Source organism: Myotis nattereri (genome assembly GCF_964212035.1).
Source record: "Myotis nattereri genome assembly, chromosome: 16".
Taxonomy (NCBI): Eukaryota; Metazoa; Chordata; class Mammalia; order Chiroptera; family Vespertilionidae; genus Myotis; species Myotis nattereri.
This window is the reverse complement of record NC_138091.1, coordinates 43,710,319-43,997,175: the sequence shown is the minus strand read 5'-3', so window position 1 is coordinate 43,997,175 and position 286,857 is coordinate 43,710,319. Positions and strand designations below refer to the sequence as shown.

General features: G+C 46.2%; 10 protein-coding genes across 15 annotated transcripts in view; 5 read left to right on the top strand and 5 right to left on the bottom strand.

The window, feature by feature from the left end:
- Positions 1-47,415: 47,415 nt before the first annotated feature.
- Positions 47,416-72,238, bottom strand: CCT6B (chaperonin containing TCP1 subunit 6B; the record flags this gene model as incomplete). Its single annotated transcript, XM_081110869.1, has 14 exons — positions 47,416-47,611; positions 48,129-48,201; positions 49,683-49,785; positions 51,098-51,231; positions 53,420-53,567; positions 53,837-53,933; positions 54,511-54,593; positions 57,044-57,203; positions 57,357-57,467; positions 62,124-62,227; positions 64,157-64,330; positions 68,975-69,109; positions 70,013-70,076; positions 72,102-72,238. 14 exons carry the CDS (start codon positions 72,236-72,238, stop codon positions 47,539-47,541), a joined length of 1,596 nt encoding a protein of 531 aa, XP_080966995.1. The 3' UTR covers positions 47,416-47,538.
- A 158-nt stretch (positions 72,239-72,396) lies between these two features.
- ZNF830 (zinc finger protein 830) lies at positions 72,397-85,904 on the top strand. 3 transcript variants are annotated; one of them, XM_081110867.1, is made up of 3 exons: positions 72,397-73,701; positions 81,047-81,231; positions 84,919-85,904. In XM_081110867.1, exon 1 carries the CDS (start codon positions 72,418-72,420, stop codon positions 73,537-73,539), a length of 1,122 nt encoding a protein of 373 aa, XP_080966993.1. In that variant the 5' UTR covers positions 72,397-72,417; the 3' UTR covers positions 73,540-73,701; positions 81,047-81,231; positions 84,919-85,904. The 3 variants fall into 3 exon arrangements, with proteins under 3 accessions (XP_080966993.1, XP_080966994.1, XP_080966992.1); XM_081110868.1 differs by lacking the exon at positions 81,047-81,231; XM_081110866.1 differs by lacking the exon at positions 84,919-85,904 and having other exon boundaries at positions 81,047-81,551.
- A 3,200-nt stretch (positions 85,905-89,104) lies between these two features.
- On the top strand, positions 89,105-110,181 carry LIG3 (DNA ligase 3). 2 transcript variants are annotated; one of them, XM_081110865.1, is made up of 20 exons: positions 89,105-89,209; positions 92,008-92,558; positions 94,262-94,405; positions 96,239-96,436; positions 97,711-97,862; positions 98,546-98,712; positions 98,825-98,902; positions 99,345-99,513; positions 100,998-101,153; positions 102,875-103,006; positions 103,393-103,472; positions 104,408-104,495; positions 104,811-104,888; positions 105,201-105,324; positions 105,891-106,033; positions 106,329-106,403; positions 106,805-106,951; positions 107,369-107,573; positions 107,921-108,039; positions 109,160-110,181. In XM_081110865.1, exons 2-20 carry the CDS (start codon positions 92,012-92,014, stop codon positions 109,391-109,393), a joined length of 3,036 nt encoding a protein of 1,011 aa, XP_080966991.1. In that variant the 5' UTR covers positions 89,105-89,209; positions 92,008-92,011; the 3' UTR covers positions 109,394-110,181. The 2 variants fall into 2 exon arrangements, 1 of the variants encoding a protein (XP_080966991.1); XR_013997033.1 differs by lacking the exon at positions 107,369-107,573.
- Positions 110,182-112,803: 2,622 nt separating this feature from the next.
- On the bottom strand, positions 112,804-183,548 carry RFFL (ring finger and FYVE like domain containing E3 ubiquitin protein ligase). The gene is made up of 7 exons (XM_081110864.1): positions 183,325-183,548; positions 131,839-132,026; positions 123,173-123,583; positions 120,086-120,169; positions 118,906-119,116; positions 117,484-117,507; positions 112,804-115,046 (listed from the first exon to the last, which is right to left on the bottom strand). Exons 2-7 carry the CDS (start codon positions 132,016-132,018, stop codon positions 114,865-114,867), a joined length of 1,092 nt encoding a protein of 363 aa, XP_080966990.1. The 5' UTR covers positions 132,019-132,026; positions 183,325-183,548; the 3' UTR covers positions 112,804-114,864.
- An 8,623-nt stretch (positions 183,549-192,171) lies between these two features.
- On the bottom strand, positions 192,172-204,927 carry RAD51D (RAD51 paralog D). 3 transcript variants are annotated; one of them, XM_081109753.1, is made up of 10 exons: positions 204,736-204,927; positions 204,367-204,428; positions 204,046-204,164; positions 200,002-200,083; positions 199,628-199,762; positions 199,031-199,126; positions 195,591-195,681; positions 195,396-195,466; positions 192,975-193,139; positions 192,172-192,760 (listed from the first exon to the last, which is right to left on the bottom strand). In XM_081109753.1, the coding sequence occupies exons 1-10, from the start codon at positions 204,815-204,817 to the stop codon at positions 192,677-192,679; spliced, it is 987 nt and encodes a 328-aa protein (XP_080965879.1). In that variant the 5' UTR covers positions 204,818-204,927; the 3' UTR covers positions 192,172-192,676. The 3 variants fall into 3 exon arrangements, with proteins under 3 accessions (XP_080965879.1, XP_080965880.1, XP_080965881.1); XM_081109754.1 differs by lacking the exon at positions 199,628-199,762 and having other exon boundaries at positions 204,736-204,902; XM_081109755.1 differs by lacking the exons at positions 199,628-199,762; positions 200,002-200,083; positions 204,046-204,164 and having other exon boundaries at positions 204,736-204,901.
- Positions 204,928-206,995: 2,068 nt separating this feature from the next.
- On the top strand, positions 206,996-213,560 carry FNDC8 (fibronectin type III domain containing 8; the record flags this gene model as incomplete). The annotated part of the gene is made up of 4 exons (XM_081108858.1): positions 206,996-207,201; positions 210,638-211,007; positions 212,609-212,845; positions 213,408-213,560. 4 exons carry the CDS (start codon positions 206,996-206,998, stop codon positions 213,558-213,560), a joined length of 966 nt encoding a protein of 321 aa, XP_080964984.1.
- Positions 213,561-214,420: 860 nt separating this feature from the next.
- On the bottom strand, positions 214,421-225,752 carry NLE1 (notchless homolog 1). Its single transcript, XM_081108856.1, has 13 exons — positions 225,711-225,752; positions 225,435-225,578; positions 224,253-224,470; positions 223,573-223,652; positions 222,339-222,415; positions 222,094-222,191; positions 221,658-221,850; positions 221,027-221,162; positions 220,817-220,863; positions 218,509-218,711; positions 216,382-216,541; positions 216,219-216,289; positions 214,421-215,586 (listed from the first exon to the last, which is right to left on the bottom strand). Exons 1-13 carry the CDS (start codon positions 225,732-225,734, stop codon positions 215,574-215,576), a joined length of 1,464 nt encoding a protein of 487 aa, XP_080964982.1. The 5' UTR covers positions 225,735-225,752; the 3' UTR covers positions 214,421-215,573.
- Positions 225,753-230,120: 4,368 nt separating this feature from the next.
- Positions 230,121-254,814, top strand: UNC45B (unc-45 myosin chaperone B). Its single transcript, XM_081110051.1, has 20 exons — positions 230,121-230,208; positions 230,558-230,725; positions 231,269-231,305; positions 232,579-232,754; positions 234,014-234,103; positions 235,043-235,210; positions 236,151-236,319; positions 239,517-239,687; positions 240,628-240,799; positions 241,361-241,661; positions 243,124-243,218; positions 243,389-243,530; positions 243,688-243,828; positions 246,396-246,523; positions 247,367-247,433; positions 247,937-248,050; positions 248,411-248,526; positions 249,640-249,757; positions 251,849-252,004; positions 254,099-254,814. Exons 2-20 carry the CDS (start codon positions 230,558-230,560, stop codon positions 254,357-254,359), a joined length of 2,790 nt encoding a protein of 929 aa, XP_080966177.1. The 5' UTR covers positions 230,121-230,208; the 3' UTR covers positions 254,360-254,814.
- An 851-nt stretch (positions 254,815-255,665) lies between these two features.
- LOC308531742 (schlafen family member 5-like) lies at positions 255,666-274,138 on the top strand. Its single transcript, XM_081108833.1, has 5 exons — positions 255,666-255,960; positions 265,018-266,075; positions 267,272-267,397; positions 272,180-272,900; positions 273,073-274,138. The coding sequence occupies exons 2-5, from the start codon at positions 265,058-265,060 to the stop codon at positions 273,902-273,904; spliced, it is 2,697 nt and encodes an 898-aa protein (XP_080964959.1). The 5' UTR covers positions 255,666-255,960; positions 265,018-265,057; the 3' UTR covers positions 273,905-274,138.
- Positions 274,139-285,209: 11,071 nt separating this feature from the next.
- SLFN11 (schlafen family member 11) overlaps positions 285,210-286,857 on the bottom strand; it is a gene marked incomplete at both ends in the record, with an annotated part of 11,206 nt that continues 9,558 nt past the window's right edge. The window contains 2 exons of the mRNA XM_081109459.1: positions 285,210-286,065; positions 286,510-286,857. The exon at positions 286,510-286,857 is cut by the window's right edge and continues 376 nt beyond it. Coding sequence (XP_080965585.1) covers positions 285,210-286,065; positions 286,510-286,857 — 1,204 coding nt within the window. The remainder of the gene's footprint in view (positions 286,066-286,509) is intronic.

Here is a 286,857-nt window from a genome sequence, read left to right as displayed (position 1 = left end):
TATAATGTTTAAGGTTATTTTTTAATAAGATAAATACATCAAGGATTTTGGCAGAATGGTGTGGACAGAAGAAATGTGCCAGCCACCTGGGTACGTGCGGAGGGGATGGAGGGTGAGAGAGCTCAGCCAGGATGGGGGGGAGAGGAGGTGGAAGCTCAGCCAGGATGGGGGGGAGAGGAGGGGGAGCTCAGCCAGGATGGGGGGAGAGGAGGTGGAAGCTCAGCCAGGATGGGGGGGAGAGGAGGGGGAGCTCAGCCAGGATGGGGGGAGAGGAGGTGGAAGCTCAGCCAGGATGGGGGGAAAGGAGGTGGAAGCTCAGCCAGGATGGGGGGAGAGGAGGGGAAGCTCAGCCAGGATGGGGGGAGAGGAGGGGGAGCTCAGCCAGGATGCGGGGGAGAGGAGGGGGAGCTCAGCCAGGATGGGGGGGAGAGGAGGGGAAGCTCAGCCAGGGTGGGGGGAGAGGAGGGGGAGCTCAGCCAGGATGGGGGGGAGAGGAGGGGGAGCTCAGCCAGGATGGGGGGAGAGGAGGTGGAAGCTCAGCCAGGATGGAATGGAGAGGAGGGGGAGCTCAGCCAGGACGGGGGGGGAAAGGAGGTGGAAGCTCAGCCAGGATGGGGGGAGAGGAGGGGGAGCTCAGCCAGGATGGGGGGAGAGGAGGGGGAGCTCAGCCAGGATGGGGGGAGAGGAAGGGGAAGCTCAGCCAGGATGGGGGGGGAGGGGAGGTGGGAGCTCAGCTAGGATTCGGGGGGGAGAGTAGGGGGGAGCTCAGCCAGGATTGGGGGGGAGAGGAGGAGGAGCTCAGCCAGGATGCAGGGAGAGGATGGGGGAGCTCAGCCAGGATTCGGGGGAGAGACCAAGCAGAGGCACGGTGATGACAGCCTGGGTTACTCTCTGTCCTGTTTCCCCTCCAGCTCTGCAGTAAACAGCCATCCTGGCCTGATCTGAAGGGAAATGTCCCAGAAAGAGAATCAGACCTCTGAGGTCCCTCCATCCCTGAGATCCCTCGAGTCAATGAAAGTAGGGTTTTCAGGGCAATGGCTGGGAAGAAGACACCCAGCTAAAAGAAGACCTTGGTGAAGGCCTCACCAATGTCGCACAGACCAGTGTCTGAGGCCACTTGGTCTGCAGGTGTGCAGGTGTGCCCAGCAGGAATTCCAGCCTCTGCCGGTGGAAGCTGCATCTGCTGTGGTCTGCGTGCGGGACAGTCTGCTCAGGTTGAGGGCTCAGGCTGAGGGCCCAGGAGAAAATGGGCACAGGGAAGCAGAAGTGCATAGGCTCACAGGGAGCTCTGCAAACTGAATTGTCGAGCCCATTCTATTAGCCTTTCAGCGAGTGCATCAAGGTGACAGCACAGATGTTCGGTGAGTACTTAGCGGCGCACGGAATTAGTGGAAACATCATTGCTCACAGACACAGGAGCATCCACAAAGGTAAAGACGAAAAGCTATAAAAACATGAGTAGGTCATGCAAAGCAAACAACTGATACTAATGTAGTCACACTGACTGCTAACCATTTACCTTTGACATACAGCCTAATGACTATTGTATGTGCTGTTAAGTGGGGAGGATTTATAGAGAAGCAAACTTCGGCTTGCTCAGAGGAAGGATGTCCCAGTAATTGAGGCTGCCCAACAGTGGGAATATTCCAGCAGAGGCAGCCACGAGAGAGGGCTGGCTCTTAGATCCACGCTCCACCCCAGGAGGCTGGCCAGCATGGAGCCAGGCCCAGGCCCCAATTCCCTCTGCCTCCTGTTGGGTCTGGCCAAGGAGAGCCTTAGCAGGGCATAGGAGAGAGAAAGTGTTCCTTCCCAGGCTCCCTCCCTGCAGGGCCATCTTGGGCCTCAGGACCTCTGAACAGAAGGTCACGGTCCCCCAGGACACAGCCCGGCCACCTCCACCTCCAGCTTCTGGTTTCTGCTCCTTCTCTCACCCTCACAGCCCAAGAAGGGGCATAGCCGGGCAATAGCTATACTAACCCTGAGTTCCCGCACTACCCCTGTGGTTTCCCTACACTCTGCCCGAACCTTTGTAAATTGTTCCTTTAGTAAAAGCCTCCTAATGTGAGTGTGCCATCTGTTTCCTGCTGGGATCCTGGCTGATACATGGGGGTTCCTAATCAGACAAAAAAATTAAACTGTATGGCCTCTCTCCATCGTATAGTTAATTCAGCAGTTCCATGAAATGTGAGTCAGACTCATGTTGTCTGCTGCTCTATTTCACTGCAGAACTAACCTTTCTGTTCTCCGCCATATTAGAGGCGGCTGTGGCTCACAGCTTCAAAGCCATTGCTGCCCATGGCCACATGCCTACAGACAGGGAAACTGAGGCCTCCCAGAGCCTTGCCCAAGGTCCCAGCCAAACACAGAAAGCCAGGGACCCCAGGACCCCACCCCAAGGTGCCTTCCCTGAGCAGAGCCATCCAACTGGCCCCTCCCACAATGGAGGCAGCTGCCCCTTCCCTCCCCAATCCCCTTCCCTCCCCTGTCCCTGGTGGGACAGGCCTTTGGGGAAAATGATGAGGTTTATATAGCATTTTGTGGTAAGCACTTAATAACTCTCCAGGCTACAGATCTAGCTGTGCATGGGCTGGGGATAATTCACAGTAAAATATGACTTTTCATTTATCACAGTGACATGTAATAAATACTTCCCAGTGAAGCTTGGGCACAAAAGGAGGGTGAGCAACCATCAGATGAGGCTCCATGTCTGAGTGCTGGGGTTCAGATTCCTGGCAGTTGGACTCAGGACCTAAGCAAACCTGAGTCTTAGGGGTCCAGAACCCTGGACCAGGGATGCTCACAATGAAATGGGAAACTCCTGGGTGATTACCAGCCAGTGTGGCACCTCCACTTCCCACCAGCCTTACCAGCATTTCTGGGAAATTGAGACCCTCCCTCCTAGAGCCAAATGCCCCAAAAGCCAGTGGCGCCTGAATCCAAATGTCAGGCAGATGTCCTCTGCCTCCACCCTCACATCTGGCTCTCTCAGACTGTCTTAAAGAGCCTACCCCCGCACCCTTTGCACCATCTCCTTCCCATCCCCACTGACACTGAGCTCATAACTGGGCATTTGAGTTGTTTTCCAATTTTTCACAATTAGATCATAGTCATAGCTCCCATTTATTCTGCATCTACCATGGGTCAGAAGCACTGGCTCACTTAATTCTCAAAACCCCCATGGCAGCCCCAGCTGGTTTGGCTTAGTGGATAGAGCATCGGTCTGTGGACTGAAGAGTCACTGGTTCAATTCCGGTCAAGGGCCCATGCCCAGGTTGTGGGCTTGATCCCCAGTGGAGGGTGTGCAGAAGGCAGCCAATCAATGATTCTCTCTCATCATTAATATTAATGTTTCTATCTCTCTCCCTCTCCCTTCCTCTCTGAAATCAATTTAAAATTTTTTTAAATAAAAGTAAATGAAAATTTTTTTTTTAAAAAAAATGGCATTGTCACTACCCCCAGCTCACAGGAGAGGGCTGACATGCAGAGGGCTGAGTGATTTGCCCAAGGTAACATTGTGATCACGTGGTGGCATCAGACCTTAACCCAGATCTGGCTGTCATAACCCCAGTGCCTTCATGGCTATGTGTCCATAGGCTGACGCTCTATCCACTAAGCCAAGCTGGCCAGGGTCAGAGTGCATTATATTTATGTAGGAGGTGATCCCAGGAGGTATCAGTAGAACAGGGAAGGAATGAAGCCAATACAGAATGTGTTATGACCAGGCCACCAAAGAGGACAACCACGGACTGCGGGACAGTATGGAACATACATACACATCCCAGGTAACCCTGCCCAATGAGTGAGGGAGCTGGGCTTTATAGCCACCAGTTCCCGTCTATCCCCAGTGGAGGTGGTTCCTCCTCTCTACTGAGAGGGCTGAGCAGATGCCAGTAGCCAGAGAAAGCTTTGGGGCAAAGAGCCTCAGGTTGCCAGCGGCAGCTGGCAGGCATCAGAAATGATGAGTGCCAAGGGGGCCTGGGCAGAGCACCGATCGTGTCTGCCTTTCTGCCCAGGCCCCTGTCATCACTTGCTGACACATACAGGAGTCACCTACCTGTCTTGGTCTTGCCTCATCTGACATATCCACCAGCTCCAGTGGCCACGTGTGACCAGAAGTCCACTGGCCTGGGGAGGAAAAGCTTCAGGAAAGGTTTCCGTGGTGGTGAGAGGCTGCGTGGTGCACGTGCACCCACACTTAGAGCTCTAGGGGTGCTTTCCCTCCTCTCAGAGCTCTGACTCCACACCCATGACCCCACCCAGGGCCAACCATAGCTCAGGGACCAGAACAAGAATGGCCAGGACCACCACCACCTCCGACAGAGCCGCATCCATGCAGAGCCAGGGCTCCGGGATGCCCTTCGAGCCGTTTTCCACCTGGAAAGTGGACTTTCCTGCTGGTGCCCCGAGATGTGATGGGAAAGGGCCCTGGGGAGCACACGGACCTCAGTTCAAATCCTTGCTCTGCAGCTTGACACTATGTGACCCAGTGCAAGTGGCATGTTAGCTAAACCTTGGCGTATTTTTTATTCATAAAATGGACAACATATTCCACACCACACACAGTTGCAGAAAGAGAATAGATCAACTCAGACAAAGGCCACAGCCCGGAGATCTGCATGTAGTAAGCACCTATTTTTTTTAATATATTTTGTTTGATCTCAGAGAGGAAGGAAGAGGGGGAGAGAGATAGAAACATCAATGATGAGAGAGAACCATTGATCAACTGCCTCCTACATGCCCCACACTGAGGATCAAGCCTGCAACCCCAGCATGTGCCCTAAGGAGGAATCAAACCGTGACCTCCTGGTTCATAGGTCAACACTCAACCACTGAGCCACGCCAGCCAGACGTAAGCACCTATTTTCCTCCTCACTTTCTGTCTGGCCTGGAGAGTCGATGGCGAATTCCTTCCATCTTGACCCAAAGACCCCGAAGAGCCCCAGCAAGAAGAAGCCTTGGAAATCCTGAGAGAGGTGGCTGAGCATCCTGCTTCCCTGGAAACTCTGAGTGGGCAATCTGCCCACTCTCCTGCTGGTCTCCACACTCCCCTCCCTGCCTGGCCCCCAGGTCAGAAGAAGGCCCAGATGAACCCCATCATCAACATTGTTTAACTCCATGGACTCAGGAATTCTCTCAGGTTCTCAGTGATCCCCGCGGACACACTGTTCTCAAGGAACAGGGTGTCTGCGAACCCATTTTTCAGATGAGGAAGCTGAAGCTCCATGGGGATGATAGTTCTCCCCAAGCCACTCAGCGGGTTTATGAGAGAATGGGGGCTGGGGCCTGGGACTGCTTCCCCTGCCCTTGACCCCAGGGCTACCCTGCCCATAACACAGCATTTGGGTGCCAAAGATGCCGCCCAACCCTGCTTCCCACTCCAGATGTGAAGCATAGAGCAGTAAACAATTTGTGGCATTTCTCGCCTGTTGAAGTGGATTTCTTGCTTACACAGGATATGTGGGTTTCTGAATAATTAAGTACAACACTCAACTTCCAGGGCCCAAGACTCCAAAAGGCACACAAAGCGGAGGCAGAAATTTTCCATCAGCAACTGAGCCAGAGAGAGGTCGAGAAGTTGTTCCTCGTGTCTGAGGACCAGGCAGACCTGGGCTCCCCCTGGGACAAGAAGCCCAGGACAGTAGGGCCGTCGGGGATGATCTGGGCCCAGCACCTCATTTCCAGGCAAGAGAACTGGGGGCCAGAGAGAGGGACTCACCAAGGGTCACCTGGAGCCTGAGCCTGAAGCCCTGGGAAATGGCAAAGGTCTTAGATGGGAGTCCAAATCTCAGGATTTGAATTCAGCTCTACTTTTTAGCTGTGCGACCCTGGGCAAGTCACTTTCTCTCTCTGAATCTTAGTTTTACTCTTTACACATGTTGATAACCCCTTTCTACAGATGGGAAAAAGGAGGTGAAGAAAGTGAAAACTGTTGGTGGATTATATACAAAGATGGATGGGCTTCAGAAGCCTGGCCCACGCCTTCTGGGTCCCAGCATGTTCTTTCTTCTCTCTCTCCCTTCCTCCGCCTCCCACCTCTGCGGCCTCTAAGAAAAGACTGAGGACACGGGAAGCAACAGGAAAATGAGGTCGAATTAGACCCAGAGTGCCACTGTCAGAGGAACAACAGAACTCGACAGAGGCAGCTGGTAACATGAAGAAGCAGAGTTCAAGGTCAGCAGACTGAAGGCTGGTCACATCCCGGGACTGTGAACCGTCATCATCACTAGCATTCAGTGACTGCCTACTGTGCCAGCACTATGCTAATCCCCTTACATACTCTGCCACTTTTAGTACTTACAACATCTCTGAGATAAGGTTCTCATTTCACAGAATGAGAAACTGAGGCTCAGAGAGGTTGAGTAGCTTGCCTGAGGTCACACAGCTAGCAAGTGGCAGAGCCAGGATTTAAACACAGTGGTTAGCCCCCAAGCTTGCACTCTTAAGCCCTCTAAGTTTCTGCCCGCTTAGAGGAGGTAGGTGTCCGCTGAACCCCCAGGGACTCTATGCAGCTCAGACAGCGGACAGTCTCCACAGCTATAATTGATGGGAGGTGGTAAAAAAAAAACTCCTCTCACCCCTGCCCCTGACTAGACACGGAAAAGGGGACATTTTGTGGAAGGAAAGAGAGAAATCTGCCCACCACCCCAAACAGATTAGGATCACAGATCCAGTCCAACTCTCCCATTTTGCAGATGGAGAGACTGAGACCTTGGTGGTAGAGGGACTCCGCCAGACAGTACAGCTGCCCAGGCCAGCCCGTTTCCACCTCTCTTGGGCAGACTTGATGCCACCCCTTCCCACACGGAAGCTCAGGCTGCAACCTAATAAAGCAGTGACGTCTCTGAATGATGTTTAATTATTTTGCAGTAGAATCACTTTAATGGGCTGCATGAAACAAAGAATTTTAATAAAATTCCATGTGCTCTTGGGACTCCAAGCCCCTCCCCATGCTCCCCTTTTTTACTCCTCCTGATCTCATGAAGATATAACATTTGTCACTGTTTCATGAGGAGCCACAGTGCCCCGTGCTATTTATCAAAAATTGTATTTTTGAGGGAAAAGAAGGGGAGGGATGAAGTTCATCACAGAGAAGCCTTGGCAAGAATTTGTAACATTTCAAAGTCCTCAAATCCCTTTTCCTATACAGACTGAATGGGTCAGTCCCCAGATGGCCTGATCCAGGCTGGGGCTGGCCCAGGACTCCTTAAAGCATTGACTATCCTCCTTGATCTGACCTGTGTCTGTCTTCTCCAAAAACCTAGTTTTGTTTTAAGTAATATAAGCACAAGGTATTATGCTAAACTGCTTCCAACTCCCAACTCCCAGCTCTGTTCCCCCTAGGCAGCCATGTCTAACTTTTTAAAACGCCTCTTCTTATATTTACCTCCATTTTTCTAAATAATATGTTTCTGCTGATACATCTTGCTTCATCAATTTTAGACACAATCTATTGGCTTACTACAGTGATAGATGAAGATTTATCTCCCTCACACCACCTGTACCTCATCTTGCCATATCTCTATTTTTAGTTCTTCCATTGGTTACCTCTGTGATATTCCACCCTCTAAAGTTGCACTTTGTAAAGGGAGAATCTGAAGGCCCTGGCCAGATAACTCAGTTGGTTGGAGTGTTGTCCTAATACACCAAGGTTGCAGGAGGTTGCAGATTCAATCCCCGGGAGGTCACAGTTTGATTCCTCATCAGGGCACATGCCAGGGTTGTGAGCTCGATCCCGGTGGGAGTTGTACAGGAGGCAGCTATCAATGATCCTTTCTCATCTCTCTCCCCCTCTCTCTTTCTCTCTCTCTCTAAAAATCAACAAAAACATATTTGTTAATGCTGTTATAAAAAAGAGAGAGAGAAGCTGCACTTTGGAAAAAGAGATTAATACTCCTATCTTTCCCTTCACCTCACTGCTCCCACTTTCACCTCCTAACTTCTGTCATCCATACTTTTCACATTTAGATCTACAGTTTATCCTGAGTTAATTTTTTTGTATGGTATGTGATCGGGATTGAGGCTCATGAATACCATTGCCTAGCGTTAACAGGCCCTTTCATTGGGGAGATTTATACCTTCCAGCTCGAGAGAAGTATTTTGCTCTGTTTCTGGATCATCTTCACCCGCTATGTCCCTCCTGTGGAATTCCCGCCACTCAGATGCTAGACCTCATGGGATGTTTCTCTGGGTCTCTTCTTTTTCTCTCTCGTTTTTTTGTCCTTTTCCCCTTTTGTTTTGCTTTCTGAGAACTTTCCTTAACTTTACCTTTCCAACCTTGTATTGAATTTTTTTTCAACGACAGTATCTTTTCTTTGCAAGTCTTCTATCTTGTTTCCCCATAGTCTCACTCCACAGCTCTACCCTTCTAGTTGTTACGGGATAGCTGCCCTTTTATGTGGATCATTCTCACTCCCTGCAGAGCCTTCTGCACTGAAATGGGGGGAGAGGGGGGCCTGAATCATCCAGCCTTGGTTGCAGTTCCAGACACAGAACCATATCTTTGAAGAGTCCATCTTTTTTCCTCCATTATTCCTGCTTTTCACATCTTCTCTCTTCTCATTCTCTTTCTCATTGTCTACAATCAGACTCTCTGGGGAGAGGAACTCTGAAACAGCTACTTACACTCAGGAAATTGATGGGAGGTTCCCAAATTCAACTCTGAGGAGAAGGTACAGGAAGGAGAAATGGATAGAGGCAGGAGATGAATTGTAATACAACCGCAACAAAGACTTCACTGATCCCAGAGACCGCTGTGCGGATGGAATGGCCCTCCAGTCATTCACTGTGAGCAGATGGTCCTGCTGTGAGAAGGGCCTGAGCCCTTGTACACCTCTGGCCCCACAGTGAGCCAGCATTGGCTGCAGGGAGGGGGTGAGGCAGCTCTTTTGTAGCTAAGGCAATCCCAGAACAACTCTTTAAGAGCCATCAGCTGTGGTACCAAGGACTTAGCACAGAAGGGGCATCTGGGCAACACAGTATACGACGGCATCCACTATACTCAATCTCTCTCTCTCTCTCTCTCTCTCTCTCTCTCTCTCTCTCTCTCTCTCTCATGCACACATGTCCCATGTGAAACAAGGGCCCTGAAACTACCTCTTGTACTAGATGTCTCTACGGGGATCCACAGAATGCTATTCCCCCTGAGCTCCTGCCGCACCCACACCTACCATTTGGAACTGAAGGATGGGATAGAGGGAAAAGAAGCTGGCGAAGGCGGGTGAATGACAGCACCATGTCTGTCCTGGACCAGAGGTGGGGAGTAGCACCAAAACTGCTAAAACTAGCACCTTTGCACCAAAGCCTCCCGCCATAACCCCCAGCTCAGCTCTGTCTCCCCCACCCCTCCTGGGAGCAAAATAATGTAAAAATACCCTTCCAAGTAGCTCATCTGCACTACAAAGAAAAGTTGGGGACAAAGATTTTGACTACAGGAAAGAATTCAAAGTGAAAATGCTCAGAGGGGCCCATTAATAAAAACAATAATTCCTCTCCCTTCCTGAGCACTCCCAGAACACAGAGGGAGGAGACAAGGGGAGTGAAACAGGGGAGGCTTGACAGACTGGCTGAAACAGCAAATGCCACTTTGTTGTTCCAGAGAAACGTAAAAGTCTTTCGGGGGTTTTTTGTGGGATTTTTTTTTAAATATTTTTATTGATTTCAGAGAGGAAGGGAGAAGAAGAGAGAGAGAGAAACATCAATGATGAGAGAGAATCATTGATTGGCTGCCTCCTGCACACCCCACACTGGGGTTCAACCCCCAACCCAGGTATGTGCCCTGACCGGGTATCGAACCATGACCTCCTGGTTCATAGGTCGATGCTCAACCACTTAGCCACGCCAGCCAGGGCTAGATATACCATATTTTGTGTATCCATTCATCAGTTGATGGCATTTAGTTTGTTTCTACCTTTTATGAATATGCTGCCATGAACATTCATATACAAGTTTCTGTATGGATATATGTTTTCATTTCTCTTGGGTAGATATGTAGGAGTGGAATTACAGAGTCACATGGTAACTCATGTGTAACTTTTTTGAGGAAGTGCCAAACTGTTTTCCAAAGTGGCTGCACCATATTACATTCTCACCATCAGTGTATGAGGATTTCAATGTCTCCACATCCTCACCAACACTTGTCATTACTTATCTTCTTTTGAATTCTGGCCATCCTGCTGATGCGAAGTGGTATCTTACTGTGGTTTTAATTTGCATTTCCCCAATAGCTAATGACAGTGAGCACCTCTCTCATGTGCTTAGTAGCCATTGGTACCTCTTCTTTGGAGAAATGTTTATTTAGATCCTATGCCCATTTTAATTGGGTTATTTGTCTTTTTATTATTGAGTTGTAAGAGTTCTTTATATATTCTAAATGCAAGTCCTTTCTCAGTTACATAACTTGAAAATATTTGCTCCCATTCCATAGGATGGCTTTTTATTTTCTTGATAATGTCCTCTGAAGCACAAAGGTTTTTTATTTTGGTGGAAATAATTTATTTTGTTGTTGTTGTTGCTTGTAATAACCCCACCATAAATATTTTTAAAATGAGGCAGGTTTTTAACAACTTGCCTGAGAACACATTATAGTAACTGACAGAGCCCAAGCTGCCTCTGAGGGCCGGGCCTGCTGAATGGGTGCAGGTTCCGGAGCCCTGGGAGAATGCGTACTCCTACCCCTGCCTGTGCGAGTCGGGAACGGCCAGCATCGGCTCTGGCAATAAAATGCTGCTCCCGTCACAGATGCAGGTACCTGAGCCACCACTCAGCAGGTCTGCCCCGAAGGGCCATGGGCCCCAAAGAGAATTCTCCCTCCAGGAAAGTTCTATAAGGTGCGGCCTGTATAGAAAGAGCCTCTCGATGTAGGTCCCACCAACTCCAGGGACTGGGAGCTGACTCGACAGTACTAAGAGGCTCTTACACAGTCCTTCATGCTCCACTTTAACGTTTCCCATTCATCACCTCATTTTTCTCTAATAAACAGTCATTCCTTCAACAAATATGTACCAGGCACCTACGCTATGAAAAGCACTGAGCTGAGAAACTGGAAGACAAACTGTCTTTTCTCTTCAGATCGCCCTGCGGCAGGGGACACACTACCGTCTCTGCTCTGAAGATGAGGAAATGGAGGCGCTACTTTATGACCTGACCAAGGTGACAAAATCAGACACGGGTGACCTGACAGGGCCCAGATCCTTGGACCCTGTGTCCAGGATCTGTCTATATCACAATGAATGTCAGTGGGGTAAAATTCAAGGTTATCCTTGAATTTTCCATGTAAGAATGGCACTCAGCTAGGCCAGTGTGGCTCAGTGGTTGAGCATCCACCCATGAACCGGACACATACCCAGGTTGCTGGCTCCATCCCCAGTAGGGGGCATGCAAGAGCCAACCAATCGATGATTCTCTCTTATCATTGATGTTTCTCTCTCCCTCTCCTTTCCTCTCTCTGAAATCAATAAAAGCATATTTTAAAAGATTGGGACTCACCCATTAGAGAACTATTACCCAAGCCCAAGAACACAAGGGCATCCACAGATGGGTCTCACAGCAACCACTCCTCCTGCCCACAGCCTCAGAAAGAACCTACTGCCCGGTGCTGACTTGGCAATCCAGCTTCCGGCTGAGGAAGAATGGGTCCAAACCCATCTTTTGATTATTAGTATTTTATGACTAACTTTCCAGTCAAGTCCTTTATTACAACAAAAGCCCATCCAGCCCTGAGCACATTGTTCTTGTCTTTGAATTTTATCTTTTCAATTTAAAAAAACAACAACACTCACATAAGGCAGCACAAATTAAATCACCATCAAAGACTTCCCTTCCCAAAGAGCAGTCCACAGACATGAATCCCAGCACTGCCGCTGGTATAGGGGGTGACGTTGCCCCATTCACTTCACCTCCATGGGCTCAAGTTTTTCCTCTCAAACAAGTAGTCTGGGCTCCCTCTCCTGAAAGCCCTACCAGTGGGAACAGGGTGTCCAGGCAAGAGCGAACAGGGTGCAGTCGGAAACCACAGGCAGCCCCACTGGGACAGGCTGCCCTGGCATCCAGAACACAAAATTGCCTCCTGCCAAATGCCAACGGGACAGGTTCCTTCCCCCAGGCTCAGGGCATGGGCCGTGCAACCTCCATAGAGGATCCAGGCAGCGGGCCTGAGTGGCCACTGCTATCTGGTTCCTTGGAGTGAACCTGGACGAAAGGACTCTGGAGTATCTTGCTTTGATGGAAAAGGACACAGGATTCCCCATCCTGGCTGGGTTCTCTCTGAGCTCAGCCTGGGTTTCAGCTCAGGGAAGACCCAGTATTCCCCTGAACTCCCCTCCTCTGGCCTCTCCTGGGGCTTGGCCCTGATGTGATAGCCACCTTATCTTTCCCAAGTTTCTTTCCATTCTTTCCAATGCCCCCCTAGCTCCTGGGAGACTCAAGAAATTCTCCAAACATACTCACCCTTTCCTAGGTAATCCCATTGTCCAGCCCCACCCTCTCCCTCCCAGTCCTGGCCTCTGCCACTATACCAGGCTTCTCAGATGTTCAACAAATGTCATGAAAGGGAGGGAGGGAGGGAGGGGAGAAGGTAAAGGAGAGTGGAGAGAAAAAGATCAAGTGGCCAATTCATGAGGGGGCCTGCTGACTGGGATCCTCTATGGAGGTTGCAAGGCGTATATTTATCTGATTTAACGTCTTGGGCATCATTTAGGGGCTTCTCCACTGCTCCTACCTTCCAAGGCAGATCCCTCACCTCCATCTCACACCTGGAAACACTGAGGCTCAGGAAGAAAGGAGAGAGCTTTCCCAGTGCATTTAGAGGCAAGAGATTCAGATCTTGGGCATCCTAATTGCCTGGCTGAGCTGAGACCTGGGGTGTGAAGTACTAATGGGCAGCTTCCGCCCACGCAGTGATGAGAGAGCTGGCAGATGCTCACAGACAGACCAGAGGCATCCGCAGGAGTGGGAGCCACGCCAGCCTTCTTTACCACCCCCCTCCCCTCGCCCACCCCCGGCTTTAGGTAAGGGGCGCTGGGCCCCAGGAGCTGCGTAGTTTCTGGGGGTTTGGGGAGGCTACAGCCTTGGTGCCCTCATGCTGTGCCACTTTACATCCCTTTTCCCCAACCCAACTCTGACTCCAGAAGAACTGAGGCCAAGCAAGAGCTCTGCCTCCTACCTGCTCGGAGCCTTGGCCAAGACCCTTGCCTTCTCTGGCCTCAGTTTCCCTGTCTGTGAAATGTGAGAGCTAGGCATAATGACTTCTGAGGGACTGCCAGCAGGTAGACCTCGGGGCTCTAGGGCCCACCAGGTAAGAGACACCGGTGGACAACCCCACATTGAGCCTCCCACTCTCTCTCCCAGGTCCCCTTACCAGGTTAAACACTAGCCTCTTCTGACCAGTCAGCTTAAGGGAGACCACTCCAGCCGCCCTTGCCTTCCTGGGGCTCTCTGCATCTCAGCTCCTGGCTCTGGGGCCAGGCTCGGGCCCCCTCACAACTGGAGGAGAAGAGAGACCACCTCTTCCGTGCTGGACACAGAGCCGGGGCTTTTACACGCACGTCTAGTGTGGGATCCTTACACTAGGGTCTTATCTTCACCTGAGACGTCTCAGGCTCAGAAAAAATAAGCAACTTGCTCAACACCCACAGATCTTGGTGGGAAAGGCCAGAATCCAGCCTGGAACGGCGTCTGTTGCCTTTGCATCATCAGGGGAGTCACTTGCGGAGAGCTCCCTTCCGCCCTCCCCTGCCAGTCAGAGAACAGCCCCATCCGTGTCACAAGAGGGAGACAGCATGTGGCTCTGAGAAGCCAGGTCCAGGGCTCCTGGGAGAAGTGGCCAGAGATCGTGGAATAAACCCAGACTCGAGAGGCCTGGCCCTGAAACTGACTCCTGACTCCGCCACTTGCCACTGGGGTAAACATCAGCAAGTCATAACCTCCATTTTCTTATCTGGAATGAAAGGACATCAACACCTAGCTCCCGGAGCGTTTGCAAGAACTGAACCTGACCATGGCACAGAATATGTATTGCATTAATACAACCCTCCTTCCCTCCCCCCAGCTCTGCATCTCACAGGCTCAAGTTCTGGATTCTTTTATGTTTTAAAGCCTGAGTAATGGGCATGGATACATTCGCCTTAGCAAAATGTCTCCAGCATAAAGACATGCTCCAGAAAGTGGTTTTCTTCCCGCACCCCTGCCCTGCGGAGGAAGAACAGCACAGAAAGCGGCCAGGGCAACCTCGACAGCCAGGACGACGCAGAGGCTGTGCCTTCTTCTCCCTCCCCCTCCCCCACCTCCACCCCCAGCCTGGGTACCAGCCATCTTCATGCATTCCCTTCAACCTGCAAGTTGGCACACAGGTGCCACAAGCCAGATGTTTGAGTTTTGTTAAGAGCAGCTTAAATAAAGCCTTTAAAACAATAATTCTCAGCCATGAAAGAGACATTTCTCTTCTGGCTTCATCTTTCTGACACACAAGAGATTTTTTTAAGGAGAAAGCAAGGAAGAAAAACAGCCCCTCTACAAAGCAGAAACATGTGTAAAAGCACACGGATTTGCCATCGTGCTCAGGCCTTGCTGATATCGCCGACAAAAGAGAAAAGAAACTTTGGGGAAGAGCCAGTTTTCTCCAGCCCTGGCACACAGCTGCAGCTGCAGAAGGTGTCTAGGGGAACCTGAGCAGGTGGTGGCCATCTGACAAACTCCCCGAGGCAGATTTTAAAGAGATATACGCTTGGAAGACATTGGCAAGTTGGGGAATCAGCCTCCTTCTCTTGACCCCTCTTCTCCTCCCAAGTGGAAACTTTGTTAACATTGTGCTCGAGAGAAGGACGAAGCTGGCCCTCCCACCTCCCCACATGATGCATTGAAAGGGTGACCTGGATCCGCCCTCTGCAATTCAGAGGCGGGCCTTCCCAAGGAAGATGGCATTGAGGGGGGCACGCACGGAGGCAAAGCCACCCAGAAGACTGTCAGGCACAGTTTCACATCCCCAAGAGCCAGTTACAACACATCATTGTCTTAGCACAAATGCCTACTATTACAAGTTGAAGACCAGGTTCCTAGAGACTCTGCTAGGCCTGGTATAGCTTAAGAATAGTGGATAGAGCGTCAGTCTGTGAACTGAAGGGTCCTGGGTTCGATTCTGGTCAAGGGCACGTGCTCGATCCCCAGTAGAAGGTGTGCAAGAGGCAGCCAATCAGTGATTCTCTCTCATCATTGATGTTTCTATCTCTCCCTCTCTCTCTCCCTTCCTGTCTGAAATCAATAGAAATATATTTTTTTAAAAAAAGGTTTTCAGGCTATTGTTACCACAGAATAACCTAGCCTGCTGGCTCTCACCTTGTCCCAGCCCATCTCTTCTTGGGAGGGTTTCTTCGCCCCCCCCCCTCCCCCCAATTGCTCACCACTACCTCCTATCCCAGAGTGGGCACACCGCGCTTCACAACGGACAAGGAGTTACCCACAACCGCCCTGTGAGATGGATCAGGACATTACCTTAGAGATGAGGAAGGTGTGGCTTAGAGACATTGAGGGACACAGTCTGGGACAAGCCAGACCTCCTCCCTCTAGACAGCGGTTCTCAACCTGTGGGTCGCGACCCCTTTGGCGGTCGAACGACCCTTTCACAGGGGTCGCCTAAGACCATCCTGCATATCAGATATTTACATGACGATTCATAACAGTAGCAACATTACAGTTATGAATCAGCAACGAAAATAATTTTATGGTTGGGTCACCACATGAGGAACTGTATTTAAAGGGCCAGAAGGTTGAGAACCACTGCTCTAGAACCTGTAACTTTCACCACCACCCAGAGGCCCAGAGACAGGTCCCATGTCCTGCCAGAGGACCCTCATTCCCACTGTCCAGCGGCTCTTGGGGGGACGTCGGGGTCGCTGAGAGGCACTCTCCGAAGCACAGCTGAGCAGGGACAGTACAGTCTCCAGAATCAGACTGCCTGGCTGCACACCCAGCTCCTTCCTTTCTGGCGACGCCACAGCTACCGGGGCAGCTCCCTGCACCTCTCCCAGCCTCACTGTCCTCTTCAGTAAAATTAGGTAAACAACTTTCCCTCCACGATAAGGTTGCTCTCTACACACTGGGCACATTGCCCAGCACCTAGTAAAGCATTAACAAAAACATAAATAAGATTAGTATTATTCAGGTTCAGGCATGAGATTGGGTTTTTTAATTTGTCTTAAAAAATGAATGCATGCCCTCCGATCCCTATATTCACAGTTTTTATATAAACCAAACACTGTCTGCCTCCTACTCCCTTTCCTTCCCACCCTCTGTGCATTGGCCATCACCCCCGTGGGAAGAAATCCCTGGCTTCACCCTCTGGAAGGGGCCGCACAAGGGTCTCTGTTGATTAACATGCTCTTAAAGCACCAAACTCATTATCTGATGCTCCTGGGCCCTGCTGCTGCGCTGCTTCTACTTTTCCATTGTAAGCGAGCAGCCCTATAGCTGCGTCCTAAGTCATGAACAGCCTTTCGTGTTGTAATCAAATAAACTTACAGCAAAGCTAATCAGCCCCACGTGGGTGCTACGGGTTATGATTATTCTGCTACTTAGAGATAAACTCTAAATGGTAAGCAACAACTCAGATAGGAAGCATTTATGTGTTTCTCCATTGTCAGTTCTGAGTCTTTAAATAGTGGCAGCATTAAAATGAATCCGCACCACAGACACATACACTGAAGTTCCTTCTCGGGAAATTCCAAGGGCCCTGGATCCATCGGCCAGGGCTCTCCGCTGCCCACCCACCCACCCAAGTGCCCAGGGTGAGGCTCCAAGGGCCTGCAAGTCCTCCCCCATCCCTCCCTTCATAAGGGTGTGTAGAATGTGATCAGCTCATCCATCGGTCTCAGGGCAGTGGTAGAAAGAACACACACTCTCAATTAGAATGCATTGGATTCAAATTTGGGCTCTGCTATTCACTAGCTCCATAACCTGGAATGAGTTACTTATATTCTCAAGGCCTTAATTTCCCCATCTGTGCATGGGGTCATTGTAAGGATAAATGTACTCACGATGTTTTAACAGAGTGGAACCTTGCGCAGATTCAGGCATCAGGCTGCTTGTACTCAAATCCCAGCTTGGCTACTTGTAGGCTGTGTGGCTGTGGGTAAGTTGTTTGACCTCTCTGAGCTTCAGTCTCCTCATCTGTGAAATAAGTATAGAAACAGATGGGTTGCTGTGGGGTTCGATGGGGACATTCCATATGAAGCACTAAGAGTGCACGTGACAGATGTTTGCTGCAGTGGTTCTTGGCACCATTACCTGTCCAGTGCTTACCACATCGTAGGCACTCCTGCTCCCTGCCCCCGCCAGAAGAGACAGCCCAGTGGTCCTGGGCAACAATAGCCCTGAAGCCCACAGCCTCGCTCCATGGCCAGGAGGTGGTAACTTTGGTGCTGGGCTCCCTCTGGGGTAAGGTGAGGCAGGACATCTGAACAGGGAGAAGTCAGGGAGGAAATCAGACAGGTGGGAAGACCAGAGCTTAGGCAGGGCTAGCTCCAGATCTCAGGGCTCTGACTTGATGGACCCAAAATTGTGGGCCTTCGTCCTTGGCAACTCTGAGACAAGATGCCCCACAGCCCTGACTTTGAAATGTGCTCCACTCAACCATGAATGAATAATTTACGGCTTTGATCTTATTATATTGCTGAGGAGAAGGAAAGGGAGAAGGCCATGAAGGCGCTGGGTACCAGGACCCGAGAAAGGAGGCGGGAAATAACCTTGCTCTGGCCTTTCTGGACTGTTGAGTCTCCCTCAGAGACAATCCCCACAGTCTGGATGCTGGAAGGCCTGCTGGTCCTTCCTCTCTGAGGGGCCCTGCCCCCAGAGCCCCCAGTTTGAACCAGGGCATCAATAAGCCTTGCAGGAGAGAGAAAGGAAAAGGTAATGAACACGTGAGTCACACAGGTGTCATGCTTTTACCAGCATTGCCAAATAACTCCAATGTCACCCACTTAGATCCCATCTCTCTTGTTGACAAACCACTCTTCTCCTTCATTCAGAAAACATGGAAATAGCCCTTTCTTCACCAGCCTGTGGGTGTGAATGGCACTTACAACACCCAAAATATCCTTAGCTCCAGCATCTATCTGCCAACTCAGGCATTTCCCGACATGGGAGGGAGTTTGCAAAGGATTGGAGCCAGCCCCAAGGGTAGCTTACTCATGAATAGGTCTGGGTTTCCACTCTCAATTGCTCTGCAAATTTGCTATGCCAAACCCTTCACTAAGTGAGGTAGGCTTTTAAAAAAAATCTTACTATTACTTTTACCAAGTATTTTTGAGCACCAACTTTATAGCAGGCACTCTGCTAGGAATTCAGCATTCTCTTGCAGGGTGGGGTGTCAGTTCCCTAAATCCAATTTATGTCCAGGTGCCAGCAAAGGGTCCCACCACACACGGTGTTGCTTGGGCCCCAAAGGGTTAGAGAGTAAATGAAATGACTCTGTCAACACACTCAGCTTTTTCTTTCTGAGGACACTCAGTCTAGTCACTGGGTTCGGATGGGTTTGATGACCAGCCACATGCCTGTTCCCAAAACAACTTCTTCTCCCGCGCTCAGGCACACTGCATCAGCCAGACCTCTCGCCATGAATTCTTTCTCAGGGATCCTACTGATCCCCAGCTTCCACTGGTCCACAGACCCAGCTCTGAATATATCACCCCAATAGTGGACTGAGCTAAGGGTGTGGGTTCCCCACCAAGTCTTAGAGTCCCATGAATCAGTGACTGAAAACAGATGCTTGGGATCAGAAGGGTCATCACCACACAGGCCAGCTGGATCAGAGCCTCAGCTGACCCGGGGGCTGCTGTCTCTCTCCCCAGCCGTGACCCACAGCCCCAGGGGCCTCACCCAGCACAGCCCCTTCTGTGAGAAAGGGAGCATGCTCCAGGGTGACATCACCGCTCCCCCCGGGGCTGGGCCTGCTCCTCTCTGAGCCTGGCCACCTGGGAGCCCAGTGTGGAGGTGCCTAGATTGCAGGTGTCGCTGGCATGGGCACCTTCATCTGGCCCTTCCAGCTAGAGCCCAAGGTGAGCGGGAAATGTGTTGGGAGAACTCTGAAGGGGTGGGAGGGTGTTACGACGAGCCATAGACCAGCCCAGTACACACAACCCAGACTTGATAATCCATCAGGCCTCTGCACCACTTAGGGGTTTCACCTGGACCTGGGTTCCAATTTATGGTTTCTGTGGCCTCCGGCCTCCTCCTTGAGGCCAAGTCCCATTCTAGGCCCCCGTTCTGATATCTATGACCAAATCCTTGGGCTTGAGAGCTTGCCTCAATAGCTAACCAACAGTAATAAAATCAGTAAGAATGGCTAATATTTGTTAAGCAATATAAGCCAGACAGTTACATATAATTCATTTAATCTTTATACAACTTGTGAGATAAGTACTATCATGAACCTCATTTTGCATATTTTAAAACTGAGGCATGTACCCCAAAGGCTGATGACCTTACGTTATCTAGTAACCCACCCACCTGCTAACACGTATCCAAGGCCAACCCCTCATCTGACATTTCTCATCGACATCATCCTTAGAATGGCTCCGAATGGTAAGCATTCCTGCCCCATTTTGCAGATTCCAGTACTGAGGCTCAGAGGCTTGAAGGACATACTCAGGTCTACCCAGCTGGTAAGTGGCCAAACCAGAAAGTGTTTGACAGCCTGTCCTTGTGCTTCCTGACACCCAGCATCCTCTGTACACAAACAGCCAGCATCCTCTGTGGCAGGCAGGCACCCCCCCACACACACCTCTTCCCCTCCCCATAGCTCTGGTCCTAGGGACACGAGTGGAACAAGCAGAGCCCAGGCAAATAAGGATTTGGGGAATTCTCTGAATGGTTGAACCCACCTCCCCTCCACCCTCTCCCTTCCCCCGGAATCTTGGTGAGGAGAGACATGTGGAGATGGAGGCCTCTTGTAAAACTAATTGAAAGGCCCTCCAAGCTCGACGAGTGGGTCCTTCATTCCCTGAACACTAGGCTCTCAGGCTCGGATTGGCAGGTGCCCCTCTGCCACACGGGGTGAGTGTCCCTTCAGCACCTTGTCCACCCTCAGCCCCAGGGCTGGGTGTGCCCCTTAACCCTCTGACCCAGCACAGCAGAGAGAGAGAGCCAGACCAATCTTGCTTTCCTCCTCTACCCTCACCTTCTATCTGTTTTCTTTAAATAAACCTCCTTCCGGCAGACAGAAGAGTCGCCTTCCAAGCTTCCTAGTCCCGTCACCAGTCTTGTCCGACTTGGCCTCCCACTGCATCTTGAAAGAAAAGGGACCTCTCCTGGACAGACCACCCAGCTCTGCATCCGGCCTCGATGTGTCCCTTTGCCGCAGTCGGAGCCTTTCTGAGTGTCCTTGGAAGGGTGGGGGAGCTGCTGACACGCCCCCTCCACCTTTGTAAATGCTGTTTCTCCAGGAAACCTCTCCACCCACCTGCCCCCAATCTCTCTGATGCTTCCCTGCATGGTGCAGATGTGGATGGCTCACTCACATCGCCCCAGGGCTCATCGTTCCTGCCCAGTGCCCACTTCAACACACCTTTGTGTTATAACCATGGATCCAGGAGACCGAGCTCCTCGACGGCTGGCCAGGCAGGATCTTAGTGTGACTCTCACACCGGCAGCAAATAGAAGGCGCTCCCTAGAGGTTGCGTGGAGAAGCGGTGTGCCCTTCCCTGGGGTGGGAGCTCCCAGGGAGGGTGGTGGTTCTCAAGCCTTGGTAGGCCCAGCACTGCAATGGGGCCAAGGGCCAACTCCACCTGGAGCCAGGCACCACGTGGGTGCTCAGAGTGGGTCCTTCATTCCCCTGAACCCTGAATAAAGCCAGCACTTAATGGGGCACTTACAAGAGTGCTGGGTGTGCACTGAGCACTTCACACCCACTCTCCTACCTACTCCTCACAATAACCATGTCACATGGGTACCTTTAGCCTCATCTTCAGATGGGGAAATAGAAGATTCGAGGGGTTAACTGAGCTGACCAGGTGACACAGCTACTAAGTGGCAGAGCTGGGACTCAAATCAGGCCTGACTCTGGAGCGCCCCTTGGGCATTCACACCCCTCTCCCCACCCCCACAGCACCCCCTTATTGTCTGGATTTGAGTCTCCATGTGAGTCCAAGACTGAAAGGACCACAGGCTTGGCTGAGACTGATCGTACCCTCCTGCCCGCCCTGCTAGGATTTAAAACTGCCAGGGGACACCATCAAAGGTAAGACATCCTGGTCAATTACAGAGTCAATTCTCCGGCTCCAGGAGATAAGCCTCACCTGTCAGATGAAAACCTGGGCGCCCAGCCACCTGCAATGATAATTAAAGGGAAGGCCTGAGTCTCCAAGCAGCTGAAACTCCCACCTCGGCCTGCTGGCAGGTACACCTCACCCTGACCTCCCCTTGCTCCAGCCACCAGGGCCCCAGTCCTTTACGTGAACAGAGAGCCTTGAACCTGCCGCCCTTCTTTCACCAAACCCACAGGCACTGCTGGGGTCATCCCTGGGGAACCTGGAGGAGCGGGAGCCATCCTCTCTGGTCCAGATCAGGGCCTGGCTCGCTGGAGGTCCCCGGCTACAGGTGAGCGCCGAAGTACTCAGGCCACACACACACTTGAAGAAATCTTAAGAGTCACTTTTAAAAGGAGATGGTGTGTTGCCTGGCCAGCATGGCTCAGTGGTTGAGCGTCGACCTATGAACCGGGAGTTCAAAGTTCAAAGCACGTGCCGGGTTGCAGGCTCGATCCCCAGTGTGGGGTATGCAGGAGGCAGTCGATGAATGATTCTCTCTCATCATTGATGTTTCTCTCTTTCTCCCCCGTCCTTTCTGAAATCAATAAAAATGTGTTTTTTTTTAAATAAAAGGAGATGGAGCTTCCCTGTGCTCACCTGTAAAGTAGGTGGGACTTCCGGTGGGCCTACCTCAGAGGCTGCTTTGAGAATTCAAGCAGCTCACTTGAGGGGAAGCGTTGTAAGGAGCCCAGGGTAGTGTAATGTGTGGGGTTGTGACAGTTAAACAGTGACATGGCACACACCCTTCAGAGTGTTCACATGCGGCAGCTACTGATCTAAGTGCTTGATGTATACGAACTCATTTTATGCTCTGAACAACCCTCTGAAGGGGGAACTATTATTACCCCATTTTACAGATAAGAAAAGTGAGGCACAGGGAGGGTAAAGTTGCCCAAGGACTAGTGTGTGGCTGTGGCAGGCTTGTGAGGCAGGACAGTCTAGCATAGCTGTGGGCAAACTACGGCCCGCGGGCCAGATCCGGCCCGTTTTGAAATGAATAAAACTAAAAAAAATAGACCGTACCCTTTTATGTAATGATGTTTACTTTGAATTTATATTAGTTCACACAAACACTCCATCCATGCTTTTGTTCCGGCCCTCCGGTCCAGTTTAAGAACCCATTGTGGCCCTCGAGTCAAAAAGTTTGCCCACCCCTGGTCTAGCACTAGGCTCTGCTCTCATCACTGGGCTAGTGGCCTCTCTCCAGCTGCAGTGTGAGAGGAAGGAGATCGGGAGATGGCCAGAGGGAGCTGCCCCTGGGTGAGCACCTCCCATGTGCCAAGCACTTTCTGCACCTCTCCCTTCATTCAGCAGCCTCGGGGGCAGGCATCCCCATCCCTGACGGCACATCAGGAGACTGAGGACCAGAAGCCCGAGGTCTCCTGGCTGGTAGGGATTTGAGCCATGTCTCCTCATTCCCCTCCCCCTGTTATTCCCATCCCATCCCAGCCTTGTCTTTTTAGCCCAAAGCCCCTGCCACCCTCTGTATTTCTGGACACCCTGGAGGATGGGCAGTGAGGTGACCAGAAGCTGGACATGGTCACGCCCTGCCTTACACTTCCTGCCTCAGGGTTCCCATCTCTCCCCACCCAGGTAGCCAGCTGCCTAGCTCCCCGCCTCCTCTCCCCATTGCTATATCTAAACTGCCTATCCCGGGCACCCGTCGGGGGCCTGCAGAGGGGAGCCTAGTGCGGACATAGCCCAGCACTGAGAGCTCTGGAACATGGGCAAGGGCTTTCCCCTGGACCAGCTTGAGGTAGCCCTCAGAACCCCCAGATGCCCCACCCACTCACCCAGCTGTACCCCTGCCTACCCTCAACCCACCACCTTCCCTCCTGTCCCTTCCCACAGGCCCAGGGGACAGGAGGAGGGGACCCAGCTCTTGTGCCTCTTCCTACAAGAACCCCCCACCCCCACCCCAACCATTAGAGCAACAGGGCTCTGCAGAGGGAGCGTGGGGTAAGGCTGCCCCCAACAGGCAGTCAGGGGAGGAGGTCCCTTTGCTCAGAAAGCCTGAAATCTTTGTAAGCACAGAGGGGGTGGGGCTATTTGGGGGAGTCAGAGTCTCTTTGCCGGATTGTCTCTGGGATCCTGAACCTCACCCCAAACTCTGAGGCTGGGAGAAATCTGTTTAAAGGACACTTGGAGCAGGTGCAGAATCGGGGTGTGGGTGGAGGAGTTCCAAGTCCAGCACATGGATGAGGAGCCAGGGGGTAGAGATGAGTCAGAACCCTGCCCAAGCTTAGGATCAAAGGGCAGGTACCACCCCCCACTCCCACCCCCAACACCTGGGCCCTTTTCATTCTCCCTACTACTGGCTGTGGGCAGCCTTAGTCACCCTCCCACAACCCCCAATTGTCTGGAAGTCCTTCCTGGAATCCAACCAGAACTCCTCCTGCTGCCACTGAAGCCCAGCTCCAAATGCCCTGGTCCTGGTGGGCCCAGGGTGGGGAGGTGAGTGAGTGGGCATAGCATCATGTTCTCAGGGCTGACTGGAGTGGAGAAGTGGGCAGAGCAAGTACAGGAAGGGACCCGTGGGGCGGGGGTAGCCCCCAGAGAAATCTTCAGGCCACGGGCAGCAGAGCGGAGGACAGCATCTCCCGAAGACAAATGCTTGCGCTGCCTTCAGCCAAGCCCATTTCCATAAAGACATTATCCTCACTGCTCTTTCACCTAATGGAACATGTCTGTAGTGAGGGAGCACGTGCCCACGCCAACAGGAGCATGGCTAACCAGCACTTCTGAGCAGCAGGAGCAGGGGCGGGCATGGCCCACCCCGCTGACCAGGCCAGGGCCTGGATGAGGCAGTTTCTTCTTAGCATAGCCTGGGTTTGAATCCCAGCTCGACTACTTCCTCCCTGAGCCATAGTGTCTTCATCTGTTAAGGAGAAAGAATAATTCTTGCCTCGTTTAGTATTTGAAAGGATTTAAATGGGATATCGCCTCAGAAGGTTTTAACACAAAGCTAGGCACATAGTCAGTGCTCCATACCCATTCAAAAGGAAGTCCTTCCAGAGATGGCCTTTTATGGGTTCCAAACCATCTCGGCCTAATTATCAATGATTCTTGGGGAAATTACCATTTCTGTGCCTCAGTCCTTGTCTTTAGAGCAGGAATTAACAATACCCACCACAGGACTGCAATTACATTTAATAAGGCAAGATGTGTAAAAGTTCCTGACACATAGTAGGTCTGTGCTGAGTTGGAATTATTGGTCACCAGATGCCATCAGCCAATCATTGGCCAGAGCAGGAACCTCCACATTTCAGAGGGAATTCTGAAGCCAGCTGAGGGGTTTCCAGATGGCCCCTCCAATTTTAAGCTTCCCTATCCAGTCATACCCATCATGTCTCAGGGCACTGGATTCCAGGCTCAGAGCCCCTGACCCCTCATCAGAATAAGCAAGAAGGTGTGCCCATGGATTGGTGATGTCACCAATGGTTCCCCAGTGTCTTATGGACAAGTCAGCTCCCTGGCTGCATCTCAGCCCCCGCTATTCCCCTGCTCCAGCTCCAAGTCCCATGCATCAACCACACTCTGCATCTGTCTGCTTGAGCCCAGGAACCACCATGACAGGAGGGGCGTGCTTCTGCCTGACTCCATCCAGGGCTCTGTGCTGGGATCCTCCAGTCAAGACCTTGGCTAAGATACTCCATCTGAGCGCCCTGTCTAATCAGGCCATGGCTGGGGACCTGGATTCCTTCCTTAGAGAAAGCCATGGGTATCACTTCAACAGGACCACCCACAGGTTAGGACAGCAAGGCCCAGGGGAGGTGATAGTTGAAGAGTGAATCATCAGTGACAAATGTGAGAACAGACCTCGGGTCTGCCGAGTCCTGTGCCAGGCACCTCCCCTGCACCTGCCCTTCTCCTGAGGCTGGGAATGGCTTCCCTGAGCTAGGGAATACTGTCTCTACAGAATGTTACTCGGTGTTCAAGTGCACAGGCAGATCTGAGTTCAAATCCTGACTCTCCCACTTCTTGGTTGGGGCCCCTCAGACAAACCCATGTAAGCTCTCTGAACCTGTGATTTATCTGTAAAACAGGGGCATGTGTGCTTATTTCACAGGGTGGCTGGGAGGATTCAGGGAGATGATGGAAGCTGGGTAAAGGAACATAGCAAGTGCCTGGCACATGATAAGCATGCACATGGGAAAGCAGTTGCCATGCAGCTGCTCTGCGAACTGTCTTCTTATATATTTTTCTAAATACATTTTTATTGATTTCAGAGAGGAAGGGAGAGGGAGAGAGAGATAGAAACATCAATGATGAGAGAGAATCATTGATTAGCTGCCTCCTGCACACCCCCTATTAGGGATCAAGCCTGCAATCTGAGCATGTGCCCCGACAGGAATCTAACTGTGACCTCCTAGTTCATAGATTGATGCTCAACCATTGACCCACACCAGCCAGGCAAGTATCTTCTTATATTCACACACACGTATGTGAATACCCCGCATGCACATACACACCCACTCAAACATACACACACAACACATACTGCAAACATTAATAAAGGGGAAGAAAATAAAAACCTCAAGCCAACAGCCTGAACTTTGTCCTACCCCTGCACACACTCGCTTTTGATGGCACTGGTCAGGGGAGCAGAGAAGAAGGAGAAGAGGAAGCAGAAGGACAGGACCCCAGAGGAGGCAGGAATTCACTGAAAGGTTAACTATGAAAATGACCCTGGTTTCCACAGTCCTGCTCACCTCTCCTAACTGGCCCCTGCTGGTCACCTAGCAACAAGTATCTATCTCTCCAGAATCCTCCTAAATTGCCAATGGCCTTCTCCTCGGCATTGCCCTCCATAACTCCCAACACCTTCCTCCAGGCAAGAGCTCTTACCCATAAACCCACAGATCACTCCTCTGCACCCATGTCCAGGCCAGGAGAACATGGAAAGCATTGCTGGGACCTTGATTACAAGGTGTTCCATGTGGAGGGGAGGGACAACAGCCTACACTGGGCAGGATCAGGGCCAAGGCGGGGCCATAGCCCTGACGAGAAGGGGGAAGGGACAGAGGCGACTCAGAACCATCTGGGCTGCTTTTCAGAGGCACAGCTGTAAAACCCCACAAATCCCAGGAACTAGGATTACGATCCTCATTTGCTTGCATAAAGCAGCCTCGCCCAGAGGCCCAGGGTCAGAGAGCAGATGTGTGGTTGGAAACTGAGATTTGTCTGACCCCAGGACACTGGGATCTCAGGGTTGATGCCAGTGATGTGTGAGACACAGCCTGCCAGAGAGGCCTTTGCAGAGTGCCCAGCACCCACAGTGCTGCTGCCACATGAAAACGCCCACCTGACCCTGAGGCATAAACCAGCCAGTGAGCCCTGTCCCTCCTTTCCCCCCAGGGGCTCTGGCCCCTACTTCCCAGTTACCCTGGACTCTGGGCTGCCGTAGTGGGTAATCAGACCCCTCCCAAGTTTCCTCCAAGTTCCAGGTCTCTGACAGGCAATGTCCATCCACCCCCGAGGCCTCCATGCCCTCCTTACAGCCATGAGCTGCCTCTGGGAGCCAAGGGCCCTTCATTACTGACCCACCACCACTCCTAGCAGTAGGCTCTGCACACAGATGGCTGCGTGGCTGACAGCTCCGCGGAGAAGCAGTAATGGGAACAGAAGTATTCGCTGAATTCCTGTCCAGCTAGAACTCCCAGGTGCAGGCCCCGGGAGGGGCTGGCAGCATGGAGAGTCCCTGTCCAGGATGGCCAGGGCCTGGGCCATCAGATGTGTGCCCGCTGACCCGCTGACAGCTCTTCCTACATCATTCATCCAGAAGCCACTGCTTCCCAGCCCCTGCCATCTGGCTTAGCCCCCTGAACACACCACCCTCCCACCTTCAGGCCTTCCTTGTCTCACCCTGTTACCCCCTTCTTCATCAGCTTCTTCCTGTAATTCAGCGGTTCTCATTGCTGGCTGCACATTAGAATAATCAAGGGAGATTCTGATTCAATGAGTCTGGGCTGGACCCGGGCATCAGCTCCCCAGGGGACTCTGCAGTGTCAACTTGAGGACCTCTGGCTGCTTCTCGTCATACCTCTGCTCAGAAGTCAGCTCTTCTAGGCTGCCTTCCCTAACTGTCCCTCTACTGCCAATCTGCACTGGTGCCCCTGCTATGAACGCAAGGTCCCCTGGTACCTCTATCAAAACCCTTATCACAAAATACTATAATTGACTTTATTACAAGTCTGTTGTGCAAAGCCTACAATCATTTCCAAGGCCAGGTCTGGGTCTTGTTCATTTCTATATCCCCACCACCCAGCACAGGATCTGCCATGAAGAAGAGGCTTCAGAAATGTGTGGTGAATGAATGAATGAAGAAACCCAGGTGCTAATGCTCTGCCACTGATGTCTCTTCCCCGTCTTCCTCAGACAAGCCTCCCAGATTGCTAAACTGTTCAAAGCCCCCTTTGCCTAATCGTCCCACACCAGCCCAACCTCTGCCTATGCAGGGTCATATGCCTGGAGTACCCACCACACCAACCTGGGAAAACCTCTCAGATCTTCCTAACTGCTCCAGAAATATCTACTGCTCCAGGAAGCCCCCACAATTAACCAGGTGCACCCCAACAATTCGCCTTGATTTAGAACACCCTGGTTACTTTCCCACCATTTTCCCCAACACCTAGTCTTGGAGGGTTAGCACTGGACTAACTTCACAAATGGCCCTTGAGAACAAATTCAAGACTAATAGTCAAGAGACTTGAGTTCCTGCTACCAACTTCCTGTGTGACGCTGGAACAGTTAACCTGTCTCTCAGGTTCCCCTTCTATAAGATGAGGAAAAGAACAGTACCCTCCTAATAGATTTGCTGTGAGGATTAAATGGGTTAATAGACCTAAGGCCTTAAAGTAGCATGAGGCACAAAGTAAGTGGTATTATGGAAGTGTTTTTACCTACTCTGACCTACCAAATGAGGGAAGGTTAGCCACTGGGCTTGAGGACTTTAAAGCCTGATGCATCACTTTACTACCTCATTTGGCCTAAGCTGCCACCAGCCAGGGACCAGGACAGGCCCACATTTCCACCAGCTGGTCCTAGTCTGGTGATGGTTCTGTAAATACAGCATTTGTGTGCCCAGGCCACCACCCAGCCACAACCAGGGTCTCAGCCCCAGACTGCAGACCCACCCCGCCAGTATTAGGAGAGAAGCCTTTTTCAAAACATTTCGGCCACCACAGCACCCTACTTGTTTTTCTGCTCTCTTTTCAGCCTTCATTCCCACTCACAGAGGCCCAGTTCGATTCCCACCAAGCCCTTTCCTCTCCCCTTAAACAGACGGGAGCATCAAAGCGCGAAAAACACTGAAATTGCCAACCGCAATTTCTCTCCAGAGATGACAAATTTGCTGCAATTTGTATTTCCAAACAGAAGCTGCAGCTCCTGAGCCCAGACAGGTTTCCCACCCCTACCATCTCCTCATCTGCACAGCACCCCCTCCCTCCCTCCACCACTGCAGAGGAGGGGGCACTCCCCATCTTCACTCTGGGGACAGGGGTCAGACCAAGGGCAGGATACAGAGAAGAGACCCGGGCAGCCAGTCCCTGGAGGTTCACCCCGCCACACCTCTTCCAACAAGGGCAGACAAGCACCCAACTATGAGTTCTGAGACAAGCTGAAGGACAGGCTCTGCTTCCAATGAACAATAGCAACAGTAACTGAGCCCACAGTGCATGGAAAGCTGGGCCATTTTATTTACAAAATCTCATCTACTCCTCCCTCCCCCCAACTCTGAGAATGGGTGATCTTTTCCCCATTTTACAGAAGACACACCTGAAACAGGCCATAGTTAGTAAGACATGACATGGAGCCTCTCACCTCCCTGACTCCAAAGCTGGTATGCTCCCCAAACACCTGGAGACCTTGGGCACCTTGTTAAGCCTTGGTTTTTCATCTTCAATTTGGTTTAGACCAATGTTTCTTAATATATACTTTTAAATATATGCCCATTTAAGCAGCATTAAATTCTTATACCCTTTCTGTGCTCTGCATTATGAAAAGCATAGAGAATTTTTTTTTCTGAGAGGAAGGGAGAGAGAGAGAAACATCAAAAAGAGAGAGTCATTGATCAGCTGCCTCCTGCACACCCCACCCTGGGGATCGAGCCCGCAACCCTGGCATATGCCCTGACCAGGAATCGATGCTCAACCAAACTGAGCCATGCCAGCTGGGCAGCATAGAGGATTTTTTGTTTGTTTTCCAAAACAGACTTCTGCTTTCCAAAGAGAAGACTCATTTCCAAAGATTCTAGCACTGAGTCTGCTTTTTCATGTGCTAACTCCTCCCTGCTCCCAGCATATCTATGGTTTTTCATCTATCACTGAAAAAAAATTATCAATTACATCTTTCATAAAGCTGGTTTTAAAAATGTTTAATTTTAAAGCTTGATAATGCTCTTTTGGAAAAACAGGAAATCTCACACTTTGCTGGTGGGAATGTGAACTGACAAAATGTATATGGAGGGCAACTGGTGAAATTTGACCCAGCATTTCCACTTCTAGGTACTTATCCTACAGATATCTTCCCATGTGTGCCAAATGACTTATTGCTAAGGATATCATTGTTACGCAATAAATCTCACACCTGCGGGGATAATTAGCCAAATGTGGGGCCTTGGGCAAAGTTACTTAACCTCTCTGGGCCTCAGTTTCCTCATATGTAAAATGGGGATAGTAACGAAACCTGCCTCAGAGGTTGTTGTGTCATATCTATATAACAAAAGCCTAAGCGACCATTATGGTGGAACGACCAGAACAACCAGTCTCTATGATGCGCACTGACCACCAGGGGGCAGATGCTCAACGCAGGAGCTGCCCCCTGGTGGTCAGTGCGCTCCCACAGGGTTAGCACTGCTCAGCCAGAAGCCAGGCTCATGGCTGGTGAGCACGGCAGCAGTGGCGGGAGCCTCTCCTGGCTCTGCAGCAGCACTAAGGAGCAGCAAGCCGAACGGTAAGCAGCAGCGAGCAGGTGGGCAGTAAGGAGCGAGGGGTCCCAGACTGCGAGAGGGCACAGGCCGGGCTGAGGGACCCCCCCTCCAGTGCATGAATTTTGTGTACTGGGCCTCTAATATTTAAGTAAAGCCCTCACCTGGTGTGTAGTAAGTGCTCAGCAAGTATTATTATTCTTTTTAATAGCTTTTTAAATATATATAAAATTTTTATTGATTTTTTTAGAGAGAGGAAGGGAGAGGGATAAAGGGAAACACAGATGAGAGAGAAACATTGATCAGCCGACTCCTGCACGCCCCCTACTGGGGATTGAGCCTGCAACCAAGGTACATGCCCCTGATCAGAATCAAACCCCGGACCCTCAATCCAAGGGCCAATACTCTAACCACTGAGAAGACTGGTTAGAGCAAGTGTTACTGTTCATAGCATTATTATAATTAATGTCATCACCAGTGGGACCCAACCTAGAGACCTGTTCTGATCATGTGAGTGAGAAGTTTGGGAATAGCCAAGTCACCCATCATCTTCCTTTAAAGAGGAATCTCAGGGAGGCAAGACAGGCTCACAACTGTAATTGAGTAGAAACGCCATCGCTGTATCATGTCTAATGCCTACAGATGTTTGAGCAGCAATAGAAAAGTCTCTCCCAGAAGCAAGTCTTGACAGTGCCCATCCCAGCTCTCACCCTGGGAAAGAACTTTGCGGCTAACCTTTCTTAGAAAATCTACGTAAGTGATACATGAAAGCCCTGCTTAATTAAAACCAACCAACAATAGCAGTTAACAGCTAATGCTTTGTGATGTGTCTTCTAAATGCCAAACTGAGCTAAGCATTTAACATACAATAGTTCATTATTCCTCACACAACTCTAGCAGGGAGGAATTATTCTTCCCATTTTACAGAAGAGGAAACCGAGCTCCAACTTGGAGAAATTCACACAGCAAGTAAGGAGCAGAGCCCCCACCTGGGCCTGGGTCTCCGTTGCATCAGCCTTGCTAGGGTGGGCATTCATCTACCTGGCAGTTGTGTTTCTCTGTATGAGCCACAGTGTAGCATCCTAGCCGGTAGGCATCTGGTCTTACATGTATCTGTCAGCATGAATCAGGCCCAAAGGCAGAACCTCTCGGAGCACCAGGACAACATTGGGATTTTGAGCCTGGGAGGTTATGGGCTGGGTCATGGAACCCATCCAGCCCATATGAATCACATAGTTATGTCCTTAACCTTATTTTCAGAGAGGGAAACAGGCTTAAGGTGGCACACCCAGAAATGGCAGAACCAGGTCGCCCTGTCTCCTTCCTACTGCATCTCTCCATGGCCCCTCAATGACTAAGAAACCCAGGCAAAGGCTGTGATGGCTAGGAAGGTGAAGGGAAGTCCCCTTGCATGCGTCTGTAATGAAAAGAGGTCCCTGAGCAGAACCAGGGATTCCATTCAAGGCCATGGAGCCGCATCCCCTCATTCATGCACAAGGGTAGGCACACGTGGGTGTGGGCTGCCAGCTGTCCCGGCTAATTATCCCCCACCACCACCGCCAATTAAGGAGGGGTCAGCACTGGGGAGGGGTGCTAAGTAAGAGCATGGCTTCCCGGAATCCGTGTAGTCCCTTTAGCACAAGATAAATTGTTGCCTCTGATTCAATTTCTTCCTCCTCCGCCCCCGCCCTGCTCAGCTTCCTAAAACAATAAGAAAACACATTTCTCATCACTGCATTTAATCCTTCAGGCATGGAACAGGAGCTCCCCATCGAGTTCCATGCATGAAATGAGGAGGGAGGGAGAAGGCCAGGGAGGGGCGGTGGGAGGGTGAGTGGAGTCCAGGAAGAGATTCAGAGGGGAAGACGGCTGGAAAGGAAATTCTTGGGGGGATAGGGTGCAGCTTGCTCTACTATGTCGTTAGGAGTTAATCATTCTGTCACTTACCTAGTATCTGTTGAGGCAGGCCCTACGGAATGTCAGACAGAAAAGAGAAAGACACAGTCAGGATTCTGCATGTAGTGGGGGCACTAACAGCTTTCCATGAACTCTGATGCGGAAAGTTCTGGGCTCTGAGGAAGCAAGGACAAGGGAGACCACTCTGGCTGTGGGAGGTTTTGCAGTGGATGGGCATTTGACCTGCCCCTCGTAAGTTCACCAGGCAGGTGACAGGAGGAGGAAAAAGATTGTTTTAATAATGGCATTCTACTACAATGGCCCTGACAGTAAACGTGTATAGGGCTTTGCAGCTGGCAAAGTGCTACTGCCCCATCATTTCATTAAATCCCATGCCCTCCCCAAGAAGCAGAGATCAGCTTAGCACCCCCATTCTGAGGATGAGGAAATAGAGGCCCAGTGGGGGTGAAATGGCTTGCCTAAGTCTCCTAGCCAGTCAATGGCAGAGCTGGAATTCAAGCTCAGGTTTGTCTGACTCTGAAATCTATGCTCTTTTTACGACCCCAGAGATGCCAGTTTCTTCCCAGAGAGGGTGGACTGAGTCCAAGGTGGAGTTAAGGAAGGCTGTGGACAAATGGCCACAGCTCCGTAAAACGTGACGACTGCAACCCCAGGAGACCCAGGCTTTGCTACTCACTGTGGGTTCTAATAACTAGCTGCATGGGTAGCACCTGGGAGCTTGTTACACAGGCAGAGCTCAGGCCCCACCCGGCCTTTCTAAATCAGACCCTGCTTTCAGAGTGCCCAGGTGCTGTGGCTGTCCACCAGAGTTGGAGAAGCCATGCTCTGCAGCAGGGGTGGAAAACTTCCGGCCGAGGGCCATATAAGGCCCAAGAAATCATTTGGTCTGGCCCTACCAGGCATTAGGGGTGAATAATTAAATGTTTGGCCAAATATAGCAGGCTACTTTTAAGTTGATAATTTTGTATGACCCGCAAATGCTCTTATAAATATCCAAAGGGCCCCTGGCAGAAAAAAGGTTCCCACCCCTGCTCTACAGTGTTACTTTGGATCAGACTCACTCCACCTGGCAAACAAGTTGCGTTGCTGCTCCACTGTCCCTCTCCAGCCTCCTGGGGGCAAGGAGGGTGTTGCTAAGAGAGATGCAAAGCCACCTGGCCCAGCCCTGGGTGAGTGTGAGGCTCTGCCACGGTTTGAAGTTCTTCTACCACCAGCTGCTGAGAAAAGTAAATTTTGTTGAACTGCCCAAGGCCACGCTAATCTTTAATTATGCCGTTAATGTCTGTCTTCCCCCAGGTAGCCATTATGCAGGCAGTTGCTGTGGTGCCCTGGCTTTAAACAGCTTGCAAATTTCCTGGCAGTATTAATGGAAGTTTTGCAAATTGATTTGGGGAGATTAGGTGGAGAGAGGCTGGTGTGACTTGACGTGAAGTCCATTCTAAGTGGCTCAGATCCTCATGTCCTTGATCCCTTGCCCAGGGCCAAGAGGGAAGAGTAGGAGTCAGGAGACCTGGGCTCTGGGCTGGTTCTCCTACAGTGGGCTTGTGACCATAGGCCTGTCACTTCCTGTTTGGACCGCCCCTTTATTTTATTTTTTTTTTAATATATTTTATTGATTTTTTACAGAGAGGAAGAGAGAGAGATAGAGAGTTAGAAACATCGATGAGAGAGAAACATCGATCAGCTGCCTCCTGCACATCTCCTACCAGGGATGTGCCCGCAACCCAGGTACATGCCCTTGACCGGAATCGAACCTGGGACCTTTCAGTCCGCAAGCCGACGCTCTATCCACTGAGCCAAACCGGTTTCGGCATGGACCTCCCCTTTAAAAGGAGCAGGCTGGGCCCTAGCCGGTTTGGCTCAATGGATAGAGGGTTGGTCTGCAGACCAAAGGGTCCCGGGTTTGATTCCAGTCAAGGGCATGTACCTTGGTTGTGGGCTCCTCCCCAGCCAGGCCCTGGTCAGGGTGCATGCAGGAGGCAACCAATTGATGTGTTTCTCTCACATCAATGTTTCTCCCTGTCTTTCCCTTTCTCACTCTCCCTAAAAATCAATGGGAAAATATTCTTTGGTGAGGATTAACCATAAAAAAAAAAAAAGAGCAGGTTGGGCTAGTGTAGTCACTGGATGGTTTCCCCTGGCTTAAATCGCTCTAATTTCTGAGTCTCAGAAGCTGGCAGAATGGCTTCCCTTAAAGGGGACAAGCTTCCCTCCTTCCTTCTTTCCCTCATTCATTTATTCACCTCACCTCTTCACTTAATACACATAATTGAGGGCCTATATGAGGTTCTGCACTAGGCAGTGGGGACAGATCTGAATTAGCTGCTTCTCTCTAGCCTACAGTCACCCTCGGGAAATCAAAGGCAAGCAGTGCTCACCATGGGCTGGGTCAGCTTGGTCTCAGGTGCACAGTACACTGGCCCTGCCTCTGTCATCCCTCTGCTCCAAGACCTAGAGGAGGGGAGACTGGAAGAGGCAATGAGGTGGAGCAGAAAGAGAACTGGCCTTGATGCCAGAGGCCTTGGTTCTGGGCTCTGGCTCTAATTGTTTTATGACCACGGGCACATCACTTCTATTCTAGCCTTTCCTTTCCTCCTCTGGAAACTGGAGAAATGGGGATGATTCTTGTACTTCTGAGGGAGCAGTTGGAAAGAGTGTCATTAGTGAACATCAGTTGCACTGCCCATCGCCATAAAATCCAGCCACGGGGCAAGGTACCCAGGGTGTCAGGCCTTGACTGAAATCTCCACCACTTCCTGTTCCCATCTCATAGGTGAGAGCAACCATAAAACTTCGAAATTATTCCCAGGGATATGGGCAGAGCAGGGACACTGGGGGGGGGGGGGGGGGGACCAGGGTCGAGCCAGGATGAAGGTCAAGGGTCTGCCCCACTCCCTGTATGGGGTCCCTCAGCAGAGGGCATGGACCCTCAAGTATATTCCCATTTCTAAACCATCCATCCCACCATTGCAGAAAGCAAGGACCCATCCTGACTCCAGTATTCTAGGGAGAAGTAACTGACTTGGGGGAGTAGCCCTGGCCCATACCCAGTCGGCGCAGAGTTAGGAGACAACTTGGGCCTCCTGGCTCCCCCCAGGCCTAAGGCATATCCCTCTGTGCCAGGCCACCCCTGCATCTCTGCCCTTGTCCCTCTAGCCGCCAGCTTCTCTACTTGGTCCTCTCTCCACATATGCACTGCAGCCTCTGACAAGCTGGCTAAAGCAATCCTAAATTCTGCCCAATAGCACTATCCCTGACTCCAGAGCCTCGGTCACCTATGGGCTCACTAGGCTCACTCTCCACACCCTCACTACCACCAGCAGCAAGAAAGGTTTATGGGCCTGGGTTTTATTCTAAAAATATGTTTTCAATTAAAGTTGAGAGGTATGAAAGAATGCTACCTCAGGCCAGGCAAGCAGCCCCTCTGAAGCTTCCCCTCCAACAGATGGTTTATAGCATTTTTAATTAATGAGAGATGTGCAGATGGGGGCCCTTAATAGCCTGCAGCAAAATGAAGAGGCTGGGGATGGGGGCGGGGGGGTGGAGGGTAGAGCGGGCCTGGCCCTGGGCTAGAAGATGCCTGAGCTGGAGAACGGAACTCTTCTGCCTTGTCCCCTCCATGGCGAGCCTGACAGGCCGCACCTGGACCAGCCCTGAGAATGATAGCTTGTATCCTGGATCCTGAGCCCTGTACCACCACGTGGGAAAGGAAGGAATGTGGAAGGGCAAGCCACTCTGTACAAATCAGATGGGCCTTTAGAGCCTTTGCAGACCTTGCTTTAGGACAGGGGTGGGCAAACTTTTTGACTCGAGGGCCACAATGGGTTCTTAAACTGGACCGGAGGGCCGGAACAAAAGCATGGATGGAGTGTTTGTGTGAACTAATATAAATTCAAAGTAAACATCATTACATAAAAGGGTACGGTCTTTTTTTTTTTTTTTTTTTAGTTTCATTCATTTCAAACGGGCTGGATCCGGCCCGCGGGCCGTAGTTTGCCCACGGCTGCTTTAGGATATTTTATGCCTCTCTCATACAAACGCCTCCTTTCCCCACATCTCCACCTTGAGCAAGTCTTTCAATGTCCCAGGGCCTTAGTACTCTCATGGGGAAGATAAGGATTGAAGAACCATAAACCTGTAGGCTTGAAAGGATCATGATATCCAACTAATTCAATCACCAGGGCTTGAACACTGACCAAAACTCTGCTGCCAAGAAGTGGCCTGGTCTCCAAGGCCAGAGGCCTGCCTACCTCCCTGAGTCACAAAGCGGCCAGTTTCACCTGCAGTCAGCTCTGCTAGAGTTAGAATAAAGGGGACTGCCCACCCCCCTGAATTAAATATGATCACTGAAGATTTAAGGAGACAATGTATAAAGCTGCTTTGTAAAGTAATTGTAACTATCTTTAATCACCTGAGCAGACGACCTGGGGCCTGGAGAGGAGAAAGTAGGGATCCGCCAAGAGAGGTGGCAGAACAGCAGCCGAAGCCTTGCTGCTGAAGCCCAACAGGTGACAACTAGCCCCCAACCCTATCCCACCCCAGAGTTCACCCCCACCTGTTGGGCTCAACAAGGGAAAAATGGTCAGAGATACTAGTGTCCCAAGGTCAGCATTCACTCAATCAATGAAAGCTCCTGGAGACCCCACCGTGTGCAAGGACTATTTTAGACACTGAGGATTCAGCTGGGGACAGAAAGCATCCTCCATTTTAGTTCAGGGGAGATGAGCAACTAACAAATCAGAATTTTATTTTTTAAATCTCAAGTAGTGATGAGTGGTCTGAAGAAAAACTAAGCAGCGGACACAGACATGGCAGGGTAATTTTTGTTGTTAATCCTCACCTGAAGATATTTTTCCCATTGATTTTCAGAGAGAGTGGGAGGAGGGAGAGAGGGAGAGAAACATCGATGTGAGAGACACATTGACTGGTTACCACTGGTTGCCTCCGCACATGCACTGAGGGCAATGCAGGTATGTGCCCTCCACCAGGAATTGAACCCAAGACCCTGTAGTGCACAGGCCAGTGCCCTAACCACTGAGAAACCACCAATATTTCTTTTTAAGAAAATGTAAAAATTAAATGAGCAAGTAAGCCATGCAGAGATCTGAGGAATGAGTGTTCGAGGCTGAGAGAAAAGCAAAGTCCCCAAGACAGAAACTAGCTTAACAGGAAGAACAGCAGGGAGGCCAGTGTGGCTGCAGAGAAGGGCGTGAGGGGCGTACTGCAGGCCTCTAGGCCGCTGAGGTGGGTGAGGGCTGGAAATATAGGAGACCCTCTGCCAGGAGCTTTCCTCCCATTCCCACCACAGCAACACCCCCCCCCCCCAGGCCCATGGGCATCACCACAGAGAGGGGGGATGGGAGGGAAGGCGGACTGGGTGGCTGCAGGGACTGAGGAAGAGGTGCTGCATTCTTCATGAGGGACGAGAGGATGTGAATTTCAATGGGGAAGGAGGAAAGAACATAATATGTAAACACAGTAGGCAGAGAGGAGAATGCCAAATCACAATAGCAGCTAACACCATGTGCCAGACTCTGTTCTTAAAACTTTACATTAGGTCTCTTCATCTTCCCAGCAACTCTATGGGTACTATTATGATCCCCATTTTATAAATGAGGAAACTGAGGCACAGAGCTTCAGAGCTTAGACAATCCAGACAGGCTGCTTCAGAGTCCCCGCCCATAGCTACATGGGACGCTTGGGACAGGAACATGGACAAAGCATGGCTTGAAGAGAAGCAGACTGAGCCAGGGGGAAGGAAGCTCGGGGAACAAATGTTGCCTCCCATAATATTTTTCTCTCCATACAATTCAATGGTGATGTTATCCATTCAGTACTTGGGAAGTTTACAAAGTGTTTTCCTATTTAATCCTTTCAATGACTATAGAGAGGGTACTATTGTTGCCCCCAATTTACTAACCAGTGAGATTCAAGGGGTTAAGTAGCCTTACTAGGACGTGGCAAATACAAGATTCAAATTTAAGGTTTCCCTGACTCCAAAACCCATGCTTTTTCATTCATCCAAAAAGCACTTATGGGCACCTATGAAGTGGCAGGCACTGAACCAAGTATCCAAACATGAAAAAGACACTAGCCTTGGAAGGATCCCTTGGTTAGTGCCCCCATCACTTATACCAAGCACGTCAAACTCGCGACCCAGCCAATATAATGGTATGTAAGAAACGTTTTAATAAAAATTTTGTAACTTAATTTTTACAATATCCTGTTATATATAACTAGGGGCCCGGTGCACAAAATTCGTGCACTGGGTGGGGGGGGGGGAGTGTCCCTCAGCCCAGCCTGCCCCCTCTCACATACTGGGAGCCCTCAGGCGTTGACCCCCATCACCCTCCGATCACCTGATCGGCCCCTTGCCCAGGCCTGACGCCTCCGCCAGAGGTGTCAGGCTTGGACAGGGGACCCCCATCTCCCCCCGATCACTGGCTCTGGCCCCCGCCCAGGCCTGAGGCCTCATCCAGAGGAGTTGACCCTCATCACCCTCCAGTCACCAATCACCGGATCGGCCCCTTGACCAGGCCTGAGGCCTCCGGCAGAGGTGTCAGGCCTGGGCAGGGGACCCCAAGCTCCCCGCAGTTGCAGGCTCCGCCCCTGCCCAGGCCTAACGCCTCTGGCCTAGGCGTCCGGCCCAGGCAGCGGGGACCTGCAGTGGCAGCGGGGGGCGCCGCGATCGTGGGCTCCGCTTTAGGCCCAGGCAAGGGACCCCTAGCTCCTGGGACTGCCAGCTTCGACCGTGCCCAGCTCCCATCGCTCGCTCCACCCCTACTTCCTGCTATCACTGGCCAGGGCGGCAAAGGCGCCTGATTCTCCGACCATGCCCCCCAGCTCTTAGCTCCCCCCTGGGTTTCAGATCACTGTCAGTGGCAGGGGACTTCTTCCTGCTTTCCCTTTCGCCTCCCTGCATTGTGCCTACATATGCAAATTAGCCGCCATCTTGTTGGCAGTTAACTGCAAATCTTAGTTGGCAGTTAATTTGCATATAGCCCTGATTAGCCAATGAAAACGGTATCGCCATATGCCAATTACCATTTTTCTCTTTTATTAGTGTAGATTATTAATAACGAACTACAACATTCACTAATGACTGATTACTATAATTGTGTTGCATTCGTTTCCCTTACGCACCTTACGCGCAGGTGCACATCTCTCTCCACTAATACTAGCAGCGAATATTTTAGCAGCTGATTGTCACATCATTAGTCCTGGACCAACTTGTTTGGTATATGCAACAGAAAACATTTCGCTTTCAGAGAACAAGAAAAATAGGTTTATTTGCATTATGCTTATTAATTTTGCAGTTATTCAGTGTCTGGTAAGTTAATGTTCAAGAAAAAATATTAATTTTTATTTAAATGTTCTATTATTTTATGTTAACGATGACTCATTTATTTCAGCCTTTTGTATTCAGCATGTCTCTATCCAAATAAACCTACGTTTCTATGAAAATTGAAGCTTTTGGGTTTTTTTGCGGCCCACATAAACTTAAACCTTGTTTATTTGGCCCGTGTTAGCCTTTGAATTTGACATGCTTGACTTACACCCTATACTCAGCCCCTTAAGAAGCATTCCTCTTACTCTTGATTAAAGAATGTGACAGAGCCCTGGCAGGGTGGCTCAGTTGGTTGGAGCCTCTCCCCTACACCAAAAAGATTGCAGGCTTGATTTCTGGTCAGGGCACATTCCTAGATAACCAGTTCAATCCTCAGCCTGAGCACATACAGAAGGCAACTAATCGATGTTCCTCTCTCACATCGATGTTTCTCCCTCCCTCTCACACTCTTCCTGCCCCCCTCCCCTCACCCCATCCCTCCTCCCTCCCACTCTAAAAAGCAATGGAAAAAATATCCTCGGGTGAGGATTAACAACAACAAAATGAGATAGCAGGTGGGAGGGTGCAGGAGGAGACCATTGAGCTTTGGCTCTGCTTGGCATTTCATGCATTGGATCACTGAGCCCTTCCATCAGCTCAGCAGGGTAATGCTTTGCCTGTCCGGATTCCCTACCCTCGCAGCATTAAGAATCCTGATTTTTTTTTTTAAGAAGAATCCTGATGTTTATCTCGAGTGCCAATGTGTCTAACTAAAGACTACATTTTTTAAGTTCTTTTTTTTATTATTGATTTCAGAGGGGAAGGGAGAGAGAGATAGAAACATCAATGATGAGAATCATTGAATGTCTGCCTCCTGCATGCCCCACACTGGGGATGGAGCCCATAACCCAGGCATGTGCCCTTGACCAGAATCAAACCCAGGACCTTTCAGTCTGCAGGCTGACGCTCTAGCCATTGAGCCAAATCGGCTAGGGCAAGACTACATTTTAAAGCCTCTATTGCAATTAGGCATTGTCAGAAGACTAAGCTATGGCTAACAAAATGTAGAGGAAATAATTGTATGGGACTTCTAGAAAAGCTGCATAAAAGGGAGACTCCTGAGGTGGGTCCTTTGAGCCTGTTCTCCTGCTTGGAACTCAGATATAATAGCTGAAGTTCCAACAGACATCATGGATCGTAAAGGTGAGTCTGAGAATGAAAATCATGTGTTCAGAATAGAACAAAAAAAATTAGGGTCCAGGGCCCCAGATGATGCTGAAAAATTCCTGATCTCCCTGCCCCTGAACATGAGCAAGAAATAAACTTCTATACTGTTTAACTTATTATTATTCCTTATCCCAGTCGCTAGCAGTCAAATCCATATCTTAACAGATAACAGTAGTTATAACCATCATCTCCATTTGGACACTGAAGCTAACAAGTTGCCCCAAACCCCACAGCTAAGTGAGGGAAAGCAGCAGGATTCAAACTTGAATCTAATTCCAAAGTCCCTGCTCCTCCCATCCCTTTGGTAAGAGCCATGTTTACTCTCAGTAATTCATGAGACGGCACAGGCCTTTCAGGAGAGTTTAAAACAGCCGACAACATCCACATCCCGTTCTTATCTTAGGGACACACATCAGAACAGACTGTCTCTAGTAGATAAATTAACCACATACCAGGCAGCAGACAGGTTTTTAATTTCCCATTTAACATCTCTTCTGTCCAAGTCCCAAGGTGCCAGGCTCTTGCAGGGCTCCCAGAAGAAAGTCCAAAACTCATTCTCATGCAGACTTCACAATGTACTCTTCTCTAGGGGAAACTTGTGTTTATTAATTCCTTAGAATTTTCTCGATGTCAGATAATGGTGTTTGTAAATAAAGACAGTTTTACTTCTTCCTTTCCAATATGAAGCCCTTTTATTTCCTTTTCTCATCTCACAGTGCTAGCTAAAACCTCTAGTGCTACGATGAATCAGAGGTGAAAGTAAACATCCTTGCTTTGTTTCTGATCTAACATGGAAGGCATCCAGGCTTTCACCATTAAGTCTGATGTTTCCTGTGGGGTTTTTGTAGATGCCTTTTATCAGGTTAAGGAAGCTTCCTTCTACTCTAAGTTTATTGAACTATATCGTGAATTTGTAAATGATTTTTGTGTATATACTGAGATGATTGTGTGGATTTCATACTTTATTATACTAATATGGTGTATTACATTAATTGATTTTTGGATGTTAAAACCACCTTTCATCTTTTTTTCTATGATGTTGTATTCAGCTTGCTAATATTTTATTGAGGACTTTTGCTTATTGTTCTGTAGTTTTCTTGTGATGTCAGGAAAGTTCTTGTTGCCTGGCTGGCATGGCTCAGTAGTTGAGCACTGACCTATAAACCAGGAGGTCATGGTTTGATTCCTGGTCAGGGCACATGCCCAGGTTGCGAACTTGATCCCCATTGTGGGATGTGCAGGAGGCAGTCAGTCAATGATTCTCTCTCATCATTGATGTTTCTATCTTTCTCTCCCTCTCCCTTCCTTTCTGAAATCAATAAAAAAATATTTTTTAAAAAGAATATTATTGCATTGGAGGTCCCCAAGAAAGTTACTAGGGAATAAGTCCAGAGGAAACCGAGTGCAAGTTTTCAAGGGCCCTCTCTCAGTAGAGTCAGATAGGATGTCCTTCATTTCCCTAGCAATAAACTGTGACAACATGTGTGAAATGTTGCCATTAATGAAGCTCATTAGAGACTCAGTGCCGAGAATTTTTTGAGAGAAAGGTCATGTAGGCACCTATGCCTGACATGTACCCAAATTCCAGATTTCCAAAAGGAAAGCAAATATTTAGCATAAACAATATTGATGACAGCTTAGCTTAGGCACAGGGAACCATTCTTACTAGTTAGGGCCATGGGAACATTCCCGAACTCCAAGTTACCAGATGCCACCAAGGACTGACCTTGTAAGCAGGCCTTTCAAAGGATAGGCCTTCTGTTAACTCTTTTCTGCACACCTGCATTTAAAACAAAATCCCAGAAAGTAAATAATGATTAATACAAAAAAAGTAAATGCTAATGTTGGCATTTTAGCCATAGGAGGAGGGAGGAAGGGAGGTTTGAGTGGCCGGACATTCTTAGTGTCCTGGAACCACACTCCTTTAGCCTACCCATGTGCATATGTACAGTCAAGCCTGCATCTCTAGAGAGTTTACTTTGGAGTGACAGAAAAAGCCCTCAGTTCATGTCATGCGGTGCTTAAGCATAAATATTGTCCCTGCACTGTAAGGGAAATGGCTTTTCCAAGCCTTGTGGCTTTTCAGCAACACTACCTCTCCACCACCCATCAAAACTGCACAAGTTTCATCAGTCACAGTCTGGAGTAAAGATTGAGAGTATGTCAAAGGGGGGCAGGAAAGCACACACTCCTCTGGCACCCTCTCCAGCATCCAGCCTGCCTCCACGCAGCACAAGCCTGATCCCACTGTCAAAGCAACGTTGAGACTTCTTTAGTTTCCTGGCTATTGTCACTAGTTGATTTTACTCAACTTATGTCACAGACTACCCCTGACCTCTCATGCATACCACTGATGGTAATAAAAATAATAACAGCTACATGCTTGTTAAGCACAAAGTATGGACCAACCACTGTGTGAAGCAATTTCACATACTACCTCTCAACAATCCTGAAGACAGGTTGGCCCCAGGTCACTAATAGGTGGCAGAGATGGAATATGACCCCAAGCCCTGTGGCTCCAGAGCCAGCGTTCTTAACTGCCAGCACGACTCCACTCGACAAAGACAACTCCAGGACGGAAGAGGTTTCCCTTCCCACAGGAGAGCCCTTCACATTCTCTGACCTGGATTGGGGGTGAGGTAGAATAGAATACCTCTTGAGGCTGAAGTTTAGGACAACAAAGAACCAAGTAATACAAACAAGTGGGGAGATTCCTGAACAAAGTTTCCTTTCAGTGGTCCCATCTTCCAGGGGACATTTCGAAATGCAGCTGCATTCCTGGCTGTCACAAGGAACAGGGGTGCCAGGAATGCAAAATATCCTACAATGGATAGAACAGGCTGTGCTATGTCAACAGCACCCCCACTGACAAACACTACATAACAGCTCCTTGTATACAGCTCCAGGGCTACAGAAGCAAGAGGCAATAGAAAAGATCATTTTAAGCTCACTGCTTTCGAAGCCTTACCTTATGAATCTTGAGCTTTTGTGAAGCACCTGCCAGGCAACCATATGGCCCAAGCCTGTTCCTCAACATCTAGATTAATAATCTCCAAGGCATGGACAGGAGCCAGGCTCAGGCCTACAGGCTATTTGTCCAACAAGACACTTGGCTGCATCCTGGCCCAGGCAATGGGCAGACATAGGGCTATGCCAGCTGATTCTTGGACTAAGTACTTGAGAAATGTTAAGCAAGTCTCAGAAGGAAGGAGACTGTGGTCATTGCTCATTGTAGTTGTCATCAGCTCAGTTCTGTAGTGTCAAGCCCTCTGCTGAACATGGAGAAGATGGCAAGTCAGGTCGTGGGAAAACCATTCTTAGCGTTTGTGGGCTCTGAGGAAATATCTGCATTCTGGCACTTCCCCTCTCTCTCTCTGTCCTCAAACATATGCCTCTCAGTAAAGGCTCCAATTCAGGTCCCCAGGCCTCCTTTCTAAAAAAGGCTAATATTTATGAAATAAGTAAAGAGCGGTGTAGTCAAAAACCAACAATTAAGTCTAAGTTGCAAGGCAACCTTTGTATTATAGCTTAGTAGCATATGTCTGTTTTTCACTAATACAATAAACCATTGATCTTCTAAACACTAAAACACTGCTCTTCCAATTTCCCATCTCTGTCCCTTTCCTATAGAGCCTAAACATCTGGCCAGGAAAAGTATGATTGAAGAGAAAATCTAATTCATGAGGCACTTGATTTACTCGGTGATAAGCTTAAAGACTTCAATCTAGAACAGGGTAAGGAAAGCAAGGCTATTTATAGAGTCAGCGGTGATCTCCTTAATGATTGTATCCTTGTTCCCCTAGATCTCTTTGACAATTCTATAGGAAGCTGTAAAGGAAGAGTGAATGGGTTGTTACAAGGCCTTAATACTTAGAGATATTAAACTGAATTATGTTCAAGAGCCAAAACCCTGAGATGGTGTGGTGTGTGTGGGAGCCTGGGAGGGTAGTAATGTATGACTATCAGACAGGATCAAAACATAAAACAATAGTGATGGCACCAATAAAGTAATCTCAAAGAAATAGTTATTGTTACGGAAAGGAGTATAAAAAAAGGCAGATAAGAAACAAACTGTTAGGAGAATGGCAGACAGGGGAATAACGATTCTTGGCTCCTGATATTTTAACTGAAACTGAGAGATTTATGAAACAAACAGGATGAAGTCTTTTTTATTTTTAAAGGAGCTGTCATCAAGTTTTTACATACTTAAAAGTCGGCTACTCTCCAAAAGAGAAAAAATTAAACAATTTACATTAAAAATAGATAGGTCTGGCCCTAGCCGGTTTGGCTGTGGATAGAACATCGGCCTGGAATTGACAGGTTCAATTCCAGTCAAGGGCACCAACCTTGGTTGCAGGCTCCTCCCTGGCCCAGGCCTTGGTTGTGTGTTTTGTGTGAGGCACGATCGATGTGTTTTGAGGAGGCAACCAATCGACTGTTTCTCTCACATCGACATTTCTGTCTTTCCCTCTCTCTCTTCCACTCTCTCTAAAAATCAATGGAAAAATATCCTCGGGTGAGGATTTAAAAAAAATAGATAGATAATTCTGGCCCTGCCCGGGTGGCTCAGTTGATTGGAACATCATCCCATACACCAAAAGGTTGCAGGTTCAATCCCTGGACAAGGCACACATGGCAGGCAACCAATCAATGTTTCTTTCTCTTCTCTTCCTCTCTTCTCTCTCCCCACTTCCTCCCTCTCTCTAAAAAAAATCAATAAACATATCCTCGGTAAGAATTAAAAAATAAGTAAACAGACTGGTAGGTCTGGCAGTTATAGCACTAGGCAGATTTAGCTAATGTAGACAACCCTCTACCTCATCTTCAATTTACAAACACTGAAAAATGCCAGATAAAATGCAGCATATTTGAAACTGCATAGCTCATTATGAGCTATTACTTCACATTCATTTGGACAGCTATTATCAAAACAACAGAAAATAAGTGTTGGTAAGGATGCAGAGAAATTAGAACCCTTTTGCATTGCTAATAGATATATAAAATGTATGGTGATTTCTTTAAAAATTAAACACAGACTAGCATATGATCCAACAATTCCAACTCTGGGTATATACCAAAAAAAAGTGAAATCAGGGACACAAATGGATATTTATATACACATGTTCATAGCAGCATTAATCACAATCACCCAAAAGTAGAAGCAACCTAAGCGCCCATCATCAAATGAACAGACAAAGTGTGGTATATACATACAATGGGATGTTATCCAGTCTTAAAAAGGAAGGAGCCCAGCCAGTGTGGCTTAGTAGTTGAGCGTCGACCTATAAACTAGGAGGTCACAGTTGGATTCCCGGTCAGAGCACATGCCTGGGTTATGGGCTCGATCACCCATGTGGGGTGTGCAGGAAGCAGCCGATCATGATTCCCTCTCATCATTGATGTTTCTCTCTCTCTCTCCCCATCTCTTCCTCTCTGAAATCAATAAAAATATATTTTTTTTAAAAAGAAAGGAAATTCAAACACTTTCCACAACATGGATGAACCTTGAAGTCATTATGCTAAATAAAATAAGCTAGTCACAAAAGGACAAATACTATATGATACTACTCAGTATTCAAACTCAGGAGGGTTATCTGGGTTGCAGAGGTCCCCTCTGAGGAACAAGGGGTCCCAGGCCCACATCAGACACCCCAGCTTAGGGTTCCAGTGCCAGGAAGTCCAGTTCCAGTCCCCATAACTTCTGGCTGTAAAAGCCAGTGGGGTTTGTGGCTGAGAGAGACAGAGGGCTGCTGGAGACTCAGATGTTCCTCTTCAACGACCCACATACAAACTTATTTGAACTCCCTCTGAACTGCAGTGCTGGGACAGCAGCTCAAAAGGCACCCGGGACATCCAGGGAGGCACTGAACTATCTGTCATCAGAGTCAGCATGGGGTGCTATATATGAGTTTCTATGAACCTGGCTATGGCTGTTAGCCCACCATGGTGATTCCCTAAAACCCCACCCCACCCAACTTGCTGGACCAACCCAAGCTGTTTCTAGTGGCTTTTCCATGCAAATGGTTTATTTTCAGACTGTTCTAAAATCTCTCAAACAAGCAGCATCTGGCCTCGGCATGCCCTGTACCTCCTGTTAAGTGGCCCTAGGCCTGGCACTCATAGCAGCCAGCCTTGGTTCACAACTTGGCTTCTTCTGGGCATCTCCAAGCCCAGCACAAGTAGCAGCCAACTGCAGATTGCTTTGTAGCTCATGCAGGGTGGCCTTGGGTAGGGCACAGATGGTGGCTGACCTTGACCTGCACCTCCTGAAATGTCCCAGAGCCATGGCAGACAGCTGCAGATCATGTTGAAGCACCACCCAACCACCTCCACAAGCGACACACTCAAGGGGAAGACTCAGCAGGCACCAGAGCCCTGCTGAAGTAAGTTCTGCTCTGTGGAGTGGGCCCCAGAATAGCTGATTCTCCACAGTGGTCACAGCCAGTCCTCACAGCCAATCAACCTGAGGGTAAATCCCTCCCATTGAGGTGCCAACAGCAATCATAGCTCAACTACAACAGGAGGGTGCACACAGCCCACACAGGAGTGCACAACTGGAGTGCCCAGCTCAGGGGAATGGAGAGGCTGTGACACTGGATGCTACAGGACACCTATTACATAAGATTAGAACTCTTAGGGAAAAATATTTTCATTATTACCCCTTATTGTAAAAATCTTTCTTGTGTTCTTCATACCTGGATGAAATAATTTTTGAGACTGTTAAAACCAACAAATATAAGCTGCATTTATTGTGTAAAAATTAAGAATGGTTCAGGCTATATAAAGGTAGTTGGATGTAAAATGTGCTAAATCTCAGCTTCTAGAAGAGTTGATTTTGAACTCAATCACCCTTTGAGAGAAGACATACCAGCTCGCATAATTTCATCAACCAGGAGAATGTTCGCAGCAATCACTGTGCTGAAGAAAAAGATGACAGGGTGAGTAAAACCTACCAACTCACTCTTATCTTTTCTCCATAGCAATCTGCAATTACTAAAGGTACTTTGTTTTTCAATGATGTTGGTGTGAGATTTTCTGAGACACAGCTATTATAAATACAAACATTACCCTTGTATTATAAATTCAATTCTTTTGCTAATAAAGTGGAAGCCTGATTATATTTTCCAGCAAAACTGACCTCATTTTTAGCACATTATTTGATTTTCCCACTGTGCATGGGTACTATTTCAGTAAAGTCATTTCTTTCCTTTTCCCCTCAAATAAACAGAAAGATTAACATTTCCTATAACTTACATTGCTAGAACTAGAATGTTAGAGAGACTATAAAATGGCAGAAGCCAGTCTTAATAACTGAATACCATGCCTTTTCATACACTTAGCCATTTTTCCAATGCAGGATGGCAAAAATAATAGAAAAAATTTAATATTATCAATTATGTCCCCAAAAGTCTTTATTTTATTAATACAAACTTACCAAGAGTGAAGGAGTTGTTTTTTCACACAATAATTATCCCAAACTCCTGCATCTGCAGCTACCATTGGCTCACCTGGAAAGTAAAAACAAACTATTTTAATACTATAATCTATAATAATAAAAGCATAATATGCTAATTAGACCAGATGTCCTTCCCGATGACCTTCCGGGGGCTGAGGCAGAGGCGGCCACCACGGCGGCAGGGGCGGCCACCACGGCGGCAGGGGCCAATCCTCTTGCACGAATTCCATGCATCGGGCCTCTAGTGTTAATATATTAACATTTGTTGTATATTCTAACAATATTTAATATACAACCAAAACTGCTATTGTCACAGTAACCAATGACCTCCATGTTGTCAAATCCACTGCTCAATTCTCAGGCCTCATCTATCAGCAGTACTTAACACACCTGATCATACCCTCCTGACTATTCTTCCTCCACTCATCTTCTAGGACGGCAAACTTGCCTGTTTTTTCTTTTGCACTAGTGGCTCCTTTTCTGTCTGCTTTGCTGCTTCTTCCTCTCCTTCCCTGAGCTCTTACTGTTGGAGTACCTAAAAGCTCAGACCTGGATTATTCTCTTCTCTCTACACTAACTTAGATGATCTCATCCAGTCTCTACTTAAACCATATACACTCCGATGACTCTCAAGCTTTCATCTCCAACCCAGACCTTTTTCTTGAGCTCCAGACTCATACATCCAACTGTCTATTTTACTTGGAAGTCTACAGATACTTCACACTTAACTCTGAAAAACTTAATACTGGTCACCACCACCCCACTACAACCTGCTCTGCCCACAGTCTTCTCCAATGGCAATCCCGACCTTCTAGTTGTTCAGTTAACTCCTCTGCACAGAGTAGCCAATGATCCTTTTAAACATAATTAGGCCATGTCACACCTCTGCTCTAAATTGCTCCCTATTCCACTACAGTAAAAATCCGGGTCCTTAGACTGGCCTATATGCCCCTATACGACTTTCTACTACCTCCCCAATCTCCTTCCTCCTCCTCTAAAATATCAGACAATGATTTTTTCCACTGGCCAGTCCCTCTGCCTATGATACTCCTTCCTCAGAGCCCCACACGGCTATATTCATCACTTTTTTTTTCTCAACAGACATATTCTTGTTGATGACCATCCTCTTTAAATTGAAACCCCCTCCCAACCCTCCTGTGCTAATATTCACAATCATCCTATACTGTTATTTTATTTTTTTCATAGAATTTATTACTCTTAAAAAATGCTAAAAATAACTTATGTATGAAGTTTATTTTTTACTGTCTATCCTTGCCCACTACAACATAAGCTCACAAAAACAAGGACTTTTGTCTGTTTTGCTCTGTATGAATCCCAAGAGTCAAATAACAAGCACTCAATGACTATTTCTTAAATGAATGAATAATTTAAAAAGTTCAAAAGTAAACTAAAAGGCACCCAAAATTTAAATATTAAAATCATCCAAACCTCCACCCCCTTACTATAAGTTCTGGGTCACTATAGTATAACCTCTTTCTTTATTAAGCAGATAATTTTTCTTCATTTTCTTACCTGTATTCAAATCAATACCAACAGGTTGTTCTGACTCTAAATGCTCAGCCTGAACTTTTACTAGTGTTTCCTGAGGGTCATAACCAGAATTCTGAGCAAGAACCTTGAGAAATAAAGATAACAATAAATGTATGTGTGAAATACCTTCACATATATATGTGGTATCATATATTTTTTAAAAAGGCACTGCTCTCTAGTCTTGGGAAAATATATTCACAATATAATAATCATCTCCTTTTAAGGAATTTCATTCTTAATCTAAATCAAATGATTATTTCATATATCTAGCATTTTTTATATTTACTTAAACATTTTCCCTATGTACAGCACACTAAATTCTGAGTAGGGTATTAGAGTTCCCCCATCCCCACCCCAATAAATTAATTTCCCTCTTTGCAAAAGATTTTAAAAACAAAAGACATGAAAGGAAGTAGAATGGTATTCTTGTTTCCTCTAGTTCCTCTAGCCACATGTCTTCCAGTTTTTCCTGGGAACTTACAAAAGGAAGCCTACATATTTGCAGCATCTTTGTGCTCCTCATCAACAAGAGGAGAGTCATGACCTGTGGCAACAGGGATGGAGATACCTGCAGTCCAACCCAGGTTTACTGCAAGTGGTCCCAAACCAACAGTTGATGAGTAAAAAGGTATGACCAATGTACACTAGGTTTACCAATTTGCATCAACTAAAGGATCATTATTTATTGACTTTGCTGCTTTGGGGAAAGAAAAATCTTAGATTTCTGATTCACAAAGATTCCACAAATTATGAATAATTTTAAAGCAATTATCAAAGAGACTTTGCTAGCATTGTTAGTAATGTCGTAATTCATGGTAACAGCATATTTGAAAGTTTTTCTGCGCTTCTAAGCAGTTTATAACCAGGTTAAGACAAAAGAAAAGGAATTTTAGTTCTCTGTCCTACTGATACATGAAAAAATATTTGGTGTCTCTCCTTTTCTAAGGAATTATAATGAAAATGGAATGCAAGGTCATATTTGGGAGTGCTAAACACCCTGAAGTTCTCACTTTGCACAATTTAAAGTGATAATACTTTGGATACCATCAACAAAATAAAGGTCTACTCTAAAATCTAATTAAATCTTAAACTGTAAACTTTTTCATTATGATTAGTTAATCAAGCAGCATATTTGAAGGAAATTTTTGGAATTACTTCAACTTTTGGAACTCAGAGAACATCAGTAAAGCCAGGGGGTAAATTGGCTATTTCATTAAACTCCTAGAAGGATTCTGAGCTGTTATTCCAAAAGTTTCCCTGCTTTAGCTATAAAAATATCTTAGACAAAACTGTGTGAGTAAATGCAAAGAACTATGTCTGCTGTTAGACAATATATGCAAATTATAATGAAACACCTTATGTCTCCGGTTGTTCTTTGGCCACTAGGGTAGTTGTACCTTAGGAATAATGAGTAAGGCGTCAGCGAAAGCTTGGACTCCAAGGCGAGCCCTTCCTTTCACACTGTGCTTGTACTGCAGGAGCGCTTCAGCTACCGCCACTTCAACTGCACCAGCTCCTGGAACCACACAACCTATCGGAGGCGGAAAAAATGCCTGACAAGACATGCCATACAGAAGAAGAAAACACAGAAAAAGGCAACTCGCTATTCAAGTGTGCTTTATTACCTTGTCTACATCTAAAACATATATAAACATACACAGAAGTAAAGTAAGCTGCACAGCTCAGTGATTACTCAGATGTCTTTTTACCATTATTTCATATCTATCTTTTTGTTTATCAGATAAATCTGGCCCATTTTTATAAAATTTCTTACTCTATTTTTGAGATATAATTCACATACCATAAAATTCAGCTTTTTAAAGTTATACTTTTCAGTAGTTTTTAGTATATTCACATGAATGTGCAACCATCACCCCTATCTTATTCCAGAACATTTTTTTAAAAATATATTTTATTGATTTTTTACAGAGAGGAAGGGAGAGAGATAGAGAGTTAGAAACATCGATGAGAGAGAAACATCGATCAGCTGCCTCCAGCACATCTACTGGGGATGTGCCCGCAATCCAGGTACATGCCCTTGACCGGAATCGAACCTGGGACCCTTCAGTCCACAGGCCGACGCTCTATCCACTGAGCCAAACCGGTTTTGGCCAGAACATTTTTTAAAAAAAACAAAAAACAACAACCCTGTATCCATTCACAATCAGTCTCTAGTTCCCCTTTGCCCAGCCCCTGGCCACCACTAATTTACTCTTTGTCTGTATGTCTTTGCTTTTCCTGGATATTTCATATAAGTGGAATCACATAATACATAGCCTTTTATGTCTAGACTCTTTTACTTAGCATAATGTTTTCAAGGTCGTCATGTTGTACCATATATCACTATTTATTCTTTTTTGTGGTTAAATAACACGCCATTGTATGGGTATACCATTTTTGTTTATACATTCATTAACTAATGGATATTTGAATTGATTCCACTATATGGTTATTATGAAAATGCTGCTGTGAACATTCAGTTACAAGTTTTTTGGGTGGACATATGTTTTCAACTCTCTTTTTGCTGGTTCACACAGTAACTCTGTTTAACTTTTTGAGGAGCTGCCTAACTGTTCCCCATGAGCAACTGTATATGAGGGTTCCAACATTTATTATTGTCCAGCTCTTTGACCATAGCCATCCTAACATGAAATGGTATCTCTTTGTAGTTTTTATTTTTATTTCCTTAATGACTAATGATGTTGAGCATCTTTTCATGTGCTTATTATTCTATTTTAAACATGTGTTTTTATTGAATTATTTATCCTAACTCCTTTCAAAAGGTAGCTGGTTATAAATTATTATATATATATATATATATATATATATATATATATATATAAAAGCCTAAGCGACTGAACAACCAAATGACCAACCGATCACTATGATGTGCACTGACCACCAGGGGGCAGACGCTCAACACAGGAGCTACCCCCTGGTGATCAGTGTGCTCCCACAGCAGGAGCACCACTCAGCTGACCTACAGGCACCAGACGCCGGGTTCACAGCTGGCAAGCATGGCTGTGGCAGCACAAGCCTCTCCTGCCTCCACAGCAGCACTCCTGAATGGTGGCAGCAGTGGTGGCAAGCACAGCGGGGCTGGGATGAGCAGGAACAGCGCAGTGCCCGGCCCAGGATCAGGCTCCTCCCTGGCCGCCTGTCGCTTTGCGCACTACTACATCCCCCGAGAGGTCCCAGATTGTAAGAGGGTGCAGGCCAGGCTGAGGGACACCACCAATGCATGAATCCGTGCACCAGGCCTCTAGTTAAATAATAATAGCTAATATTCTTCCCTAATCTTTCTTTTTTATTTTATTTTTTATTTTTTTCACTTACAGTTTAGATTCAATGTTATTTTGTATTAGTGTCAGGTGTCTAGCATAGTGGTTAGACAATGATAAACTTTACACTGCACCTGAGGTAATGAAATGCGTTCTAAGCAGTAAAAGCTTCTTATGGTTTTAAAAATTAAAAAATGATAATACAGCATTAAATTAAGTGCTTTTTCATTTCATAAATAGAAGATAATTAAAATGGCAACATACTATTAACAATATTCCAAAGGGAAAAACCGTCACAACAAAAACTATAAATTGCCCAAAGTAAAATGAAATAATAGTTATCATTAATATATTTTAAGATAGTATACATACCAGATAGATTTATTACCACTTTAAAAATATGAGAGTTTCATATCCATCACACAAAAAACAACTTACCATCTTCAATGGCATTTCTGATGGCACGAAGTCCATCCCTTACAGCATCCTTGATTTGTGTGAGAGTATGCTTATTTGGTCCCTTAACCAACAAGGTGACAGAGCGAGGGTTAACACAGTCCTCAACAAAAGTGAACTTTTCTTCACCCTAAAGAATAATACAAGAAGATATAACTTTAATATGTAATGTCATTATGTCAATCTTCTTGTGACTTTTTCTTGTCAAACATAACTAAATATATGTTAAAAGCAGATAAGTTATATTTAAACTCTTAATATTTAGGTAAATAAATTATAAAATCTATCCTGTGTATTATTCAGACTTCAAAATGTAAAACCTGAATTAAAAGTTTCAATATTTAAAAAAGGAGGTAGTTTACTGTTTACTTTCTAACCACTGCCCCCAAAGATACTCACTAATGCATATTCGTGTACAAGACCAGCATGTCCCAAGCAATCTACACTGAGGTCTTCAAGAGAATTCAAAGCTATTCCACCACAAGCAAGAGTGAGTCTGAAATTACATGTATGTCAACATAGCTTTGGTTATGGAAAACATAAAGACTAATTTCTTAAAGGTGAAAATATACCTAACATGGAAGACTTCACTGTCACTGTATTATATTGCTTCTAAATCTGTTTTAACGAAATAAATAAATAAATAAATAAATAAATAAAATAAAATAAAATAAATCTGTTTTAAGAAGATGAAAACTGCCCAGCCAGTCTGGGTTGAGTGTTGACCTATGAGCCAGGAAGTCACGTTCTGATTCCTGCTCAGGGCAGCTGATCAATGATTCTCTCATCTTCATCGATGTTTCTATTTCTCTCCCTCTCCCTTCCTCTCTGAAATCATTAAAAAAATTTTTTTATAAAGATGAAAACCTTTCTTATATTTCAACAAAGTTTTGAGGTAGGTTAATCTTGATTTTTGACAATTAAATTATTTATTGAAATCAAAAACAAAATTTGAAATTTGTACACTACTATTTTGCTCAACAATGTTTGCATATAAGCTAAAAGGAAGATATGGGATAATTTCAAATTAATCTGTTAATAAACTTAGGGCACATAATTATCTGCAAGCTTACCTTTCCATATTTCTTCTTTTTGCTCTACGAAGAGCTACTATATCATGTTTTGCAAGCGCATCTAAGGACAATGGATCAATTCCCTATAATCAAATTAGCACAAAAGTTACAAGCATGTTTTAAGTTAGTGGTCCTAAAACTTTCTAATCTCATCACTGCTTCACACTCTTAAAAATTCTTAAGCCCCTAACAAAATAATCTGATGAACAGTAATAGATCCAGAGACATAGAAGGAAGCATGGAACAGACTGTTGAACCTCAGAGGGAAGGCAGGGGAGGGTGGGTGGGTGAGAAGAGATCAACCAATGAACTTGTTTGCATATATGCATAATACATGGACACAGACAATAGGGTGGTGAAGTCCTGGGGTGGGTGTAGGGGCAGGCTAGAAGAGGTCAATGGGGGGGAAAAGGGACATATGAAATATTTTCAACAATAAAGATTTACAAAATAAATAAAGTTTATGAAAGAGTAAAAGAAAAAATGTTATTAAGCCCCAATGGTATGGCTCAGTGGTTGACTGTCAACCTATAAACCAGGAGATAACGGTTCAATTCCCAGTCAGGGCACATGCCTGGGTTTCGGGTTTCGATCATTGATTCTCTCTCATCACTGATATTTCTATATCTCTCTCCCTTCCTCTCTGAAATCAATAAAAATACATATTTTTTAATTATTAAGAGCCCAAAGCACTTTTATGTAATCTGTACCTGTAATATTTATATCATTAAAATTGAGGAATTTTTTAAATGTTTATTAATCCATTTAATATAATAAGAAACCATTTATGTTAACATAAATAACATTTTTTAATAAAAATTTACTCTAGTTTCCTAAACAAACAAAAAATACAGTGAGGGTGAGACACTGTTTTAGATTTTTATAAATCTTTTTAATGTCTGTTATATGTTTTTTGTTTTTTCTATTGATTTTTTCTTGGAGAAGGGGAGGGGGAGGGGGAGGAGAGGGGGAGGAGAGGAGGAGGAGAGGGGGAGGGGAGGGGGAGGGGAGGGGGGAGGGGAGAGAAGCATGGATATGAGAGAGACATCAATCAGTTGCCTCCTGTACACACCCCTACTGGGGATTGAGCCTGTAGCCTAGGCATGTGTCCTGACCAAGAATCTAACCAGCAAACTTCCTTGCAGGGGACGATGCTCAACCAACTGAGCCACACTGGCCAGGGCTTTAATGTCTGTCTTAATAGAAGACAGCTGGATTCTCCTATCTGCTTCTGCATTCAATTTGGTGCAATATGTTGTTTTGTCTAAAGTATAAGAAGAAAACCTGGCCTCACAGAGACATATATTAGAAAAGAGAGGAATATTTTAATAGCCTTTTCAGATAAACATGGACATTCTTCTTTGATATTATACCAAAACTCAGTAAGTGGTCAGTTTCAATGTGGAATATGGAACCGTATCAATGAACTCTGCATACTCTCCAACATTAAAATCCATTTGTCTATCTTGCACTTTGAATTGATTATTAGGCATTTAGAAAATATTGGCTCACAAGTTAGGCAGAGCTTCCAAATGCTGACATATTCATGGTAATACAATATCAAATATATCACCTTTGCTAATATCATCACAAATGTTATCAGAAAAGCCTTTTAAATATAGGAAAGCTGTCAAGTTCACAGTGGCATATACAGGTTTTCCAAAATTCTAATTTTTGTTTGAAGACTCAAATGTTATCACTGGAAACAAATACCGTCAGTTGTTTTCCTTCAAGTGGCAGGATTGCTGCATTCATTTTTTAGAAGAAACTACCAAGCACTCATCTCTAAATATAGTCTGTCAGTCATCCTTTCAAGTAAAAATGGCACTGCATGATTCTCAATTACACAAGAGCTTTCCTTCGACACAACCATATTTTGATATGCCACAAAAGTGTTTTGTGCATACTTCATATTTTGTCACACAGAATTATTTAAGGATCAACATTTAATAAAATTAATAAGCTTTACTACTTCATAAAGGCATTCTTAAATGAACTCCCTTTTTTTTAAACTGCCAGTGTGTGGTAGTATGGCAATAAAGGGTATGATGACTACCAGTATAGTTTGGTGCTACTGCTTTGATTAGTGCTAAGGCATCAGCAGTTTTGCATCATCATTGCAAATGTCAACACAATATAAAAAGCATTATTACTAATATTATGAAAATAGTTTTGTCCTCACCAACTCCCTGAAATGGTCTTAGGGATTCCTTCAGGTCCACAGACCACACTTTGAGAAACACTAAAGAACATTTACAGCCGAAACCGGTTTGGCTCAGTGGATAGAGCGTCGGCCTGCGGACTGAAAGGTCCCAGGTTCGATTCCGGTCAGGGGCATGTGCCTGGGTTGCGGGCACATCCCCAGTAGGGGGTGTGCAGGATGCAGCTGATCGATGTTTCTCTCTCATCGATGTTTCTAACTCTCTATCTCTCTCCCTTCCTCTCTGTAAAAAATCAATAAAATATATTTTAAAAAAAAAAAAAAAAAAAAAGAACATTTACAAATAGTTAAAATCTAAACATTTTTTCTCACCTTTTGATTAATAACAACAAATCCTTTGTTGGAATGAGCACAGACTTTTTCTTTCAGGTCTATTATTTTTTGTACTCTATCATCAATAAATTTTCTTTCAGCTTTTACCAATTTCTCTTTTTCTTGAGCAGTCTTATAAAAGAAACCAGAGCTCACCTCTCTAAAAAATTAATAAAAACAAGCTAGTAAAGGCAATTGGGAGAAGAGGAAAAGGTAGGAGTTGACACTGAACAGTGGGAGGAAAGAAAGAGATTAAAAAACACTTTTAGAAAAAACAGTTTCAAATGTTATAAAGAGTAAATGACATACATACGTTTTTTCATATTCTAGTGATACATTGCAAATAAGGATATATGCATCTTCTACTCGCTTCTTCATTTCTGGGTGACGGGCACCATGATCCAAAACTAATCCTCTGATTAACCTATTAAAAATATGTAATGTTTCTTACCTTCTTTGAATATACACTCTAAAATTTGATATAAAATTAGAATTATACTTTTTTAAAGATATTTTTATTTATTTCTGAGAGGAAGGGAGAGGGAGAGCGAGATAGAAACATCAATGATGAGATAGAATCATTGATTGGCTGCCTCCTGCAAGCCCCCAACCGGGACCAAGCCCACAACCCAGGTACATGCCCTTGGCTGAAATCAAACCTGGGACCCTTCAGTCCACAGGCCAACGCTCTAGCCACTGAGCAAAACCAGCTAGGGCTAGAATTATACTCTTAAAGGTGTAACAGAACTGCTAGGGCATATACCGTTTCCTTACGCCAACTTTAATCCTAACACACAATTAGTAAAATTGGAAAAGATAATCTACTTTACACACTGTGACTGTTAAGTCATAATGAAATCAACCCAGAATTATCCTCTAAATTATGTGGCTCAAACATATGACACAGCTGATCAAGTAATGAAAGGTAGGCACACAATGAGCTTCTAAGGAACATTTATTTGTTCAAAATAATTATATGGAACTGAAAATTGTTAATCTAAATGTCCAACAATAGAGTACTATTCAGCAAATAATGGCCCAGATATTTCAGTCATAAAAACTATGCAATAACATGGAAAAATATTTACAGGGATGGCTGATAAACACAAAATGACAAATTGCATATAAAACATGATTGTAACTGTTCTTTAAAAAAATAAGCACTTTGGCATTGAAAAGAAAAAAAATGAAAGAAAATTAAAGAGTAGGCTTATGCTTGAGTGGTTAGGAATACAGATCATGTTGAGGGGTCTTTTTTCCTGTTTTCTAAATGTTCCTTCAAGAGTAAATATCTTTGTAACTCTTTAAAATTCATTTATGCCCAATTAGGGAATGGCATTTCTACTGAATCTTTTTTTTTTTAATATATTTTATTGATTTTTTACAGAGAGGAAGGGAGAAGGATAGAGTTAGAAACATTGATGAGAGAGAAACATCAATCAGCTGCCTCCTGCACACTCCCTGCTAGGGGTGTGCCCGCAACCCAGGTACATGCCCTTGACCGGAATCGAACCTGGGACCCTTCAGTCCGCAGGCCAACACTCTATCCACTGAGCCAAACCGGTTAGGGCATCTACTGAATCTTTTATAACCAATATTTGTTATACATTAAAGATATAATTTTTTGAATAGTTAAATATAAGGAAGTTTTCAGTTTTAGTCTAACTAGATTACTCTAAGTCAGCCGTGGGCAAACTACGGCCCGGATCCGGCCCGTTTGAAATGAATAAAACTAAGAAAAAAAAAAAGACCGTACCCTTTTATGTAATGATGTTTACTTTGAATTTATGTTAGTTCACACAAACACTCCATCCATGCTTTTGTTTCGGCCCTCCGGTCCAGTTTAAGAACCCATTGTGGCCCTCGAGTCAAAAAGTTTGCCCACCCCTGCCTAAGTCCTAACTTAACGTGAAGATATTTTAATTAGGAAGAAACAAACTACATGTTCAATATTCTTCACTCTTCAAACATCCTTTACTGTTCCCCCCACCTCACTCTCAGCAAACGTCCTTGCTTCTTCAAGAAAAAAGAAACACTGTCCCATCACTACCTCTTACCAATCCACCAGCACTTGAACCCGAACCTCCTATGATTACGAATGAACTGTCCATGCTCTTCTCTAAGGTTAACTCCTCCACGTGTGTACTGTATTCCTTTCCCCTCTCTGCTCCTGCATTGTCCCCTATTCCCCTACACTAAGTCTTTCTGCCTAAAGGAGCATTCTCATCAGGATACAAATTTGCCATAATTCCCATCTTTAAAACAAAGGATTCTTTGGGCCCTGCTGGTGCGGCTCAGTGGTTGAGCATCGACCTGTGAACCAGGAGGTCACAGTTCAATTCCCGGTCAGGGCACATGCCCACATTGCAGGTTTCCGGGCTCGGTCCCCAGTAGGGAGTGTGCAGGAGGCAGCCGATCAATGATTCTCTCTCATCACTGATGTTTCTCTCTCTCCCTCTCCCTTCCTCTCTGAAATCAATAAAAATATATCCTTTTAAAGGAATCTTTGGGTTGAAGCCCCATTCCCACGTTCTCTTCTAGCTACTACCCTATTTCTCTCCACCCTTTTATGGATAAACTCCTCTGAGTTGTCTACATTTGCATCCTCACTTCTTCCCAAACCATTCTCTTGAGCCCACTTCAATCTGACTTTCATGTCCACCCCTTTACTGAATGAACTTTCATTAAAGTTACCAAAAAACTAAATTTTTCCCAAATCTAATAGTCAATTCTCAGTTCACAACAATTTGCTCAAAATTTCAGCAGCATGACATAGCTTATTATTCTCTCCTTCTTGAAATACTTTCTTCTCTTACTAGTAGTTTCTGGGACACTACCCTCTCTTGGTTTTCCTCCTATCACACTGACCACCCCTTCTCAGTTTCCTTTGCTGAATGCTCCTTATCTTCTCAATTCCAAACACTGGAGTGTACCCAAAGTTCCCAATCCTTAAATTTCTGCTTTTCTTCATCCATATTTACTTCCCAGATGATCTCATCAACTCTTATAGCTTTAGGTCATCCATACACTGATGACTTCCAAACATGTATTTCCAGTCCAGACCACTATGTGCACTCCAGAACATTTCTCCAACTTTCTACTCAACCACTAATAGGCATCTAAAAATACAACATTCCCCAAACTGAACTCCTGATTTATTTCCCCAAACCTGCTCTTCCCAGTCTTCTCCATGACACCTCCATTTTTCCAGCTGCTCATGCAAAAACCCAAGAGACATCCTGACTCCTCTGTTCCTGCCACGTTCTATGTCAAATCACCAAGAAATCCTCTTGCTCCTTCTAAGTATACCCTGATCTAAACCATTTTCATTTCTCACCTATTATCACAACAGATTCCTAACAGGTCTCCTACTTTTGCCCTTACACCTCCCACCCCACCCTAGTGTATTCTCCACATAACAGCCACAGAGCTCCCTCTGAAATATAAATCAAAAACTTGTTGCCCTCAACAATAGTAAACTAATTTGGACCAACACCAATACCAAAAACAATGTTGGGTTAAAAACAAGAAAACCTTTAAATGCTAGAAAGCTATAAGATAATAAAGAGTCACAAAATAATTTTCTTTTCAAAACTGAAAGGAAAACCAGAACTCTAAGAGGTAAGTAGAGAATTGTGGGATCTCCTACTGCAAAGTCATTTGACAATTCAGGCAAATCTAAACTTTGGTTTCAATGACCTCACAATGAGAGGGGGCAGAATTAAAAGTTCAAAGTTCATCCAAGGTACAGGGTCTAATAGAAGGCCCTCTTCACATTAAGTGGGAACCTCAATAGGCTATATATTCAGGGTATAAACCAGAAGGATGAACTAAAAGCAAGCAGCCCTCACATGAACTTGGAGTTAGAATTCACAACTGGATATTCCCAAAAAGCCTCAGATGTGGATGTAATTTAGTATCTGGGCTCCTTACAGCAGCAAATTCAAATTCTCTGCAGAAAAGCATCTTCATCCTAGGTCTCAAATTATTTCTACAAATACTTTTTTCAAACATAATGAGTAGCACATATAGAAATAAAGTATGATGTGTGAGAAACAGCAAAATACAATAAACACCATAAATAGACAAGCCAGACTTTAAATAATGTAATTATCAGACATGGACTATACAGTGTGGGGCAAAAGTAGGTTTAAAGTTGTGAGTATGCAAAAACAGTTTATTCTTGCATTATTATTTATTAATATTGTATTATTTACTTGTTTTACAACTATAAACCTACTTTTGTCCACCCCTGTATGTTTAAAGAAATAAAACGTAAGTTTGGGAAGATATGCAAGGAATAGGAAACCATAAATAGTGACATGGCAAATTTAAAAAACAACCAAACAGAACTTCTATAAATAAGTAAAGATATATATACATATTTTAAAAATAAAGTATTTACTGATGAATTATGATATCTGGACTGGCTTCAGAATAATCCAAGTTTAGGGCAGGGGAAAGAGAAAATGAGTCTATAAGGGTTTTTTTAGCCATCATCTGAAAATAGATAAAGATGAGTAACAGATATGTCACTATTCTATTCTACTTTTACATATGTTCAGAATTTTCCATGATAGAACATTTAAAATTAGTTAAGTCCCAAATCAATAAGATGCCATATACTCTGAGTATATACATACTCAAGCAATGTCAATTGCATGGCCCCTCTTACCTCATCATCTCCTACAACTTTTTCCTCTGATTCTGCTCTAGGCACAAAGGAACACACAAGCACATTTCTGCCTCAGGGCCTTTTCAACTATTATTCCCTCTGCCTAGAATACTCTACTTCCAGATATTCAGAGACCTCCTTAATTCTCTAGTTTAGTTTCATGTTGCTCTAAAATCACACTTTTTCTCACACACACAGTTACTCTAGCCTCTTCATAGCATTTAATATCACTTATTTGTTTACTATCTCCAACTAGAAATGTAAGCTTCTTGGAGAAAGAAACTGGCTCTGGTAAGTATCCAATTAATATATGTCGAATGAATAAACAATGAAACTAACGAAAGAGTATCTGAAGATAACCAAATATTCTAGAATTTATGTATTGCCAAAGTTTATGTAATTTACTTTGTATCTGTTTCTGATTTGTGCTTCATCTCCATGATTTCTACCATGAAGAGATCAATAGGATAACCCGGTCTTGTAATAGCCAACACAGAATCCACCACGGCCTGAAAGAGAAATGAATGAGAACAGTAAGTTATTTGGACTACTAGAGAACACCACTGGCCCAGGTAATCTATCACCAGACTAAGCAGGCAAAGAGCTTCAGGCTCCAAAACACGGGGCAAGGCCAAAAAGGGCCGCTTGGTAATAGACATTAATAATTACAGCCTACAGGGATTTCAGAGATCATCAAGTCCAAACCCTTTATTTTACAGATAAGGAAACTAAGACAAGACTTTAAGAAGTCATGCTCTTGCCCAGCTGGCATGGCTCAGTGGTTAAGCATCAGCCCAAGAATCAAGAGGTTCAGTTCCTGGTCAAGGCACATGCTCCAGTTGCAGCCTCAATCCCCAATATGGGGCATGCAGGAGGCAGCCGATCTTGATGTTTCTCTCCCATCGATGTTTCTTTCTCTCTATCCCTCTCCCTTCCTCTCTCTCTAAAATCAATAAAAACATATTTTTAAAAAATAAGTTATGATCTTAAAGATCTTAAAACAAGTAGTAGCCAGCCAGGACTAGAATTCAGGTCTCTGGAACTGCCAAGCCACTGCTCCTTCTACTATACCAACACTGCTCAAACTTTTCCACCAAAGGACACCTTAATGATAAAGAAGGGAGTCTAACATAAGGGTAGAGCTCAAATTTGCTAGCTATTACCAATAGGAAATTTTTAAGTCTTGTGTTTTATCATGAACACTTTCCATGTATTGACATTATACATACATGTTTGTTTTAATGTGAAATAATACTTTTCCCCAAAAATCATAAAGTAAAATTGACACTTCAAAAAGATGTGTTTCATTTATTCTTTTAAATATCGCCAGGTATATGCAATTTGAGAAACATAGCCCAATACACCCCATTGTTTAGCTCAGAGAGTAACATAAAATGACCACAGAAATAAAGTGCTACAGTATAACCATCCTAAAATGTAAATAATGCAAAAAGAAACCAACACAATTTCTTAGAAAGATTACTTGATATAGCATAATATTTGGTTTTGGAGCCTAATAGGATATGACAAAAAAAATATTGGATAGTGAGAGTATCAGTGTTTGTATAACTCCAAAAGGAAATGGGGGGCCCTAACCAGAGAGCATGAAGATTCTGAGCAACTTGCTATATGTATTCCAACAGCAAAAAATACAGCAGAGTCTTTATTTAGACTCTGCTCAGTAAGAAATTGTCTGATTGTAGTCTGATATCCCAAATAGGTTTTCCTGTTGGTAAGGAGAATTTACCAGAAATAACAACTATTCCAGTCCATTTGGGATTTATATTCCTCAAAGTAACTTAGTATGACAGCATTCTGACTTATATGTCAATGTCTTGTGAATTTGGTTATGAAATCATCATTCCTAATACATTAATATATTCAAATTTCAGAAACTGCAAACCTAAGGAGCAATGATATTACCAAACTATAGCCCCTTGATAAAAGGCTTCCCAAAATACCTAATCTTGTCCTTATATTACATACATTCTACCTTTAGAAGTGATCAAAACAAATTATGCAGTTCCCAGAAGTATTAGCAAATCAATCGTGCTTCATTAAAGTTGCAACCTTAACTACAAAGCACACTGCCAAAACAGCCTCTCCAGGTATAACCTCATGTAGTTAATATGGACCTCTAGGTATGAGACCAGTACTTCACTCCACTGGCTTCCACAGGGGATCAGCCAGAGGCAGCCAAGGACCCACCCCATCTTTCAAATTAACTTAAAAGAAGGCTTAATGTGATACTGTTGAAAAAAATTATACATACTGTTCTGACCAGTCACATCTAGTAAGCAAGTCTATAATGTTTGTCTTCCATAATTTATTTTACATTCAAAAAACCACATGCACTAGTTGAATATCTTATAGGAAAAAGAAAAATATCACCATGTGTCAGGCTATACTCTTTCTGAATGTAAAAATTAATCACATACCTCTATTAACACTTCAGCCAGTTCAGCATGAACTTTAGTTTGTAGGGATGTTCTAGCCACCTCTAAGAGGATATCTCTTTTCATCTCTTTTTTAATTTTAATTTCTTCCAAAACATCAAGTGCTTTTTTCTTTGCAGCTTCAAACCCTTCAGCTATTATTCTAGGGTGCAAGCCCTATTAAAACAACATAAAACTATAAATTATAAAGTAACTCATCCAAAGTAAAAGTAACCATCCTTTCCTATTAATAGGTATGTCTGCAAAAAGTAATAGTACATCAATGCCACTAAATATAAGTGTATGGATATAATTTATAAAAGAAGCTTTTCAGTGCTTCACATTTAAAACAATCTCAAACTTACAGAAAGATTCTTAGTACAAAAAAACTACAAAAGTCCTTTTTATTTCTGAAAATTAGGACACATTGACATCATATGGTCTTAATATATCAATGGAAGAAGTCCTTAATATATCACAAAAGAAGTCCTTTTAATGCAGAGAAAAAGAATCAGCACTGGCTTAGAGAAAAGTGGCAGACAGACACGACCCTCATTTAATGTTCAGTTAACACCACAGTCATGGGACAAATAGACATCATGTGCCTCATGATATGATGCATTAAGAACACTACAGCACTTCTACGGCATTCCTGCCAAAAGTTTATAACCTGAGTCTAATCTGAGGAAACACTCAAATCCAAATTGAGGGACTTTCTACAAAATAAATGGCCTGTACTCTAAAAATAATACTATCATGAAGCACAAATGACGGCTCAGGAACTGTTCCAGCTTAAAGGAAACTAAGGAGACATGACAGCTGAATGTAATGCATGAACCTAGATTTTCTTCTGCTATAAAGGACATTATTGGGATAAGTGATGAAATTTGAATAAAATCTGTATCAATTTGTCAGTGTTAATATTAATTTCCTGGTTTTGATCACTATACTGGATTATATAAGAGAATTCCCTTGTTTTAAGAAATATTTAGATGGTCATATCTGCAACTTATTCTTATAGCATTCAAAAAATGTACCTTATTACATATATAAAGACACATATATACATTTATTTTTTTATCTGAGAAAGACAAGTATCATTCTTTGAAATATTCTTGCAACTTTTCTAGAGCTGACATTATATCAAAATACTTTTTAAAAACAGTATTTTTTTTAAAAAGTAATACACAAACTTACTGAAGCTGGGACTGGATCTAATTTATCCCCTTCCTCCATTCCTTTACATCAGTCCTATAACAATTTCTAAAAGTTGCCATCTATTGAGCATTTGAGCCAGACACTATTCTAAAGAGGTTTACATATATTATTTAATTTAGTCCTCTGGATGCTATGAATTGGGAGTTGTTATTATTCCTGTTTCACAGATGAGAAAATTGAGGCTTAAAGAAATAATGTAATTTGCCTTAGCAGGCCTGACTCCAGAAGCTGTTAATAATGATTTTCAAAACATTTTTCCTGTCTAGGACGGACTTCACAATTCCTCACCCAGACTACTCTAAAAACCTCATCTTTTGATTCCCTTAAAACTGTCCCCCAAATATTTAAAATGCAAATCTGACTATATCACTCATTAGTATGTTAATATGAATAGTATTCTTCTTGGTTAGTATACCATATGCTCTCTATGATCCGGCTCCCACCTACTGTCCACATCACTTTAAACTCCACCAGCACTAAACTTCTTGTAGCTCGACACCCATATTGTGTTGCTTCTCTTCTCTTGTGCCTTCCTCATGTTTTCCTTCTGCCTGGAATGCCACTCCCCTAACTCCCGACTCTTTCACCTGGCTCACTCTTTCTCATCCTAAAGATTTAGCCCAGGCCTTGTTTTCTCCAGAGAGTGCTACCCGACTACCCCCGGCTAGTTTAGGACATCCCTCCCTGTGCTGCCAGTTTCATAATTATATTAACGTCTGTCAGCATCTCCCCCTTTCCGAACTTCATTTTTTCTAACCCAACCTTCATTTTGTTTAGGTATCCCTCGTCCTCCAGTGCTTCAGGGGAAGCTGACCCTATCCCTAGTTCAAGGGTTGGGCCCTGGTTAGATTAAGTCAATTCCCTAAAAACTGTTATTGGTTGGGATGACATAACACCAAAGTTGGCCCAATCACTTAAAGCAGTGGTTCTCAACCTTCTGGCCCTTTAAATACAGTTCCTCATGTTGTGACCCAACCATAAAATTATTTTCGGTGCTACTTCATAACTGTAATGTTGCTACTGTTATGAATCGTAAATAAATATCTGATATGCAGGATGGTCTTAGGCGACCCCTGTGAAAGGGTTGTTCGACCGCCAAAGGGGTCGCGACCCACAGGTTGAGAACCACTGACTTAAAGGAAGGACTTATCTTCCATAGTTGGGTGAATGGTATTCTCTGCTCTGTCCTGCTGAGTGTTACTAAGGGAAGAAGGTAGGCTTGATTTCCTCTGACAGTCTTACAGTCAGGATGAAAATAAGCCTTATGATGAAACAGCATTATAAATAGAAGGGCTAAGAGAAAGAAAGAACCTACTTGATAACTGACTGAATTTTTTAATCAACTGGCCCGAGAAGCCTGCCTTATCTCTCTGTGTTCCGTTATAGGAGATCATTTCTTTGTTTAAGTGACTTTTAGTCCAGTTTCTACTGCTAGCAGCCAAAAGCATTATGAAATAAGTTGCAGGTACTGAATTAATAGACAATCCCCAATACTAAATGAAACACACAAAAAAGTAATAATTTTAGCACTTTGACCAGATTATGCTTTGCTGAAACTGTCCTTGAAAGAGAGGAAAATTCAAATACTTAGAGAAGACAGGTAAGTAATACCAAGTAAAGAATACAGATTGAATAAAGGCACAGAGGTAGAAATGTCTGTAATGATTTCAGAGGCTAGTGAATGGAGGAGTCTGACTAGAGTAGATAGTTTATAAAGGGAAAGAAAACTGGAAAAGTAGGTAAGTTCACAATGTGGTAGCCTTCAAAATTTTTCTCGAAAAGTAAAGCCTCTCTAATAAATAGTGTTGGAAAAACTGGAAAGCCACATGCAAAAGAATAAAATGAGACTGCTATTTGACACCATACCCAAAAATTAACCCAACATGGATTAAACACTTAAATATAAGATCTGAAACATTAAAAACATAGAAGAAAACATAAGTACCTAAATTTACAGACTTTGGTCTCAAACTGGCTGTTATGAACCTGACCCAAAAGCAAAGGAAGTAAACGCAAAAATAAATAAATCGAACTACATCAAACTAAAAAGCTTCTGCACAGGAAAAGAAACCATTAACAAACCAACCAACCAAAAAAGCAACCAACCAAATGGGAGCGGTATTCGCAAACAATACTTCAATAAAGGGCTAATACCCAAAATATATAAGAAACTCATGCAACTCAACAACAAAACAATCCTATTAAAAATGGGCAGAGGACCTGCACAGACACTTTTTCCAAGAAGACATACAAATGGCCAACAGATATATAAAAATATCCTCAACTTCGCTAGCTATAAGGGGAATACAAATCAAAATCACAATGAGAAACTACTATTGGAATGGTTATTTTCAAGAAGACACAAAATAACAAATGCTGGAGAAGATGCGGAGAAAGGGGAATCCTCATTCATTGCTGGTGAGAATGTAAACTGCTATGGCCACTATGGAAAGCAATATGGAGGCTCCTCAAAAAAAGAAATGAGAATAGATCTATCATATGACCCAGCAATCCCTCTACTGGGTATCTACCAAAAAAATTTGAAAACATTTATTCATAAAGATATATGTATCCCTATGTTCATTGCAGCATTATTCACAGTAGCCACGACATGAAAATGACTTAAGTGTCCTTCAATAGATAACTGGATAAAGATGATGTGGTACATATATATAATGGGATACTACTAAGCCATAAGAAAGGATAAAATACTGCCATTTGCAACAACAAGGATGGATCTTGAGAGTATCGTGATAAATAAGTCAGACAGAAAAGGAGAAGAGCCATATGATTTCACTCCTATGTATGATATAAAACAGAAGTCAACAAACAAAACAAAACAAACTCATAGACGCAGACAACAGTATGGTGGTTACCAGAGGAGAAAGGGTGGGGAGAGGATGAAGAGGGTAAAGGGGTGCCAAATACATGGTCACCGAAGGAGACTAGACTTTGGGTGGTGAGTACACAACACAATACACAGGTGATGTATTATAAAATTGTACACTTGAAACATGTAATATATTAACCAATGTCACCTCAATAAATTTAATTTTAAAAATAGTAAGTTTTCTCCAGTTTTTTTAAAACCACAATTTGGTTTCAACTTTATCAGTGATGTGTTTTTTTCTTAGGCATTAGTCATGGGTACATGGCTAATTTTGTGCCTTTTAAAATCTCTTAAATTTTCCATTCTAAAAAGAGGTATATAATTCCAATAAAAGGCATTGTTTTTTTTTGGGGGGGGGGTCATTATTCTTTTCATTTATAATTGTCCAAAAATATCTTCATAAACATTAACCTTTGCCCTCTAAAATTTGCCCAGCTATTGTGTTTTACTGGTTGAGCATCAACCCATGAATCAGGAGTTCATGGTTTGATTCTGGTCAGGGCACATGCCCGGGTTGTGGGCTCGATTCCCCACTAGGGGGCGTCCAGGAGGCAGCCAACAATGATTCTCATCATTGATGTTTCCATCCCTCTCTCTGAAATCAATTTTAAAAATTAAATAAAATTAAACCAGTTTACTAGTGTAAAAACAAACCCAAGTTTCCATTCAAAATATAGTACTACATGATTGTGAATTCTATGAAATTATAATACCTCAGAAATGTAACGATCAGCTTGTTTTAGTAACTCCCCAATAATTAGAACATTCGAAGTAGTACCATCTCCTGTAATGTCATCCTGGGCTGTTGCTACTTTCGCTATCAAGGAAGCTGTTGGGTGTTGAATTTGCTGGAAAAAGCAAGCAACAGATTTAAAAAAGAGAGAGAATAAAGAAATAAAGAAATAGTCTACCAAAAATAAGATAACCTAAGGGTCAATAGTAAAATCAAGAAATGAGCCCTAGCTGGTTTGGCTCAGTAGAGAGAATGTTGGCCTGCGGACTGAAAGGTCCCAGGTTCAATTCCGGTCAAGGGCATGTACCTTGGTTGCAGGCACTTCCCCAGTAGGAGGCATGCAGGAGGCAGCTGATCGATGCTTCTAACTCTCTATCCCTCTCCCTTCCTCTCTGAAAAATCAATAAAATATATTTTTTAAAAAAAGAAAGAAATGAAATAGGGTGAAGGCCTGGAGAGGGGAAGGGAGTAGGAAGGGGGGCAGTGGTCAATGAGGGAAGAAAGGGAGACATCTGTAATACTTTAAACAATAAAGATTTTTTAAAGAAATGAAATAAACATCATTCTACAAGTTCATAAGTTTTGTATTATCAATTATTAATAAATGTCAAGACCGAGAGTTAAAAGTTGAGAACTAATGAGATTTGAACATTTTATAAGAGTCTTTGCTTCAGAATGCAATGACATTTCCTAAATTAGATTAAATCCTTAAATCTCAAAGATGAATATATTTACTAAAATTGCAAAGGACTTTTCTCTTTTCCATGATTACAAAGAACATAATGTGATGCCTTTAAAAGATTCAACTAATTTGGAAGCATCCCTAAGCTATTACTAAAACTATACTAAGATTTGAAAACAGCCAAAAAAAAAACATTTTTTATTGAGGTTTAATCCAACAAGTGTACTTCATGATTGCAATATTTAGCTGAAAGCCTTGGTTTAAAGATATACAAACTGTATTATGCTCTCAGTTAAGGCTTATTAAGGTTTATTAAAGTCAGCAGCACCAGCTCACCATCTCATGAAGCAGCACATTGCCATCTTTGGTGAGTTTGATATCACCTGCACCAGAAACAAGCCTGTTCAGAAAACAGTGATGTTATTAACTTCGTATGACCAGAGTCAAGCAAGACATAGCGCTTGCCACTCCACTCTCACTAATATAGGGAACTGGGCTTGGAAAACTTCCATCATCCAAAGAGATACCACAGTAAGCACCCCATTTGCAGCCCACAGAATCACTTTTCCCCAGATGGACTGCTATGGCGATTTCACTCCAAATGGACAATTTACAAGTTTCAGGATTAAGTGCAGTTGGTGAGTTATGACAGTGGTTTGGTCCAGAAGAGTACTTGGAAGTCTACAGGCCACACATTTGTGAGTTTCCTGCAGGTTTATTTGGTGAAATGTTACCATTCATTCACTCAGTGTAGTTTCTTTCCCTCATCCCTTACATTTATTAGAGCATCAAATCCTGTCATTCTACAACTAAGAGCCTCTTCCAACTACTCCCTCCTCTCCATTTCCAGTCATCATCATCTGCAGTGTGGACTATTTAGCACCCACATACATCTGAATTTGAATCTACCCTCCATTTATCTTTCTATAAAGCAGGATGACTCAGTCAGCTCACTGATCAAAAATCCTCAGCCCAGCTGGTCTGGCTCAGTGGTTGAGCATGGACCTATGCACCAGTAGGTCATTGGTTCGAATCCCAGTCAGGACACATGTCCAGGATGTGGGCTCTATCCCCAGTGTGGGGCGTGCAGGAGGCAGCCAATCAATGATTCTCTCTCATCATTGATGTTTCTTTCTCTTTCCCTCCCTTCTTCTCTGAAATCACTATATATATATATATATATATATATATATATATATATATATATATTTTAATCCTTCAATGATTTTCATGTTCTCCATCATTTTCAAGGTAAAATTCTTACTACTCAGCAATGGCGTAGTTGACCCTTTCCCATCTGGTTGTATCTATTTAAAATGTTTCATCTACAAAATGAAATCTTGTGGGCAAATCTTATGGTTCCCTTAATACATCACGTTTGTTTTTGTTTCTCTTGGATTTATGCCAACTGATTTTCTTGTTCCTGAAGTTGCTCTATCTAAAAGACCTTTGTTCACTTCTCCAGCTGGTGAATTCTAACTCACCTTTCAAGACTCTGATAAAAAAAAATATTCCGTTATTTGAATCTTTTCCTTCCCCATTATCCCATCAATAATCAGTCCCTTTCCTTGGTGTTATATATTATATGATTAAAAATACAATGCCTGGCACATATTTTTAAACATATATATAATATTATATAGAATACACATCACATTCGTTCCTAACAAGTCAGTCCCCTTAAAAACTAAAACTTTATCTTGGTCATCTCTGTGTTCTCAGCATCCCATAATAAGCACCCTCTTTTACTGTTAATGTATTTTGCTCATTCCTGAGGCTGTACCTCTCCTCTTACACCTTTTTTCTGTTAATTTGCTCATTCCTGAGGCTGTATCTCTCCTTACATCTTTTTGCCCTCACTCGTCTTTCCTTCACTCTGTCCTAAATAATGGTGCTAAATACATGCTTAATGGATGAACAGATATGAAGAACCCTAGGCACAGAGCATCCGAGTAACTTGCCAAAGGACTCGCAGATGGAAGGGAAACTGGGATTTGAACCCACACCTGTCAGGCTCCAAAGCCCGTGCCCTCCCTACACCTGCCGACCATCACCAAAACGAGGGGCCCACAGGCGCACAGCCTGAAGGAGCAGGGGCGTCAGACGGCTTAGGTTTCATTGGAAAAACTTAACTTTCAAACTGCATATGAACCTTAACGGAAAGTTGGTGGGGCGGGAAGGGGCGCGACAGGGAGTCACAGCTTCCCTCGTGGGGCCTTTTGCTCGGGGAGGCTTTTCCTCTCCTTCCGCACGGGGCTAGAGACGACCGCAGGTCAGGAATGAGGAGGAGGGAAGCCAGGCCCACAAGTGTGTCCACATGGCGCCGATCGCTTCACGGAACGTCGGCCGACAGCGCGCCCGGACACCCGACACCCCCCCGGCGCCCTAACCGCCGCTCTAACCGCCGCTCCGACCGCCGCCTCACATTTTCATGGTGCCCTTCGGACCCAAGTTGGTCCGCAGCACATCCTGCAGCCCTCGGGCAGCGCATATATTGACCGCCAAGGCCGCCTGGGCCCGCGCCACCTCAGCCTTGGCGTTTAAGGTCTTGATGGCAGCCATAGCAGGACGGTGGAAGGACCACCTGACCGCCCCGAACAGCCGGAGCCGCGATTCTGAGGTAAAACCCAGCGCCTCGGTCCACGCTCAGGAGCTCCAGCCAATCCTCGCCCGGGACGGAAGTGACGTCATCACGCATCGCCGAGGCGGAAGCCAGGCTCGCCGTGGGTCAGGTCGCAAAGATGGCGTCCCCCGCTTCGGCTCGGCCTTCGGCCGGAAAGCGAGTGGTGAGTCAGGATGAACTGCGGCGGTTGATGAAGGAGAAACAGCGTCAGAGCACCAACAGGAAGCGCATAGAGTCTCCATTTGCGAAGTACAACCGTCTGGGGCAGCTGAGTTGTGCCCTGTGTAACGCCCCGGTTAAGAGCGAGCTCCTGTGGCAGACGCACGTCCTGGGGAAGCAGCACCGGGAGAGAGTGGCCGAGCTGAAAGGCGCCAAGGAGGCCACGCAGGGGCCGGCCGCCGGCGCAGTGCCTCAGTCCGCCAAGAGGAAGGCGCCGGACTCCGACGGCCAGGACGCCAAAAGGCCGAAGGCCCCCCAGGTGCCTCCGGTGCAGCCCTCCACATCCGCTGTGCACGCCCACGTTGACAAAGCGGGAAAGGAGTCCACTAGAGCGACCCCCGGTAAGGCTTCGGCACTCGGTTTACTCCCTGATTATGAAGATGAGGAAGAGGAGGAGGAGGAGGAGAAGGAGAAGGGAGGAGAAAGGCCAGAGGGGGACGCCAGCAAGCAGCCGCCCGACACACAGGGCAGGGAACACCCACTTTCCTCCTCGCGGGAGGCGGCAAGCAGCGGGCTGCCTAGGGACTTCTCGACTGCAAATCCTCCCAAGGCCCCTGTAATTCCTCACTCGGGGTCCATTGAGAAAGCAGAAATCCATGAGAAAATCGTGGAAAGGAGAGAAAACACTGCGGAAGCATTGCCGGAAGGCTTTTTTGACGACCCTGAGATAGATGCGAGGGTGCGAAAGGTTGACGCCCCGAAGGATCAGATGGACAAAGAGTGGGACGAATTTCAAAAGGCCATGAGACAGGTCAACACTATTTCCGAAGCCATCGTTGCGGAAGAGGATGAGGAGGGGCGGTTGGACCGGCAGATTGGGGAGATCGATGAGCAGATAGAGTGTTACCGTCGGGTGGAAAAGCTGCGGAATCGCCAGGATGAAATGAAACATCAGCTTAAAGAGGTCCTGACGATGAGAGAGCTGCAGAAAAAGGAAGAGGAGAATGTTGACAGCGACGATGAGGGAGAACTGCAGGATTTGTTGTCTCAGGATTGGAGGGTGAAGGGGGCTTTGTTATAGGATTTCAAGGACCCAGTATTTCTAATACGCATAAAAAAGTGCTGTCTCTCCATATACTGAGTACTCCATTCCTGGAGGTTTGATAACCTGACGAGGCTGTTGCAGTACAATATGAGCCTGTGAAAATAGCACTGTGGAAAATTGGTGTAAAATATTTTTGAGGTAAAGTTTTGACATTTTTTCAGTGTTATATGTTAAAATGCCAACTTTTTCACATATATACGGATTTAAATGTATACTTTGGGGTTGGAAAAATCTGTAAGCTGTAAATATTGTACATAGTTAAATATATATTTACTTAATTCTGTTTTTGAAATTTACAAATTAATAGGAGGAGGACCAACAGACAAGCTTTTTGATGAATACCAAGTGTATTGGGACCCCCCCCTAGGTCAAACTCAGGAGGGTGGGAGAGCTTTGCGTTGTTTTTAGGAACACTACTCATAGATTCATAAGTCATCCACAGCTAATCAATTCTCTGTATTCTGTTTCAAACACGTGCTGTAGGAAAACATGGTGAAAAATATATGCCAAACATGACCAGCCTCCTTAACCCAAAGGAGAAACCCATTGGTTTCTCTCGAGTAAACCAGTGATTCTTGGATGTAGGTGCACATGATGATCACTTAAGCAGCTTTTTTTTTTTCCTAATGTTTTTTATTTCAGAGAGGAAAAGAGAGAGAAACATCAATGATGAGAATCATTGATTGGCTGACTCCTGCACGCCCCGCCCCCCACTGGTGATAGAGCCTGCAACCCAGGCATGTGCCCTTGACTGGAATTGAACCCCATCAAAAATGAGTAGTAATAATAATAACCAAGGTTTATATAGTTCTTACAATATAAGTAAGGCAGGATTCTAAATGCTTTACATAAACTCAGCCTAGTTTCCTTAAAGACCAGGTATTATGGAGGAAAGGAACAGAGATAAGGTTTTAAAAAGCTTTGAATGCTAGATGAAAGAATTCTTCCTGTAGGCAATGTGGGAGAAGTGGAAGTTTTTGAGCAAAAAATTATATCTGCTAAAAACGTATGGAAGATGACTCAAGTTGCAGAATACACTATAATATCGTATATAATAGGGAATATATGTTCTGTGTAGAATGGAATGAGGATAGATAGGGGGAAAGGAAGCTGGCAAACTACTTCTAAACTAGATGTTTAAAGTATAGTAGACTTTGATTAAGTATGGATTGAGAGAAAAGGAATAGATGTGAAAGAATTTCACAGGAAGAGCTAACATTTCAGTGACTAGAAATGGAAAAAAAAAAAAACTCCTAGGAGAGATAAAGATAGAATTGAAGGGTTTGGCGGAGTTTTTTAGTGTATATGCCTTAAAGAAGTTATCTGACACTTACTGAGAATATTCATTATCTTACTGCTTTTGGTAGAAAGTCTTTGCTGTCTTGAGCTGTCAGCTGATTGGTGATAGCAACTTCAGATTGATAACATAGAATGGGCATGCCTGCCTCAACTGTATGAAAGAAACCACTTAGAGTTTTCTATAATTCATTGTTTATTATTTCAAAAGATGAGAAGGTACAAAGATGGACATGAATGGTTGGTCCAGTTCTATGTTGGCTTAAGAGGCAAGGTTAATGATGTAGAGCACTGTCCATTTAAAAATACAATGCAAGGCACATATATTTTTTTAACTTTTTTAGTAATTGCATGAAAAAAAGAAATGCGAAATTATTTTCAATAAATTTAATCCAAGTATATCCAAAAAACTAATGTTTCAACATGTAATCAATATTTAAATAGTAGTGAAATATTTTACAATTTGGGGGTTCTACATTTATGAAATTTGGATGTATCTAACACATCTGTTTAGACTGGCCACATTTCAAGTACACACTAGCCCTATGTGACTAATGGCTACCATAAAGGACAGTGGAGATTTAAAGAGAGGTATACAGGTGGAGCACTGGCCAGTGTCCTCAGTGGTTAGAGCATGGGCCCATGTACAGAAGGGTTTCAGTTCAATTCCCGGTCAAGGGCATGTACCTGGGTTGCAGGTTTGATCCCTGGCCCCAGTTGGGAGCACATGCAGGAAGCAACCAATCGATGTGTGTCTCTCACATCAGTGTTTCTCTTTCTCTTCCCCCTCCCTTCCACTCTCTCTAAAAATTAATAGAAAGATATCCTCGAGTGAGGGTTAACAAAAAAACAAAAACTGGTATTTAGGTGGGAAAATTAAATATGCTCAGAGGTAGTTGGCAGAACAATTTAACTACAGTAGTGTTCATTCCTGATAATGGGAGTTATTGAAAAGGTAGATTATAAACCATTGTGGAGGCCCTCAACTGCCATGCTGTAAAGAGTTGGAACTTTCTAAGTTAACATTTGAGTGCTCTTTTTTAAACAATCGCTTATATATATAAACTATATATATATAAACAATATATATACCCCCCCCTTCCCCTGGGAGGGAGAGAAACATCAATGATGAGAATCATTGATCGGCTGCCTTGGACACGCTCCCTACTAGGGATTGAGTCCACAATCACGGGCATGTGCCCTTGAGTGGAATCGAACCCAGGACCCTTCAGTTTGCTGGCTGACATTCTATCCATTGAGCCAAACCAGCTAGGGCAACAATTGAGTATTCTTGAGGTTGTTGAGTTCTCAGTTGTAACACAGTTAAAGAAGAGCTTAAGTACTTCCAGGTATGTAACTACACACATAAACCCCATTGAATTTTTAGGAAGTCCAAAACTCTCAAAATCTGCTCCCAGTGCATGAGTGATGGGGTCTTGACCAAAATCAAGTGAATCCTTGTTAGATCTGAGAGCCATATAAACAGCTACACACATTGGAGAGTTCCTTTACACCTTTTTGAACTGGGTCAAATGGGTTTTGGCATTAGACTGAATACCACCAATGTTCCCAAATTGTGAGAATTAGTCCCAAGATTTCTTCCAGTCTCTTGTTCTCTTTTTAGAGAACCCCATAATTTAGCCAACAATACTTTAGAATTATTATAAATGCTACAAAGGTAATCCTCTCACCCACTTACCAGTTTAATACAGTTCCCCTACTTGGAGAGGAAAAATGCTGATTTCCTAACTAGCCTTCAAATGTACATTTGCCCAGTGCCTTACAATCTACAAAATGCTTTCATTTAATGATGGAAGTAATGACTACCTTTTACATGCCAGGGAACAAAATAAGAGGCTGTGGAATTAAAATTGCATGAAAAAGAATATAATTTAGACCTAAAACCTTTAATAGTAACAATTCCTAGATTAGTATGGAGTAACAGGAAGAACAAGAAAATTGGCAAGAGAAAATAAGACTCAAGTTCAGGTTCCCATTCTAGCTTTTAATGGCTAGTGATCTTGGGAAAGTCACCTCTCTGAACCGTAGTTTGCTTCACTGTAAAATGATGATACCTCACAGGGTGTGGTGAGAATCAAATGACGTGAAAGAGTGGTAAAAAGACCAACCTGACTCTTGAAAGTCAGAACAAGAAAGAGGTTTAAACAATTAAATATATTTTGATTGCTTTCAGAGAGGAAGGGAAGAAAGAGAGGGGGATAGAGAGATAGAAACTTCAATGATGAGAGAGAATCAGTGATCAGCCACCTCCTGCATGCCCCCAAACCCAGAATCAAAGCGCTACCTCCTGGTTCATAGGTCAAGACAACCACCGAGCCATGCTGGCCAGGAGTTAGAGCAGATGGTTTTGTTGAGATTTAACTCTAAATCCTTAATTTTGCCATGAGTCAAGTGGCATCTCAACTTTTAAAGATTATGATTTAACTCTAAATCCTTAATTTTGCCATGAGTCAAGTGGCATCTCAACTTTTAAAGATTTTTAAGTTGCCTGTCTAAAGACAGAGATGGCCTAAGTACTGTTACTTTTGCTTACAAGGTTTGCCCAGGAAAGTGACAGCTTTCTTAGTGTAATTATGAATAGTGTCCCCTTTCACTCTCAATTGTATTCCTTTTTGGAGAGGAGAAGACGAGAGAGAGAGAGAGAGAGAGAGAGAGAGAGAGAGAGAGAGAGAGAGAGAGAGAGAGACTGACTCACCTAAAAGTTAGATATCAGAGAGAGGAAAAAAAAAAAATAAGATATGTGCAGTGTGCATAGGAATTTGTTCATAGTTTTTTTTTAAACTATAGTCCGGCCCTCCAATGGTCTGAGGGACAGTGAACTGGCCCCCTGTTTAAAAAGTTTGAGGACCCCTGGGCTAGATACTTGGCTGGATGTTGTATGGGGGGATTTGAGTAAATATATGGGTAGGAATGGTGGCTAGAAAGATGACCTTAGATTTCTTTTAATACTAAGATCTAGAAGCCTATATGATACCAGGAATTTAGAAACTTTAAATTTGAATAGGGAGAAAGAAAAATCCCAAAGCTACATCCTATTTTCGATCTACCTTTCCTCCCTCAATGATCTCATCCATATCCATGGGTTTAAATATCACCTATATATTGACGACTCACAATTTATAGCCCCAGCCTTGACCTTATTCCTGGGAGTCATCCTTCATTCCTTTTTCTTAGTCCCCAAATCTACAAGTATGTCCAGAATCTGTCCACTCCTTTCTGTCTCCACTGGTCCTAGCCACCAACATCTCTTGCATCAATTGTTGTCTATTTCCCCCTCCCTAGCCACAGTCTGTTACCAACAAAGTAGAGTGATCTCTTTAAAATTTAGGTAAGTCAATCTGTCACTTAAAACCATATATTCTTCCATCACACTTAGGGGGTGGGGAGAGGGGGGCGGGAACCCTGGCCCTTAAGCCTACTTGGTGCTCAGCAATCACTAATTCAAATGTCTACTATTTATGAACTAATGACCACACTCCAATTAAAGGGGGATAGGAGGGGAAAGGCAAGCATAACTGCTCTATGTTGAAACTAATTGCCATTCAGGAATAGTGGCCTGGATGATCACGTTGGTTTTTTGGTGTGTGTTTTGTTTGTTTTCTTAACTTTCAAGAACAAATGCAAGTCAAGATTGTTTTTGTTTTTAGTGAAATCTCAAACATGAGGTGGGCTGAAAGTGATCCATGCATTCCCACTTTGTACCTATCTTCTAACTTCATCTGCTACACTCCTCCCCTTTATTCTCACTAGCTAACTTTCTGCTCAAACATGCCATTTCAGGACTTGTGCCTGTGGTTCCCTCTGCTTGGAACCTGATTTCAAATAGCATGGCAGTCTTCTCATCATTCACTTCTCAGCCCTAATGGCCCTTTCTCAGATAACATAAACGCCATCTTCCCACCTCCCATCACTCACATTATTCTATGAATTCATTAAACTTAAACTATCTTAAATTAGCTTATTCATTCATACATAAATTATGTTTCTCCCCACCAGAATGTAAACTCCACAGGGCAGGGAGCTCGCATGTCTTGTTCACAACTTAAAATAATGCCAGGCACATAATAGAGCTCAATAAATATCTGTGGAATGAATAATACCCACATAGCAGAAAGTTGCTTGGAAAAGTGGTAAAAAGACCAACCTGACTCTTGGAAGTCAGAACCAGAACAAAAGTCCATTGAACAGCTTAAAGGACGTAGAAATCTTTTCCTGGCACATGAAGCCCTGACCTATTCTGAGGGAAGCAGCATAGAGCGTACACAACAGGCCCTCACCTATAATGGGCCACCTCTGCATCTAGCAGCCAATAAGAATTCCTCATGGCACCAAACAAGCAAAGAGGGATGTCCAGCCGAAACCGGTTTGGCTCAGTGGATAGAGCGTCGGCCTGCGGACTGAGAGGTCCCGGGTTCGATTCCGGTCAAGGGCATGTACCTGGGTTGCGGGCATATCCCCAGTAGGGGATGTGCAGGAGGCAGCTGATCGATGATTCTCTCTCATCGATGTTTCTGACTCTCTATCTCTCTCCCTTCCTCTCTATAAAAAATCAATAAAATATATTTAAAAAAAAAAAAAAGAGGGATGTCCATATGTCAGCGGGAGCTAGTGGGCAGTTCTGACTGCCTAGAGGCCTCCTAAGTGGAGAAGAGGAGGAATAAACTGAGTCAGTGGCAGAGTGAAATCAGAGTCAGCAAGTACACATTGCCTCTCAGCTGCTCTCAGTCCTCAGTCCCCTTCTCTGCCATAACCATTTTGCTTGGCTCATTTTGCCTGTCACTTGGCAGAGCACTCAGCCATCCTTAAATGAAAGCACTGCCAGTCTGTAGGAGGAAGGGGTTCCATCTGGCGGCACATCCACTTTACTAACAACATTTGGCAGGCTACAAGCGCACTGGGGAGCCAGCGGTCACCTTTAGGGGAGTTCATAGGACCACACTGGGTGGTTGATGATGGTGGCTATTGTTTTTGGTGTGTGTGTGTGTGTGTGTGTGTGTGGTTTGTTGCTCTGCCAAGAGTGATTATAAGAGAATATCAACCAAGGTTGTCAGGTTATTAATAATAGTTACCACTTACTGGATTCCTACATGTGTCTGGCAGTATGCTAGGGCTTGACATACACCCTCTCTGATCCTCACAACCACCTTGTATGTAATCATTTTACAGATGAGGAAACATGCTCAGAAGTGAAGGAACTTGCTCAAGGCAACAATTTGAAAGTTCCTACTATTACCCTCATCATTATTTAACATTACTTATATTTTCAAATCTCAACACCTCCAAAGTAAAATAATCATCACCTCTGTTAGGTTGCTGAAGGAGGAGCGCACAAGGCCAAAAGTGGTAAAGAATTATAAATTGATTAGGTCATCTGAAGACCAGATGAGCTGAGCCCCAAAATGGTTCCAGCACCCAGGGATGAGGAGTCAGATTTTAAAGGACTCTGGGCAGGCTTTTTCTGGGCAGAGAATTCTCTGGGCTGGTCCAGATCCTGGGAAGCGGGTGGGAGTGAGGGGAGAGAGAGATAATGGTCTTAGGTCAAGTGGAATGTGGTCTAAGCGAAAGGGAATGCTGGTTGTGATGTAGTTTAAAGGTCAGCTCCCAGGGGAAGGGGTATTGATTCAATTATTTGATCAGAACTAACAGCCTCCATTTTAGACATCTTGTCAAAGGTCACTCAGCAAATTCATTGCTAAAGTAGGACAAAGATGTAACTTGATTCCCAGTCCAATAATGTCTCTACTATTTAATAATAAAATGCGGAAAATGGGAGAGGATTCCCCAAAATAGCAAGAATTAAAATTAAGTTGATGCCAAGTTTAAGGGTGCTGTTCAGAGACTTTAGCTGAGTTGGAACTCTCTGCCGTCTTCCCCTGTTTCACCAGCAATAAATTTTACTCCTAGTAGTCTCTGATGGGAGCAAGAATAATGACTTCATTTCCCAAACATTCCAACTGGGAAACAACAGTTACACCGTGCCCTGTGCTCCACCACTTTTTACATGCCTTTGGGTAAGTTACTTCACCCTTCATTTCCTCAAGAACAAAACAGGGAGAGTAACAGTTTCTACCTTCTGGGATTACTGAGAGGATTAAATAAGTTAAATGCATGTAAGTGCTTTTATTTTTTATTAATATTTTTTAAAATATATTTTTATTGATTTCAGAGAGGAAAGGAGAGAGATAGAAACATCAATGATGAGAGAGAATCATTGATTGGCTACTTCCTGCACACCCCCACTGGGGCTGAACCTGCAACCTGGGCATGTGCCCTTGACTGGAATCGAACCCCGGGACCCTTCAGTCTTCAAGCCAACACTCTATCCACTGAGCCAAACCAGCCAGGGCGCATGTAAGTGCTTTTAGTACAGACTCTCTAATAATACTAGTTGAATACATGAATGAAGATCTGACCCTAGAATCCGGTTGTGTGTCAACAGTATAAGAAATTGGGCACCCAAGTATTTAATTATTATTAAATAGGGCTGATCACGTCTGGAGTCTGACTTCCCTCTCCCTAGCTATGTGGTGTCTACCTAGTCAGTTTATTCTCTGAACTTTAATTTGATCCCCTCCGGGCATTACGCTCTCTGGGTACTCCCTCCCTAACAGCCCTCCCACCTGTGTATCGCTGTGATACTGTGATCTAGAATAAAAAATACCTGTATTTTGGCTTTCCTCTGGTTTCTGTCACAGAGCTCCTAAAACCCTTGGAATTTCCTAAACGATTAGAGTGGTGAGAGTGATAAAGTGTCATTTGTTATTCAAAACAAGCCCTTTCAGCCACACTGGAGTTTATGTTAATGAGGTGACCTTTGGAAAGCCCCTATGGGTGGGTGCTGGTTGCCAGTGAAAACTGTCTGATTAGAGGGTTAGAACTTTCAGCCCACCACCACCACCTCCCTCTGGGGAGGGGAGGGCGCTAGAGATTGAGTCCAATCACCAATGGCCAATGATTTAAACAATCATGCCTGCATGATGAGCCTCCTTAAAACCCCAAAAGCATGGGGTGTAAGAGCTTCTGGGTGGTGAACATGCAGAGTTGCTCTGTGCCCCTTCCTACAGACCTTGCCATTTGCATCTCTGACATCTGGCTATTCCTGAGTTATAGCCTTTAAAAAAAATATGTATTTTTTATTGATTTCAGAGAGAAGAGAGGACAGAAACATCAATGTTGAGAGAGAATCACTGATTGGCTGCCTCCTGCTCGCCCCCTACTGGAGGTGGAGCCCACAACCTCTGGCATGGGCCCTAACCTGGAATTGAACCTTGACCTCCTGGTTCATAGATCAATGCTCAACCACTGAGCCACACCCACTAGGCGTTATAGCCTTTTTTTAACAAACCAGTGATCTAGTAAGTATACTGTTTTCCTCGGTTCTGTGAGCTTCTCTAGCAAATTAAACCCGAGAAGGGGAGGGGGGAGCTCTGGCCTATAGCTGGTCAGTCAGGAGCACAAGCAACATCCTGGCCTTGATTATCATCTGAAGTGGTGGGAATGGGTACTCCTGTGTGAGCCCTTAACCTGTGCAGTCTGACATTAACTCCAGGTAGATAGTGTCAGAATTGAATTAAACTGGAGGACGCTCAGCTTGTGTCACAGAATTGCTTGGTGTAGGGAACTCATGTCTGGTGTCAGAAGTGAAGTAGTATTCAGAGGGTGTTGTATGTAATGGAGATGGAAATGAGTTTCTTCCTTTACAATCACCGAGACCAAGGCTGGAACTGAAGACAGGAGGAGGGCACACTGGGCTGCGCAGCTGGAAGGCTTCAGTGGGAGGGCTTGGGTGGCAGCTCCGAGAAGGAGAGAAAAAGGGTAGGGGTTCTCCTGGTAAAGGAAATGGTGTGAGGAAACAGGAAGGAGTGTGCAACCTGATCTCCAACCTCTGCCACATCAGAGCTAGAAAACCAACTGTCACCAGTGATACCTAGCAACCAGCCCAGAGTCCAGTGGAAGAGACAGAACTGAAGTTTGCTTTCCAAATAGGCACATCTCTGTGTAAAAGACATTTGCCCTTTGAAATTGATTAACCTGCTTCCTAAAAAATGTAACCACCAGGACTTCACACCAGAAAACCCAACCTAGAAATTCAGGGGAGATGGTAGCAACTTTGCCTCCCTCACTCCATTTCTGTGACCTCAACCCTGCACTAGAAGCCCATCCCTGTGCCATAGCAGCTATTCCCAAAGGCATACTGGACTTGATACCTCTCTGCTCTGTCCTACCTCAGCCTGGCAGCTGCATCACAAAGATATTCACAGGAGAGACCAAGAAACCGCTCTGGTTAAGAACCAGCCTCGATAGCCTTTATTAAAAAAGCCATGGTCGCCCTGACCGGTTTGGCTCAGTGGATAGAACATCAGCCTGCGGACTGAAGGGTCCCGGGTTCGATTCCGGTCAAGGGCATGTACCTGGGTTGCGGGCACATCCCCAGTGGGAGGTGTGCAGGAGGCAGCTGATCGATGTTTCTCTCTCATCGATGTTTCCAACTCTCTATCCCTCTCCCTTCCTCTCTGTTAAAAAATCAATAAAATAAATTAAAAAAAAAAAGCCATGGGCGCCCTAGCCAGTTTGGCTCAGTGGATAGAGCGTGGGCCTGTGGACGGCGGGGGGGGGGGGGGGGGGCAGGTCCCGGGTTCGATTCTGACCAAGGGCACATGCCTGGGTTGCGGGCTTGATCCCTATTAGGGGGCATGCAGGAGGCAGCCGATCAATGATTCTCTCTCATCATTAATATTTCTATCTCTCTATCCCTCTCTCTTCCTCTCTGAAATCAATAAAAATATATTAAAAAAAAATAAAAGCTTTGGGCTGCCCGGCCAGTGTGGCTCAGTGGTTGAGTGTCCACCTATGCACCGGTAGGTCATCGGTTCGATACCCAGTTGGGGGCATGCAGGAGGCAGCCAATCAATGATTCTCTCTCATCACTGATGTTTCTATCTCTCCCTCTTCCTTCCTCTCTAAAAATTAATAAAAACATGTTTTTTAAAAGCCATGGGCTGATTTGAATTATACATCTTTCTACAGTTGTTCCCTTTTAAATATGTATCCTGGCAAACACCCCCACCGTTTTTTACAACGTATTTTAATTGTGTGACTATTAAGCAAACCAAACCATAAAATCAGTTCTGTGTTGAGATTTACATGATTCATAGACCAGAGCTTATTAAAAAGGGGATTCGCTGAGAGCAAACTAGCCTCATGAGTGTCCTGCATCGTCTCTCCAAAGATCTGAAGCCTTTTCCCTATTCCTGCCTATGGCTGCCGAGCTTCCCAGAGTAGCATAAAAAATGAACAGAACCTACCCATTTTCCAGTGATTTTTTTTTTTCTTAACAATTCTGATGAATCTAAACTGGCAGTCACGTCATGCTACATTCCTAAAGGGGTGGCCGAAGCTCTGAGAGGCTCACAAACAGGATCAGTGCCCTGGAGGATTTGGGATCTAGGTCTGAGGAAAGGACTTAACCCCTTTGGGATTTTGAGTAACTAGGAATTGACAGGAGGCATCCTGCTTATTTGCCATCAAGGTTGTTCTTGATTTGGATCATGAGTCTTCATCTAATAAAACTCCCTTCAAAAATGCCCTTACACATAGATGTATAGATAAAATTTCAGGAGGTTCGATACCCCAAAGCCTATCCACAGATCCCCTAGGGGTCCATGAGCTTCACATTGTTTCTTCCTACTTTGTTAGCACCCAAGTGTCCCTCATTTCTCCCCTACATCTGTACAGTAGCCACTTAACGCATTCCCAATTTCTCTACACAGCCAGAGTGATAGCAATTCTGTTAAACTCTAAGTCAGTCCTGGCCAGTATGCTCAGTGGACTGACCATCATCCTGTGCACCAAAGGGTTGCTGTTAGATTCTGAGTCAGGGCACATGCCCAGGTTTCGGGTTCATCCCCAGTCGGGAGGCGGCTGATGGATCTTTCTCTCTCACATTGATATTTCTCCCTCTCTAAAATCAATAAAAACATTTTTTTAAAAAAATCTAAGTCATATCATGCTACTTCTCTCTTCAATAAAATCCACTAGCTTCCCGAGGAGAACCAAGATGGCGACATAGGTTAACGCCGGAGTTTGCTGCTTTGAACAACTACTTCAAAAGTGAAACTAAAAGAACGGACATCACCCAGAACCACTGGAACGCTGGCTGAGTGGAAGTCCTACAACTAGGAGGAAAGAGAAACGCATACGGACACTCAGAGGAGGCGCAGTGCTGAAGTCAAATTCTGAGGTGCGGAGTGCGCAGAGCGGGCTGGCGGCGGAGGGCGCGGTTGGCGTTTTCAATTGGGAGGGAGTCGCAGACTCTGAGCTCCAGATCCGGGCAAGTCTCTAGGGACCCAGACTCAAACGGGAGAAGCAGGACTGCCTGGCTTCGGTCAGAGCGAGTGCAGCTTTCTCTCTGAGCTTTGCAGCAGGTGCTGGGACTCAGAGAGGCAGAGCCCCTGGGGACAGGACTGAGAGCCGCCATAACTGCTCTCTCTGGCCCACCCTATTGATCCTGTGCGACCCGCCCCGCCGAAGCCCTGCACAGAGGCATTTGCCGGATAGCCTCAGGCAAACGCCAGATTAGCACCTCCCTAGAGGACAGAAGTTCTCTCACTGCTGACACAGCTGATTCTCATAGCCACTTGGCCTGGAGGTCAAACCCTCCCTGGTATTAGCTACAACAAAGATTTAACTATAAGACTGCGAACAAAGACCACTAGGGGGTGCACCAAGGAAGCATAACAAAATGCGGAGACAAAGAAACAGGACAAAATTGTCAATGGAAGATATAGAGTTCAGAACCACACTTTTAAGGTCTCTCAAGAACTGTTTAGAAGCCGCCGATAAACTTAATGAGATCTACAAGAAAACTAATGAGACCCTCAATGTTATATTGGGGAACCAACTAGAAATTAAGCATACACGGACTGAAAAAACGAATATTATACAGACTCCCGACAGCAGACCAGAGGAGCGCAAGAATCAAGTCAATGATTTGAAATGTGAGTAAGCAAAAAACACCCAACCGGAAAAGCAAAATGAAAAAAGAATCCAAAAATGCGAGGATAGTGTAAGGAGCCTCTGGGACAGCTTCAAGCGTACCAACATCAGAATTATAGGGGTGCCAGAAGATGAGAGAGAGCAAGATATTGAAAACCTATTTGAAGAAATAATGACAGAAAATTTCCCCCACCTGGTGAAAGAAATGGACTTACAGGTCCAAGAAGCACGGAGAACCCCAAACAAAAGGAATCCAAAGAGGACCACACCAAGACACATCATAATTAAAATGCCAAGAGCAAAAGATAAAGAGAGAATCTTAAAAACAGCAAGAGAAAGAAACTCAGTTACCTACAAGGGAATACCCATACGACTGTCAGCTGATTTCTCAACAGAAACTTTGCAGGCCAGAAGGGAGTGGCAAGAAATATTCAAAGTGATGAAAACCAAGAACCTACAACCAAGATTACTTTATCCAGCAAAGCTATCATTCAGAATTGAAGGTCAGATAAAGAGCTTCACAGATAAGGAAAAGCTAAAGGAGTTCATCACCACCAAACCAGGATTATATGAACTGCTGAAAGGTATCCTTTAAGAAGAGGAAGAGGAAGAAAAAGGTAAAGATACAAATTATGAACAACAAATATGCATCTATCAACAAGTGAATCTAAGAATCAAGTGAATAAATAATCCGATGAACAGAATGAACTGGTGATTATAATAGAATCAGGGACATAGAAAGGGAATGGACTGACTATTCTTGGGGGGGAAAGGGGTGTGGGAGATGCGGGAAGAGACTGGACAAAAATCGTGCACCTATGGATGAGGACAGTGGGTGGGGAGTGAGGGTGGAGGGTGGGGCGGGAACTGGGAGGAGGGGAGTTATTGGGGGGAAAAAGAGGAACAAATGTAATAATCTGAACAATAAAGATTTAATTTAAAAAAAAATAAAAAAAAAAATCCACTAGCTTCCCATTTCACCCGCAGTAAAAGCCAACATCTATAAGACCCTACAGAATCTATCCTGGGATACCCTGCTGACCTCATCTCCACCTCTTCTCAACCTTGACTCCCGCTGCTCCAGCCACACCCACCTCCTTGCTAGCTCCCAACAAGAGACACATCTGGCCTTTACTTGCTGCTCCTTCTACCCCAGAGCTCCACGTGGCTCTCTCCTTCATTCTTTCAGTCTTTACTCAATTGTCACTGCATTTGAAAAAAAGGTAAAAATAAAATTGAAATGAACTCTAATAGATTTTTATTTAACCCAATATATCCAAAATAATCACTTCAACATATAGTCAACATAAATATGTTATTAATGAGATATTCTGCAGTCTTTCTTGGGTAACACATCTTTGAAATCGGTGTGTACTTTACACTTACAGCACATCTCAATTCAGACTAGCCACATTTCAGGAGCTCCAGAGCCACATGTGCTGGTGATGACAGCATCTGACAGCACAGAGCTAGGGAAAAAGATACAGTTATGGGGATTTTCAAAACAACACTTAAATGCAGTAATAGTGTGTGTACAGGATCACTCAACTGCCAGAATTAGGACTTAAACCTCCAGTGACCTTCTAATCCCAAAGACCTTGTTCATTCTGGGACACATTAGAGACTACCTCACTTCAAACAAGGGGATGGTGGGTGGCCTCAACCCACCAAACTTCCTGTCTCCAAAACAAAACTCATCCTCTCACCTTGAATGCCTCCTCCGCCCTTCTCATCTCCTTTCAGCTGATGGCACCATTATCTACCTGCTCACTCAAGTCATCCCCATTTCATCTTTAGGTTAATGAGCACTTTGTCTAGAAGATCATTTAAAATCTACATGTTTATCAAAAAAAATGCTCCTTTCTCTCCACCCCAACTGAGCTTGTCCAGGCCACCTTCATCTGTCACAAGAACACCCCCCCCCCCATTCTACTGAGATATAACTGACATATGTATAAGTTTAAAGTTTCAGCATAATGGTTTGGCTTACATAATTGTGAAATGATTATGAAAATAGGTCTAGTTAGCATTCATTATCCCATATAGATACAATAAAAAGGAAAAATGTTATTTTTCCTTAAAATCATGGACTGCTTCATGAATTTGCTTGTCATCCTTGGACAGTAGCCACGCTTATGTGTTATTCTCATTTTAGTATATGTGCAGCCAAAGCCAGCACCAAGAACTTGCTAATAGTTCCCTTACTCAGTCTCTTACTCAGCCTCTCCCCTACACCCAGCTCCAACAGTAGTTACTACTCCCTAACTCCCTAACGGCGCTCAAGGCTCGCTCTCCATCCCCTACAGATAACAAGGCCCAACATACAACGTGGGCAACTCCTCGAGGACCTCATCCTGGCTCCCTCTCACAATACCCAGTAGTTGGCCGTTTCTGGAACCTGAACAGGTTCACTGAATCTCCTGAGCCTGCTACTCTTCTGTAAAAATAGCCATCCTAATCTCTCAAAAAGCTGACCTGAGGTTCAAAAGAAATCATATAATACATTTTAAACTATACACAACCGGGATTGCTCTCCCCATCACTTCTTTGCATGTTATACCTGCTATATCTATCTAGACTCTTCTAGAGCCTCTTTTCAATTCAATGTTTGTAGAATACTGACTATGCGCTATGCCCTGTGTGCAAACAAGACAGAGGGTACACAGAAAAGCAGGCTGAATGACATAACCGTTGCCTTCCTCAAGCTCATTACAATGCAGTTTCGCAGCCCGTATCTTTTTTTTTTTTTAATATATTTTATTGATTTTTTACAGAGAGGAAGGGAGAGGGATAGAGAGCTAGAAACATCAACGAGAGAGAAACATCGACCAGCTGCCTCCCGCACACCTCCCACTGGGGATGTGCCCGCAACCAAGGCACATGCCCCTGACCGGAATCGAACCCGGGACCCTTCAGTCCGCAGGCCGACGCTCTATCCACTGAGCCAAACCGGCTTGGCAGCAGCCCGTATCTTTAAAGACTAGACAATCTCTAACATTATAAGCAAATCAGCGAGTCCTCAGAAGTCCAGGCTGGGCTGCGCTCCCGGGGCCACCACGTCCCGGAACCTCCGCCTTCCCGGCCCGACCGGAGACGAGGAGCCCTGCCACGCGGAGCCCAGAGCCGCCCCGCCCGCCTCACAATCCCCCACGTGGCAGGCGCGGGGTGGGCGGGGCCGGGTGGCGCAGGCTGGGCCCGCACCTTGGCGCCTGCGCGCTGCGGCCGGCTCGAGGACCCGGATTTAAAGAGACAGGCGATACCACCACGGTGGCAGAGCGCGGCCTGTGGGCGCCGGGTCCGCGGCCTGCGCTGTGGGACGGAGCCGGGAAGGCAGGTGAGCAGCGGCGCGGTGGGTCCAGGCAGTAGGGAGGGAGGCGGCCCGGCGCGGGGCTCGGCGCGGCCCGGGAGGCAGCCCCTCAGCTCCTCCCCCGCCCGCCCGCGGAGTGCGGGGCACACCCTCAGTGACGTGGCGGCCCCCCGGGAGCCCATGGGGTTGGCGCGTGGCTCCCCGGACCCCCACGGGTCCACGCCAAGCAGGATGCCCCGCGGGGGCCGCCCCGGACCCGGCCGCGTCCCTTTCCCCAATCCTGGCTGTGTCCTCGGCCCGAGGGGCTCGCTTCCCCGAGTCCCCGGGCCCCCCGGTGTCCGCCGGCCGGGAGCCCCTACCGACTGCCCCGCAAGCACCGCGGAAGGTGCTCCAGGAAAGGCGGCGGAGGCCGTCACTTCCCCGCCCCGTGCAGCCCGCTGAGCCGCGGCGGCCCGCTGCGTCCGGGCCTCGGGTGCCTCTCGGCCGCCTTTGCAGCTGCTGAGCCGGGACTGGGACCCACCGGCTTCCTCCGAGCAGCGCCGGCTTCCTGGTGGCCCCCGCCCCCGGGGCCTCCCACGCAGAGGGCAGGGCGCGGCGAGGGGCTCCTTCCCCGGCGGGTGTGGGCTGCTTTCGTAAACACTTCGCGGGATGTTCTCCGCTCCTTGGGGGAGCCTGCCGCACATACTTCCCTGCACTTCACCTGCGTGGCTCTTCATTTTAAAAACTATGTTTATTGACTTTAGAGAGAGGGAGGGAGGGTTAGGAACATCAATGATGGGAGTCATAGATCGGCTCCCTCTTGCACGCCCCCTGCTGGGGGTCCAGTCCGCAACCCAGGCATGTGCCCTGCGCGGGAAGGAACCGTGACCTCCTGGTTCATGCGTCCGTGCTCAACCAGGCTCTGTGGGTCTTAAACTTTTGGAGATTATTTTTGTGAATTTCATGAAAATCATAGAGTGCTCAAAAAATAAAGGTGCATTTATGAATATGCACATTTTGTATACATTTTCAAGGCGTTCACAGTGCACCCCTCACAAACACACACCAGCCCATCCATGGACTCATTGTAACTTCCCCCACCATTCTGTGAGGTAGGTTTTATTTGGCCTGTTTTAGAAATAAGAAAACAGACCTAGCCCTAGCGGGTTTGGCTCGTAGGCCCTCGGACTGAAGCATCCAGGTCCCACCTACCGCGGTCCAGGCTCCGCCCCCAGCCGGGTGCAGGACTCTGGGGAGGGTGCAGCGGGAGGCAGCCAATTGATGTCTCACATCGATTTTTCTCTTTCTCTCCCCTTCCCTTCCACTCTCTCTAAAAATAAATAGGGAAATAGCCCTGGGTAAGGATTAACAACAACAAAAAACAAATAAGAAAACTCAGGCATTTCTCAAAGATAACATAGCCCCTAAACCCGCGGTTCTCAACCTGGGGGTTGAACGACCCTTTCACAGGGGTTGCCTAAATACATCCTGCATATCAGATGTTTACATTACGATTCATAACAGTAGCAACATTACAGTTATGAAGTAGCAACGAAAATAATTTTATGGTTGGGGTCACCACAGCATGAGGAACTGTATTAAAGGGTCGAGGCATTAGGAAGGTTGAGAACCACTGCAACTGTAAGGGCACACTTGCACTCTCATCCCCAATTCCCGTCCACCTGCATCACATTGCACTGCGTTAAATGAAGTCTGTTTTTCATTACATGTCACCCAATAGCAATGTCACACAAAGTGTACAGGTTGGAATGATTTCCAGTATATTTAAAGTCAGACCTATGAAGATACTTCAGAAAATAGGAATCTAAGAAGATGAGGGGATACCATGCACGTATTATTCCTGCTTCCATTGGGATTGATTTATCAGCTCCTTTGATTCTGGCCGCCCAGATACTTCAGCATCCCCTGATTCGAGTTTCTGAAGTATAAACAGGCTAATTGCACCTAGGGAGCCTCTCTGTGTGCCCAGCTCTGTTCTAAGGCTTTACTCTTAGAATGACAAACCCTTGAGTTTGGCACAATTATTCACACTTTACAGTTGAGGAAATTGAAGAAAGGAGAGGTTAAGTCACCTACCAAGGTCACACAGCTAATGAGCTAGGATTTGAACAGTCTGATTCTAGGCTTCCTTTAATTGCTTCTCGAAATAGGGCTTCTGATTAAATCACAGATCTATATAGATGTGGCTTAGTTTCCAAGGGTGACCTATATCTATACTTCACATTAAAAACATGGAGCCCGGCCTGCCTGGCTCAGTGGTTGAGCATTGACCTTTGAATCAGGAGGTCACAGTTCAGTTCCCAGTCAGAGCACATGCCCAGGTTGCGGGCTGGACCCCCAGTAGGGGGTGTGCAGGAGGCAGCCAATCAATGGTTCTCTCTTATCATTGATGTTTCTATCTCTCTCTCCCTCCCTTCGTCTCTGAAATCAATAAAAATATTTTTTTAAAAAACAAAACTTCATGGGCATGTAATTTTTCTTGGTGATTAAAAAAAAGCTTCAGGTCTTGTAATACTTAACGGTCGTCATTTATTTTGAGTATCGGGTGTTGCTGATGGCCTGAGAAAAGCTTTTATGTTATTTGGATTCTCTTGATTGTGATTTACTAATTATATATGTGTACATTAGGTAATTGAATACCCTTTTGCAGACTGAATTTTACTGTATTAGAACTCTTCTTCATCCTCAGAGGCATTAAATCTTTTATACATTGGAAAGTGTTTGATGAGTCAGCATAGACTATATAGGGCCTTGGCCTTTGAGAATTTGAAAGCCTAGCTCCTCATTTATATCTCACCTTTTCTGCCTCTTGCCCTTTCGTGCAGCTGCATGACTTTGGCTTTCAAGATCCTCTTCCCACCAACCCTCCGTGTACTCAGCCGAAAAGAAGTGCCTCTATTCCGAGAACATCTCTGGCCAGACGTAAAACAATTCAGCCAGTGGTCAGAAACAGGTTGGCTTCCTGGGCGCTGCCTCCTCCAGAAAAGAAAGCCCATTCTGTCACTTCAAAAAGGCAATCTAAGACCACGTGCCACCTGCCTTGCCTTCTTGCCAGGGTCGCATGTGGGGCTCTGCAGCGGGCCCTGTGAGATGGCCGAGCAACGGTTCTGTGTGGACTATGCCAAGCGTAGCACAGCTGGCTGCAAAAAATGCAAGGAAAAGATTGTGAAGGGTGTATGCCGAATCGGCAAAGTGGTGCCCAATCCCTTCTCAGAGTCGGGGGGTGATATGAAAGAGTGGTACCACATAAAATGCATGTTTGAGAAACTGGAGCGGGCCCGGGCCACCACCAAAAAAATTGAGGACCTCACAGAGCTGGAAGGCTGGGAAGAGCTGGAAGATAATGAAAAGGAACAGATAAGCCAGCACATTGCAGGTGGGGTGAATACTGCTTTCTCATCTTACTGGTGCTGAGAAAAAAATGATAAGGAGAGTAGAGTCCAATGTTTATCTGTCTATTTGTCTTCTGTTAACTTTACTTGAAAATGACTTCGAATTCACAGAAAAGTTGCAAGAATAAAAATAATACAAAGAACATTTATATTCCCTTTACCCAGATTTACCTTTTGTTGACATTTAACTGTCTTTGGTTTATTGTCTATGTTTAAGAATAGGAATATTCTCTTACATAACCATACTACATACAGCTAGCAACTTTAGTAAATGTATTCTTTAGTAAATTTATAATACTGTAATCTACCATCTGTATTCCAGTTTTATCCAATTGTTAAAATAATATCTTTTATAGCATTTCCCCCCCCCCTCCAGGATAGAATCCCTATCTTATGATGTGGTATTGCATTTAGTAGTATCTCTTTGGCCTCCTATAATCTGGAACATTCCATAGTCTTTTATTACATTGACATTTTTCAACAGAATATTTATTGGTATATCAGTTTTATCTATCAATTTATTTTCAGTTTGGACTCATAGGTTACTTTTTCCTGGTGGCTTATAATTTTACTGTACTTTATTAATTTGGTGCTTTAATGTCCCATACTTGGCCAGTTGGGAGACACTTTGAGCTGGTTTCTATGTCCTGAGGGCCTTTATCTTGTTTTTTAAAATGTTTTCAAGTCCTCCCTTACTGTCTGGCATAACAGGATGCTCTTAGGTTTACCTTCTATGTATCCTCTGCCTGCCCTGGGATCCGCCATTTCTCTGAAGAGTCCTGGTTCCTGTTAGTGCGGAGTGGCATTAGAGACCAAAATCTGAATGCTACATGTCCTTGTTGCCACAAGTTGTCTTTGCTTTTAAGCCCTTTCAATGGACTAGAACTAGAAAATGTGTATGTATAGACATAAAACACATATACAAACATATAAATAGTAAAGGCTCACATACATGCATATTTATATTAATGCCTATTTTAGAAATCATATACTGATACTTCCAAATCCAATTAGTCCTTTATGACCATCAGTGAAGTAATATTTAAAGTAATATTCATATCTTCAATTAAGTATAGTTTTTGTCACTGTAGGAGGACTCTGTCGCTCTAAAAATGGACATCTATTCTTATTTTGTTTTGTTTCTATCCTTGTATTTTGAGGGGAAAAAGACATCTAGGAGAGAAAACTTCTCATATATACCTTTCTCAAGCTCTCCATCTTCCTCTGCCCTGCCTTAGCCATTGGCCTCAGCCTGTTACTCCTGGACCCATCTCATTCCAAGGAAGGAAAACTTAGTCGCAGCTCCAATAACTCAGCAGCCACAAGTTTTCTTTCTCTGCCCTTTTCACTTACTTTCTTGTGCATCTATAAATTAGGGCTAATTCCATGGAACTGAGGTTCCCAAGTATTATCTATTGAGATATGATTTCTGATTTCCCCCAAATAATCTGGAGATAAAGAGTGTTGATGAAAATGTAAGTTATTATAAAGGGTAACTGGGTCTTTGTCCCCAGAACACCCTTTCCCAATACCATATGACCAGGTACCTCCACCTAGGCAGCAACCAGCCTTGGGGTAACTTACCAGGGTGACCAAGCAAGGCTGTAAGAGCCGCTGATAGGTCCTTTGGAAGCTTTCTCGGGGCTTTCCACTGGCGCATATTTTCCTTTCTTTTGGGGTCCTGCAGATCTGTCTTCTAAGGCAGCAGGCACACCGAAGAAGAAAGCCGTTGTCCAGGCGAAGCTGACAGCCACGGGCCAGGTGACATCTCCAGTGAAAGGTGCTTCATCTGTTCCCAGTACCAATCCCCGGAAGTTTTCTGGCTTTTCAGGTAAGATAGGTCAGGTCTACGTTAGCTGTTATGGTCCTCCTTTTAATTTGTTTTCCTATTTGGGACTGTGGCTAAGAGTGAAATTCTGCCTCAATAATTTGCTTCCATCTGAGCAGAGACAGATAATGCTAATTCGCAATGCCCCACCTATGTAACATTATTTTGTATACTTTATTGTAACAAAGATATTTGCTTTGTGATAATACTTCCCTTTGAAGTAGTTACTTGGGTCAGACAACTTATTATAACCTGCCCTTTACTGCCTTGTTCTTTTGATAATGAAAGAATTTTGAAAAATTGCTTCCCTAATCTTGCCCAAACTAGAGATGAAAGGGAGCAGGCAAGTATCATACGTGCCTTATGTAACTGATAGCATTGGGCAAGGTGGGGCCTTTACATATGCAATTTTGTTTGTTCTTCAGTTAACCTTAGGAAGTTCTTTCATTAGGTCTGTTTTGTAATGAAAAAGCTGATATTCGGGTTCATTATGGAATTGGTATGTATACTGAGGTCCGTTTAACTCCAACACGTGTGCTCGTTTCCCCTACCTCCTCTTGTGTCTTATTTGGAAACTTTCTGTGACCAGCTCAGGTAAGGAAAATGAAGCCAAAACACATGGACACAGGAGTTGTTTGGGAGGATAGCTTTATGTGAGTAAAAGAAGCCTAGACTTGAGGTCAGAAGACCTGGGTCCTGGTTCCAGCACTGAGACCCAACAGCTTGCTCAGGGGATCGAGTCACTTCACCTCTGAGCCTCTGTGGCTCATCTGTGCAGTGGGAATGGCAGCACCTGCCTCCTGTATCCCACAGTGTTCTCACGAGACTACAAGAGAGAAGGCTGTAAAAGGGTGCCTGAGTCTGTGGGATCTTGATTAGTTTAAAATTCTGAGGTGCTTTTTTTTGTTGTTAATGGTAGGCCGAAGGTAGAGAACAGGTCTGGTGACCGTAAAGACAACATATTTCTAGAAAGGCCCTGGTCCTGGGGAGGGAATTTGGGAGAAGTTGAGGGAAACAATGTGTTCTGGTTCTTGCAACCTGCTGAACATCGATGCTCTGGAGACTTGTCCACTAACGTCCTCTTTAGACTCCAGGTCAGAGGTGAGGATGCATTTATAATTTACAAAGCCAGGCAAGCAGCAGTTTCCATCAGCAGGCTGCTTGCTAATGACTCTGCTGCAAGCTTGCAACGTGAAATTTGTTTTGTAAATTGTCACAAAGACGTAGAGGGGATCACTGAAGAGTTGTACAGTTATTTTGGGGTGTATGGAAGAAAAGCCCTGCTCATTGGCAACCTTTAAGAAAGAAAAGAAAGTGGTGATGGGGTGGCAAAGGGCTGAGAATGTCTCTCTTCTCAGGCCTGGGTCTTCTCATCAGGAGGAAGAGATTGAGCTAGATAATATTATGGCTTCTTCCAGCTCTGACAGTCTGCGGTAGCAAAGATTTCACATTGACTAACACGTCCTTTGATTTCTTCTCCCTTCCTCATCCCAACTGTTCTGGGGTCAGCTTCACATACAGTTGCTCTGAGATCCTCCTGGCCACTTTGGCATGAAGGTGGCTTTTGTTCTCTGAGGCGCTCATATAAAGAGGCTCCTCACCTGGTCCTCTGCTTGGGTGTGAAGCCACTGTTTCTTTGCCATTAATAGCTGTGAGATTTGGGGAAGTTACTTGACTTTCATTTCTTTACCTATAAAATGTGATATATGTACCCCAAAGGGCTATTTTGTGGGATTAAGTGAAGCTACATATAGGGCACCAGCAGAGTGCCTGTTACTTTCCCTTTCTTCCTTCTCAGCAAAGAAATGTTGTTTCCTGATGTTTCCTCTCCAACAGCCAAGCCCAACAACTCTGGGGAAGCCTGCTCAAGCCCCACCCTTAAGACAAGTCTGTCCTCAAGCAAATGTGACCCCAAACACAAGGATTGTCTGCTACGTGAGTTTCGGAAATTGTGCGCCATGGTGGCTGAAAATCCTAGCTACAATTCAAAGACCCAGATCATCCAGGACTTTCTTCGGAAAGGCTCAGCTGGAGGTGAGGCCTGGAGCATTCTGGGTGGGATTTTCCTCTAGAGAGCGCAGAGCCATAGCCGGATTCATGGGCATGTGAACTCTACAGTTGCACAGGTTGAATTCTCTGCCATTGATGGCTTGAAATTCTTTTTTTCTTATATATATATATATATATATATATATATATATATATATATATATATAATTTTAGAGGCCCGATGAACAAAATTCGTGCAAGGGGCTCGGCCCCTGCCACTGCGGCTGCCTCAACCTCAGCACGGCTGCCAGGGAGTTGGGGGGGCCCACTGCAGCTTCGTCCAGAAGGTCGTCCAGTCTAATTAGCATATTATGCTTTTTATTATTATAGATTTATTGATTTCAGAGAGGAAGGGAGAGGAGAGAGAGAGATAGAAACATCAATGATGAGAGAGAATCATTGATCAGCTGCCTCCTGCATGCCCACACTGGGGATGGAGCCCACAACCCAGGCATGTGCCCTGACCAGGAAGCGAACCATGACCTCCTGGTTCATAGGTCACTCACTAAGCCACGCTGGCAGGGCCTGGCTTGAAATTCTTAATACATTTTTTAAAATACATTTTTATTGATTTTGGAGAGGGAGGGAAAGATAGAAACATCAATGATGAGAGAGAATCACTGATTGGCTACTTCCTTCATGCCCCCTACTGGGGATCAAACCTGCAACCTAGGCATGTGCCCTGATGAGGAATCGAACTGGACTTCCTGGTTCATAGGTCGACGTTCAACCACTGAGCCAAGCCAGCTGGGCCAATTCTTAATAATTTTGAACAAAGAGCCCCACATCTCTCTTTTTTTACTGGGCCCCGCCAAGTATGTAGCCAGTTCTGCTTCGAGCACATTGGCATCTCTCGTCCCTGCCCTTATTCCACCCAAGGAGGCCAGAAACATCCATCCCATATGACCAAGGGGAAGATTCACTGTCCTGCATGTTTATTAGGTTTTTGTGAATCATTGCACAGCTTGGAGTAGAAACTTCCAACTCTGCTTCTTTCATTCATCTAACAAGTCATCATTGAGCATCTATAATGTGCTCATCACTGGGGACACTAAAGTGACAGTCATGGCTCTGCCCTGTGGGAGTTCATCCAGGGGCTACATTAGGGGAGGCAGACACATAAACCCCCAAACCCCGTGACCTCTACTACTGTCGTGAAGTGCACGGGGTGCTGTAGCAGCACAGGCAGCAATGTAGACATCTCTCCGTTCCTTGAGTTTATGTATTTATTTGTTCAAGCTCCTTTCTTCTGTCTCCAGATGGTTTCCACGGCGACGTGTACCTAACGGTGAAGCTGCTGCTGCCGGGTGTTATTAAGAGCGTTTACAACTTGAATGATAAGCAGATTGTGAAGCTTTTCAGCCGCATTTTTAATTGCAGCCCAGATGATATGGCACGAGACCTAGAGCAGGTCAGAGGAGAGGGAGGGTAGGCGGCATTCCAGGTGGGGTTCTGCCAAGCCAGGCACCTGCGATCTCTTTTATTCTGGTTGGGGCACATGCTGTTTTAGGAACCGAAACCCATGTGAGGAAGCTTCCGTTATGAGAGAGCGAAGGGGAGGCCACAGCTGTTAGTTTCATAAGGTTTTGAGGATTGAAGTCATATTACTGCTGAGCCACGAAACCCAGCACTCGAGGGTCAGGATTTGAGACTTCCTGCTATCTCTCCTGGGGCTCTTTTTGGACCCTATTTTTTCTTGCTTCTCCTCCTCTCCCCCATAACTTGGGCTTACCATTCAGCTTTAGTGTGTCCATGGCTCTAGCCCTGGCACCATGGAAAGTTTCTATCTGAGCACCCCCATTATCCGATGACCATATTTGTCTCTTAGTTCCAATTCTAATGGGAATCAGATTGGCTCAGCCCTGAATTAGTCCTTGTGTCACTTTTCAGCTAAGGCAGGTGGCCTGATCCTTTGGTGAATGGAGGTACTCTTTCCAGAAACTGTGGGTGGGATAGATTCTCTAAGAAGCGAGGTCAGTGTGTGTGAGCTGGGGATAGGAGCAGTGATTGGAATCTCCTCAGGTCCTAGGGGATTGGGCAATACACTTGGCCACGTTGGGGTTGCAGCAGTGGCATTTTGGTTTTTGGAGACAGGGTGACGTGTCAGAGACAATCAGAGTCTTCTTTGAGCAGAGCAAGTCTTTCCCCCCAGCTGCCAAGAGCCTTCTCACCATCCAGGAGGTGGACGAATTCCTCCTGCGGCTCTCCAAGCTCACCAAGGAGGATGAGCAGCAGCAGGCCCTGCAGGACATCGCCTCCAGGTCAGGGAGCTGCCCAGTGGGGATGGGTTAGGGAAGGTGGAATCACTAGGGAAGGAAGGTTTGGGGATTCAGAGCTCTTCAAAGACCAAGTTGAATGTGCCTCATCCCCTAGGTGTACAGCCAACGACCTTAAATGTATCATCAGGTTGATCAAACATGATCTGAAGATGAACTCAGGTGCAAAACATGTGTAAGTACTAGCTCCTCTGACAGCCTAGGCTGCCAGTTTCCTTTGTTGCCAGCTGGTGTCAGGACTTTGGAGTCCCGATCTGGATTTGAATCCTGATTCTGCCTTCTTCCTTTCTGGGGGTCCTGTCACTTGGCCTAGCTCGGCCTCCATTTCCCCATATGTAAATGGAGATAACAGTACCCTTCTCCCAAGAGGGAATTATGTTCAGTGAGCATAATATGAGTCAGCTGCCCACTCCAGCCCCCTCTTGGCTAGAGTAGCGTCCACATAGGCACAGTGTCTCAGAAGAGCTGCGCTGTCCAGGAGCTCTTTTCTCCTGTGATAGCCTTTAGACAGAGGACACAGCCCTTTCCCCTCTCTCCTCTGTGAGGACAGCCTGCTAGCCAGAGCAATAAGGTCAAAGGCAGGGTTTGTGTATCTGTGCTCCTGTCCACATTGGCAGGTTAGACGCCCTCGACCCCAATGCCTATGAAGCCTTCAAAGCCTCGCGCAACCTGCAGGACGTGGTGGAGCGGGTCCTGCACAATGAGCAGGAGGTGGAGAAGGAGCCAGGCCGGAGACGAGCTCTGAGCGTTCAGGCCTCACTGATGACCCCAGTGCAGCCCATGCTGGTGAGGATGCTGCTCGGGCCCTGCTTCTACCCCTCTCTGGGTACCCTCTCCTTCCTTGGGAGATCTAGGAGGGTGTGAATGCTGATGGCCTTACGAGGTGATTGAGGAGTTTGGGGAAGGAAGAGTGGACATGTAGAAGGATGTTTCTCAATGGGGAGGTAAAGGCAGAGAGAGGACACCATGATCTCGTGGGAATACCTGAACTCTAGGCCCAGCTCTGCCATCAGCAAGTTAGTGTTCTTATCTGATGTATGAAACCCTCTGAAGCATCTCCCTAGGATGGTTTTTCCGTCATCTTTCCTGAAGACATGTGGATTTGTAAGGAACTCCTGAGTTTCTGTGACCTGCCTCAAAATAGCTCGTAGCTTCCCATGGCAGGGTGACTTGGGCACCCTTTTCTTCTGGAGAGAGGAAGCTTAGAGAATGAAGTCCAGCTCTGACAGATCATCTTGGGCCTCCGCTCATTTCTAAGAAATAGGGTTTCCTTTCTGGCATCGGTTTTCCCTGTATGTGTGCTCCATGCCTATTATGAGATCCTTTGGGTTCATTCGTGCAGTGCTTTTTATGAAACTGTCTTGTGTATTTTACTGAAGCCTAGGTTTAGGATTTTATGTGTGGGGTAGGGAAGTATTCTCTCCCTCCCTCCTAGGAATGTGCGAGGGACAGCCAGCACCAAAATAGCAAGATCTCTATCCCAGGGACATACCCCGGTCATCTGCAGTAGTGGCTTTCTGACTTTTATTAGAATTCTTCCTGGAGTCTGTTCTACAAACTGTCATTTGAAGAGTGGCGTGGGTTATATAGCTTAGTGGTTAACCACACACCTTTGGAGCTGGGCCCAAGTTCACACCTAATTCCTGCCATTTACTAGCTATGTAATCTTAAGTGAGCACTTAACTTATTTGAACTTCAATTTTCTGACCCATAAAATGAAAACAGTATTATCTATCACATAAGATACTACATCGAAGATGAAAGGCAATGTGTATGCGATCTGACACATATTAATATCCCCCAAATGGTAACCGTTATTGTTTGCATCTGGATGGCACAGGTATCTGATAAGCACCCCTGTGTCCTGTCCTGTCCTAGGAACCCCTGGTCACTGCTACCCTGCCAACGTTACTGTCACCTGCACTCTCATCTTATCTCTATGTACCTCCTGTGCTGAGATAACCAGTATGTTTAGTAAGCCAGAGCCCTGCAAGGTCCTAAATTATTGTGGGTGGGGAGAGTGAAACGCTGTTTCAGTGGAATTCTGTTAGCTCTACAATGAATTGCATTCATAGTCCTCAAAGTGCAAGCTCCTATGTCCACTCCAGATATGACATTACCCAGCCTTTTCCATCCCTATCACCTCGTCAGTGTCCTGCCCTGAGGGTGTGCTTCAGTAGGCATCCCAGGACCCTTGGGCTGTCCCTGCTGAGCACCCCTCATTGGAAGAGCACCTGTAAATCTCCAGGCTTTTCTCCCCCACCCCCGAGGCCGAGGCCTGCAAGTCCATTGAGTATGCGATGAAGAAGTGTCCTAATGGCATGTACTCTGAGATCAAGTATGATGGGGAGCGAGTCCAGGTGCATAAGGACGGAGATCACTTCAGCTACTTCAGCCGCAGTCTCAAGCCCGTCCTACCGCACAAGGTAAGGTCCCTTCCTTCCTACCAGGACTGTTTTTCCCTTCTGCCTCTTAAGACTCAGGGCCAGAGTGCCATCGCCATTCCAGCTCTGCTGTGCAATAGGTTTGTTTTGTATTTGTTGAGTGAATGAGTGAATTCACTCATTCAGCTTTGGACTCTTCTAATGATGAGGGGTTGCTTGCTCAGTCGGCCAGCCAGAGCCCAGGCTTGGGTTAGTCAGCACAGAGCCCCAGGGGACATTGATGCTTCCCCTGCCCACAGTGAAGGTGGGACAGGGAGCCGATCTGGAGAGTGACTTGTGGTTGTTTTTTGCGTTTCCATTTCCTGTGTGCTCCCCACTGAGGTACATTATGGTTCAGGTACAAAGGGGCTATTGGGTTGTCAATCGTGAATTTGTTCAACAAATATTTATCAAGTGCTTAGTCTGTGCTAGGCACTGTTCTAGGGGTGGCCATAGAGCAGAAAAATTACAAAATAGAACCAAAGCCCTGGTCCTCTGGAAGCTACATTCTGCTGTAAACAAAGCCCCCTGGGGGGTATCTGGGAGCCCTTAACCGGGGCATTGAGAACCTCATTCCTCAGCCCTCTCAGCTCTCAGGGCCTCTGGGAGGGCTTCCTTCAAGGAAAAGCAGCTGGAACATCTGGCCCCAGTAGCTAGTGAGTATATGGACCTCCTATCCACGCTGCCCCTTCTGTCCTGGCTCAGAGCCCCCAGGGTGAGAGGCCGTGGTGTGTGCCTCAACCTTCCCTCAGCGGGGCCTTCCTGTGGCACATGGAGCAGTCAGGTGTTCGTCTCAGGTGTCCCAGAGGACAGCCAGGAGCCGTTTCCCTAGGGAGCCTGAGTGCAGGCTCCGTGCGCTGGGCACACAGGGACACTGCTGAGGGACTGCTCCTGGCAAAGTGGCTCAGTGGGCACCTCCTGTTCCCCGGGAGGAGTCGGAGCCCAGCTCCCCAGAATGTGAGCCCTTTCCCTGCTCTCCTTATAAAGTTCACTCACCCCTTATTTCTCCTGTGGTTTTGACTTGTAAGGGGATTGAAACAGAGTGGAACGGATGTGCAGGCCTTTCCTGTCCCCCCTCTGTAAGAACGACGTGTTTGTGGTCTGCCCCCTGCCAGGGAGAAATTGGACCCCAGTCAAGGACCTCGCTGCTGGCATCACTGAGCAGGGCTGCCATGGGCAGCAGTGGGCTTCTCCCTCTCGGGAGCTGTTGGAAGCCAGGGCTCTGCCTTGATCAGGAAAAACCCAATCCCAAGCTTCCTTTCTTACTCTATCTGAAGATGGCTCTGGGTTCAGAGCTCCCACTCAGAGAAGCCTCTTCTCGGGTTTCCTTGCTGCTCCTAAGGGGGTTCATTTCTTCCTTTCCATCTTTCCCATCCAGTCTGTTTTCCCCACAGATCTCTGCCTGCCCACCTTTCCTGACTCTCGTCCTGCTGACCTGCCCCCAAGTATTCTCTGTTTCTTCCTTTTCCGCCAAGCTCCTCCATAGCCCATAGACAAGGACTCGGCATGGGCCAGCCTCCCCCTGGGCCTGGACAGGGTTCTGAAACACACCCCTCCTCTTGTCCAGGTGGCTGGCAAGGCCCAGGTCGGTGTCTTCCATTAGCTGGGCTTCCATGTGCTGGTGTTCTGTGTTCCCGCTGGGGCCTGGGCTTTGCTTTCTGTGGCTTGGCTTCAGGTCCCTGCTGCCTACTTCTCCCTCACGTAAGTGACTCTTCTGACTCCAGGTGGCCCACTTTAAGGAATACATCCCCCAGGCTTTCCCTGGGGGCCACAGCATGATCTTGGACTCTGAGGTGCTCCTGATCGACAACAAGACAGGCAAACCATTGCCCTTTGGAACGCTGGGCGTGCACAAGGTACTGGCTCAGGGCAAAGGTGCAAAAATGAGTGTGTGTGTGTGTGTGTGTGTGTGTGCGCGCGCGCGCACGCACTATCGGTCTGAAAGTGGAGGAATCGATCACTCAGGGTTGGGCTTATTCCTCATTTCTGAATTAACCCAGAGTTTAAGTCTTTTGTTTTTTGGCATAAAAAGGAGCTAGTATTGGGAACTAACTATAATTGGGTTGGTTTCTATTCAGGACCATCTGCTAAGTGCCCTTACGGACCAGGGACCTCAAAGCACAAATAGGAGTTTTCTATCAGGTGCTTCAGAGGGTCTCCAGAAGTAACCGGTGTTACCCATTTCTCACTCCCTCTTACTTATTTCTCCCTCTGTACCTACTACCCTCCTCTGCCCTTACAGAAAGCTGCCTTCCAGGATGCTAATGTCTGCTTGTTTGTTTTTGATTGTATCTACTTCAATGATGTCAGCTTGATGGACAGGTGAGGAACCTATTTGCAGTTCCTGGGTAGGGAGGTGGGGAGTTCAGGTTGGAAAGGAGGGTAGAGAAGGGGCTGGATCGCATACCCCTGTGCCCAGGAGCTGGGCAGGGCCAGGGCCGGCGGCAGGAGAATGCTGAGAGCTAGCACACGTGCAACACAGTCAGCTCCCCATTCAGTGTGAGGAAGAGAAGATCTGCCGAGGCCTCGTTTCTGAGCGCCTAAGTCACCATCCCGCCCCCAAACTTTCTCCGCGACAGCAGCATGGCCGGTTGGCAGAAACAGACTGTGAGCACAGTAGGGTTTCAGTTTCTTTCTCCAACAGCACCCATGGGACATAAGGCAGATGGTTTTCAGCTCAGAGGTTTTTGCCTTCAGAAGAGGCTCACAGCAGGAAGCTCATGATGGGCCAGGGGGTTGGGGAAGGGAGCTTGTGTACCGGTGCCACCACCCCCCACACTGGCTGCCATCCTTGAGCGTGGAGGGGAAGGGCAGTGGAAGGGAGAAAGAGGTGTTGGGGGTAGGAGTTGTGGTTTGGGCTTCAGGTCCTGAGGCCGAGGCCTGCTGACCCAAGAAACAGCCAGCCTTGGGCCTGGGATGAGGCAGGTGCCAGGGATTAAAAAAAAAACAAAGAGTCGGCTTCCTTTTTGGGTGGGACCAGAATTCATATAATCTGTTTGGGCTAGACGCCAGTTCTCCCATGATTCAATAAAGTAGAAACAGGAACTATAGGATGAGGTGGCTCTATGCCACAGCTCACACTGTCTTTGGCCACAAAAGGAGCCTCTGTAGCCCTTGACGGGCAGAACTGTTAGACACGAGGGCTTGAAGCTATGGCACAGTGTCATGAAGCAGTATGTCATTGTGTCCCTTTCCTCTTTAGAACTAATGGGGGTGGGAGGATCCTGGCCTGAACTCAGCTCTCATGCCCCCTTTAGGCCTCTGTGTGAACGGCGGAAGTTTCTTCATGATAACATGGTTGAAATTCCCAACCGGATCATGTTCTCAGAAATGAAGCAAGTTTCGGTGAGAGAAGACCCCACCTAGGCAGCACCTAATGGTTTGAAAGCAGGGCAGAGACCCCTTGAGCCCGATGTGACTGAGAGAATGAGTTATATTATGGGGGCTGCTGATGTGCATATGTTGTCTCCTAGTCTCCACCTAGGAGGGCAGGGCATGAAACCTAGGTGGGCTCCCTGTGTCTCAAAGCCACAGCATCTTGGCAGGGTCCCTGCTTTGCAAACCCTTTGTTCTGTATATTCAAGTCAAGGTGTTTCCACATAGCACCCTCTCAATTCACATACCCTCTCGATTCTCAACATCTCTCCTCTTGTCCCTCAGAAAGCATCCGACTTGGTTGACATGATAAACCGGGTGATCCGAGAGGGCCTGGAAGGGCTGGTGCTGAAGGACGCAAAGGTAAGATGGTCACAGGCTTTGCCTTCTGTGTACTGAGCCCTCCCTGCTGGGCCTTTCCAGCCCTGGCCAGGAGATGGCAGTGGTGGCCTGAGGTGTTGGAGATGGGTGCTGAGGGGCATCTTTCCAGGGTTTGGACAGCGCTGTTCTGGATCTAGAGAATGGGATGCTGTGTCTCCTGTAATGCTGGAGCCCAAGGGCTCTTCCCTAGAGTGGGATCGGCAGTGGAAGGTCTGATATGTTGTGTGAAGAGTTAAATCCCGCCCTCATGGCGTTTCCATTCTAGTTTGTGGTTTCTCTCTTGCTTCCCCTCAGGGTACATATGAGCCTGGAAAGCGGCATTGGCTGAAAGTGAAGAAAGACTATCTGAATGAGGGGGCCATGGCTGACACAGCTGACCTGGTGGTCCTTGGGGCCTTCTATGGACAAGGGAGCAAAGGTCAGGGTGGGCTCTGGCAGATACTTCTTTGAAAGGCACCACTCAGGGTACAGGCTGTCCTTTTTACCAGCTTGACTTGCCAGCAAGGCCAGTATGACTTGCAAAGTTCTGGATCAGCGGTCCCCAACTCAGCCCATGTCACCTCAGCAGTCAGCGACATCTGAGAGCTGAAGACTTGGGCAGGAAGAGGTCAGACAAGAATAGCCTGTGCTAGCCCAACACAAAGAAACTCACCACCACCTACTCAGGGCCTGGCAGCCTTCTCAGAGAAAATCTCAATTTCCTGACTAGAGGGAAAGCTGGGGTCTGAAGAACTAGTACTTTTAGGACCTACTGTGTGTCAGGCACTGTTCATTTCCTTTTAGTCCTCACCAGAGCCCAGCAAATTGTGTGATCATCCCTAATTTACTGAAGAGGAAATTGGGGCTCATAAATGTTAAACTTATACAGCAAGTAAGAGTTAGACCCAAGCGGTGAGCTCGCACTCTGATGCCCGCTGCTCACGGGTGGGTGGGGCTGGCAGAGAGGGCTCCCTCCACCCACAACTCAGCCCTCCCTCCTCCCAGGTGGCATGATGTCCATCTTCCTCATGGGCTGCTACGACCCAAGCAGCCAGAAGTGGTGCACAGTCACCAAGTGTTCAGGAGGCCATGATGATGCGACGCTCGCCCGCCTGCAGAAGGAGCTGGACATGGTGAAGATCAGCAAGGTAGGGAGAGCTGCTGGCCCTGGCCTCTGAGACAGGCCGCACTTTGGGGACCGCAGGTAGCGTTTATCTATCTGTTCCTGGGAGCAGTGTTAGGCCTTCAGAGTCTCGGAGTGCCTGCCTACCTTGTGGGAACGGCTGCAGGCCCTCAAGGTCACACCCTCTCTGGGCAGGGAGGACCCCAAGAGCTGAGGGTCAGCCTCTGTGCTGAGTCACTTCTCATAGTCCCATGACCCGGAGAGGCTTAAGTCTGGTTTTGGCTTGGGAATAGCCCAAGACAACATCTTTTTTCCTCCAGGATCCCAGCAAGATACCCAGCTGGCTGAAAATCAACAAGATCTACTATCCCGACTTCATCGTCCCAGACCCGAAGGTATCAACCCAGCAGCCTGCGGACCTTCAGCCCATAAAATAAGCTCGCAAATCCTCTAGGTCCATAGAGATGCCTTCTCAACCTCACTGGCAGTCTATCCCAGGGCAGGGATCTGGGCTGCGCAGCCCACACTGAGGAATCCTCCTTAACAGAGAGGGAGAGCGACTACCCAACCCCACTCACAGAGGGTCTGCTCTACAAGTGACCTGGCCCAATCCCTGCTCTCAGTCAGAGAAACTGAGACCCAAAGAAGACAGTACTTCCTAAGGTAGCGGTAGTAGCAGCAGCAGCAGCAGCAAGACATGACCCACCCCCCGCCAGCCAGGGCTCAGGTTCTGTCTGCACTGCTGGGTGGGAGACGTTGCCTCTTAGCCGCGAGTGACCCAACTTCCTCCTGACAGAAAGCTGCCGTGTGGGAGATCACAGGGGCTGAATTCTCCAAATCCGAGGCTCACACTGCCGACGGGATCTCCATCCGGTTCCCTCGCTGCACCCGAATCCGGGATGATAAGGACTGGAAATCTGCCACCAACCTCCCCCAACTCAAGGTGCCAGCTGCATGTGTGTCCTCCACCCGATTGTCCCAGCCTTGAAACCGTGGGCATTTGGCCTGTGCTCTGTCTTCTTCCCATTCCACTGAGACAGGCAAGGACAGGTAGAAAGGGAGACCAAACTGCGGCAGAGCCTGGAGCAGCAGCGCTGGGCGCTGGGTCCTAGAGCGAGAGCTCTGCTCTCACAGCATCTGCTGAGGGCTCGCCCCAGGCTAGTCTCTACGCTGTTAGTAAGAACAGGGAATAGTACAGTGATTTGTATGGATTACTCAAGAAAACAGCCAAAGTTTAGAAAGGCGCCCAGGAGGCCAGCTTTTCCCTAGGGATTTTCTCTCTTCCCTGTCTGTTCCCCAGACGCATGTGCCTAAAACAGACCACACAGACCGCCTCTGAGGCCACCCCCCTCCTCTGCAGGAACTGTACCAGCTGTCCAAGGAGAGGGCGGACTTCACTGTGGTCACTGGCAACGAAGGGAGCTCCACTGCAGGGGGCAACAGCGGGGAGAATGAGGGCACCTCGGGGCCTGCTGTGCCTCAGAAGGCCAGGACCTCCCCCAAGCAGTCCTCCCCCAGTGCCAAGAAGGCAGGAGGGAAGCTGCGCCACCCCAACAGCAAAAATGGTAAGAAGGGAAGGGCAGCGTGAAGGCAGACATCAAAGGACAGGACCCAGTCTCCCATTCCAGCTCTCGGACCGTGATTCTTTGTCCATGCAGCTGACATTGACTGCACTCCTGTTGTGTGTCCAGCCATGGGCCAGAGTCCATTCTGCTGGGCACTCCATTGCTCAGTAAACCTATGACAGGACCCCGGGAGAGCCCATCTCTGGGGATTAGCTACCTCTGAGCTCTCCCTTCTCCCCCTGCTCACAGCAGAGCAGGCCTGGCCCTGTCTGCTGCCCTGACTTCAGGGACCACTGTCAGCTCCCCTGAACCTCTCCTTAGCTCTTACCCCGCGTGCTCTCCTGCAGGCCACAAGCCGACTGCAAAGCCTTCCCCTGTGAAAGTGGGGGAGAAGCTGGTCACGAAGTCTCCTGTGAAAGTGGGGGAGAAGCGGAAGGCTTCTGATGAGACTCCGTGCCACGCAAAGGTGAGGGTGAGGAGTGTACCAGGGGCTGGTTTGGTCCAGGGCCTCATGTTCCCAACACCCTGCACTTGAACTTTGAGAGATGAGCAAAGGTGTTTTCGGGACTAAGGCCTAACCCCTCCCCTCCCGCAGCTGCTCTACCTGTGCCCTCTCGTTGCCTTGCAGAGGCGGCTGGCCAGTGAGCCGAGAGGAAGGAGAGCTGTGTCTGCAGGCAGGAGGTAGACAGCCCAGCCCAGCCGAGAGGCTGCAGGGACCCACCACAGTTGACATTAAAGGGGAGAAAGCCCAGTCTGGGTATGGGAGTGCAGCAGTGTGAGTTTGTGCTCAGGATGGGTGCAGGGCCGGCCAGCAACGAGGGGAGAGGGCACCATTGGCTTAGTGCCTGTCCTCGCACCTAGAAGCCTTTTCCCTTTGGTGCTCCCTCAGGTTTCGATTACACTCAACCACTTACGGAGGCTGGTAACTAGGCTCAACCCTGGGGGAGCTGGTGGCCCGAAGGGCAGATAGAGAAGCCAGCCTTTGGTCACTGGAGAGAGTGATCACACCACCCACACCCTGCAGGCCCCAGCAGACCTGTGGGACCTTTGCCATCTTTTCCCTACCTGAAGCCCTTGAATCCATCCACAGCAGTGAGCTGGGCTCCTGGCCCCCGTTCTAGCTATCTGTGCAGTGCACTGCTTGAATGAACAACATCACTGCCCACCAGCCACTGGATGGTCCTTGGAGACATGTACTTTTCCCTTCAGGTTCCAGTGCTGGGACCTGTCCCCTCTCCCTTTCCTCTACAGTAAGCATGTCAAGCTCACAGCCAGCGGGCCACATGCTTGCTCTGCAGGGATGGAGGAGTGACATGGCCTCAGCCACACATGTGCTGGGTAGCAGGCATAAGAACCCAGCAGGTCTCCATCCCTGTGTACTATGAAGTGGCTGGAGGGTGGGGGTGTTGATATCTGTGCCTTTTCCCCAGTAAACCTTTTCCAGTCATGTCCCGACGGCTAGCGAGGCTCCCTACGTCTCACCTCCTATTCTAACCCTCTTCTGGTCTATGCTCATCTTTGTGACCTACCTGCCCCCAGCACAGATTGCCCCACTGCGACCCCTCCCTGATCCTGTGCATTTGCAGGTGCTGCTGGACATCTTCACTGGGGTGCGGCTCTACCTGCCACCCTCCACACCAGACTTCAGCCATCTCAGACGCTACTTTGTGGCATTTGATGGGGACCTGGTACAGGAATTTGACATGGCCTCAGCCACACATGTGCTGGGTAGCAGGGACAAGAACCCTGAGGCCCAGCAGGTCTCCCCAGAGTGGATCTGGGCATGTATCCGGAAACGAAGACTGGTGGCTCCCTGCTAGGACTGCTGCCTTTCCTCTCCCTCCTGCCTACCCTTCCCGGCTGGGGCAGAACCCAACTGGGCAAAGATGGACTTTCTTCTCCAAGCAGCGCGTCTTCCAAAACCCACCAATTGTGCATGGTCTCTCCCCAGCCAGGAGTCAGGTGCTCGGGGTGCCACCAGGGCAGTCACCCTCTCCTGTGGGCTTGTATAGATCTTCCAGATCTAGGTGCTGGTTTTGTTGTCTTTTAGTGTTCTTTAAAAAGGAGCTTTTCTTCCTTTTTAAAATATCTTGCAGCTATCTCTGCCCTTCCCCCACTCTCACCCCCTGTAATTTCCCTGGTGATTAAGGAGTACAGGCTGGGCTACCGAAGGTCTCTCCTTCCTTGCCTGCCCCTTTCACCTCCGTGCTCATTTTAAAGTTGCGTTCCTCGGACTGCCCTCCCTCAGAAATGCTGCGTTTGTATTTGGCAAAACGTGCATTCAGTCTGGCCCTTTTTGCCAGGAATGAAGCCTCATCTGAAAGGAAACAAAATTAATTTTACGACTTAATTGTCTGGTTCTCCTGGTGCAGGGTGTGGGTCTGCTGGACCAGGATCAGGTAGGAAAGTGGGGCCTTTATGAAAAAAAGGGAGGTTTGGGCTACTCCTTTGGGGGGATACAGGCTCCAGGAGGATCAGCCTCCCCAACATCTGGAAATAAGACTGCTCTTTAGGATAACCCCGAGGACATCTACACAGCCTGCTTAGAGGAAAGACTCCTGTGCCACCCAAGGCTGTTTTTTTTGAATAAAGGGAAACAATTTAGACGAGTGATGTTCAATAGAACTTTTTGCGGCAACGGATCCACACGAGTTAGCCACGTCAGCTGTTGAGCATTTGAAATGTGGCCAACACAACTGAGGAGCTGTGTTTTCATGCTAACCCAACCTGAAGTGGTCACATGTGGCTAGTGACTACCACACTGGATAGTGCAGGTAGACCTGGTTCAAATCCAAGTCCTGATATTTAATAGCTATAACTTTACACAAGTTATTCAACATCTATGCCTCCAAAAGGAATGGGGCTAGGAATTGGCCCTAAATCATGGGGTTACCTTAAAGAGTAAATGAACTCAAGGTAAGTTCTGAAAGCACTTAGCACAGCCTCGCTGAGTTGGGAAAATCAACAGTGGCATGCGTGTTCAGACGCTACCCAGGAGAGGCCTGGCTCTAACCACTTCCACAGCCTCTTGCCTGTGTGACAGCTCAAGCTGGTCTGAATGCAGCTCATCAGGTGGCCATCTGGTTCTACACTGGCTCCTGTGTTCGCAGGCTTGCTGCCTTCTGAGGGTCAGTTCCCTTTTTTCATATTAAGCTAGTAGGCTGGTGTGTTCTCCCCATGAGTTAGGTGAATAGGACTCAACCTCTAGAACTTTTGTCTGGGCCTGTAGGTTGAGAACCACTCCCTCCCACCCAGCCCCGCTCTGGTTTGCTCAATGAAGGCAATATACTCTTGCTGGGAGGCTGTTTGCCAGTCAGCTTGGAGGCCAACTTTAACCTGATGGACTGGGTCTCCACCTGTTGGTTAGAATGTGTGGGGAGGAAGGAGCAGGAGGGGGAGGTGCTGCCTTGTCTCTGGCTCAGGACAAGGGGTGGTTTTGAATAGGCACCATTCAGTCTGGCTTCAGTATTGGGAATAAGACACCCTTTTTATTCTACCCTCAGTGGAGACAAAAGCTGATCCTCTGAGCACTGACCTACATAAATTTCCACCCCCTCTCCAGCCTCCAGGCCAAACAACTGGACAGGGCAGCAGAACAAGGCACTCCCCTGGAGAATTTGCCAAAGGACACACCACTGCCCTTTGGCCCAACTGACCAGCCCCAACCCCACGTGTCCTTCTGGGTGCCTACACGCAAGGCGCAGCCTCACAGCTGAGGGTGTGCTTGCCGGGCGTGCTCTTCCATTCACTGTTGAAAGCGTTTTCCTTCCAGTCTCTCTGACATGAGGTTTTTCTGAGCTGCTGAGATTACACCATATATACGATTTTGTATCCTTTCATGTATTTCCATAGACCTTGAGCCTTTGTAAGCTGTTGCTTGGCAGCAGACAGAGGTCCTCACAGGGCTCAACGGGTCAGCAGCCCAGAACAATGAAGACAAAAGGCTGTGGCTCCGCCTCAAGCCTTTACACGCTGGACAAGTCCTCAGTCACAGGGCAGAGCTGCACACAACCTGGCTCTCCCAGAGGCTGCATTCTCACGAGTCCCCTCCCCTGGGCACTTGATCAAGGAGGTGTTTGCAGGCCTGTGCACACAGCAGTCTGTCCACAAGGCTGGGCCGATCCCTGAGCCTCTCCAACTACCACAGCTGCCTTTCCAAAAGCCACCATCTCTCAGGGTCACATGAAGACCTGACACACTTGCTGTCCTCAGACTCCTTTCTCTACATATCACCTTTTTAAAATTTATTTTTATTGATTTCAGAGAGGAAGGGAGAGAGAGAGAGAAACATCAATGAGAGAATCATCGGCTGTCTCCTGCATGCACTCTACCTGCACGCACTCTACTGGGGATCAAGCCCCCAACGAGGGCATGTGCCCTGACTGGGAATCCAATCATGACCTGGTTCATAGGTTGACACTCAACCACTAAACCATATCGGCCAGGTTATATGTATCTTTAAGGCCCATCTCTCACTAAATCAGTGGCAATGTTTGATCTCACTGCTTCATATTTGGTCTTATGATTGGTCCTTTTTCTACCCAGCTCCATCCTCATCTAGGCTATCCCAGGCCTCTCCCCCATAGTAGTGAGCTCGCAAACAAGTCACAACAACACTTCAGCTTCAGTTTCCTCCCTTGTCTGTCGAACAGGGCTATCTTGACCAAAGCCACAAGACATGAGCCAAGCATCTCCAACAATAATGCGGTCTCAAGTGCATACCTGTGTGCAAACGCCTGGGATTAGCTTGTTGGTTGATCAACTCTTGTCAATCTTAACTATCAGATCTCTGGCAGCCTCACACCAGATCGGACAGGCATCTATAATGAAACTTTATTACAAAATTAAAAAGCAGAGATCTGTAACAAAAAATACACATTTGGGTTTGTATTACACCCAAGTCTGAGAGAATCTTAATATAAGCCACTTGAAGTAACACATTCACATCCAAAAAATTTCAACAAATTTATACAATATTATTGAGCACTATTCCTGTACAGCTTATTCTTACTAGTTTGGATCCAAGTATTCAAACATTATGAACCAGTCAGCTCTTGTTTTAAAAGTCTCAACTGAAGTTTCTCAATCACAGCAAAAGCCAAGAAATAACTGGAAGAATCATGTTTCCATGATAAAATTAAGACCAAAGATCCATGAGGGGCCGGAATGAGTATTCAAGGATAAAAATCAAGTTTTCTACCTACATTAGATAGTAACTAAAATGGGATCCTGGAATTCCCAACTTTTATTTGGTGTAATAGAGAAGATACAACAAAAAGAAAAAATCAGGGTTGCTTGACACTATTTTTCTTAAGTGAAAACCGTCACCAAAAGAGGTTAGAAGACTTAAAGGCAAGTTCTTTCTCCAAAATGAGTAAATTACATCAGTTCTAATTCTTACTGAGGTTTCAAACCAACCATCACCATATTATCTTTAACTCATGTTAGGAGGGAAATTGGGAGGCAGGGGAAGGTAAGGCCTGAGCAAGTTTTAAGTAGGAAGAGAACCAGCTTCTACCCTGACGTTATTGCTAGAGTTTAACTGAGTTGCATATACATTGACCTGCTTCACAATGGAACTGAGTAGCTGAATCCTTTGCTAAACTGGCATGCATTGTAAACTATAGTATTGACTGTCCAGCAGAAAAATGTCTTCACAGGGAAATCTCCATTCCCCCAGTTCCTACAAAGGCTGTGGCCCAGAATTAAATCATCAGGACTTGGTATAATGTCGAGGTAAGTGGCCCAATGTTTAGCTGACAACTACTTGATGAAATTTGGTTTTCCCACAGGGGATTAGTGGTTGATGATGGAGGGAAAGCCAAGCATGTCTGTACCAATAAATAGGTCCTCTTAGAGGTTTTCCACTGCTCTCCAGAGTTACGATTGATTCTTATCTTTGCTGCACTTGGGGGGGGGGGGTGTCTGCCAAGGCCCTTGGGTGTTTAGGGTTTGCATAGATCATCCATTGGTAATGGCAGCACACACAGCTCCTCAGAGCATGTATGTCTGTGCTTGGCCAAGCTGGTCCAGCGAAGTTTTCTTTAGCCCTTTGGTTCTTCCAGTGCTGTAAGCCCCTAAGAGGGCTCGAGAACACGACCTACTCATTGCGCAATCCTTCCTAGAGCCCAGAGAATGCTTCTTCCTCGCCTACCCCCAAATCAGGAGACTGAGAAGGGAAATAGGAGGAGGGAGTCCCCACCAAGCTGGGGATGAAGGCTTCCAGCTATCTGCTCAAGGGCTGAAACCAGCCTCACTCAGCGCCTCTGAGGCCTCAAAGGGGCTGTGTCTCACAGATTTGGTCCCAGGAACTTATGAGAAGTCTGGCTAGAGAAGAGCCAGGCTCTTTGCCTAAGTCTTGATGCCTTGAGTGAGACCATGTTTAAACCTTGTGGGAAAGAGAGGGACTTCTTTCACAGAGGGAAGGGGTTTAGAACTCCTGTCTGCTGGAGAAGTTGAAGTTAAGCAAAAAGCCTTTGATTCTACCCAACACTTTCCCTTTTCTCCAACTAAAATGAAGGAGGTGCTAAGTCAGCCTCAAGAGAAGCAGAGATGATCCAAGGCACCATCTCACAGAGACACTGGAACTTCCCAGCAGTTTGGGAACCAGATGTTTCGTTGGCTCCCAAGGTCAGGTTGGGAGACAGACAGCTAATCCCAGCACTGAAGCAAGCAGCTCTTAATGACTTGGAAGTTTTTCAATAGCATTTCTGTTTCATTTTTCACCAGAGAGAAGCTGACTGGTCCAAATTCTGTCCTAGGGAGAATCATTATTGGTCTAGTAAGCTAACATCTTTTTGGTCTAAGGACACAAATGGATTTTAGGCAATGTAGCAAGAAACCTTAGCAAAGGCAGGTTAAAGCAGAGAAAGCCAGTGAAACCAGAAATAAATCCAAATGTGCTGGGGAGGAAGAGAACCATTTCTACCAGGACTTCTGATTGGTGAAACACAGCCAGCAGCTTAGGAGGTGGGGTACCGGAGGAAAGGGAGAAGATACGGACCAAGTTCTGGAAAGTCCTCTCTCCATCAGTGATCATCACCCAAGATCACTGAAATAGGACTTGCCCAAGCGATCGACACCAGTCCTCACCGCCTCGGGCTCTGCCAGCCAGGAGGGGCTCCTCGTGGCAAGACAGGCATGCTCAGAGGTGACAGCATCTTTGCTTGCCCTGGTCTTGGGAACACTGCAGGTTTTCTTGTCAGCCTGCCCCTCTGCAAGCTGCCAACCCTGAGCCCAGAAACCTCGCACTGTGTCCCTGTAAGGCACTGAAGAAGCCGGTACCAAGCCCTCAGGACCGGAAGACGTGCACGGCTCGGACCACATACTGCCGACAGATGGGACACTCGTTCATACGCTTGCCACACTTGGTACAGGTTACCATGTGGCCACACTCCAGCAGAACACAGTCAATGGGTGAGTCCATGCAGATCCTACATAGGTTCTCCTCCAGGCTGGGTGGCACTGCTCCCCCTGGACAAACACAAGGCAGGAGAGGGGCAGAGTAAGTGTGTGGAGGTGGGAGAGCACAGGCACACTATGAACAAACCCTAAATCCACACACCGCCCCTCAAATAGGACTCCAAGGGACCACTCCTCCAGTAACCAGTTCCAGTTGCTCTAATCCGCACCTCCACAAACCAGGCTTTAGATGTGAAGAACAAAGTATCTGTAGATCAAATACCCCCCAGAACAGAACTAAATAAGCCAAGTCCTCAAAGCTCAAAAGAAATCATTTTCAGACAATTGATGCTGTAATACAGAGAGTCAATGGCACTTAGGGACTCATTATCCCCTGAGGCAAAACATGCTGAAAAGATAAAAAATGGTTCAGAAAAGTTTAGGTATAAATGCAACTGTAATGAGTGATTAAGGATCGCAAGGCTTATCTGTAAACATATCCCCAACTTAATAAAGCCAAGGACCAGGGGGCCCTGTGCTATCCACAAACTGCCCCCGCCTCCCAGGCTTCCTCAGAAACTTCCTTCTACAAGAGCCCAACAGATGACACAGGTCCCTCTTCTGGGCTGCACCCACAGGACTGTATGCGAACCTCCATGAATGCTCAGCGCACTGGGTTAGAATGTCTGAGTTTGCCTATTTATCTCTCCCACTACACTGTGAGTTCCTTAATTCAACAAATTCATTCCATTTCTACAATTACATGCTTAGCATTTGCTATGTGCTCTGAGGTCAGGTATTCATCTTTGAATCCCTAAAACGCCAGTCATGTGGTAGGTGTTCTCAAAATGTCTAATAAATTAACATCTCCCCAGGGAATAACAGCTCACACTTACAGAATGCTTGCAGGTACCAGACAAGGACGGTCCTGAGAGCTTTGCATATTTTAACTCATTGAATCCTCACAAAACTACGAAGTACATTCTCTTACTACTCATTTTATGTATGAAGCAACTGAGGCCAGAGAGTTACGTGGCCTGCCCAAGGCACACATCTGCTAAACAGAGAAGCCAGAATTCAGATCCCAGGGGGCCTTCTGGGCAGTGGCCTAGGGGCAGGGACTCCCACGATGGTATTAAATGCTCAGTGCATAGAGTTCCTAACAGCTCACCCTCTTATCTGAGTGGTGAGATACAGTGGGCATGGGCAGTATCCTAGTTTAGCTGCACAAACAGAAAAACCTTCATGTCCAAAACCCCAGACACCCCAGGCAGGCAGCCTGAACGAGGTAGCCATAAATGGGGAACTGGACTGACCAGTCACCTCTACCATTCCCAAAAGGCTCTGTTGCTTCTGCACTTTCTTTTCCTGTTTCTTGGACTATTCAAAAAGTTAGGAAACACTTGCAGTGGGCTGGCTATGAAAGGTCATGAAACCTATTTACCCTTTTGAGGAGCTATTAGCCCTAACAAGGAAGGTTTGGAAAGGGCTGAACTACACAAATACCTAAAGTGAGCAGGAATAATTTACAGAATTTCATCACTGACTACTTCTCTCAGGAACAACAGTAAACTCATCAGTGCAGGGAATCAGAAAAAGAAAGGAAGGCACCAAGGAGATTAGCATGATGTTGGCACCAAGGCGAGGGAGGAGATCTAGAACCTCAAATGGTTTGGGGGAACTGACAAGAGCTCAACTCTTGATAAATTATCAGCCAGAAGACTGTCCCATTTTAAGCAAAAGACCATTTTACTAAGTAATTTGGAGTCTTCTAAAAGTTTTAAAATGCTCTGCAGTCTCCTACACTACTCAGAATGTTCTCTCCTGGGGAAAAGCTCACAACCATACAGCCTTGAGGCTTTCACAAAGGTATACCAAGAGGGTTTTAGAATTATGCCAAATCCACTCAGACTCCCGCAGTGCATTATGGGAGTGCCCAAAGGCTCAGGTGGTCTTTAACACACAGGTGGATGTGTAGCAGCTGAGATGGGATATGCATCTTGTGCCTACAGAGCACCATGTGTGACACCTTCTGATCTGTCCCTAGGACAGCTGGAGCCACTGCTCAGCCCTGGACAAACAAGGCTCTCTCAGATAATCCCTTCTTCTTGGTGGGTATGGGAACTGTTAAACAACCCAAGTGATTTCCCTAAAGGCACACAGAGACGAGAACTGAGTGTAGGGGAAGGTGTGCCTTAGTACTAGGAGTATGAAAAATGAACCGAATGTGGCACATGCCAGCACTCGCTTTGGTAAGGATTTCACAAATGCTGGCTTCTGAGTTCCGGTAACCCAGAGATGTGCCAATCAGTCTGCTCCCAGATATGCTGTCCTGGGAATTTCAAAAGATGCCAAGAAGCCCTGGCTCTCAGTGAATTTCCTCACACCCTCTGTCCAGATGTTGACATGCTCAGACTTCTTGGACTGTTATCAGGAACTGGGGGGGAAGGAGGGGAAGGAGAGAAGAGCTAAGAGCATGAGCCATTCACAAACAGAAACAAATACATACCATTTTGGTCTTCGGCACCACACACTGAAAAGGAAAGAGAAAGAAGACGTCTGAATATGTGATGATCCCAGGAAAGCCTGCAACCTCCCTGACTTCATTTCTGATCTCTGCTCTTTCCCTGCTGGGAACCAGGGTGGCCGAGAGCCCAGAGAAACACCTGCCCTCCCCACTCACTGCACACGCTGAGGACTCAGAAAGCTCCTGCTGGTGTGTCTGGTCTAGTCTCAGAACAGAGGGGCTCTACTGATTTGCATGAACAAAACTGCCAAGCAGGAAGGATACTGCATAAGCACAATATCCCTTGCTATTTTTTTTTATTGATTTCAGAGAGGAAGGGAGAGGGAGAGAGAGAATCATTGATCGGCTGACTCCAGCACGCCCCCTACTGGGGATTGAGCCCGCAACCCGGAACTGAACCCGGGATCCTTCAGTCCGCAGGCTGACTTTTATCCACCGAGCCAAACCAGCTAGGGCCCATTCCTATTGCTTTTAAAGCTAGCATTAAGTCAAGAAAGAAGGTACAGTCTGTTCCAGTCAGCCAGGGCATCCTGATGAAGTTCCCCTCCGGAGTTCCCATCTCCTATTCTCTCTGTCCTCACAAGTCTAGGGCGATTCTGGGGACAGTCCCAAAGGGAAGAGTGAGCCTGATCAGGTGACTGGCCAGACGTCCCCCTAACTCTGATGAATTTGAGCTACTGGGAGAGGAGAGCCTGAAATCTGACTTCAACTACCGTTAGCATGCAAGGAATCGAAATGTTGACTGGCAGGAACTAAATCAGTTGGGGAGGAGAGGGATGGAGGGGAGGGGGAGAGAGTTCTAAGTGACATCATTTCAGGAAATGCAGAGTTCAAAACAGCTAAACACGTTTCTCTTCTGCAGGACTTTCTGCCTTTACTAGTAAAGCAAATTCGTAGTATCTACCACGAATCAGTAACGGGGGGTGGGGGTCATAACCAAGTATTTTTTCCAAACTAATTTGATCACAGACCTAGATACTATACTGGCTGTCACCTGAAAATGATACCACGTAGAATGATTTGGGAAATGAACAAAAGGAAAAGCCCAGGTGTGACAGTCTCTTCACACAGTGTGCGCAAACATTTGCTTCCTAATCTCCCTACTGGTTAAGTATTGTTGGAGGTAGTAGGGAGTGTGGTGGGGGTGACATACAGTGGGAAAGGCCATGAACTTAGACCAGGAAATTCTCAATTCAATTCTGGGCTCTAAAACAGAAAGGGGATGAATAATGCCTATGTCATAGGCTGCTCTGAGGACTAACTAAATGTATACAATGCCTAACCCAGTCCTGGCACTCAACTCCAAATGACAGCTATTACTAGATGGGGCAAACGTGTAAGGAGACTCCTTCCTTGGAAGATGCTATTATGCTGTGGAGTGACAGCTGCCACTCAGCCCCTCACCCAGGTGCTGGAGGCCTTTCTGATCCTTGTACAGCCGCGTCACCCTCTCCATCAGCTCCCACTTCTCACAGCAGCCCTTGTAGTTGACGAAGTTACGAGCCAGGATCTCTTTCAGCTGCCGCACATTGAGACCTTCAATGTCTTCCAGGTCGGTCAAGTCAGACAGAGAAGCCCTCCGGCCCGGGACGAAGCTGTCCTCTGAGTCGACGGACTAAACAGGCAGAGATGAGACTGGTGGGCTAAGCTCTGAACTCCCCTGGCTCTCTCCCCAAGGACCCCAAAGCACTCTCACACCATCTCTGGTGACTGACCTCAGAAGCAGGAACAGAGGCAGGGAGAGTGCCTGGCACAGTGCTTTGCACTGAAAAAGCCCAGTCCCTGCCTGACCCACAGTTCTGTGCTCACGCCCAACAGCCACAAACCAAGCAGTGCATGTAAGAGGAGGAGCACGGATTGGAGTCTGATGACCCTACCTTTGAATCCTAACTCCTCCACTGATTAATGCTAAGTAATATGTGGTGAGCTGCTCCTCTCTCGGAGCCTATCTGCCCCGCATGAAGGAGAGGGCAGTGCCAGCACACTGGGTTCCTGTGAAGATGAAATGTGGCAGCACAAGAAGCCTCCTCGCATGGCGCTGGCCTTTCTCTCCCCACTGCAGAGATTTCTGCTTTCCTAGGGAAGAGGCAGACTTCCCTGGGAGCACTCCTCTGTAGGCAACCTTGACCGTAACTCCGTGGCCCCAACGGCTGTGTCCTCTGGACTGGCCCCGCCATAGCTGAGGCCTGCCTCCCTCTCAGCTTTCCTCCTGATTATCTGACCTCCTTCCCCTGACAATGGCTACTGTGTGCTTGAAGCAGAAGGACAACGAGATCTGCACAGCAGCACCAGGAGCCTGCACTCGGGCAGCTCTCAGAAAGTCAAGAGACTGGAAACTGAGCCATAAGGGGCCATACGGCTCCCCAGTCTCTGCTGTGACCTCACAACTCCGCACTAACACTCTGATAGTTTCAAAGGAACACTAGCACTAAACCCCAGCCCTGAAACAGAATTTCAGAACTATCATCACAGACTGATTCTTCTCTCCGCCTCAGAGTCTGTTGAGAGGTTCCTAATAACAGCCCAAGAACACGAGGCAAAGGGCAAAGACAAAGACCCACACCCAGACCAAGTAGAGACCCACCTGGGTCTCATCCTCAGCAGGTGCCCTGGCTGTGCTCTCCGGACGGATGGGTTCTTCTTGGTCCTGAGACACGTGGCCATTGGCCTGTGGGAAGAGAAAGGTGCCATCACATCTGCAGAGATGCCCCAGGGATTAGCAGAGCATTGACCTGTCCTGAGCTCACACCATGTCCCATGACTCCCACCTGCTCCCGAAATCTGTAGTCTCGCACAACAGCCTGACAAAAGCTTGCTCTCTAATACTGACTGTGTTAGGCAGAGAACCAGAGTGCATGAATTCTGCCCACCGCCAGGATGGCATTAGCCCACTCATTGCTGAGGTACCTTCAACACTCTGGTGGGAGGAAGATCCTGTGTCCACTGCAGGAGGCTGCTCGTCAACTGTCACTGAATTGTTTCTTACCACTGACCCCAAACTGCCCTTTCTATAACGTCCACCCTCCATCCTTGGTTTGCCCCTCAGACCAATGTCTACTGCTTTCTTCAAACTGTTCACAGCATGTCTTTCCTTCCTCAATACTAAATCCTCAACTGGCCCAGCTGAAACAGTTTCCGGACCCTCACTACCTTACTCCCTCCCTTCCAGCCCATCACACGCTCACATTCTGGAAATGGGGTCCAACCAGCCTGGCAGGGCACACTATTACTAAGAGCTGCCTGAAACCTGGTTAAGCATTTATTTTAAAGCATCTAAGAGCCGACTAGCCTAAGACTACAAAAGACAAATGCTTATGCTTACAAAGCTTCACTCTGCTTAGAATTCTAACTTCTCAAACTGTTTTTCTTAGGTGCTTCTTCAGGTTTCACCAAAGACTACTCAGAACTATGAGTCTCTTAATCCCATCACCATTTAAGCCACAAGTCCCTTAACTAGATCCTTTTCACCAAAGCCTCCTGTGAGCCCAGAGCGAAGAGTGTCTGAGCCCACAGGCCTTGTCCAGCAGTGAGGCCCCAGCAAAGGGACAGCCTAGGAAACCGGCCACCCGCTGGCGCCAGCCACTCCTCCCCGATCGGGACCCGTGCACAGAGCTAATTAAGAAGAGGCAAGCAACTACAGCAAGAATGGCAAGGAGAAATCGCCGCCACCACCCAAAATGCCGAGAGAGGATACAATCACGTGTGTAGCAGAACAGGTACTGGGAGGCACCCAAAACCATGTCTTTATCAACACTCTCGTTCTCTCTGAGCTTTATGCAGATGTGTACGGACTGGCCTCCTGGTGTCACCTGGGAGTTACAAAACCATCTTCCAGAACCTAACCTGTTTCTAAATAGGCAGCTTTTGTAGGTCCGTTTTTTTTCTTGGAAAGAGAAATTGGATCTCATGCTGCAAAGCATATTGCCTTGGCCCACTGGCTAAATCAAAATCTACAACCAGCATCTGTCCAGTTTTGCTTATTCCATACACTTCCCTCCCTAGCAACGACTGCCAGGGCACTAAAGGTAAAGAACCCCAGTGGAGCAAGCACTACGAGATTTGCACACTAGTGCAGCTCACTGTGGAGCTGTCAGGTGGCCTTGCACAAGTTACTTGACTTCCCCCATGTGTGTTTTTCTGGCTTGCAAAAGGTAGCTCTCACCAGAACAGAGGATGTGAGCTGACGTGAAGGCGTCCAAGAACATCGGAGATCAGAGAAGTGCCCAATTAGATCTGGCACATACTGTAATCTGTAGGTGCATCTGAAAATTTCCAGTTAATGACAGGAACCTTAAAACCTATTCCTTTCATTGAAAAACCCACCTGAAGGTTCTTTAGGGGAAAATAATTTACTCAAGTTGCTCTCCCAGCTCCCCCTAAACAGAGAGGAATGCTCAACTAAGCACAGGGAGGAAGTCACAGCAGGAGGTAAAACCTGCCCAGCAGAGAGAGCCAGAGATTAGCAAGAGTAAAACTCCAGTTGGGTAGAAAACATGCTCAAGCCAACAAGGGAGTAAATGAGTTCACTGCAGGTAAAGTATGCTATCACGCTTCATGCCTCAGTGCCCGTCAGAGCTGAACCAGGGGGCCCAGTCCTGGCAAAAGAGATCATCAACGGGCAGCAGCCATCCACTCCCCGGGGTGGGAATGTGAGTACTATGCCAGCTCTAAGTAGCTCAAAGCTCTTTGGGCGTGACATCACACTAGTCAATCCTCCCACCATCTGGCAAGAACAAAAGTAGCCTGGGATTACTAACCTCATCTCACTGTTTAGAGAGAGAGGAAGGGAGAAGAAACATCGATGTGAGCATAACATCAATTAGCTCATCTCACATCCTCATCTTCTGTCACTGACTCTCTGGGGTGACCAGAGTCAGTGACAAATTGGGTATGGAAACTGCATGGATCTTCTAGGTCCTAATCCCCCCACTAAGGCACTTAAGTTCATCCATAGGACACCATCACTCCTTACACAGTGGTCAACTCCACCTGCCTCACTCTTATCCCACTTAGGTCTGTGTGCCCACCTTTCCTCTTAGAGAGGCTTTCTGAGGGCAGAGACAATGCATTACCCATTTCTGTACTTCCTGTGCCGGTTCATAACTCAGTCAATGTGCTGCTCTTCGCTTACCATTCCCAGGCCTCACTGGGATGATGACAAGCAGTGTATTTTTCATCCGATGCCAACCACCCCTGCCCAAACAGTGAGTGGCCAGAGAAGCAGTGCCTTTGTCTTGGTTACTGTGCTTCCTGCTCTCCCTTCCCTCTACATGTTCCTTTCTTTCCTATGCGTCTTGGGATGGTTACTAAGGAACCAGTTCCCTACACAGCTAAGAAAGCCCACAATAAAGGTGAGTCCGTGGGAGGGCAATTTGAACAGAACTAAATTTGGAGAGTTAACTGAGTTTTCTCAAGTATTTCTGGAACAATGAATTTTTTTTTAATGTCTAACTGGGATATGTATGTATTAAAAAACACCAAAAACCTGGGACTGTGCATTATCACCTCTGAAAAAAGCCAAAACCTGAGTGTGGTGTCAAGGAAATACCACTCATGCATCAGTAGGCAGAAAAGTTTCACATCATCGAGACACTTAAGCTCACACCCCACTCCCAGAAGCAGGCAGGAGGGGAAGTGAGCCCTCCAACTGGCAGAGACTGCAGAGCCGTACCTGCTGATTTTCCTGAGCCTGGGCGGGGGGGACAGAAGTGGCTTGTGAGGGTGCAGAAGGGAGGCTGGGTGAGGTAGGAGGTATTGTGCTGGCATGAGGCTGGGTCAGGAAGGCCTGCTGCTCAGGGAAGTCCGGGGAAAAGGTGGGGGCACGAGTCCTGCCCTCCTGGGAGATCACAGGCTGCTGGCCAAGCACCAAGAGCACCAGCTCCTCTTTTTCCCGGCACATTTCGGTAGAGATGTCATGGAGGTTGAGATAGTCCCGCAGGTCCTTCACCTTCATCTTCATGAGCTCCTCCCGCTGAAAGGCTGTTGCTCGGAATCGTTGGCAGAGAAGGCAGAGGCGGGGCCCATTTCCCACTTGGCTCGAACAGGTCATGCAGAAATTCTTCTTACAGTCCAGGCAGGTCTGCTGCTCAGAGCAAGAGGCAGAGGAAAGCACATCAGATTCTAAGAACAAGACAGAGTGGGCTGGGAGCTTAGGGCTGCCAAGCCTAGCAAGACCGCCAATCACGTTTAACTAAGCTATTTCCTATATCTAAGGATGCAAGCTAACTTGCAGATTTCAGGTTAAAAGCATTCAGATGGCAGACCCTCTGTATGCATCTGTGTATCCATGTACAGAACACTATGTTTATTATCCCATGTGAGGCTTTATTTACTTTATTGAGAGAGAAATAAAGGCTATTAAGACTACCAGGTTTAGAATAAAAAATCCCTACATTTTGCCCTGGCTGGTGTGGCTCAGTTGGTTGGGTGTCATCCCATGCACCGAGAGACTGGGGTTCAATTTCCAGTTAGGGCACATGCCAGGGTTGTGGGCTCGATCCCCAGTAGGGGGTGTGCAGGAGGCAGCTAATTGATGTTATGCTCACATCGATGTTTCTTCTCCCTTCCTCTCTAAAAAAAAAACACAACAATAAACTATTCTTTAAAAAAAAAAAAATTCCTACATTTTTATTGTCTCCCTCCTCCATTTCTTGTGGTTTCACCTTGGGTGTGTAACTTAGCTTCTCTGGCCCTCAGTTTCCTCATCTGTAAAATGGGGGTAGTAATGATATCTACCTCATAGGATTGTTGTAAAGTTAAGAGATAATGCATGTAGCATAGGGGTCCACAGTAAGTGTAACTGTTTCAATTATTATTATTGCTAGGAAATATAAGCTAATGATGAGAGGCAGGATTCAAATCCTGAACTATGATTGTATTTATTGCTGAGATAAGAAAGCAAATGTAGAAAGGTTGTGGTGGTGGTGGTGGTGGTTATTATTACTATCATTAATTAAATTTACTGAGGGGCCATTATATGCTAGAGCTATATCTCGCTTGTCATTTAAATCTCAAAGCAACCCTGCAAAGTAGGTATTCATGTACCTCCGTGTTTCACAGACAAAGCAACTGAGGCCTAAAGTTCTGTGGGCATGTAGCAAGCAGCAGAGCTAGGATTCATACTCAAGGTCTGTCGGAGTTTAAAAATGCCCACAGTCATGCTCTTTCCACCAGGCCATGTTGCCTAACTCAGTCCCATTCAAGCTGACAGTGGTACTAGGTCAAGAGCCTGGCTCTCCATCTCCAAACTCCTAACCCAGTGCCCCACCCAGAGGCTGGTGCCCAGGCTCCCCCACCCCAGGAAGGCCCACTCAGAGTGCTGGGAATTCAGTGGGGCAGGAGAGCACATCCAAGACAAATACTGAGATAGCTATGGGAGGCCCTCTGGACCTGATTGAGGGAGCTCTCAGAGGGCAACAAGAAGGCCTGGCAGGCAAGCTGGTACCGCCTGGCAGCAGCAACTCCCGCAATCACAGACAACACAATACACGGTGGCTTGCTCAATTCAGGAAGCAAATCGTCAGCCTCTTGCCCCACAGGCTGAGCGAGCACGGTGACATCTGACTGAGCTTTTGCAGCCAGGAGCAGGTCACACTCCAACAGGAGAGGTCATTCCTGGGCACACTGGGATGATCCTAAAGGGCACACTCACTAATCGTTTATAGAAATAAAAACCTTTTCATCCTGTGGTGACTGAAGTATTAACCTAAACATTTCTGCTCCCCCTTTTCTATTCTCGCCAACAGCAATGCCCAAGAGACTTAGATTCTCGCAGGCAAAATCACAGACACTTGTGTGGGGCTGAAGCACAAGTCTGCATAGCGGAGACAGCTATATTTAGTCTTGTCTAAGTGTCATTCATGTAGTAAGGGGAGGAGGGCATAATGTTTACCACCCAGTTTGACTATAAATACTTAGAAGGCATTGCGAAAGGACACATATCAAGTTCCCTATTCTCCACACAGTTATAACCAGACAATAAAATGTTCAGAAACTGACTTCAAAGGACGCATGGCTGCACTCGCTTCCTAATGGTCTGGGACCAATGGCAACTCAGATGGAAAACAGATATCTTGGGGTTTGGGGGTTCATTCATACCAGAAGCTTTTCTACTGGAAAAATAAAATGTGTTTAGGATGACTGATAGTGAAATGAAGAGGCTTCAATGTCATAACACTGTAGGTCCTGACATGGACCATTACTTGTCAGTGCACTTTGACAAGACCTAGCTTGACACAATTAAAAAGCCCTGAGTTGCTCAATCAGCCCAGCTCTAAACAACGCTCTACTCTTTCTTCAAAAGTGTGTGGTTTAGGCCAGCCAGTGTGGTTCAGTGGTTGAGCATCAACCCATGAACCAGGAGGTAGAGGTTCGATTCCTAGTCAGGGCATATGCCCGGGGTTGCTGGCTCACTCCCCATTGTGGGGTGTGCAGGAGGCAGATCAATGAATCTCTCTCATCACTGATGTTTCTATCTCTCTCTCCCTCTTCCTTCCCCTGTGAAATCAATAAATATATATATATATTTTATTTTTTTTAACGTGTGTGGTTTATTGGGTGCAAGATCAGCAACCCAGCTTCTATGCCCACCACCCTCCAACAGTGACTCTGAAGTCAGCCTGCATCCGAAACACACCCTAAAAGAGAAAGAGAGCTCGAGGCTAAAATCCCAGTCACAGAGGCAGGAGAGAACAAAGAGAAGGGAAATGCAGCTGGCCATCAACAAATGTGGGCAGAACGAGCCAAGAATCATGCACGTATGAATTCTAGCAAAGTGTGCAAGCCAACTGAGTAACAAGGCAGCATGAAAGATGAGTTGGTGGAGCCAACGTGGCTGCATAAATGCCAAGAGGACACACACATCCAGCATTTAAAAAGCCGGCAGTGGAGCCTCAGCTAGACACTGCCCTTCATGGATGCCAGGTGAGATGCTCTCCTTTCCTAACCCACCCCTCACTTATTCCTCCTCCTCCCACCACCCATATTCCCTGGCACTTTCTCAGCCTCCCAGTGCCCCCTCCTCCTGGCCCTTCGTATAGGAAGGCATTCATTGCTGCATCCCCCTGGGAGGGAAAAGGGCAGCCAGGAGTGACACACGTAGGGTAAGTCCTGGCTGTCCGCTTTCTAGCTAAGGGAATTTGCACAAAACAGATACCCCCCCCCCCCCCCCCCCCGCCCAGAGCATCAGATTCCTCACCTGAAAAGGCAGGTGGTCTGTCGGCCTAAGGACTACTGGAGGTATCACATGAGATCATGTATATGAAACCTTAGCATAAGGTGATATGGTACTCACAAACAGGTTCCTTTTTGCCTCATCTCTGAGCTTTTGCAATACCTAGGAACCCAGTCCCTCTCTTTCCACTCTGAGATTTGAATACCTCATCCATGTTTCCAAACACAAACTCGTCTTCCTCCTCAAATTGATCCAGCTAAAGAGGCTGAATGCCAAACTCGCTACAGAACTGTCAGGGCTGCTAATGCCGGTAGGTATTAGCAATATAGATGGGATATGTGGCTTGTGGCAAAAACAGCCTGCCATTTCTCTACAGGACTGGAAACTCTGAGAAGGCAGGAGATACATCTTTCTTAGGCTCCCTCTATGAAATCCTTAATGTTATCTGTGCTTTGTACCGAATGAGCATTCAGAAGTACTGACCACATGAAGAAAAGAAAGGTAGTACGATCCATGTAATCATTTCAATTCAACCGCTTCAGACAAGACATTTAAAAAGCCCATGGCTGTTAAATGACAAACCCTTCCGATAAGAATGCTGATCCACTTAAGCATGAAATTACAAATGAAAATTTCTAATAGGAGAAAACATCCTTAATATTCACAAAATTCACTGTGAATCACACAAAATTATTTCTTACTTTTGTAACAAGAAAATATCCAAACTAGAACTTGCCTTCCCCCACCCCCCGCAAAAAAAAAAAAAAAAAAAAAAAAGTATTCTTGCTTTTGCTTTCTTATCTTCTTTGTATGGCTATGCATTTGCTCCCACCTTCTGTCAGACTGCAAGCTCTCTGTTAGGCAGGCATGACTTACTTCATCTCTGCTTGTCTAGCCCAGGCAACGCCTGACACACAGTAGATATTCAATCATTTATTTTTCCAATAAATAGGGGGGAAGTTCCTTATTTTGATCATTTGCGATGCTCCTAGGCACACTGGCCAATATCCTGTCATTTTCAAATTTACCTTCTTCCCCTACATTTCACCTGTGTTCATATGCAAGTAACTTAGTGTCTGAGTCTCCTATTTTTCATCTATAAAATGGGTTAACAAGTACTACTTCACAGAATATGGCATGAAGAGGTGCTCACTAAATGAGCTATATGATCAGTCTCAGCCACCACCCTAGACCAGCTTCTAATCACGTCTCGCCAAGTGTCAAATGGGCAAGTGCTACACCTGTTACTAGTGAAGCCATGTCTACTACCTAAAACAGGACTAATCAGGTCTTCCTTTGTTTAAAGTCATTCTGATGGCTCCAAGCTCCTTACTAAGTCAGTCATGGCCCTTCACCACCTCATCCCACCTTCGTTCCACCCTAACTTCCCAAGTATCCTACACTCTGGCCAAACATGCCATTCACAATTCCCAAATAAGCCTTGCACTTGCCTCACATCTGGTACCTTCACTTCAGCCACTGCTCTGCAAATCAATAAACCTTCCTAGAATTATCAGCTAGAATGACCAATTTACCAGCAATGCCTGATTCCCCAGTACTTACCTTACCCAGCTAACTGTTAGCAGTTCTTTGCAAATGTGGGTCTCCTTAATCAGAGAGGAAGCACCTGAGGGAAAGGCCTAGGTCTTTCTCTCCTCTCACCTCTATCTCCACAAGCTAGACGTCTAGCAGCTAGCAGGCTGCCGGTACAGGACTGGCGCTCGATGAAAATCTTCAGCATGGAATTGTCGGCCACAAAGCAATGAAAGTAGAAAAACTCTTGTCTACATTCTCTTTTTGAAATTGTTCTCACCGCAACTGTCCATTATTTATTTAAAATTTTTATTGCCTAACTACTATGTGGCAGTCACTGTTTTAAGCACTGGGGATAAAAGGTGTGAACAAAATGGATAAGATCTCTGTTCCTATGTACCATCTGAGAAGGCAGGCAACCCACAAACATATTTATGTCAGGCGGTGATCACCACTACAAAGAAAAATAAAGTGTCTTCCCTTCCTCACCCAACCATCGTCCTCCTGTCTCTGGGGGAGCTTTCCCCACTCATTCTCATTCTCCCTCTGGATGAGAAATGTCAAGAACTCGCTAGATCCCCTGGTTCTCCCAAGGTTTCAACATGCTTGACCCCAAACCTGGATCACCATCACTGTCCTCTGCTCTTTCTCTCTCCATTTTCACGCCATAAAGTGTAACTAACATGTTTTAAGAAGGCAGTCACTATCTCCCACAGATACTGAGAAACAGTAGTTAAATTTGGGGTGAGTCAAAAGCTATACATGTATCTAGTATTCATGACTGTATGGAGGATGAGGGGAGGTTGTCAGCGCTCCTAACCCCCACATTGTTCAAAGGTCAACTGTAAGTGTGTGTGTATGTGTATATAGAGAGGTAGATAGCTATATATAGATATCCTATATAATAAAGATGTAATATGCAAATGGTCATTACACTGTGAAGCTAACGACCGACCATGTAAGGACCAGATCACGGATCAGCAGGAGGGTGGGGCAGCGAGTTACAAGCAGGCGGCGGAGAGCTACAGGAGGGGGCAGGGCAACAATCTATGAGAGGGGAGCGGGGGAAGGGGAGGATAAGGGGAGCTACAGGAGGGCGGGGCAACGGGCGGAGAGCTACTGGAGGGCAGCGGTGAGCTACTGGCACACGGATTCATGCGCAGGGCTACTAGTCTAATCTGATAAAAGACAAAAAGGGTAATTGACCGTACCTTCACTACGCTTCCCATTGGCTAATCAGGGTGATAATGCAAATTAACTGTCAAGAAAGATGGCGGTTAATTTGCATATGCAGGCGCCAAACAACGGAGCGAAGCCGGATGGCCCTGGGCAGGAGCAGCGAGCGAAGGCCAGCGTGGTGAGCGAAGAGCAAAGAGGGAAGCCCGCTGCGCCGGCCTCCGCCACGCCCCCGGGGCCCGCGTGTGGCGAGCGAGGAGCTAAGCCCCTCGCCCACTGCGCTGGCCCCTCCCGGCGAAGAGCGAAGGCCTGGGTTCCGGGCGCCAGAGGAAAACTGGTGCCAGCAGCCAGGGGAAGGGGCCCCCAAGGGGCCCCAGACTGCGAGAGGGCACAGGCCGGGCTGAGGGACCCACCCGAGTGCACACATTTTTGTGCACCGGGCCTCTAGTAGACATATAACAGTAATGTGGAGGTAACTACCAAAAGAACCAGCCCAAAGAATTTAAAGTATTGACTCTGAGAAGAGCGAAATGAGAAGAAGGGGCTTCTATTGTTTGTAACAAACTTTTTGAACAATTTGACTCTAAGTTATATACTTATGTAACTGTAATAATTTTTAAATTGTTGAATAATAAAAAGTTATACACTACCAGGTTAAAAAAAAGGTTCAAATAAGCCTTCTACAAATTCATGCTGCTCATTTACACAAGGGTTTTTCCTATTCCTTCTTGCCAATTACTTTGCCACTTCTATCAGCAGTTGTTCCTACCATTCCTCGCAGTGTAACTGTGAGAACAGCAGCTCTTTGGCTATCTTGATGTACCTGAGGAGTCCTTGAAACTACTACCTTAGATAAAGAGAATAATTTCTTCATCTGTAAAATGGGAATAAATAATAGTACAGATTTCATAGGCTTTCGTAAGGAACCAATGAAGGCATTTGAAATGCCAAACTCAGCACCAGGCATGTGACAAACACCCAAGAGCCCTCCTTCCATCTCAGCTCAGACCCTAACTGCAGCCCGTCTCCATCACTGAGAAGCCTGGGGCCACGTGGCGGCGAGCTCCTTCTGTTTGCTGCTTCAGTCTCAATCCACTGACTCAACTCTCCATCTGAGCATAAAAGGAGGGGCACCTCTGCCCACCGAGACACGGCTCCCTGATGGCCTGCAACAGCCTCTCTGGCTGAGTGCTTGGGTAGCTAAGCAAATCACAAGAAAGCTCTGCCAAGTGCCCGCCTTGGCTGCACTACAGTGAAGTGCAGGCAAAATACAACCCACAAGGTAACATGCCAATCCTCCATCATTTACAGACAAAAAGGGGAGGGGGGAAGGGGTCAACACTTCAAGCTACATTCCAAGCTGCAGAAGTTCTGACATGTTGAATGTCTCCTGGGAGACAGCGTAAGGGTCAAAGACTTGGTTTGAATCCTGACTCTGCCATGAATAACTATGTGATCTTGAGGTTCTACCTAAGGAGGGACAAGAAGCAGTATTTTAATGTCTCTTATGCTATTTGTCCAGAACTTCACACAAACACTTTCCTTTTAACTGTGAAACTCTAAGCCTTAGTTTCTTATAAAATGGGAGTTTAGGAACCCTAAAGCCTACATCACAGAGTTATTATTGTGAGGATTAAATGAAACAAATCTAAATTGCTTAAAACAGTCCTGGCATACAGCAGATGGTTTAAAAAGGGTTTCTTCCTCTCAATTTTCCTATTATCACCATTTTAACATCCCATTCTGGATTGCAAACCTCTCCTTCTACCGAGGAATGCAGAATACAGTTCTTTCTCCAGGTCAAGGTTCACCGTCAGCTCTAATGGCGCTTGACCAGAGAGCACACTGCCTCTGGGAGCTGACAAAGGGAGGGCCCACACCCACACACCATTACCCAGCCAGTAAGTTTCCTTCCTGCTCGCTAATCTGGAAAACATGCCATGGAGCATTTCAAATGAAATCGCCATTTGAAATAAGCTCCCGTCTGTGTTGTTAAGGTCTTGATGTACTGAGAAGTCCGTGTCATTGCTTTCACTAAAATGAACAAGTTAATCTGCAGTCAGGCTCTTTATGAGGGCAGCTAATGAAGGAAATAGTATGGAGTGCCTGCTACATTCCAGGCATTGTACTGGCCTTTGCAGCTTGTCTCATTTTATTCTCCCAACACTGTGAGATGGGTACAGCTATTACATCCCCATTTTATAAACGAAGAAAAGGATCTCAAGAAAGGTTAAGTCATACAGCTAGTAAATGGCAAAGCTGATATCTAAATTCAGGTTGAGCGGGCTTCCAATCTACGCTGAGATGCTTTGATTTTGCTTGGTTAGTTTTTCCTTTATTACTTTTGTGTAACAAATGGGCCTGGGTTATGGTCATTGCATAAGCAGAGGCAAGGCAAGAGGCAGGATAGAAAGGGCAGTGAGCTGGCCCAAGGGCCTGAGGTGGTCAACACTCACCTTCCTGGCCATGTTTGTGAAGTGGGCCCCACAGGCCTTGCAGCTTGGTTCCGAGCCTGTTGGGGAAGGAAAGGAGCTGTACCCAGGATTGGAATAGGCCTGCGCCCTGGCTCCCTGGGGCGGTATGGCCTCCTCAGGCTGTCCATCCACGCAGAACCAGTTGCAACAGCTTGCCCACATGGTAAAATCTGGTGAACGGGAGGAAAAGGAAAAAGGTCAGAACTGAGACATTCCCATTCCTGAGGGCACAGGTGAGCTGGGACACTCAAACCACTCCCGCTGCCAGAGTCGAGGCACAATATGTTGGGCCACTGGTTTCCTGCCACCTCCTGCACCACCACCTTTGCACATAAGAAGCGACTATAGACACCTGATCTGCCAGGACAGCACGGGCGGCCAAGTTGGCACACTACCTTTGAAAGGTTGCTGATCCCTGTTTGGGTTTAATCTGAGATCTAACTTCAAATAAAATCTCTTGCCGTAGCGATTACAAGGGGCCCAACACCCACTTTATTCAGGAACATGACCTTCCCCTAGAACTCACAGACACACACACTGCATAATTCCACGCTCACATTGACTATGTGAAAAGGTTTTATTTCCTGTATATAGGTGAGAAGTCAAGGTCACACACTAATATATAGAAAATCAAGATTCGGAAAACCCAGGTCCTCCTGACTCTAAACCTAAAGTTCTTCTCCCTGCACCATGCTGCTGCCCTCGGTTCCCCCTCCCACCAGCCAGCAGAACTAACTACTCCGACATTTGTCCCTGCGGTCCCATATCAGCTCCATCACAGCACCTATCGCAGCTGGCTGCACAGATAGGCTCACCCTTTGTTTCCCACCGCTAAACCACACATCCCTCGAGAGAAGTAACCACTTATTCCCGTCTGTACCTTCCCCTGGCAGTGTCGTGCACAGAGTAGATGCTCAATAAAATGTAGCTTCATTGCTCAATCAGTGCCTCTGTGAGTTTATTAAAAAGTGTTGGTTTATTATTCCCATTTGACATACCAAATACAGGTAACTAGGGACAAAGGGATTGGTGGTGGTGTTTTTTTTAATAATCCTGCAAGTCCCCCACTGGGGATGGAGCCCACAACCCAGGCATGTGCTCTCGACCAGAATCAAACCTGGGACCTTTCAGTTTGCAGGCCGATGCTCTATCCAAACTGGCCAGGGCAGGATTGGTGATTTTTTAAGATCACAAAACAACGAGGAGTTAATCTCCCAAATGTCAGAATAACCTAAAGATGGCAAGACAGTCCACTAAAATGCCAAGTAATGCCGTGATAAAGTAAGAGTGTGCTTTTCTCAGTAGACCAAGGCAGTCAACATGGACATTTTGAGCCTGAACTCTATGTTTACCGAGATAATAATGGAACATTTAGTGTTATTACTCAATAATCAGTTCCCATAAAAGAATGGTACTTTCTGCGCTGCCTCCTGACTTCTTGAAAGTGCCTTTGTGAAATCATAGTTCAAAGATATGATAAGCTGGAAGGAACTAAGAAGCCAACAGTATCAACCTTGGTCCTTTTATAGAGGAAAAGCAAAAGGCCCAGCAGAGGGAGTAACTTCCTGGTTGACACAGCAATAACGTCAGGCCTCTGACTACTCTAGGGCCTTTTTAGCTTCCCAACACTTGCCTCCAATACACCTGTGATATAATTCATTCGCTTTTGTAGGCGGATCCAATTTATATCTGCCCCACCCCAAACACTTGCCTGTGACCCCATGAGAACAGGGACCATTAGTAATACAGTATTCAGCAGATAGGTACTCAACAAGTGCTACTGAGTGAATGAATCACACACAATATTTAAATCTTAACTAAGCACACATTTGCTCCATTTCCTACACATCCCTCTCTGACTCACTATTACTTGCATGAAGACTCTAAGACTCTTACTTTCCACAGACTTGGGGGGGGGGGGGAATCTGCCTTACTGGTAATTAACAGTTCACATGGAATAATGAGTAAAGAGCAGTTAATTAAACGAGTTCTTTGCTGTCAAGAGAATGGAGACAACAGTGGGGTAGTAGCCCTCTGAAGGAGGGATTCTGTAATTCTTTAAATCATCAGTTGACGGAAACACCTGTGACAGTGTCATAATGCAAAGAGCATACAGGATCCGGGTAAAACAGAGGTCCCAAGCCCCGGTGATGGGCTATGCTACCCAAGTCATAACCTTTCTGTACTTCATTTTTCTCATCTGGACATCTCTGGCTGTGAAGCACTAAATAAACATTAGTTGTTGCTACATTCATCATAACAATATTTTAACTACAACTTCTCTGGGAATGCACAGGCAAAAAGCACTATGATTTGGCTTTCTGGGCTTGTCCCAAGATCTCTGCCAGAATTAGCAGTCTGTGTCAATGAATTGAAAAGGTAGGGGAAGGGAGAAAGAAAACAGTCTTGGATGAATCCCAGGGACTCTGACTTGCACAACAGGACAGACAGTGGAATCACAAACTGGGATAAAGCCCTCAGGAGGAGGCATGTACCTGTGTGTGGAGGGGGCAGGTTAAGATGAGGAGTTGAGTTTTGTTCTGTGGGACATGCTGATGTATGCACAGCACACAGGGGTTTGGTCTCAGTTGAAGATGAAGGTTTGGGAATCCTTAGCCTTCTACAAGTATGTTAATAAACCCAGAGTGGGGCAGAAGACTGATGGATGGTGAAGGGCAGGAAAGAGGCGGGTCTGTGAGAACCCTTGGGAAGACCGGATCTACAGGGCAAGCAGAGGAAAACTAACCAGCAGGAAAGAGAAAGGAAGAATGCTCAGAGGTGGGAAAACTGAAAGAGTGTTAGGAGTTTCAAGAAGAAATTATCCACACTAGCTAATGACCCAGAGGGTAGAACACAATAAAAAATGCAAAACGGACCTAGTTTTAGGAAAATGTGGGTATGCTCTTTGCCTGAGTAGTTTAGGAAGATAACCACAGGTTGGGAAGTGAATGAGAAGTGAGGATTTGCCAGACTCTAAGCATAAATTATTCTTTCAAGAAACTTTTGACTGTGAATAGGAGAGAGAAGGCAGTAGCTGAAGAAGATCCAGGTCACTAAAATAGAGAGAAATGTAGACATATTTGAAGACTGTAGAGGAAACCCCCAAAGATTAGGAAATTATAGAGGAAAGAAGCTAGTGATAAATTATGGGAGTAAGGGCCAGAGTAGCAGGAAACATGGCACCTAGTGGTCAGATTCTGGGTGGACACTTCTGGGCAGGAGAAAAGTCACCTCTCACTAGAGAGTGGAACAGAAGTAAAGACAGATATAACCAAAGATAAGCTTACAGCATTAGCAGAGAAAAATGAAAAAAGGAAATAAAAAGGAAAAGGAGGGGAGTGATAGATTTAACCATGAGAAAACACATTTTCTTCCACACTAGGAATACACATGCTGCAATGGTTTCCCCAGAGGTAAGAACTCTTCCACAACGGGTAAGTGCACGTGGTGAAGCACAATCTGTAGGAGCCTGTATGTTTCCAGTGAAAGCTGGCCCGCTGTGTATTGTTTCAATTCGCGCTTTATTTCAGACGCACCAGCTGTGTGCTGGGCACTGGGGTGACCAAAAGTGATTCTGACAAGGTCCCAGCCCCCAGGGGACTTCAGCCAGGAAGGCACTAGAGCTCCCCCTGATACAAAAGCTAAGAAAGCTCTTCCTCAGTTGGGAGTCAGGAGAATGAATCATCCTCAGCACTACTTTCATTCTAACTTTACATCTAATCTTCACTGCCTCCTCTAGGGAGCCTTGAAAGAATAGCCCTTGGCCTGTTAAGTATCTGGCTATTCTTACAAGGTCTTGGCTCTGTGAGAAGACTTGAAACTTGTCGCTGTTATTCCATAAGCCCCATGTTTGAGTGATGAACAGTCTTACTATCCTGGGGGTATGTATGTGTGGGAGAAGGGGTCATTATGAAAAGGGCTAGGTGGAAAGAATCCTCAATGCTAACATACCTCACACCTGCTCACTCAAACAGAACACGTTCACCAGTCAACAGACCAGGCTTTTACTCATTTTGACATATATTTCCATACCAAAAAGACACATGTCCTAATGTGGTCAGTTAAAACTATTCTCTTGTCCCCTGACCAGTGGTTCAGTGGTTAAAGCGCTGGCCTGTGCACCAAAGGGTCATGGGTTTAATATCTGGTCAGGGGAAAGTACCTGGGTTTGCTAGTTCCATCCCTGCCCCAGTGGGAGCATTTGCATGGGCAACCAATGGATATTTCCTTCTCACATAGATGCTTCTTTCTCTCTCCCTCCCTCTCTTCCACTCTCTCTAAAAAAATTACACACACACACATATATCCTTGGGTGAGGGTTAAAAACAAACAAAAGTACTCTCTTGCCAAACTGGAAAACCCTAAGTCTAAAAAATAACTATCTTCAGGGTTATTTTGGGGAGTGAAAGGTTTGTAATTTTAACATTGCCATACAAACTACATATTTTTCTCTTGGGAATATTTTTTCCATCCCTCAACCCTAAACATATTCACATACATGGCATCTGATTATGTAACTTAAAGGACTGAAAGTGGAACCAATTGTGAGGTGTATAAAGAAGTTTCCCTATGTTGACAACTTTGAAAGTTTCCTTCTCAGATCTGCAAACCTCCTTCTGACCGTGAAAGAAAATTATCAAATCTCCACTGAGGGCTTGAAAATCCCTTCTCCAAATCCCCTCACCCTCTTCAGAAAAGGGACTGAGAGATTTAATCCTCAAATATGGTCTCTGGCTGCTCTCCCACTGAGTGTGTTTGGAAACTGCCAGGCTCGCCTCCTCCACTTTGCATGCAGGGGAGAAGGAGAGATGTAGGGCTGGGGTGAACAGGAAAACTGACCATTCCCTGGGGAAGAGTCCTGTGGTGTGAGGCAGGACCGGCTAGCTTGCTCACGAGATTTTGTCAGCTTAGTAAGTATTTCTGGGGAAACTGATCCCTGCTGAACAGGAAAATTACAGTGGTAACCCAGGATAAGATAGAGGACCTATCCCAGGTACAGTCAGAGGAAGGAGGGGAGGTAATGTGATTTCTTCCTACACCTCTTCACTTGTTCACCTGATCAAGTCAAATAATTTTAAATGGATCAGTGGTTGTCATGGGCTTTACCATGGAGCAGAGAAGGGTCAGAATGGTCCCATGGCCTGGCCGGCGTGGCTCAGTGGTTGAGCGTCAACCTATGAACCAGAAGGCCATGGTTTGATTCCCTGTTGGGGCACATGCCCAGGCTGCGGGCTCGATCCTCAGTGTGGGGCATGCAGGAAACAGCCAATCAATGATTCTCTCTCATCACTGATGTTTCTATCTCTCCCTTCCACTCTGAAATAATAAAAATGTATTTTTTAAAAAATGGCCCCATGGCCTAGAGGGGTTAGAATGTCAGTGTCCTAATAAAATTAGTGCTATGTGCAGTGCAACTCCAAAACCATCTTGCTAACCACCAAACTCTACAGCAGTAAAGTCAAGTCCCCAAGGTTCTCATCCAATCTGTTGTAATTTTAATTGACTGGTCTGTGTGTCAAGCCTGAAACAACAGGCTTCACAAGGATGCAGAGACAGCAACATTTTGGAATTAACATATTTATGGTGAATGTATTGTATAAGACTTTATAAAAATCTTTTAAAGACGCCTAATTAAAATGCCCCCAAATCCTCAAAGAAGCACCTTTTTGATCTGGCAAATCAGAAAATGTCTAGATGGCAAGCCTTACAGAATCATCTCATTTATTGAGTGGTTTGGCTACTGTCATACCGTATTCCTGGAATTATTAAAAGCATCTATGCTCCAAGTGCATAAAGAAAAGTACCCCACGTTGTGGATCATTACTACAGAATGGGCTTTGCTTCATCTTGCATATTACCCATAAAAAGCAATTAAAGTACAATTGCAATGGCTTTGAACAGCTATGAAAAGCCTAGCAATATGGCTGAGCTATGCCTCTTTGAAGTAATTGATAAATAATCACATATTTTAACAAGTAAAGAAGAAAGTAGCCATTCATTGGAAGACTGCTCTTATCTGCCTGGCACTGAGCTGGGTACCATCCATTGTTATTTCATGTTATTTCATCCTCACAACAATTCTGGCAAGGCAGAGTCGTTCTTCCCATCTTCAGGTGAGACAGCCAAGGTTTAGAGAAGTTAACTGACTTGCGAAAGGTCATAGCTAACGGATAGTAGCCAGGATTTGAACAGACGGCACTTAAACCCTGAAGCCTATTAATTCATCAAAACCTAACTTACAATTTGTGGACTTCTCTAGTTATATTTCAATTAAAAGTTTATTTAAGAGAGGTTTTTAAAGCATCTAGGATAGCCGAAACCGGTTTGGCTCAGTGGATAGAGCGTCGGCCTGCGGACTGAAAGGTCCCAGGTTCGATTCCGGTCAAGGGCATGTACCTGGGTTGCGGGCATATCCCCAGTAGGAGATGTGCAGGAGGCAGCTGATCGATGTTTCTCTCTCATCGATGTTTCTGGCTCTCTATCTCTCTCCCTTCCTCTCTGTAAAAAATCAATAAAATATATAAAAAAAAAAAAGCATCTAGGATAATACTGTAATTTTTAAAAAGAACAATAACAAAGAAAACCATATTGAGCCCATGTCCCCACTCCTTGGTAAAGACCTTTTCCTCTGCTCTCCTCTACATCAAAATTTCTCTCAACATTTGACTCCACTGGCTCAACCTATAATTCACTCTTCAGCCTTCTCCAATCTAGCTTGGCCTAACCACTGCACCTAATCTCTACAAGATCACCAAGGAATTCCAGGTGACACTTCTCGATCTCCTGCAGGACACAGGGACCCTCCTTCCCTCCTCCCTGAAACTCTCTCCCTGCTAACCATTTCTGAGCTTCCAGAACTCCGCACTCTTGATCTCCCTCTTACCTTAAAGCTGCTTTGCTGGTTCTTCCCCCTCCCTCTTTTCTTAAATGTTGGGAGTGCCCAGGTTGTCTTTGGTGCCCACTCTCTCTCCCAAGGAGACCCCCAATCACTGGCTTTAAATACCATGCTTAAGCTGAAGACTCATAAATTCCCATCTCCCCCACCCCTGACAATGGCCTAAATCACCATCTCTCCTCTATTACATTTCCCTCCTTAGGCCCTTTCAACTTGCTATTTGTTCCTTCTGCCTAGACTCCTCTCCAGACCTTCACATGTTTGGCTCCTTCTTGTCAGTCCCCCCTTAGTCTAAATATCACTTTTTAATCTCATACATGACACTTTTACCAGCTAATATTATCTGCTTACTTGTTAACTGCGTCACCTAACTGAAATAAAAAATCCATGAGGGCAGGGACTCGGTGCTCTACTGTATTTCCAGTCTAGAACAGCCTCCTAACTAGATTCCCAGCTTCAGTTCCTGCCCCTCTCCGATTCTTCCTCCACAGGCATCATCCATTTCCTTCCTCCCCTCAAAACACACACACTTAAAGCTCTTTAATGGATTTCCACTGCATTTTAGGAGTAGAAGACCCTGCGTGTGCCCTCAGCCCCTGCGTGTGCCCTCAGCCCCTGCCTACCTCTCCAATTCACCTCATGCTCCTTTCCTCACCACTCACTAAGCTTCCAGCCATGGTATCCTTTCCGTTCTTCAAGCACAGAAGCTCCTTCCTGCAAACTTAAAAAGCTTGTTCTCCTGGCTCCTTGTCATCCTTCAGGTCTCAACTTGAATACTGCCGATTTAGGGGATCCTCCTCAGTCACATACACTCTCATTGACCTTTTCGTTTCCTGCATGATAACTATCATCATCTGTAATTATATTTATTTTGTCTTCACTTTTTTACTGGCATCATCCAAGCACACGGCCTTCAGAGCAGACACTCAAATACTTTGTGGACTGAACAAACTGAGACCAAAAGAACATTCAGTGTTTTATCAATACAGCTGGTGAAACAAGTACTAGTTATCTCTCCTTAGAGCCCAAAGCATTTTATCAATATTTATATGACATAAAGTGACTATGAAAAAAAAAACCCTTATCAAAAGCTAAGGGTAGCTAACCTTGGGCAAGTTAGGTAAGCTTTTTAAGTCTGTTTCCTCACCTACATAAAGGAGATAATACCTCCCCTGTTGGAAGGTAATTGTAGGGATGAGAGGTAACATACATAAAGTGCCAATAAATAACTCATTAAAATAAATTACCACTAAATTGTAAGTTACAATTCAAAAACGGTAACAGCCTAGATGTTCAATAGTGGCTACTGGCTGGAAAGCCAACGTCCGTCTCTATGTTTACCTAAAGTCTACGTCTCCTACCAACCAAGGGACCTGGGTAGGAGCTCTGGCACCGTTGATCACATCACCCACCCATACAATAAAGAATCAATCATTATTTTGAGCACTCACCTGAAATATAAAATCATCTCTCCACGTCGAAGGCTGCTTACTTTAAAAAATAAGTTTGTCTTTTTGAAAAGAAACTTGAATGCCCTTTGAAACTGGTTTAATTCAATACAGAATCTCAGAATCTCAGTTGGAATTTTCCAGTAAACCTGCCTGAGGTGTCCACCTCGGAAGGGGAAGATTCACAATGCTGGTGGCAACACGAGCATCAAATAGGGCAACTGTTGAGTTTGTAAGTAAGCAACCCATGGAGTAAACCATACTGCAGACTGGTCTCACTTGCTGGGTGTGGGACAATGAAGCATGTTCTCTGTGATACTGAGATTATTTCTGAGCTATTTATTTGAGAATAAAGAATTCAGAACACCTAAGTCACAGAGGCCACAAGTATATTGTGGAACTTTAGAACCCAAGGCCTAAATGAGATCCACAGCCCTGCTCAAGTCGTCTATGGGCGGGACATAAACAAGGCTGTTTCACAAGGCTGGCACACAGAGAGGAAAACAGTCCCCCAGGCTCTAACACCTAACAGACAATTTGCATAGTCCCTAGATAAGAATTTCACTTTAGGGCTAAATATTTAGAAAACAAACCAGTAAAAAAAAAAAGTTCCCAAATAAACATTTTACTTTGCTTTTAGACTCACAGTCACACCTGACCTTAAATCCTGGCTCTAACACAGTAACTGAATGAGCTTAAGAAAGTTGCCTCTCTGAGCTTCAGTACAATGCGAATGGATGTACCTATTTGTCACAGCGGGAGACACAGCAGGTGATCAGTAGAGAGCATGCCTTTGCTGGTCAAGCATGAGGCAAGTCACCAGGATTTCAATCTTACAGAAAAAGCAGAAGGCAGTACTTCAGTAAATGGCAGGCATTATCATAAGGCATGGGGCTAATCTATACAGTGGGGCCTTGACTTACAAGTGTCCAGACTAACGAGTTTTTCGAAATATGAGCCGTCTCTTAGCCAATTTTTTGCTTTGAGTTGAGAGCTAAAATTCGGGTTACAAGCCAGCTTCAGATACCCCACCGCTAGTTGGCACAGCGAATGTCACAGTGAACGCCACAACATCAGCCCAGCATCACGTCTCACTCGTTCACTTTATGATCTGACATACGAGTAATTTGAGTTACGAACTCCGTCACGGAACGAATTAAACTTGTAAGTCAAGGCCACTGTATATATAAAAGCCTAAGTGACCGTTAGGACCGAATGACCAGAACGACCGGTTGACCAGTCGCTATGACGTGCACTGACTACCAGGGGGCAGATGCTCAATGCAGGAGCTGCACCCTGGTGGTCAATGTGCTCCCACAGCCAACTTCCACGGCTGGCCAGCAGCATCAGCATCTGGCATCTGTTCCTTCCACGCCCGACCCAGCAACTGTTGCCTCCTCTCCTGACCCCAGCAGGGCCTTCAGGCCCCAGGCTGGGACAGGGAACTGGGGGTGGGTGGTGACGGACACAGCCCCTTTCCCAGGGGGGCCAAGGGCCGCTCCCTCCTCAGGGCTGACAGCCAACCTCCCATGCCCCATCACTACCCCCATCCAGTAGGTCCTGTCTGGCAGGCCCTGTCTGACCCAGCCCCAATAGGGACTGGGCGATATAGCCCCGATAGGCCCTGATCACCAACCAGACCTAGGGACCCCACCCATGCATGAATTTTGTGCACCGGGCCTCTAGTGTTAAATATGTGCCTCTCTCCCGAACAGCTTCCAGAGCCTCTATACAAACTGACATGGTAAAGATTTCAAAGACGCTAGAGCTTGGGCTCAGCCTTCTCTCTCCACCTCACAAGTAATCCTATATAATAAAGAGGTGATATGCAAATTGATCATTACACCCTCACACAAGATGGCCTGTATGGGAGGGCAGTTGGAGGCGACCAGGCCTGCAGGAGAGGGCAGTGGGGGCAACCAGGCCTGCAGGGGAGGGCAGTTGGGAGTAACCGGGCCTGCAAGGGAGGGCAGTTGGGGGTGACCAGGCTGGCAGGGGAGGGCAGTTGGGGGGAGAGCAGATTAATGGACTGCCTGAGAGAGAAGAGACAGAAATCACATAAAGTGGCTAGCGGGGAGGAAATACCTAATACTAATTTCTAGTCCCTTCTAGGGACATCAAAAAGGGATACCTACCCACCAAGCCAACCTTTCAAGACTTGGAGTGGACAGAAAAACCATCCCTAGGAACCCCCAGCATTTTAATTTTTACATCCAGGAAGTCATCTGCATTTCCTACTTTCAACTTCAGGGTACAGGAGCTATAGATAGACCCCAATTTTCTAAAGATAAAGCCCTTAATAGACATTTAGGATGTGTTTCAGTTTCCATTCTGGCCAGCTTTGTTCCAGCTGAGTAGGGGTTTTTGACCTAACTGTGTCAACTACAACTAATGCTCTATTACCCTCCTTTTAATAAATTTTTCACTGGTAACCATTAAGTAAAACTGAAAGGAAATCCTCAGAGCTCAGGCCCTCCCTCTCCCTGCTCTTAGCTCCAGCTCCCCTACCTTTTCATTCATTCAGTCCCTCAAATGCCAAGCTTATTTTGACTTCAGGAACCTCCCTCAAGTTATTTTCTCAGCCTCCCACCTACCTCCCGCAGGTGGCCTTTATTTCCTCAGGAAAACCTCTGACCCTGTCTGCTCTCATGGCATCTTGTACACCTCCTGATAACTTTAATTCATTCATCTGATTATTTAGCAATACTGTCTGCCAAACCTTCTTCTAGGTGCTGGGTATTCCAAGAATAAAAACTGGCAAGGTCTCTGCATTGCATGGTGATTGCATTCAGAGGGGATGAGCATTTAAGTAGCACTATATTTAACAACTGCCTAACAATTTGTATAATTCTTTTTTTGTTGTTAATCCTCACCCAAGGATATTTTTCCCATTGATTTCTAGAGAGAGTAATGGGGGGAGGTGGGGGGAAAACTGACATGAGAGAGACACATCCATTGATTGGTTACCTCCTACACTCGCCCCTACCTGCAACCAATGTACATGCCCTTGACCAGGAATCGAACCTGAGACCCTTTTGGTCCACGGGGGCCAATTCTCTAACCACTGAACAAAACTGGCCAGGGCTCCATTGATTTTTAGAGAGAGCAGAAGGGAGGAGAGAGACACATCGATTGGTTGCCTCCTGCATGTGCCCAACTAGGGCCAGGAATAGAGCCTGCAACTGAGGTAATGAGGTACATGCCCTCGACCAGAATCGAACCTGTGACCCTTCAGTCCTTGGGCTGACGTTCAAAGTATAATTCTTTTTAAAATATTCATCTCCCATGGTTAGGTGTGGAAAGTGAAACAGGAAACAAGAGTGAGTCTACTTTACAGCATTAGTCCCAGCCTTAGTGCCAGGTAAATGTGATCACCAGGTATTTACTGAAGTATTACTAATGGTAACAGCATTAGAGCTTTAAGGGTGAGGCAGAAATTCATGCTTGAAAACTCCCCAACCATGATTCCAGGGTAATCAGCAAAGTAAGGGGTTTAAACACATATAACCACATAAATATTTGTAAGGAAAAGCCTACCTCATACATGCTGAAGATAATTTTTAAATGTCTACTAAGATTACTTGAGAAGTACCAGTATGAAAAGAGTGGTAACAGACTACTATCCAAAAGTAACAGAAAAATATTAAAACTGATGGTTAATACAGCATTAGAAAACCAGAGAGAGAGAGCCTCAAAGGTAAACAACAGACCATCACTTCAAGCTTCAATGTCCTCCAGGGGCTTGGGTTTGGAATGGTGCTGTGATTTGCAAAGGACACAAATAGAACACGCAAAAAGCAAATGGAGACGTAAAATAACAGAAAAGAAATCCTAGAAATCAAAGAAACAGACCTCCACCAGATACACCAGGTCTAAGCTGAGCTTTGCTTGTTGCTATTGACACGCACAGCACAAGCAAGGTGGAAAGAGAAACATGACAAAAGGATGTATGAAATAGAACAGAGGGTCTTGGAGCATAAAGTGTTAAGGTGGCACTATGAATAAGGGGAAGAAAAGGAGAGAGATTTCACTTGCCACTGGTAATAAATGAGCTCTTTTCCTGAAGTGATAACTGTTGTAAACAACAGAAAAACATACATAATAATCACAAGTAATAAATGTTCTTGGAAACTCCCTGGTTTCAACTAGTCTATGACAAATATCTGCAGAGGGGCCTCAGCATCTGCTATGAAGTTCAGGGAAAAGTAATTCTAACCAATGGAGTTGTGCCAAAATATCACCCTCGGGGTCTGACCAATTAAATGGCTGCTTCTTAGTGTGAAGTTTAGGAGATGACAGATTGAACACTGCAGCAGAGAAACCTACACATTTAATTTCAGCCCAGGCATTTTGCCCCAAAGGGTGAGTCAATCAGGAAAAGAAAGCAGTTCAGAGTAAAATCTCCTAACAATGCTGAAAACAGAATAAACGGACCTGCAGTTTAATTACCACAGGATCCTTCTTCCATCAAAACTGATGACAAAGCTCATCACGAATAAAGAGACTGATCCCCCGCATACTCTCTTGTGCAGGAAACAGGAGTTACTGGATAAGCTTTTATGGACCTTCTAAGGGAAGAAGCTGCTTTCACGAGATATTATCACAGTGACTGACTAATGGTTAACCAGGATAAAAAATGCTCACGAAGCCAGAGACCAGGGGAGAGGATTTCTGGCATTCCTGTGCCCTAAGAAAAGGCAGCCTTTCAAGATAGGCATTCGGTCTAGTATCAAAATTAGGCATTTTACCTTTCCAAAGTGGACTGCACGAGTTACTATAGCCAAATGAGCTATAGTATACAGAATTAACAAAGACTAGATTCTAGTGTTATTTAAAGCCTAGCACATAATAGATACTCAATAAAAGTTGGCTATAAATAATTTCATGAATAACTTGTTTAAGGTTCTTTAAAGTTACAAAGTTTATCTGCTATATCCCCCATCTATCTTTTTGTTAGACATGCTGATACCTTTAATCAGACTCAATCTAGTTTTCCAATGATGTTCTAAGAACTAAATGGCTCCAGGCCCCTCCCACCAGTTCTTAATTTTCTAATCCCCAAAGAACTCCTCTCTAAGGTCGTCAGAAGTAGTTTATCCTGGATGCAGCCCTAGGCTGTTACATTTCTTCCCAATTCTACCCCAATACTAAGGAGTTGGCCACTTTTCCCACAGTCCAGGCGGTTTAAACTTTCTCCCTTAGCGCCTCAACCCCTTCTCTCTTACCAAATTCAAAGAACTGAACACATACACCTCTGCCCCCCACCTGGTGCTCCATAACTGCTTGCACTGCAGTGAAGTCAGATGGGATTTTGTGATAATCCAGGGTGAATTCAGACTACCCACCCCCTTCCTTCCACAGTCCTTTGGCTTGGTTTGATGTTTGATCTCAATCTGAAAATTATGCTGACTTTCCAAAATGTTTTCTGCTCCTGCCAGGATGTGTGATGCCTAGTACCTATCCCAAGAAGCAGAAATGGAGATTTCTAATTTGTCTAATATCACAAAGAAAACCCCTGTATTCTCACCATATTCTCTCTTGTGACACGTGCTTAACCTGGATCTCTAGGTTTTACTCTTTGCCTATATGTCCCACAACAAAGTGCAAACTGGCTCATCTTTTCTACTCCTTTTTTCCTGAGGAAAAAAAAAACCTGTAAAGAAAAAAAAAAAGGACACCTGTGCTGATATCAGAAAGTAATGCTATTCTCATCGATGCTGAAATGTGCTACTACTTTGCCCATTTGGTCCGGGAATTACAAAAGTGAAAGGCTAGTCTTCTTTGCAATGTGGCAAGGATACAGAATGCACAAAATGCAGGACCAGACCTTTTCCTGCCTCATGCTCATTAGTTTATGGTTTGAGACCATCAGAATGGACCTGTTCTGAAATAACTCGAGCAGTTATAATAACCCACAAAGGTCCCAAAATTAGTTATACTATAGCCAATCCAGCCCCCTGATGAACATAATGAAGCAGATTTCACAGTGGGAAACAAGAATGGGAGGGGGGTTCAGAAAATAGGGGTTCCTTAGGCTGTTTACGAGCTTAATGACCCACAAACAGATTACTTATTTAATCTCCTCTCCAGAAACTTGCCTAGGGCTAAAACAATTCAGCAGTTAGCTTTAGATCCAGCCTTCAATCCTCAAAGAAACATTTTCAACTCAAAGACTAATTTGTTACACTGCCTAGATTAGGAACTGGAGAAACACTCAAAAGATGTGCTAAAATCCTGGAATCCAACAAAAGGAACCTATACTTTGAAAGGCTGGTGAACTCTAGGCTAAGATCTTCTATTGTTATTTAAAAAATAATAGCCAAGCACAGCTTGAATCCTACAGCTACCAGACAATCAGTCAATTCAGTGGTTTCATTTTATGAAACACTAGAGAACACTAGAGGCCTGGTGCGAGGATGCAGGATGCATGCACGGGTGGATCCCTCAGCCTGGCCTGCACCCTCTCGAAATGCAATCCAGGACCTCTGGGGGGTGGGCGCAGCTCCACTGCTGCTCATCCCTGCCCTGCTGCACCTGCCGCCACTGAGCAGCGCTCCTGCTGTGGAAGCCACTGACCACCAGGCAGCAGCTCCTGCTTTGAGCGTCTGCCCCCTGGTGGTCAGTGCATGTCATAGTGACCGGTTGACTAGTCATTCCAAAAGTTCGGTCCTAACGGTTGCTTAGGCTTTTATATGTATAGATAGGGATGTAATAATGGTACAAGCTAGGAAAACTCACAATGCCTCAGCATCAGGAAGGAAGACCTGATCCCTAGATGAAAGACATGTTTATAGGCAAGGGCAGTAATGGTCTAGGTACCTTACCTCCTTTTCAAACCAGAAGCAGACACTTCTTCAGCCACACTCAAATACTCGAAGTCTTTTTAACCACAGAAAGTTTCAAAACACAGGCACACACGTTACAGTAAAGACCAGCACATCCTGTTTGCACTTGACTTCCTGTTCTGGGCTGTCTCTATACAGGGCTGCTCCCTAGCCACAAACAGGTAGGTAAATTTTCATATCTACCAACAACTGGTTCACTGGACAGTATTTCAATGACAATAAAACATATTATTCTGTGAGTCAGGTAAGAGTCACCTGAAAAGCACCAACAAACAAGTATGGGCCTCTCAGTTTCTGGATTTCCCATGCTTCTACTAACATCTGACCTAGAGTAAACAATATAAACACAAAAGTGCTGAGATAAGAAAATTAAGTCTGAAACAAAACTTAGAATATGGGGGCTGGGGAAAATAACAAGAAATAATGGATGTTTTTATTATTAAATGTTGGCCTCTTTTTAAATATAGAAGGAACAATTTTCTGTCAGCCAGTTCCCACTGAGCAATTTCCCAGAAGCAAAACTCCGAGAGTGGTCCAAACTGCTACTAACCTGAGTCTACTTTTCAGCATTGCAAAAGCCTTCAGTTTTAGAGACCAAAGTCCCCACTTCAAGCAACTTTCATTGCTTTCAAAGAGGAAGTGGTTCCCCCAAGTCACATTCAGCATTGGGAGTAAACACAAGGCAACGAATATCCCCGTTTTATGGACTTGTCATTTAGCCTTTTTGGGTCTATTTTCTCATCTGGAAAGGGTTGGATTACACTAATCTCTTAATGTTTCTTCCAGCTGTAGAAAAAATTTCAGGGATTCAATGCTAACAGTTAGCAGAAGCTTCTGTGGCTTCCTGCATTATTTCTATGGTCAAATACGATGCCGCTAACATCCCAATCCCACAGTGTGATTAAATGCATTCATCTACCTTCCAAGTACCCAAGGATGTTTTCCCTTTCCCTTGAAATGTCTGTCAGAACGTTTCCCACTTGAAAGCAACAGGCTAGCAAATCTTAAGGACTGTTCTTGACACATGGTCTTTTTGTTAAGATCTTAATGCAACCACGCCGGTCATATGATTCCTGGAGAGAATAGAGCCAGCCACAAAAGGATGGAGAAAATCTGACCAGCAGCATGTGGCACTCCCACACAGTGACTGCTAATGGGGAAAGAATGAGGCAAAATCTGGGTAAAAAAAGGGAGTGGTGAAGACAAGAAGTTCTGTGAGTCAGTGCAAGAGAAAGCACAGCAAGTTTGAAAGAAAAGGAAATGGAAAAGGAGTGAGAAAAGCAAAGAAAGGAGAAATCTAAACCAACAAGGAGACACTTAAATCTGAAATTCTGTTTGTTCATTCACTCATCCAACAGATACCAAATGCTCACTGTGTGCAGGGAACTGAATTAGACACCAGAGGAGATACAAAGGTCGACCAGATAGACCTGCACAATAAGGTTCTGGTCTAGTAAGAGATAAAGGCATGTCCACAAACAACTAAAATGTATATACTGTGCCATAAAGGAGACAAAATAATCCTTTATTATGAGACCCTGAGGAAGGAAGTGATTACTGCCAATGAGGGATCAGACAAGGAAGCTCCATAGAAAGAATGATATTCGAAGCAGAAAACACAGCAGAACCAAGGACACCCAAGTAGGACTATCAAGGCCATATAGGTACAGTGAATAATTAGATTTGAGTTGAGACATAAGTGGGCACAAAGGGAGGGATGGTAATAATAATAACTAGTGATCCAGAGAGCCATGGCTAAACTGAATAGCTGGAATGGAGTCAGACTGAGTACTTCAAAATCAAACTCGGAATTTGAATTTAAATACAGTGTAAAAGGAGGCAGGGAACAAGGGGAGGTTGACAAGTTAGGAGCTGGAGAAATCTCATAACTTAACCCATAAAATTAAGATAATAAAATCAATACAAAAGCAATATGTATAGATATGTAAAGTTCCTCTAAGAAGATACAATGTCTTCCAAACCAAAAATAAGGAGAGGAGGACAATGGTATTCATATATTTAAATAAAGAATGTGGCCACATCAAAGTGTGGTCAACAAAGAAACTTAGAAAAATCTTTTAAAAAAGAATAGAGGAGGCCATTTCAACTCCAGAATCACCCACGGCAGAGAAATGCTGAAGCTAGGTATCACCCCATTTTCTCTGCAGGGGGATAAGATCCTTCCCTGAAGCTTAAATGGAAACAGCATACAGTAGCAGCCAGGGATATGGGCTGAGTCAGAGGACTTGGTACCCATCTCAGTCCAGCCTCTTACCATCTTGGAGACAGCCCTGGCTTCCTCATTTGTAAATTGAGGATAATTGCGCCTACTTCGCAAGAGGGCCACTGGGAGAATTAAATGTCCTACTGTATGCAAAGCACTTAGTACAATACCTGGCATATAGTAAGCAATCAATAATCTTAGCTTTTTGTAACTGTATCCTTCCCCACAAACTATTTTATCATATTATTCCATGTTCACCAAGCAAGCTTGATATCATTACATTTCATTTCTCAGATCTTGAAAAGCAATATCCTAGCAAAATCCAGAATCCTGTTAACAGGAAAGGAATCCTTCACTCTAAAATAATAAATTGGCATTCCTTTCTCAGCACAGGCACTCAAATCTAAATAGAACCCTGTCTCCAAAAGACCTATCATTTTCAGGTGCAAAACAAAATACATTTTGTGCCCTGAGAACCAGGCCTCAAGGGCCATCCTGAGAAGCTAGATAGCACCCACCAGGCCAGCCCTACATAATGCCACCCTCAATCTACAACAAGCCAATAGGGATACTACTTCTCCACCTTCCACCTCTATCAGACCCTTCAATCATGGCCTATGGTGAAGCACTATATCTCCCTCTTTAACCATTCTAGTGGTCAAAGATTCCATCTTATCCATCTCTGCATTCTTTCCTCTATATTTCAATATACCTTGCATCAAATAGAACCACAATAAGTTTATTGTAAGGAATGAATTAAAGCCTGGCTAGTGTGATTCAGTGGTTGAGCATCCACCCCATGCAACAAGAGGTTGTTGGTTTAATTCCCAGTCAGGACACATTTCCTGGGTTGCAGGCTCAAACCCTGGTGTGTGGTGTGGGAGGCAGCCGATCAATGTTTTTCACATCAATGTTTCTATATCTCTCTCCCTCTAAAAATCAGTAATAATTTTTTAAAAAAAACTCAAAACAAAAAAGAATGAATATAAGACACAAATTGCAATCTGCCATTCTTGTACCGTGGAGCCTTTTTCTGATTTATTGAACTGTTATTCTGTTTTTCTTCCCCTTCCCTCCCCAACCTCTCCAACACCGGAGCTACCAAGTATTACAGAAAAGTCAGAAGACTTTATTTATTGGATTCCCAACAAATTCATACACTGGGAAAGCAATCACTGGGTTTGAAAATCTTTTATTCACCTCTAGTTGATGTTTCCACATTAACTCTTCAAAGAGCATTGTTGTTGTGAGGGTTTAGGACATGGGGCCTGAAGTCAAAACTGTCTTCCTGAGTGACCTATTCATGGTGCTTAACTTACCTAGACTTCATTACCTACAGAGTACCTGGAGGTCATTAATGCAAAGCCTTATACACAAAGTGCTCCACAAATGGGAACTGTTACTATCTTCTACTTTATTTAAAGTAACCTTCCAACCCTTACCCCCTCTTCCACTTCTTTGTCAGATAACTAGAAACCTCCTCACCTACTTTACCAAAACAACCAATTCCATCCATTTATTCTGAGGCAACAGTGGTACAGTGGAAAGAACACTGGAATCAGGGGTCCGGTGGTTGTCACATACTAGATATGTGGTCTTGTACTAAGTGTTTCATCTGTGTCAGATTCAACAGCAAAATGGCTATTTTAATATATTTCTTATAGAATCACTGTGATGATTAGTTGGAAAAATACGAAAAAGCATTAGGCAGACAAAGAGGGAAAAGACTAAGTGAGGTGATAAGGTTTTCAAAGGTAACTAGATTTCAAATCCCCTTCTACCACTTAACTCGTTGTATGACTTGGACAAGTTAAATTCTCCAGTCCTCGGTTTCTTGTCTGTAAGATGGAGGAAATAACTTCACAGGGTTCCTAGGAGGTTTAAAACAACATGCAGACTTCTTTGCATGTTGATTTCCCATCCTTCTCTCTGCCTCTTTTTTCCTCTCCATCTCAAAAACTCCCCTTTGTTCACTAGACCAATAGAATCCATCATTTTTGGCCATCAGGCTTAATTTTTTTTTAAAATAGCACATCTCCAATATATCTATCTATGTGTAACAGCAAAGTAGACAATACTACTATACAAATATACTGCGTTCTATCCAAAATATAACACTAAAAAGAAATTTCAAAGGGTTAAGATAAAAATACAGAAGAACTTACTTTTAATATTTCCTTCCCATTCCCCAAAGGAAGGTCTTACCTTCCCCTGTAATTTGGAAATCCATTTTGGAGGTCACTACACTATTAGACAAACTATTCAAAGACAAACATAAATGGAATAGACTTGGTATAGCTTCTAGCACAGAGTAGATGCTCAGTAAAGAGTGGTCCATTACCATTTTTGAAAAACCTGTCTTGCTTCACACATACTTCTCTGTGCATGTTTGCACAAAGTGAACTCTCTGCTCTGCCTCCCCTTCTGTTTAATTCCTAACTTCCCCAGAGTAGCTGGTACTCTGCTTCACTTTCACATCATACACGTGTTCTTTCACTCCATTCCACTCTACTGAAAGACCTTTCTTCAAGGTCACCTATGATATTCTGACACCTAAACGCCTGGCTTTTTGCTAGGTCCTTAACCCGCATGACCTCCTCATACACCAATGACCTACGTTCTTCTTTCAGTCTTTCTCACAGGCTCCTTCTTCCCCTTCAGTTCCCACTTAGAGTGCAGTAGCTTGACTCCTTTGACTTCAAAGACCAATCTTCCTCCCTCTTCTTCCCTGGTTCCTTCTTTTGTCCTCTAAATGTCCCCTGGGGCTCCATGCTAACCATTCTTCCTGTCCTTCACTAGTCAATTACGTTGGTCCACGTTGTAAATAAATCCTGCAAATGTGTATCCCCCTCTCACTATGTCCACTGCCATACCCTGCCTTATATGCCACTTTCTTTCTCAAGAACTACAGCAAACACCTCCATAGTTGCCCCCTCTTTGCTGCTCTATTTGCTACACAGTAGTCAGGGTAACCTTTTATTTAAAAAATATATCCTCTGCTTTTTACTCTCCTGCTTTAAAGCCTTCAGTAGCTTCCCACTAAGCTTTTTTGTAAAGCCTAGACTCCCTATATAGCCCTCAAAGGCCCAATGTGTTATGGGCCCTGCCTACCTTTCTCACTTTATCTCATGATGTTCTCCCTCTCTACCTGCACCTCACTCTAAGCCCTTGGTGGTCTCCTTTCAGTTCCTCAAAAATAATAAATTATTTACTGCCCCCAGGCCTACACACATGTGGTTCCTTTCCTTCCTGGAACATTCTCCACAGCTCTTTTCACGAAGCTGGTTCCTTTATCAGTCAGACTTCAGCTCACCTTCCCTAAACAGAGTTGTCTGACACACAGTGGAAGCTCAAATAAGTATTCACTGAATGAAAAGGTTGCATAGTCTTCATTCAGATAACTCCAAATCTAAATACCTGGAATGAATCTCACCCTTCAATTTCAGTACCTCATTTCTAAATGCCTGCTAGATAACCTGACCCCAAATTTAGCATACCAAGTACACTCAAAACCAAACCCTCATCTCTTCTGAAACCAGTTCCTCCAATATTCTGAAATTATATGAGCAATATAACCCACACATTCTGCTTCAGAACTATGATTTTCCATTCATTTGCTCCATCTGTCCAAAATTCTAATCACTCTTTAAAACTGAATTAAACTATCACTTCATTCATTCATGCATTCAATCAACCACTTATTCATTCAACAAATACTTACTGAGTACCTATTATGAGGCAGGCACTATGTTAGATACTGGAAAGCAAAGCAGACCTACTTTGTCTATCACACATCAGCCAAATAATCATACAAATATGTAATTATAAACTAAAAAATGCTACGAAGGAAAAAGTGCTAGAAACTATGAGACAAAACTGAAGCATCAAGAAACACTCCTTTGCCCTAACCAGTTTGGCTCAGTGGATAGAGCATCGGCCTGCGGACTCAAGGGTCCCAGGTTCGATTCCGGTCAGGGGCATGTACCTTGGTTGCGGGCACATCCCCAGTAGGGAGTGCGCAGGAGGCAGCTGATCGATGTTTCTCTCTCATCTATGTTTCTAACTCTCTGTCCCTCTCCCTTCCTCTCTGTAAAAAATCAATAAAATGTTTAAAAAAAAAAAAAGAAACACTCCTTTATCAAAAAGAAAAGAAGAAACACTCCTTTGATGATGTGCTAACTGAATGAGATGTAACTTACACTAGGCTGACTGGAAGGTAGAGCATGCCAGGTGGCGGGTTCAGCCAAGCCCTGGAAGCAGGAGACCAGCAGGCCTGTCTTAAAGCACCTACATTCAGCCTTAAATATTATATCTATCCGTCTTGTTCCCTTTCCCAACCCCATTGTCATTTTACTGAGAGTAACCTGAAGGAAAAGACACAGTGTCTCTTATGTGCCAACCCCCTCAGGAGATACCGAGTCACATGTATGGTAACTAAGGAGTCCATGCTTATAAAAAGCTTCCAGATGACTCTGATATGTAGCCAATCATATGCCCAAACTTCCTATTCAATAAACGTGTACTGGTTTATTCTCTCATTAAAAATCTCTAAGGTTGGTGTGGTAAAATGTTTCCAAAGTTGGTAACAATAATCCCAACCATACTCCATGCCCTTTTGCAGTGTGACTTTGACCCTCTACCCTTGTCCGTGTCCCCTCCCCTTGGATGTGGGCTACACTTGTGACTTACTTAAACCAAATGCATGGAGCAAAAGTGATGATGTATGACTATCAGACCCAGCCCTTAAGAGGCCCTGCAGCTTCCATTATGGCCCCTTGGAAGCCAACCATCATGTAAAAAGAGCCTGATCTAAATTAATGAATGATGAGGCCAAGAGAGAAATGGACCTCATGGAGGAGAACCAAGATGTCCCAGCCAACAGCCAAGCACTGCGTCCCCAGATATTTGAGTGAAGCCATGATAAATCCTCCAGTCGAATCAATATCACATAGAGCAAAAGTAATATGTCCCTCTTCCCTGAACTACTAAACCCACAGAATTATGAGCAATAAAATGGTTGTCATCTGAAGCCACTAAAAGTTTTAGGGTGATTTGTTACTCAGTAATAGATAACTGAAACAGTCAGAAATTCAACACTCTGTTTTAGCAATCATTCAAACATTTCTCAACTTTGAAGATCAAGAAACACTTCGTCATATTCATTAAAATTACTCCTCCTTCAATTTAAGCCCATTTCCTTTTAAGTCTTTGAAGTACATAAGAACAATTAATCAAAATCCCCCTGGCAGAAACCATTCTTGTATTTGAAGATGATAATCAAGCCATGCCTTAACTTTTCCTTCTCTAGGCTAAAATCTTTCTTTTTTTAAAAACTTCTAATGATGACTTATTTTTTTTAACTTTTTAATCATCTTTATCCTCTCTTAAGTATATGGGGACCAGAAAAAGATTTCACATACCAGTATCTAACAGATTATTTCCTAGCCCTTATGGTTCATCTCTCTATAATCAAATTCCACATAGTCCCAAATATAGCATACTAGAGGTCCACTGCATGAAATTCGTGCACTTGCAGGGGGGCCCTCCCTCAGCCTGGCTGGTGCCCTCTCTCAGTCCGGGAGCCCTCAGGGGATATCTGACTGACAGCTTAGGCCCGATCCCCATGCGGAGAGGGCCTAAGCTAGCAGTCGGACATCCTTGGCACTGTCGCAGAGGCAGGAGAGGCTTCCGCCACCACTGTTGCGCTTGCCAGCCATGGGCCCAGCTTCTGACTGAGCAGAGCTCCCCCTGGGGGAGCACACATTTGAAGCACAAAAGCAAAGCTTAAGAGTTTGGAGTGGGCACACCATTAATTTCCATCAAGGTCTCTTAACATTGTCAGGGCCTTTCCATAGGTGAGGCAGGCTCTGGGTACCTCCTCCTTCTACCTCAAAAATAAAGAGGCCTTGTTAAAGGAAAGAGTTTTAGCATCTATATACCGGGCAAAGGTACCTTTGCTGTAGAACCCAACATTTAACTACAAAGAGACAAACAAGTTGCTTAAGGTAATGTAAAAGCACATTTTCTCTCTGAGTCTTACCTGACTATATGCCTAGATGCCAGAAGTAGCTTTATAATCACCAGTTAAGTAGAAATAATAAAGCCTACCCAACACACGGTATTGTAGGTATCAAATAAAATGATAGAAGGGAATAATTTTATAAAGTACTATAAAAATGTTGAGCCCTAGCTGGTGTGGCTCAGTGGATAGAGCATTGGTTTGCGGACTGAAGGGTCCCAGGTCCGATTCTGGCCAAGGGTACATGTGTGGGCTGCGGGCTTGATTCTCGGTGGGGAGCATGCAGGAGGCAGCTGATCAATGATTCTCTCTCATCATTGATGTTTCTATCTCTCTATCCCTCTCCCTTCCTCTCTACAATCAATTAAATAAATAAGAAAAAGATTTTTTTTTAAAAATGTTAGGTGACATTATGGAATTCAGTTTTAGCAAGCCCTATAAATCTTTAAACTAACTTTGAACGGTTAGCTAAAGGTTTCAGGTGACATATACAGAACAAGGCACCATGGGCTCAAGTTCATCAAACAGAAGTCAAAAACATGCCATCTTGTAAGAGAACTTATAAATTTTCTTATACTGCCAAGAGTAATAAAGACATTTGGACTAGTGGTTTGACCCTGAAGACCCACTTCAGCCACTGTCTGATGGAAATAGGTCAGGGGCCAGGAATTCAACAGACTAGTGCCGTGGTCGGCAAACTGAGCCACATGCGGCTATTTGGCCCCTTGAGTGTGGCTCTTCCACAAAATACCATATGCGGGCGCGCATACCGTGCGATTGAAACTTCGTGGCCCATGCACAGAAGTTGGTTTTCAGCCTAGATGAGACTATTTTGAAGAAGTACTGTTGATATTTGGCTTTGTTTACTAATGAGTTTGCCAACCACTGGTACTGGAAAAGACCCATAGTGCTGCAGAAATCTAAATAAGAATAACTCTATATGAGAAAGTCAGAAAAGGTGTAACATCTGAACTAAGTCTCCTGGGGAGGGGGCGTTGAGCACTTTGCCAGTTAGAGAAAAGGAGGCCACTAGGAAAAAGCAGAGAGTCCGAAAAGGACATTGTATAACCAGGAACTAGAAAGGTGCAAAGTTCAGGAGAGAAATGTCTGGGAAAGGAGGAAATAAGACGGGTGATTGTAACAGGCAGGGCAGGGTCAAATGGTGAAGGACTTTACCTATCAGAGCTAAGCAGGAAATAAGGAACCAATGCCACCCTGAAAACCTAAGACGGAAAAGATTGGATTTGGCCTTTAGGAAAATAACTTTGGCAACAATATGAAGAAGGAGCAGAGAAAGACCTATGGAGTGGCAAAAGTCAGGTCAAGATTTGCTAAGGTCTGAACCAGAAGTAGAAACTCAAATGCCTAGAGGCAGAGTGGGTAAAATCTTTAGTGTACAAGATCTGGGAGAATGGTGGTATCTGTAACCTTTGAAGAGTGCAGGCCCTGCCTAAAAGCATTCGCACACAAAACTGTAAGCCACTGGGTTCGTTAAACAAAACATCTAGTTTTCGACCTCTGGTAAATATAGGCAGTACAGTGGGAATAAAGAAAAGACACACCTCAAGCAGTACTTCAATACAGTAGTAAACAAAAGGGTTTAGTAGCTGTGGATTTAGCATACTTAAAGAACATGAGGCATAAAAAGAGTAAACAGGAAGATTTTCTGGATATAATTAACAGAGTTCAAACATACAGCAATATGAGCAGATAACAGATACTGGGTCGGGGAGATAATGATATGCATGTGCTGAATTGAAGGTGCTTTTGAACAACCTAGTAGGTTTGTCGAATTAGTCAAAATTTATCAGTATCTGTGAAGTTGGAAGTAAGGATCTGAAGTTTGGGAGAAATAGCCGAGCTGGTAAGAAATACTGCGCATGGATGAATGCGTGGGTATATTAGAGATCTTTAGAGGAAGGGGGTGGGGGAAGAATGAAAACATACTCAAGGCAAGGCCTTGACTCACCTCAACATGTATGGGATAATCAAGAGAATGAGAAGAGACAAGGGGGCCTCTAAGCCAGATGAAGAGGGTTGCCGGGAACAAAGAATGGTTTAATATTGCCAAGTGCTTTGCAGAGATTAAGTAAAATGAAGGCTAAAACCAGAACACTGGGTTTGGGAATTAGGAATTTACTGGTGATCCTCAGGGAGACATCACTAGGATAATGGAGGTGGGAGCCAAAATAAAGGGTTGCTAAGAGGATCAGAGTTGTGGAAGTAGAGTATGGGCTGTTCCTCATTCTACCCTTATTGAGAACCTACTATTTGTCAAGCACCCTGGATATAATTTTAACAAGAGAAGCTGATGCTCAATATATCATATGACTGGAGTAAACACAGTTTTTCTGAGTACCCATCAGTCTTGGTGAGTAAGAAGAGACTTCATAGAGGAAGTGACTTCCGGGCTGAAGCCAGTTCACTAGGGCTGAGTTGGGGCAGGGTGTCCAGAGAAGGCTTATTTGTGCAAAGACCTGAGGCAAAAGAGAACATGGATACTTGAGATCATTGTAAGGAGCAGAAGCAAACTTGGAAAGGGGCAATTACTTAGTGTTTGAAGATTTTAAAAGTTTAGAGGTGAAGAGGAGGGAGATAGGGCAATAGCCTCAATAGAATTAGGGATGATGGGAGGTTCTTCCTGTTGTACCAAACCTGGGTTCAGTAACCTTGACATTTGGGTTCTGGCTAGGAAAGAATTCAGAGCCAAGACCCAAACTGTAAGAGAACATTTATTTGGAAAATCATAGAGGTAGAAAAAGTAATTCCTAAAAGAAATGGGCTTAGGAAACAAGTTAAAGAGGTAAAGGAAGGGCCCTTGGAGCTTGGGAGTGAGGAAGCTAATGGCAACAATGAGGAAGGAGGGGGAGCGAGAGAGGGGGTCCTTGGGCTTGCTGCCAGGAGAGAGAGCGCAAAGGGTCCTGTCCTAAGGGTTATAAGGGTGAGGATTTTAGGGGAGGTCCCAGGGGAAGATCTCAATTGCATATTCAGCAGTTTTCCAGGAGTGTCCTTTCAGGGTTGTGGTCTCCTCTGATTGACTGGCCTGCAGCAGGGCAGGGGGTCATTATACAACACAGCTGATCCAGACATGGTTGGTTTTATTGCTTATCTGGGCCTGGAGCTGAAATACAGCTGAGGTCTAATGTTATCTCTAGGGAGGAAAGGTCAGGGGTTCCAAACCTCCTGACCAGCAATATGCTAGGGGAGGAAAGTCACTCTGGGGGTGTGGTCCAACTCTACAATTGTCCTTTGCTAGGCACCTGGGGCTTTCCACCCTGGTGACCTTCTATACCTGACCCATTGTCCTTACTCTGCTCACGTCTGTCTAACTGCCTACAACACTCCTAATACCTCAGAAAAGAATATGGAAACTCACTGGTAGACTGAATTCTCTACAATTCAATATTCATGATCACTAGGTAGATAAGCAAATATGTTTGCCCTCTTTCTTTAACAATAGTTTAATTTGACTAAACTATTTCTCACAAGACACAAAAAGAACAGAAAACAAGAGCAAAGATATATAAAGCTGTAAATCTGTTTGACTTCTCTAAGGTTGATATAATACATGGTCTAATTAGGTCTAAAACCACATCCAGATGCCAAATGAAATGAAAACTTTCCCCTGTAAGTCCCAAAGAGTTGAAGGTTTAACTTTAAGATATCCAAAGATAGGGCAGTAACTCACTTCTGAATAAGGATTTTCTAGTGCAGCTCGGTCTAGCTAATGAAACTAAGAGAAATGGTCGGGGGTTACCTGATTTTGCCTGTTTCAAAACATTGCCTCGGCAGAAAGCAAGCTGCCTCCAGTTCCTGCCGCTGAGTCCTTGGAGCCATACTCAGATGAGATCATCTCAGGAACCCACAGCAGTGGCTTTCAGGCAAAGTGAATGGTGCCGCCTGGGGACATATCTTTGGTAAGCAAGACTGCCACAGAGCAGGCAGTTACCCCGGCAGTGCTGACTCATGCCCGGCAAAACTCGCATTTCCCAAACAACTCAGCCTGAGCCCACCGCAATCAACTGCAGCCTAGAAAAGAAAAGGTGCCCCACTGATTTTTTTTTTTTAATCGCATGCTGATTACTGGGGACAGGTAAACTTCATTCCTCTAATGCTGGTCACTCGGTGGACTCCGGAGCCTTTACTCAGGAAACTCCAATGGTCACTTTCTGAAATTTCATCTGAGAACACTGGGGCTCAGGGCAGCAAGGTCACTGAAGGTAGCAGGTTCACTGTTCTGAGGATTTCCCCCAAGAGGCTGAGAAAGAAGTCACTTTGCATTTACAAATTAGAAAGCCTGGGTCTGAGGACTGGGGGAGCTTGCTCGGGCATCACAGGCTGTTTAAACCACAGGGTTTTCTCAGCTCTAACCAGGCTCGTTGTTCTTTCCTCCACTAGGCCTCCTCTGACCTCTATTTCCTTAGACAACTCAAGTTCTCTAATTAAGACTAATCCTGGAGGATTTTTTTCATCAGCTGTCACATTCTCTATACTAAAGCTAAATTACCCACCATCAGACCTATTTAGATGCTTAAGGAATATAGGGGTCTGTGAAAACTGCATTAATACTTGCTTTAAAAAGAAAAATCCCTAAATTTATGTTGATTCTCATTTATTGGCCAGCTTATTTTTAAAAAATCAATTCTAGAATGACTGGCTCATCAACAGCAATTATTATTTAATTTGCCCTGACAGGCTAGAATTGGCGTTGATGCTATACAAAGAAAACAAAAGATTAAGTCCTTGCTTTCTTTGTGTTTTCATTTGACAAAAAAAGAAATTAAAGTTCACATGAGATCCTTCAGTTCCCTGCTCACAATTTCCCATGGTCATTAGCTATTTCTTAGCCTAGTCATTCAAGGCACCACAGCTAGCCTCAAACTGGACGCAGCTGCCAACCCGATGGTCATTCAATAAATGTTATTAGGTCAATTAAAATATACATGTAGACCATAATTTGGGTTTAAAAAAACTATGCTATTCTATTCCTTCTCAAGGAGTTATTTTAAAAAATGTTTTTTATTCAACTCACTTAATTCCCCTTAATTTATCCCAATAGGTTAGCCATACTGAGCTTGTATAAGGTTTTTATGTTTCCTCTTTTATTTCCTCCCCTTCAGTGTTTCCCTTTTCAGAAAATGGCTGTGTTTAAAGTTTTCCTACAGTATATGCTAATTAGTACTTTTCAAATGATAAAAGCATCCTTACAGCAGTTAACAACCATTATCTCATGAACCACACTTTAAAAAATATTGCTGTAGTGCATGATAAGTCACAAACATTCTAACATGGATGGAGCAACTCTCAAGGCACATACAGTATATACAAATATGGAACCTCCACAAGGAAGAAACAATATATATTGTTAGAAGCTCTCGACTCCTTCTGTATTAGTAAGGAAGGAAGAGAAAATCCGGACGGTATTGTGCCCAGGAAATAAATGTAAATTATATTAACAGCAACATGAGGGCCAGAAACATCAGAACTTTCTAACTATACTAAGATAAACACCATTTAGTAGGTGCGGTAAGCTAGCGCACATTATCATTTCCCTGTTTGGGATTCTGTACAGTTCCAATCCATTTCCCCCAAATATAACCATACTCCATCCTAGTTCCTTCTTTAAACTGGAAAGGCTGAAAATTACACACTTAGAGCTTTAAAAATATGCTAAATTTGTCCTGACCGGTTTGGCTCAATGGATAGAGCGTCGGCCTGTGGACTGAAGGGTCCCAGGTTCGATTCCAGTCAAGGGCATGTACCTTGGTTGTGGGCACATCCCCAGTAGGAGGTGTGCAGGAGGCAACTGGTCGATGTTTCTCTCTCTTCGATGTTTCTAAGTATCCCTCTCCCTTCCTCTCTGTAAAAAAATCAATAAAATATATTTTTAAAAATATGCTAAATTTGAATTAATGATTTCAGCCACTTGATGTTTTATTAGAATAAATGAAAATCATAAGAACATAAAAGTATATGAGAAATTTTAAAAACTGTGGCTTTGTACTTAAGTTCTTTCAATGCATAATCTTAAAACTCAAACAAATAATTCACCACCCATAGCTATATAAATATACTTTTAATGGGTAGCCACAACAGATATGCTAGAGGGGTGTGTGTGTGTGTGTGTGTGTGTTTTGTGTATTTAGGTATATACACCATACCCATTGTTTTACTTGGATAGGAATATGTAATGCCATTGATAACCCACGTTTGTTTTTTTCTGCATTACATATTAACATTATAAACAGTAAACAGCTGTCAAAATAGAAATAAAAATATTCATTTCTCAGGATTCTATAGTCTTCCAAATCCATAGAAAATTACCAAAAACATACAAAAGATATGGGAGGATACACACGCCAGGGAGGGAACTGCAATGGGAGCAGATCAAGGAGCAATTTTTGGCTTTATCTATATTTGAAATTTTCTTATTTTTTATTTTTATTGATTTCAGAGAGAAAAGGAAAGGGAGAAAGAGATAGAAACATCAATGATGAGAGAAAATCATTGATCGGCTGCCTCCTGCATGCTCCCCACTGGGGATTGAGCCCACAACCCGGGGCATGTGTCCTTGACAGAATTGAATCTGGGACCCTTCAGTCCATAGGTCGATGCTCTATCCACTGAGCCAAACCAGCTAGGGCTGAAATTTTTTAAACAACAAGCATATATCCAAATATTACTTAGTAATTTAACATTCAGTTGAAGTTTAAAATTATTTTACCATTTATAAGCTACTTTAATCTTATCCCTTTCTCACTTTCTCAATACCTACCTACTTTCCTGTTCCCAACATCCTAAATGATACAGCACATTTCTTCTTTATAATAAAATTAATCTTAACTGTGTCCACATACTTTTTCTGATTCACAGATGGTGAAATGATAAACCAAAAAACCAGTGGCTGTCTCACCAAGTTGAGAATTAGGAACATTGCCAAATTCTAATCTTTGGTGTTCTGGGATCTTATAACCTTTTTTTTGTTTTGTTTTTTTACATTAGTGTACCTCCTTCTTCAAAAAGGACATTATGGTCCTGGCCAGTGTGGCTCAGTTAGTTGAGCATGGTCCCACGCATCAAAAAGTTGAGGGTTCAATTCCCCATTAGGACATATACCTAGGTTGCAGGTTTGATCCCTGTTCAGGGCGCATATAGGAGGCAACCAATTGATGCTTCTCTCTCACATCAATGTGTGTGTCTCTCTCTCCCTTCCTCTCTCTAAAACATATCCTGGAGTGAGGATTGTTTTAAAAAAGAAAAAGGATAATATGCATGTCAACCAAACACTGAAATTAAACATGAAATATGAAGTACATTTTAGGACACTCAAGCATCAACTCTAAGGATACTTAAGAATCAACAGGGGTGCTTATTGAAAATGATCTTTGCCCATCCCAGTCCCAGACACTGAATTCACAAAAGTGCAGGGAGGCCCCAAAGTTGGAATCCTATATAATAAAAGGCTAATATGCAAATTGGCCAACTGGCAGAATGACCGGTAGCTATGACGTGCACTGACCAAAAGGGGGCTGACACTCAATGCAGGAGCTGCCCCCTGGTGGTCATTGTGCTCCCACAGGAGGAGCACCGCTCAGCCAGAAGCTGGGCTCATGGCTGGCGAGTGTAGCAGCGGTGCCGGGAGCCTCTCCCCCTTCCACAGCAGTCGGACATCCTCCAAGGGCTCCAGGACTGCCAGAGGGTGCAGGCTGGGCTGAGGGCCCCCCCAACCACCACCCAGTGCACAAATTTCTTGCGCTGGGCCTCTAGTTTTTAATAAGTATCCTCTTCTCCCAAGTGATTCTGATGCAGACGGGCCTTGGATCATGTGTTGAGAGACAGGTCATAGCACTGTTCCCAGTAAAACGAAGTTTTTCTTGAAACACCACTGAACTGAACAGTAGTCTCACTGAGCCTCTCTTAGACATTAGTCCCCTCACCCACAAGAACCACCATGAACATAACAATTGAACTGAATTTATTTAGTCCGTTGGACCATTATTTTCTTCAAGCCTCCAGAGACAATTATCCTAACTACCTTTAAGGATTTTAGCTGTTACCCACAGTGGTGTGATACTGAGACATTTCCACACCTGGAATGCAGTACAAGGGGCTTAATGGAATTTTTACGCCTGTGAAAATTAAAGTTCACTTGACTCAACAGAATAGTCAAATAAAACAAAGAGAAAACCTCCCGAAGACAGGGGTTGAAAATAGAGGCTTTTGACTTCCTGATGAGGCAGTTTTGCCCAGAAATTCAAACCATGGGATGCTATATAGCTCATATGTCTTGAGAGTACCCAAATGCCAACTTATCACCACAGCATCAGCCAACGCAGGCTTACTGTAACATTTGGAAGCACAAACCTGCTGTATAAAATGGCCTCTCCTGGGAGACAAAGCCTGTCGCCATGGTGGAAATCATTCCATCTTGGGGCCAGAAAGACCAGGCAGTCCCTTTAATCTTTAACGAGCCACTTTCATGTTCAGATACAGAACTGGCACTGTGTGAGGTCCGACCCGCTTCACAGCACTTTGCTGCAAAACCACCCCGGAGCTGCGTGAGGGCACACAGGCTGAGCTTGTCCACGCTGGTGCAGTTACCAGAATCTGTGCTGTAATGTAATTGTAGGCACTTTACTCTCCACTATACCACAGTATAATACTTCAGAGCTCAGAAAGGTATCCAATATCAAGGGGATAGCAACTGCCTGCCTCAGGTGCAATGAAATACCAGGCTCCTAATGTCAGGAACTAAAAGCACAGCAAGCTTGCAGGAAAAGGAAAAATCCAAACTGTCAGGACACAGTCCGAGGACCGGACCTGACGACAACACTGGGAGAAAGGAAGTCAGCAACGTGGCAAACTGCTCGCTTTAGACACCTAACAACGGAAATCTCGGCACCATTGGATGGGTGTAATTTTCTATACAGAGCTATTTCTTCGTGTTTTTTTTCCTGAGCTGTTAATACAGAAAAAGGGCAGGGAAAGGCCCTTGTCATCAAACTCCTTCACCCAAACAACTCCAACACTCCAACAGCTTCATAATGAAATGACTAGTAAGCTCCCGACCTATTCCCCTTTAACCACCCTCTCAGAACAAAGATTCTATAACTCTACTTCAAAGACTCCCTGAAATCTTTACTGTATATCTCTGGATTCTTCTCCTACCCAAGTATTTTCTCTCTCTCTCTCTCTCTCTCTCTCTCTCTCTCTCTCTCTCTCTCTCTCTCTCTCTCTCTCTTTCTCTCTCTCTCTCTCTCCCCTCCTCTTTCATCCCTCACTCCATACTCATACCCTGCCCCTCCAATAAGTCAAACTTCCTAAATTATCATCCACAGGATTAAGTTACCTTCATTCAGATCCTCAGGTCTAGGAGGCCTTTGTTGACATGTGTTTCATTTGGACGGGTGATGCCTCACCAGGCAGATAAGATTACCTGTTCACCTACAGTTAATCTTCAAACTGACTTCTGTAGGCTATGGAAATAAAAGGATAACACTGTGCAGCTTGAATGTCCCATCAAGGTAATCAAAGTAATGGAAGAGGGAGAGAAGACAGAGAGATTTCAAAATAAAGACTGAACTGTACTTCAGCAGCACTTAAGAAAACACTGTCTGACTAAGCTACTGAGGAGCAGACAAATACCCAAAGGACTGCACATTCTCTAAAGATTACTGTGCTCACAGTTCTTGCTTCCCTCAAGGTTCTGCAAGAGATCACATCATAAAATCAGATGCGTTATTTTAAAAATGGATAGACATATACTAACATCCAGAATTCTACTGATTTTCTTGCAAATAAAACTACAATCGTATTTCAACCCAAAACCCTGAAACAGGAATAAAATATATTTTGTTTAGGTGTTTCAAAAGTATCTCCCATCCGTTTTATAAGAAAGAAAAAAAAGTTTAGAGAAAGGAACCCAAAGCTCTGTCTCAGTCATTAAGTGCTTTAAAAAAAAAGCACAGGAAAAGTGTCTATTACACATTATCCATTGGAGTAAAAAAAAATAAATAAATAGGCACTATAGAACAGCAGCTGGGGAATATACACACACAAATATATACACAGGATACATATATACATACGAGGATGGACAAAAGTAGGTTAACAGTTGTGAGTGCATGAAACAGAGTTTATTCTTGTATTATTATCTGTTAATTATTTTATTTTCCCTGTGAACAACTGTAGACCTACTTTTGCCCACCCCATATATTCAGAGAGAGAAAGATACAAAACACAGTTAAAATGTCTACAATCATTTCATAGTAGTCATTTCCAGTAGGGATGGTGGTTTACCTTCTGATTTTTATTTATCGAGCAGAAGCTAGAGTAAAATTTAAAATATGTAGTAGAATTTAGAGCAGTGGATCTCAACCTTCTGGCCCTTTAAATACAGTTCCTGCCCTAACCGGTTTGGCTCAGTGGATAGAGCGTCGGCCTGTGGACTGAAGTGTCCCGGGTTCGATTCCAGTCAGGGGCATGTACCTTGGTTGTGGGCACATCCCCAGTAGGGGGTGTGCAGGAGGCAGTTGATCGATGTTTCTAACTCTCTATCCCTTTCCCTTCCTCTCTGTAAAAAATCAATAAAATGTATTTTAAATAAATAAATAAATACAGCTCCTCATGTTGTGACCCAACCATAAAATTATTTTCGTTGCTACTTCATAACTGTAATGTTGCTACTGTTATGAATCGTAATGTAAATATCTGATATGCAGGATGGTCTTAGGCGACCCCTGTGAAAGGGTCCTGCGACTGCCAAAGGGGTCGCGACCCACAGGTTGAGAACCGTTGTGTTAGAGCAAAACCTCCATTTAGAAAACTTGAACTCTTACCAAAATAAAATATAAAAACATTCACCATAATAGCTCTTTAATTTTGTGCATGAACATTTAATGTGTGATAAATGTAGTAAAATATCAATTATTCAGACTGATCGAAGGCCAGATTAAGTAAATAATTGCTATTTCTTCAAGAAAAAGTCATATTCTTTTAAATATATACAGTAACTTAAACTACTCTGACAAATTGGTTCATTGTTGGATTTTAGCATAAGCTCTTAGGATTGACACTTTAATGAACAAAGAACAATAAATCTGAAATAATCAAACTGGTTTCTTTGCAATATTTTAAGTACTTCATTTGTGGAGAATATTTTTCTATATAATCTATCATTTTGTTGCAAGTTAAGCTAGTGAACAAATTTTAAGCCAAAATAATAAAGGAATCTAATTTTTTAAAATTTTAAACAATAATCATTTTTAATATTGCCTTAGAACATAGATGCTAATATTTTCTACAGAAATAATAGCACCTGGTATATCTTAATATTTTTATATTAATTATAGCATCCCTCCAGGTATTTTTATCTGAGCCCCCCTAGAGCCATGAACAACGAAATCAGAACGCAGGAAAAGTAACCCACACTGAATGAACTCACTGCAATTTGAGCTCAGCATTCAGCCAAAAGTATCCGCTTGAAATCAAAAGCATCTAAAAACTGCACCAATTAGACCAGGGGTCCTCAAACTTTTTAAACAGGGGGCCAGTTCACTGTCCCTCAGACCGTTGGAGGGCCGGACTATAGTTTAAAAAAAAACTATGAACAAATTCCTATGCGTACTGCACATATCTTATTTTGAAGTAAAAAAACAAAACGGGAACAAATACAATATTTGTATTTGCATGTGGCCCGCGGGCCGTAGTTTGAGGACCCCTGAATTAAACAAATAAACTGTGAAAGCTGTGGTTACCAGGTAGGGCACCTCACATGTGACAGGCTTCTTACTGCAAATAGTTTTTCTTCTTACTGCAAAGTCCCAATAGCTGTCTTCAAAATGTGAGGGAGAGGTCAGAGGAAAAAATTTAAATGATACTTCCTCTGTGACTCTCTAACCCAATCCTCACAGGGCCTCACACATACTGAAAGCAGGATACGTGTCTCAAGTCCAAATAGCAAAGTTTTACTTTCTATACTTACTGATCAAGGCTTCTTACTAAAAGTAGTCTATCACCATTTATTTCACTATCACTCACAACAGGAGGTATCATGGGGTGCCAACATCTTTATATCTTATGTAGAAGCCAATTTAATGAGAAGGCCTATTGACAAACAGGAAAGGAAGGAAGGGAGGGAGGAAGGTAAGGAACAAAAACCACCAATAAATTCTCCTCTAACCCAATGCTGTTTAGCCAAATGTGCTTTTAAGGTGACTAGTTTATACTACAATTATAATTTCAGAATTAGGAATAAACTATAAAACAATCCTTCAGTACAAATAGAACTAAAACTAGTAAAACAAGTAATAAGCATTGCTAATATCATCTTTAAATCACATTTCATACAAGGAGGCCCATGTAACAAAAGGATAATTTTAAGCCCACATTATATGAAATGGAACCTATTTCGTTTCTTTGTAAAAGAAATATATTTTTATTGACTTTAGAGAGAGAGGAAGGGAGAGGGGGGAAAGAGGAGAGGGAAAGAGAAAAAGAGAGAGAACAAAAAAAAGATCAACTGGCTGCCTCCTGCACACCCCCTACAGGGGCTGGAGCCTGCAACCTAACCATGTGCCCTGATCAGGAACCGAATCTTTCAGATCACGGGATGACACTCAACCAACTGAGCCACTCCAGCTAATCCAAAATGGAACCTATTTCTAAAGACCTAACAAATGAGCTGATGGAGTGTGAGGCAGCTGTAGCCTGGTGGTTGAGAGCTGGGCCTTTACAGTCAGACTACTTGGATTCAAATACTGTGTGGCCTTAGGCCCACTGTTTAACTTCTCTGTGCAGCATTTTCACATCTGTAAGAACACAGATAATAAACCTATACCTCATAGGATTGCTGGGAGGATGAAATGCGTTCACATAGCCCCTGATACATGGTAAGCACACATTAACTGCTGGTAATTCTGTGCAAGTGAAATATAACACAAAGAGAACTATCACACAAGAAAATACATGTCAGTCTTTTGATCAGCCCTATACTAAATTATCTCATACTTTTATACACAAATAAGCCTTCCACTCCTAACTCCCACTAAAGAATGCATATAACCCTAGCCAGGTGTTCAGTGGTTAGAGCATCAGCCTGAGGACTGAAGGGTCTCAGGTTCAATTCAGGTCAAAGACACATACCTTGGTTATAGGCTCGATCCCCAGCCCCAGTCAGGGCACACACAGGAGGCAACCAATCAATGTTTCTCTTTGTGTGTCTCCCCCTTCCTTCCACTCTCTAAAAATCAATGGAAAAATATCCTCAGAAGAGGATTAACAACAACAACAAAAAAGCATACAATTTCATTCAGAAAAAAGTATTATTTTACACAATGCAATGAGTAAACCTTGAGCATGCTTAACACTCCCAAGCTCTGCTTGGCAACATATCAGTAGGAAAGGGGACTGTTTTGTAAAGGTGGTTTTATAATATCCTTCACCAAATGTAATGTTCAACGTGAAAATTCAAGACTTCACATAGCAGGCACGGAGATTTTCAAAAACATCTGTACCCTCACTCATGTTTCCAATCTATATATATAAAAACCTAAGTAATCATTAAGACTGAACGACCAGAATGACTAGAACGAACGGACAAGCAGTGGTAGCTATGATGCGCACTGGCCCAAACCTTGCTGCTGGGGCCCTGACATCCCCAAATCTGGTTCAGCCACACCCTGGACCCATACAGGAGGAAGGAAGGAGCCCGATTCCTCACGGAATCGGCCGTTGGTTAGCTAGCTACTGGGGCCAAACTCCCGCAGTCCCTCCCTCTGGCTGGCTGGCCCCCCCAACCGCCCTGATGGGGGGACTGGCCCCCTCATTGGTCCCAATCGTCAGCCGGGCCGAGGGACCCCACCCGTGCATGAATTCGTGCACCGGGCCTCTAGTATAATAATAAAAGCATAATATGCAAATCGACCGATGGCTGAATGACTGGAGGAACAACCAGTTGCTATGACGTGCACTGACCACCAGGAGGCAGACGCTCAATACAGGAGCTGCCCCCAGCCCACAGGCCCTAGGTCCTAGGCCAGCCAAGGCGGGTGCCAGTGGGGGCACCCCGATCGCCCTGCCGGTCACCCCGCAGAGGGAGGTGACTGGCGACGGCGGGGGGTGAGGCCAGCGAGCACGTGGCACCAGGCCAGCCAAGGCGGGTGCCAGCAGTCTCCACCCTCCAATCGCCCCACCAGTCACCCCACAGATAGGCCCTGATCGCCCATTAAGCCTAGGGACCTTACCCATGCACAAATTTCATGCACCAGGCCTCTGTAGTCAAAGTTATAAGAATCAAAGTGCTTTAGGCACAGCCTACCAACATGCTATCCTACTGAATAGTCAGTAACTAGGGAAAAAAGGTTCTGATGGTTAACAGTCCCATAACAGCCCCCAACCCCACCCACCCTGCCTCAATTAGAAAGATAATTTGTTCTAGAAATGCTTAAAGAAAAAAGGCCTGACTTGAATAACCTAGACACAAACTACACCTTTCTCCATTTCTAGGTTTTCTAACTATTCAGGGAACAACCACAGACATTTTGGAATAGGAAACATAAATTGTTTCCAAAAGTATTAAACAACTAGAGGACCAGTGCACAAAATTCATGGATGGGTAGGGTCCCTAGCCCTGGCCAGCAATCAGGGCTGATCAGGGCCTTCCGGCTGCAGGCCGAGGCTTTCCTTCATTCTGCACTGCTCCCGGTGGTCAGTGCATGTCATAGGGAGCAGTCGAACTCCCAGTCGGTCGTACTTCCGAGAGGATAATTTGCATATTAGCCTCTTATTATATAGGATTATTATATAGGATGCTTGTCCAAAGGCCCCAATATAGCTAGTAATTTAGACAGCTGTGCTACGAGCCACAGCGCTGCATTTTCTAACTAGTATTGCTTCTGAACAATTGAAACTTTCTCTAGCGCAAAGTTCAGACACAGGAAGCAGTGTCCTTGCAAACATTCAAACAGATTCATTATTGTTTAACCACCCAAAGAATAGCTCCAATAATCTATCAAGTTAGACAATTCATCCAACTAAGCAATTAAACCAGGACATAAAACAAGCATGAAGATATTTTCTCCCCTGTTCCAAATCAACACTCATTTTGACATAGTATCCACACAAATAATGCTTATTCATAATCTATATATATAAAAGCCTAAGCGACCGAATGACCAGTTGCTATGACACACACTGACCACCAGGGGGCAGACGCTCAACACAGCAGCTGACCCCTGGTGGTCAGTGCATTCCCACAGCGGGAGCACCGCTCAGCTGACCAATGGGCACCAGACGCAGAGCTCACAGTTGGCGAGCACTGCTGCAGCAGCGCAAGACTCTCCAATCAAGACTGACTGGGTGCAAGCCTGCAGCAGGCAGAGCAGGGCCAGGATGAGCGGGAGCAGCAGGCAGCATTGGACTGCCAGTTTCGGCCCGATCCTCATAGGGCCTGCAGGTATGGGCCAAAACCGGCAGTCTGACATCTCCTAAGGGGTCCTGGATTGCAAGGGGGTGCAGGCCAGGCTGAGGGACCCCACCGGTGCACGATTCCATGCACCAGGTCTCTAACCTACTTATAAAAGGCTTCTAAAAAGCAAATACCAACTGAAGTGCCTCAAGAAACTGCACACCCCTATATTTTATTTTCTGTCTCCCACCTTTAAGTATCTTTTTAAAGTTTATATATATGTTTTTATTGATTTTTAGAGAGAGAGAAAGAGAGAGAGATAGATGTAGAAACATCATCAATCAACTGCCTCCTGCACACCCCCTGCTAGGGATCGAGCCCACAACCTGGGCATGTGCCCTCCAGGGAATCAAATCGGTGACCTCTTGGTTCATGGGGCGATGCTCAACCACTGAGCCACACCAGCTGGGCAAAGCATCTTTATGAACTATGAGTAAAGTTACCAGTCAAGAAGTTTAAAGAGATAAATATCATTCCTGATTCAGGCATCCAATGCAAGTTCTATCAATTTATTCTTTAATATATTAAAGGTAAGTGTCCCTCACACCTGATCCCCAAATATTAAAATTATGGTTCTCCGCATTAACCGGTTTGGCTCAGTAGATAGAGCGTCAGCCTGCGGACTCAAGGGTCCCAGGTTCGATTCCAGTCAAGGGCATGTATCTTGGTTGTGGGCACATCCCCAGTAGGGAGTGTGCAGGAGGCAGCTGATCAATGTTTCTCTCTCATCGATGTTTCTAACTCTCTATCCCTCTCCTTTCCTCTCTGTAAAAAATCAATAAAATATATTTTTTTAAAAAATAAATAAATAGCCGTAACCGGTTTGGCTCAATGGATGGAGCGTCAGCCTGCGGACTCAAGGGTCCCGGGTTCGATTCCGGTCAAGGGCATGTACCTTGGTTGCGGGCACATCCCCAGGAGGGGGTGTGCAGGAGGCTGCTGATCGATGTTTCTCTCTCATCGATGTTTCTAACTCTCTATCCCTCTCCCTTCCTCTCTGTAAAAAATCAATAAAATATATTTTTAAAAAATAAATAAATAAAAATAAATAAATAAATAAATAAATAAAATAAATAAAATAAAATTGTGGTTCTGATCTAGCAAATCATCAAGTGATGGCACTTCTCTCCCAAAGAAGGAATGGGTATTCTCCATTGGTTGCTTCAGTTACAGGTAGCACAAGGAAGAAAATGATTAAAAACCTCTGATATCAAGTTCCTAAGATCCTCAGAACCACCTAGAACAGTGGTTCTCAACCTTCCTAATGCCGCGACACTTTAATACAGTTCCTCATGTTGTGGTGACCCCCAACCATAAAATTATTTTTGTTGCTACTTCATAACTGTAATTTTGCTACTGTTATGAATCGTAATGTAAATATCTGATGTGCAGGATGTATTTTCATTGTTACAAATTGAACATAATTAAAGCATAGTGATTAATCACAAAAACAACATGTAATTATATGTGTTTTCCGATGGTCTTAGGCGACCCCTGTGAAAGGGTCGTTCAACCCCCAAAGGGGTCACAACCCACAGGTTGAGAACTGCTGACCTAGAACAACACTACTCAAAGTGTGCAGTCGCAGACCCTCCAGGGAGGTCCATGGCAAGATTAATACACAAAAAAATCATAGTAAGTGCATAGGAACTTTTAGAGTACTTTGATATTGCTGTGAGCTCTGAGAGCATGATTTTTCTGGTAATTTATTTTTCTTGTACTTTATATTAGTTGACAACAGATTGGAAAAAACTTTACCAAGCTGGCCCTTCCACAGATAGTTTGAGAAGCACTAATATTTCACACTACTAAGTGCCGATTCAGTCACTTATTGCTCTGAAGTTATCAAAACACCCTTTCCCTCTCTATTCTATAGCTTCTGATTTGAAGGTAATTACAGAAACCAATAAGGACAAACCATGGTATAATTTAACTAGAGGCCCGGTGCACGACATTTGTGCACTCGGGGTGCAGGGGGGGTCCCTCAGCCCGGACTGTACCCTTTAGCAGTCCAGGAGCCCTCAAGGGATGTTTGACTGGGAGCGGGCCTAAGCAGCAATCAGACATCCTTAGCACTGCCGCTGAGGTGGGAGAGGCTCCCACCAGCACCGCTGCGCTCACCAGCCAGCCATCATGCCTGCCCCCGCCTACCCCTACCTAACCCCCCCCCCACCCCGCTTGTGGCTGAGGAGCATCTGCATTGAGCGTCTGCCCCTTGGTGGTCATAGCGACCGTTAGTTCCGCAGTTTGGTCAATTTGCATATTATCCTTTTATTATATAGTATGGAAAGAGAACTAAATTAAGAATCAAAAGACCTCTCTGCTTTTCTGTAAGAGGCAACTAATGAGCTGAAGACCCTGGGTAAGTCTGAGGCTCTTCTCTCCTCTGCAAAATAAAGGCAGCCCACCAAGATCCATGTTTATCAACCTTTTTTTTTATGTGTGGTTCCTTCTTATAGTAATATTTTCTCCAAGGATGGTCTGCAGAGATGCTACATCAGAATTCCAGCTTCATTCCCAAACACTGATCTATAGGTCTGGGCTAGGAACCAGGAATCTCTTATATGTATGTATGTATGTATGTGTATATATATATACATATATACATATGTATATGTGTGTATATATATATATTTTTAATTGATTTCAGAGAGGGAGAGATAGAAACATCAATGATGAGAAAGAATCATTGATCAGCTGCCACCTGCATGCCCCTCACTGGGGAGGGAGCCCACAACCTGGGCATGTGCCCTTTACTGGACTTGAACCCGGGACCCTTCAGTCCATAGGTTGATGCTCTAAATTTTGTACCAATCCCTCCTAAGCAAAATTCATGGCTTATTTTTATAATGTTTGTTGTTTCTAAAAAGATGAGACGAGAAGACAAGGCTGTCATTTGCAAGTGTTTCCTCAAATAACAGAGCAGGTGTGGCTAGCCTGTATCTCAAACAAAAACCAAATTAGATATAACTGTCATGTAATTTTTTAAAAAATATGTTTTTATTGATTTTTAGAGAGAGAAGAAGGGAGAGGGATAGAGAGATAGAAACATCAATGAGAGGGGAACATCATCGATCAGCTGCCTCCTGCACGCCCTGTACTTGGGACTGAGCCCACAACCCAGGCATGTGCCCAGATCAGGAACTGAACCAGCAACCTCTTGGTTCCTAGGTTGATGCTCAACCGCTGAGCCCCTCCAGCCGGGCTAATATTTGTTTTGGTTGATGTGCTGTATAAATTTTTTTAAATAAATGAAATTTAGGAATCTGATGAAGATCACCTAGAGGTGAAGCTGCAGGACTACCATATTTGTGCCCCACCTTAATCAGCTGATTCACTGTCACTATTCAAGCTACTAGTCTGCAACTTTGTCAATAGTCAGAGTTGGGAAACACAGAACTAGATCAGTAGGTGCTGGCATGATGATTCAGCGTCACCTGGAGCGCTGGGTCCAACCATATGGTGAAGGAAGGTGGAGTGCCTGTTTGACAAGTTCTCTGGAAATATTATGGCATGCTCCTCCCCACCTGCTCTGTAGCAAATAACTGGCTAAAGTAAACTTTAGCTTTGACACAGAACGATTATGCAAACTCTTCCATCAATATATGGTAAAATTGTTAGGGGCAGGAGGGAAAAACAGAATAGTGGAGAATAGCTATAGTTATAAGAAATATTAATCATGCTCTGTTAACCATGATTGTTTTATTCTGATTAAAGAAAGCACATTCTAACCTGGCTGAGAGTTGTATGCCCCCAGACCTGGATGCGGCCCATTCTCCTCATCTGAGAGCTGCCTATTATCGTGGAAAGATTAACAACCTTGTTGTGGACACCAGAGGCCCCAGCCCTCTGCAAACCCCCACCCCACATGGCCTGTAATCCGTAACCATTATACCCGTTCTCATTCCTTCTGCCTACTTCTCCATGTAATATTTGTCCTCCTATCCCATCTAAGGAGCTGGTTTATGGAGGGGTGCAGAGCAGATTTTCGTGGATGACCTGATGCTTTCCCATCCTACCCACATTATTGGAATAAATGCTCATATATACATGATTCAACCCTTTCTCTGCTTAATAGGCTCAAGTAGTGACAGGCAGCCCAGACCCATTTGTTGTCTGGTTTCAAAATGACCACGAATGGTATCTGAAACTAGTCACGCCCAAAAGGTAGAAAATGCAGGACTAATAATTTTCCACTGTGGACTGGTCATGTCCTAGTCCCTTGGTTATCCTTCCCACCCTGTGCCCCTTGCATAAAATCTTAGCCCCTGTTCCTCTCCATCTCCATACAATCCAAATTGCCCAAACAATGATTGCTAATCTGCAAAAACAATTCCTCTCTCTTCCAGAACCATTCTTTTCTAAGTATTTCTCAAACTGAACTTCAGTAGACACACTCCTGCTAAAGCCCTAGAAAACATTCTGCCCTCTTTCTCCAAATTAGAATGCTCCTTTTGTCCAGCATTTTCAAATAAAGGTTTATGCTCTAGTGAATCTTCTTCTGCACCACGTAAAATAATAACTTAGCCTGGTCATGAAGTATAATTAATTGGCTATCGGCCCATTCACTCAAGACCTAGGAAAAGCTTGGGAGTCAACAGAAGAGGCTTGGTTATTTCTCAAGCAGACATCTTAATCATTATGAAAATTAAAAAAAAAAAAGGTTAGATTTGAAGAAAATGCTGGAGGGACCACACAATTTCCTCTATAATTTAGGATAAAAAAATATTGATTCCATGTGCCTTAAGTCTGTGCGTTCAGGACTAAGACTGGAAAGATTTTCCAAAGCAAATGAAGAGTGAAACAAGCAAGAAGATGGGGTGGGTGAGGGCATTCCATTTACTTACCAAAAGCTTTTTCCCCTTTTTTCCCCCAGTTAACATAATCCAGCAGTTACAAATAAACAAAGTGCTGATTACTAACAAATTACATTTAACTACTCAGAGGCCAGCAGAGCCTCCACTTGGCCAAACTTCCCGTAAATTTCAGAATGAGTAGGCAGCATTTCTTTAAAGAGGATCAAGGCAGTGAAAAGGTTTCAGCAAATCATTCTGGTTCCAAACAGTTCAAATGGGGATGGGCTTGCCATACTCTTAGAACTGGCCTGGTGGAAACAAAGGGCTGTCCCAGGGAGCCCTGACCGCTCCACAGGCTGGCCATAATGAAACCACATTTTCATATGCAACTCTAGAAAAGCCACGAGAATCTTAAACTAGGAGATATAGGCGAACCTGTAGCACTGGAAAGGAGCAGATTTAAAAAGTCAAGTAACATTTGCTTAATGAAAAATTTTAAGTTCAAATTCAGCACACGAGTTATAGCCACTGAGAGAGCAAGGCCTCACTGTTTCTTTCTGTGGAGAGGACAAGGAGAAATGACCAGACCAAGGTCACTTTCCATTATAGAAAAAAGAAAGGTTAGCAGCCTCAACAGATAAAAACCTGTGTAGGTCCTAACTCCACGAAATCAACAGCCTGGTGAGAATCTCTCCAAAATCCTGTAGGAAATTAAGAGTGGATTAGAGTAAGTAAATGTAAAGTCTCCTTGAGAACAACTTCTGTTCCTGAAGACTAGAGCCTATGATTCCGTGAAATGTATCATAGAAAAATTGTGAAGTGGATTTGCCAGGCATCACAGCCTTTCCACTTTCCTATCAGGTCTGCAAACACTATGATCTAAAAAGAATAGAGCAGTGATTTGAGGAGGGAATTAAATAATACAGCTTATCTGAGAAAACCGCTCCATTCTCTAGTCTTTGCAAAGTTCACATGCTCATGTAACTGTAATATACTTAGGGGTTCCCAAAATTACATACATTTCCTCAAGAGCTGTAGAAAACAATATGATGACAGGGTAAAGGCCAAATACTGTCTCTTCTGAATGCTTAAATAGCCAATTATGTGTCTTAATACATTAATTCTATATAGAGAAAGAGACTATTACAGTAAAGTTGAATAAGACATCTTTAAAAATGTACCCTGGGGCCTACATACATTCAACAGACAGTAAAATCACCCTCAAAAAAGCAGTTTTATGCAACGTCTAGTATTTTAATTTCCCAGCTGCCAACAAAAATATATAAGGAGCAGAAATTAAACTAATTATGTCAGCAGCGCAGTGAACAAAACTTTAATTGTATTACACACTCGTTAGACATTTGTGGAATACAACAAAGGCCCTTAAGGGTAGAACTTCTTTAGAATATAAATGATTCCCAGTCACTACGACAGAAATTAGTCTGTTTGGGCAATAAAATTCATGGTTGGGATGTAAAAATTCAACCAACATCATAATTCAATATACAAAATGTATAGTGTAAGAAACAAATCTTTAGAATGAGCTTTAAGTCGCTCTGTGATTTACATATGCTGTATCCTTAATAGGTCCTTTAAACCAGTATTGTACTAATCAGCTTTTTTAACATTCTGCCCACAAAAGAGCCTATTCATTTAGCTGGGAGACAGGTGTTAGCAACCAGCAACCTCTTAGCCTGGAGTTCCAGGGGCCTGCCTTCAATAATGGAAGGCCAATTTGAAAGAGGGAAAGGAAGGAGAGGGAAAAAGAAACAAAAGAGACCAAACGGGAGAAAGGAGATGAAGAAAGAAATGGATGTCAGGTGCTACCTAATGGGGACTCCCTCAAAGCCGCCGGCCTAAACTGAGCTCCTGGTACCACCCAGACACATAAGGCAGAATGTGGATAGTGTTAAGTTATTCCTGCAGACAATAACTCTGGATATAAGCCTACATTCCACGCCTAAAAAAAGTCTGACCCATAATCTCTAGTTCTTAATGTTAGGTCTGATAAAATAATTGAATCGATACCCCTCCCCTGGGAACTGACCTTCTGGCCACTTCACAATGGACATTCCACTTGCTTAGGCCACATTCCACCTGCTAAGACCATTATCTCCCCCTCTGGAGTTTCCCAGAATCCGGACCTGCACAGAGAATTCTCTACCCAGAAAAAGCCCGCCTAGAGTCAGTCCTTTAAAAACCTCTGACTCCCAATCTTTGGGAGCTGGCGCCATTTTGGGGCTCAGCCCATCTGGGTTTCCAGATGACCTAATAAATTCATAATCCCTCACCCTTCTGGCCTGAGCATTCCTCCTTTGGGGACCCTAACATTTAACTTTATTCCTCAGTCTTTCATACATCTTCTAAAAAAGCCAAATGAAAGATAAATACCATATTTCACTTATATGTTGGATCTAAAGAACAAAATAAAACAAACAGGCTCAGATATAGAGAACAGACAGATGGTTGTCAGTGGGGAGGGGGATTGAAGGACTGGGTGAAAAAGGTGAAGTCCAGGCCAGTGTGGCTCAGTTGGTTGGAGTGTCATCCTGTAAACTGTGAAAGGTCTCAGGTTGATCCCAGCCTCCCATCTGTGGGAGGCAACCAATCAATGTCTCTCTCACACACACACCAATCTCTTTCTTTCTCTCTCTCTCTCTCTCTCTCTTTCTCTCTCTTCCCTTCTCTCTAAAAATCAATGAACATGTCTTTGGTGAGTATATAAAACAAAAAGGTGAAGAGATTCAGAAGTACAAACTGGTAGTTACAAAACAGTCAGGGGGTGTCAAGCACAGCACAGAGAATATAGTTAATAATCTATCTATATATATATAAAAGCCTAAGCGACCTCAGGACTGAACAACCTATGACACACACTGACCACCAGGGGGCAGACACAACACAGGAGCTGCCCCCTGGTGGTCAGTGCATTCCCACAACCAGAGCACCACTCAGCTGACAGACTCATCCCAGCGGTCCACCAGCCCAGTGGCAGCCACTCACTCCTTCAGTAGTCCTGCAGGTCCAATCTCCGGAGAATGGGCCAGGCACCGACAGACCAGCATCGCTGGCCTGCTGGAAGTAGGCCTCGGGCACTCGTCCACTGCCCTTCCCTAGATGCTCCGCAAGGAAGAAACAATATAAAAGTGGATACCAGGTGGTTCCCGACAACCAGTGCAAATGTCAGTAGAATGGATCCGGATCCCAGGCCGGCAAGGGCATCCCACCTCCTGCCTGGAGAGCCAATCGCATCCTGGCCTTCCCACCCCCCTGGGGGACCCCACCTGTGCACGAATTCGTGCACCAGGCCTCTAGTATTGTAATAACTACGTATGGTGCCAGGTGGGTACTGGAAATATCAGGGGGAACACTTTGTAAAATATATGACTGTCTAAACACTATAGAGTACGCCTGAAACTAATATAATATTGAATGTAAACTGTAATTGAATAAGTTTTTAAATAAAAAAAAAAAGCTGACTGAGTAGATATTCCTAGAGATATAGAAAATGCTAGATTTAGCAAGACATCTTAAACCTACAGAATAAATAAAAATCTTATGAGAAAGTAGGAGAAAAGAACATTCACTGATTTGCCTACAATATACACAGAAAATATTTATCTCTCTTAATCCACATAACAATCCTACCAGGCATTTTTTTCACCTTGCAGATGAAGAGAAAAAGAAGCTCACCGAGGTTAAATAACATGTCTAAAGGAGCTTGGCCAGGAGAGGGAGGAGCTGGGATTCAAAACCACAATTATCTATTTCCTACATTGTTTGGCTTTTCCCAAGTTTAATTCCCTAACATATTTAGTTCCCCAATTCTGTTTTAACTCAGATGGTTTTGTATTTCAATAATTTTTCTTCTTTCCATGAACTCAGCAAACTATTTGTGACTACATTTTACTATGAAGCATTTTATTATTTTCAATAAGCGCTTCAGCTATGTAGAAGTGAAACATCTAGCAAGTTGGCTTTATTTTAAAACCCTACACACAGAGAATTCCCAGGCATCTCTCCTATCCAATACTGACCATAACCAGATTGACTAGTTTTCAGACTTCCAGTTGTTTCCACATTTTCATTCAATTGTCAACTCAGGAAATAAAGGAAGCCACTTTCACCACCCCTCTCTCATGACTCCCACTACATAATACAGCAGAGAGGGCCTCTCCATAAAGCAATTTACATAAAAGTTATAAAAGCTCCTTTTTATCTGTCAGGACTAGGAAATGGGCTATTCTAGCAAATCAAACATCCTGAATACCATGATGCTTTTAAAGGGACTACCAATTTATGAAGAATTTCAAAGCAATACAACAGTGGCTTCCAAACCTGCTACAAATCAGAATCACCTGCGGAGATTTTGGGAAAGATGCCAGAGAGGTTTTTATAATGTAGATTATGTGGTCATCACTTACTCACTCAATCAAAGTCTCCAGGAGGTGGGACTAGAAAACCTGTATTTTTAAGGAACCCCTCAGTGACTCAGCTGCCAAGGACTAGGTACCACCGAATCTTTGAAAGAGCACTGGCTTTTGAAAATCACTTGCAATAAAACATACTAAAAACGCTAAAGCTGCACTGAATACCATGTGACCTTCTTTTGATGATTCAGGAGACTGCAGGCTCTCCCAGTGCCTCCAGTCCATCACTATACAGGCAAAAACAGAAAAAAGAAGTTAAGATTTTATATCAGTGGAAAGCTGGAAAAAACAACTCTTGTTTTTCTATGAGATTCAAAGAGCTGGTTTTCCTAGAGGAAATGTAGATTTTTATTCTTGCTTTGAAAAAGGAAAATGTTTAAAAAGTACAGAACTCTCTTAACCAACTGCTTAGCTCCAATTTAGAATGTTAACAGGCCCAACGGCATCAAAAATGTGGAATATTCAACCTGAATAAAAGAAAGCAGAGAAGCTTCAGACAGTCTTAACTAAGAGAAAAGAGGACAATGAGTTTAAACTAAGAATGGCAGTAGAGGATTAGAGAACCCACTGTCCTGACCATGGCAACTGATAAAACCTGGAACCCAGGAGAGTTGAGGTCTTTGAACACATGAGGCTGAGGATTCCTACCTACATGGGATGGCTTTCATGTGAGCTCTAACAGGATATCCTATTAAGAGCCCAACTGGATTTAGGATTTTAAAACTCCATGAATAACAAAGTCAAAACATGAAAGTGACCAGACCATTTTCCTATTGAAGAAATGGGAATCTGTGCATTTGGATATAAAACTACTGTCCTTACAATTGGCAAAATCTTTCTTACATTAACACAAGTAACTACTATCAATACGCAGTAACGAAACAAAAATAATAATCAGTAACCACAACCAAAAAATAATGATGATGATGAAGCAGCTCACCCCTTGAGACTACAACAGCAATTTAAAGTATATTTTTTTCATTAAACTCTAAATTATATTTTAGCTCTGTATTGCAGGGGTTTTGAAATCCCAAGGTATAGAGGTTAAATCTTTCCTCCCAAAACAAGCACTATGGCTAGCACAAGTTTGATGTCTCTCATCTACCAGTAAAATAACAGCAGTAGCCCAGCCAGCATGACTCAATGGTTGAGCATGGACCTATGAACCAAGAGGTCACCATTCAATTCCCGTCAGGGCACATGGATTGTGGGCTTAATCCCCAGTAGGGAGTGTGCAATGATTCTCATCATTGATGTTTCTATCTCTATCTCTATCTCTCCCTCTCCCATCCTCTCTAAAATCTATAAAAATATATACATATTTTTAAATAGCAGTAGTATTAAAGATTCTATTATAAGGATTAAAAAAAGTGAAGCTGGAACTGGTCCCCCTAACACACCTCAGGTTTATGTAAGTGCTTTCAAAAAGTCCTAGGCACAACTCTCTTATAGATGGGTGTGGCTGTACTAAACTCCACAATAAACATGTAATTAGGGGGGAAATTGTCCTTTTTTGTTATTGTTGCTGTTTTGTCTTCTTAAATGCTGGTAACTGAAAATGCCTTTTCCACTGCTATTTTAAAGCTCTTAAAATGATATTCCTATTAGATGGGGTGCTAAGCAGAGTTATGTTAATGGGCTTGGGCTGGGAAAAAGTTTGAAAACTAATTCCTAAGCATTCTGAGAAGGGCTCTCTCTTTTTGTGTGTATTATTTTAGCAACTGGTTAAATTGAGTCAACTTAGAGAGTTTACAACCCTTGACCCCAGTGTAAACGGTCAGGTTAACAGCTGTCTACCTGATCAATATGCAAGTTTTTAGTGAATTGATCTTCATAATTAGATAGACATGAAAAAGGGGTGTCCTAGATTACACGGGAATTTTCTTCCAACACAATCACGTTACTAGGAAGCTCTGCCACATCCATTTGCAATTGTTACATACAATTTTCAAACATTTTCAAACTTAACGCCCCTTAAATGAACTGTAATTTTTGAATTGTATTCTGAAGCCTAGAATTATTAGAAAATTTGACAAAGTTTCGGAAACGCACGCCATCACCTATCTCCTTGAATGTGGAAGAGAATGCAATGGGGGGGGGGGGGGGGGGGCGGGGATAGGTTTAGTTGTCCAGCCTGAAATCCCCTGAGCAGAAAAGAAGTATTCCCGCCAGCTCCCACCCCTAGAACTCTGTACACAAACTCAGCCCAGCACCACCTCCCCTGTCTGCTCCTGTTCCTAGAAAAAGGGTTCAGTAAAACGAACAGCCTTGACCACATTTCAGCAACTTGAACTGTCACTGGGAAAGCCACCAGGCTCCTCCAAAGGGTGGTAGCACCAGGGGGGCCCGGAAGTCTTCTCCGTCCTCCCAACCACTTGTAAAATGGATGTAACGCGGCCCTCACTGTTTTCTCAGAAGGTCAGAGGCGCCTGGGGTGTTTGCTCATCACGTCACTGGCCTTTTGCCAGGGTGCAAAGTGACAGCCGCGGGTCAAACCCTGTTTCCAAGCAGCAAGACTGCTTCCCTGGCTGCACGGGGAGCGCGTGGGACACTCTTCCTTGATTACACGAGCAAGTTTTTTTACCCCTGGAACGAATGACAGACCGACAAAAAGGAGAAAACGTGCTGTTCTTATCTCCTGCCAGCCTGAAACCAAGCTCTGAACGGACAGATGTCTGCCCGGCTCGGGCTCCGGGTCTACCCTCCCTCCCCGCCCCCGGTCAAACGCCTCCCGGGCAGCGAGCTGCAGGCAGGCCCCGCTCCCCGCCGCCTGAGCCACGGGCGACCTCACACTCCTCGTCCCCAACGAGCACAGGGCAGCTCCCCAGCGCCGAGCCGTGGACACCCCCAAACTTTTCCATCAACCTTCAAACTCCGGCGCCCTCCTCCTCCGAGAAGCCCGCAGGCCTCCTCCCCGGAGAAGCGGGGACCGGCTCGTCTCTTTAAAGCGGGGAGCAGGCCGCCCCGTCCTGACTCAGTTTACTCCGCCGTAAAGCAGTCTCTTCCCCCCACCAGCTGACCCGACCTGCCGGTGGGTACGGCGTTCGGAGAGAGTCGAGGCGCCCCGGCCCCCGTTACCGCCCGCACCGGGGAAATGCGTTCTTCGAGGGACTTGTCCTGGGACAGGTGCGGGCTGCCCTGCACGAGACTCTAGCGATGCAGGAGCTGCCCCATCCCGTGCGGGGCGGGCAGAGTCCCAGGCCGCGTCCCGCGCGGAGAAGGCGCCCCAGACCACACAGCCAGGCGACACCCACGGCCGAGCAGCGCACCCCGCCCCCCGGCCTCCCCCTGGACCCCACCCCCGGCCGGGTGCCCCGCGGGGCAGCGCCGTCGCCTCCTCCTCACCTGCCGCGGCCGCCGGCTCGGCCCGCACCTGGGAGGGGAGGAGTGGGGCCCGGATTCGGCGGCGGACGCCTCAGGCTGGGGGGCTCCAGGCTCCGCCGCGGCCTCGTCTCCGGGGCTGAGGGGTAGCGGGGGGCAGTCGCGACATCCTCACCGGCTGCCCCAGGAAGTTGGCCCTCCCCTAGCCATCCCCAGCCGGCCGGCCGGGCTGATCCCGCCCCCCGCGTGGCCCCGCCCCCGGCAAGACAGGCCCCCCTCTCGGGAGCGCGCCTCCGCTCCGCCGCGCCCGAGCACCATAGAGAGGGGCGCGCGCCGCCAGTACAGCGCGGCCTCCGCGCGCGCGCGCGCCCCCTGGCGGAGCCCAGCTGCCGGAGCCCGAGCTGGGCCAGACGTGGGTACCCCGGTGTCGGGCGTCTGCTCTCCGCGTTCGGTGCGTTGGTCACCCACCTCTACGCGAGGAGATGAGGGTCCAGGCCCGAGTCTCAGCGGGGCCATTGTCCAGATTGGTGGCCTTGGGCGAGTCCCTTAACCTCTTCGAGCTCGTTGCATAATAAAAGTTGGAAAGTTACCGCACCTTCGTATCTCCTTGTTCCCCACGATGCTATCAGCAGGTGATGGTTCCCAAGTTACATTGGAGGAAACCCAGGCCCATCGGGGCTCCCTAGCCTCACTAGTCAAGGTCCCACAGCTGGGAAGTATTATTAGCCAGACCTGTGGGGCCTTGTTAAATAAAAAACTTAACTTCCATGGCTGAAAGCCTTCTTCTTTTAAATATATTTTACTGATTCTTTACAGAGAGGAAGGGAGAAGGATAGAAAGTTAGAAACATTGATGAAACATCAGTTAGCTGCCTCCTGCACAACCTCCCACTGGGAATATGCCCGCAACCAAGGTACATGCCCTTGACCAGAATCGAACCTGGGACCTTTCAGTCCGCAGGTCGACGCTATACACTGAGCCAAACCGGTTAGGGCGGCTGAGAGCCTTTTTAAAAGAAAGGGTTTACTGGGCCATAAAGGACCAGGTCCTGGGGCATGAAGTCTAAACCGGCAGCAGCAGCCTAGGTGGGAAAGGCAACACGTCCCGCAGTCCTGCTGGCGTTGACGGGCCTTTTTTTATTTCTCGTGGAGGGGAGGGAGAGGGGGAATGTAAGGTGTTTGGAAAGAATTTACATTGGCCACAGATAAGGGTGGTGCGATAAGGTGAAGTGGGGGAGCAGTTCTATGACAGCAGCCTCTGTAAGAAAGATATTTACTATTTTTGACTGGTTACAGGCAATAGTCCTGGAAGTTTATGCACATGCAAGATCCGATGGCCCAACTAGTAGTGGGCTAGTAGCCGTCTGGATGTTGATTCAAAGCTCCAATATATATTCAGGAATGTGAGCCGTCTGTCACCTGGCCCCAGCTATTAACAGGCTAACTGTTCTGTCTTTCTCCTATTCTCCAGCCCGCTGTAATTTAATTTAAAACATTTCAGAATGTTTGTTCTTGTCAATATCAAAACCCTTGTTTGTCCCCCTCCCTCTATAGCACCTCTCTCAACCAGCATTTCCCTGTCTAAACCCCCAGAACTAGTTAGTTTCACCTTAGGAAGGTGAGGAAGCTGTTCCGAGGAAGGCGGTGGTGCGATGAAAATGGCTGGTGCTGAGAGCCCATCCTGGCCCTTCACCAGCTGTACCTTTTCTGTGGGGTACTTCATCTTTCTGAACTCATTTCCTCATCCCCGAAATGCAGATTGGTAGGAAGATTTTTTTAAAATAATTCTTTACTGTTGAAAGTAATACATATGTCCCCCTTTTTCCCCATTGACCACCTTCAGCCTACCCCCACCCCTGCCCCAGGCCTTTAGCACCCTATTGTCTGTGTCCATGGGTTATGCATATATGCATGCATACAAGGTCTTTGGTTGATTTTTCTCCCACCCACCCACCCTCCCGCTCCTTCCCTCGAGGATTCCGCACTCTGTTCCATGCTTGGTAGGAAGATTTAAATGAGCTAATGCACAGAAGGTTTAGTAAACTATAAAGCACCAGGGTTGCATGGGGAATCATTAGCATGGGTTAGAAACAATACCTATCATGAAAATAATATAAATTTGAATCCTCTGATTAGAGGATTTGAATCTATTGACACTTAATTTTCTTATGCTTTAGGTTCCTATGGAAACCTCCCAGAGGTCTTCTGAGCAATTTGTTTTGGGTTTTTTTTTTTTGCATTTTAAATAAGGAATATCACAAGGAAAAGTGAAGTAAAAATATTTCACGTGCAGACTGTCACTTTACATACCATTTACAGTCTTCCCAAAAGCCCAGCAAACTGAGTAGTAGTATACCCATGTCATCAGTGAAGATCTGCAGATTAAGTATTGACCCAAAGCCACACAGGAAAAGGCAGAGCTGGATTTTGAAACTGGGTCTTTCCACCACCAGGAACTGATGGAATGACTGGCCGCCTAGACGCCTCCCGCACCTGAAACAAAGGTGCCCGCCCATCTTTTTCCTACCTGGCTATTTTGGTAACTTTCCTTGATGCAATTTCCTGCCCTCTCTGTTTCTCTCCGGGGTTTTATTTTCCCACATGAAGGCTTTTGTCTCCTCTTTCCCCCTCTCTGGTTCCTTGTCTCTTGAGATGCCAGGGCCTTGTGCAGCCTCTTTTATTGCTGAAATGGATTTGTGATCTGTGATTAAGACACAGCATTCTCTACCTGATCTCTCGGCTATCTCCTCTCCACGTTAATTACTGTATAGTCATAGAAAGTTAATAGGTCTGTGGACGAAAGGGGCCACAGGCTGACCTGACCAGCTCAGGGGAGGCCTGCATGGCGGTCTAGCAGACTCAGAGACCTAAAGTCACCACAAAGGATGGTCTGAAATTAAACTTTAAGTAAAAGCAGTGATGGTGGGCAGTTATGTCCTAGGCCGGGATCTTCACTGACAAGGTCCACCTTTACCTTAACTGAGCCTATCTGTCTTTTTGCATCTGTGATAACACACCCTTGAAATGCCTGGGTAACTTGTAACTTCCCTTTTTCTGGACCCCTTAGGGCACAACCTCATGTGCCTGGGTGCAAATTATCGTGTTAATTGTTCCTACACCCGCCTAAGTATGTGTCTATCATTTTACTTTTTACCCAATCCCAGGGTGCTCCCCCCCCAACCCCCCCGCACCCCCCACCCCCCCACCCCCCCACCCCCCACCCCGCTTTGTTTTCTCCCGCCTCTCCAGTCTACCACCGATGGGTTTCAAGTAACCCACCTACGGCCCTTCCTTTGATTACAATGTATAAATACTAGTATAGATGTAACCGGCCATTCTCCGAGCACTATCTCAATTTGTTGAGGTTCTGCTTCCTGGCAATTGTCGACAGTTGGGCTCAGGTAAACTCACAAAACTTCTTTACAGGTTTGAATGTTTGTATGTTAACAGGTCCAAGTCAAGGATGGGGTGGGACCAAGAGATGTTGTTTTGTAAACTTAAGTTTACAAGCTGAGCGCTCAGTTCCTGTAGGGAGTGTGCTTCATCCACTGCTGAGCCCAATCATTGACGTCTGGATTCGAGACACCCTGTGGAAATCAGCTTTCCTGTGTCCTCGGGTCCACATGACAGCTAAAACTTTGGAACGCTGCTAAATAACGTGCCTATCACTGAAGCGGGGAGGTCTCGGAGGGGCGTTTACCCACACGCCTCCTTTCTCCACCTTTAGCATTAGCGCCATCACTATTTTTCATCTTTATCGTACGCTTCCAGAGAGGCACTCAATAATGTACCCATTGTTTAAGTAATCGGAAATCCTTTTCAGTGAGCAATCGTATTTAGCTGTAATAAAACACTAATTTGTCTACCAAGTGACATATTTATAGGAGCTATTTACTTTGCCATATTTTTATTATTTCTACTCATTTGCTAAGTACTTCCCAATACATATTTATGAAGCCCATGCCTTTCCCCAAACAGTAGTGAAATAATAAATCATATTATTTATTTTATTAGCAGCAGCATAGCTTATAAGTCCTAGTGCCCTAATTTTTGTTTGTTCTGGCAACAGCAGAAGAATTCATGGTGACAAAGCACCTACTATGTGCCTGTGAAAGGCACTTCACAGCGATTATCTGTTTAATTTGCCTGAGATATAGATTTTACCACTAAGACGGAGACATTACCTTGTTTAAGTAACTCAGCGATAAAGGGCCCAGCAGGGTTTTGAACCTAGATCTTGATCCCAAAAGCCTAAATATAATAATGTCCGTACAATATAAAATATTCCTTTCTGAGAGAGGCTGCAAAGGTTTCCCCAGAATGGAACAGGTAGAGTAAAGAGACACAGGATGCTAACCCCAGTTTTTCTATGAGAGGTTACTCTCTGGGGGAAGTCATTCCCTGAGAAACCAGTGGAGGGGCCCTAACCAGTTTGGCTCAGTGGATAGAGCGTTGGCCTGAGAATCAAAGGGTCCCGGGTTCGATTCCCGTCAAGGGCATGTACCTTGGTTGCAGACTCCTTCCCGGGCCCAGGCCCAGGCCCTGGTCAGGGCTTGTGCAAGAGGCAACCAATTGATGTGTTTCTCTACATCTTTCCCTTTCTCTTCCATTCTTTCTTAAAAAAAAAAAAAAAATCAATGGAAAAATATCCTCTGGTGAGGATTAACAACAACAACAACAACAAAATCAGTGCTGGGGGTATTTCCCAAAGAGAAGAGAAGTACAAGAGTTCTATTCATTCTTTTTTTTAAAAATATATTTCTTTATTGATTTCAGAGAGGAAGGGAGAAGGAGAGAGATAGAAACATCAATGATGAGAGAGAATCATTGATTGGCTGCCTCCTGCACACCCCACATTGGGAATGGAGCCTGCAATCCAAGCATGTGCCCTTGGCCGGAATCGAACCTGGGACCCTTCAGTCCGCAGGCCGATGCTCTATCCACTGAGCCAAGCCGGCTAGGGCTCTATTCATTCTTGGAGACGGGCCTGGCTAAATGCTTTGCGGGGCACAGTGCAAAATGTTGGACCCTTGTTCAAAAAGTATTAAGAACTTCGGGATGGCAATGGCAGAGCATTAATCTAAGCACAGGACTGTGCAACTGCATTGGTCACACTGCCATGAAGCTGGCCTTGCCTGGACGGAAGGTAGCTGTCACTAGTATCTCCCAGGCATCATAAGTCTCAACGATATGAGTGCTTATTTTATGCTGGAAAAACATTCAGTACTTTCCTAAGCTATATGACCCTAAAGCAAGTCTACGTAGCAGTTTTTATTTTCTCCATTTCACAGACAATGAAACTAGGGCTTAAAGAGGCCCTAGCCAGGTAGTTCCGTTGATGAGAGCATCGTCCAGATATATCAAGGTTGCAGGTTCAATTCCTGGTCAGGGCACATACAAGAATCAACCAATGAATGCACAAATAGTGAAACAACAAATCAATCTCCTCTCTCTCTCTCCCTCCCCCCATCTTCCTCTCTCTATTAAAAAAAAAAAAAAAAAAGCAAAGGCTTAAAGAGGCTAAAACATCCAATGAGATACAGCAAGTGAGTGTCAGAGTTAAGACCCAAGTTATTTGAGATGTAAAAAAATCTTGCCCCTTTATCGCTTTTCAGTACAGTCCTATTGTCTTCTGGCAAAACCTAAGCTTAAATTGAGGCTATTACACCCAGAAACTACAGAGAGTCAGGGGAAAGACAGGACTCAAAGGCTACTCAAGGAATCAAACTTGTGCAGCAGCTAAAGTGCAGCTGTACAGCTTCAGGATACATGGACCTTCCATTGGCTGGGAGAGAGAACTCTATACATGACAAATATAATGGCCAGAACCTGACCTCCCTTCTTCAGGACAAACAGGAAATGCAACGAGGTCTTTACCTTGACTAAATGAGGAACCTACAACATCTACCTTAGTGATAAAATACTGGAAACAGCCCACTCGTGTCAGGAACAGGGACAATGGCTATTGTTGCTTCTATTCAACTTAGTCCTGGAAGCTAGTCTAGCCAATGCAATAGGAGAAGAAAAAAAATCAGGGAAAGCACTTTTTTGAGAGTGGTGTTTGATGAATACTATACCTAGCTCTATTGTAAGCTCCATGCATCACACAGCCTTCTCCAATATTCATCCCCAACACACAGATTTGAACAGTTTTAACTCTATGCAGCACAACTCCGTGACAAAACACAGGAAAACCTAGTGGATATGTATCTAAATCCCTTATCTCCTCCTGGCTCATAACTCAGGGACATTAGACCCTACTGCTTTTATTCAATTATATTTCCCCCTAAGGCTCCAGTTGACTTTAATACCAATGATATATCCCTTCTCTGAGTGTTTGTCATTCTTTCACAGATTCCATTACGGAAAAATCGGAAAGAGCTGATAAAATAGATCTCTGGCCCAGCTTTTTATGGTGAGCTAAGCTGAAAAGAGGTTGGGATAAGTAGTCTATATTGCTATCAGGGCAGAATGAAAAAGACTCTTTAAAAAATATATATATATATATATATATGTGTATATATATATATATATATATATATATATATATATTATTGATTTTAGAGGGAGAGGGAGATAAAAACATCAATGAAAGAATCATTGATCGGCTGCCTCCTGCACTTCCCACACTGCCGAGGCATGTGCCCTAACCAGGAATCAAACTCTGATCTCCTGATTCATTGGTTGACACCCAACCACTGAGCCACACCGGCTGGGTGAGCAAAAGAAAATTTGACACGGGAGTCCTTAAAGTGGATCTTGAGCTCATGGACAGATAAATGAACAGAAAGGATGAGAGAATGGTACAGGGGGGTTATGAGAAATGTCTATCTGGCCACCACGGAGGCATAAGAAAGGGAAGATGTCAGTGTGGATGCACCAGCCACAGTGGGGGGTGGGGGTGGGCAGAGGCAGCACAGAAGCAGGAAGCAGAGCCAGCCTGGCCTGAGGCATGCTTGGGACTGTCCAATGTGCCCGGAGCAGAGTGTGCAGTGGCAGCACGTGGGGCGAGGAAGCCCTGGTCCAAGAGCAAGGCCAAGGAGGAAGCAAGTACGAGGGGCCGGGTTCTGCAGGAAGTCCACAGGCTGGCCTGGCACAGCAGTGAATGGGGCGCCTTCCTGTGGCCAGAGATGCCACCTGGGCTTGAGGGATGCCAGGCCTTCAGCTGGAGGAAGTGCCCCAGTGGGCATAGAACTGTGCGGTTTGGAAAGTAAAGGCAATGTGGAGACAGACAGAGTCCTGGCCTAGGAATCAGGAGTTCTGGGTCCCAGGCCTGCTTTACCACTGGGACTGCCCTACTCTTCTTTGGGGCTCAGTGTCCTTCTCTGTTAAGTCACAGGATGGGACAGGTGATCTTTACAGGCCTCTCAAACCCCATTATTCTAGGGTCCTCAGTCAGGGGCTAAGCACCTGGAAACAGGGCAGATCTCCCCAGGGCAGAGGTGGCAGCCAGGTTCCACGCTGAATGCCAAGTCTAACTGATTGGCTGTGGTTACCTGGAGCGCGATGTGGAGAAGAACTGCAAAATACTGGGAGCTCCGCAGAAGAATGCTTGATTGGTTGGTGATGTCTGCGTGGGCTCAGGATGCCCAAACGGTAAGAGTGGCAGGGATTTTTCAGCGTAAAGTACTGTTTCCTACCACGGCTGCAGAAATGTGCCAACCGCTCACAGGATAAGGATACTGAAAAGCCCTAGCTGGTTTGGCCCCATGGATAGAGCATCGACCTTCAGACTGAAGGGTCCCGGGTTCGATTCTGGTCAAGGGTATGTACCTGGGTTGCAGGCTTGATCCCCAGTAGGGGGCGTGCAGGAGGCAGCCGATCAATGCTTCTCTCTCATCATTAATGTTTCTAATCTTTCCCTATCCCTTCCCTCTGAAATCAGTAAAAATATATATTTTTTAAAAAGGATACTGAAGGTTAATTCCTCCCGTGGTATTCTGTGAGAGCAGCAGCACCAGGGTTCCCTCAGTTAGGCTCACCAACCCTGTCCTCACCTGGGTAGATACCCTCGAGCCAGTGCCCCATGCATTCCCAACGCGCCATGCTTCTTGCTTCTATCCCTGCTGCGTTTATCGTCTCTAAATGTCATACCATCGGTCTACAATTCTGACACCGCTTTTCCTGCAGCCAAGACACAACTAATTAATTACACAACAGGGTCTCTGAGAAAGGCAACCTTCCTTTTAAAAAATGTGTTCAGTAAACAACCTGATCATTTCTCTACTTTGCCTTTTGTTTTCCCCGTCCCCACTGTCCTCCTCTCCTTCCAGCCAGGGTGACAGCTCTCAGACGGATGACTACCGTGCAGGTAACAGACAGGGGGTGGGGAGTTATTTCAAACACTAGGGCACTACGCCCTGGTACAGCTGGCTGGAAGAGAAGGGTAATTATATTGCATCTCGGAGCCACCGGCAATGAATTTCTGCATGAAGACTAGATTTGCCATGTATTATTTATGCCAGCATCAATTTTCCCAGCTGGCTCTATTGACTGAGCAAATTCTCCTCTGTCTGTTTATGGGCAAGGCCACGCATGGTTCGGCACCTCCGGGTACTCTGTCCTATGGAGGGGCCCCACAGGGAATCATGCATATTATACAAGTGTCTGGATTCACTAGGAGGTCACATCTTCCCTTCATTAGATAATATCCCTGGGACAGCAGCGAGCTCCCTGTCTCACCTGGCTCTGGTGATGCATGCAGGTGTATGAAACCAAATCAGCAAGAGCCAAAGAGGACTAATAGGGTTCCCCTCACTGGTGGAAACTGGGAGGGGAGGGGGTCGGGAAGGAAGCAACATTCTGGGGGGAAATTAGGTGGATCAGGGGTTCAGGAAATTTCCTTTTTATATTTTTAAGAGCAGGACATAGATGAAGAAGAGTTTTTGCATTTATTTCAACTCAGTAACTCAAAAACAGAGCTAAAGGGAAGAGAGCCTCATTTTACAGATGGAAAAACAGAGGCAAAACAAACAAACAAACAAAAGAAGCAAAGGCAAGTTTCATGGTTCAGTCACTGTATTAGGATGGAGCGCAGGCACGATGGTGATGCATGGGGTTACCATCCAGTCACTAGCGTGCCTCTTCAGAGATGCCCCACGCCAGGGTGAATGAACTTGGCTCCAGTAGACACACGCATGGTAGGAACCAGGGAAGAAAACTTGGCTCCAGCATGAATTTCTGGGTCCTCCACTACAGCCTCTTGCCATCCTCTGTATGTTTCCACAGAGAGAACAAAATGAGGAATCTGAGATTCCCTTCTGCCGGGCCGGAGAGCGTATCCTGCATCCCAAGAGCTGGCTGGCAGTGAACAGCAGGCGTTCCTGCACAGGAGAGCCGGGGCCTCGAGGCTTCTCCCTTCCCACTCAACAGCACAGTCATGTCTGCTCTCCCTGTAACAGTGGGCTCTGCTCCAGAGCCCCCCAGGTCCCAATGTCTACCGTCTCCTGGGAACCTGTTGGCTGGAAGAAGACAGGAAGGAGAGGTACCTTTTTGAGTTAAGCAACCCAAGCTTTTAGTTGCAAGTTCTCAGCATCCACGAATTCCTCTCTAAGACAGCTATGGGCATAGACACTCCCCTCAAGGGCCCAGATGATTTCTTTTCGGTTTATTGTTATTCGTTTCATTTTTATTTATTGTTATTATTAGTTTTATTTTCCGCTGGGACTGACTCACCAGACGGGGAGATTTGGTCAGACACGCCGTGCGCTGACTGCCCGGTGCTCCTGCTCCTTCGCCGATGGCCAGGACGATCCGGGTGCTGGGCACGAAGCTCCAGGAGCGGCCCAAGGCAGGTTTAAGCTTCCCGCTGTCCCTGTCTCGGGTCATGTGGTTGGTCACCTGCGGCAGAAAGAATCAGAGGCTTACAGATCCATAATGCTAGTAGAGAGGACATCTGTTCCGACGCCTCCGTTTTACAGATGGGAGCGTTGACGCCTAGCATGGAGAAACTCCTTCCCCAAGACTCCAGAACTTATCCACGCAGGTCCTGAACCAGACCCCGGGCTCCTGACTGGTGCACAGCGCTTTCCACGAAACCACAAAGCCTCAAGCTTGACTCCAACTCAGGTGACGGGGCATGTGTCTGGGAATAAGCAGTGCTGTCTGCACTTTCCCGAAGGGGGGCCAGTGGTGGTCTTGAGTGTACTACCCTCCCCCCATCCCCACCCCCAACTCAGTAGACAGGCTTCCTGAGATCATGTCCAATCAGCCCTTCGTGTCAGGGGGTGCATCTCTGTATATGGAAGGGGAGGAGTTTTGGAAAGGGGTTCCTAATCTGCTTGGCCAGCTCTACTCTGCCCAGGCTCATAGGTAAGCAAACCAAGCCTCACAGCATCCTCTTGATCAGGTTCTCCTCACCCTCCAATCCCCCCCCCGCCCCCATCCAACACTCACCCCAGGGCAAGGGTTATGACTTGTTCATCATTGAATCCCCACTGCCTAGGCCAGAGCATAGCATCCAGCAGGTGATCACATAACCGAAAGTCAGGAGAGGGAGGCCCTGGAACCCAGTATAAGAACAAAAGAATAGGGAAACAGATCCTCTTTCACTGCTGGTGGGTATGCAATTATTAATCCTGCCTGGAAATTTGGCAAAGTCATCTCTAGATCTTAAAAAAATATATATATCCCTCACTCAGTAATTATACCTTTAGGTGTTTGAGAAAATAATATGAGATGTGCAAAGAGATTTAGGTATAAGGGTGTTCACTAGAGTTTTGTTTAAAATAGGGAAAACAAAATAAAAATAAAATAAAGGAAAACCACTAACAATCTATAGGCTCCAAATCAAGAAATAGATTGTTATGGTACATCAGCAGTCAGCAAACTATTGCTCACAGGCCACATCTGGCCCAAAAATTGTTTTTATAAAATCAGGTTTTCTTGGAAGACAGCCCTGCCCATTTGTTTGGGTATTCTCTACACCTGCTCACATGCTATATTGGCAGAGTTGAGTAACTGAGACATAGACCAACCTATATGACAAAAGGGTAATATGCAAATTGACCCTAACAGCAGAACGACCACTTGACCAGTCACTATGAGGCACACTGACCACCTCTTGGTCCCTTTCCCCGGCCGGCAGGCTCCCATTGCCCAATGGTGAACAGGGAACTGGGGGTAGGTGGTGGGGGATGCGGGCCAAGGCCCCTACCCTGCTGGTCGCCCCACACACAGAGGGCAACCTGCAGCGGGCGGGAATGGCTGATCTCTTGGTCCCTCCTCCTGGCCGGCAGGCTCCAATCGCCCAACGGCAAACAGGGAACCAGGGGTGGGTGGTGGCGGGGGGCGGGGCCAGCTGTGGGCAGCTGGGGAAGATGGCCCTGATCGCAGGCCAGGCCTAGGGACTGTACCCATGCACAAATTTCATGTGCCAGGCCTCTAGTCTATATATAAAAGTCTAATGCAAAGTATCCCCTCGGGAGTTCGACTGACCGGGAGTTCGATCGCTCGCTATGATGTGCGCTGACCTTCGGGGGCGGCGTGGAATGAATGAAGGCCCCAGCCAGCAGCTAGAAGGCCCTAATTGGCCCTGATCGCTGGCCAGGCGTAGGGACCCTATCTGTTATCCGTGCATGAATTTCGTGCACCGGGCCTCTAGTATAGTCATAAAGCCTCAAATATTTACTACCTGACCCTTAATAGAAAAGGTTTGCTGACCCTGTGACATAGGTATTAAACAAGGTAACTGCTCAAAATGGCAATCTGGCCCTGTCGGTGTGGCTCAGTGTTGACCTATGAACCAGGAGGTCAGGCTTTGATTTCCAGTCAGGGCACATGCCCAGGGCACCTTTCTGAGGTGATAGAAATAGATATTCTATCTCTTGATTGCAGTCTAGACAGGATACAAGGCAGTGATAGGTGGGTCCCCTCATGGTCCAGTGCTCTAGATGACCCAGGGAGGTTGGGCTGTGACCCTTCCCTCAAGGGCCATTTTGGGGGTCCAGAAACTGTTGTATACGGCAATAAAGAAACTGCCGTTTAAGAAAAATAAATTTCTAGCCACAGCTAGAAATCAGGTTCATCTTCCCTCTTGGTGAAGCCCAGGGATCAGAAGTGGTAAGACAAGCACGCTGGCCACGCCCCCTTCCTCACCACCACAGCCACGCCAAGGTCCCGGGCCAGGGTCTTCAGCTCCAAGGCCAGCTGCATCATCAAGGCCAAGCCTGGAGGAAAAGCAGAGCGGGAGGGAGCAGGGCATTAGGGACGGGGCTGGCTGGAGACTGGACTCCAGAGCTGGGAGACAAGGTCACATCTCTGACCCTGGGCTCTGCCACACACGTCACTCACCTTCCCTCTGCTGACCTCCCAGAAGTGGGGAGACCACGGCGGTGACGGAGTCCACAATGACCACCTTCACAGTTCCTGAAGAATGGCTCACCTAACGGGTTGGGGGGAAGCAGGTGTCATCAACCACTTGGCCTCTAGGGGGCGCCCATTACAACACAAGCTTGATTCTAATATAAACTGGTAAGAGCCCAACCAGTGTGGCTCAGTGATTGAGCAACCACCCCATGAACCACATGCCCAGGTTGCGGGCTCAATCCCCAGTAGGGGGCATGCAGGAGGCAGCCGATTAATGATTCTCATCATTGATGTTTCTATCCCTCTCTCCCTCTCCCTTCCTCTCTGAAATCAATAAAAACATTTTTTTTAAAGAAACTGGTGAGGCCCTAACCGGTTTGGCTCAGTGGATAGAGCGTGAGCCTGCGGACTCAAGGGTCCCAGGTTCGATTCCGGTCAAGGGCATGTACCTTGGTTGCGGGCACATTCCCAGGAGGAGGTGTGCAGGAGGCAGCTGATCGATGTTTCTCTCTCATCGATGTTTCTAACTCTCTATCCTCTCTTCCTCTCTGTAAAAAATCAATAAAATATGTTTAAAAAAAAAAGAAAAAAGAAACTAGCGAGAACCTTCCCTGACCAAATACAGCTGTGTAGGTATCATCCAATTTCATCAATGTCTTTTTCCCTCAATCTCATTTGTACATATAAGAGATTTTACTGACGTTTTGGGCGGATAGAGAAGGTTTAAATCACAGGACGTCCCAGATACCCTAAAACCATTAGATTTGAGAAATCCCTGTTCAGCGTTGTGACCCCTGGTCAGGGATTTTCTTAGCGGCCACCTTTCTCCTTACGGCCGGCCCCTGACCAGCCGGTCAGGCCCCTCTTTCCCTCTTCTGCTCACTTTTCAGAGTCGCAACTTCCTTCGAGCTTAGCTTTCTCTTCACTTCGCTGTCGCCTTCCAGATCATGCTTCTAGGGCCTCAGTTTCTGTATCTAAAATGGTTCCAAATGTGGACTATACAGACAGCCATCTGCTAAATCATAATTTTTTGTCTCTACACAAGCATTAGCATCTTCCTGTGTGTTTTTTTTTCTTTTCTATTTTTGGGGTTTTGTGTTTTTTGGACCTATTTTTGATGCTTCTCTTCTCCCTTACTCCTTATATCCAAGTCATTTGCTGACAGTTTTCTCAACTTTTTTTTCACTTCACGTGAGCCGAGTCTTAACTGGTAGATATTCAGCATCATCTGCTCTGTCCCTGGCACGTCTTCCTTGGTCTTCCACTTACTGACTCTTGGCCAGTCACCAGCTTATCTAAGAGAGGATGGCAGAAAAGAGAGAAGCTACAACTGAAATTGGCTTAGCCCTTCCTTACTCTCTGGGAGAGCAGGTTGAAATCTCTGGTTAAAATGGGACAGCAAGCCTTTCCCTGTTCGTCACTTCCAGGTCATCTGTGGCAGGCAGAGCCTTAAGTGGCCCCCACGATCCCCACCTTCAGGTTCTCACACCCTTGTATAATCCCCTCCCCTTGACCATGGATGTGTCCTGTGACTTACTTCTGACTAAAATGGCAAAGGTGTTGGAGTGTCACTCTCTTAATTAGGCTATGCTACATGGCAAAGGTTATCTATAATAATAAAAGCATAATGTGCTAATTAGACCAGACGTCCTTCTGGATGACCTTCCGGATGAAGCTAGGGCTGCGAGGGAAGCCCGGTTCCTGGGTGCCTGCCAGTGGCTGAAGGGAAGCCCGGGTCCCGGTGCCAGAGGGAAGGCAGTGCCGGCAGCCGGGGAAAAGAAGGCCTACTCTTGCACTAATTTCATCCATTGGGCCTTTAGTGTTATATAAGCTAAGACTGCATGTTGCCCCCACCTCACCCCCATCCCCACCCCCCAGCCCCACCCCCGTGGACAGCTTCAGACTACGCTGGAGCACCACCCAATCACCTCCACCAGCGACACACTCCCATGGGTGGGCCTCACTGGGCACCAGAGCCCCACTGAAGTGAGTCCTATTCACTTCAGGGTCAGCCCCTGGCAAGTAGCCGTTCAACTATTTTATGTTCTAAAGTTTGTAAAAATGATATACAATCCTGGGTATGCCCATAGGAACATGTCATGCTTTGGGGTGAAGGAAAACATTTAAGATGAATTAAACGATTCTAAGGTGTCTTCCAAATCTAATAGTCTATAAATCAGTGCACCAAATCCTGTCTAAACACTTTGCAGGTTTGCAGGGAACCAACCCAAATGCCATTCCGAACCCCACTTGCTTGTTAACACAACTCCAAATGTGGTGGGGTACTGGACACAGATCTTCTGACATCAGGGAAGGTGGGCCCAACCCCTGGTCTAAGATGCACATATAACTCAGTTTTGGCCAATTAGATGCAAGGGGAAATGGGCAGTCTGCTAGTGGGTTTCAGAGAAAGATTTTCTTCCCTCATAAAAGGGGAAGAAGTACCAAAAAAAGAGGCATCACCTTTCACTGCCCTGAATGTGGATGTGATGTATAAAAATATGAGGCTTTGCCAAAACCGGTTTGGCTCAGTGGATAGAGCGTCGGCCTGCGGACTGAGGGGTCCCGGGTTCGATTCCGGTCAAGGGCATGTACCTGGGTTGCGGGCACATCCCCAGTGGGAGATGTGCAGGAGGCAGCTGATCAATGTTTCTCTCTCATCAATGTTTCTGACTCTCTATCTCTCTCCCTTCCTCTCTGTAAAAAATCAATAAAATATATTTAAAAAAAAATATATGAGGCTTAGCCCGACCAGAGTGGCTCAGTAGTTGAGCATCAACCTATGAACCAGGAGATCATGGTTTGATTCCCAGTCAGGGCACATGCCCAGGGTTTCGGGCACGATCCCCAGTGTGGGGTGTGCAGGAGGCAACCAATCAATGATTCTCTCTCATTGTTGATATTTCTATCTCTCTCTCCCTCTCCCTTCCTCTCTGAAATCAATAAAAAAATATATATTATTTTTAAAAAATATATGAGGCTTAGATCAATAGCAGCTACTTTGCAATCACAAGGGGAAAGAGCAAGAGAATCACACATACCAGCCTCAAGCCCTACTAATGTGGCCCTGCCAACCTGCAGACTCATGCGAGATAATTAAATGTCCTCAAAGTTTAAGGATCTGTCAGTCATACTCGTTTACGTGCAGCTGAAAACGGATCCATCGGAGGAATGCAGAGATGAGTATGACATGATCCTGGCACTCAAGGGGCTTACTGTTTAGTGGGGCAGAGGAGTGTGTACACAACGAGGCACTCAGGAATGAATTAAGCACTCAGCATCCCATCCTGGGAGTGGCAAGCCCAGCTGCAGTCACCAGATTGCACATCTGCATTTCCAGAGAGTCTGTAGGGGGACACCTGCCCACATATAGACAGCACCTGGCCAGCTGGGAGAGGCTGGGAGGAGCGGAACAGCAGACTCACCTGCTGGGCCACAGTACCTCGGAGGCCCTGCAGCACGTCCAGCATCTGGAAGATGTCAAAGGCACGCACCACCTGGATCCTCTGGAGGGCTCCTGCCTGAAGGGGTGGGAAAGAGGAGGGGGGCTTTGGGTAAGAGGGAGCAGGGTCCAGCAAGACGAAGGGGGGTTTTAAGGCTGAGCAGGATATAAGGACTCAGGCCCAGGACGCCAAGTACACTTTGTCTAACGGGGCAGTTCTCACGGTGGTGGCTGCCTGGGTGCTGAGCTGCAAAGCTAAGTCAGAGCACAGTGGGAAAGAGTGATAGGACTGATGGTGGTGTCTGCCCCGGGCAAGAAATGGGATAGGAACACTGACGCTGGGTATTTGCCAGCCCTGAATTAAGGTATGCAAGGAGCTGGGGGGATCGTGTGTGCACAGCATCCAAGTTGGGATGGTGTTACAACAGGGAGACGGGAAGGATACAGGACGTATTCATAGAACAGCAAGTTTCAAAGCCAGAAAGGACAACTCCTCCAAGTGGCTAAGATCCTTATAATGTAAGGGATCATGGGGTCTTTGTTCACGGCTTTAAAGGAATCCAGCAGTCCTACCCCTTACCTGCTCTTCCTCATCTGGGGTTCTGGCCTGAAGTAGCTGGAGGATGCGGGAGGCTGTCAGCCCTCCATTGGAATCAACATATAGGACGTTCTGCTGCAGGCCATGGGCCACATTTGCAGCCACACAAAGACATACCTGAGTAGAGACCGGGCATTGGGTGAACTTGAGCCCTCATATTGCCCAGGATGGGAGCTCTGCATCAAATCTATTCAGATCCCAGTGACATGAATGGGTCAAGTTCAAGGCCCACTCCTCACTACCCATCTTCTCTCTTCCAAGCTCTGAGTCACAATCTACTGGCAGAAGCTTCCCTGGGGATCCAGGATCATGCACCCACCTCTCCCAATCCTCTGGCTTCTAGCTGTATGTGTTACCTGGGTTTTGCCGCTACCTGGGACTCCTACGATCTCAGTCACTTCTCCAGTATAGAGACCAGCATCGAGCAGTTTGTCTAGGCTGATGGCAGAAGAGGAAGGAAGAGGATCAACCCAGGGTACTACGGAGTAGGGAGGGAATTAGTAGCCAAGAAGAAAAGCAAGACATTCCTTCCTAGCACTGGTTCTGTCCGGAGATGCTCTCAATGTCTCTGGCCAGGAGGTTTCTCTAGGAAGAGTTTCCTTCGGGGAAAGGGCATGGCTAAATGTTCCTCCGTGAGCCCTCCTCATCCTTTCGCTCGCAGCTTAAAAATCATCTCTCCAGCCAGGCCAGTGTGGCTCAGTGGTTGAGCGTCAATCTATGAACCAGGGGTCACAGTTTGCTCTAACAACTGAGCAAAACCAGCCAGCGCTCACCATTCTTACTTTAATCATTCTGCTAAATGTATAGTCATATCTCAGCGTGTCTTAATTTACATTTCCCTAATGAACAATGATGTCCAAGATTCCTTTATGTGATTATTTGCCACCTGAATGTCCTCCTTGGTGAAGTATCTGTTCATATCTTTTGCCCATTTTCTAATTGGATTGTTTGTGTTTCTGTTGAGGTTTAAGAATTCTTTTTTTTTTTTAATATATTTTATTGATTTTTTACAGAGAGGAGAGAGATAGAGAGTTAGAAACATCAATGAGAGAGAAACATCGATCAGCTGCCTCCTGCACATCTCCTACTGGGGATGTGCCCGCAACCCAGGTACATGCCCTTGACCGGAATCGAACCCAGGACCTTTCAGTCCGCAGGCCGACGCTCTATCCACTGAGCCAAACCGGTTTCGGCGAATTCTTTAGGTATTCTAGATGCAAGTCCCTTGTTGAGTATGTGGCTTTAAAATATTTTTCCCACTTTATAGATCACCTTTTCATCCTCTTTTGCAGAGGAAGTTTTAAATTTTGATCAGTTTTTCATTTTGACTTTTTTAAAAAATGTATTATCAATCTTTTTCTTGCTCATACTTTCATGTCAAGTCTAAGAACTATATGCCTAGTTCCCAAAGATTTTCTCCTGTTTTGTTCTAAAAGATGGATAGTTTTAAGTTTCACATTTAAGTCCATGATCCATTTTCAATTTTAGGTTTATTTATTTATTACCTGTGATGTTCAATAGCTCTAACACCATTTGTTCAAAAGGCTATATTCCTCCTCCACTGAAATGTTTTTGCATCTTAGTCAAAAATCAGTCGGACATATCTGGGGTCTATTTCTAGGTTCTCTATTCCGCTCCATTGATCTGTATGCCTATCTCTTTGCCAATACCACATTTGTCTTGATTACTGCAGCTATATAGTAAGCTTTAACATTTGCTAGAATGGTTCCTCCAACTTTATTCTTCTTTTTCAAAATTGTTTTAGCTGTTCTAGGCCATTGGCTCTTCCATCAAATTATTAGAATAAGCCTATTTCTACAGATAACCTTCCTGGGATTTTTGGTAGGAACTGCATTAAATCTATAAATCATTTTGGGAAGAATTGATATCTTTGCTATGTTTAGTCTCCCAATCCACAAATACAATATGTCCCTCTATTTATTTGGGTTCTCTTTGATTTATTTTATCAGCAATTTAAAAAAATACAATTGATTAATTTTGAGAGGGAGGGAGAGGGAGAAAGGAAGAAAGACAAAAAGAGAGAGAGAAACATCAATTTGCTGTGCCTCTTATTTATGTATTCACTGGTTGATTCCAGTATGTGCCCTGACTGAGGATCGAACCCACAACCTTGGTGCATTGGGACGATGCTCTAACCAACTAAACCACCTGGCCAGGGCTCATCAGCAATTTTTAATTTTCAGCATATCGATCTTATATCTGTTTTGTTAGAGGTAGACCTAAGTATTTCATTTTCTTGGAAGCAATTTTAAACGGCATTGTGTTTTTAACTTCCATTTCCACAGGTTCATTTTGAGTATATAGAAATGCAATTGATTTTTATGTGTTACTCTTATGTCCTGCAACCTTGCTGTATTCACGTATTAGTTCTAGGGGTTTGGAATTATTTTCTATTTACTTGTTTTTGTCTGTCTTTCCCATGTGGCCCAGAGCACCCTGGGGCAAGAACTGGCCCTTGTTCAGTATTACATCCAGGCACTGTGCAACACTGGCACAACACTGCCACAATAAATGGTCCCAGAGAAATAAGCTATAGAACATGCTATTTAGTCCTATTATTATTGGAACCCCGGCTGTGGAAGCCTTGGGATAAAACTCAAGACACGGCCAATTCCTAATCCGAGTTCTGTCCCTGAACCACCATGAAACAGGTCACTAACCACCCTCCATGTCCTGCCCAACCTACTGGCTGAAGGTTCTCCTAGACCAGAGCCCATCCCAATGCCTCCGGGTCCTGACCACAAGCATCCCTCCGCTCACCCTACAATCACCTTCACAGGTGCCAGTCCTCGGAAATAGTTCCGTGACCTCCCATGACCCCTCTGTACATGCCAAGTAGCACCTCAGTAAGCACCCCATCTATTTCAGGTCCAGGGACCCCGTGATTATAGCCACAGGCCCCTGCCAGTCAGAACACTGCAGCCCTGCAGCATCTTAGGACAGCCATCCCTGCCTCTGTTTAAAAAGGCGTCCGGCTCTGCAATTCCTGGATCCTCCCACTGAGACCAGAGAACCCCAGTCGCATCACAGCAGTGCTTCTCCAGCTGTGGCCCCCAACTGAGCCACACCTGCCAGGGCACCAAAGGAGTTTTAAAAAGAGGCAGGTATTGCCCGGCTGGTGTGGCTTAGTTGCTTGAGCGTTATCCCACGCACCAGGAGTCACCGGTTCAATTCCCGGTCTGGGCACATGCCCTGGGTTTGGGCTTGATCCCATGTGGAGGGTGTGCAGAAGGCAGCTGATCCATTTTTCTATCTCTCTCTCTCTCCCTCTCCCTTCCTCTCTCTGAAATCAATGAAAACATGTGTGTGTTTTAAGAGGCAAGTATTAGCGGTTCCCAAACTTGCCTGCACCCTGGAGACTCCTGGGAGCTTCAAAAAATACTGATGTCGGGGTCTCGCCCCCAGAGAGTTTGATTAAATTGTCTGTGGAGGCTTGGGCTCTGGCATATTTAAAGTAAGCACTCAATAAATATTCTTGAAAGAATGAATTACAGCCCCAGCTGGTTTGGCTGGCACATAGTAGGCATTCAATAAATGTTAGTCCTGTATGTTCTTTCTTGTCTTATTCTTAAGTGAAATATGACATAGGGCCGAAGAAGAGTTGCTCTGATCTGCTGAATAATAATGAAATACTGACATCTTGTGTGTTATAAGACAGCGGTGATCAATCAGGGGCAATTTTGTTTCTCGGGGGTCATTTGGCAATGTCTGGAGACATTTTTAAAAATTGATTTGATAGAGAGGAAGGGAGAAAGAGAAAAGAGAGCGAGAAAAACATAGATGTTAGACTCTAACATCTCTCTAACAGTTAGAAACATCGAATGTTGGCCTCCCGCACGCCCTGACCAGGGATGGAACCTCAACCTGGCTATGCGCCCGGCAGGGAATAGAACCCACCACCTTTTGGTGTACAGGAGGACACTCCAACCAACCGAGCCACACCTGCCAGGGCTCTGGAGACATTTTTGATTGCACAATTTGGGGAGGAGGGAGGTGCTACTAGCACCTAGTGGACAGAGGTGAGGAATTCCGCCAAACATCCTCCAGCTCACCAGATATCCTCTCCCCACCCGCCCACCCCCCTCCCCACCACCAACTAATGATGCACCAAACCAATGTCAGGAGTGTGAGGTTGAGAAGCCCTGCTATAAGGTAAGAACTCAGGAGCCCTGAGCATCAGTCCCTGCTGCCCTCACCCCTGATCTCTAGACCAAGCATGTCAAACTCAAAGGCTAACTAACAAAGGCCAAATAAATGAAGCATGCGGCCCATGGGCCGCGAGTTTGACATGCTTGCTCTAGAGACTCAAGCATCAAGAGCCAAGCTGGAAATATCCATAGCCTCGGCTCTCACCTCCTTCCCCACGGGCACATACACACCTTCCAATGCCAGTGGACAGGATGGCAGTGGCGGTCTTCAGTTCCTCGTAGAGATCGGCGCCATTGCAGGGGAAGGCTGAGAACTGAGCCAGCAGCACCCGCCTCAGGGCAACCAAGGCCTGCGAAGGGGCGGGGCAACTCCGGATGGGCCGGGGCACTTGAACCCCAGCAAGGAGCAACGACCAGGCAAGGGAGGGGCACCCCAGAGCCCCGCAGGTCCCCGTTCCCTCCTCATGAACCTCCGAGCACCCTGTGCTCGCTCCCTTGGCTCAGGGACAGACATTGGAGGCACCCAGGTTTGGAAGGAGGTCATCAGCTCACCTTGTAAGACAAGCCACACTTCTGCGCGACCCCTTCCAGGTCTGCGGAAGCCAGGTCCACCACTGAAAGCAAAACACGCGTGGTTGATCGGCACGAAGGGCGGGGCTGCCCATGCTTGGCTTTTACCCATCTGCAAAGTGGGGTGACAGGGCTCCCTTGAGGCAGCCTATCTTAGGGAGCCTGGGGAACCCACAGGGCCGCAGGCCCGGGCCTGGGGCTGGGCACACAGCAAGGGCTCCGACCCGTTGGAGGCCTGGCTCCCCCGAAGGGTGGGGAGCAGAGGAGGGAGGGCCGGCCCCCGCCCAGGTCTGCAGGGAGCGGGGCGGCCCCCGCGGTGTGCCCAGCTAGGTGGCACGCACACGCGGTCACCTGTCTTGATCCCGTGGCTCCTCAGGAGCTGGACCACGTCCTGGGTGAGGCCTGGGCAGAGCCCGGCCCTGAGCACGCCCATGTTCCCTGGGGCCCGGCGCCGCCCTCTCCAGACGCCCCGCGGCACCCTTTTCCGGAGCCCGGACGGGCGGCGCAGAGGGTGCCGGTCTCCCCCGCCCGGGGCCGCCAGCCCGGGCCGCACCGCCTCTTCCGGCTTCCAGGCTGCGGAGCCGGCGGGCAGCGCCACCTGCTGGCCGTGCGGGGCGGATGCGCGACCTCCCGCGGCCCGCCGGCTGGGGCGAAGCAAGCCCCTTGCACCCACGGATCCGCACAGGCTCCTGAACCCGGAAGGCCCGTGCACACTTGGGCACCCACATTCGCCTCTCCCCCCTCCCCCGAACACGCACGCAGACCCACCCGTGTACCTCTGCTCTAAACACTAGGCCAGAAGGTTCCCCCAGTCCCTGTGCTCAGGGGCCCTACCTGCTAGTGGGGGCAAGACAGTGAGGACAAATGAAATCAACCAGGTAGGATATTGCAGAGTCTATGCTGGGTGCTAAGAAACAGCAGAGGACAGACGACACCTGAGTCTTTGTACTTAATTTTTAGAGAGAAAGGGAGGGAGAGAGAGAAACATCAGTGTGAGAGAGAAACATTGGTTGCCTTCCGTACACTCCCTGACCAGGGATCAAACTGCAACCCAGGTATGTGCGCTGACCAGGAATGGAACCCGCAACCTTAGGGTGCACGGGGACAGCACCCATGCGACTGAGCCACACCCGCCAGGGCAGCTTCTCTATATGGAACATTTTTTTATAAATACCATTTGGAAAAAAATAACAAAAACCCTGAGTACATAAAACACAGAACGTAGGACTAGTTATTTTGAATGTCCTTTGCTTTTGCCTCATCCTCTGCAAGAAACAAAACAACCTTACAGGGTTATCTCCTCATAACCCAGTGAGATGGGCGCGATTTTTACCCCTAGTTCTCAGATGAGGAAACTGGGGCTGGGGAGGTGAAGTCAGGGGCCAAAGATGACTGAGCCTGTAAGGGCAGGACTGGACTTAGCAGGGGTGGGCAAACTTTTTGACTCGAGGGCCACAATGGGTTCTTTTTTTTTTAAACACATTTTATTGATTTTTTACAGAGAGGAAGGGAGAGAGATAGAGAGTTAGAAACATCGATGAGAGAGAAACATCGGTCAGCTGCCTCCTGCACATCTCCCACTGGGGATATGCCCGCAACCCAGGCACATGCCCTTGACCGGAATCGAACCTGGGACCCTTCAGTCCGCAGGCCGACGCTCTATCCACTGAGCCAAACCGGTTTCGGCACAATGGGTTCTTAAACTGGACTGGAGGGCCGGAACAAAAGCATGGATGGAGTGTTTGTGTGAACTAATATAAATTTAAAGTAAACATCATTACATAAAAGGGTACGGTCTTTTTTTTTTTTAGTTTTATTCATTTCAAACGGGCCAGATCCGGCCTGCGGGCCGTAGTTTGCCCACGGCTGCCTTAGAGCGACAAATTCATATCTAAGTACAGAGCCTGTGCTGCTTTAACAGCTTCTCTTCCCATCCCCGAAGTTGCGTGCATGATTTTCTACCGGAGAGTGGTTTTCTTGAGAACAGAAATAACGTCTGGTCCATCTCTGTATCCCTCGGCAGCATCCTCCACTGTCACTCAACCCAGGAGCACCCGTGTGACACGTTTAGAATTCTAGCAGGAAAACCGGGTATATGGGAGCCATGGATCCCATGGACCATCTCTGTTTCCCCTCTGCCTACAGACTGGACACAGGGAGGGTTTGCTGCCTAGAATTTCTGGACATGGTGCCTCAGCATTCCACAGTCCCCCAGTCCCAAAGACCCGTTCCACTGTCTCCTCTCTCCATGCCAGGGTGCCTTTCTCCTACCACCGTTCTCCTCCTTCCCAGGGCAGCTCCAAAGGGCATCATAGGTGGGGAGCCTTTGAGATCTTTGCAGAAGGCCAGGGCTGCTGAGCCACTGAGCACTGGAGCTGGAAGGGGGATGCAGTCTGTTCCTTGGCTCTACCTCGCTCCAGGCCCTGGTCCTGGCCCTGGGTGGCAGCAGCCTCAGATCAAGGGGGAGGCTGTCCCCTAATTGTTACACTCTGCGATGATTATGAAGTCAGCTCATTGCACCCCCATCCCAGCCAAACTAAGGCTGGGTCCCTTGCCCCCAGTTTCTCTCTACTTCCTGTCAGCTTGGTTGTCGGCTGTGGTCCCAAACTCGATGGCATCAGAGGTGTTCTGTAAAGTGGGAGATGGGGAGGAGAACATAATGAAAAAGGAGACTCTCGTTTTGAATCAAATGTCGACGCCCTTTCTAAACCCCAAGTCTATGAACAGGATGGTTGCCACCAAAGGACTCCCTCTTTCCTCAAGGGGCAGTTTGATTACATTCATGAAGGAAGATACCATCAACCTTCCCAATCGACCGTAAGATACACGCCGGGTTCTGTCCTCCTTGCTAAGGCTGGAGCTGCGGGTGGGAGAGGCTTGAAGAAGAGGTACTTCCTGGACCTGTCACAACCTGGGCCCTGGACTCCCAGGGACAGCATGTGTGCAGGTTGCACCATGGATTCCTGGGCCATGTCAGTTCTTAGACACATGTAGGCCTCTTACTCCAGGAGGCCTTCTGGGATTAGTCAGAGATTTGTTGACAGTGCTCCTCATCCCCTTAGTCTAGTAAGGGTCCTCCCACCCCACCCCCAAGACACCCCTGCCCCTTCCACTCTTCCATGGCTCCCCTCTCTCAATCCTCCCTTTTGGTGCCTTCCCCTTCCTGATTATGGCCCCCCAATAACCTGTCTGTCTTCAGACTGAGGTTAACTGCTTCTCCTTGATAGTTCTGGGTTCCCTTTACTTCATTCCACAAAACACTTTGAGCTCCTGTAAGGTGTCTGGCCCAGGATTCAAGAAGCTCCCAGCCTGGTGTGTGTGTGTGTGTGTGTGTGTGTGTGTGTGTGTGTGTGTGTGTGTTTTTATGTGTGTGTGTGTGTGTGTGAAGAATCAAGAATAATACAGCATGGTCTGTGCTATGACCGGACACCTTGAGAAAATGGAGGACGCTTAGTATAGCTTGGGAGAAGACACAGTTAAGGGAGGCTTCTTGGAGGAAGTGATATGTGAGCTGAATGTCTAGGAAGGGAAGGAGAGAGCCGGGAAGGGTGGTAGTAGTGTTGATATGATAGTAGTGAAGGGGTGGCCTGAGAACTTATCTGCAGGTCAGTTTCAGTGTGTGTGACCTTTATAGTCACACACAGCCCCACATTTAGAAGGCCCTGTGCTTAGTTGAATGTTTTGCTGTTATTCTCTTGATAATTCTCTTAATAATTTTTGAAGGGACCCACAAACTTTGTAGCTGGTCCTGATTATATGAAAGGGGTATGGTGTCCATTTCCTAAGAAGCCTGCAAGTAGCAGGTATGGCTAAAGTGATGGAAACTTCATGCTCTAGTGGGAAGACCTAGGGCTATGAGTCTAAGTTCAAATCCAAGTTCTACTACTTAGTATATGGCTGTAGGTAAGATTAGTCCCTCATCTGGAAATTAGGGCTAACGCTCATCCAGCAGGGCTATTGTAAATACCAGAAGAGAGCATGTGCAGCATACAGCCCAGTGCTAGCTGCCTTCCATGCCCACATCAGCACTGGTCTTTTGACAAAGTAAGTCTAAAACAGATCCATTAGGACAACCTGAAGTATAAATGGCATCAGTACTCAGACTCTTCCACCTACAATGACCTTGGTGGGGGAATCATCTATTCCAAATGCCCATCACGGATGGGCTAGCACAGAAGGTTTGGGCTGATCAGGGTCTCTTAGGAGGAGGTCAATGGAGCTGGAGCTCAGGGAGGAAATATTTAGTCCATCAGTCAACCATGAAGCCAGAAGCAGCCCTGGCGTAAGGGACCCAGGGGAGCGTGTTGGTTGCTGACTTGGCCAGAGCAGCTGAGGGAGATGGGGTAGGAAGCAGAAGAGATGAGGCAGAAAGTGCCAGGGGCAGATAGGAATTGCATAGCATGGGGCAGGCCTGGGGCCTAGGGGATCTGGGTTCTAGTTCCAAGTCTGCCATCAACTCACCATGTGGCCCTGACTGCTCTTTCTAGACAAGTGCTCTTCAAACTGTGGGTTGTGACCCATTGATGGGTCAGGAACTCATTCTAGTTGGTGGAGACCGGTATCATAAAAATGAAATTAAACAGAATAACAAGTTCCAGAGCACATCACACATAGAGGAAGAACTGGTTTGTGCAGTGTGCTTTAGTGTTATGTGTATGTATGAGTATACTAGGTTGCCATGTAATATGTATTCCTTACTTTGGGTAAAGGTAGATAAAAAAAAGATATGAAAGCCAATTCTGGGGGGTTCTGCACTTCATTGGTAAAAAAATATTTAAATAGTGGAAACCTGTACAAGGTTTTCCTTTTTAATAGCAAATAATTAGTAACAATACAGATATGCCTCTAATGAAAAACCAAAGAACAGTTAAAATGATTAAACCAGAGCTATTGTGTAATATAGATGAATAGAAAAAAACAGAATGCTGAGTGAAAAAGCAAGCTTCTGGTGGATATGTACTGAATGATACCACTTATTTATGTAAAGTTTAGAAATATGTCCTGGATGGTGTTGCTCAGTGATTGAGCACTGACTATGAACCAGGAGATCATGGTTCAATTCCCAGTCAGGGCACATGCCTAGGTTGTAGGTTCGGTGCCCAGTGTGGGGCGTGCAGGAGGCAGCCAATTGATGATTTTCTCTCATCACTGATGTTTCCCTCTCTCCCTTCCCTTCTCTGAAATCAATAAAAACATATTTAAAAATATGCAAAATATATCTTGCTTAGGGATAACATACATATGTAACAACACATGCGGAATAATAAACACTAAAATTTTAAATTTACTGGACTGGTTATCTCTGAGTAAGGTGGGGAGAGAAGAATCCAGTGGGCTTCAACTATACTGATGAGGCTTTAGTTCTGAAGCTGGATGACGGCTAAATAAAAGCTTAATATATTATTCTTTTTTTAAATTAAATTTATTGGGGTGACATTAGTAGACACGATCACATAGGTTTAATATATTATAGTCATATATTATTTCTTATTGCTTTCAGAGAGAGAGAGAAACATCAATGATGACAGAACCATTGATCGGCTGCCTCCTGCACACCCCACAATGGGAATTGAGCCCACAACCCAGGCATGTGCCCTGACCAGGAATTGAACCATGACCTCCTGGTTCAGAGGTCGATGCTCAACTACTGAGCCACACTTGCCAGGCTAATATATTATTCTTGCTGTCTTTGGCTATATCTAAAATAGGTCATGATTTTAAAAAACTAGAATGGAAGGAAAAAGTTTTTGAGCATTCATCCCAATATATGTGTATTTGTTAATTTTATATGCTATATATTAATGTTAAATATTATAAATTAGTAACTACATTACATATTAGTGAATACATATTAGTAAAGCCTAATTATTTATTTTTAAGATATTTTTCCAACTTTTCCATCCCTCAATAGATCATTGTGGTCCTTCCCTGGGACTTTGCACCCTACTGTGCAGGGAAGCCTTAAAGTTTTAGCAGTTTCTCAAATTGTGGTTCTCAGAACACCTGCATCAGAGTCGTCAGAGGATCCTATTAACTTTAGCAGTTTCCCCAGTTCCATCCCTACCAGGGACCAGGAATCTGCACTTGGCATTGTGCCCCGGTGGGTAGATGCACTGCTGCACAGCAGTGAGGATGTTCTGAGCTGTTCAGAAGCAGCTGGGACCCTTGTAAGTCAGGCCCAAGGCCTGGCCTCCGGGAGCTTCCAAGCTGCATGGGCTGGCTGGGTGCTCACCTGTCTCCCCTCGCACTCCAGGAAGGCGATGCCAGGGGAGGAATCTGAATGCAGCTCCGATGACACCAGCATCTCCCCCGTCTCATCTACCTTGTTGAATCCCATCAAACTGGCCGTGACCCAGCCCAACAGCAGCTTCTTTGCAGGGTTGCTGGAAGGCGAGCTGAACAAGCTCAGCATAACCTCGGTGGCCAAGAATCCAGAAAAGGAGGACCTGGCCTTCTGCCCCCATCAATCTAAGTCCCAAATAGCCCCCGAGGGCCTGCTGGACCTTGACAACCCTGAGCTGGACACAGACACCTCCTCGACATCCTCAAAGTCCTCCGTGGTCACGGATGTGCCAGAGACGCCCTTTATCTGTGAACACACAGTCAGCGATTACACGGCCGTGGTGCGTTTTCTTCCTCATGCATGTGGCAAAGGCTTACTGTCTATCCCCAATGTGCCAGGCACTGAGCTGAGCTCTGGGGGTGTGAAGGTGCCTAACGCCTGCATCCTGACCTCGAGTTCATAGGTTAGGAGAGAGGGCATGTTTGTAAGGAACTCCAGTGCAAGCTAGAAAGGGCTCATTGCTGTAGGAAGAGTTCCGATCAAGCCCACCAGGAAGTCAGAGGGAAAGACACATTACTTCCAGGTGCAGGAATTAGCGCTTGGTAACACTGGAGCTGGGGTAGAGGTAGGGTTTAAACATCTAGAGATGGGGGAAAGCCATTGCCTGGAGGGGCTGACACTAGCTAAGGGTCATCAGTGGGAAAGTGGGGGAGCAAACACCCACGCCCCAATGCACACTTTGCTGTGCCTGCAGATCTGACCATCTTGCTGAAAACAAGATTCTGGACCTCATCTGGTTGATTCAGTAGGCCTGGGCGGTGGGGGCTGAGAATCTAACAAATTCCCAGGTGGTGCTGATGGCCCCGGACCCCAGGTGGAGAAGCGCTGTCCTAGCGGAATAGATGGGGAAAGTTAGCCTGGGGTCATTTTCCAGAAGTCCTCCGAAGTCAGGCTACTTTAGACTTTTCTGTAAGCAACAGAGAGCAGCTTTTTGCAGAGCTTGATTTCTGGTGATGGGAGCAACCTGAGCTGTGTTTTAGGAAGATAAATCTGGAAGCTCCATTGTTGGAAGGCCCGAGCAGCATTTCTCAAAAGTGTGGTTCCCAGACCACCAGCAGGGTCAGCATCACCTGGCAGCTAGTTACACATTTAAGTCTCACTCCCCCTCGCACCAGACTGAATCACAGACTGTCAGGGCAGGGAGCAGCAATCTGTCTTAACAGGTCCCCCAGGGTATTCTCAAGCACACCAGTTTGAGAACTGCGTACTTGGCCTAGACAGGGGAGAAACTGTGAATGGGAGGGCAGCCAGGAGACAGCAGGCCGGGGATCTGCAGTGTTACTGAAACTCCCTGGGGTCCTTCGTCAGGCTTGCTTGGCAACCGCTGCTGTAGTACAAAGCACATGGGCTCTGGAGCTACTGGTTTGATCCCTGTCACGTAATGGCTATGTGACCATGGGCCAGCCACTTGCCCTCTGAACCTTTAACCCCATATGCAATGAGTGAGGTGGACAAGACCATCTCTTCAGGCCCCTCTCAACTGACGTGTCTAGAACAGCGATTCTCCACCCTGATGTGCTACAAGAATTTTCAAAACATGCATGTGCCGTGGTACCGGTTGACTAGTGTCAGGTATTGCACGTTTTAACAATTCTTGGGGCGCACTGGTTGAAAAAGTGCTGGTCTAGAAGAAATGGAATGAAGGCACACTCCAAGGTGGGTGGGGCTGTGCAGGGAGAGCCGCAAATGCTTTGCGCTGGTGGTTCCACATCCAGTTGGCGCACCTTGCACCTCCCATCAGACTTGCCTCAGCTCCAGCAGGAACAGGGGATGGAAGAGGGACATTCCCACCCATGTGGGGGTGCGTGGTGCGAGTCGGGATGATGGGAGGACAGCCTGGGCCAGCTCTGAGGAAGCCTTGGGGGCTCTCTTCCCCACTAGATTTCCTGGACTTATGCCATGAGCAGGCAGCCGGTCAGTTTCTACCAGGTCCTGTTGCAGGAGATGGCCAAGAAAAAGGACAATGAGTTTCCCAAGACAAAGAATTGCCCGTGGATCTTCCACAAGATCTTGGGTACCACTGTCAAGCTGATGGAGCTGAAGCCTAACACAAGTTACTGCCTCATCGTCCGTGCCGTCAACACAGCCGGGGCAGGGAAGTGGTGCAAGCCCTACAAAGTGAGTCCTGAAAGGTGGGGGCCCCCGGGGTTAGGGAGAGGTCTACACCAGGGGCTTTGGAGGTTGGGGACACCCTATACCCTCAAGACATCTCCCTGCTTGCTTTCCTTCTACCTGCGCAAATACACTTCACCTCCGAGTTGCTCTCTTCTTCTGGGAGGCTTAAGGATTAACCCACTTCTGGTGCCCACTGGGAATGCAAACTACTGTACTCAGCAGCATCACTATCACGTTCATCTTTCAATTCGGTACCAATGATTGTGAATGGGTCAGGAAGTCAAGGGCATTGACAGATACAGGACAGAGGCTGGGCTGAAGGGGGACAAAGAAGGGAGCAGCCTGGGGGTGGGTAGGGGCATGGGGTCGGGGAGAGGCCCGAGTCCACAGGCCTGTGGTTGGAAAGATCACAGGTTTGAATCATGCCTCCTTGTACCTGTTTCTGGTGTTGATAGGTAGGTTGGTGATGCTGCCTAAGATCCCATTTAACAAACAAACCAGGGGTGGCAAAGAGAGAGGTCAGGTCTGGGAAGGAAGTCTGAGGCGTTCTCTTGTGTGATTTCAGTTTGCAACCGTGGCCAACGACCTGACCAGCTTCCCGGAGAACAACCCCATCCAGATCACCGTGCGGCGCAAGGAATCGCAGAGGAAAACGGTGACCATGAGGCAGGCTGAGATGCGGAGGCTGGAGGATCTGGAAAACCTGTTTCCCTACTAAGGGAGAGGGTGCCAGGGCACTGCAGGCCAGGTCAGCCACTGCCCACAGCTGCAGGCACCCCCTCCCCAGATCCAGGCTAAGTCCAGGTCCCTCATTAAAGAACTGCAGGTCACGCAGCACCTCTCCATTCTGCTGCATGCTGGGCACAGCCACCACCTCCCCCTGCCCGGCCTGCCAGCACCGCCCTCTTTCTTCCCCACGGGTCGAAGAGACCGGCACCCAGACTAAAGCACACGCCAGGAAAAACAGCAACGTTGGGCAGAGGTGGCGGCAGTCTGCACACCATCAGCATCAGACGAGCTCTGGAGGGACATGGTGCAAATTACACAATCTTTGGGGCAGTGCCAGATTTAATTCTGGCTCTTCTTGGATGTGAGGGCATGGGCAAGCCATTTAAGCTTCCTGGGCTGTTTCCTTATAAAAAAAAATACGGGGACGTGCCCTGGCCCGTTTTTCCCAGTGGTTAGACTGTTGGCCTGTGGACCAAAGGGACTTGGGTTCAATTCCCGGTCAAGGGCACATACCTCAGTTGCAGGCTTGATTCCCCAGCCCTGGTCAGGCACGTGCGGGAAACAACCAATCGATGTTTCTCTCCCGCACCGCCCCCCCGCAACCCTCCCCCAGCCCCTAGGGGGTAAAAAAATCAATGGAGAAAATATCCTTGGGTTAGGATTAAAACACACACACACACACACACACACACACACACGAGACCAGCTGCAGGGCTACTATGAGGGATATATAGAAGCACAGAAGAGGGTGGGGCAGGTAAGGGAACACGAGATTAGAAATGCTGTGGCCTTGAGCAGTACATACAAGGATGGTTTAGAATTCAACCTCAGCAATCTGCCGTAGCGCTGGAACAGGAGAAAGGGGAGGCAGGATGCATGGAGGGCCAGGTCTTGGTCAAGAGTCTGTGGGGTCCCTTCATACCTGAAGTCCTCAGGGGACAGAACCATCCTCCCCTAACACACTTCGCCCACTTCTGCCGGAGCTCTCACCACTGCATACCCCACGAGAGAACCCTCCGGGACAGCCGTCACCTGTCTGTATCCTGAGAGCCGGGCACAGTGCTCGGGGACGGCAAGGCCTCGACAAGTGTGCTGGTGAGGGGCTGAGGGAGGCGCCCCACAGAGCAGCACTGGCCAGCAGAACTCCGTGATGACGACAGTGCTGTCCAATACACTCAGCAGCCTGGAGCTGGAGCGACTGAGAACAGCATCTCTAACCGCAGGGATGCTAGTTAATGGAAATAGCCACATGTGGCTCATGCATACACATCAGACAGCTCAGCCTTGGCTTAAACTCTGGTCACGATCACGGGTTTCAGCCAGCCTCCCCAGCCTCAGCCGGCCTCTCCCTTACAGGCACAAGGGGGCGGGGAGAGAGGAAAGGTGACTCCCTGGCCCAGTGCAGAGGAGGCTAGACAAACGGACTTAGCACAGACGTTGGTTGAGCCCAGGGATTCTAGACCAGGGGTCCTCAAACTTTTTAAATAGGGGGCCAGTTCACTGTCCCTCAGACCGTTGGAGGGCCGGACTATAGTTTAAAAAAGAACTATGAACAAATTCCTATGCACACTGCATATATCTTATTTTGAAGTAAAAAAACAAAACGGGAACAAATACAGTATTTGTATTTGCATGTGGCCCGCAGGCCGTAGTTTGAGGACCCCTGTTCTAGACAAAGGATTCTAACCCAAACACACAAAATATAAGTTATTTATTTGGTCACAGAATCTGGGGTCTGACTCTGAACGGAGCTGACAGCAGGGAAAGGAGGCAGGGGAAGCAGCAGGGGTCCAGTCATTGCCTGGCCTCCTGTCACCCCTGATGGTACCAGGAAGGTACAGAGTGACGGCCAAGGGCTGAGCTCTGCAGTAACCACCTGTGACCTCCGATCTGCTCTAGGGTCTGTGCAAGGACAGCAGGCCACACTTGTTCTCCGGGTCACCACCCGGCCTTTGGTCTCTGTCAGGGCAGGCAGCTGGCACAGGCCAAGTCCAGGTGGGGGTCATCTCCTCCATCTGTGGAGAGGGGAGGGGACAGATGGGGAGTGACCGCAGGAAAGGGAGGCTGCCATGTAATCCCAGGAGCCCGCCACAGGGAGGACCTGTGGTTTCCCCTCAGCCATCCAGAGCCTGGCTACCGTCTCAGCCTTACTCAGGCTGGGCATCCGCCGCCTGCCTCACTAAGGCCTCAGACCAGACCCGGTCCCTGGGGTGCCCAGCAAGCTGTCCAGTGACAGTGATGGTCCTTCACAAGCACACGAAGCTTCTGGTTCCAAGGTGTGCTCACCGCCTACCTTTGATCTTCCTGTCTGCTCAAGTTTGATAACCCCCAAGAGACAGGTCAGCCAAGCTCTCAAGACTGCACATTGAAGGGAGAACCAGGATTTGAGCTAGGTCTGAAGACTCCCAAGTCCAGTGCTCACAAAGAACTATTGCCTCATGCTGGAGCGACCCTGGACGCCCCCACCCTCCACCCCCCACCCCCCTACGCCCTCCACAGAGCAGCCTCAAAACAGTCAGGGTCTCCCATAATCCCTGCAATGCCCCGTCCTGGGAACCTGGCAAACCCTCCAAATTTTACACCAGAAGGGAAAGTCACAGAGTGACAGCAAAGCCCAGCACACCCATCACCACTTCCCCCAACTCACATCCGGAGGCATTTGTCCTTCCCACCACTTGCCACTCTCTGGCCATCTGGACTCCAGTCGACAGCATATACCTAAACCGAGGAGGAGGAAGGAAAGCGGGCCAGTGAGGAGGGTGGAGGAGGAGGGCCAGGCTTCCGTTCCACACCCACAGGGTGGGCTGTACCTCATCCGCATGGCCTGGCAGATCTGTGGCCAGCTTCTGGGCCTTCACGTCCCACACCTTCAATGTGCTGTCACTGCTGCCACTGACCAGGAGCCGGCTGTCGGCTGACCACGCAATCTGGTACACAGCAGCCACATGGCCACGCAGGGAAGCCAGGTACCTGGGCCAAGGGTAGAAGATGATGATGGAGATTAGATCACCAAGTACGCCTGAAGGGTCCTGGATGCCCACAGCCATAGTTTTCAACCTTGGCGGCATGTTAGAATTACCTGGGAACTTTTACAAAGTCCCACTGCCTGGCCCCACCCCAGGCCAATTTAATCATTACTGCCCATTATGTGTTTTTAAAACTTCTCCAAATGAGCTGCTTCTAAGGTGCCTCTTGCCAGGCCTCCATACCCACTCGACTTTGCATGCCTTAGAATCCAATGCCGCCATCTGCTTAGCCCATCTGCCTGACACCCCCCCAATATGACAGTTGCTTGCTGACAGGTGGCACGGAGTGAAACTGGGCCAGGCCCACCTGGAACTTTCAGACTAACTGTGTCTATTGGGACAAGTTATTAGGCATCTCTGAAACTCAGTTTCCTACCTTAAAAAGGCACTGAATGGCCTATTTCAAAGGGTTGCTGTGTAAAAATACACAACTGACACACAGGTGCCAAGGGTTTCTTTGCTCCTTCCTGCCCATGCCCTTTCCTCTCCTCCAAACTAATTAACCCCAAGGGCACTGTGCCTCATTACACGGTGCTTCTCAGACTTAGGGACAAGCAGAATCACTTGGTGGCCTTATTAAAATGCAGATGCTGTGGCAATCATCAATAAATCAACAAACAAGTGTGGTGAGGATGTGGAGAAAAGGGAACTCTCATGCACTGTTGGTGGGAATGTAAATTGGTTCAGCCTCTACAGAAAACAGTATGAAGGTTCTTCAAACAACTACAAATAAAACTGCCATATGACCCAGTATTTCTACTTCTGGGTTTTTATCCCAAGAAATCCAAAACACTAATTATAAAAGATATATGCATCTCCATGCTCACTGCAGCATTATTTACAATAACCAAGATATGGGAAACAACTTAAACATCCATTGATAGAAAACAGGTTAGAAAATGGGACACACACACACACACACACACACACACACACACACGGTGGAATATTACTCAGCCATAAAAAAAGAATGGAATCTCGACATTTGTGACAACATGGATGGACCTAGAGGGTATTATGCTAAGTGAAATAAGTCAGAGAGAGACAAATACCATATGATTTCACTTATATGTGGGATCTAAAAAACAAAATAGCCGAAACCGGTTTGGCTCAGTGGATAGAGCATCGGCCTGCAGACTTTAAGGTCCCGGGTTCGATTCCGGTCAAGGGCATGTACCTGGGTTGCGGGCACATCCCCAGTGGGAGATGTGCAGGAGGCAGCTGATCGATGCTTCTCTCTCATCGATGTTTCTAACTCTTTGTCTCTCTCCCTTCCTCTCTATAAAAAATCAATAAAATATATTTTAAAAAAATAAAATAAAAAACAAAATAAATGAATAAACAAAACAAACTCAGATAGAGAACAAATTGATTTACAAAACAGTCATGGGGATGTAAAGTACAGTAACGGGAACATAGTCAATAATACTGTAATAACCACGTATGGTGCCAGGTGGGTACGAGACGTACTGGGTGGTTACCTCGTAAGGTATCTAAATGTCTAATCACAGTGCTGTACACCTGAAACGAATCTCATACTGTATGCCAAATATAATTGGAAAATTAATTTAAAATTCTGATCGATAAGATCCCGAGATTCTGAATTTCTATCAAATTCCCAGATGTTACTGCTGCCACTAGTCTCTGGACCACACTTTGAGAAAGGCCAGTGTTAAGATCATTTCTCTCCTTAGATGTGGGATGAACTAGCGTTTTCAGTGCCTACTTAACGCTGCTGCTAAATAGACCATCTCATTCAAACCTGTAACAAGGCTCACGGGTCAGGTGTCTTCTTATTAAAGAGGAGGAAACAGGCTCAGGAAATCCAGACACTCGACACACAACCAGCCAGTGGCAGAACCAGGTCCTCCGGAGCCACGGTGGCCTTCTCCCTCCCACATCTCCACTCACTTGCCCGTCCTGCCGTCCCACAGCTTGATGGACTTGTCGAAGGAGGCGCTGGCGACCACGCGGGAGTCAGGGGAGAAGAGCACCTGGTTGATGAGGGCCTGGTGTCCCGTCATCCGTGCGAGGGGCTTCTTGTCCTCTGCTGGGGACCACAGGAATAAGGTGAAGTCGTCTGAGCCAGACACCAGCCTCTCTGGGCCCTGGCCCTAGGGGAGGCAGAAAGATAGTGGTAAACATGGTCTCAGACAGGAGACTGCGACCTCGGCAACAAACACGCTTCTGATTACTCAACACCAGCACAGCGGCCGGGACCCAGAGCAGTGAGGCTGGGGCCAGCTGCCAACTTATAGGAGAGACTTCCCCCAAACCCCAGAAAGAACTTTACGAACATAGGACAATTTCTAAGATATGTAATTCCATGAAAAAGCCAGGTACAGAGTGGTGTGTTAAAAAAGGGGAAGAAATGCCCTAGCTGGTTTGGCTCAGTGGATAGAGCGTCGGCCTGTGGACTGAAGGGTCCTGGGTTCAATTCCAGCCAAGGGTACATGCCCGGGTTGCGGGCTTGATCCCCAGTAGGGGGCGTGCAGGAGGCAGCTGATCAATGATTCCCTCTCATCATTGATGTTTCTATCTCTCTCTCCCTCTCCCTTCCTCTCTGAAATCAATAAAAAACATTTTTATTTTTTTTAAAAAAGGGGGAAGAATTAAGCGTTTGTGCTGTTTAATGATGGGGACATGTTCTGAGAAATGTGTCGTTAGGGAATCTTGCCATTGCTTGAACTTCACAGGGTGCACTGACACAGACCTGGATGGTATAGCCTACCACACACCTAGGCTATAGGGTGCAGCCTATTGCTGCCAGGCAAGGCGCCTGTACCGCAAGCCTGTCAAACTCGCGGCCCACCCACAATGAATATTTCTGCGGCCCAGGCAATATAACGGTAAGAAACCTTTTAATAAAAATTTTTACAATATCCTGTTATATATAATTATTAACGAACTACAACGTTCGCTAATGACTGATTAGCCTTACGTGCAGGTGCACCTTTTCTCCCCACTGATACTAGCAGCAAATATTTTAGCATCCGACGGCCACGTCATTAGTCTTGGACTGACTTATCTGGTGTGTGCAACAGGAAATATTTTGCTTTCGGAGAACTAGAAAAATAGGTTTATTTGTGTTACGCTAATTAACTTGTGCAGTTATTCGGTGTCTGGTAAGTTAATGTTCAAGAAAAAACATTAATTTTTTATTAAAATGTCCTATTATTTTATATCAACGATTACTTGTTTATTTCAGCCCTTTGTATTTAACATGTCTCTATCGAAATAATCTAATGTTTCTATGAAAATTGAAGCTTTGTTTTTCTGCGACCCACATAAACCTTGTTTATCTGGCCCGTGTTAGCCTTTGAGTTTGACATGCTTGCTGTATAGCATGTTACTGTACAAAACGCGAGATTAACTCAAGCACAAGAGAAAATGATGCAATCAAGAGACAAGGTAAACATGAGACATACGAATGCGGCTGCTGCTGGAACATGGCCCAGTTTGAAGCAACTTTTTCTTATAAGTATAAAGAATACACTCTAAGAACAATAATACAGTAAATACGTAAACCAGTAACAGCTGTTTATTATCACTATCAAGTACTATGTACTGTCCACACTGTACATGCTGTACTTCTATACGACCGGCAGCGCAATAGGTTTGCTTACACCAGCATCACCACAAACACACGAGCAATGCACGGCGAGAGGACGTGGGGACAGTGACATCACTAGGCGACAGTTTTTCAGCTTCACTATAATGTTATGGGACCACCATCGCATATGTTATGGGACCATCGCAGTGTGGTCTGTTGTTGATGGAAACAACACGTACTGTGTACAGGGTACGTATATACATGCACGTGTGTATACATGAAGTCTGGAAGGAGAAACGAGATTCTGGTGGCACTACATGCTTCTAAAAGGCACGGATCAATGTGCAACAGAGACGAGAGATTTTTCACTATCTGTCTTTTTGTGTTCTTTGAACTTCTGGCCATGTGAATGTGTTACTTAAACTAAACAAAATAAAAAAGAGAGCCATCTTGGGAATGCAATGAATAGAGAAACAAATAAAACAAAACAAAATAAAGTGATCCCTAGCACATGAAGACCTTAGAAGTATAAACTAGGATTTTCAAGAACAACTTTCCAGAAAAAGTACTTTCTGAGGTGGGGCTAGAGGCAGAGGGGCCGAGCGCTGCAGGGGCTAAGACAGACAAGCACAGAGGTGCACATGCCAGCGGCTGGCACATACTCACCCGCACAAGGTTATACCGGCTCAGGGCCCTCTCCTTTAACTCCTGCACTGTGTCCACGTACCGGAGGGGAGAGAAGGTAAGGCGTAAGGCTGATTAGAAATCCAACATAAACAGCAAACACCCCCCGCCTAGGTTCAACTCTCACACAGTAAGCTAGAGAACTGGCTCTTTACCAAGCAGCTCTCTCCCCTCCTTCTCCCGCTCACTCACAGGACCCCTGGAGGTCTTGGGGGTTAATCGAGGCCTCAGCTGGCTCAAAGGCCCCTGTGCGCAGGGCATAGTCCGTGCTGAGGGCCATGGTATTCACCCAGTGGCCGTGGCCTTGCAGCGTCCGGCAGAGCACACCCTAGGGGAGAAGGAGATAGGTCAGACGCACATACCACTCTCTACCCTCGGGAAACTGCACCTCCAGATTAGTCCCAGGGGACTCAAAGTCAGGACCCTCATTCACTGTGATCTTCATCAAACCACCCTTATGGCCTCAAGTCTCTCCTCATTTGTAAAAAGAGAGCACTAGCCCAGATCAATGTTTCTGAAAATATGTTTCATGGAAGGAAGTCAGTATGTCAGAGTGAAAAGGCTCTGGTCAAGTAAGGTTGGAATAAGGCAGGCTCAATAGGCTTCTCACCGCAGGAATTTCCAGAGCCTGCCTACGCTAGCGGACACTGGAGCCTCCCTTATAGCGCAGCACCAACCACAGGACCCCGTGTTCCCCAAGGGTCTCCTCGACCTGGCTCTCAGAGCATGCTCAGGAGACACTGGACCATGTCCCCCCGGCACTGGCTTCCCGCGGCCTGAGATTCAGGGCCCGGACTGGCTTCCGAACCCTCCCAGCTCTTACGTCGTGAGCCCTCCAGACTTTGATGGTGCGGTCCTGCGAGGCAGAGTAGAGAAGCCCGTCTCCTCCCCACCGAAGGCAGGTGACCGACTGGGTGTGCCCGGTGAGGATGCGCTCACAGCGGCCCGAGGTCGTGTCCCAGACCCGCACGCTGCCGTCCTTGGAGCTGCTGGCCACGTAGCGGCACTCGGGGTTCCTGGAGGGAAGGGAGATGTGACCTCACTTCTGACCTGGCAACGCCGGCCTTCCCATGGCGCCTCCCCATTCCCAATTCAAGGGTCAGGGCAATGTCTGCACAGCTGCTCGACCCCAAGATTCAGCGGCACCTGCAGGCGGCTCTCAGGCCCTGTGATGAACAGCCCTCTCTGCGTCAAGTGCGCAGGGGGAGAGCTTTGAGGCCCTTGTTCCTCATGACCCCAGCCCTGTCAGTACCACTTACACATGGAGCGGCTCCCAGCTCAGGCCCGTGATCCACTTGCTATGGCCGGCGAGGGTCCTGCCCACCTGCTTCCCTGTGTTTGGGTCCCACAGGAGAATCTGAAAGACAGAAGCTCACATAATAAGCCTCCCTAAGGTTCCCCTGCCCCACCCACCCACCTCCCTGAAGACCCAGAACCCAACTGTGACCCAGCTCCAGGAAGGCAGCCCCTGAGTCCCTGCCTAGTTACCCGGACCACCATCTACCTGGCCATTCTTGCAGCCTGAGGCCAGCTTCTTGCCGTCGGGGGACCAGGATATGCTGAGGACCCAGTGTCTGTGTCCTGAGAAAGAAGGGAAGGGAGAAAGAAGGGACATCTGCTCTTATCCCCAGTTCCTAGCAATGCCTGGCACATAGCAGGAACTCCTAAACTAGTTGCTGAATAAATGAACAATCGAACAAAAGGAGAGATAAGGTTTCCTAGGCAGCAGGAAAATACACCCCAAGTGCCAGAACCATGCGTCTTGCTGTACAGATAACACTGCCGCTTTCCAATAATTCCTTACATGACACATGGTATAAAGTGTTTTCATACGTGTCATCCCTTGAAATTCTCACAATAGCACTAAGGTATGAGGCAAAGCAAGAATTATCACCCCCCTTTTCCAGAAGAGAAAACAGAAGCTTAAAAAGGGCGTATGCTCTCCACACACACAAGGTCTTTGCCCAGCCAGTAAGTGGTCCCCAGACTAGCATCATCAGCACCACTTAGGTCAGTGGTTCTCAACCTTCTGGCCCTTTAAATACAGTTCCTCATGTTGTGACCCAACCATAAAATTATTTTCGTTGCATAACTGTAATGTTGCTACTGTTATGAATCGTCATGTAAATATCTGATATGCAGGATGGTTTTAGGCGACCCCTGTGAAAGGGTCGTTCGACCGCCAAAGGGGTCGCGACCTACAGGTTGAGAACCCCTAACTTAGGTGATTCTGATGAGCATTTAAGTTTGAGAACCGCTATGGCAGAGGCTGGATTTAAGCCAGGTCCTCCTTGCTACTAGCCCGTCAGCCCCTTCCCACAACCCCTCACTTATTCTTTGGTCTAGTCCAGTGGTCGGCACACTCATTAATCAACAGAGCCAAATAACAACAGTACAACGATTGAAATTTCTTTTTTTGAGAGCCACATTTTTTAAACTTAAACTATATAGGTAGGTACATTGCTATTAACTTCATTAGGGTACTCCTAAGGCTTAGGAAGAGCCACCCTCAAGGGGCCAAAGAGCTGCATGTGGCTCGCGAGCCGCAGTTTGCCGACCACGGATCTAGTCTGCTTGTTTTTACGAGGCTGGCTAGGCTCAGGGGTGCAGCCTCTGCTCAGGAACAGGTCATCACTAAATGGACATGAAGGAGCTGGAGTCTGCCTCCTCCGGAACTAAAGAGCTGGAGCGGGTCACCCGCCCCCGTCAGACCCCTAAACGGCCAACTGCATACTGACCCGGGCACGTGAAATGCGGTGTCTCGGTGCTGAGGTCCCAGAAGCGCACAGTGGTGTCTCCAGAGCCGCTGGCCAGGTACCTGGAGAAGAGAGAGGCGGCCTGACCTCTGCAGTGGGGCCCAGGGGCAGGGCCCACCCCGAAGCACTGCCCATTTCTGCTGCCCGTGCAACTGTCTTCTGGGACTAGAGTGTGGGACTGGGCTTTTCTCTCCCGTGAAAAGGAGAAACGTAACCCTGATGCCAACTGGGAGGAGACCCCAACAGGTCATTTCGCTTCTCTTCCCTCCTAAAAGGAACGGCCACAGCTATAACCGGATTTAAAGTTTCTCACTGTCCTCGCAGGACCGTGAGACGCAAAGAAACCCAGTTCCCCAGATGATGAAGAATGAACCCAGAAAGGTTAAGGGACCTACCCAGGTCAGGCAGCTAGAAGGGGCAGAGCTGAGCGTGCAGCTCAACGCTCCTGAGATCAAGTCCAGGAAGGCCCCTCCCAAGGCAGGTGTCGTTGGTCTTTGTGGACCAAACCTCCCTTGAGAACCCTACGTGGAACCTGAGCCCAGAGCGTGGGTCTATGATAGGCCGCCTGAGGCCACACTGATCATCACTTGGGGGCACCCTCCTCACCCCACCCAGACGCTGCACCCCGACACGCCCCTCCATAACTCGGCAGCTGTCCTTACTTTCCGGTGGGGCTGAAGGCCACAGAAATGACCGCCTCGCTGTGGCCCTCCAAGGAGCTGGTGCAGCGGGTCACAGCGCGGACCTTGAAGATAGCCTGTGGCTGGTAAATGATGTCGAGGACCTTCTCCGTCTCCACCGCCTGGGACTCCAGCGTCCTCCCCAGTGAGGACACGATCTCAGCATCGTGGACATAGAAAGCCAGTGGCAGGGGATCCTCCTGGAGGGCAAGGCAGAGGGCAATGCTCCTATCAAACGCGGGCAGGGGCCCCCTGCACCAGGGAGGCTCCCCACGGAGCTGTGGGAGGTGACACTTCCTTCTTTCCAGCCACCCTGCTAGAGTTAGGCCCCCATCGTCCCCCACTGCGTTAGACCTTCTTAATCCTTGAAGAACTACTGTGTGAGGCTTACACAGCACTTTAAAATCCTTTATCTGCATCCCACAACAACTCTGGGAGGCAGGCATTCATATTCCCACTTGAAAGATGGAAAAGAAAAAAAAAAAAACCTGAGGCTCCGAGCAACTACGGAACTAGCCCAACATCCTGTTGCTAGTGACTAATTCGGACTCTTTAGTGTTCTTTAAGGAGCACACTCAGTGCAGGATTAGTATACACCATCCTGCAGTGCTTTCCAAACCACCCACCTCGCTGTATAATGTGTAAGAAGCATCCAAAAAGCTGCTGGGAAATGCAGGCTCTGCTTCACCCCCAAGTCAGGTGTAGTAAGTCTGGAGTGGGGTCCAAATCCTACATTTTTAAGCTCCTCCCACCCCAACGGAGGGCAACACTTTGAAAACACTGGCTTGGACGTTAAAGGAGCACGGGCTTCGAGTCTGACACCTTTGGAGCCCAATTCCAAACTACCATCGACCACGTAGCATCGTGCGAGTCACAATGCCTCCGGGCTACCCTGTAAAATGGGGAGCATTAATGAGGGGGTGTGGCGATGCGCCCGATGCCTTCCAGTCTCTCTCCGCCAGTGGACCGCGAAGGTCTGGTCGGCACGTAGTCGCTCTCACGCCCATGTATCTTTCTGTCCCTCCCCCGGGTGGGTGGCACCCCATGGGCTCGCGCCGGGGTGCATCACGCACAGTGGGCGATGGGTGGGGGCCCCTGAGCCCCCGATCTTAGGTCTTTTGATCCCCAGCGGGCGCGCCCCGGGAGGCGCCGCCTACCGCTCACCTGGGCCAGCAGCGCGTTGCAGATGAGCTGCAGTTTGTCCGGGGTGATGTCCACGGGCACGTCGAACGGGGAGCCCAGCAGCTGCCCGCCCTCATCCTGGAACTGCACTAGCAGCCGCTGCACGTCGCGCGCCGCCGCCTCGTCCTGCGCCAACAAGCGCAGCGGGCGTCAGCCACGCGCCGGGGAGGGCAGGGTCCCCCCCACTCCCGCTTCCCTCCCGCCTCGCGGACCCCGGGCTCCTGCGCCCGTCGCGCGCCCCCGCCCCCATCCACGCACACCCACCGCCACTGCCGCCGCCATCCTGCGTCCCCACGTGGAGGAGACAGACGCGGGAGGGACGGAGCGCCGCCCTGTGGGCGGGTGGTGCCGCAGCTCGCGACATCGCCCTCTGGTGTTGCGGAGGGGAAGTGTCACGCCGCGCCAGGCCTAGTACCCATGACCTCCCTTGGACAGCTCGCTGCCGCCCCACTCAGTCCCGCCCAGTGCCTTGCAGAATGTAGACTTGTCTCCATAACAGGGATACCTGCCCCACTTTACAGATGGGGAAATCGAGGCTCTCTCTGAGCGGTTGATTTTCCCAAAGGTCACAGAGAGAGAAAATGACAGAAGATTGAATAGGCTCCAGGCAGCAAGCAGCCCTGTAGGCGATGACTTACAAAGCCAGAGACTGCTGGGTTCAGGGCAGAAATTATTGTTCTTTTCTTTTTTATTTGAAAACGTGACTTTTATGGTATTTTTATTATACACGTCTATTTAGAAAAATTAGAATATATGGATAAGAAAAAGAATGAAATAAAAACCACTATAACTTTACACACTCAGAAATAAATCACTCTTTAAAAACATTTAAGTTTATTGGGATGATATTGGCTAATAAGATCACATAAGTTTCAAAGGTAGAGTATTAGAATACAGCATCTGTATATTGCGTTGTGTGCTCATCACCTAAAGTTTAGTCTCCTTCTGTCACCATCTATTTGACCTTCTTTACCCTCTTCAACCTCCCCCTACGCCCTTTCCCTTATTATTATTTTTTAAATTGATCAAATCAATGAATAACTGATGAGTACAAAAGCAGAAAATGTCTACAGTTCTCATTACTGTAAAGCAATAACAATAATAATGCCAATGATAGCAATTGTTCTAAGTGCTTTACACATATAACCCCCAATCCTCCCAACAACCCTTTGCTGCCCGTGCTATAGATAAGGAACTGAAGCAGAGAACGAAGAACATGAGCACTCTTACCAGAAGCCCGGGACTTTCCTTGCCAGCTCTCCTCTCCTGGCCCTGCACACCCAGGCGGTCTCACGCTCTGTCAGCTCTGCCGGGTTAGCCCGTCTGGAATCTATTCTCTCCCTCTCCACTGCCACACTCTGCTCTGAGTCACATGGTTTCCTACACCTCTTCACTTGCCTCCCTGGTTCCACTCTTGCCTCCTCCCATGCATTCTCCACACTGCGACCAGAGTGATGACTTTAAATAAAAAATCTGGTCTGTTTCTCTCCCCTTAAAACCCTGTAGTGGCTCATATTACACACAGGAAAAAAATTCAAACTCCTTAGAATGGTCTTATTATAAAACTCCTTATTCAGCCTTACTTATCTCTCCAGCCATTCCTCTCTCTTTAAGATCAAATCCTCCTGAGTTCTTAGTTCTTCCAAGGCATGACCCTTCCTGTATCAGTGCTTCTGCACATGCAGTTTCTCTGCCTGGAACTGCTATGAACTGAATTGTACACCTCCCCCGCCCCCTCCTCCCCGCCCCCGCCCCAGATTCAAATGCTAAAGCCCGGACCCCCAAGTAACTGTATTTGGAGATAGGGCCTATAAGGAGGTAATAAAGGTTAAGGGAGGTCATAAGGATGGGACCCTGACCCCAGAGGACTGGTGTCCATTTAAGAAGAGGAAGAGACACAGGAGCTCTCTCTGCACTCACACAGAGAAGACTGGGTAAAGACACAGTGAGGATGCGCTGCCTACAAGCCAGGAGGAGAAGTCTCGTCAGAAACCAGCCCTGATGGCACCTTGATCTTAGACTTTTAGCCTCCAGAATTGTGAGAAAATAAATTTCTGACGTTTAAGCCACCCGATCTGTGATATTTTGTTATGGCAGCTACCACACACTAATATAAAAGTTTCTCATTCTTCAGGTCTTGCCTTAAATATTCATTCATTCATTCATTCATTCATTCATTCATTCATTCATTTATTCAACAGGTATATTAAGCCCTTACTCTCTTCCAGGCATTGTTCTAGGAGCTCTCCGTATATTAACTCCTTTAATCATTTACTCAGGGAAGCCTTTTTAAAAAAGAGGTCATGTTTTTCTATTATATGTTTTCAAAACATCCCAATATTCCTCATATTTAAAATTGCAGATTTATGGAATTATTTTACCATTTATTCAACAAATATTATTGAGCACCTACTACACACCACACACTATTATAGGCACTTGGAATGTGCAAGTGAACAAAATAGACATAAATCCTGTCCTCATGAGCGTTCTCTGTTTTCGTGATCCTTTACAGTTCTTGGCCTATAGTAGATGTTTAAGAAGTGCTTGTGGAATAAATTACTGAATCAGGATTTGAATCTGGGATTCATCGGACCTTAAGTCACAGAACTGCAGTTCTCTGCCAATGGCAGGATCCTTTGTCATATTACTTCATGGAACAGAGAACTTGCCCCACAAAGGGACCCAGGGTTTGGGACACCATAAGCTCAGGGAATTCATCCATCCATCCATTTATTTATTTATTTAGTCAGCAAACATACATTAGACAATCATGCATCACGGCTGGAACTTGTCCAAGGTCATAGCTGTGTGTTCAAGGTCACAGGGCCAGGAGCAGAATCTAGTGTGGGTAACCCACTTAAGCCTTTTCTTCAATGTCTTTCTCAGCCAGGGTCTGGTAAGTTTGAAGATACACAGGGAGGGGGGCACATTAGTGGTAAGTGAAGTGAAGCATCAGCATGAAGACACCATTCGTTCATCTATTTATTCAGGAAACACACACTAGACACTGACTCTGCTCGGCCCTGCACCAGGGGAAGTCAAAATGCATGAGATGCAAGTTTTCCCTCCAAGAGGGAGCTCACAGCCCAGGCTTGGAGACACTGAAAGGCCAGAGTTCTGAGTCCAAGTGGGGACAACCTCATAAATTTGCCTCAGGAACCCTCAGTTGGATGGGGAGAAACAATTCCTGCCCCATCCCCCAGGGGAGACCTTCTTTAGTGGTGAAAACATAGTTCCCATCTCAGGAAGATTCCTTTCTGATGAGGAAGAGGAGATACAGTCAGATAGGGGGTACACTCCTTGGTCTCTGGGAATCCCCAGGCCGACCCAGCTCTTGCCCCACAGTCTGATGGGGGATATACAGAGCCCATCCTCAGGGAGCTCCCAGTCAGACAGGAGAGGCAGGCTGAGTATATTCACTCACTACAAAAGAGGAGGAACATGGGAAGACTTGCAGATCAAAACAGAACCCAAAGAGGCTAAAGGAGGGTGAGGAGGTGTTATGGACATCTGTAATAGTGTCAACAATAAAAAATAGAACCCACTTACTTTTTTATTGTATTTACTAGAGGCCCGGTGCACAAAATTTGTGCACTTGGGGGTGATGTCCTTCAGCCTGGCCTGCGCCCTCTCACAATCCAGGAGCCCTTGGGGGATGTCTAACTGCCAGCTTAGGCCCACTCCTTAGCGCTGCCATGGAGGCAGGAGAGGCTCCCACTACCACCACCACACTGGCCAACCATGAGCCCGGCTTCTGGCTGAGCAGTGCTCCCCTGTGGGAGCACACTGACCACCAGCGAGCAGCTCCTGTGTTGAGCATCTGCCCCCTGGTGGTCAGTGTGTGTCATAGCGACTGGTCCTTCCGCTGTTCAGTCGATTTGCATATTACCCTTTATTATATAGGATTGGGATGACATTGGTTAATACAATGATACAGGTTTCAGGTATGCAATTCTACACTACATCATCTGTGTATATTGTATTGTGTGTTTACCACCCTAAGTCAAGTCTCCTGCCATCACCATTTATCTCCTCTTTACCTTCTTCTACCTCCCCCACCTCCCCTTCCCTCAGAACCCACTTATATTCAAGAGAGTCAACAAGTCTGCTGGTCTTTCTGTAAAGCAAGGGCATTTTCAACAAGTGAATGCCAGAGGGTAGGAAAGTTGTGGACAAGCAGAACAGGGGAAGGAACTTTCCTGCCTTTTCTTCCCTCCTCCCTCCAGAGGGCATTTCTGGAAGCCTCCAGTTCCTCCGGGACCTGGGCAGCTGCCCTGTGCTTCCACGTCCGTCAGCCCCTCAGCTGTCACTCTGCTCCCAAAATAGCTGTGGTTGGGGGAGGGAGGAGAGGTTGTTGATTTGGGATGGAGGTGGAGAAGGGGCATCAGAGCTGTGCCTAGAGAAGCAGATCTGCCGGGGGGTTCCCGTACCTTCTGGATTTTTCTCTCACTCTTTCGGGTATGAGTGCCTGAGCCCCCAGGACAGCCTCTGAGCAAGGTGCTGGGGCCAACGATAGTCAGCTCCCACCTCCACGTGGTACTGACTGCCCAGTCTGGGGAGGGGGAGGGCCCCGAGTATCAATGACAGGCTCCAGGGGCACCTGCCCCTGTGTCCAAATATGGTCTGGAGCCACTGGCAGGGGCGATAAAGTCTCCTGGGAGGGGCAGACCGAGGCTGACTGGCTGGGGGCTCACAGTGGAGCTCACAGGAGCAGCGTCGCAGAACAGCCCAAGAGCAGTGTCCTTAGGAGAAAGTGAGCCAGTCCGACTGTTCCCGGGACTGGGAGGGAGACGGGGGCTGGCACGGACCTTCAGGGTCTGCAGTGAGAGTTCAGGCCATTGTGGTGGTGACTTCACCTGCCCAGCTGGGAGGGAGGCACAGGGCTGCGGAGACCCCTCCCATCGCGGTCCATGCTCCAAGCAGACGCTGTAATGTTCTTCTGGGCAGTGGCCTCAGGGTGCTGGGCGTAGGTCTCTTCCAGGCAGAATCCTCACCTTCCGTCCTGGTGGGAGGGGACCCCGGAGCTCCAGACCTCAAGCCAGGAGTCCAGCCCTGGGTCCGGGGTGAGTGGCTGGCCACACAGAGTCCTCTTATCCTGACAGATGGCGGAGATAGAAGCTGTGCAGCTGAAGGAGGAAGGGAACAGGCACTTCCAGCTCCAGGACTACAAGGCCGCGACAAAGAGCTACAGCCAGGCCCTGAAGCTGACCAAGGACAAGGCCCTGCTGGCCACGCTCTATCGGAACCGGGCGGCCTGTGGCCTGAAAACGGTGCGGAGCCGGGACGGGAGGCTGAGGGCGGGGGCTGGGATGCAGGCATCATCCATCCTCCATCATCCCAGCCCTCTCACCTGGGCCCTTCAGGTTGGAGAGGGGCACCTCTCACTGCTTTCCTAGGCCTACCGCCTGACCCACTCCTCTGGGAGACAGCAATTTCCCCAGATCCGAACCAGCCAGGGGCTCCCCATATGTTATTTTGTGGCATCTTAACAACAGCTCATGAGGCAGCTGCCCACACTGTAGATAAGAACCTCAAGGCTCTGAGGGTTTAGTAACTTGCTGAAGATTTCCCAGGGAATTAGTAGCAGAGCCTGAATTCAAACCCGAGTTTGCCTGATGCCAAAGCTCACCCACTTTTCCACAAGCAGCGAGGGGTCCTTCCCGAGGCCTCTGACAGCAACTGCCCCGCCCCCGCCCCCCCCCCGCCCCCCCGGCCCCCCCCCCCCCCCCCCCCGCCGCCTTCCCGTGGAGACCCTCTCAGGCTGTCTCTGCATTGGGCCCACACTAATCAAGTCTCTTCCTTCTTTTTCTCAGGAGAGCTATGCTCAGGCGGCTTCAGATGCCTCCAGAGGTGAGCCACCCCCCTTGGCCCTGACCCCACACCCCTCTGTTTTGTCTAAGAGGCTCTTGACACTCCAAGGCAGGGGTCCTCAAACGGCGGCCCGCGGGCCACATGCAAATACAAATATTGTATTTGTTCCCGTTTTGTTTTTTTACTTCAAAATAAGATATGTGCCGTGTGCATAGGAATTTGTTCACAGTTTTTTTTTTAAACTATAGTCCGGCCCTCCAACGGTCTGAGGGACAGTGAACTGGCCCCGTTTAAAAAGGTTGAGGACCCCTGCTCCAAGGAATTACAAATTGTGTAAGCGTCATCATAGGCCTTGTAGGCGGGGCTTCATATGTGCCATCTATGTCTAAGGCACAGTTTTGCAAATGGGGTTGCGTGTTAAATACGGTGCAGTGGTTTCTTTTCTGAAGAGATGCTTTTGGGAATCTTTTCCATGGTGTGGCATACACCCCGTGTGTTGAAAATTAGGATATTGCCATGGGGGACCCCAGAACCGGGTCTATCAGCCCAGTCCTCGCCGTGGGAGCCAGGCTTCCTCTGGGGGAGAGGGAGGTCGTGGCACAGGCCAGGAGAAATAAACATAAAAAAATAAACAGAAGTCAACATTGGCTTAAGGGCATGATCTCTTGGCCGCAGGCCTGTGTTGGGTTTTGACGCGGTTACCATTCTTTTAGGGGAAACGGATAGCCTGGAGTGAGTTCAGAAGGTCGGGGACCAGCTGGAGAGGGGACTGGAAACATCCTGTGAAGAGCAGTCAAGGGGAGTGGCAATATTTAGCTCAGAGAAGGCAACTCCCAGGTGGGACGGAGCGCTGCCTTCAAACCCCTAAAAAGCAAATGCTGTCATGAGGAAGAGAGATTGGGTTTCATCTCGGGGGTTCCAGGGCTGAATGTAGGATAGAAGGGCCAAGTTACAGAGAGATGGATTTCAGGGAGGAAAAGGGAAGGGCTTGATGGTGGAGCTGCCGGGCTGCCTGGAGAAGGAGAAAGCTCCCCAGTGCTTGAGGGATGCAAGCACCAGTTGGATGAACGCTTGGCAGGGATCATCACGTAGCAGATTCTGGAGCATCAGGCGTTGGGCAGGATGACCCTCAAACTTCCTTCCAGCCTTGAGACTATGATTTTCACTCTCTCCTGAGCAAAGGGGAGCTTTGGGCCAATCGTCTATGTGGGTAGGTAATCTCAAAGGAAGAGATTGGGGGCAATGGCAGGGGAGGAAGAACGGCGGTCTGTAGCCCAGCCCCCTAAGGCCCTGCCTGTCACCCCGCCCCCAGCCATTGACATCAACTCCTCGGACATCAAGGCCCTCTACCGGCGATGCCAGGCGCTGGAGCACCTGGGGAAGCTGGACCAGGCCTTCAAGGACGTGCAGCGCTGTGCCACCCTTGAGCCACGGAACCAGAACTTCCAGGAGACACTGAGGAGGCTCAATACTAGCATTCAGGAGAAGGTGAGCCAGACCTCTGCCCACAAGTCTTGGCTACCTCCCCCCGTTCCTGGCAGGGGCATGATAGAGAAGCAGGACGTCAGGGCAAGGCTAGTCCTGTGAACACGTGGCACGAGCGGGTACCACCGAGCAGCTGAGCAGCTGCCCCCTGTGTGAGTGCGCAGAGGTGCTGGGATGCTTGTTTAAGGGTTCGAGCCAGCACAACTAGAACATGGGTCTTTTACTTGTTGTTGTTTTTTTAAAATTGCAACAGTGTAACTGCAACGCTTCCCCTATTTCTAGGAGGATAAAGGCAGCATGAGATACCTGTGAAGGGGGGGGGGGAGGGGCGGGTAATTGGTGGTAGATAGTGTCAGGAGCCAGTAGGAATAGAAAATCGTTTCTAGGAAAATGGAGTGAAGTGAGGAGAGCTTGGACCAGAGATGAGAGCTCCTGCACCCTAGTCCTGCCTTAGCTACCTATTTTCTGAGGGACCTCTTGGGGTGTTAGCTTCTCCTCTGTAGGAGCAGGAGGGTAACAGCTCACTCAGCTCCTGGCTCCCGGACTCAGTAACTCCTATGTGCCTGGGGCAACCCCATGGTGGGGCCCCATGGTGGGTCCATTGTCCAGAGTGTAGACTCAGCTGAGGAAATACTAACTAAGGAGTGATCAAAGAAAGGGCCGGGTGTGAGAGACCCTCCCTGCCCTGAAGGCCAGGATGGAAATAGGAGGGCATGTGGACCAGCACAACAACGTAGTGGGAGGTACAGAAGGAGCTGGTGAGATGGGGAAGATGATCAGTTTGGTCATTTATGAAAGCCTCAGAGCACTGCGGTTGGGGTTGGGATTGTGAGGGACGAGGCATCTACACATAATGGTCTCAATTGCTTGAGGAGCTACTTTGAAACTGCTTCAGGTTTCTGATCCTGGAGGCATATTTCTGTTTTAGCCCATATTGAGATGTCGAATAGCTAGACTCCAAAATTGGGGTGATGATCCCTTGCCTTCCAAGATGTGTGATGACCAAATGGGACAGTGGATGTAACTGGATTGTAAGCTTTGTGGGGCAGAGACTTGCTTCTGTCCACCATTCTATCCCTGGCATCTGAGCACCTGCAACAGCATCTGGCATGTAGTAGTTGTTCAGTAAACGTCAGTTGAATGAATGAACAAATGAATGAATGACAGTGCAGGGGGCAAAGAGTAGGTACCCTAATATTCACTGAGAGGAGCTTCACATGGAGCGGACTGAAATACGGACCTCCGCCTGTTTCCTTCCTCAGCTGCGCGTGCAGTTCTCCACAGACTCCAGGGTACAGAATATGTTTGAGATCCTCCTGGACGAAAAGAGTGAAGCTGATAGGCTGGAGAAGGTGAGCACTGGCCTTATTTAATTAATATAACACTTCTCTACCTTTTTGAAGTCCTTATCCATAAGCAGAAATGTTTTGTTATTTATTTATTTACCAGAGGCCCTGTGCACGAAATTCTTGCATGGGTAGGGTTCCTAGGCCTGGCTGGTAATCAGGGCCAATCAGGGCCTTCCTTCCCCTGGCTGCTGGCTGCAGGCTGCCGGCTGCTGGCTGGGGCCTTCCTGCATTCCGCACCGCCCCCTGGTGGTCAGTGCTCATCATAGCGAGCGGTTGAACTCCCAGTTGGTTGAACTCCCAAGGGGACAATTTGCATATTAGCCTTTTATTCTATAGGATTTATTTATTTATTTTTGTTAATCCACACCTGAGGATATTTTTTCCATTGATCTTTAGAGTTGATGGGAGAGAGAGAGAAACAGAGAAACAGAGAGAGAGAAACATGGATGTGAGAGAGACACATCGATTGGTTGCCTCCCATATGCATCCTGACCAGGGCTGGGGATCGAGGCTGTAATGGAGGCATGTGCCCTTGACTGGAATTGAACCCAGGACCCTTCAGTCCATGGGCTGACACTCCATCCACTGAGCCAAACTGGCTAGGGCTACACAGTTTTATTTTAACATTAGTGCAACCAGAGTTGAATCTATGATTCGGATTCTGCTAAGCATTGTTTTTTATACAAGTTGCTTGGTAGTCCTTTTATTTATGTCCTTAATGATTGCAATATAGTTCATCAAGTTGGTCTTTATGCAAGTTACTATGTCTTTCTTTTGAATAATATTCTTGGGCTATTTTTCCAGGAGTAAGATTATAGGGAGAAAGAATATAAAGATGTTTTGAAGACTCAGTTCTTGAACCAGACCCTGCATTTGGCCCAGAGCTAAGGCCTCCACAGCCAAACCTTCCTCCTGAGGGTAACTTTCTCTTCCCTCTTTCAGGCTGCCAACAACCTCATTGTACTGGGTCGTGAAGAAGCAGGGGCTGAAAGGATCTTCCAGAACAACGGAGTGGCCCTGCTTCTGCAGCTCATGGACACAAAGAGGCCTGAGCTGGTCCTGGCTGCAGTGCGGACCCTGTCGGGCATGTGCAGTGGCCACCGAGCTAGGGTGAGGGCCTGGGTGTGGGCCCGGGTGTGGGTGCTTGGCATGAATGGCTGCCCAGCCAAGGACCTGGAAGGGTGACATGTGGGCAGAGTGTGGCTGGCATAAATGGACCCTGATACAAAATCTGAAGTGTCCCCTCCAACTTTGGTTGTATGGTCCCGGATTCAACAGAGATTGCTCCTCTGTTTTTCCTCAGAGCTGGAAATGGGTCTATGTCAGTGGTCGGCAAACCGCGGCTCGGGAGCCACATGTGGCTCTTTGGCCCCTTGAGTGTGTCTCTTCCACAAAATACCACGTGTGGGCGTGCACGTACAGTGCGATGGAAACTTCGTGGCCCATGCGCAGAGGTTGGTTTTCGGAAAGGAGATAGACGAAACAAGTATACAAGACGAATGTGGACGGGAGAGTTGGAAGGGGTCGACCTCAGCGAACGTACCTCAATCAGATTGAGGACATTTTTAGCCAAGGCCAGCTTAGGAGTACCCTAATTAAGTTAATAACAATGTACCTACCTATACAGTTTCAGTTTAAAAAATGTGGCTCTCAAAAGAAATTTCAATCGTTGTACTGTTGCTATTTGGCTCTGTTGACTAATGAGTTTGCCGACCACTGGTCTATGTGAACATAAGGCTATCGAAGGTCATCTGAGAGGAGGAGCTGAATGCAAAGGTTATGATAGCTTCCACTTTTTCATGCTACATCTTCAAAATCTAGTGTATACTTTACACTCATAGCACCTCTCTCTCAACGTGAACGGCCCCAGGACACGTGCTCAGTGACTCCATGTGGCCAGTGGCTCTGAACCTCTGGCGAGGGGCATGGCTTGTGTCAGGGCATCCCCAGACCGTGGGCCAGGAGGCACGGGCTTATTTCCCCACTGCATGGGGTGGTTGTCTCCCACCCCCGAACCGGCACGACTGACTGTGGTTTGCTGGGGGTCCAGGCCACGGTGCTGCTCCACGCAGTCCGGATAGACCGAATCTGCAGCCTCATGGCGGTGGAGAATGAGGAGATGTCCCTGGCCGTCTGCAACCTGCTCCAGGCCATCATCGACTCTCTGTCCGGGGAGGACAAGCGGGAGCATCCGGGGAAGGAGGAGGCCCTGGTTCTAGGTAGGAGACAGTCTTCAGTTTTGGTTCCAGAGGTTGGGGGCAAGGGAGAGTCTGCTACCCCCTCAGCCTGGGAATTTCCTGTGGGTGGAGGTTGTCTGGTCTTATTTTCCGATGATAAAAGTAACAGATGCATAGCAGCATTATGGACAATAACTTAAAGGTAGAAGCAAATCGAGTGTCCATCGACAGATGAATGGATAAACAAAATATATATATATATGTACACACACACAATGGAATATTTACTCAGCTTTAAAAAGGGAGGAAATTGTAACACATGACACAACATGGATGAACCTGTGGACTTTAGGCTCAGTGACATAAGCCAGTCTCAAAAAGACAAATATGGTATGATTGCATAGAGATGCAGCTTCTGAAATTGTCATACTCTTAGAAACAGAAAGTAGAATGGCGGTGGCCAGGGATGGGGGAAATGAGCAGTTATTTAATGGGTACAGAGTTTCAGTTTTGCAAGATGAAAAAGTTTTGGGGATGGCTGGTGGTGATGGTTGTACAAAAATGTGAATGTACTTAATGCCACTGAACTCTGTGCTTAAAAACGATTAAAATGATGTTTATTTTATGTATACTTTACCACAATTTAAAAAAGTAACAGAGGCTCATTGAGAAATTTGGAAAAATTTAGAAATATGTAAAAATGAAAAAAACAAAACAACCTCACCTGTAATTACTCCTCCTGATAACCTTTTTTTCTATCCATACATATAAATATCTATTTAACAAAATTGGAATTTGGCTATGGAGAGCTTTGTGTCTTTTCTTCACTGAACATTATGTTAGTATTGCATACCATTTAATAGTCTTTAAAAGGGTTCCTTTTGACTTTGATCATTTTATCATATTAATTTTACATTTGTTTCATTCCTACATACATGCACGTATAGACTCCTGCTTCTTCCTGCACACCCAGGTCCGAGGCATCATTTTAGAAGTCCCTGCCATGCCTGGGAGGGTCACAGAAGCAGGGACCAATCACTCAAAGGGAACGTGATTTTGGATAATTTCATTATATTTAATTGTATGGCTGTATCGTGATTCGTCAGGCAGCTTTATATTATTAGAGATTTCAATGGTTTCTAATTGCATGCTTGTGAAACACGCCAGCTGCCATTCTTTACATAAAATATATTTGCACTTGTAGTTATTTCCTTGGCACAGGTTCTGAGAAATGGGAGTACTAGGTCAAAGGCCATGAACATAACGGATGCTCTTTCTCCATCTACTTTCAAGTTCCCTCCTGAGAGGGTACATCCACTTGTACTCTTACCAAGTGACGTTGAGTTCCAGTCTCAAGTCATTCTCACCAGATTTGAATACTATCATTCTTAAATAGATTCTCCTTTTCAGCAGGCAAAAATGATCTAGTGCGATTAATCGTTTTCTTTATCTTTATTAGCCATTTGGATGTCTTTGTCTTTGAGTGGTTGGTTCACACTATTACTTATTTTTTTCTACTGGAACATCAGTGCATTCTTATTGATCCATAAGAGCTCTTTGTAGGTTAATACTATTAACTTTTGGAGTCCTGGATTCTTTTTTTTTTTTTTAAATATATTTTATTGATTTTTTACTGAGAGGAATGGAGAGAGACAGAGAGTTAGAAGCATCGATGAGAGAGAAACATCGATCAGCTGCCTCCTGCACATCTCCCACTGGGGATATGCCCGCAACCCAGGTACATGCCCTTGACCGGAATCGAACCTGGGACCCTTCAGTCCGTAGGCTGACGCTCTATCCACTGAGCCAAACCGGTTTCGGCTGGAGTCCTGGATTCTTGATATGGTTCGGACTTACTGTTGTAAAGGTCAGCAAGTCAGGTTCCTTTTTGCACTAGAATGGCTGGACGGAGAGTCCAAATGGGCCTCACTCGTATGGGTGGTGGTTACCTGGAGACGGTGGCCAGGGCACCGTGGTTTTACTCCTGGTGGCCTCGCTAGTGGGCAGCTTGGATTTTTTAAAAATGTATTTTTATTGATTTTAGGGTGAAGGGAGAGGGAGAGAGAGTTAGAAACATCAATGATGAGAGAATCATCAATTGGCTGCCTCTACCACGCCCCCTACTGGGGATCAAGCCTGCAATCTAGGCATGTGCCCTGACCGGAATCGAACGGTGACCTCCTGGTTCATAGGTCGAGGCTCAACCACTGAGCCAGGCCAGCCGGGCCAGCTTGGAGTTTTATGTAACATGGGACTGGATCCTAAATGGACAAGCCCCAGTGTGCAAGCGCTCTTTAAGCCTCTGGGTGTGCTGTCAGTCACATGGTCAGCCCAGGCCCAGTGTGGGAGGGGCCTCCCCAAGAGCACGAATAATGACAGGTGCAGTTTACTGGGGGACACGACTTCCTGTGAGGTAGTGAGCTATTAGCTATCTGCTAAAATATTTTATATATTGATTTCAAATCTATGTCCCTGTGGCGTCCACCCACCTCAGGTCCCAATTTTGCTCTCCGCGGCCCTACAGAGTAAGTCTGTTATCTCACCCTCGTGACAAACCTCCATCTGCAAACGGGCTATCATGTCCACTTCCTTCCTTCCTTCTCTATCCAGATAGCCTCATTCCGTCAACATTTATTTACATGACATCATTTGGAAAACCTTCCTCCCTGTCTGCCTGCCTGCCTGCCTGCCTGTCTGCCTGCCTTTGGGCTCCAACCTAGAAGGAGAACAAAAGTCTCCAAGTCTCAGAGAGGTCAGACGGGGCAAAGCAGGAAAAGGCATTTATTTGCCTTTTGAGATTGCCAGTGGGCAGGGAGGACTGGGCACCCCAGACAGGGGCTTGCATTCGGGCGCCCGGCCTGCCTGAATCTGTGGGGAGTGAGATGTCTGTAAGGGGTACACATTTCCTTTCTGGAAAACATTTTATTAAGTCAATTCATTAAAAACTACACAAAGCATCCCTGGGTCCCTGCCAACCATGACCTGGAAGGAAGAAGTAGCTGTTCAAGGATGGAATGGGCTGTAGTAGAAGTCAGCGCGCTGAGTGGCTGGAGGACGCCCAAGTGTTGTCTAGGGATTTCCCTCCTTTTTGGGGGGTTGAGGTGGACAATACTATACGCTTCTGGGAAATTCCAATATCCAGGAAGCAGTAGTCCTTCTAGAAGCCTCTTCCATTCCTGGTCCCATATACCTGAGGCTCCCTGGTCCTCTCTCTTTATCCCTGTTCTCTCCTTCCTCAGACACCAAGAAGGACCTGAAGCAGATCACCAGCCACCTGCTCGACATGCTGGTCAGTAAGAAGGTGTCCGGCCAGGGCAGGGACCAGGCCCTGAACCTGCTCAATAAGAACGTCCCCCGGAAGGACCTCTCCGTTCACGACAACTCACGCACCATCTACGTGGTGGACAACGGTGAGGAGGTGGGCGGGTCTGGGGCTCACTCCAGCATTCCCATGGGCACCAGGGTACCTTGCCCTGGGCAGAAAGTGGAAGAAGTCTTCAATCCCAATGGAAAAGCCAGGAAAAATCATCAGCATGTTAGGATCCACTAGCGGGCTGGTAAAGGCAGAGGTCAAGTCTTGAATTCCGGGCCTGGCCATACCCAGAAAATGTCTAAATACACCCAAAAACATCTTATCTGGGTGAAGTTTCCTGACAAACAGGGGTAAGTGCTAAAGAACAAACAGGATTCCACCAAGCACTCACCTGAAGTCTCATGGTTGGCAAGGCCTTCTAGAAGGGAGAGATGGCATCGCCTGCACGTTATATTAAGCCCAGAAAGAATGGTCTAGAAGATAGTCATGGAATTTGTTAGCTCTGGGTGTTATCCTCTCCTAAACTGACGTCTTTTATTGTGGCTGTATAATCTGCTACAATAAATTCTCTTGCACATTTAAGGCGTTTATACTATTCATTGTTCTTAAAGGTTCAAGTCAGCTTTTCCAGCTTGAAATTCATTCTACTTTGATACTGCAGTTCCCTTGTATGGTTTTCACAGATCTCAGCAAAGTGCACATTAATGAATTACTCTAGTGCTTAAGCCTCACCCCCAGCACTCTGGCCCCAGTTCTGGTCTTCTCCGCATATATTACAAAGGCTGAGCACCAAGAGCAGACCTCTTCCCTCTGCACGAGGACCTAGGCCCAACCACACGGTTTATGGTGTAGAATGGGTGGGGAGCCATAGTATTATCCTAGGCATCAAAATGAATAGCACTTGGGTAAAAATAATATGGACTTAAATTCCTGGCACGCCAATGAAAAGCTGCAATGCTGAGGTTGCATGTTTTGCAAACTGGGCTGGACAGAGCCCGGTAGGGGTCTTACACTTGCCGCTGCCATCTGTCCTGCAGGCCTCAGGAAGATCCTGAAGGTGGTGGGGCAGGTTCCAGATCTGCCGTCCTGCCTGCCCCTGACCGACAACACCCGCATGCTGGCCTCTATCCTCATCAACAAGCTCTATGACGACCTGCGCTGCGACCCTGAACGTGATCACTTCCGCAAGATCTGTGAGGAGTACATCACGTGAGTTTCCAGGAGGCCTCATGGGCCGGCCTCTGTATTAGTAATCAATAGCTGTGTAACAAAGTACCCCTAAACTTAGCAGCTTAACACACCAATAATCAACCATTTATTATAAAAAGAAAGCAATTTGGGAATGGCTTGCTGGGTGGTTCTGGCTTTGGGTTTTCTTGGCCTGGACTGCAGTCATCTGAAGGCTTGACTGAGGCGGGAAGATCTGCTTCCAAGATGGTGCACTCACATGGCTGGGACATTGGTGCTGGCTGTTGACTGGAGGTCTCTATTCTTCACTGGGTGAACATCTTCCTACATGGCAATTCCTGTCTCAGAGGGTGCTTCTTGGGGAACCCAACCCCTGACACATCCGTTAGGTCACGTATCCTCATCGTAAGTCTGTGAAGTAGTAGAACTATCCTTAGTTTCCAGATCAAGAAGCTGAGACTCAGAGAGGTTCAGTGAATTGCCCAAGGTCACACAGCATATGCGTGGTGACTCCAGGATGCAAATCCAACTCCGTCTGCCCCCAAATCTCACACTTTCCGCCACCCTCGCCTTCTCTTTTAGGGGCAAGTTTGACCCCCAGAACATGGACAAGAATGTGATTGCCATCCAGACAGTGTCGGGAGTCCTGCAAGGCCCCTTTGACCTGGGCAATCAGCTGCTGGGGCTGAAAGGTGTGATGGAGATGATGGTAGCGCTGTGTGGCTCAGATCGTGAGGTAGACCAGCTGGTTGCCGTGGAGGCCCTCATCCATGCCTCTACCAAGCTCAGCCGCGCCACGTTCATCATCACCAACGGCGTGTCACTGCTCAAACAGATCTACAAGACCACCAAAAATGAGAAGATCAAGATCCGCACGCTGGTGGTAAGTGGGCTCGGTACCCGACACCATGCCAGGCACCAGGGACCTCAGGATGAATGAGGCTTAGCCCCTGTCCTTGAGGAGGTCACCGTCCAAGGGCATCACGGGCAGTGTGATGTGTAGGAGGCTGTGAGAACATAGATTGAGAACGGCGGGCCTACATTTAACCTCCGACACCTCCTTGCTTTCTTTTTCCTTTTTACCTTTTCCTACCTCCCCACACCCTCCCTCCCCTCTGGTAATCACTACACTGTTGTTTGTCTAGGAGTTGTGGATTTTTTTCGTTTTTTCGTTTTTCTTAATCCCTTCATCTTTTCCACCTCCTCCATGCTTCCGAATGGCACGAGCACTGATGGGTCTTATCCAGCAAATGCTTTTAGAGAAAACTCCAAAAAGTCAGTTTATTTGATCAATCAGTTTCTATCCGGCACAAACCTGCTTTATTTTTTCCATCTTCATTTTACAGAAATTGTTTTCATTGACCTTTTCCTCGTGAACAATTATAGTGAAGATTTGAATCATTTATCTTCTTTTGTTTGTATCAATTTAGAAAAAAACGAATTTTCACTTCTGGCACTGTGAGTTTTCTCTTATGGAAGACTTTTTTTTTTTTTTCTTTTCTAAAAAAAAGTCCAAATTTCCTGAGCAAAATTCTGTACATCTGAATTTGTTACCCATACGATAGGATTTCTCTGCCAGTTTCTGTGCTCTGACAAGTCTCACCACTGCAGTTTCAGACAGGATTAGTATTATCTTGTGCTGATTTTTCAAAATGGCATTCAAAACATCTGTGGGGTCAAATGGTGGAGGAAAGGGGTTAGGGCAGCCGTGGGCAAACTACGGCCCGCGGACATTGAAATGAATAAAACTAAAAAAAAAAAAAAGACCGTACCCTTTTATGTAATGATGTTTACTTTGAATTTATATTAGTTCACACAAACACTCCATCCATGCTTTTGTTCCGTCCCTCTGGTCCAGTTTAAGAACCCATTGTGGCCCTCGAGTCAAAAAGTCTGCCCACCCCTGGGTTAGGGTAAAAACCTCCAGCTTGCCTGGCTGGTGTAGCTCAGTGGTTGAGCATCGACCCATGAACCAGGAGATCACGGTTCGATTCCTGGTCAGGGCACATGCCCAGGTTGTGGGCTTGATCCCCAGCAGGGGGTGTGCAGGAGGCAGCCAATCAATGATTTTCTCTTATCATTGATGTTTCTCTCCCTCTCCCTAAAATCAATCAATCAATTGTATATATAACCTCTAGCTTTTTCCTTCCTTCACCTGGATGCTCAGGGAGGGGCTGAGTGAAAGAGGTCGCAGGTGGGGCCTTTCCAGGCCACTAGCCACTTCTCGTGGACCCAAAGAAAAAGGGGCAAAGTGTTCCAGCCACAGGACCTGTTTGAGCAGGGCATTGTCCCCAAGCGTTGGTGCCTCTGGTCCTCCAGATGTCCACTGTCTCCCTCCTCCACAGGGACTCTGTAAGCTCGGCTCTGCAGGTGGCACAGACTATGGTCTCAGGCAGTTTGCTGAAGGGTCCACGGAGAAGCTGGCTAAACAGTGTCGCAAGTAAGGGGGTCCTATTTTCCCCAGGCCTGCCCTCTCCTCCCCGGGGGGTGCCCTAGTGTCCACCAGATTGGGAAAGGCCCCCACCTGCTACCCACTGCCCTGAAATGGCTTCACCGCCCTGACCTCAGCCCTGGCGCCCTTCCCCAGCATCTCTCCCTCCCTGACTCCAGGTGGCTGTGCAATGCGTCCATAGACACCCGGACCCGGCGATGGGCGGTGGAGGGAATGGCCTACCTGACGCTGGATGCTGATGTGAAGGACGACTTTGTCCAGGACATCCCTGCCCTGCAGGCCATGTTTGAGATGGCCAAGGCAAGTAGGGCCCTGCCTCCGGCCTCAGGAGAGATCTATCAGATTCAGGCGCGAACCAACCTGTGGCCCATGCGAGGGAGCCTTCTTGGAAGCAGAAGTTTGTTCTGAAGTTTTCTTTCTGCCTTCTCCCTCCTACCCCCCTCCCCGGTGCCTCCAGACCTCTGACAAGACCATCCTGTACTCGGTGGCCACCATCCTGGTGAACTGCACCAACAGCTACGATGTCAAGGAGGTCATCCCGGAGCTCGTACAGCTCGCCAAGTTCTCCAAGCAGCACGTGCCCGAGGAGCACCCCAAGGTGGGGACGGGGGCCGCCCAGGAGGGGGTCTGTGCCACCAGTCCTCCAGAGAGGTGGAAAGGAGAGCTAGTGATGTCAGGGTGTTGGGTGGGTGTGTTTGGGAGAATTTGGCATAAGGTAAACCGAAGATGATCATAGTACATTTCACCCACTAGGTGGCGCTCGTGTTTTTCTTAGTTTTAATGGAACAGCCACGATGAATGTTTTGCAATTTATGGTGTTGATTTGATGGACATCAGACAGCTGTATTTTATGCTCCCAACACACAAACATTTTATTTTCTGGGATATCTGGATTTAGGGATATGGGTGCTAAGTAGGAAAAAATGAGAGGAGGAGAGACATGGATCAGCAGTAGCCAAGATGTCACAAATTCCTTGGGGTCCTCCTCCCCATCCCCCCATGATTCCCTGTACACAATGGTATACTTTGCTTGTGGTTTGCATATGAGTATATATGCATCCTACTTCCCACCAGAAAAAAAAATGTAGATTTTTCTAAATGATCAGATATAACCGTGTTGCAACACAAAAAAGTGGAGAGCAGACAAAAGAAATTAAGCACTCACAGTGACATCATCCCCCCCCCTCCCCCAATTGGGTATGTTACTTTACCTACCAGAGGCTTTGCTTTTTTCTATGCACCTTTTTTCTTCCCTTTTCACGGTTATAATCAGACTGTAGTTATAACTTTGTACTCAATTTGGGAAAATACTTTGTGCTTTCTCACGGCTGTGCCACTCTCTGAATCATTTCCCAAAGCTGCGTAGTATTTCACGCAGGCAAGAGTGCAGAGCATACACTGCTGCTGTGAAGCTCAAGGGTGGCTTCTAGCGATTGACTGTCAGTCTCTCCCAGCTCCTCTGAGGATTGTCTGTAAAGGCTACTCAACCCTGGGGCTGACTTTGGGTTTCCAGAAACCCAATCCATTGTTATGTCAGTTTTGTCCGACATGTCCCCTCTCAGTCCTGCCTACATCCCCCATTGTAGGCGGCAGAAAGGCACCACGTGTCAGACTGGTGGTGGGGGGGGGGGCGGGGGGGGCGGGGAGGGGTGGGTTGGACCAAACCTGGGTTCAGCAACCTCAATATTTGGGTTCTGGCTAGGAAAGAATTCAGAGCAAGACCCAAGCTGTAAGAGAACATTTATTGGGTAAATGACAGAGGTAAAAAAAGTAATCCCTGGAAGAAATGGGTTTAGGAAACAAGTTATGGAGGTAAAGGAAGGGCCCTTGGAGCTTGGGAGTGAGGAAGCTAACGATAACCTGCCTGGGAGGTGGGGCACGAGAGGGAAGGGAAAGGAAAAGGCAAGAGTGTGCTCCCAGGCGGGGAGAGCGCACTGGGTCCTCCGTCCTAAGGGCTTTAAGGGTGGAGATTTTAGGGGGGGTCCCAGGAGGAGATCTCAGTAGAACATGCAGTAGTCTTCCAGGTGTGTCATTCAGGATGATTGGCCGGCAGCAGGGCAGGGGGTCATTATTCAATGCAGCTTGTCCTAATGTCAGCCGTGGCTGGTTTTGCTGCTTATCTGGGCCTGGAGCTGAAACACACTTGAGGCCTAGATGGTATCTCTAGGGAGGAAAGGTCAGGGGTCCAAGCCTCATGACCAGCGATATGCCAGGGGAGGAAAGTCACCCTGGGGGCAAGGTCCCGCCTGACAGTTGATTGTCCACTGCTGGGCACCTGGGGCTTTCCACCCTGGTGGCCTTCCGTACCTGACACATTGTCCTTGCTCTGCTCACTGCCTATATCCCCCTACCCTCCCACCTGCCACATAACCCGATGACAAGTCAACCATTTGCAAGAAAACTAACATATGGGTCATGCGGTGTTTTGGATCATGGTTCTTCCATTTCACTCCTCTGGGAATGAAGAGTCTTTGGGGTTGATTTCCTGGCCTCTCAGCTACTCAGGCTCTGTGTTGGGAGGGGGAGGGCAGAGGAAGAGGAGGAGTTGTTCTGACATTCACATTGGCAGAACATGCCGTAACCCCCTTGGCTGTTTGGACAAAGGGAATCTGGAGGAGTGTATTCGTTTCCGTTACTGTTATAACAAATTGCCACAAACACAACTGCCCCAAATAACACACATTTATTATCTCCCGTTCTGGAGGTCTGAAACCTACAATCGATTTCACTGGATCAAAGTCAAGGAATCAGTAGGGTGGGTTCCTTCTGGAGGCTCTAGAACACAATCTGTTTTCTTGTCATTTTCAACTTCTGAAAGCCACCTTCGTTGGCTCGTGACCTTGAATTACTTCAGCCTTTTGCTTTTGCGGTCACTACTACCTCTGCCCCTCTGTCTCCCTTTTTAAAGTCCCCGATGATGATACTGGGCCTGCCCAGATAACCTAGGACTATCTCCCCAGCTCAAGATCCGTAACTTAATCACATCTGCAAAGTCCCGTGTGCCATGTAAGGTAACATATTCACGGGTTCTGGGGATGAAGACATGGATGCTTGGAGGGACCATTATTCAAGTACCCCAAGAAGTCGGAAGTGTGCCATCTTAGTGCCCATACAGATTGGCCTGGTGCCAGGCCCCTGGCCCATTGCCACCCTTTGTCTCCCCAGGACAAGAAGGACTTTGTAGACATGCGGGTGAAGCGGCTCCTGAAGGCTGGCATCATCTCGGCGCTGGCCTGCATGGTGAAAGCAGACAGTGCCATCCTCACCGACCAGACCAAAGAGCTGCTGGCCAGGTGTGGCTGCAGGGGGCCAGGGCTGGGCCTGGCTGGGCAGGGAGATGGAAATGGCCGGGAGTAAATAAGGGAATGAGCTGTTGGGGGGGCCGGGGGAGGAGCCTAAAGGGGATCAGCATTGAAAGTGACATGGCGGGGGAGGTCCTCACAAGTGGAAGTTGGCATCAGGAGGAAAGAGGTCACTGTCTGGTTGCCTGGTTCCCAGAGATGAAAGGCACAGTGTCTGTGCAACCTGGGTGGCAGGCAGCCAGGCTCACAGTACAGTACAAGGCAACGGGTGCCACGATGGGGGAAAGACAGAGTGTTGGTTGGAGCAGAGCAGTGGCACCTCACCAGCCAGCCTGGAAGGTGGGCAGCCAGGAAGGCTTTCTGGAGGATGTGACAGCTCAAGGGAACCCTGAAGGGACAAAGGAGCCACTCCACTGCAGGGGAGGGAAGGGTTCCAGGTGGGTGGAGCAGCATAGACAAAGACACCAAGGACAGAGGAAGAATGAGTGCATTTGGGGTTTTCCTGCAATATGTCTGGAGCATGGAGTGCGTAGGAGCGAGTAGTGCTGGGTAAGACCAGAGAGCGAGATAAGGGCCAGGTCACAGAGGTCCTGGGGTGTTTCTCCTGGTTCATAGGCAGCAAGGAGCCATTGGTTATCTCCCTAAATGAGGATGAGGTGGCTCTTTGCAGCCTCACTTCCTCCCCAGCCACTTATGTTCTTGGCAGTAACTTCCCAGGGTGCACACGCACACCAGCAGCACTTTCCAGGGCTGCACTGGCTCTGACCGGCTGGCCTGCTGATGCCTAGGAGGGGTGTGCTGGCACATTAAATGCCCGTTATCCTTACTCTACAGGGTGTTCCTGGCACTGTGTGACAACCCGAAGGACCGAGGCACCATTGTGGCTCAAGGTGGTGGCAAGGTAATTGGGTGGGATAAGGTTCTTGGCATCCTAAAAGGTACTCTACTGGGAAGGAGCATGTGTGTGTGTGTGTGTGTGTGTGTGTGTGTGTGTGTGTGTGTGTGTACATGCATCCTCTATGCCTGACTCAAGAATAATGTACCCTCTGTCCCCACCCGACCTCCTGGAATATGGTCATTCAGGTAACTGTGCTGTCTGTTCTCATGGACCCAATCCAATTTCTGCCTGATTCTGCGATGTGTCCTGGGACTTGCTGTGGAATCCCATCTGTCTCCCTGGCAACTGGAAGGAAGCATGGTGCAGATACCAAGACCATGCACTGAGCTACAGAGAACTCATCATGGAGTCCTTGTTCGTCCCCATGCCAGCTGCATAACCTTGGGCAGATTACTTAATCTCCCTGAGCTACAGTTTCCTCATCTGTAAAATGGGGGGAAATCACACACTTTGCAGAATGTCACAGGATGTCTGTCACCCAGGAGTGACCATGCCCTTTCTTGCAGGCCCTGATTCCCCTGGCTTTGGAGGGCACGGACGTGGGCAAGGTGAAGGCAGCCCATGCCCTGGCAAAGATCGCTGCTGTCTCCAACCCGGACATCGCCTTCCCCGGGGAGCGGGTCGGTGTCTGGGTGGATGCGATGGGGCAGTGGGAGGGGTCTCCTCTGCTCCTAGGGGCCTTTCTTCTTGTCACCCTGCTCCTGGCTTGGGAGAGCCATGGTGTTGTCACAGAGAGGGCAATGAATTGGAGGCGCCTGGTGTCCAGACCCAGCTCTGCCTGACTCACAGGGCTGTCCCCTGGGGAACTCCTCTCATCTGCAAAGTAAAGGGAGTGATCCTGCCTTTCAGGATCATCATTAAGGTCAAACCAGACCAATGGGTGGACAAGGGCTTTGGAAATTCTAAAGCTGGACACCTGTAAATGTCAAGGACTGGGGATCATAGCCTCCACCTGTCCCCCTCTTCACTCCTCCCCACAGGTATACGAGGTGGTGCGGCCCCTTGTGAGACTCCTGGACACACAGAGGGACGGGCTGCAGAACTACGAGGCCCTCCTGGGCCTCACCAACCTGTCTGGGCGGAGCGACAAACTGCGGTGAGCGGGGTGTGGAGGAGCAGGAGTGAAGACAGGTGTCCTGGAGTGTTTGGTTGAGTGGCACATACACCGCGTGTGAAAACTCTCCTCCAAGGGCTGGCTCAAAGGCAGCGGGAAGAAATACAATGGGAGGGACTTGAATTAGCTTGGAAAAACCGCATGGAGAACGTACAAGCCAGAGGAGACAGAAAAGGCTTCTTTCTTACGTTGTAAAAAGATGCCCAGGAGGATGGGAGGGGGAAGTATATTCCTTCTCAGAGGCAGGGGATGGTGCAGTGTATTGGGTTGAGATTCTTTTGGTACCAAGTGGCAGGAAACTCAGCCCCAACTGGTTTGAGCATAAAGGGAATTTACTGGCTCATGTAAATACAGTCTGGGGACTCCGGATTCAGGTGCACTTGATGCAGGGGTTACAAAGCTGTCCTGGGGCCTGGTTCTCTGTACCTCTCCTGTCTGTGTGTTTGTTTTTTTAATATATTTTTATTGATTTCAGGGATGAAGGGAGAGAGAGAGATAAATAGAAACATCAATGATGAGAGAGAATCATTGATCGGCTGCCTCCTGCAAACCCCACGCTGGGAATCAAGCCTGCAACCAGGCATGTGCTCTGACTGGGAATCGAACCGTGACCTCCTGGTTCATAGGTCAATGCTCAACCACTGAGCCATGCTGGCTGGGCTCCTGTCTGTGTTTTAGCTCTCAGAGGGGCTTTTCCCCTCCCCCTCAGTCACAAGGCAGCATCTTCATATCCATCAGAAAAGAGACAAAGAGAATTTCTCTTCTTCGGCAATAATACAAAAGAACCTCCAGCGCTGGCCGGTGGCTCAGTTGGTTGGAGTGTCACCCTGTACACCAAAAGGTTGCGGGTTTTGTTCCCAGTCAGGGCACATGTTGCAGTGACGTTTTCACCCTGGAACCCATCACTGTGGCCAGGATGCCCCCTGGTGCCCCTCCTGGAGCTGGGGGCAGGATCAATGCTACAGGAATCCTGCTGGCCGAGGATGTGGGAGGGATACCACTAGGATGGGGAAAGGGCACTTAGGTGGCCCAGAATCCAACACGTTCACGACGGAGGACTCAGTGGCCTCTCTTGCTCCACTCCTCCCGCCCTAGGCAGAAGATCTTTAAGGAGAGGGCATTGCCAGACATCGAGAACTACATGTTTGAGAATCACGACCAGCTGCGGCAGGCGGCCACCGAGTGCATGTGCAACATGGTGTTGAACAAGGAGGTGAGGGGCTCGGCATGGGGGCGGGGAGTGATCGAGGCATGGAGAGTCGGCCATAGGCAGGGCCGGGCGTGACTGGGGTTGTTACAATGGTACTAAGGTAGCACTGAGTCTATATGGAAGAAATGTGAAAATAGTTATAATTTTAGAATATTTTAAATGTTAACATGAATGAAATATTGCCATTTCCATAGAAACTACATTTCACTGTACCTGTGCTCTTCACAGAATAATCACAGGATTTATTATAATTAAATGAATTCAGAACATGTCAATGACCTCATGGTCCAGTAATGGGACAAATTGTAATCATACGATGAATACATGTCTTCTCCTTTCCATCTTGCTAGAGTATTTTTTATTTTTTAAAATATATTTTTTTATTGATTTCAGAGAGGAAGGGAGAGAGATACAGAAACATCAATGATGAGAGAGAATCATTGAGCGGCTGCCTCCTGCACACCTCCTACTAGGGATCAAGCCCGCAACCCGGGCATGTGCCCTTGACTGGAATCAAATCCAGGACCCTTCAGTCCCCAGGCTGACGCTCTAGTCACTGAGCCAAACTAGCTAAGGCATCCTGCTAGAGTATTTTGCTGTACCTGTAGGTGTAACCTCATCAGAGGTAACAACAGGGTGTAAATCTGAGGTTCCCTGTGAACGTGTAGGCCAGCCCATGTGGCCCTCCTGGGCACTCACGGAGGACCTAGTGTGAGACACACTCTGTTTCTCCTCAACTTAAGGTCTTGGATCTTCTCACTGTTGTAGCGAGAAAACTTGACCCATAAAAGCCTGTTAAAGTCAAAAGATATAAAGCTACCAGGGCCTGCCAGGGAGCTGGCCTAAGGCTGGGCTGGGGGCCAGGCAGCCATGAGGGAGAAGAGAGTGTGTCCAAGGAAAGGGGAGGGGAGGAACAGTGGGAGGGGCAGCAACCTTCCCTGTGGGAGCACCAGCTGCGGCAACAACCAAAATAAAAGTATACAGCGGTCCTAGCAGGATAGTTCATCTCTCACTCATAAAATTTCTCACTCACATCTGGATCAGGTGGCTCGCTTCCAAGCAGTAACTCAGGGATCCAGGCTTCTCTGATCATCAGGCACTGTCTACCCCTCTGCCACCTTGGGAGTGGTCTCTATTCCGATGGTGAATGGGGACAGAGACCATGGGAGAGGCACCGTAGTGCTTTGCCATGGAGGCCTGGAAGTGACACACATCCCTTCCACTCACGTCCCACTGCTGAGAACTGGTTATGACTGCATCTAGGTGCACGGGGTGGTGGAACATTCTCCTTTTGGGGCAGTGGCTTCCCGTTCACAACTGTGTCCCAGGAGAGGGGACCGCACTGACCATCTCTCCATACTCTCACTTCTGAGGACCACTGATCCCGCTTCACGGAGAGTCATAACCTGGGCAGCGGTGACCTTTGACTCCTTTTGGAGCTCCACTTCTAGGAAACCTGACCCAACAAAATGCCCTTAAACTTGACCAACCAGATATTACTGTAGAGCTGAGGAGTAAGGGGGGCGGGGGGTTCCTTGGGCTCTGTCAGGGCCCTGAGGAGGCTCCTCTCCTGCTTTTGAATCCTTGTAAAGCCTCAGCTCTCACCTGGTGGAGACAGTACAGCTGTTCTTTAAAACCAAGTAAACTGCCCAACGATCCCCTGCTCCTACCAAGCCCCTGTGCCTTTAGGGGGTGCAAAGTCATTTTAGGGCAGACCCTGAAGGCCCATCTGTTGTGAGAGAAACATTCCAGGCTTCCCCCAAAGGGAAGTGAGACACAGCTCTTCAGGCAGCATCTACCCTCGAGGAGTCTGTCTGCCTCTTTTCCCGGGTGAATAGCTAAGTGCAAACAGAGGTTGTGGAGCAAGCTATCTGGGGAATCCTTTATTTTCTTTAACCTTTTAGCTGGAGGAGATTGTAGCCCCTTCATCCAGCTAATCAGGGAAGACTTCCAGGGGGAGGTGGCATGGGGGAGCTGCTCAAAGGAAAGCTCCCAGAGATCCTGGGCTAGGGAGTGTGGCTTCATGTGCATCTTTCCCTCCCAGGCTGGGCAGGTGAGGGCATTTTTTCTGAGCCATGGACCTTCCTCCCATAGGTACAGGAGAGGTTCCTGGCGGATGGCAATGACCGGCTGAAGCTGGTGGTACTGCTCTGCGGGGAGGATGATGACAAGTTGCAGAATGCAGCCGCAGGGGCCCTGGCCATGCTGACAGCAGCGCACAAGAAACTGTGCCTCAAGATGACCCAAGTGGTGAGAGTGGGCCCTGGAGGCCAGCAAGGGGGTGGGTTCTAGGGAATCTCTCCTCATCCCGACCATATTGCCCTGGGCGATCCTCTGAGGGAAAGCCTGTCTCCATGGTAACCACTCCCAGGCCCCCTGTTCCTACCACCTAGGGGGCTTCAGCACTTTCCTTAAGGGCAAGCTTCTCCACACTGTAAGGTGGGCAAGAGTCACCTGGTGGGCTGGCTAAAGTACTTTCCCCAGATATTCTGATTCGGTATCAGGGTGGGGTGCTTCCAGCCAGGGGACCACGTGAAACTTCGGCCCTAAGCAGCCTCTGCTGAAGTAACTGGCCACACAACTCCTGCTGACACTCCTCTGCAGAGCGCTCTGTGACTCTCCCACTTACTGGGCACCAGACATTGCTCTAAGTGTCTATATCTATTAAGTCACTCCATCCTCCCCCAAACCCTGTGCAGTGGGTGTGATGATGATTATCCCTGTTTCACCGATGAGGAAACTGAGTGCAGAAAAGTAGCCCAAGGCCACACAGCTAGTTAGCTGGGAAGGAATTGGAATCCTGTAGGATTGCTGACCCACTCCTGGCCATGTCTCCCTTCTTCCTGAGGGGCTCAGAGATATTGGCTGCTTTCCTGTCCCCACAATGGCATCCTGATGACTCCTTGAAGCTGGCCTGATCCATCTTTTGTACAACCCTGGGGCCATGTTGGATGCTGGGCCTAAGTCTCACACCTGCTGGGATATGCCCTGGGAAGCCAGGCAACAGCTTTTTCTGCTGGGATCCTATCCCAATAGGATCATCACCCTTTCTTTCACCCCCAGTGGCTCATTCCAGGGACTGATGGACACTGGGCCCATTATCAGTCAGTCCACCAGCATTGAATCTTTCCCTGAGCCCTACCACAGCTAGCTGAACTTTCCTTTCCTTTGTGGTAGGAGACTCAGTGTAGAGTTTGCAAAAGTCTACCTAGAAGCTTGGAAGTCAAGAATTTGATTTTCTTCCCCCCTGTCCTCTCCCCAACTCAGAGCAGTGTATGAAGAAAAGTATTCCTGCTTACTAATGGAGGGTGAGGTGACAGGTACAAGGTAGCAAAGAGGAAATCTTTGGGTTAGTGTCTAAAATCATCATTCCTGTCCACTTTCATTTGTTGGGCTCTCACTATGCTCCAGCTCCCATGCTAAGCTCTTTCCACAGACCATCTCCTGAGGCTTGCGGAGGTTAAATAACTTAGCCAAGGTCATACCATTGGTAAGTGGCTGAGCTGGGACCTGAACACTGGCCTCTTTTACTCCAAGACCCATGCTGGTAACTATTCTACTCTGCTTCCCACGTATGTCTGCCTCCTGGTTTTATTGTCAACTCCATCTCTGTCTTCTGGGGTGATCAGAGGGATCTAGAGTCCTGTCTTCCCTGTGCACAATGGTTGGGATGCTTCACACCTGAGAATGGAAGAGAGAGCGAGCGAGAGAGAGAGAGAGAGAGAGAGAGAGAGAGAGAGAGAGGAGGGATGGAGGAGAGGATAGACTCCAACCCCAGTGCTGATCCAGTTGAAGTCAAGGCTGGTGGAGTGCATACCTGGAGCTCCTGTCTCAAGGGGCACCTCGGTTAGCAGAAAAAGGCCTTGACCATGTGCCCAGGGTTAGAATCCTCCTCTTTGAGACCCCCCACCCTCATTCTGCTCAGGCATGCAGTGAGCCTGCCCCTTTGCTTCTTAAGACGCTTTAAAAAGAAATGGTTGTGTGGATATTTATTTTCTACTATTTCCCGATGTGTGACCATAGATGGCTAAGTTACTTTCCCTCCCTGGACCTCAGTCCCTCCACTTATAAAATGAAAGGAATTGGATTATTTCAAGTTCCTTCTAGTTCTCCAATTCCTGCTCGGGTTCTGGTAAGATGGGTACCACGAAGTTGGTCCCAAGGGGCCCAAGTACGCATATTCTGAGTCCCATACACACATAACCAGAGTTCCTGCTCACTTGCCCTTTCAGAGCCCAGAATCTGGGCCTGGCCAGTGCCTTCTATTTATCTTGTCCAAAATCTCCTCTCTCTGTCCACCCACTGATTCCTCCAATTCTTCCTTATCCATCTTCCCCGCTCCAGACAACTCAGTGGTTGGAGATCTTACAACGGCTTTGCCTGCATGACCAGCTGTCTGTCCAACACCGGGGCCTGGTCATTGCCTACAACCTGCTGCAGGCTGATGCTGAGCTGGCCAAGAAGCTGGTGGAGAGTGAGCTGCTGGAGATCCTGACTGTGGTGGGCAAACAGGAACCGGACGAGAAGAGGGCAGCGGTCATTCAGACAGCCCGGGAATGTCTCATCAAGTGCATGGATTATGGCTTCATTAAGCCAGTGTCTTAGCCAGGAGCCCACCACGGATGCTGGGGCTGATCCTATATTGTGCAGAGTCCTGAGCAGGGAACTCTTGGAATGTCAGTTCACCTAGGGATCGTGGTGGTGACAATGAAGTCTCCATGTTGTTCCCTGAGTTGTAAATCTTCTCCTTCGCCCAAAGTGTGTCTGGTGCATTGGCTCTCTTGCTCCCTGTCTCCCTGTATCTGTCATGTTATAGAAATTCCTAGAATAATTTTTATCTGTAATTTGGAAGACAGGTTGGATAATTCTTTCTGTACCCATTCCAAAGGCCAGAATAATGGGCTGAAGTTCTTTATGTTTTGAAAAAGGAGTTGTGTGGTAAGGTAGGGCCTTATAGGTGTGTGAATATAAAGGTTAGTGCTATTGTATCTGGATGTTGATCTGTGCTGCTTTTCTTCCTCTCTCTCCCATACTGTTTGAATAAAGCTGCCTAGAATTGTATGTTTTAGCTGCAGTGCCCTGTCCCAGCCCCATCTCCCATCCCATCTCTCAACTATGATGGAAATATGGTTCATATTCAATAGTGTGACACAATTTTTGCAATTTGTTTGGGTAAATCTTCCAAGCAAGATGAACATGATGAAGTTAAATGAGATCAACTCAAAGTACTTTAAGAAAAACAATTTCACTGGCTCATACAGCTTGTCTATCCAGGGAAAGGTCTGGTGTTGTTAGATCCAGGGTTCAAATATTGTCACCAACATTATTTTCTAGGCGGGTGTCTTATCTCTTTCATCCTCCCTCCCTATATCTTGGCTTTGATTTCCTCTGGGTTGACCTTATTTTCTGGTAGCCTCTCCCCATGTGCTAGGGAAGATAGTCCACAGTAGCTCCAGGCTTTTATAGTTACTCGAGGCCCAGTGCATGATCTGCGGGGCTACTGGCAGGGCTCCCCGCTCACACCCGCCTTGGCCTGGCGTAGCCCCGCCCCCCGCCTCCCCCCAGAACACTCTTGGTAATAAAATTAGGATGAACACATTGAGAACGGTAGTCTTGGACAAGGCTGGGGTGTGAGCAAGCCTGCAGTGGGCAGGTGAATCAAAAGGACATTTCCCCTTTTCGTTCACCAAAACACCATCGCCTGATCCTGAGGGTGTTCTAGCAAACGGTGACACTCCCCGCTGCCAACTCCTCGCTCCCCGGGGAGAGTCGGGGCGACCGATCCCGCAATTCCAGCCCCAAACCTGGCTGGAGGCGTTGGGGAGAGAGACCTGTGGCCCGCGGGCAGCTGGGGCGTCCGGGCAGGGCGAGAGGAGGTGGGGTTGCTCGAGAAAATCCCTCCTTGGATGGGGGAGTACTGCCCCGCTCATCGCTCATCGGAAAACATAATGAAATAACACCCCACCCCCAACCACCGAAGATCACCGAGGGTGCGGTCCTGGCAGAAGCGGGCTTCCGGTCTACAGAAGCGAACCTATTGGGCTGTTTCTGTCTCCTGTGCCCAGCCCCGTGAACTGTCACCGATTTCAGGTGATTTAAGGACTGGTCCCTGCAGGGTCACGGCCATGGCTCTGGGTTTGGGACGCTCCATCGTTCTATCGCTGTCTCCGGGAGGGAGGCGCGCTGCAGAGGAGAAACCTTGACAGGTAATGAGTCCCGCGCCCCTTTGCACAGGTCCTCCAAAAACTCGGTTCCCCCTCCCCAGGTGCGCGCAGGACCCCGACCCTGCGGTGGTGAAGGCGGGGTGCAGCGGCTGCAGCCCTGGGCCTGGGCTCCACCCAGGGAGCTCCTTTCCCGCCCGGGGGCTCGTTTCCCGTCCCGGGGCTCCTTCCCCGCCCCGGGGGCCCCTTCCCCGCCCCGGGGGCTCGTTTCCCATCCCGGGGCTCCTTCCCCGCCCCGGGAGCTCCTTCCCCGCCCAGGGGCTCCTTCCCCGCCTGGGAGGGAGCCTGGGTTTGCGGACTCTCGGACTCGCACTCAATAGTAGCCACTTCCAACAGGTGGGCGGGCAAGGACCCGGGAGCCTGGAGCCCACGGCGAGCTGGGGGGGGGGGATGGAAGGGGGCGCCCAGCGTCACAGCCCACATCTTCCCAAACCAGCCTGCGGAAGTCTCCCCCGGTTCAGGGGCTCAGAGAACTTTACAGGAAACCGCTAACCGGTGCCGAGCTCGGAGGTGGAGCGGCTGCGGCTGTGGCCGGGGGACCCATGAGGTCAGTGTCCAGCTCGTTGAAAGAGGCTGTGCTCCGCGGATTGCCCGGGGACCCCAGGCTTGGGACGCCAGTCCTCACACCCTAACAGCTCCCACCCGGTGGGCGGCTCGCAGTCTAGCCCCCAAGCCCTGGTCCTTCAGCGGTTCTCAACCTGTGGCTCGCGACCCCTTTGGGGGTCGAACGACCCTTTCACAGGGGTCGCCTAAGACCATCGGAAAACACGGATATAATTACCTATTGTTTTTGTGATTAATCACTATGCTTTAATTATGTTCAATTTGTAACAATGAAATCGGGGGTCACCACAACATGAGGAACTGTATTAAAGGGTCGCGGCATTAGGAAGGTTGAGAACCACTGATAGTGGCTCACTAGGGCTCTGTTCCTCGAGGTTGTGCTGCCCGGGAGTGATTCTGGTCCACTTTGTTTGTCTTAAAAAATATATCTTTTGTAAAAATTGATTTGAGAGAGAGAGAGAGAGGACGAGAGACATTGATTTGCATTGATTTGTTGTTCCACTCAGTTCTGCTTTCACTGTTTGATTCTCCCCCCCAACCCCCCCCCCCCTCCTCTGGTGGATTCTTGTATGTGCCCTGATGGGGGATGGAACCCGAAACCTTGGGGTAAGAGGAAGCTCTAACCAACTGAGCTACGGGCCAGGGCTCTGGTCCACTTTTGCACCTGACTGTCTAGGAGCCAGAAGGAATCCTTAGGACTGGGGTGTAGGGAGGGGATGCTGGGCGGCGGGACCTCTGCTTGGCTCCTGCAGGTTCATCTGCACCCACCCTGACCTCAGAGCGGAGTCTCTAGGAGGAAATGGGTGCGGTGGCTAAGGGGAAAGGAGGCGAGGCCTTGCTGCCTCCTGGGGAAACAGAAACTGACTCTGCTGAAGTCTGCGCTGAGGGGCGGTTCCTGTGGCCGGAAGAGGAGGGAAGATGAGCAGCTAAGAACAGCGATCAGAAGTGTTCTTTTTAGAAATTTGTTTTTGATTTATTTCTACAACTTTCCTTGGATTTCTACCTAGATATTATGTCTGAAAATAATGATAATTTGGTTTCAGTCTTATAAATTTTCTTTCTTTTCTTATCCTATTGTATTGTTAGGGCCTCCAATATAGTTTTTTTCTTATCTTTATTGTTGAGAGTATTACAGATGTCCTCCTCTTTTCCCCCCCTTGTTCCCCTCCACCCGGTTCCCAGGCCTTCACCACACAACACTCTGCACCACACAACACTCTTCAACTCATTTGTTTAAGTAAGAAAATGAGTGCCCTGACCCAGTAGCTCAGTTGGTTAGAGCGTGGTCCCAATATGCCAAGGTTGTGGGTTCAATATCCCATCAAAGCACATACAACTAATGAAGGCATTAATAAGTGATACAACAAATCAACGTTTTTCCCTCTCTTTTCCTCTCTCTCAAATCAGTCAATAATTTTTTTTAAATGAGCAATCACAAATTTTAATACTTTCTTGCCAGTGGAAGAAGACTGAAATGTGATGATCTGCTCCTGGCCCGATTATGAAAATTCAGAGGTGTTTGTGCCTATCAGAAAACAGAAATCAATTTCAATATTATTGTCATGGCAAGAGGACATTAAGTAAACAACCACTCGTAGTTATAGTATTTGTCAAGGCTATTAGACATTTCACAGGCCAGAGCAACAGTTTCTGAAGACCAAGGGTCTTGGGGGATTCCTCTTCTAGAAAAACAAAATCTACAAAGGCAACTTTATGAAATGGAATACTTTCTGCTTTTATGGACCTGAAGGAAGAGAGATTTTCTCTTCTGTTGCTGATGTAATTTTCATTGGCAGTTAGGATGATCTGTTTTTCACACGAAGATTTCCATGGATATGGGACTTTGCAGAGCTGAGAAGTGTAAATTTCCCATATGTAAGGAAAGGGCAGGATGGGGTGGTGGTTATTATCAAATGAACATGAGGGCACACAAAAGTCTCCATCTGGACTATGCAGAATTGGAGTCTCTATAACACTAATCCTATCACAAATACACTCCTAGCAGGTTACTGAGCTCATTATATTATAGTAACACTAGAGGCCCAGTGCACAAAATTCATGCACGGGTAGGGTCCCTAGGCCTGGCCAGTGATCTGGGCTGATTGGGGCCTTCCGGCTGTCACCCAGGGCCTTCCTTCGTTCTGCACTGCCCCTTGGTGGTCAGCACACGTCATAGCAAGCAATCGAACTCCCAGTCTCCCAGTCGAACTCCTGCGGGGACACTGCATATTGGCTTTTTATATATATACTAGAGGCCCGGTGCACAAAAATTTGTGCACTAGAGGGGGGGAGGTCCTTCAGCCCAGCTTGCCCCCTATCAGATATTGGGAGCCCTAGGGGATGTCCTACTCCCTGCTCCCTGTGCCCCTTGGGGAGCGGGCCTAAGCCACAGTCTGGCCTCCCTTTGTGGGAGGCGACCGGGCTGATCAGGGGAAGGCATCAGCCCCATCACCCTGCTGTTGCAGCCACTGCCAGTCACCACAGCCACCAAGGTGTTTTCATCAACATGGACTCCAGTCCCTTTACCATGAAAAAATGACAACTTTCTTTAGGCATTTTCAAGATGTGTCTTTCATAGGATATGACATTTCTTTCTTTCTTTCTTTCTTTCTTTCTTTCTTTCTTTCTTTCTTTCTTTCTTCTTTCTTTTTTATCCTCACCTGAGGATATCTTTCCATTGATTTTTAGAGAATGTGGAAGAGAAAGGGAAAGACAGAGAGAAACATCAAAGTGAGAGGAACACTTTGATTGGTTGCCTCCTGCATGAGCCCTGACCTGGGCCCGGGCCAGGGAGGAGCCTGCAACCTAGGTACATGCCCGTGGTCAGAATTGAACCCAGACCCTGCCATCAGCAGGCCAAGGCATTATCCACTGAGCCAAACTGGCTAGGGCAGGATATGACATTTCCTAGCCCTCCAGCAGCGGACCTTCCTTTTTTTTCTCCAGGAGTGTGGTAAAAAACCCTAGATCACCTATTTGGACTCTTATTACCCAAGTTACTAAGAATATTACCAGTGGCATACAGAGAGCTAAGCCAATCAGCAGTCAGAGAAGGTGTTTCCTCTGTAGTTCATACCAATTGCTGGCTTGGCCCCTGACCCAGTAGCTCTCGCCGAGTCATTAGCCCTGGGCAGGGGACCCCCAGCTCCCTGCTGCCATCAACGATCACTGGATGGCTCTGCCCAGGGCAAGGCCTAACGTCTCTGGCCGAGGCATAGGCCTGGGCAAGGCACCCCCAGCTCCCCGCCGCCGCGGCCATCAATGATTGCTGGCTGGCTCCGCCCCGGGCCAGACCTAACACCTCTGGCTGAGGCATTAGGCCTGGGCAGGGCACCCCCAACTCCCTAGCTCCCCACCGCTCTGCCCCAGCCCAGGCCTAATGCCTCTGGCCAAGGTGTTAGGCCTGGACAGGGCACCCCCAGCTCCCCGCCACCGCCATCAACGATCGCTGGCTGGCTCCGCTCCAGCCCAGGCCTAATGCCTCAGTCCGTGGCTTGGCGCCTATGTATGCAAATTAACCGCCATCTTTCTTGGAAGTTAATTTGCATATCTCCCTGATTAGCCAATGGGAAGCATAGCGGAGGTATGGTTAATTACCCTTTTTGTCTATTATTAGATAGGATAGATACTTTTAACTTCTTTTTTCTTTTTTTTCCCTTTTTTGTTCTTCTTGCATGTCATTTTCGCACAGGGGCCATGCTAATCTTCTCAGTATCGTTCCAATTTTAGTATATGTGCTGCCGAAACGAGCACTTAACTTATTTTTTCATAATCATTCATCTGTGTAGTTTTTTTAAAATTATTTTTATTTATTTATTTATTTTTAAAAATATATTTTATTGATTTTCTATAGAGAGGAAGGGAGAAGGACAGAGAGCCAGAAACATCGACGAGAGAGGAATATCGATCAGCCGCCTCCTACACCCCCCCCCACCAGGGACGTGCCTGCAACCAAGGTACATGCCCTGAGTGGAACCGAACCTGGGACCCTTCAGTCCGCAGGTCGACGCTCTATCCACTGAGCCAAACAGGTCAGGGCCATCTGTGTAGTTTTTAATAGCATTATGGGGGTATTTTTGACAGGTGGTAAACTGCACAGACCTAAAATGCACAATTTGATAAATTTTTTTTTTTTCAATTTGATAAATTTTGATGTAGTTGTGGAAGGTGGCGAGTACCAGAGTTTACCTACGCTGCTATCTTGGGTGTTGTGAACATGCATGCACAGGTCTTTGTATGGACATACGTTTTCATTTCTCTTGGGTAAATACTTAAAAGTAGAATATCTGGGTCATATGGTAAGTGTATGCAACTACCGAACTCTTCCAAAATGGTTGTACTGTATGTGCCTACCAGATTCATATGGAAGTTCCCTTTCATCCACATCCTCACCAACACCTGGTTGGTTCATGATTTTAGTCATTCTAATAGGTGTACAATGTTATCTCATTGTAGTTTTATTTAATTGTTTTTGTTTTTTTGTTTTTTTGAGAGAGAGAGGAAGGAGAGGGACAGAGAGCTAGGAGCATTGATGAGAGAGACACATTGTTGATCAGCTGCCTTCTGCCCCCTAGTGGGCATTGAGACCACAACCAGGGCATGTATCCTAACTGGGAATTGAACTATGACCTCTTGGCTCCTGGGTCTACGCTCAAACAGAGCCACACCGGCATTTCCCTAATGACTAGTGAGGCTGAACATCATTTTATGTACCCATTTTTGTTCTCTATATACATTCTTTGGAGAAGCATCTGTTCAAATCTCTTATCCATTTTTAAGTTGGTTATTCTTATATTATTGCCTTTCAAGAGTTCTATATAGAACTTAGAAAGCTACAAGTTCTTTATCATATACATCATGTGCAAATATTTCTTCCAGTCAGGGGCTTGTATTTTCATTTCCTTAACAGTGTCTTTCAGTAAGGAGACTTTCTCAAAGTCCAATATATTACGTTTTTTATTGTGCATTTCATGTCACCTCTAAGAAATGTTTGCTGAACCCAAGGTAAACATATTTTCTCCTGTGTTTTCCTCCTAAGTTTTGAGGTTGAGAGGCTGAATACACAAAGGGACAGATAAGTAAGCACAGAACTCTGACCCACAACCTCTGTAACAAATAGCTGGAAGCCAAACCACAACCCCCGTGGCAACTGGCTCAAAGTGGCCGGGACTTAGTCAGTAACTGCCCATGTCCCTAATTTTTGTCCCCCACTAACGATTTAGAACCAACCAAAGAAAGAAATAGGCTTCCAAACCAGTCACTTAAGGTGCCCTGCGTCTACTATGTCCACATTCAGCTTCCCTAGAACAACAACCTCAAAACAGAGCACATGGAAGGAAGCAGGGAACAGAATTTGGAATCTCAGACAGAAGGCAGGGGAGGGAGGGTGGGTGGGAGGCAATCAAGCAAGGACTTTCTATGCATATATACGTGGCTCATGGACACAGACAATGGGCGGGAGGGGGGGGGCAGGGGCGGGCTGGAGGGGGTCAATGGGGGAAAAATTCTTCAACAATAAAGAGTTATTTTAAAACACACACACACAAGCCAACAAGCAAAAACAGAGCATTGCTGAGCCTTCCCTTTTTTAACTATACCGTAAAGCTTTCCCATTCCTCTGCCACCGCAAATGTTGGTGGCTCTTTTCCTAAACACAGTGAGCAATGAATTAATAGACTCTGCATGGTCTCCTTTGGCAGTCTTCATTTATTTCCACAGGGTTTTAGGTTTTACATTTTGGTCTAAGACATCTTTGAGTACTTTTGTAAGTGGTGTAAAATATGAATTGAAGTTCATTTCTTTTGTAGATGGATATCCAATTGTTCTAGTCCTACTTGTTGAAACAATTATATTTTCTCCACTTTGCACCTTTGTTGTTTATATATTTGATGCCTAATTTTATTCCATGGACGTATTTTACATCTTTATACCAATTCTATAATATGTTGGTTACTGTAATTGTATAAAAAGGCTTAAAGTTAATGTTAGTACTCTAATTTTGAAAGAGATATGTTTAAAAAGTATATATTTATTCTATATGTATAAATTACATATGATTACATATAATTTATATATAAATTGTATATTTAATGTATTTAGTTTAATTTATATATATAAATTTATCCATAAATATATAATTTATTCATGTAGTTATCATATCCAATGTTCTCCACTGCTTTGTGCATATGCATTTTCCAACTGGTACCATGTTCCTCATGCCTAAAGACTTTCTTTAATGTTTTTTGGATTGCAGTTCTGCTAATGAATTATTTCACCTTCATTTTTGGATTAAATTTTAAAAATTTAGGTGAAATTTGTATAACATAAAATTAACCATTTAAAGTGAACAAGTCAGCAGCACTTAGTACATTCACCATGGTATGCAACCACCACTCCTGTCAAGCTTCAAAACATTTTCATCACTCCCAAATAAAATCCCATTAAGCAATTACTCCCTATTCCTCATTTCCCCTAGCCTCTGGCAACCATCAATCTTCTTTCTGATTCAATGATTTTATCGATTTTGAGTATTTCTCATCAAAGGAATTATATGAGACTGTCTTAGTCAGTTTGGGTTACTGTAGTAAAAGTATCATAAACTGAGTGGCTTAAACAACAGACATTTATTTATCATAGCTATGGAGGCTGGGAAGTCTAAGATCAAGGTGCCAGCAGATCCTGTGTCTGGTGAGGGCTCTCTTCCTGGTTTGCAGATGGCTGCCTTCTCCTTGTATCCTCCTATGGTGAAGAGAGCAGAGAGAGAAATAAGCTCTCTGGTGTCTCTTCTTTATAAGGGTACTACTCCCATCACAAGGGCTCCACTCTCATGACCTAATTACTCCCTACAAGCCCCACATCCTAATACCATCCCAGTGGAGGTTAGGGTTTCAGCATATGAGTTCTGTGGGACATAAACATACAGTCCATACAGTGACCTTTTGTGTCTGGCTCTTTCACTTGGTATAGAATTCATCCATGTTGAAGCAAGCATCAATACTTTATTCCTTTTTCTGGCTGAATAATATGCTATTGTGTGAAGAGAGCCTAGTTTGTTTATCCACGCGTCTGTTGATAGACATTTGAGTTGTTTCCACCTTTTGGCTATTATGAACAGTGCTGCTATGCACATTCATGACTTATTTGAGTTTCAAGGATTCATCTGATTGCCCGTTTTCAATTCTGTGTAGTATATACTTAGGAGTGGAATTGCTGGATCATATGGTAATTCTATGTTTAGCTTTTTGAACAACTTTCAAACTATATTCCACAATGGCTGCAATGTTTTGTATTCCTGCCAGCAATGTATGTGGATTCCAATTTCTGTACATCAAGCATGTCAAACTCGCAGCCAGCATGTGGCCCGCCGGCTATGAGTTTGACATATTTATTCTACACCCTCAGCAACACCTGTTTTTGTTTTTTTACTACTTATTACTAGTGGCCAGGTGCATGCAATTCATGCAGGGGGTGGAGGGTGTCTCAGCCTGGCCTGCAACATCTCCAATCTGGGACCCCTCGGGGGATGTCTGACTGCTCTCTTGCATTCTGGGAGCACTGGCTCCTAACAGCTCACCTGCCTGCCTGCCTGATTTCCCCTAACCACTCTGCCTGCCAGCCTGCTCACCCCCAACTGCCCCCATCATCAGCCTGCTTGCCCCCAGCTGCCCCCCCCATCCCGCCAACCTGCTCGCTACCAACTGCCCCGCCCCACAAGACTGATCACCCCCAACTGTTCTCCCCTCCTGGCCTGATCGCCCCTAACTGCCTCTGCCTCGGCCCCACCACCATGGCTTTGTCCAGAAGGACATCCAGAAGGTCTCCTGGAAGGTCTCCCAGTCTAATTAGCATATTACCCTTTTATTAGTATAGATTACTACTATCCAAGTAGATGTGAAGTGATGTCTCATTATTCTTTTTAAAAAATATGTTTTTATTGATTTTAGAGAGAGAGAGGAAGGAAGAGGGAGAGAGAGATAGAAACATTGATGATGAGAGAGAAACATCAACATCAATCAGCTGCCTGCACACTCCCTACTGGGAATTGAGCCCAGAGCCTGGACATGTGCCCTGACTGGGAATCGAACTGGTGACCAAGTACCAAGAATAACAATAAATATCAAACACGTATTTTGACATGAAATCTTTCCAGTTGCATTGCAGCTCTTATCTATGTGTATTTTTACAATGCTTCCTGCTTTCTGCAGGTGCCTTGAGAGATGTTGTCATTTAGAGAACTTGGCAGAAACAGTTACTAAAATCATAGCATAAAAATAGCCGCTTGATCAATTCTGTGGTGGCCATGGGCTCCCTGCAGACTTAGTTCCTCAACCTGTTGTATACCCTTCATGTATGAGTCTGGCCTCAGGCTCAGTGCAAATAAATTACGTAATCCACTTTAGAAGAGTGCCCTTAAGCTGTCCATTCCCTACTGCCCCTATTTGTATCCTGTCCTAATGGTTCTATCTTCCTATTTTTTAGGAGAACATTTCAGGGTAAGAATAGGAAAAGTGCTGAGAAGATGAATCTCAAGACTGATTTGGAAACGAACTTTGCCGAGTGTGTTTTAAATGCAGGGAAAGTCATCCTTGGGGAGAAGCAAAGGAATGAAATGGACCCTCACCTGCAGAAAGAACAGAATCAAAGCATCCTGCATGCAATATGTGCTCTGCTGAATTCTGGTGGAGGAGTGGTCAAGATTGAGATTGCGAATGAAGACTACGATTACAGGAGCCATGGAGTAGGATTGAAATTGCGTTCAATGTTCAACGGCTATTTAGATGAGATACAACAGGAAGACCAAAACCTCTTTTTTATTTTTGTGAAATCGTGGAATGCAAAGGCCTCTGGGGTACGGCTTGCTACTTTGTCCTCCAATTTGTACCAGAGACATAAAACGTCTGCTAAGGAGATGACGCCTGAGGAAGCACTGGCATTCCTCAAAGGGGTGACTCGGCCTCTTAGGAATACTCATGCTTCCAATTTAAGCCCACAGAATATTCAGGATTGTGTACAAAGCGAAGATGACATAAAGGCCTCCGCCGCTGCTGTATTTGCTAGAGAGGACCTCCAGTACTTGGAAGAGCTCAGTTTTACTCAGTCCACTCATGTTGAATTTAAAATGTTCTCAGAAGAGGAATCGCAACGCTTTGAGAAGAATCTCTCCAGATGTGTGTCTGCATTTGCAAACACCGAAGGAGGGTACATATTTTGGGGGGTGAATGAAAAGACCCGACGAGTTATTGGATGTGAAATAGAGAAAACAGATCAAACCACCTTCAAGAACTCCATTGGTACCTGTATTAGGAAGCTACCTGTCCATCATTTCTGTACCCAGAGGTGTGAGATAAAATATGCCATCAAATTCCTTGAAGTAAAAAATCAGCGGGCCCTCCATGGATACGTCTGTGCAGTCAAGGTGGAGCCATTCTGCTGTGCAGTGTTTGCCAAAGAGCCTAGCGCCTGGCAGGTGAAGGACAACCGGGTGGTCCGGATGGCCACAAAGGAATGGGCAACTCGGATGATAGAAGCCGACCCAGGTCAGGGAGCAGAATCCACAATAACTGTAATGTTGGGTGGGGGGTTGGAGGGAGGTGAGGGAGGTATTGTTTTGATATTGTGGGAAAGAGAGGTACTCTCTGAGTTGCAGATATCTGATTTATTAATTCCTATAGATGCAGTTGGTAGGCACTGCCCTTCTTTCCCTCAGCCCATCTTAAATATCCTGCATCCACAGATGCTCTGGGCTAGTTGACCTACTAGAGCAGTGATTCTCAACCTTCTGGTCTTTTAAATACAGTTCCTCATGTTGTGGTGACCCCCAACCATAAAATTATTTTCGTTGCTACTTCATAACTGTAATGTTGCTACTGTTATGAATCGAAATGTAAATATCTGATATGCAGGATGGTCTTAGGTGACTCCTGTGAAATGGTCATTCGACCGCCAAAAGGTTCACGACCCACAGGTTGAGAACCGCTGCACTAGAGGGTGGGACAGGGGGCTGTTTGACCTAGTCATTTCTATCTTCACCTCCTTTCTTATGTTCACATTCAAGTCTCTTCTTTTCCTTTCTGATCGTAAACTCACATTTGATTATTCAGGAAATTCCTTTTCACGTGTCCTCTTTAATTTATTGCCACTTCCTTCCCGTTATGGATGGTTCCCTGGATTAAATGTTCTGCCTTTCCTATTGCCCCACTTCTATTTTTGAGCTAAAAGATGACCAAACTGCCCTGGTACACTGAAAGGTTGCAAGTTCGAAACCCCATCAGGGCACATACCCAGGTTGTGGGTTTGATTCCCTTGTGGGAGGCAACGATCAATGTTTCACTCTCACATCAATGTTTCTCTCTCTCCTTCTGCCTCTCTCTCTCTCTCTCTCTCTCTCTCTCTCTCTCTCTCTCTCTCTCTCCCCCTTCCGGCCTCCCCTCTCTCACCAATAAAAAGCATGTCCTTGGGTGAGGATTAAAGACAATTAAAAGATGACCAAGCCATGGCTGTCCTTCTCCTTTTCTCCTTTTCCTTTTTGAGAGCCAATATGTGATATTCACCAGTCCCCTTGCCACCCCAAGATATCAGTAGGTTTTCCTGAACTGACTTCGGATGTACATCAAGTATCTGTGGGCCAGGACTTTGAGTTCTAAGACTGAGTGAAAGGCTCTGCAACCCAGCACCACTCTAAGCTGGAGTTCAGCCTTTTTGCATATTAAACCCTTGGTTCTTGTTTCCTAAGATCTTTCCCGACTTTCTGACATGGTCCTTCAGCTGAGTGTGTCAGCTGCCACACCCCAAAGCAGCAGTGTGTGCACTCATAGGAATTTGGGATGTCTGGAAGAACTGCAAAAACGCCACTTTCCAGGTAATTCATTATCAGTGGTTGCTTTGGAACAGGTCGGTTGTGCATCCATATGGAAAATAATAGAATTGGACTCTCATTTTATGTTATAGAAAAAAAATCAATTCCAGAAGATTTAGGGAAATAAATGTCAGAAACAAACCTTTCAAACTCTTATTAGAAAATGTACATGAATAATTTAGTGTTGTTCAGATAAGAATTTCTTAAACCAGACACAAAAGAATTAAACTTAAACAAAAAGACTGATAAATTTTGCTATATTAAAATTAAGAACTTATGCTCCTCCAAAGAATGAAAAGATTTAACTACAATCTTGAAAGACATTTACAACCCATGTAGCTGACAAAGAATTGGTATCAAGAATATAGAAAGAACTTAGATAATTTTTCAAAAGAACAAACAAGCCAATAGAAAAATGGGAAATAGTTATAAAGATGAATTTCTCAGAAAAGAAGACACATATGCCCATTACAGTTATGAAGAGATGCTCAACACATAGCAGGTATTGGAGAAGTTGTAGGTAATCAGGATCTTTTTTACATTGCTGCTTGGAATTGAAATTGGCTGAATCCCTTTGGAAAGCAAATTTGATATTACCTTGTATAATTGGTTTTTTGCATACTCTGTCATTCAGCAATTCTTTCTAGTTTCTAAAGAAAAATGTGTGTATACACATCAGTAAATATATATAATTAGAGATTTACCAATATCTCATAGTGTTCATAAGTTCACTGTTTGCAATAGCACCAAATAGGAAACAACCAAATTATCTATTGTCACAATATGTATAAATATACTGTACTGTATTCACATAATGGAATATTATTATTCAGTAGCAAAATGAATACACTACAGCTGTATGCAAGCACAGGGCTAAATCTGAGTAATGTATATGTACATCTTGTCATGAGTTAACTCGCAGATTTACCCAGTTCTTTTATTGATTATACTGGAGGCTTGGTGCACAAAAATTTGTGTACTCGGGGGGGAGTCCCTCAGCCCAGCCTGTGCCCCCTCACAGTCTAGGACCCCTTGGGGGAGTCCACCTGCTGGCTTAGGCCCACTCTCTGGGGGGATTGGGCCTAAGTTGGCAGTCAGACATCCCGCTGGCAGCCTGGGAGTCCTCAGGGGATGTCCGACTAATGGCTAAGAACCACTCCCCATGGGGAACAGGCCTAAGCCGTTAATTGGACATCCTTAGCGCTGCCTTGGAGGCGGGAGAGGCTCCACCGCCACCGCCGCTGCACTGGCCAGCCATGAGCTGGCTTATGGCTGAGCAGAACCCCCCCCTGTTGAAGTGCACTGACCACCAGGGGCAACTCCTGCACTGAGCATCTGCCCCCTGGTGGTCAGTGCGCATCATAGTGACCGGTTGTTCCTGGTCGTTCTGCAGTTAGGGTCAATTTGCATATTACCTTTATTAGCCTATCTAATAAAAGGGTAATATGCAAATTAAGCATCACTCAGACACAATGATGGTGGCATCCATAGCCACAAGATGACGGCAGTCAGTCCTCTCAGCCCAACTGTGTCCTCCAGTCCTGGGGGCGGCTGCTGGGAGCAGGGCCTGCTTGGCCATCACTGCGGTGACCAGGAGCAGCCAAGCGGGCCCTGCAGACAGCAGAGAACCACGGGGAGCGGGCCTAAGCCATCAGGACAACACCCAGATTGGAGAGGGTACAGGTCGGGCTGAGGGACCCCCCCCAGCTCCCCTCCCTGTACGAATTTCATGCACTGGGCCTTTAGTCTATATATATAAAAGGTAATATGCAAAGTGTCCCCGCAGGAGTTTGACTGGGAGACCGGGAGTTCTATTGCTCGCTATGACATGTGCTGACCACCATTGGGTGGCATGGAATGAAGGAAGGCCCCGATTAGCCCTGATTGCCGGCCAGGACTAGGGACCCTACCCATGCACAAATTTTGTGCACCGGGCCTCTAGTATAAGATAATATCTTATAGTATTCCTCAACACTGATGTTATTAAGTTTTAGCTGTTTTTATTGTGAAATATACTATATATATACAGAAAATACATAGAACAGCCTTATTACTTAATAAATAATTATACAGTGAAACCTATGTAACCACCACCAAGGTCAAAAAACAGAACTTTGAAAACACCCCTGCTATCACTTCTTTAAACTTACAAGCTTAGGTGAACATTGCCAAATTGTAATTCAAAACATACCTGCGTTGGTGGTATAGTGGTGAGCATAGCTGCCTTCCAAAACATACCAGAATACACTTTCCCCAAATGATATTATCGTGGCATTTCTCTTCTAGAAGAAGCTTAGTGTCATTTTGTTCCACAAAAAAGAAAAGGATAAAATGATATTATTTTGATGGCAATTACATAAAATTGATAAATTAATTTAGGAAGAACTATCATTTTTACAACAGTACATTTTCTCTTAGTTGAACATGGAATGTTTGGCCATTTATTCAAGCTTTCTTTGACCATATTTCATCAAATTTAAGAAAATAATATTGCATTATTATTTTATTTATCACTAAAAATAAAATCTTGTCCATTAAACTATAGGATATATTTTTATTTAAGAGATATTAAGCCCTGTCCAGGTAGCTCCATTGGTTAGAGCATTGTCCTGATACGCCAAGGTTGTGGATTCAATCCCTGATCGAAACACATACAAGAATCAACCAATGAATGAATAAATAAGTGGAACAGCAAGTCTCTCTCAAATCAATAAAAAATTTTCTTTGAGAGTAAAAGATATTAAAGTACATTTATAATTAGTGAAATATAGCATGTCTCTTAATAGTTTCAAAGTTTTATCCATATTGTTACCATATATGTTAAATTTTATTCCTAGAATGAGATCTTTATATGAAAATAATTTCTGATGGTGAATTGCTGACATGTAGGAAATCTCATAGTTTTAAATTATGCCATTTCCAAACATTTTACATAATACTTTCATTAATGAAAAAGCAAAAGTAATTTTGAACTAACTTTTTTTATATTTATGTACACTATTTCTTTTATTTATTTCAGTTCATTGGCCAATATTTCCAGAATAATATTAAATGGAAGTAGTAGTAGGAAGTCCCTTTAGTTTAGTTCGCTTTTATAGAAAATAACGCTAGCAATTCTGAGTCCAGGCAAACTTTACTGGTGTGTCCAATTCCTCGCGAGACAGCTTGATGTTTAACAGGTATCCCAAGCTGAGCATTTCCAAAATCAATCTCCCACTCTGACAATCTTCTATTTCCTCTCATACTCCGCATATTATTCTGTATTAAGTATTTTCAGATTATCTCTATCAATTGGAGAATTCATCCTCCACCCAGCCAAGCACAGAAATCTGAGTTCATCCTTGTCTCCTCCCCTTATGTAGAATTAAAAAATCAAATTGTGTGTGTGTGTGTGTGTTTCTGAGAAGAGGATTCATAGTTTTGGTTAGATTCCAAATATGGGCTCCTGACCCCAAAAAGGTTTTATATGCATATAGGAAAAGCCAAACTTTAGAAAAAAAACACTTCAAAGAATTACTTTTTTAAAATTACAAATGTGAAATGGACCTTTCTTTGTAAACAGATTAAGGGTTTTTAAATATGTATAATTTGTGTGCCCACCACAGTCAAGGTACAGAACAATTCAATCACCAAAAAGTGGCTCCTGCCCTGGCCAGTGTGCTCAGTGGTTAGAATGTTGGGCTCGTGCACTGAAGGGTCATGGTTTTGATCTCCAATCAAGGGCAAGTACCTGGGTTGCAGGTGCGATCCCGGACCTGACTGGAGCACGTGCCAAAGGCAACCAGTTGATGTGTCTCTCTCACACCGATGTTTCTCTCTCTTCCTCTCCCACCCTCCCTTCCACTCTTTCTAAAAAATCAATGGAAGAAAATCTCCTCAGATAAGGATTAACAACAACAACAAAAAGGCTCCTTCATGTTGCCCATTTGTAGTCAAAATCTCCAACCCCTAACTCCTAGCAGCCATTGATCTGGTCTCCATTTCTATAGTTTTGCCTTTCACACAGTGCCATGTCGGTGAAGTTAACATAGTATATAACATTTGCCAGGACTCCCCGCCCCCAGCTTTGTGGAGTTATAACTGATAACAGGATGTATAAGGTGTGTAGCATAATGATTTCATACACCTATGTATTGTGAAATGATTACCACAATATGATTAATTTACCATTTGTGTGTGTGTGTGTGTGTGTGTGTGTGTGTGTGTGTGTGTGTGTTGAAAATATCTAAGATCTCTCTTAGCAACTTTCAAGTATATAATAATACAGTATTGTTAACTATAGTCAGCACTGCCAGGTATGAAAATGCACTATAATGCCTTCCTCCCCATCTCCACTTTTTTGCTTTTCACTCTAGACGTCAGCAACATGATCTGCTTGGAGATGCCGGAATGAGCCTTGCTGTTTCTGGCCTCCGTGTACCCCTTTGCCCATCTCTCTATTCTCCCTTCCTTCAACTGGCTGACTGTCCGTCATCCTGTAAGAAGCGGCTCAGGTGTCACCTTCTTCAGAAAGACTTTCATCTTCTCTTCTAAGCTGCACCCCTCCTTGGTGTTCACATAATGCGTTCCCATTAATTTACTACTTTGGGTGACAATTATTTGTCTCTGTTTATGCCCATTGTTTGTCAGTTCTGTTGAACTGGAATTGTTTTATCTTGTGTTACTAATGCAAACCTAGTACTAATACATGGTAGACCCAAGTGTGGATTGAATCTGTTACATAGAATGATGATGACTGGCTTGTCTGCGAATTCTCTAATTTATTCCAATTCTTTCCCTGTCTAGTATCATCAGACAGCGTGCTGTATGTTCCACAAAAACTCTACAAGGAACTCTTCTCGGAAAATGGAGGACTCAGAAGCTTAATAAATAAGGAAATGCGCCGTGTCTCTCAAGGAATATTGATTTTTTCTCGAAGCTGGGCTGTGGATGTGGGTTTGCAAGAGAAGCAGGAAGTCATCTGTGATGTTCTTCTACTTTCCCAGAAAAAAATCCCAGTTCTCTACACCATCTTCAGAAAGGACGATGGCTGTTGGAAGGACTATATTATGAGAGTCGCCCGTACCTTAAAGCAGAAGTTGGTGAACACAGGTGGCTACACTGGAAAATTGTGCATCATTCCCAAGGCCTTCCTGCTGAATCCTGATAAAACAGCAAAGGCCCTTCATGGTTCAGAATTGCCAAGTTACCCTGCGTCCTATTGCCCGATGACCACAGAGGACATGGAAGTTCTGCTGCAGTCCCTAGTGATAGTATTGTGTGGGTTCAGATCTTTGTTAAGTGAAGAGGTGGGCTGTGAGGTTTTGAACCTACTCACAGATAAACAATATGAGGTGCTTTCAAAGAACCTTCACAAGACCAGATTGCAGTTTGTGCATGGCTTACCTGGAACAGGGAAGACCATCTTGGCTTTTAAGATCATAGAAAAGATCAGGAATGTGTTTCACTGTCAACCAGGTGACATTCTTTACATCTGTGAGAACAAGCCCCTGCAAGAATTCGTGAGGTATGTAGCCTGACTATATCCACTTTCTTTTCTTAAGTAAGTTCTGCTGGTGTGGCTTTGAGTTTACATGCTAAGATTCATGTTGTATTTACTATGTCAAGATGAGTTTAAGAGTAAAATTGACCTCCTTTTGTTGATCGGGGAAACTTGACTGTGTTTCTTACATTTTCAGCCACAAAAACATCTGCCAGGCAGTGACCCGAAAAACCTTCATGAACAAAAACTCAAACTTTGAAAAGATTCAACACATCGTCATCGATGAAGCTCAGAATTTCCGCACTGAAGATGGGGACTGGTATAAGACGGCAAAAACCATCACTGAGAGAGGAAAGGATGGCCCTGGGATTTTCTGGATCTTTCTGGACTACTTTCAGACCAGTCACATGGAGCCCTGCGGCCTCCCCGAGCTCGGAGACCAGTTCCCAAGAGAAGAGCTCGTCAGAGTGGTCCGCAATGCAGACCCAATAGCCAACTACCTACAAGAAATAATGCATGAAGTCAGAGAAAATCCACCACCTAACATCCCCTCAAAGTCCCTGAAAATATTCAGTGAAGCTGAATGGTCTCGAGGTGTTCCAGGCAACTTAGAGATGAGTGAGCACAAGGATATGGAGCAGATGGTGGATTATATAACAGGAAAATGCCATTCACTTTTGAAGGCTGGATATTCCTGCAAGGATATTGCTGTGATTTGCAGCACAGCAAGTGATGTACACAAATATAAATCTAAGCTTCAACGAGCAATAAGGAAGAGAAAAAGGTCTCAGTCCAGTGAGGAATCTCAGTCCAGTGAGGAATCTGATCAGTTAGTAGTAGAAAATGCATCAGATATCATGGGCAATCACATTGTATTGGACAGTGTCCGTCGATTTTCAGGCCTGGAAAGAAACATCGTGTTTGGGATCAACCCAAGGGCAGCTGAGCCAGCTGTTTTCCACAATCTTATGCTCTGTCTGGCTTCCAGGGCAAGGAAACACCTGTATATTCTGAAGTTTTCCAACTGACAGGAAGATCTTAATCTAAGTAGCCTTCATCTCTGGTTAAGTGTGAAACTATGTGATTTAAACATTTAATCATCAAATATTTAATGAGTACTCACCGTGAGCCAAGTGCTGGGGATTGGGGATAGGTTAGCAAACAAGACAGATAAGATTCACAGAGAGTAAACCAATTTAAATACAAGAAATTTCAGATAGTAGTAAAGGACATCAGAGTAGTAATTGGAGGGACCTGAGATACAGACATTGTGTGTGTGTGTGTGTGTGTGTGTGTGTGTGTGTGTGTGTGTGTAGGTAGGTAGGCAGGTAGATAGAAAGATAGGTTGGTTATTTAGGTTTCCATCTACCCTACTATGTTTGCTATTTTTCCATTTTTTTCTTTGTTTCTTTTTCCCCTGTTTTTTCTCTGCATCCTTTGACTTAATCGTACATTTTTAAAATAATTACATTTTATCTTCTTTATTGACTTATTTGTTATAACGTTTTGGGTTGTTATTTTAGTTGTAGCCCTAGGGTTCACAGTATATATCTTTTAAAAAATATTTTTAGTTACTTTTTTTAGAGAGAGAGGTAGAGAGAGAGAGAAATATCTATGTGAGATTGAAACATTGATAGCTGCCTCCTTGCACTCCCTCCACCGGGGATTGAGCCACAAGGGAGGTATGTACCCTGACCATGAATCAAACAGGCAACTTTTTGGTGCATGGCACAACCAACAGAAAGAGCCACACTGGCCGAGACCACAGTATACAGTATATCTTTAAACATCACAGTCTACCTTCAAGTGTTATTATTCCACAACAGTACCAGTATACTTCCATCTTTTCTTTCCAAACCTTTGTGCTATTGTTGAGATATATTTTACTTCTATGTATGTTATAAATACCATAATATGTTGATATTATTTTTGCCTTAAGCAGCCACTTATCTTTTAAAGAGATTTAAATACTATGAAAAAAATTCTTTATACTTACCTATGTAGGACCATTTCTGGTGATTTTTATTCCTTTGTGTAAATCTAGATTTCCATTTCGCATGATTTTCCTTCTGCTCAAAGGAATTACGTTAACATTTCTAATACTGTAGGTCTGCTGCTGCTGAATTCATTCAGATTTTGCGTCTATGAAACAAAGTCTGTAGGTGTTTTTATTGGGTGATATTGAATTTATAGATTAACTTAGTGAAAATTGACATATTTATGATTCTGAGTCTTCTTATCCAAAAACATACTGTGCTTTTTATCTGTTCAAGTTCCCTTTTGTGTTCTTCTGTTTCACTTTATGGTTTTATTCATAAAGAACTTGTACATTTCTTATTACAGTTATTCTTAATTAGTTTACCTTTTTTGTTGGAATTACTACTGGGCTTTTTTCTTTCATGATATCTTCTAACTAGATGTAGTTTGCCTATAGGAAGGCAATTAGATTATTTGCCAGTTGACAAATAAAACATATAGGTTTACTTTATATTTTACTCGTTTATTTGTTCAACCTTCTTTCTTGAAACCACTACTTTCTTTCCAGTTCATTTTTTTCCTACAGAAGTACATTATTCACTAATTATTTCAAAATAAAAAGCATGAGCACCCAGGAAAAACCTAAAAAGGGGAAAACCTGAGAGCAATTAGCATTACCAAATGGTAGAACATAAAGCCACAATAATTACCACAATGTGGTTTTGTTACGTGGCAGGAATGGAGCAGATTAGAATGTCCAAAAATAAATTCAAATATATGTGGGAATGTAGTATATGTTAAAGGTGGCTTTCAAATTTGTTGGGCAAAGATGGATTACTTCATAAGTGATTTTGAATGACTTGGGTACCTATCTGCAAAAAATTATCTTGGGTTATACATCACACTTGACACCAAAATAAATTCCAGGTGGATTCAATACTTTAAATGTAAAAAGATGGAGTGGTGGAAGTACATGAAGCAAAAATAGGGCATTCATTTTTTATAATCTCAGCATAGGGAAGGCCTAAATATAGTCTCCAATCTGAAACCATGAAAGAAAATATTGACTATTTTAAACAAAATTATCTTTGGGGTAAAAACGCCATGAAAATAGGTCAAGAAACAAACGATACACTGGAAAAATATTTGCAACAAAAGTTATAGACAAATAGTTTACTCCTTATTTTAAAACAAGTTTCTAAAAATCAAAGAGAAAAATTCTAAGATCCTAAAAGAAAAATGGGCAATGGATGTGAGCAAGCAGAAGAACCCAGAAAAGGAATTTCAAAGACTTTCTACAAATATGGAAACTTTAGTCATAATGTAGGTGTAGCAACTAAAAACTACAACAATATATCACGCCTTTCCACTTATTAGATTGACAAAATCATTACATTCCAACTTAATGATTTTACTGTTTGGCAGGGTGAAAGCACTTTTATACATTGCTATAAGTAGTACAACTTCTATCAAGAACAATCTACCAGCATTTTAAATGCACATTTCCCGTTAGCTAGCCATTCTTCTACATATTATGTTCAAAGGTGTGCAATGACTTCTGTACAGTTCATTGAACTTCACTTTATTTTTAATAGCAAAAGACTGCAAAATAGTAACTATCCCCCTCAATAGGTTGAATTGATTAACTTATGGCATAACAACACTTTGTAATACTATGAAGTATTGATTGGGACCATCTTTATATTGTAGGGTGAACAAAGCCATGTTTTAAAAATGTTTATCTTTGACTTATGGAACTGATATAGAGATGTCTTTGTAAATACATTAAATATTTTTGGAAGTGTACTGAAAACTGGTAATAGTGTTTGGCTCCAGGAAAGGACAAGTGAATGTGAGGGAACACAGATGAGAAAAAGACAGCTTTTGCTTTTTATGACTTTTGGATTTGGAACAGTGTAATTATCGTGGGCATGTACTGATGTGATTTTGCTATGTGTGTGTTTGTACTTGTTGATGTAATGGTTTTATGAATTACTTTCTTAGTTTTCTATGAATCCATACCCTGGGATAAGCCCTTCATGATCATAATGAATAATGATGTATAGTGAGTGAGGAGGGGTAAAATTTAAACAATACAAAAAGTTTTAAAAATTATGTATAATACACCTTTGTTATATGGAATTTATAAGTGCTAATATTTTTTCATATTTGCTTCAACCTTTTAAAAAAAATAAAAGAAATAAAATAGCTTATAGAAATTTGAATTCATTGTTTTCTCTTTCCTCTCTAATTTCTCTCCCCTTTCCTCAGCAGCAAAACCCACCATGGCTTTGGTGGGGATAGTTGCAGGCTACCTGATAATAGTTTTACACCCGCGCGCACGCGCGCATAGCAAAGGATGAAGTGAAGGTGGAGGACAAGGCATTGGGAAATCACATGACTGGCATTCAGTTTCCTTTTTCTAAAAAAAAAATGTTACTGTTGAAAGTATTATGCCCTAACCGGTTTGGCTCAGTGGATAGAGTGTCGGCCTGCGGACTCAAGGGTCCCAGGTTCGATTCCGGTTAAGGGCATGTATCTTGGTTGCGGGCACATCCCCGGTGGGGGGTGTGCAGGAGGCAGCTGATCGATGTTTCTCTCTCATCGATGTTTCTAACTCTCTATCCCTCTCCCTTCCTCTCTGTAAAAACAAAAAAAAAATCAATAAAATATATATTTTTTTTAAAAAAAGTATTACTTATATTCCCCTCCCCGCCATTGACCCCTTCTAGCCTGAGGCATTTAGTTTCTGTGGAGTAAACTCTCTTTCTGATGGCTCTGGAAAGAATAAACAGTAAAAAAAAAAAAAATTGAGATTGTGGACAAAACTATTCAGCTGAGAAGATCCATGGAAAACCCAAAGGCCTTGACAGTGTGGGAGGAGTCCCTCATCCCCTGTAGTTGCAGGACAGACATGGATGAGCACCATGCCAAAGGCCTGATTGGTGGGGTTGCTGAGATCAGTGCGAAAACCGACAAACACACCAGGTCTCTTGCAGGAAAGGGCATGGGTGTGAAAGGAGTGAGACCCGAGACATGAAGTAAGGACGTTTGGGTAGGTGCGAGAACTCTGGACCCCAAGTACCTTTAGAGGGACAGGTATACTGTGCCCAAGGGAAGCTGCCTTCCTGCGCAAAGAAGCCTTTTGGTAGGTGAATGGTTGCACTTGGGCCAGCTGCCTCACAACCTGATGCTGACGCTCCTCAAGACTCAAACCCACCCCATAGTAAGAGTTAGATCCCTACATGGCCCAGAGGCGAAGACCTGTTCCCCAAGGAGGTAGCTTGTAGTCAAAAGAATTGCAGCACCTCATCAATGTGTATTGGCAGAGCTGGGGAGCAGCTTTGGAAAAATATACTAAAAGTGTTCAATGAAGGAGGCTGAGATAAAAGGCTGATCTGCTTAAAATCGTAGACTCTCAGCTGGGATTGAATGTGCTGACATTGGAGGGTGTTAATACTATGCTAGATTTGGCTAATTGGCTTTGGCTGATTGGTGCTTGGATTCAACAGCGTTCAAGAGTTAGTGAGTTTAACGGATCTCAGAGGGAAAGTGGGGGGGAAGAGATTAACCAAATAATTTATAAGCATATAAGCATAACCAATACAAAATGCTCTCTACAGGTCAATTATGATGATACACATCATAATTGACACTCACAGGGCTGCTTCTCATCGTAGCCCATGTCAGACACTTAGTTTTACCCGGGATAAATGCTGCAGCAGAAAACTAGACAAGAGAAATGGAGAGTCTACGTGACTCTAACTTCAACCAACACCCAACCAACCTGTTATAGTTGTCAGTGGTACTTGGCGGGGGGCTTTAACTAGACTGGGGAAAATCTCCTATCAAAGGTTAATTGTAACACTGTGCACCCCTAGGTTTGGAGGAAATTACACCTCGCACCATTCCCTTTCTGGGAGAAATGCCCAAATATCCAAACACCCAATCTTCAAAATGGAGACAGTGAAGCAAGAGGAGAGAGCGTAGGTGGGGCTGCTATGGCTCACTGAGAAGTCAGAGGAAAGCGGGCCTTGGGTACAAGTTCAGGGCATTCACCTGGGACTAGCTGCTGCTGCCCATTGCTCTCCTGGTTGCAAGTCTCATGGGGACCCTTAGAGTTTAGGAGATGCATGCCTGAGAGAGGAAAAAAGGTGTGGGGGATTGCTCCTGGAAGGGAGAGCATGCCTAGAACACTTTATATGTGGAATATTTCCCAATCCATTGTGAGAGAAAAATAGATCAGTAATAGATTCAAAAAATTGTCTTATATTCTGACACCATAAGCAAATGATTATACTTTCAAATGACTGTTCTGTGTTTCTCATAATGCTGACTCCTTGTAAGTCCCAATTATTTTTTTAACACTTTGTGGGGTGCGTTTTTGATATATTTTTATTGATTTCAGAGAGGAAGGAAGAGGGGAGAGAGCTAGAAACATCAATGATGAGAATCATCAGTCTGCAGGCTGATGCTCTATCCAATGAGCCAAATCGGCCAGGGCTGTAAATCCCAATTCTTAATATTCCTAGTTGGTGCCTTTGATATCAGGGAACCTCTATTATGGACCAATTTTTATATATATTTATTTATTTGTTAATCCTCACCTGAGGATATTTTTTCCATTGATTTTTAGAGAATGGAAGGGCAGTGGGGGAGATGGGCTGAGAGAGAGACATCAATGTGAGCTAGACACATTGATCGGTTGCCTCCTGCAGTGATGGCAACTCCAGTCCTCGGGATATTCCTCAACACATACTTCCTCCCAATGCGTTCTAAAACCTTACTTTCCATATCCCCTTTTCCCCATTTCCTGCTACTTCTGTGATGAATCAAAGCCCACACCTCACTTTCTGGTCATAAAACCTCTACTTCCTTTTTTTTTTGTTTGTTAAAATATATTTTTACTGATTTCAGAGAGGAAAGGAGAGGGAAAGAGAAATAGAAACATCAATGATGAGAGAGAACCACTAATCAGCTGCCTCCTGCACGCCTCCCACTGGGGATCGAGCCCGCAACCTGGGCATGTGCCCTTGACCAGTATCAAACCCGGGACCCTTCAGTCCGCAGGCTGAGGCTCTATCCACTGAGCTAAACCAGGTAGGGCTCTACTTCCTTTTGATTAGCGCTCTTCTCCCTGTCTTACCTAGCAATATTCCAAGATAATTTCTAGCCATGTGACATGCTGATTGATGCTGCTACTCCTGTCTCCTGCTCTGGAACTTCTTACATATCTGGGTAGTGCCGCCTCTTCTTTTGCCAGCTGAAGATCCCATCAGCAGATTTTTGTTTTTGTTTTTTTGTTGGTTTTTTTTTTGGCTTTTTCTTGTTTTTTTATTTTTTATTTTTTTATTAAATCTTTATTGTTCAGATTATTACATTTGTTCCTCTTTTTTCCCCCCCCATAATTCCCCTCCTTCCAGTTCCCACCCCACCCTCCTCCCTCACTCCCCACCCACTGTCCTCATCCATAGGTGCACGATTTTTGTCCAGTCTCTTCCCGCATCTCCCACACCCCTTTCCCCCCCAAGAATAGTCAGTCCATTCCCTTTCTATGTCCCTGATTCTATTATAATCTACAGTTCATTCTGTTCATCAGATTATTTATTCACTTGATTCTTAGATTCACTTGTTGATAGATGCATATTTGTTGTTCATAATTTGTGTCTTTACATTTTTCTTCTTCTTCTTCTTCTTAAAGGATACCTTTCAGCATTTCATATAATACTGGTTTGGTGGTGATGAACTCCTTTAGCTTTTCCTTATCTGTGAAGCTCTTTATCTGACCTTCAATTCTGAATGATAGCTTTGCTGGATAAAGTAATCTTGGTTGTAGGTTCTTGGCATTCATCACTTTGAATATTTCTTGCCACCCCCTTCTGGCCTGCAAAGTTTCTGTTGAGAAATCAGCTGACAGTCGTATGGATACTCCCTTGTAGGTAACTGACTGTCTTTCTCTTGCTGTTTTTAAGATTCTCTCTTTGTCTTTTGCTCTTGGCATTTTAATGATGTTGTGTCTTGGTGTGGTCCTCTTTGGATTCCTTTTGTTTGAGGTTCTCTGCGCTTCCTGGAGTTGTAAGTCTATTTCTTTCACCAGGTGGGGGAAGTTTTCTGTTATTATTTCTTCAAATAGGTTTTCAATATCTTGCTCTCTCTCATCTTCTGGCACCCCTATAATTCTGGTGTTGGTATGCCTGAAGCTGTCCCAGAGGCTCCTTACACTATCTTTGTATTTTCGGATTCCTTTTTCATTTTGCTTTTCCGGTTGGGTGTTTTTTTGCTTCTTCGCATTTCAAATCTTTGACTTGATTCTTGCGCTCCTCTGGTCTGCTGTTGGGAGTCTGTATAGTATTCTTTATTTCAGTCAGTGTATGCTTAATTTCTAGTTGGTTCTTTATCATAACATCGAGGGTCTCATTAGATTTCTTGTAGATCTCATTAAGTTTATCGGCGGCTTCTAGACAGTTCTTGAGACACCTTAAAAGTGTGGTTCTGAACTCTATATCTTCCATTGACAATTTTGTCCTGTTTCTTTGTCTCCGCATTTTTTATGCTTTCTTGGTGCACCCCCTAGTGGTCTTTGTGCGCAGTCTTGTTGTAGTTAAGCCTTGATTGTTGTAGTTAATACTGGGGGGATTTGACCTCCAGGCCAACTGGCTGTGAGAGTCAGCTGTGTCTGCAGTGGGAAAACTTCTGTCCTCTAGGGAGGTGCTAATCTAGCCTTTGCCTGAGGCTATCCAGCAAATGGCTCTGTGCAGGGCTTGGGCGGGGCGGGTCAAACGGGATCAAACAGGGCGGGTCGCACGGGATCAAACAGGGCGGGTGGAGGGAGCAGTTATGGCTGCTCTCAGTCCTATCCCCAGAGGCTCTGCCTCTCAGAGTCCCAGCAACTGATGAGTTCCAACCGATGCCAGACAGTCCCGCTTCTCCCGTTTGAGTCTGGGTCCCTAGAGACTCGCCCAGAACTGGAGCTCAGGGCCTGAGCCTCCCGATTGAAACCGACAACCGCGCCCTCAGCCACCAGCCCGCTCCGCGCACACCTCCGCACCTTTGTATTTTCCGCACAGCGCCTCCTCTGAGTCGCGGTATGCTGTTCTCTTTCCTTCTAGTTGAAGAATTTCCCCTCAGCCAGCTTTCCTGTGATTCTGGGTGATGTCCGTTCTGTCTTTTTCTCCCATCAGCAGATTTTTGAACTGGAGCTACAGCTGATGTTTTCCAAAACCTGTGTCCCATGTCTACTACAGGCTAGTTTTGTCTTTGGCAATGGGTTCCTCTGTAATCTCTGGTCTTCCCTGAAACTGGTGAATTTTCCAGGCCTAGAGTGAAAAGTGTCACTTGGAGAGGAACATAGTACATAGCGGAGAAGACAGTGGATCTGCTGTCTCTGTCACTTAACAGCTCTACAACCTTGGACTTTTCCATGCCATCTCTTTGTGACTTGAGTTGGCTTCCTCATCTGTAAAACGGAGGTAATAGTACCTACATTATAGAGCTGTGAAAAGGATTGAGGGAGTATGTAGAAGTAAAGCTCCCACCCTAACTGGTTTGGCTCAGTGGATAGAGCGTCGGCCTTCGGACTGAAAGGTCCCAGGTTCGATTCTGGTCAAGGGCATGTACCGTGGTTGTGGGCACATCCCCAGTGGGGGGTGTGCAGGAGGCAGCTGATCGATGTTTCTCTCTCATCGATGTTTCTGACTCTCTGTCCCTCTCCCTTCCTCTCTGTAAAAAATCAATAAAATTTAAAGAAAAAAAGAAGTAAAGCTCCCAGAAGAGTTCCTGGCAAATAGTAGTTGCTCAACAAATCTGGCTATTATTAGTTATTGTGTAACTTCAGTAACAATGAACAAAGATTTTTCTTCCCCATTTTCCTGTTAGTGGGGATTGAATCTGATCTCAAAATTTGCTCCTCTAGTCTTTCAAGGATGTATAATGAGGTTTATATATTTTATTTTTTAAAAATTTGTTTTTTGATTTTGAGTGAGAGAGGGAGAGAAAAAGAGAGAGGGAGGGAGGGAGAGAGAGAGAGAGAGAGAGAGAGAGAGAGAGAGAGAGAAGTTGTTCCACTTATTTATGCATTCGTTGGTTGATTTGTGTCTGTCCCCTGACCAGGGATAGAACCTGAAATCTTGGCATATCAGGATGATACTAACCAACGGAGCCACCAGGCCAGGGCTAGGTTTGTATATTTTAAACCTTCTCCTTAAGGTTGTTTTGTTTTACAGTACCATGTGTAGAGCTAGTGCAACTTGCTATATCCAATAGTAACAAAAGCAATAGCTAACATTTATTTTTATTGAGATTAATTACCATTACACCGTATAAGTTTAAGGTAAACAACATATTGATTGGACACATTTATACATTGTAGTGTGATTACCATCATAGTGTTAGCTAACACCTCTATTAAGTCACATAATTATCATTTCTTTTTTTGTGGTAAGAACAATTAAGACCTAGTCTCTTTGAAACCTTGATGTTTATAATACAGAATTATTGATGATATACACTATGCTGTCTTCTAGATCGCCAGAACTTTTTTATCTACTAGATGCAGGTTTATAACCTTAAACAACATCTCCCCAACTTCTTGGTCCCTAGCTGCTGTACCCACTTTTCTTCTCTCCATTTCAGTTTTTTTAGATTCCACATATAAGTGACATTACACAGTATTTGTACACTTTCTCGTCTGACTTATCTCACTTAGCATGATGCCCTCAAAATTCATCCATGTTGTCACAAATGGCAGGATTTCCTTCTTTCTCATGGCTGAATAATATTTCATTGTGTATGTAGGAAGCGGCTCTAGGGTCAAGCCTTGGCCTGGAGGGCAGAGCTCTCTTAGCATAATTAAGCCTGACCTTGTAGCCCTCCTAATTCCTTCCTAAGAAGCTAATTGGCTGTGGGAGGTCAGCAAGTGTTGCCAAAACAAGAACCTTTGTATACATGTTAATCTCCCTTGTTTTAATCAGACTATAAAGTAAACACGCTGTATTGGCTCTGGGTCTCTGTCTCTCCATCAGAGAATAGCTGTTCCACCCAGCCCCAGCTTTTTCCTTCAATCTCTGTGCCTTTCTCTTTCTTTCATTTTCTCAATCCCCAGCCACCCCTACTCAGGAACCAGACCACTCTCTAGCCATGCTGGACATGAAAAAGAGAGAAATATTTACATGTGTCTGTATCCCACATCTTTATCCATTCAACCCTTGATAGACACTTAGGTTGTTTCTATATCTTGGCTGTTGTGAATAATGCTGCAATAGACATGGTGTGCAGATATCTCTTTGAGAAGTTTTTGTATCAGTGTTTGCTGCTTAGCATATCCACCCAAAATTTAATGGTAGAAAACAATAACCATTTATATAGCTAAACATTCTATAAGTTGGATTGGTTGTCTGCCCTGGGACAGTCTGAGTGATCTCTGCTGGGTTTACTCAAGCAAGGCATCCAAACTGGAAAGGAGGAAGTAAAACTGTCAGTATTTGCAGACGATGATATTGTATATAGAAAACCCTAAAGACTCTACCAAAAAAAACCCTACTGTATCTAATAAATGAATTTGGCAAAGTAGTGGTATACAGAATTAATATTCATAAATTTGTGGCTTTTTTATACACCAATAATGAACTATAAGAAAGAGAAATTAAGGAAAAAATCCCATTTACTATTGCAACAACAACAACAAAAATAAGGTACCTAGGAATAAATTTAACCAAGGAGGTAAAAGACCTCTAATCAGAAAATTATAAGATACTGAAGAAAGAAATTGAGGGAGATACAAATAAGTAGATGCATATGTGGCGAAGCAGCATGGCCATGGCATACTCAGCCCCACATTGGGCATCTAATGTGCCGCGCCAGCTCAGTCAGATTCGGTGACCCTGAGAGGGGGTGGTGAAGGATTGAGAAAAGACAGACAAGAGAAGAAAGCTGGGTCTGGGTGGGACACTGTCCTCTCTGATGGAGAGCCTCTCTGGTGGAGAGCTAGTGACAGCGCCATGGACTACAAGCCCTGTCTTTATTTCATAGCCAGATTCCACGAGGCAAAGTAAGGGTGTGGTCAAGATGTTTACAACATTCTCGTCTGTTTCGATCCTACTCAATTACATGCACCTGAAGCCCACATCACTTAGGCTCATGGGGCCACGTGTTTGGACCATAGGTTCAAGCTCACAACCATAGCTGTTGGCTATTATTTGTGCTGGGAGGGCTCTACCCTCCAAGCTGGGACTTGGACGTGGCTTTACCATGAGAGGACTGTGCCCTCTCATTAGTCCAAAGCTTGAACCTGTCCAAACACTGTAGCCGCTCTTCACAAGCACATACTGTGCTCATGGATAGGAAAAATTAAGACCATCATTAAAATGATGCAAAGTTAGTCATTCCTTCAAAGGGAGTCAAAATATACAGCTGTTTCCTTGCCCTGGAAGCCAGACAGAGGACAAGATTGTGGAAAACAGCTGGCTCAGCTGCCCTTGGGTTGATCCCAAACACGATGTTTCTTTCCAGGCCTGAAAATCGACGGACACTGTCCAATACAATGTGATTGCCCATGATAGCTGATGCATTTTCTACTACTAACTGATCAGATTCCTCACTGGACTGAGATTCCTCACTGGACCGAGACCTTTTTCTCTTCCTTATTGCTCTTTGAAGCTTAGATTTATATATGTGTACATCACTTGCTATGCTGCAAATCACAGCAATATCCTTGCAGGAATATCCAGCCTTTAAAAGTGAATGGCATTTTCCTGCTATATAATCCACCATCTGCTCCATATCCTTGTGCTCACTCATCTCTAAGTTGCCTGGAACACCTTGAGACCATTCAGCTTCACTGAATATATTCAGGTACTTGAAGGGGATGTTAGGTGGTGGATTTTCTCTGACTTCGTGCATTATTTCTTGTAGGTAGTTGGCTATTGGGTCTGCATTGCGGACCACTCTGATGAGCTCTTCTCTTGGGTACTGGTATCGGAGGTGGGGGAGGCCACTGCAGTCCGTGTGACTGGTCTGAAAGTAGTCCAGAAAGATCCAGAGAATTCCAGGGCCATCCTTTCCTCTCTGAGTGATGGTTTTTGCTGTCTTATACCAGTCCCCATCTTCAGTGCGGAAATTCTGAGCTTCATCGATGACGATGTGTTGAATCTTTTCAAAGTTTGAGTTTGTGTTCATGAAGGTTTTCCGGGTCACTGCATTGCAGATATCTTTTTTACTGTAAAAATTAAAAAGACACAATCAGGTTTTCTCCAAGTATATAAAGGGAGGAAAATTACTGTGTCATACTCCTATAAACACAGGACTGTTGTTACAGATCAATTTACCACCTACTGTCAAGGAACAAAGTGATACCCTAGCCAGTTTGGCTCAGTGGATAGAGCATCGGCCTGCAGACCGAAGTGTCCCAGGTTCAATTCTGGTCAAGGGCATGTACCTCAGTTGCAGGCTCCTTTCCAGCCTGGACCCTCCCCAACCAATGAATGGGTCATCAATATTTATCTCTGTCTTTCCCTCTCTCTTCCACTCTTTATAAAAATCAATGGATAAATATTCTCGGATGAGAATTTTTAAAAAAGGAACAAAGTGATTTGAGTAGAGGAAGACATGGAATGATTTAACACTGAACCTCATTTGGTGTCAACGAGATCCAACTGCTTACCCAATAAAGTCCTTCAGAGGCTGGTTCTCACAAACATAGAGAATTTCATTTTTCTCACAACCCATCGTATTCTTGATCTTCTCCATGATCTTCATGGCCACGATTGTCTTCCCTGAGCCAGGTAAACCATGGATAAACAATTCTGTGGTCTTGCGGAGGTTTTTTGAGACGATCTCATACTGTTGGACCGTGAGCAGATTTAAAATCTCACAGCCAAGCTGGTCACTCAGGAAAGACCTGAAGCTGAGCAAGACAATCACAAGCGACTGCAGCAAGGCTTCCATTTGCTTGGTGTCTGCAAGGTAGTAGGACTTCGGGTACTTAATCAGAGAGTCTGAACCTTCAGAG

Coding starts and splice junctions, on each gene's coding strand:
- ZNF830 (XM_081110868.1), top strand. CDS start 72,418: ATGGCGTCCCCCGCTTCGGCTCGGCCTTCGGCCGGAAAGCGAGTGGTG.
- LIG3 (XM_081110865.1), top strand. CDS start 92,012: ATGACTTTGGCTTTCAAGATCCTCTTCCCACCAACCCTCCGTGTACTC. Junction 98,713..98,824: donor CTGCAGGACATCGCCTCCAG/GTCAGGGAGCTG, acceptor CTCATCCCCTAG/GTGTACAGCCAACGACCTTA. Junction 98,903..99,344: donor AACTCAGGTGCAAAACATGT/GTAAGTACTAGC, acceptor CCACATTGGCAG/GTTAGACGCCCTCGACCCCA.
- RFFL (XM_081110864.1), bottom strand. CDS start 132,018: ATGTGGGCAAGCTGTTGCAACTGGTTCTGCGTGGATGGACAGCCTGAG. Junction 123,584..131,838: donor TCACAAACATGGCCAGGAAG/GTGAGTGTTGAC, acceptor TGCTCTGAGCAG/CAGACCTGCCTGGACTGTAA. Junction 117,508..118,905: donor GAAAGGCCTCCAGCACCTGG/GTGAGGGGCTGA, acceptor TTTCCTTTTCAG/TGTGTGGTGCCGAAGACCAA.
- RAD51D (XM_081109753.1), bottom strand. CDS start 204,817: ATGGGCGTGCTCAGGGCCGGGCTCTGCCCAGGCCTCACCCAGGACGTG. Junction 195,682..199,030: donor GAGGTACTGTGGCCCAGCAG/GTGAGTCTGCTG, acceptor CCAACCCGTTAG/GTGAGCCATTCTTCAGGAAC. Junction 195,467..195,590: donor GGGAGGTCAGCAGAGGGAAG/GTGAGTGACGTG, acceptor CTTTTCCTCCAG/GCTTGGCCTTGATGATGCAG.
- NLE1 (XM_081108856.1), bottom strand. CDS start 225,734: ATGGCGGCGGCAGTGGCGGTGGGT. Junction 222,192..222,338: donor CAGGCTGCAAGAATGGCCAG/GTAGATGGTGGT, acceptor TCTGTCTTTCAG/ATTCTCCTGTGGGACCCAAA. Junction 218,712..220,816: donor GCCGGTATAACCTTGTGCGG/GTGAGTATGTGC, acceptor TGCCTCCCCTAG/GGCCAGGGCCCAGAGAGGCT.
- UNC45B (XM_081110051.1), top strand. CDS start 230,558: ATGGCGGAGATAGAAGCTGTGCAGCTGAAGGAGGAAGGGAACAGGCAC. Junction 243,531..243,687: donor CCATGTTTGAGATGGCCAAG/GCAAGTAGGGCC, acceptor CGGTGCCTCCAG/ACCTCTGACAAGACCATCCT. Junction 246,524..247,366: donor ACCAAAGAGCTGCTGGCCAG/GTGTGGCTGCAG, acceptor CTTACTCTACAG/GGTGTTCCTGGCACTGTGTG.
- LOC308531742 (XM_081108833.1), top strand. CDS start 265,058: ATGAATCTCAAGACTGATTTGGAAACGAACTTTGCCGAGTGTGTTTTA. Junction 267,398..272,179: donor GCAAAAACGCCACTTTCCAG/GTAATTCATTAT, acceptor TTCCCTGTCTAG/TATCATCAGACAGCGTGCTG. Junction 272,901..273,072: donor CCCCTGCAAGAATTCGTGAG/GTATGTAGCCTG, acceptor TTACATTTTCAG/CCACAAAAACATCTGCCAGG.